Raw genomic sequence first — 274,357 nt, 5'->3', positions numbered from 1 at the left:
GAGGCTCATGGCCTGAGAGCTGGCATCCTGAGGCGGGCGCTCTGTCCGGGAAGCAGACGGCCACATGGGCCACACGCACCTCAGGGAGCCAGGGCAGAGCCGCACCCGTCACGGCCAGCAAAAGGCACACCCTCAAAGGACGGGAGCAGGAAGAAAAAGCCGTCAACACCCACGCGGCGCGGCACGCCAGGGACGAAAGACAGAATCCCTGACCCAGGGAAACCACGGATGGAATGAGCAACAGGAAAGCCGCGTTAGGGAGGCAAGATCCAGCTGAGGAAGCCCCTAGAAGGAAAGAATAGAGAGAGAAAAAAAGAAAAAGCTAAGAGACACAGATAACGGAAGAGAAAACATATCCAATAAATAAGAAAGAGAGGGAGAGAAAGAGAGGGAGAATGACGATAAATCTCCCAGAAGCAGAGAAGAGAGAGCGCTCATGTCACAGCAGTGCATCGACGGCCAGACGGGAGAGAGACGGAAAACCTGCTGGACACATTCAAGGGACTAGAACGTCAAAAGCAGACAGAGAATCCTCAAACTCAGATGATCTCAGAATTCTCAAAGACAACTCTGGGTTCAAGGAGACAATGGAAAAAATATGCTTCAGTGCGGAAAGAAAAGAAGTTTGTACCTGGAATGTCGCCTCTAACTAAATTGCCATAAAATTTAAGTATATAATAAAGATATTCTCAGGCATATAAGGGTTTTTGTTTTGTTTTGTTTTGTTTGAGACAGAGTCTCACTCTGTCACCCAGGCTGGAGTGCAGTGGTGCAATCTTGGCTCACTGCAACCTCCACCTCCTGGAGTCAAGTTTTTCTCCTGCCTCAGCCTCCTGGGTAGCTGGGATGACAGGCGTGTGCTACCGCGCCAGGCTAATTTTTGTATTTTTATTTTTAGTAGAAACAGGGTTTCACCATGTTGGCCAGGATAGCCTCAAACTCCTGACCTCAAGTGATCCGTCTGCCTCCCACAGTGCTGGGATTACAGGCGTGAGCCACCGCGCCCAGCTGCATATAAGGTCTTAAGACACATCCGAGAAGTTAACTTTGAAACCCCTCTTGGAGGCAGGATCCAAGTAAGAAGAAACCGAAACAAGAAGATCCTTACAAGAGAAATAAGAAGCAATCAGATAGTTTATTTTGTCCAAAAAAGAAAAAGCAATGACCAAAAAAAAAAAAGCGCAGAATCTACAATGTATGTTCAATCTACATAACAATCTAGAACTAAAATTCTAGATAATACCAATGTCATGGAGAGAGGGAGGCGGAGACTGACGGATGTGGCAACATGTGGAGACATTTCTCCTGTCAGAAACAAGATGTAGATGAAGACGAGGTTTAGAAATCAAGCTGGGTGGAAGGGCGCCGTGGCTCACACCTGTAATCCCAGCGCTTTGGGAGGCCGAGGCAGGCAGATCACTTGAGGTCAGGAGTTTGAGACCAGCCTGACCAACATGGTGAAACCCCGTCTCTACGAAAAAATACAAAAATTAGCCCAGCCTGGTGGCAGGTGCCTGTAATCCCAGCTACTCGAGAGGCTGAGGTGGGAGAATCACTTGAACCCAGGAGGTGGAGGTTACAGTGAACCAAGATCATGCCATTGCACTCCAGCCTGGGCGACAGAGTGAGACCCTGTCTCTAAACAAATAAATAAATAAATAAATGTAAAGATTCAACAATATGTTGTCTACAGAAGATACATATTTTTTTCTTTTCTTTCTTTCGTTTTTTTTTTTTTGGAGATGGAGTCCCACTCTGTCGCCCAGGCTGGAGTGCAGTGGCGCAATCTCAGCTCGCTGCAAGCTCCGCCTCCCGGGCTCACGCCATTCTCCTGCCTCAGCCTCCCGAGTAGCTGGAACTACAGGCGCCCGCCACCACGCCCGGCTAATTTTTTTGTATTTTTAGTAGAGACGAGGTTTCACTGTGTTAGCCAGGATGGTCTCGATCTCCTGACCTCGTGATCCGCCCGCCTCGGCCTCCCAAAGTGCCGGGATTACAGGCGCCCGCCACCACGCCCGGCTAATTTTTTGTATTTTTAGTAGAGACGGGGTTTCACTGTGTTAGCCAGGATGGTCTCTATCTCCTGACCTCGTGATCCGCCCTCCTTGGCCTCCCAAAGTGCTGGGATTACAGGCATGAGCCACCGCACCCGGCTTCTTTTCTTTTCTTTCTTTCTTTCTCCTTTTTTTTTTTTTGAGACAAGGTCCCACTCTGTCACCCAGGCTGATGTGCAGTGGCTCGATCACAGCTCTGTGCAGCCTCCACCTCTCAGGCTTACGCAATTCTCCTCCCTTAGCCTCTTGAGTAGCTGAGACTACAGGTGTGCACCACCACACCCAGTTAATTATTTTGAATTATTTGTAGAGACGGGTCTCACTGTGTTGCCCAGGCTGATCTCAAACTCCTGGCCTCAAGTGATCCTCCCACCTCAGCCTCCCAAAGTGCAATGATTACAAGCATGAGCCACCACACCTGTAAACACACTTTAAACAAAAGGACACCAATAGGTTGGAAATAAAAGGATAGAAAACTTATGAGGCAGATGAGAACCAGAAGAAAACAAAAGTTATCAATCTTATGTTCTGACAAAATGGAACAACAGAATAAGATATAACCAGTATGAACACAGGTGAAACTAAAAATAAAGACAAAACATGCAAACCAGGAATGATATAGCCACAGAGAAAACCAGATACATCACCCATTTAAGCCCAAGCTTTTAATGTGCTCCTTCAGATCTAAGTCATGAAATTAGTTAACATGGACCTCTACGCTTGTGAAACAGAAAACAGACACTAGCATCAGTGTACATGAAACCTTGTTTAAATGCTCATTTACTGTCATCAGGAACTAAGCAAGAAAATGAGAACGAGGCCGGGCGCGGTGGCTCTCGCCTGTCATCTCAGCACTTTGGGAGGCCGGGGTGAGTGGATCACTTGAGCCCAGGAGCTCCAGACCAGCCTGGGCAACATGGCGAAACCCAGTCTCTACAAAAAATACAAAAATTAACTGGGCGTGGTGACGCGTGCCTGTAATCCCAGCTACTCGGGAGGCTGAGGCAGGAGGATATCTTGAGCCCAGGGTTTGAAGTTGCAGTGAGCCGAGATTGCACCACTGCACTCCAGCCTGGGTGACAGAGCAAGGCCCTGTCTCAAAAAAAAAAAAAAAGAAGAAAAAGAGAATAAAAATTCTTAATTCCTCCACACCCAAAGATAACCATACTTGACCACACAGACAGGCAGGAAGCTGCCTCTGGGGGCTCACACACGGTGTGGTAACGGAAGCCCGCACGCAGGGCAGCGCAGAGGGTCGGGGGGAGCAGTCACTCAGCAGAGTGGATCACTTGTATTTTTGCTGCTTCGTCTTGCTGCCTGCTCTCTGGCCGCCTCTTCAGGTGGCCACAGTGTCGTGACATCATTTGTTTCCCTCCAGAGGCTCTGAGGGAGAACGGGCTCCAGGCCTCTCCCAGCTCCTGGGGCTGTCGGCGGCCCTGGCGTTCCCGGCTTGTGGCTGCGCCGCTCCAGTCTCTGCCTCCATCGTCACGTGGCCTTCTCCCAGGCCTGTGGTTTCTCTCTTCACATCAGGACACCAGCCGCGTGGGATTCAGGGCCATCCAGTAACCTCAACTGGATGACATCTGCCAAGACCCTGTCTCCAAATAAGGCCCTGTTCAGAGGTTCCAGGCGGACACGGATTTCAGGGGACACCATTCAATCCACGGCAACATCCCTCTCTCAGACAGCTGGAAACAACATCCTCAGTCTCGGAGCAACTGCACAGCCATCAACATACCCCACTAAGCTAAGCCCAGCTAAACACCCCAGCTCAGTGTCCCTCAGCTGGGCCCCAGAAAAGCTCCGGGCACCTGATGCCAGAGGAGACGGCAGTCTGGACCAACTGCTGTCAAAACAGCTTGAGCAAATTGTACACAACCCCAGCCGGGTGAGGACATTGCCAGGCCCCCTCCAGGGCCTTAAGAGGGCTGAGGTCTGCCGTCAGGTGCTTCAGGGTGAAGGCCCCAGCCAGTTCCAGCCAGACAGGCTGCCTCGCGGAGCCGGTGGTGTGCGCAGCATCAAATGCCCCGAAGGTGGGGTTGTTAGTTCTGTGTTGCAGGAGGGAGGGCGCCAGCACGGATCCCATGTCAGAGATCCCATCTGCCGCAGCTTCTCCAAGGGTCGACCGGGAACTCAGGGGCAGGCCTGAGACCACCCCCGAGCCCCATGGCAGGCATTTCCAGCCCCCAGCCTTCCACATGTCCCGTTTGCCCTAGAGCCAGTGCTGGGCCTCCCCAGGCACGAGGATGCCCAGTTGAGTGGCAATGGGAGCTCCGGGCCTGAGTCACATCCTCAAAACCAAATGCCAGGTTAGGAGCAAAGCTGGAGCCAGGAGTAGGTTCTTGTTCCTCAGAATAAGTGACTTTTACACTCAGTCCACTTTCTTTTTCTTTTTCTTTTTTTTTTTTTTTTTTTTTTTTGAGACAGGGTCTCTTTCTGTTGCCTGGGCTGGAGCGCAGTGGCGCGATCACAGCTCACTGCAGCCTCCACCTCCTGGGCTCAAGTGATCCTCCTGCCTCAGCCAATGCTGTTGGGCAAATGGCCTCAGAGGACAGGACAGGGAATCACTGTGGCCTGGGCAGCTGGAGTGGGGCCCGGGAGCTGGTGTTGGACATGGGGAAGAGAGGAAGGGAGGAGGGAGAGGGAAGGAGATAAGGGGGCAAGGAGTGGAGGGGCGGGGAGCAGGGGGAGGGGAGGGGATGGATGGGGCTGGGCCACCCCCAGGCTCGCAGAGTCAGCAGGGAGAACATGAGTCGGCTCCCACCAGGGTGGGTCGGCCAGAACCCAGCAGCCTGGAGTCGGGGAGCCTGGGGCTCTTGGTGCTCAGAGGCCAGAGGGCCTCAGAGGGCAGCTGGAAGAAGGGCGGGAGCCGCGTAGAGGGGCCCTAGCCTCCTCGTGACAGGGCCAGGTCGCATCTGCTCCTCTCTCCTCCCTTCCTCCCCTCCCCTCCACTCCCCTCCCCTTCTCTCGCCCGACAAGCCCCTCTCCCCCAGGGCTCCTTCTCCTTCCCACCCCCAGCCCCAGGGGCCCCCTCAGCCCCTCCACTTGCTGGAGTGGTGAAGGACAGTGGGGTGGGCTGACTGATGGGCGGCCGCCGGGCCGGGAGCTGCTGTCCCGCTGAGACTCTCAAGCTGCCCTGCATCCAGTGGGCAGCCTCCGGGACCCTCGAGCCTCCTGGTCTCCAGGCTGTGGCAGGTGGCTGGCCTGCTTGGAGACACCCCTGGGCCTGGGGCTCCTCAGGTGCCCCCCGAGCACATCCGCCTCTCCCTCAGGTTCAAGCCATCAGCTTCACCCCATTGTTTAATGCATTTAATCTTCATGGGCTCACAGGGAGCCAGGGAGACCCGGCCTCTCCTTGAATAAAACCAAGCCTGAGCCAGGAGGAGGTGGCCCAGGTCAGGACAGCGAGGTCTGAAGGGCACTCGCCTGCCCCAGGTAACAATGATGGGGAAGGAGAGGTCCCCTCCGGAGAGACCTCAACCTCCCCCGCCCCGCAGAAGTGGGGAGTCACCACCAGGGCCTGTGGCCACAGCTGGATGAGCTCTTCAGAAGCTGTGCAGGGTGGAGGAGGGGCTCAGTGCGGTGCAAAGACCCACAGGACGCGGTGCCCCCCGACAGAGGGACACAGGCACCAGAGGCCAGGGCCACCGCAAATGGCCAGGGCCGTTCCCACGCTCAGCCTGCCTACCCCAGGTGCTCCACACTGTGAGACCACACAGTGGGTACCCCTCCCCTAGCTTCTGGGGCAACAGCCTGCACCGTCCTGTGCACGAACTCTTGGTGCTTCCTGAGTTGAAGATCAAAGTCCGCCCTAGACCACGGAGGAAGATGCCAGAAACCAGGGGAGGGTGAGGACGCTGTGGGTGCTGGCCACACAGCTGCCCCTTTCATTCCTTACCCACAGACTGGGGGCTGCTGTGGGATTTGGGAAATGGCTCCCAGAGGCCGGAGCAGAAGGCCTGGCTCCAAGGCTGGAGTGCCTGGCCATCTGTGGCCACGGAGGGAAAGCCGTGGTGTAGAGGTGCGGAGCCGGCCAGACCCACGCCCCCAGCTGCTCAGCAAGGTCAAGCTGAGACTCGGGCCGGGGCTGACCGCTGGGGGCTGAGCTCTCTGATTCTCACAGTGGTCGCGGAGGCGGCATCCTGCCTCTGTCTCTCTTCTGCCACAGAATTCACCCCCGGAGCAGGGCTCCAAACCACCGCCCACCCCTGGCCTGGGGCCTCCAGCAGGCGCCCTAGCTACCTGGGACACCTCCATCCATGACAGGACTGGCTGTCCTAATAGGACCCCTGCCTGGGTTTCTACCCCAGCAGCCCCTGACGGCCTCTGTCATGAAGGATGGAACTTCCCAGCCCTGCTAAAGGCTCAGCACCCAAAAGACCGCCTTCAGCTTTGGACCCAGCCGCTCCCAGCCCCACATTGCAGGCCGGGAGAGGGTCACCCAGACGGAGGACGCCCCGCCTGCCTCAGGCCTCCTGGGTCCGTACGCTGGTGGGTGACTTGGAAGAGGGCTTCTCTGGGGAGGGGCCCCAAGCCCCATGGAAGTGGTTTTGCTCAGGTCGGGGGCTGCATCCCCTCACCCTCCCGAGTCTCCCTCCCAGGAGCAGCAGCTGGGAGCCAGGTCCTGGGGCGGCACCAGGAGATGGTCACTGCCGGTCCTGCCTGGCTGAGACCCCAGGCTCTGGGACCAGGCTGCCCCGCTCCCTGCGTCCGCCCTCACCCCGAGCTTCAGAAACCTCAGTACAAGGGGGTGATCTGCAAAGGGACCTGGGCTTTTCCAACTCCCTCTCCTTGTGGCGGGCCCTAATTTCACGTTTTCTGGTCTTCAAAGTCCCAGCCTGGGAAGCCAAAGAGACCCACTTCTCATTAAGGCCTTGGGCCTGGCCACTCGGCCGCTGGCCTCCCCGAGCACACCTCACACTTGGAGAAAGGGCCGAGCAGCCTGTGTGGGCGGGTAAACCGCGTTCCCACCAGCGCAGACACCACTTCCTACCTGCAGCGGAGGCCCTGTGCCAGCTGCTGCTTAGCTTCCCAGCGAGCCAGCCCCACCCAACCCCTCCTTGAAGACAAGAGGGGTCCAGGAAGAGCAGTGGGGGGGGCCAGAAACTGGGGTCCCTGTGGGGGAGACAGAGGACTGCAAAGGGAGTACAGGGCGTGTGGGGTAGCCCCCTTCTCACCCAGATGTGAGAAGTTCCAGGCCCTCCCTGGCACTCCCAGGAGAGACCGCCTTGACCCTCAGAGTCCTCTACCGTTCCTCCCACACCCTCAGCGGGGCAGGACCGAGACCTCAGATCCCCCAGGCGCCTGCCTTTCCCACACCTGGGGGTGGTGGCTGGGGACCGGGCTAGTCTGCACAGGCCCCCTGCTGCTCTCCCAGCTCCGTGGGCCCCAACCTCCCTGCTGAGGGCTGTCACTTGCCGGGCTAGGGGACCATGGGCCAGAGAGCAGGGGTCCACCCCGGAAGCCCCTGCACTCCTGCCATCTCCGGGACCAGCTCTGGGGCCCCAGCAAGGATGTGCACCCCCTGGTCCTGGTCACCAAACTCCGTGCGGGGGGCCTTGAGACGGCACAGTGGGGGCCCTTAAGACGGACGAAGTGGCCAGTCACATTGTCCCCATAGCTGCCAGGAAGGACATTGTGTGCACCCCAGGGCTGGCTCTCAAGCACGCCGGGACCCCTGCCTGGGCCCTCTCTCCACACCAACCCAGGGCTCCAAGGCCCCTGCCCCTTTCCCACCATCATGAGCCACCCCTGCCCCTGCCCTCAACACCCTGATGAGAAAGCCCGCGTCACCTTCTCCCTCCTCCCAGGGAGAGCCCTGAGCTCAGCCTGTGCTGCCGTGCCCTCCGGCCCTGCTCCCTGGTGTCTGGGCTGAACCCGATTGCCCACCCAGCCATCCAGGGCACTGTGGCCCGGGGTCCCCAGGGATGCACTTCAGTAGTCCCCCTCTGCCCAGCTCACCCCTCCTGGCCCTTTCCCCACCTCGGCCCATCAGCCTGGCACCTCCTCAGTGCCACCCGGACCTCCTTTCTGGGTACATCTGGGTTTGTGGGGCCTGAGGCTTCTCCACGTCCGGGGGCAAGAGAGAGGCCCAGGGGGCAGCTTTCTTCACACACGCCCTGCACACCTCCCCCGAGGCCCATCTGGAACCCCTCCTCTCTGCTGAAATCTTCTGGGCCAGCCCCGGCCTGCCCTGACCCGGGATGGGCCTGCCTCTGAGGCCTCTACTGCCCGCAGGCGGCTCCAGCATGTGGCCTCCCAGCTCGGTGGGCCATGGCATCCCACAGGAGAAACGCCAGCTGCGCCGGGCTGGCCCCAGCCGAGAAGGACTGCCTGCCCTCTGGTGGCGGGACGGGGCGTGGGTGGGAGACCGCCTGCCAGCGCTTCCTGGCCTGGAAGGGAGTTGGGCTAACAGGTGGGGAAACTGAGGCCCAGAGGTAGCAGAGACTTTTGACAAGAGATGGAGTCCCCCTCCCCGCCAGGGCACCTCAAGGTGAATTCCCAGTGGGCTGGGCGGTCATGGACCAATGGGAAGGTCCCCCCAGGGCTGTCGCCCTCTCACAGAGAAATGTACATCCCACACGTTCTGCATGCTTTGGGGAGAGTCCAGGGTTAGGAAGCCCAGAGTATGGGATTTGTGTTTTTTTTTGAGATGGAGTCTCGCTCTGTCGCCAGGCTGGACTGCAATGGCATGATCTCAGCTCACTGAAACCTCTGACTCCCTGGTTCAAGCGAGTCTCCTGCCTCAGCCTTCCGAGTAGCTGGGATTACAGGCACGCGCCACCACACCCAGCTACATTTTGTATTTTTAGTAGAGACAGGGTTTCACCACGTCGGTCAGGATGGTCTTGATCTGACCTCGTGGTCCGCCTGCCTCGGCCTCCCAAAGTGGGATTACAGGTGTGAGCCACCGCACCCGGCCCAGAGTAGGGGACTTTAAGAGCAAGCCTGAGAGCTGGGGTTTGTTGGGAGCAGCAGGGCTCACACCCCAAAGTCAGCGGTGTGTGGAACTTCAGGGGACAGTGGGCAAGCAGCCCATCTTCTCAGCACACAGAGAGGTCCCGAAGCCAGTAAGGAAGAGAAGAATGCACGGTCCGGTCTCAGACAAGATAACAGCTTAGATACATGTGAAAATGCCCAACTGCACTCACTGTTACAGAAATGCAAAGTGCAATTTGCACCCATGAAATTGTAAGCTTCAAAAATCCGTACTCCAGTATTGACGACAGCTTGGGAACACAGACGGTCTCCTGCACCAGGTTTTGTTCACAGAATAGAAGAGGAATGCACACAACACGAGAAGAGAATAGCAATCTGGCCAGCGCAGGACTCAGCCTGTAACCCCAGCACTGTGGGAGGCCGAGGTTCAAGACCAGCCTGGCCAACATGGCGAAACCCCGTCTCTACTAAAAATACAAAAATTCACTGGGCGTGGTGGCAAGTGCCTGTAATCCCAGCTACTCAGGAGGCTGAGGCAAGGAGAATTGCTTGAACCCAGGAGGCAGAGGTTGCAGCGAGCTGAGATCGCACCACTGCACTCCAGCCTGTGTGGCAGAGTGAGACTCCGCCTCAAAAAAAAAAAAAAAAAAGGAAAGGAAAATAGCAACCCACCAGAAAAGTGGGAGGTGCCTGAGGAGATGCAGAGGCCGGGACTCAGGCGTGCCCCTCACCGTGTCGGGGACCTCGCAGCCTCAGAGCCTGGCCACCCATTGGTCCCGCGAAGGAGAAAGACCTGACCTTGGTCCCATAGTCCAGCCCCTTCCACCTCTTGAATTTTTACCATGGACCTCGGGCCTCTTCTGGGTTTGTTGGTTGGTTGGTTTTGTTTTACTGAGTTACTCCTGGAAGGCTGGCAGGAAGTTAGGCATTCACTTGGTTCTTTCCACAGCAATTGTGGGGACTTTATGTGCCCGGCCCAGGCTCAGTGTTGGAGACGGGGCCCAAATCCCTGCCCCGCTGCCCTCCCGCCAGCCTGCCCTGTGACCTCCAGCTCCCACATGGCTTCCCAGAGGCTCCTCAGCCAGCCCCACAGTCGCAGAAGGCCACGGCCCCTTAAATCCCCCATTTTATAGAAACCTGTAGGTGCCCCCTAGAGCTTCTGCTGCTCTGAACCCACCCTGGTGCATGGCGTGTCCCTGCATCACGTGTGCCCACCTGCCTCCTCAGATGCAATTCTGACATCTTCAGATGCAATTCTGACATCTTCATGACCCCACATTCAACTCCCTGCAGGGCCCGAGGCCACCGTCCAGTGAGGGGCGTGCCCTGGGTCCCGTCCTCTGGGACTTTACCAACATTCGGTCACTGTGGACGCCTGGGGCTCCAGGGCTTTTGCCAACAGAGTGGAGAGCTCCTCCTTCTGAACACGGTCTCCAGTCCCATCTCCCAGACCTCTGGCTTGTCACCCCAGGCCCTTCAGGAGTGAAAATCACGACCCTGCCCACTGGGCCCATCTGCAAGGCTTGAGCCAGCGTTCTGCAGGTGGACAGTGGCTGTCCCATTTCCCGGAGCTCCCTGGGCCCCCTGCCGCCCCTCCGGAGCCCTGCTCTGGCTGTTGGCAGCCTCCCCTTCTCCTCTGCTGCCTTGGAAGGTGTGGGAGCCTCTGCGGGGTCCCGCCTCTCCCTCATGCCACACTCTCCCCTCTGTGCCCTTGCTCAGCCCCAAGTCCCCTGGCCACATCGCAGGTGGCAGGCGCTCACATTGCCTCTGCCAGCCCCAGAGCCCAGCCCCGGGCACCTCTACCACCTACGGGGTCCTCAACTGTAGCTCTGCCCCTGGAGGACTGTGGAAGGCTGCTCTGGCTAGAGTGACCCGCCAGGTCCAGGGATGCCCTGTGGGGACAGGGAGGAGCTTGGAGCTGGGCGAGGGGGCGCCGTCCTCAGGAAGGTTGCCCAGCCGCTCGCTGCAGCTCTGAGGTTTGGCAAAGCTTCCACTCTGCCCAGCTGGTGTTTGTGTGATCATTTCCTTGCAATGACGTGGGTTCCACTGCTCACAGTCCCCGGGGCATGTCATCCCTTCCAGCCCACAACTTCCGGGTAGATGGTGCCGGGGGTTTACTGAAGGAGACAATCGGGGTGTTGGATGGAAACCTGCCCCTCAGGGCAAGCATCTGGGGTGGGGACACAGCACACGCAGCCTCCAGCAAACACGAGGGGCCGGAAGGGGCTCAGGCCCAAGTGCGCCCTCACCAGACCCGCTCCCCACACGCACGCACACAAGCTTCCTGCACACACACGCTCCCGCACCACGCGCCCGCCTCAGCCCTGCGTGACTGTCCCCCAGCCTCGCCCCTCCCGGCCGGCCGTTCCTGTTCCAGCGCCTCCTCCTCCTCCCCAGGCTCGCTGGCTCTTGCTCAGCCCTTCTGGCCTCCGTCCAGGAGGAACCTGGGGCCAGGCGCTTCCCGCACCCAGCACAGCAGCTCTCACCTCACTGTACCGGGAACCGGAGATGAGTCTCTGTTTTCTATTTCGTCAGCTTATGAGTAATTTATAAATGTAAAAACAAGGACAATAAGAAAAACCTTTATTAACATGTTTAATATGAACGTAAGCAAAGAAAACTTCCTTGTACCTGTGGCCAGTAAGTTTGCAAGCGCAGACGTCTTAAGCAAAGAAGAAAGCCCTTCTGCTCACGTGAGTTGTGGTCCAGGGGCTGGTCACAAAATAGCGCGTGATGACATCCTTCCTGCCACCGACTGCAGGAGAAATCCACCATCCGCTCGCTCACCGATCACCCACAGGACATTGTGTTTCCCCCACCGCTGGCGTCACCGGCCGCGGGCTCCTGGCTCCGTCTGACTCATCTTCTCCCACCAGGTTTCTTTTTGCCACTGTGGGCAGCAGTTGGAAGATCCTGAGCTCTCGGCTGTGTTCTCATTCCACCTCGAAGAGGATGCAGGACCCAGGGCAGCTTGCGGCAAAGCTGCAGGGTGGCACAGTGTTGGGCCATCCTTCCGGATGCCCAATCTTAGGATTGCAGTCATTGTGGCATAGCTGGGAGCCATGGATGCGTGATAATTCCATGGATAATTCCAGGTTGATGGACTAGCAGACATCTCATGATAGGAAAGATAAGACCACTGGGATACATAAGTCATACGTTTTACAGGTTTATGAGATGTTTATCTGCCTGACAAGATGGGCTGATTTGTGCATCTTAGGTCAGGATAGGATGTGTTTTACTCTGTTACAAAAGCAAAAGTAACTTTGTGTTCTCTTTGCACTTTGGAAGACCCATAAGAATATTAAACTCATGAGCTGCCAATCCTTACAACATAACTGCTCCAAAGAGCCATTCTAAAACTAGCTTCATGGGGCGCTGGGGGAAGGGGGGAAGGGAAGGAAGGATGGGAGGAGGAAGAGGAGGCTGAGGGGGGTGGAGAGGAGGGAGGGAGGGGCAGCCAGCAGCTGGCAGGTGGTTGGGAGCTCAGGTTCCCGGGCTTCCAGGCATCATGCAAGCTAATGTTTACATCCCCAGGCAGAAATCAGAATATAGGCTCTTTTCATATGTAACATTTCATTTGGCCTATTTGACAGAACGTTAAATAAAATGTCCACTAAACCTCATCACTACTGAGTTGCTAATACTCTCCTTGCAACATGACTGAAACCAGCAGTGCAGGGAGCTGCCCAGAACCAGGAGACCGGAAAGCCATCCTTAGCAACGTCATCTGCAACGCAATTTAACTGGTGCCTTTTAGACCAACTGCACTGTTGGTATTTTACCCAAGGTTTTGGGGCACAGAGGTATTGGAAGATTCCTTTTCTGGATCATAAGCCACTTCAAACACCCTCCTGTAATAGTTCATTTCCAATGAAATGCCATTAGGGCAGCGTTAGTCACTGCAGTCAAGGTACGGAACTCGCCTAAGTGTCCGTCAACGAATGAATGGATAACGAAGAATGCCAGGTCTGTCCCGCAGATCCTGGCCGACGGGTGAAATGAGTACTCAGACACAGGTATGCAGTGTAAGACCAGCTAGGGGGCTGCCTGGCTCTAGTGGCCAGAGAGCAGCCTGGAGAAGCTGGAGCTGCTTGCTTTTTTTTTTTTTTTTTTGAGATGGAGTCTCGCTCTGTCGCCCAGGCTGGAGTGCAGTGGCACAATCTCGGCTCACTGCAAGCTCTGCCTTCCGGGTTCACGCCATTCTCCTGGCTCAGCCTCCCGAGTAGCTGGGACTACAGGTGCCCGCCACCACGCCCAGCTAATTCTTTTGTATTTTAGGTAGAGATGGGCTTTCACCGTGTTAGCCAGGATGGTCTCGAACTCCTGACCTCATGATCCGCCCGCCTCGGCCTCCCAAAGTGCTGGGATTACAGGCGTGAGCCACCGCGCCCGGCCACTGTCTGCTTTTATTCAGTGCAGGCACAATGCCGAAAACCTGGAGCCCACACAACCTGTAGGTAATTAACATTTATCGTTCCCCTTTCAGGGAACGTTGGACGGATGATCAAAGGTCAGTTCCTGGTCAACATAAGTAAACAAGCCTGTTTAAGATAAATTCCCCTACACTCCTTTGTACCAACTCCTTGCCCTCTGCCTCAGAGTTGTAGGACAGCTGCGTTCAGCTATTCTCCCCGGGAGCTCTGCAGAACCCTCCGCCCTTTCAGAAGGTTTGCGTCCTTTCCCTATAGTTTTTCACACCACTCTGACCTATCCCCCACAGAAAAAAACACATTTACACCTTAGAATACCATTGAACCTTTAAAAAGAAGGAAATCTTGTCATTGCTGACAACATGGATGAACCTGAAGGACATCACTAAGTGAGCCAGGCACAGAAAGACAAATCTGCATGATCCCACTGATATACATGTGGAGTGCAAAAAAGTGGAATTAGTAGGAGAGTAGAATGGTGGTTACCAGGCTGGGTAAGGGGGCTCACGTCTGTAATCCCAGCAGTTCGGGAGGCTGAGGCGAGCGGATCACCTGCGGTCAGGAGTTCGAGACCAGCCTGGCCAACGTAGTGAAACCCCATCTCTACTAAAAGTACAAAAATTGGCCGGGCGTGCTGGTGCACACCTGTAATCCCAGCTACTCAGGAAGCTGAGGCAGGAGAATCACTGGAACCCGGGAGGTGGAGGTTGCAGCAAGCCAAGATCATGCCATTGCACTCCAGCCTGGGTGACAAGAGTGAGACTCCGTCTCAAAAAAAATAAATAAAATAAAATGGCTACAACACATACACATACACACACACACACACACACACACACACACACACGCTGGCATTACCAAGTGCTGTGAGGATGTGGAGGAAATGGAAGACTCAGACTCCACTAGTAATATGGAAGCAGCCAGTGGGAAAATCTGGCAACTTCTCATAAAACCAAACATACTCCTTTCCTTTGACCCATTCCTCAGTATCTGCCCAGAGAAATAAAAACATGTCCACACAGACTTCAAAAAGAAAGTCAACAGCAACTTTATTCATGATCGCCAATAGCCAGACACAGCTCCAAGTGTCCATGAATACAGCAGATAAACACACCGGTGTGTTTACACTGGACTGCTTGGCAATCAAAAGAACAAACTCCTGAGACATGAAACAACACAGAAGAATCTCCAGAAACATGACGCTAAGGGAAAGACGCCTTACACAAGGACATGTACCCAATGATCCATTAGTATGAACTCTTAGAACGGGCGGAAGCATAGTGGAGAAATCAGCACAGGTGGCATGGTAGCAGTGGACATAGAATGGAAAGGGGCATAAGAGAATTTTCTGGGGTGAGGGACGTGTTCTATTTGTCTTGATGGCATCTTCGGTTACACTACTGTATTTGTTAAAACTCAGCAAAAGGAGGCTGGGCATGGTGGCTCACGCCTGTAATCCCAGTCCTTTCAGGAGGGTGAGGCAGGAGGATCGCTTGAGGCCAAGAATTTGAGGTTACAGTGAGCCATGATCACGCACTGCACTCCAGCCTGGGCCATAGAGCAAGACTGCCTTTAAAACAAAGAACCTCAGCCAATGTATAATTAAGTTTGTGCACTTCATTACAAACTTAACATCAAAAAACTACAAAAATCATATGCTAGTGGTATGCACGCTGTTTTGGCGGTGATGGATACTGACATTTGCAATTTAATACTGTAACTAACATCGTTTTACTACAACAGCGTAATAATATAACGAGCACCTGCAAGCCCCCCTCCAACAGCAAACCAGGTATTTCCAGTGACTTAGATCTACTCGTGTGCTTACCCTGTCCCAGTCCCCAGAATGTGCAGCACGTTCTTGCCTTACGAGGATTCCCCCCATGCGTATATACCTAAGTCATATGTTTTATTTATTTATTTTGAGACGGAGTCTCGCTCTGTCTCTCAGGGTGGAGTGCAGTGGTACAATCGCGGTTCACTGCAACCTCCGCCTCCCAGGTTCAAGCGATTTTCCTGCCTCAGCCTCCCGAGTAGCTGGGATTACAGGCGCCCATCACCACGCCCGGCCTAAGTCATCCGTTTTACAGCTTCATGTTGATCTGCCTGACGAGATGGGCTGATGCACGGACAGGTGAGGCCGTGAGCGCGCAGTCGCTTTCACCGCAGAATCCAGGCGGTGCTCATCGCAAAATCATTCCGACCTTGCCAGATGTTTGACGTTCTTCATTAAACAAAAACCCCTGAGCAGAACGCCAGGGGCCTGCGCGAAGGCGGGGTCAGGGGAGCTGTTTGGGTCTTTTTTATTTTTCATCCTGGTGACCAGCAATCTGGTCCGCGGTGCCCAAGTTCTCCGCAGCCGGCCTCAGGCCTGATCCAGGCGGTGCCCCGGGCGGGGCCCACAGCCCTGAACCCGCCCCTCCCTCCCCGCAGCCCCGAAGCCCGCGCCCTCCCCTCCCCTTCCCTCCCCTCCTTCCCCCACCCTCCCCTCCTTCCCCCACCCTCCCCTCCTTTCCCCACCCTCCCCTCCCTCCCCCTGTCCCCTCTCCTTCCCGCCCTCCTCTCCGCACCCTCTCTCCTCCCCGCCCTCCCCTCCCCTGCCCGCGCCCTCTCTCCTCCCCGCCCTCCCCTCCCCTTGCCCTCCTCTTCCCTCCTCTCCCCTCCTTCCCTCCTCGCAGCCCCAAAACCCGCGACCCCTCTCCGACCCCTCCCGGCGCCCTCCCCTCCCCGCACCACCGCACCTTCCCATCTCCCACCCTTCCCAACGCCCGCCTCGGCAGGGATGCGGCCCTAAGACTTGCAGGAAGCGCGGGTTCGACCCCGGCGCCCTAGCAACCCCTGCCCTCGCCGCTCTAGAGAGCGGGTCTCCTGGCCGGGCCCTCCTGGGTCTCCGTAGCCGCGATCGCCAGACGCGGCGAGCCGAAGGGCCCAGCCCCGCCCTCTCCGGGCACATGACTCGGGCCTGGCCATTCACAGTGCAGCATCGTCCAGCCTTAGTGATTGGGCCGTCGGAGAGCACGTGACGACAGCTAGGCCAATTAGAGACCACCCGTTTCTATTTATGGTGGAGCCGGCGCTCGGCGTGCGGTTGGAAGTGGTGTACGTGAGGCACCTGCCCGCCCTTTTCCTGCGCCTCCGCAACGTCGGCTGCGAATGAGTCTCCTAAAGGACGCCCGGGAGGATCGGAAACAGCCCAGTCCCGGCGCGGGCAGTGTCCTGCGCTCCTCCCCGGGGTCTGGCCGGGGTGGGCCCGAGGCCCCCGGGCCCCCGGTTACCGCCGCGGGCGCGTCTGCGTCCTGACCCGGAGGGACCCGCGGGCCGGGCCGTACCAGGTGGCGCTGGGGTTAGGGTTGCCGCCACGGAAGCCCAGCTCTGTGGACGCCTGCAGGGCGCCCTCACCGCCCGGGACGAGGGACCCAGCCCAGCCGCAGGGGAAGGACTGGGGCTCGCGGGGACGGAGGGCGGTAAGGATTGCTGGATACAACACGAACGCCCAATTAACGTTTTTGTTTAACGTGTTTTTTGTAGAGATGGGGTCTCGCTATGTTGCCCAGGCTGGTCTTGAACTCCTGGCCTCAAGCGATCCTCCCGCCTCGGCCTCCAGAGTAGCTGGGACTAGAGGCCTGAGACAGCACGCCCGGCTCAGTTAAGATTTTAAAACAGATTTGTTGAAATATAATGCACTTACTGTGAAATTCACTTATTGAAAGCTTACGGCTTTGCCGTATATTCGGAGATGGGCGGCCATGCTCACTATCTCATGTGACACCGTTTCTGTTGCCCCAGAAAGAAACCCCTTGCCCATGAGCGTTCACTCCCCACCCTGCCCACGGCCCAGCAAATCTGCTTCAGCCCCTATAGATTTACCTCTACCGCGTTGGGCATGTACTAAAAATTGTTTATCTGAAGTACAGATTTATCGGCATCCCATATTTTTATTTGCTAATTCTGGCCATCCTAAAGGTGGCATTGCTGGCTCTGACCAAGGAAGCCTCAAGCAGGCAGGCACGAGAGTCCATCCCTAGCCCTGCCTGGCCCCTCAGAGCCCATCCCTGGCCCTGCCTGGCTCCTCAGAGCTGTCCCTGGCAGGCTCCGGGCTCAGGTGCGCTGCCAGGAGGGGGGCAGTGAGGGCTGTTTTAGGTATAACAATCCTGGATATTTGCTGAGTATCTTGTCCGAATGGTTCCTCTTTCTGTATTTTCTAGCTTCCTCTGTATATTTAAAAATAGTCTTATTGGTGTGTTTCTTCACGACATTTCAATTTGTTGTTATCATTTCCCACAATTTCAGTGATGCAAGATGGTCCTTTCTGAGCAGAGCTCCCCTTGCTCAGTGCTCCTTTGTTTCACGTAGAAGATCTTCTTGAGGGGACTGTGTGGCCAGTGCAGCCCAGGCCTCCCCACCCTGCATGGTTCAACAGAAGAGCAGCTGACGCAGGGGGCCCTCAACATGCTCACCCAAAAGTCAGCGAGATTCTGCACCGGCCCACTAGCCTTCCAATTGTAAACTAAAAATAAAATCTTGGCCAGGCACGGTGGCTCATGCCTGTAATCCCCGCACTTTGGGAGGCAGAGGCAGGTGGATCACCCTGAGGTCAGGGGTTCGAGACCAGCCTGGCCAACATGGCAAAACCCCGTCTCTACTAAAAATACATAAAAATTAGCCAGGCGTGGTGGCACACACCTGTAATTCCAGCTACTCGGGAGGCTGAGGCAGGAGAATCGCTTGAACCTGGGAGGCAGAGGTTGCAGTGAGCTGAGATCGTGCCACTGCACTCCAGCCTGGGTGACAGTGAGACTCCATCTCAAAAAAAAAAAAGAAAAAAAAATCCTAAGCCCCCCAACTACTGAAAAGACCCCTCTTGGCCAAGGGGTCCCAGAGACACCTTAAAAACTGAGTTTCCAGCCAGGCGTGGTGGCTCACACCTGTAATCCCAGCACTTTGGGAGGCCAAGGCGGGTGGATCACCTGAGGTCAGGAGTTCGAGACTAGCCTGGCCAACATGGCAAAACTCCGTCTCTACTAAAAATACAAAAAAATTAGCCAGGTGTGGTGGTGGATGCCTGTAATTTCAGCGACTCAGGAGGCTGAGGCAGGAAAATTGCTTGAATCTGTTTCAGTGAGCCAAGATCGCACCACTGCACTCCAGCCTGGGCAACAGAGTGAGACTCCATCTCAAAAAAATAGCCAAAAAACTGAGTTTCCAGCCGTGACGGGATGGTAGGTCAGAGGCACCTCATTCTACCCCCTCCCTTGTGTGGTTTAGACAGAATTGACTGGTGTTCATGTTAAAATAGAGATCATAAGACTAAGAACAGGCTCTGTGGCAATAAAATACCAAATTATAAACAGGACCTCAGGCCAGGCCTGGCGAAAGTAAGTCGTGCATCCCTGCACGTGAAGAATTAACTCTGTTCTAAAGGCCGCAGGTTTCTCTTTTTCTGTAGCAGCTAAACAAGCACTAGCCTCAAGATAAGCAGCATTGAAACAACCACAGCTCCTCCCCCTGCCGACCCTGACCCCACACCCCTGCTCCGCCAGCCCACCCTGACCCCACACCCCTGCTCCGCCAGCCGACCCTGGCCCCACACCCCTGCTCTGCCCGCCGACCCTGGCTCCATACCCCTGCTCCACCAGCTGACCCTGGCCCCACACCCCTGCTCCACCAGCCGTAACTAGAGCTTTCCTTGGACAAGAGACTCATTTCAGTAACTTTTCCCTGATAAGAGACCTTGACCATAGACGGGTTCTGGCTGGTTTACAGAGATTGCAGCCTCATGTGCCTGAGGTATACCACCTAATTGTAATACGTTTACATGTTGCCTTCACCCCAAGGTGAACATGGGTCATATGTAACATGCATGTTTATCCAGCACACGTGTCCGAATAAACATGCATGTATATTCGCAACGCCTCCTGTAACTTGTTGAGTATGTATGCCTGACCAACCCATTCGGCTTACATTCCTGTCTCACCGCACCCTCCCTCCAAGTACCTGTCTCTGGCCTTAGGCTGGAGGCCACACTTCCCAGCCTGTCAGAATGGCCACCTTACAGGCTATAAGACTTTATAAGAAGTAAAGTCTCCTTTCTGAATGTATAGATCTTGTGATTTTTAACTTAACACAATCCACAGCCAGTTTCCTTCTTTTTTATTTTTATTTATTTTTTTTGAGATGGAGTCTTGCTCTGTCCCCAAGGCTGGAGTGTAGTGGCGCGATCTCTGCTCACCACAACCTTTGCCTCCCGGGTTCAAGCGATTCTCCTGCCTCAGCTTCCTGAGCAGCTGGGATTACAGCCAGTTAATTTTTGTATTTTTAGTAGAGATGGGGTTTCGCCACGTTGGCCAGGCTGGTCTCGAACTCCTGACCTCAGGTGATCCATCTGCCTTGGCCTCCCAGAGTGCTGGGATTACGGGTGTGAGCCACCGCACCTGGCCCTTCTTTCTTTCTTTGGCTGGGCCTCCCGAAGAGGGTCCCAGGTGTAGAATATGGTCAGAACAGGCAAGGCCCCTCTGATTTCATCTGTTTCTTTGTTACTCAGCCATCCTTGCTGTCATTCCTCTGACTCGTAGCCAGCCCTTCCACTGCGTTTTGTGTACATGTGTTTTTTCCATCTCGAGATGGTAGATTTAAATGGCCATTGTTGTTACCACTATTAGCAAGCTAGGAACGACAGGGGAGAGCCTTAACCTGCTATGGGAGCAATCGGGAACCTACAGCAACTTTTTCCTTTTTATTTTTAGATAAATGTTTTATTTTAGAATAGATCTGGGTTTCCAGATAAGATGTGAAGATAGATAGGAGGGCACTCTTGTTAACATCTGACATTAGTTTGGTGTTTGTTAGGTAATTAATGAGCCAATACTGACACATTGTAATTGACTAAGGTGTGCACTTGATTCCTATTGCCTCAGTATCACCTGCTGTCCTTTTCCTGTCCCAGGAGCCCATCCTGGACACTCAGTCCTCGGGTCTCAGGCTCCTCTCGGCGTCTCTCATGTTTGATGACCTTGGCAGTTTTGAGGAGCGCTGGCCAGGTGTGTCGGAGGGTGTCCCTCTGTGGGGATTGGTCTGATATCTTTCTCCTGGTTACACAGGGGATATGGGTTTTGGGAGGAAGACCGCAAGGTTGAAGTCCCGTCCTCATCACAGCCTATCAAGGGTGTATGCTCTCCCCCTGCCGGGTCACAGGTGGGGCTGGCCTGGGTCACCTGGCCCATGCGGAGCCTGTCAGGTTTCTCCACCACGAAGTCCCCCTTTCCACATGGTGCCCTTGGTGGGGAAGTCAGTATTTGCAGCACCCAAGGAAGGCGTGGGGGTTAGGCTCCCCTCCTTAGGGGCAGAGTGTCTACATGAACTACTTGGAATTCCTTTGTGATTCATCTCTCCTCCCCACTTATTTATTTACTCAGTCATTTCCTTATATCGGTACGGACTTGTGGAGATTTATGCTGTAAGTTATGAGCCAACACGGTGCTGGTTTTGTTTTTTGATCACTTCTTCACCTTCTAACTATATTACCAGGGCTTCCACAGCTAAATGCCACAGCCTGGGCAGCTTAAACAACAGGTGTTTCTCTTCTCACAGTTATGGAGTCTGGACGTCTGAGATCAGGCTGCCGGCAGGGTGGGTTCCTCCTGAGGCCTCTCTGTGGCTTACAGACAGCACCCCTGCGTCCACCTGTGACCTCTCCCTGCATTCTCATATAGCCTGTCTGCATGCTCACGTGGCCTCTCCCTGCGTCCTCACATGACCTTTCCCTGTGTCCTCATGTGGCCTCTCCCTGCATGCTCACGTGGCCTCTCCCTGCATGCTCACGTGGCCTCCCCCTGCATCTTCATGTGGCCTCTCCCCTGCATGCTCACGTGGCCTCTCCCTGCATCCTCACATGACCTTTCCCTGTGTCCTCATGTGGCCTCTCCCTGCATGCTCACGTGGCCTCTCCCTGCATCTTCATGTGGCCTCTCCTCTGTGTGCTCATGTGGCCTCCCCTGCATACTCACGTGGCCTCTCCCTGCATGCTCACTCCTGGTGTTTCTTCCTGTTCTCATAAGGACAACAGTCTTGGCTGGGTGTGGTGGCTCATGCTCGTAATCCCAGCACTTTGGGAGGCCAAAGTGGGAGGATCACTTGAGTCTAGGAGTTCAAGACCAGCCTGGGCAATACAGTGAGACCCTGCCTCTACTGAATAAAAAAAAAAGACACCAATCTAATCAGATCAGGGCCCCTGACCCTCATGACCTCATTGAACCTTAATCATTTCCTCAAAGGCTCCATCTCCAAATGCAGTCACATCGGGGGCTAGGGCTTCCACCTGTGATTTGGGGGCAAAGAAATTCAGTCCATAACACTAGCACTGCAAGGCACTCAGGATCATCTTGTGTATTTGCTGTTCCAGTCCTCAAATCAGCCACTTAGCCAAGGACCTGTGGTTCTTTTCACTGGAGAAGGGTCTTAGAGACCAAGATCTGAAGGCTAAGTATGCTCATTGCTTCTCAGCTGACAGAACAAAGAGATAGATGTGTGTATACGAAGCTGTGTGTATACACATCTGTTTGTACACATATCCAGAAGTAGCTACATTAAGCATGAAATTATACCAATGTCTCTAATTCTGTTACCACATGGATCATTCTAGCCTTTCCATTTGTTTATCTGGAAGCTCCCATTCCCATAGTGAGAAACCTGACCCCTACCACCTGCCACCACATACTCAGTTTTTCACTTCCAGAGTAGATGTATAGTGGTTTCAGAATTATTAGCTGGTATCCTCATGGGAAATGCCTTTATCACCTAGAGGAAGTGTTGACATCCTCTGTCTTTAGTCCTACAGACTCCACGCGTGTCCAAAGTTACTTAGGTCAGCACCCTTCCGTGAGGCTCTCTGTGACCTGGGTGAGGCAGGTACTGCCCAGGCATCAGGCCTAACTCCTCCCCTGGCTCTGGAGGAAAGGACACCATCCTGCTGGGAGCGGCTGTCCAAGTCACAAATGAGGGCAGTGGCAAGGACACATCATTCCTCCTGCATGGAGCGCTGGCTTCTCAGCCATTGCAGACAGTGCACCCATGCAACTGTAATGCAGTTAGAGTCTCTTGTCACAGTCTGAATTCCATGCTTGGATCCTCCATCTCCCAAGTGATTAAATTTGCACACCTTAAGGCCAACTCTCTCTCCTGTACAGTCTATGGATTTTGACACGTGTAGTTTTGTGTATTCCGCATTATAGTAGAATACTACCACATTATAGTAGAATACTACACTATCATGTAGAATCGTTTCACTGCCCTAAAATCCTGTGTTCCACCTGTTCACCCCTCCCTCTCTCCTCTTTTTTTTTTTTGAGACAAGGTCCCACTCTGTCACAGAGGCTGGAGTGCAGTGGTGTGATCTCGGCTCACGGCAACCTCTGCCTCCTGGGTCCAAGCAATTCTCTTCCCTCAGCCTCCCGAGTGGCTAGGATTACAGGTGCCCAGCACCACGCCCGGCTAAATTTTTATTTTTTTATTTTTTATTTTTTTAGTAGAGACAGGGTTTCATCATGTTGGCCAGGCTGGTCTCAAACTCCTGACCTCAGGTGATCTGTCCGCCTCGGCCTCCCAAAGTGCTGGGATCACAGACGTGAGCCACCGTGCTCGGCCTCCGACTGGCTTCTTTCACCCTCATTCACAATTCACGCATGCCTTGGTGTGGCGTGCTGGCACCTTCTATCTTATGTCATTGAATGGATGTACTGATACCAAAGAAAGGATATCTCGGTTGCTTCCAGTTTGGACAGTTGTGGACAATAATGAATAAAGATGCTATAAACATTCACATGAAGATTTTTGTACAGGCATAAGTTTTCAACCCAGCTGAGTAAATGCCAAAGAGCACGATTGCTGGATCGTGTGTCTCTGAGGCCGTGTGAACCAGGAGCACGTCATTGGGCATTTTGTCCTGGTCATAGACTCAGCCACTGAAGTTTCTCCATCATATATGTGGTGGTTGTGGACATGGGTGTCTAACCTGTACCATTGAAAAGTATGTCTATTGTGCTAAGAGCTTTTTAATCATAAACAAAGTAGGTGAAATCAATTATATTCCATCTAATGCTTTTCTATGCCTGAGTTAGAGTTCTTCTGTAGCATATTGGCAGAACAAATTGCACTGATATCGTCTGATATTAAACTAGAGAAACTCAGACCATGAGGTCCAGTTAGCCAATATTTTATTTCAAATTTTTTCTTTTTTCTTTTCTTTTTTTTTTTAGAGAGAGGAGCTCACTCTGTCACCCAGGCTGGAGTACAGTGGCACGATCACGGCTCAGTGCAGCCTCAAACTCCTGGGCTCAAGTGATGTTCCCGAAATCAGCAACTCAAGTAGCTGGGACTGCAGGTGCACGCCACCACGTTGGCTAATTTTTTTATTTTTTCATGGCGACAAAGTCTCACTATGTTTTGCCCGGGCTTAATTTTTAGTTTTTTTTTATTTTAAGTAGAGACAGGGTCTCACCATGTGTCCCAGGCTAGTCTTGAACTCCTGGGCTCAAGTGGTCCCTGCCCTTTCAGCCTGCCAAAGTGCTGGGATTACAGGCATGCGCCACTTCACCTGGCCCCTAATATTTTATTTCGTATTTTCTGCACCTAAAATCCGGAGTGAAACGGGCCTCTCATGTTCTGCTTTTGTCTGTTCTTGTTGGTTTGGAGTTGCTATCGTCCTAGCCTTATAAAGTGGGCTGGACACATCCCACTCTTTTGACTTTCTGGAAAGTTTTGTCCAAGACAGGAATCAACTGGCCCCGGGAAGCTGAGTGGAACTCACTCAAACAGCAGCCTAGGCCCCGTGCTGGAGGAGGGGAGGGCCCCAACATTAATCTATTCAGTTTTTTCCCTTTGTTTTGTTTTGTTTTTCTCATTTTATAGTTCTCTAGGAATTTAGCAACTTCATGTGGGTTTTCAATGTTATTGGTTTGTAAGTGTTTCCAATTCTATTATTTAAAACTCTGCAGTCCCTTCCTTTCTTGTGTTTTGTTTGTGCTGTCTTGCGTTTTCCTTTCTTCATTCCTGCAGGGTGCTTTCACAGGGTCATTCCTCCCATGCCCCAGCTTTTGGGGTTTTTTTTGTTTTTTGAGACAGAGTCTCACTCTGTTGCCCAGGCTGGAGTGCAGTGGCACAATCTCGGCTCACTGCAACCTCTGCCTCCTGGGTTCAAGCGATTCTCCTGCCTCATCCTCCCGAGTAGCTGGGACTACAAGCCCAGCTAATTTTTGTATTTATTTATTTATTTATTTTTGAGATGGAGTTTCGCTCTTTTTGCCTAGGCTGGAGTGCAATGGCACAATCTTGGCTCACCACAATCTCCACCCCCACCCCTGTTCAAGTGATTCTCCTGCCTCAGCCTCCCGAGTAGCTGGGATTACAGGCCTGCATCACCATGCCCGGCTAATTTTGTATTTTTAGTACAGACGGGGTTTCTCCATGTTGGCCAGGCTGGTCTCGAACTCCTGACCTCACGTGATCCACCTGCCTCGGCCTCACAATAGTGCTGGGATTACAGGCGTGAGCCACCGCGCCCGGTCCAGTTTTTGGGTTTTTAATCCTCATTGTTCCCTCTCCCTCCCCCACTGCTTTCTGCCTTTTTTTTTTTTTTTTTTTTTTTTTGAGACAGAGTCTTGCTCTGTCGCCCAGGCTGGAGTGCAGTGGCATGATCTCGGCTCACTGCAACCTCCGCCTCCCAGGTTCACGCCATTCTCCTGCCTCAGCCTCCTGAGTAGCTGGGACTACAGGCACCTGCCACCACGCCCAGCTAATTTTTTGTATTTTTAGTAGAGATGGAGTTTCACCATGTTAGCCAGGATGGTCTCGATCTCCTGACCTTGTGATCCGCCCGCCTCAGCCTCTCAAAGTGCTGGGATTACAGGCGTGAGCCACCAGGCCCGGCCTGCTTTCTGCCTTTTTAATTTTTTCCTCTTTGTTCCTTTGGGTCTGCTCTGACTTGAGTTGCCTGCCTTGAGTGGATGCTTCAGTGCTGCGTTAGAGCAGACAGAGCTGGTCTGGAGTCAGCTGCCTTCAATGCCTCCCTGTTCCTCGACGTCATCACAACTCTAACAGTTGTGCAGCTGTCCCTCCTTGAGCATCCCGCATCCTGCATCCCGCACTGTGCTGGGCTCTCACAGCAGCTCCTCTACCCGCCCCCAACTTCCAAGCATGTGCTCAGAGCTCTGTTTCAGAGGTCCCAAATCTTGCCTTAATTTGACCCAGAATGCCCTCAGCCTGCTCCAGCCCCAGGGACATACCTCCCAGTGGCCTCCCCAGGGAACATGCTTGGGACTGGCCAGGGCTACCCCGTGTTACCTGGTCACTCAGCTTGACCTCTAGAGCTCTGCCAGCTAAGTTGGGTGGGATGTTCTGCCTGGACGAGGCGGCAGAGAAAGGAGGTGGCCTGGGTGGACACCCTGGGGAGGAGGTGCTAGGGAAGTTCCCATGGCTGCCGATTCACTGGGTGGCCCCTGCAGAGGCCGTGCTCACTTGGGGCAGGTGGGAGGCCTCAGCGGCTGATGACTCATGCCCAGTCACCCCGCAAAGCTGTGAGATGCAGAGAAGAGGGATGTTGAGGGCATCTGGGCACAGACGCTCCCCAGCCGGCTGGGATGATGCCTGGGGCGCTGAAGAGCATGCAGGCTGGGCCTCTCTGCTGGCTCTGTGCCAGCCACGAGAGAGAAACGAGACCTCTGGGAGCTGGGGACAGGCATGACCCTTCCAGTTTTGCCCTGACCAGCCAGCAGCCAGGACTCATTGGTGGGAGGGGAATGGGGGGCAGCAGCCCCGGCCCTGATGGGGACCCCTCCAACTTCCTGCAGGCTGGGCCAGGGCCGCATCCACTGCACTCCTGTGGGCATCACCCCACCACCTGCCCACACCTCCAGTGGCAGAGGCTGCCGAGGAATAGCTCTCTGCGACCTGGGTGAGGCAGGTACCGCCCGGGCACCAGGCCTCACTCCTCCCCTGGCTCTGGAGGAAAGGACACCATCCTGCTGGGAGCGGCTGTCCCAAGTCACAAATGAGGGCAGTGGCAAGGACGCGTCATTCCTCCTGCATGGAGCGCTGCCTTCTCGGCCATTGCAGACAGTGTACTGATGGTGCCCTGTGTGCCCAGCCCTGCACAGGGAGGGTGGAACAGGGAACAGGGACTTCAGTCACTGCCGGTCACCCTGGAGAAGCTGACTAGGGGATACACGATTTGCCCAGGGCTGCCAAGCTAAGGACGGGCCCCAGGGCTGAGGGAGGGTGCTCCTGAGCCAGGGATGCAGGGCTGGGCCTGGGAACCCTGGAAAACCTCTGGACACAAAAACTGGGGCAGCACCCAGCCCAGGTGGCCCATCACCTCGTGGGCTAGGTGGGAGAAGGTGTGAGGGTCCAGGTACGGGGCAGGTTCCACCCCCAACAGGTTCACAGCTCAGGACTCAAAATGTCTGATGGGAACCAACTCCATCAGGGGTATGCAGCCCCCTGCCGTGCCATGACCACAGACGTGGGCCACCCTTAGCCCTACCCAGGGCCAGCGCAACCAAACCTTCCTCCCACCTGGCTTCTTCAAGGCTCACACCCTCACCTGACCAGGTAAACCAGCTGTGGCAGGAGCCACGTGCATGGAAAGCTCTCCCTCATAGCCAGCTGTTACCCTGGATGCTGCCAGGGCACAAATCAGGGCTGGGTCTGGGGCAGGGGGTAGGAGGTCTCCGCCTCAGCCCTACTGACTCATGGCCAGGCCATTCTCTCTGGCGGCAGCCACATCTCCCTGGGGAACGAAATTACCTCTGGTCCAGACCACTGGTCTCCAGCAGCCCTGAGCACTCCGAGTATCACTGAGCACTTGAAATGTGGCTTAGGAGCCTGAGGAACTGCTTTTTACTTTTATTTAATTAATTTAAATAACCACACGTGGTTGGCGGCTGCCGCATTGCACAGGGCACCTCTAGGGCAACCTCATTACAGTCCCAGCCTTCGTGGTGGCCTCGTCTGTGCCTGGGTTAAGTCGTGGGAGGTGGGACATGAACTCACTTCCGTTCCTTCCTGGCGTGGGCTGGGCATTGCTCGCCTCTGCCCAATTAGTCACCAGGGCTGGCTAGGAGCCCTGGGAACCTGAAGGGCTGATTTCCTCAGCTCTACCTGTGCACCTGTCTAACCCGAGCCCTGGGTGATCCCAGCACTTCCTGGAGTTACCCTTGGCCAGCAGGTGGGTGAGAGGTTTGCCCAACACACACACGCACACACATGCATGCATGCACACATGTGAACACGTGCACATGGACACCCGTGCGCACATGCACACAGACACACATGCACGCACACGTGCACACAGCACACACATGCACACACGGGCACATATGCACACATACGGACACACAGGCACGTGCTCACACACACAGGCACACATGCACACATATGGACATAGGCACACGGACACATGCACACACAGGCACACATGCACACATATGGACACATGCACACATGCTCACAACGGACACACATGCACACACAGACACATACACAGACATGGACACACATGAACACACACATACACGGGCACACATGCACACGTGCACACACATGTACACTTGTATGCACACATGCATACATGCTCACACGCAGGAACACATATTGCCTCTAGCTCCTGGAATACCACCCCCAGGTCCCACCTGGGAACCTCCACGCTGGCATCCTTCATCGGGCTGAGGTCCCCTCCCCCTGGAAGCTGCTGGAAGCTGCAAACCGCAGCCCCCCTTGTGCAGCTGTCAGTGGCCTTCACCTGTGCAGGGCTGGCTCATCCACCTTCATCACCCCCAGGCTCAGGGGCGGGGTGACATTGATGCCTTCAGGAAGCTGCAAGTGGTTCCTGCGGGGAGGGCAGGAGGTGAGGACCTCTAACCCAGCAAGGAAGTTGGCTCTGGACTCAGGGCTGCCTGGTGGGTTTTGGTGGTTGAATTTGGCTCTGGACTCAGGGCTACCTGGTGGGTTTTGGTGGTTGTTTTTGTTTCTGGGTTTTGTTTTGGTTTATTATCTTTTTTTGAGACAGAGTCTTGCTCTGCACTCTGTCGCCCAGGCTGGAGTGCAGTGGCGTGAACTCAGCTCAATGCAACCTCCGCCTCCCAGGTTCAAGGAATTTTCCTGCCTCTGCCTCCCAAGTAGCTGGGATTACAGGCATGAGTCACTGTGCCCAGCCTCTTGTTTTGTTGTTTTTGAGACAGGGTCTTGCTCTGGCCCAGGCTGGAGTGCAGTGATGCAATCTCAGCTCACTGAAGCCTCAAACTCCAGGGCTCAAGCAATCCTCCCACTTCAGCCTCCAGAGTAGCTGGAATCACACGCACGCACCACCACGCTGGGCTAAGTTTTGTATTCTTTGTAGAGATGGGGTTTCGCCATATTGCCCAGGCTGGTCTCAAACTCCTGTAGTCAGGCCATCCTTCTGCCTCAGCCTCCTGAGTAGCTTGAACTACAGGCGTGAGCCACCACACCTGGCTAATTTTTAATTTTTTTGTAGAGACAAGGTCTCACTAGTTGCCTAGGTTGGGTTTTTTTTTAATTTAATTAATTTTTTTGAGACGGAGTCTCACTCTGTCGCCCAGGCTGGAGTGCAGTGGCACAATCTTGGCTCACTGCAACCTCTGCCTCCCGGGTTCCAGCGATTCTCCTGCCTTGGCCTCCCGATAGCTGGGACTACAGGTGCGCACCACCACGCCGGGCTAATTTACATATTTTTTAGTAGAGACGGGGGTTTCACCTTTTTGCTCAGGCTGGTCTCGAACTCCTGACCTTGTGATCCACCTGCCTCGGCCTCCCAAAGTGCTGGGATTACAGGCGTGAGCCACTGCACCTGGCCTTTTTTTTTTTTTTAAATGTAGGCAAAATTCACATAACAAAATTCATCATTTTAACTATTTAAAAGTGTACAATTCAGTTAATTTTAGTATATTCGCAATATTATGTAACCCTCACCTCTGCCTAGTTCTGAAACATTTTCACCGTCTCGAAAGGGAAGGAAACCCCCTCCCGATTAGCAGTCACTCCCCACATCCCACCCAGCCCCTGAGGACCGCCGATCCAAGGTCTCTGTTGATGAATCTGCCTATTTTGCACATCCCGTGTAAATGGACTCACACAGTATATGGTCTTTTGAGACTTGCTTCTGCTGCTGCTGAGCATCATGTGCTTGCTTTTTTTTTTTTTTTTCAGACGGAGTCTCGTTCTGTCGTCCAGGCTGGAGTGCAGTGGCGCAATCTCAGCTCACTGCAAGCTCCGCCTCCTGGGTTCATGCCATTCTCCTGCCTCAGCCTCCCGAGTAGCTGGGACTACAGGTGCCCGCTGCCACGCCCGGCTAATTTCTTTTTGTATTTTTAGTAGAGACGGGGTTTCACCGTGTTAACCAGGATGGTCTCGATCTCCTGACCTTGTGATCTGCCCTCCTCGGCCTCCCAAAGTGCTGCAATTACAGGCGTGAGCTACCACACCCGGCCTCATTCTTATGACTGAATAATATTTAATTATATGGATATAGCACAATTTGTTCATCTGTTCATCAATTATAGGCATCCTGATGATGATAAATAGTGCAACTGTGAACATTTGTGTACAAGTTTCCGTGTGGATAGATGTTTTCAATTCTCCTGGGGCAGAGCCTGGGCGTGGAATTGCTGGGTATGTGGTAAGTCTATGTTTAAGCTTTTGAGGAACTGTCAGACTGTTTCAAAAGTGACTGCGCCATTTTACAGTCCCATCAGCAAAGCACACAGATTCCGGCTCAGGGCTGCCTTTAGGCAAGATGGTGCCTGGGCAGGATTTGAACTATAAAACACCTCTCTGGCTGCGGTGGGGACAGTGGCCTTGAAGGGAGCGAGAGTAGTCTTCACGTTGCGGGAGGTCAGCCGGGAAGTACATGGCTCAGATACCAAGTGGGGGCCGGGTGCGAGTCCCAGGAGGTCAGCCAGAGAGCACGTGGGTCAGACATGAAGTGGGGGGCTGGGCACACCAGGGCCCCATGGGAAAGGCAGGTGTTCATGCTCCCCCAGTGTCCTCCTGGCTCCCTGGGAAGTCCCTGTGTGTTTTCATTCCTTAACTGTGCTTATCAGGTGGTCTTTGTTCCAAAGTCATTCGCAAACAAGACACCAACAGTTTCCCACCACATGGCTCTACTCCTCACACTCTCCACCCGACAAGATGAAATCTGTAGAAGACATTGATCTCCCTTTCTCCCCTCTTCCCACTTTTTTTTTTTTTTTAAGTTTTGCCATCTGTGTAGTTCCTTGTAAAATTTTTTTTTTTTTTTGAAGACAAGGTCTTGCTAAGTTGCCTAGGCTGGTCTCAAACTCCTGGGCTCAAGTGATCCTCCTGCCTTTGCCTCCCAAAGTGCTGGGATTACTGGTGTGAGCCACCGTATCCAGCCTTCTTCACTTCTGATGGGAAGATTTCCACTCCTCACTGCTCCCTGCCTCCAGGTTGTAGTGCTAGCCTACGGATGAATTCCTTGCAGCAGCATTTCCTGTCGAAAATCTGTTTAACACTTACTTTCCCCAGTTCCAGAGAGGTGATCATTATTTATTCTCCACCATATGTTAGCATGCATGCAAGTATACACACACACACATGCTGTGTGCATGCACACACGAACACATGCACGTACACACATGCACATATGCAAACATATACGTACATGATGTGCATGCCCGTGTAGTGTCTGTGCATAAATGCACAAACACATGCAGACACATGCACACATCCATTTCTAACATGTCCATACACGCACAATACACACGTCTGCATGCCAGTGTGCGCAGGTGCCGACTTACACAGAGTGCTGCTTGACATGGTACCCCTCCCCTTCCCCGCCCTGTCTGAGATCTGGGTTCTGTTTCATTCGTTGTTCACGAGGAGGCCTTCCTGGCCCCTTCCTGGCTGGGCTCAGGGTGTTAGACTCGGAATCCTCCCACACTCATAGACGCCTTTCTTTGCCCTGCCAGGCAGATGGTGTCTGTGCCAGGCATGAGTCCTGGGAGCCGTCTCAGCTGTCTGAAGATGTTTTTCTGCAGCTTCCGGTTACATGTAAGCCGCTATCTCAGTCTGTTCATGCTGCTGTAACAAAACACCATGGACTAGGTACTTATAAAGAACAGAAATTTATTTCTCACAGTTCTGGGGGCTGGAAAGTCCAAGATGAAGGTGCTGGCATGTTCAGCGTCTGGTCAGGGCCTGGTGTCTCCTCCCGAGATGACAGCTTGTTACAGCATCCTCCAGAGGGGAGGAACATGGTGTCCTCACACAGCAGAGAGACAAAAGGGGAAAAGGGACCAAACTCCCTCGATCAAGCCCTTTCACAAGGCACTGAGCCATTCACGAGGGCGGGGCCTCACGATCCAAGCCCCTCTCCAAAGTGCCCCCTCCACTGACGCACTAGGCAGGTCAGTCTCTAACACACGCTTTTGGGAGGTCACGGGCAGGGGACAGCAGAGTCCCAAGCCAGTCTGATTCTTTCCTTTTGTTGTTGTTGTTGTTTGTTTGTTTTTGAGACGCAGTCTCGTTCTTGTTGCCTGGGCTGGAGTGCAGTGGCAGGATCTCTGCTCACTGCAACCTCTGCCTCATGGACTCCAGCAATTCTCTTGCCTGGCCTCCTGGGTAGCTGGGACTACAGGTGCACGTCACTATGCCTGGCTAATGTTTGCATTTTTAGTAGAGACAGGGTTTCACATGCTGGCCAGGCTGGTCTCAAACTCCTGACCTCAGGTGATCCACCCACCTTGGCCTCTCAAAGTGTTGGGATTCCAGGCGTAAACCACCGCGCCCAGCCTGATTCTTTCCCTTTGTTAGCAGATTCTTTCTAAATGGGTATCCGTAAACTTTCCTCTTTCCCTGTTTCTATAGTTTGGGTGTTGGTCCCCTTCAAACCTCAGGTTGAAATTTGAGCCCCAGTGTTGGAGGTGTCTGGGTCATGGGGGCAGATTCCTCACGAACAGTTTGGTGCTGTCCTCTTGGTAATGAGTGAGTTTTCACTCTTACTAGTTCCAGCAAGAGGGGCTTTTAAAAACACCTGCACGGCCGGCGCGGTGCCTCATGCCTATAATCTCAGCACTTTGGGAGGCCAAGGCGGGCGGATCACGAGGTCAGAAGTTCAAGATCAGCCTGACCAACATGGTGAAACCCCGTCTCTACAAAAATACAAAAATTAGCCGGGCATAGTGGCGCATGCCTCTAATCCCAGCTACTCAGGAGGCTGAGGCAGGAGAATCGCTTGAACCCGGGAGGCGGAGGTTGCAGTGAGCCGGCATTGCGCCACTGTGCTCCAGCCTGGGCAACAGAGCGAGACTCCATCTTAAAAAAAAAAAAAAAAAAGGCCTGTACTTCCCAACTCCTCCAGCTCCCTCTCGCACACGGTCTCCACACACTCCGGCTCCCTCTCGCACACCGTCTCCACGCACTCCAGCTGCCCTTCACCTTCTGCCATGAGTGGAGGCAGCGGCAGCAAGGCCCTCACCAGAGGCAGACGCCCGATCTTGAACTTTTGAGACCTCAGCATCGTGAGCTGTGTTAGGCTGTGGTTGCCTTGCTATAAAGAAATACTTAGGACTGGGCAATTTTAAAAGAAAAGAGGGCCAGGCATGGTAGCTCATGCCTGTGATCCCAGCACTCTGGAAGGCCAAGGTGGATAGATCACTTGAGGTCAGGAGTTTGAGACCAGTCTGGGCAACAGTAAGACCCCATGTCTACAAAAAATATGAAAAATTAGCCAGGTATGGTGGCGTGTGCCTGTAGTCCCAGCTACTCAGGAGGGTGAGGTGGGAGGATCACCTGAGCCCAGGAGGCAGAGGTTGCAGTGAGCCGAGATCACGCCACTGCACTCCAGCCTAGGCAACAGAGCGAGACCCTGTGTCAAAACAAATAAATAAATAAATAATGAAAAGAGGTTTACTTGGCTCCTGGTTCTGCAGGCTTTACAGGAGGCATGGTGCTGGCCTCTGCTCAGCTTCTGGGGAGGCCTCCGGAAGCTTCCGATCATGGTGAAAGGCAATGGGGGAGCGGGCACGTCACATGGCCAGAGCAGGAGCGAGCGAGCGAGTGAGCGAGAGAGAGAGGTGCCCCACACTTTTTAAATAACCAGATCTCAGGAGAACTCACTATCTCAAGGACAGCACCAAGGGGAGGGTGCTAAACATTCCTGAGAAATCCACCCCCATGACCCAGCCACCTCCAGCCTTGGGGTTTACAATTCAACATGAGGTTTACTGTGGACAAATATACAAATTACCTCATGATTCTTCATAAATTTCCCAGCCTCAGGTATTTCTTGATAGCAACAGTAAAGGAGCTAAGACACTGTGGCGTTCAGTTATATCAGGACAGACCCGGTTGTGGGCTGGCCCTCATACGTCCTGCCGGGAGCTCTGGGGGCTTTCCAGTCTGCAGGTCGGGACGTCCTTCTACTCTGAGAGATGTCCTAGTATCATCAAACCGCCCCGCAGACCATGCCTGGAGACTCTGCCTCACACATCTGTTCCCAGCGGTCACCAGCCCCTCATCCCTCCCTCGTCACCGCATCTGTGCGTCTCCTCTGTGACGGAGGCTGTTCCTTGGCAATGACTATCCTCAGCTTCAGCCCCCTGCCGACAGTTTTCTAGCTCAGAACCTGGCCATGTCTGCACCTTCCCTGTCTTCTCGGAAGGGGTGCTGTCATTCCCTGGGCTACACACCTGCTTTGTCCTCCTCTCTCTGACCCCAGGGCTCCAGGGCACCACTGTCCTCTTCCTTTGTCAGTTTGTTGTGGCTGGGGCTGGTGGTGGGGGAGCCACAGCAATCAGCCTGCCTCACCTTGCCCAGCCCGCATGTTCCCAGGGCTCCTGCCATCCCCACTACACCACAGCCCAGTCCGTGTGCACGGGTTATAGAGTCAAGACACAAACACACAAAAGCCAGGCAGACGGGCACAGTACCTGCTGCAGCTGCATGAAGCTCGGGGCACTATGGGTGAGAAGAGCTAGAAATGTTGGGGCCATCAGAGCCCAGGAGGACCAGCCGAGGGAGGAGCAGCTGACAGGTGGGCAGGTGCCCCTAGTCAGGGACAGCAGGACTCCCCAGGAAGAAGGATCACAGCCACCCGTGGGAGAGCTGGACTCTGTTCATCAACAGAAAAGCCGTGAGCGATTCCGCCAACAAGGTCAGTTTTACTAGTCTGGCAGCCCCGCACCCCCGGCTTCTGTAACTCAGAAACTGGGCAGTTCTGAGTGCCCGTCCCTCATTAGTGACTGATGGTGGTCTGGCCGGCGGCATCTCCTGTCTCCAGGCCCTGCTATGTAATTTCGGGAATGGATGCCCGTCTCCCCGACCTGACCTCCAGCTGTTTGGAGCTGAGGGGTGGAGAGGAAAGACTTGGGGGTGGAGAAAGGCGAGCACCACTGTGGGGCCTGTGGGGGCTGCTTTCCTCTTCTGCAGTGACCTGGACGGGCTGAGGCTGCTGTCTCACTCACGCTGCGGTGCCCACACCACAGCCCTGGTATGCTGATGCGTCAAAACACACCTTCACCTGTTTCACATTCTTGAGTTTCAGCGAGGATGCGACAGGTCTCGAGACACATGGACGTAGGACCATGGGGACGGGTTCTTCAAGGTCCCCATGCACCTGCAGCCTGGGGGCGGGCTTGTCTGAAGGGCTTTCTTCCCAGTTATGGGAATCAAAGGCCCCGATCTTTGAAGCTGGCCATCAGCCTGAACGTCCACTCCTTGTTTCCTTTGCAAGGAGGAACATTCAGATCCAACACAGATAAGAATGTTGACTCCGTCTCCAGGCCGCAGGGACTGGAGGGAGGCAGGTGGTCTGGCCTCGTTTTGTGAAAGGTGGTGGCTTTGCCCTCAATCTTCAGGCTGGACATCAGGACCTCCCAGGGCGCGGGCCTGCTCTGTCTCTGGCCTTAGGTGTCAGGAGGTAAGGCCGCAGACGCTGACGTACTGGGATGCCCCAAGCCCGGGAACTGGCAGCCCAGTGAGGGGGTCTCACCTGTGTCCCCTGAGCCTGGCCTGTCACTCTGTCCACGCCTCAGCTACCTGTCCCCTCCTGCAAAGGGCACCGCCTGTCGCGAGGAACTCACCTGGCTTCCTCGACATCTCGGGGGACACACGAAAAGCCCCCGCGAGAGCAGCAGGAGCCTGCACGTGGAAGGGGCTGGCGGCCCGAGGTCCCGGGGTAACAGGAGGGCAGAGGGGCTGGGCACGGCGCAGGGTCGGGAGGAGGCCTGGAGCGCTCGCCCCGCCCGGCCCCGCCCCTGGAGCGCCGCGGCCCCGCCCCGCCGGGTTGCTAGGGGAAGTGACGTCACAGCGCGATGGCGGCGGCTCCTTTAGGCAGCTGAAAGGGGATTTAGGCCCGGAAGATCCGAGTCCATCCGCGGCGGGGAGAGGGCAAGCGGGACCGGTAGGGGCCGGAGCAGCGGCGGCGGCGCTCGGACTGTCCCATCCGCCCCGTATTGAGGCGCTGGGAGCGGCGGGGCGACGGGAAAGCGATGGTGAAAGCGGGGCCGTGAGGGGGGCGGAGCCGGGAGCCGGACCCGCAGTAGCGGCAGCAGCGGCGCCGCCTCCCGGAGTTCAGACCCAGGAAGCGGCCGGGAGGGCAGGAGCGAATCGGGCCGCCGCCGCCATGGAGCTGAGAGTCGGGAACAGGTACCGGCTGGGCCGGAAGATCGGCAGCGGCTCCTTCGGAGACATCTATCTCGGTGAGGCCCCGCCGCCCCCGCCCGCCGTTCGAAGACCCGGGCCCTGCGGCTGCCAAGACCAAGCGCGATCGCGGAAGGAAGTGGTGGCCCCCGCGGGGTCTCCGTGCAAGTCCCGGCACCGCCGGGTCGTGGCCAGAACCCAACGGCCACTAGGCTAGCGCGGCCAGGGGTGGGGAGGGCAGTGGGGAGCGGACGTGGGGGAGGGGCAGGACCAGGTCGGGGGAGCAGGGTCTGGAGAGGGGAGGGTTGGGGAAGGAGGGGATAGGGGAGCTGACCCGGGGTGGGGCATGGTCTCTGGGGAGCCGACCTGGGTAGGGGCAGGGTCGTGGGGAGCGGACTCGGGAAGGGCTGGGTGGGGCGTGGGGAGGCGGGCCTGGGGGAGGGGCAGGGCGGGGGTGGGGGCAGCGGGCCGTGGGAGGGGATGGGGCAGGGCTGGGGCCGCGAAGCGGGCGTCGGCTTCCTCCACGCCTAAGGTCACCGCAGTGAACAAAGGCCACGCTCTTTCTTCCGCAGCCCGGTCCGGGGCTGTCTGGCTTCCCCCTCAGAGGCTGCCCCTGCGTCTTGCATTCGTGGGGGAAAATGTCAGAAAGACCCAAACGCCGTGTGGAGGGGGGGAGTGGCCCGGCTAGGAGTGGGGCTTGCCCTCCCGCTGGGGGTTCTCTCTGAACGGTTCCCCTTGGCCTTGGAGCGGTGATTGAGTGCAAATGAGCAAGGGTTAAGTTTAGGTGAATGTAGAGAAAGTCACACAGGGTTAAGATGCTGGCAAAATGAGAGGCAGATGAAGTAGTTGTACTCATGAGGTGTCCTTTAGACTGTAACAGTCTCAAGGTAGATTTCAAAAACAATGGGATTAGGTTTTGGGTTGTGTCATATTTACAATGGAAAAATATGCACGTGAACACGTGATGAAAGGTTGGCTTAAATCTTCAAGTTTGTAATTTATTTTTTTTTTTTCTGAGACGGAGTTTCGCTCTTGTTGCCCAGGTTGGAGTGCCATGGCGCGATCTCGGCTCACCGCAACCTCTGCCTCCCAGGTTCAAGCGATTCTCCTGCCTCAGCCTCCCGAAAAGCTGGGATTACAGGCGTGCGCCACCACGCCTGGCTAATTTTGTATTTTTAGTAGAGACGGGGTTTCTTCATGTTGGTCAGGCTGGTCTCGAACTCCGGACCTCAAGTGATCCGCCCACTTCGGCCTCCCGAAGTGCTGGGAAGCCACCGCGCCTGGCCCAAGTTTGTAATTTTAAAGTAACTTAATTTTCCGTACTCGTTAGTGGGATTGTGCAATGTACGAGTTATTCCAAGACCCCCTGAATTTGAGGATATGTAGCCTGAGGCGGTGTGCCTGCAGAGGGGCTGCTGCAGACCTTTGAGGGGAGCTGTTTTCTGTTCCAGCAGCCCTAGCTTTGGTGTGTGTTTTAACTGGGGCACCTGTCAGCCAGGGTCAGGAATCCCCTGGGATGTCAGTAATGCCTCTGGTCATACCTTTTAGATGAAGCCACATGTGGACAGTCTCCAGTTCTCACACCCTTCCCACTTGTCACCAGAGAGAGGACTCAGGACCCGGTGGGCTGACAGCGTTAGGATGAATCCACACAGCTGGGTGGCTCATACTTTCGGTGCCTGGTTAACCTGCCAGGTAACCCTGTCACATGCCATATTGTTGCTTTTGAACCTGTACATATGCCTTAGTGGACTGCTGAGTAAGCAGGCTTTAGACATTTGGGTTTGACTATTAAACATTTATACCAGGTGGTCAGCTGGATGTGTTCTTGGCAGTGTTTGGGAAGTCAGAGTGCTTGGTCAATGGAAGTCGTTTGGCTTATTTATAGAACAATAGATTTTGGCGAAAGTTTTAACCCCAGGATCTGAGTTACACTGCAAAGCCAGTCCATTAACCACCTTTAGGCAGGCATCAAAAAGGAGTATTTTGGGCCGAGTGTGGTGGCTCACGCCTGTAATCCCAGCACTTTGGGAAGCTGAGGCGGGCGGATCGCTTGAGGTCAGGAGACCAGCCTGGCCAAAGTGGTGAAACCCCATCTCTACTAAAAATACAAAAATTGGCCAGGCGTGGTGGTGGCTGCCTGTAATTCCAGCTACTTGGGAGGCTGAGGCATGAGAATTGCTTGAACCTGGGAGGCGGAGGTTGCAGTGAGCCAAGATCACACCACTGCACTCCAGCCTGGGCGATGGAGTGAGACTCTGTCTCAAAAAATAAATAAATAAGAAGTACTTTGAAACTATCTGTTCTCTCATCTGAGACCTTGTCAAACAACTTTGTGCTTTCCAAAGATAGATTCAGACAAATTTTGGTGTGGTTGTCACCAAGTAATTCCAGAGGTGGAGGGTGGAAGGCTGTCTCCTCACTCAGCGTTCCACCCTCCAGGCCTCACCTCGCGCTGGGCATACAGTCATGCTGGATACGGGGTTGCGGGCGGCTGTGGCTCTGACACCCTGGGGTTGGAGCCCCCAGACAGCCATCCCAGACAGCCACCCATCAGGGTACACGTCCAGTTACTTGAGTGGGGTTAGGCACAGCTGATTTTTTTTTTTTCCCATCAGCATTGGCTCCTAGCCTACACTGTGGTCCTTTCAGATGACCCCACGGAGGAAAGGCTAGGTGGTCACGTTAGCCGGAGTAAGGCAGTTTGGAAGAAGCGTGGGTCCAAGCAGAATGGCAGTTAGAGTCAAAGATGGCTGATCTGAAGACTATGAGATGGATCGGTCATCCCCACCATAGTTTTGTTTGGGCAGCCAGTTACACATAAATCGAGGAACTAGGTCTTCATCTTGACCCCTGCGTGCCGTGTATATTCTAGTATGAGTATCGTTAAGACCATTCCTACTGTTGTCACTTTGGTATCCTCCAGGTGGGGTTCACCTTGCTTTGAGCTTGGCTTTTGGGTTTTTGTTTTTCTACCGGGGACTTTCTGTGCTTTCAGATGTTTGAGACCAGGAAGGGGGGAAGGCTGTGCTTCAGTGGAGTGCCTGTGGGCTAGAAGCGTGGTGTGGGCCTGCCTGCCCCGACCCTGCTGTGACAGTTGAGGGCGGGTGCTCACTGCAGGGCCCCACCAGGTTGTCGTGTTCCAAAATTGCCCCTTCAAAGGGGGCAGTATTTTGGGGCTATTTCTTGAATGCCCAGGCTTTGGAAAGTGGGACCCCAAAAAGAACAATCTGTCTTCAGTCTGAGATTGCCAGATTCGCAAGGCCCTTCAGGAGGGCAGGTTGGGAAGGTGACACAGCCCACACACACCTGTGGAGCGCACACCTTGGCAGCCTGTTGTGTGACCTGGCCCCAGCCCTGTGCCGCCCTCCGCATCCGTGTCCATGTGGTGTGGCCATAAACCAGAAGTTCTTTCACTTATGCTGGCAGAGTACCACTGGAAATAAACTTGATAACATTTGAAAACAGCCAGTGTCCTTAATGTGGACCATGAGTTCCCAGCCCCAGAACCACAGGGGTGTCTGGCGGAAGAGGACTGTTCAGCTGGGCCAGGCTAGAGGGAGAGGCCTGCTGTGTTCACCCCACAGGCGGCCCATGCAGAGAGGCAGTGAGAGCCCAGCTGGTCCTGCCTCTGTTCTCGCCTGTAGTGTGTTCTGGAGGTTAGTGGCAGGACTGGATTACCTGGCTGGTGGGCTGGACAGATGCATCTGTTGGCATCTGTACTTGATCCCATCGCACCATCAGCTTGTCAGGGCCTCCATTTGTCCACCTGTTACCTGGATGGACTGACTTCATAATGTGCACAAGCATCTTTTGGGAGCTAATTGCTTCATCTCTGAAGCACACGTTTTTCCCCTCACTGACTGATTTCTCAAGAGGCAGCCTGCAGGGTGCCTGGTATGCAGTAGGGCCCCAAGATGCTGACCAGCCTTGAGAGGAGAGCGACCACCTGTTCTTCCTGTAGCTTCTGGGGTCTCCTCACTGCAGTGTTAGGGCTGTAGCCTCTGTTGACCTTGGACTCTGCTTAACTCAAGCATCTGTAATGAGAAGTCGTGGTACTGCTGACCGCTGCCCTGTGAGTTGACCTTTGTCCTGCTGCCCAAGGCGTCTCCCTGTTTTTTTTGTTGACAAGACAATCCTTAATGGGAGTTGCCAGCATCCAGGCTGGTAATTCAGAATTACCCTCCTGTGCCAGGACAGGGCCACACTCTGGTTAGGTTCACTTAATTCACCATCTGCTTTATTTATTTATTTATTTTTTTTAAGACAAAGTATCATTCTGTTGCCCAGGCTGGGGTGCAGTGGCGCGATCTCAGCTCACTGCAACCCCTGCCTCCTGGGTTCAAGCAGTTCTTCCGCGTCAACCTCCTGAGTAGCTGGGGTTAGAGGCGCACACCAGCATGCCTGGCTAATTTTTTTTGTATTTATAGTAGAGACGGGGTTTCACCATGTGGGCCAGGCTGGTCTCGAATGCCTGACCTCAAGTGATCCATCAGCCTCAGCCTCCCAAAGTGCTGGGATTACAGGCGTGAACCACCACACCCGGCCACCATCTGCTTTTGGCTGCTGAACTTGAGGGACGTAATTTTGTTTTTGTAGGACTAACATTAACTGATACCCAAACACGGACTGAGGAAAGCCCTGTCTCACAGCAGACCAGGATTGTTGAGCTGCAGGGAAGAGTTGAGTTTGTTTTGTTGACAGAATGTCTTTTGTATAAACAGACAACCCAGACAACCTGGTGATCTGCGTGTCACCAGGTTTTGGTTTGTTTTGAATCTGACACCCAGGGCTCAGGGTCTTTCAAATTCTCATTCCCCTTTTAGTAGTGCTTCTCAGATTTAACCTGTGGTGAAGAACCAGGCTTGTAATTTTCAACCTGTTGTATGCCAAAACTTGTGTATAAGGTCAAAATGCTGCAGTGATGCCAGATTGCCGCCACAGTTACTCAGCGCCTCCGTGCTGCCTTGTGGACTGATGGCAGCTTGAGGATCTGACTTTCAGCAGCATGGCTGGTAGAGTAGGGGTGCCCCCGGTGGGCGAGGTGGGACAGGGCTGCAGGCCAGGGGGTCTGAGCAGTGCTCAGCGACCTTGAGGCAGGTGGTGCCCTTGGAATGCACAGACCTTGGTGTTCTGCTGCTTGATGCTTCTGCCCAGCAGGTGACGAGGTCCCTGCTGCAGGCCCCAGAGAGTTGCCATCCTCACATCTGTGTACAGGACCTGCATCCAGCTGCTCCCCTATAGAGACTCGGGGCGACCTTGGTGTCGGTTCCACAGGAGGGCTGGCTCTGTGTGCTTGCACAGCGAGAGGTCCCGGCCCCATGATAGGGTGTGATTCGTGTTGTGTGCCAGAGCGGCTGGTGATGACTTTTGCCCCACGACAGTCAGTGCTGCAGGTGTGACTGGCAGACATTAGCTTTATCAGCTACAGAGAAGTGGAGTGAGAGATGCTAGTCAGCAGACTGTGTGGCCCCAAGCCATCGGCCCCAGGCGATGGGGTCACTGGGCTGCCAGCTGGCGAGGGTGGCGGTGCTGTCCGAGGCTGCACTGCGCCTGCTTGGGGGTGCAGGGAGCTGCTGACATAACTAGTGGGATGAGTCACCCTCCCTCCCGGCTGGCGAGTTGAGTTCAGAGTCCAGGTCCTTAGAGGAACTCAGAGTCGTTTTTCATTTGCACAGTACATTTTTCGATGAAGTCATTTCTCCTGTAATTGGATAGACTGTCCCAACTGTAGGCAGGAAGAACAAAATTTGTTACCTCGAGTACTCTGAAGAGTCTCTGTTGATAGTAAGTGACGTTCTTAAATCTAGAATGGTCACTGGCAGTGACCCGGTGGTGGCGATTCCTGTGGAACGCAGCAGTGACAAGGGGTTTGGGGCCCAGGCTGGAAGTGGCACATCTCATGCCACCATCTGGGCAGACGAGGGGCTTCCTGGGTGTTCAGTGGACGTGTGTGGATATCAGCAGACTGCTCTAGTGCTCACTTGACCTTACTCTGTTTTTCATCAGGGAACCTTATCTTAAAGAGCTGTAAAAGAAACTGTTAACCCATTCATCTCCACAACTCTCATGAAACAGACGTCAGACCTCACCACTGATCTCCATTGACAAGAGAAACCGAGTCACTAAGAACTAGCCAAGTTGCTTTGCCCAGCACCACAGTCTCTCAGGGAAGGAAGTCTCCCAGGGCTTTGTCTGGGCTGCTGAAGCTAGTGTGAATTCTTTTCCACATAGCCACGCTGTTTGGAAGGATTCCAGTGTCTTTTTTTTTTTTTTTTTTTTTTTTTTGAGACGGTGTCTCGCTCTGTCACCCAGGCTGGAGTGCAGTGGCGCGATCTCGGCTCACTGCAAGCTCCGCCTCCCAGGTTCACGCCATTCTCCTGCCTCAGGCTCCCAAGTAGCTGGGACCACAGGCACCCACCACCATGCCCAGCTAATTTTTTGTATTTTTAGTAGAGATGGGGTTTCACCGTGTTAGCCAGGATGGTCTCAATCTCCTGACCTTGTGATCCGCCCGCCTTGGCCTCCCAAAGTGCTGGGATTACAGGCGTGAGCCACCGCGCCCGGCCGATTCCAGTGTCTTATACTCTGAAGGGACTCGTGAGGGAAGAGGAGAGAGCTGGGTATGTACTGTGTGCAGCTTCTTTTTCTCTCCTGTTCGGTTAAAGCTCCTTGGATGCCTCATGCAGTGGATTTGGGGAAGGCTTTGGGCCAGATTCAAACTCAGGAGCATTTGTGGGTGAACCTGAGAGGGATGGTGGTTGTCACATTTGTCATTTATTGGAGTAAAGCAGAGATGGAACATTTCTAGGTAAAAAGTGTAATTTTGCCTCCAAACTCATAGTCCGATCGTCATGGTATTAGATGTGTCATTGGTTTTAGCCATAGACTGATGAAAGATGTGTGACCGGTGCGTGTTGGTAGGTGGTACATTTAGGGCGTTGAAAACAGGCGATTTTTCTGGCTTTGTGTCCCCAGGAAGGGAGAAGGGCCTCCCTCCGCCTGGTGGAGGGTGTTTGCCTGCAATAGGTTGGCTAGAGATGACTCCCGCTGCCTGCGATGCCAGGCCTGGGTGGACTGGAACTGTGGCTATTGGGTAAAAACCTAGCCCTTCCTCGGGGAAACTCAAACCACCCCCTCGGAGGCCTATCAGGCAGCATGGAGAAAAGGGAATGGCACCGTGGAGCTCTACCACAGGCTGTCTGGGGCGGGCAAGTGCAGGGGCCCTGGGCAGGGCTGATGGGAGGATGCAGACCAGAAGGGCCACTGTGGAGAGGGAGCTGCAGCACCTGGAGACTGGTGGGCGGGTGATGGAAGCCGCATAAACCTTCTGTGCAGTTCAAATTCGTCCTGTTGTGAAAATGGGAATATGGATAACTTCCCCCAGAGATGTGTCAGCCGATTAGCCCGCCTTACTATGCTAGGAAGGAGAACACATCCCTCACTTGGTCCTTCATGGAAAACACATAGTGCTTGTTGTTTCTCCAGCATGTTGGGTTATTTGGTGGATACCAGGTAATTCCTGTTGTGGTTTTCTTTCTTTGCCAAGGTACGGACATTGCTGCAGGAGAAGAGGTTGCCATCAAGCTTGAATGTGTCAAAACCAAACACCCTCAGCTCCACATTGAGAGCAAAATCTACAAGATGATGCAGGGAGGAGGTAGGTCCTTTACCAGTCACAGAGGAACACCAGGGTTCTGTTTGACAAGGGAGAACAGCAACTCAGCATCGCTGGTTAAAATAAACCCAAAACTGGTTCTGGGCAAAAGGGAGGGAAGTGTTCTCCACACCCTGACAAAGCAGTCACAGCTTCCTTCAGAGAGTCTTGGGTCCAGAGACCCTCCCTCAACACAAAGAAACATCTTATGGGCCGGGCATGGTGGCTCATGCCTGGAATCCCAGCACTTTGGGAGGCCAAGATGGGTGGATCATTTGAGGTCAGTAGTTTGAGACTAGCCTGGCCAACGTAGTGAAACCCCGTCTCTACTAAAAATACAAAAATTAGCCAAGTGTGGTGGCGTGCACCTGTAATCCCAGCTGTTTGGGAGCCTGAGGCAGGAGAATCGCCTGAGTCTGGGAGGCAGAGGTTGCGGTGAGCCGAGATCACGCCACTGCACTCCAGCCTGGGCAACAGAGTGAGACCCTGTCCCCCCCCCAAAAAAAAAAAATCTTATGCCATCTTGTCCTTTTGTTTAAATTTTGCTTCATATTGGGTCATGGTGTCTGAAATCAAGAGTTTGTGTGAATAGGCCAGACGCAGTGGCTTACACCTGTAATCCCAGCACTTTGGGAGGCCGAGGCGGGCGGATCACGAGGTCAGGAGCTCGAGACCATCCTGGCTAACACAGTGAAACCCCGTCTCTACTAAAAATACAAAAAAAGTTAGCCGTTCGTGGTGGCGGGCGCCTGTAGTCCCAGCTACTTGGGAGGCTGAGGCAGGAGAATGGCGTGAACCCGGGAGGCGGAGCTTGCAGTGAGCCCAGATAGCGCCACTGCAGTCCAGCCTGGATGAAAGAGTGAGACTCCGTCTCAAAAAAAAAAAAAAAAAGATTTCGTGTGAATTTCAATGCATGCTCCGCGTGGTGTTGTGTGCCCCTCAGTGGTCACTGGAGCTGTTGCCAGTGGCACGTGTGTTGCGCAGTGGGGCCTTCCTGATGTGTGATCCCTGAGTGAGGCCTCTGCTCCTTCGCATGCTTTGCTTATAGCTTGGGGGAAGTCCCTTCACACTCTGGGCTCGTTTTCTCCTGAGCAAAACAAGGGTTTTGAACTTGGCGACCATCACGACCTCTTCCAGCTCAGTTACTATCCCAGTTCTGCGAGCCCTCAGCCCAGGGCCTTAGGTACCTGGTGTTCCACGGTGGGCCAGGTATGGAGCAGAGTGCTCCCGTCCTCACCTCAGAGTCCAGCTCTTGCAAGTTCCCTGGACTTTCAAACAGTTCGGCTGATGGAGCAGGAGGGTATTCTCTGCGGGGATTTCAGAGCCATGAAGCGTGTGTCTCAACAGCAGAGCTTCGGTCTGGCAGGAGCCCTCTTTGGGAACAGAGCTTTTTGTCTGAAGAGTGGCTGTGCCACGTCTGTGGAGCCCTCCCAGTGAGAAGCCTCCGCGGCACATTTGTAGGTGGATGGTTGGGTGAGTCCCCTTGGGCAACTGGCCAAAGGAAAACCTGTTCAGGGCCTCTGTTAGCCCTTTTGTCACGGGAAAGGGAGGACTGTTGATTTGATTCTTTGACATCTTTTCTCAGCACAAGCACGTAATCTGTGCTACTACAAGAAACCGACATTTCTAGGTTTATGTGACACAAAATATCTTTGGCAGCACCTGTGGTCCTGGGGAACCCGTTACAGAGAGGGGCACCCAGTGTGTCCCGTCACGGGCCTCACGTGACCAGAGGAGGCCACAGGAATTAAAAATCCCATCACCAACCCAGGGAAAGCTCAGCAGAGACTCCGCCCTGGGAGCCTGTCTGGCGGCCCTTGGTGGTGGACTGGCCTCTCAAGGGCCTGGAGCCTGCATTGCCTTGAAGGTGTGACGAGCCAATAGAGCAGGGTGGTGCGGGGTGTGGCCTTGGCCTGCGGGAGCCTGGTGCTGGGGTCGAGTAAAACCTGCAAGCTTAAAAACACCTTAAGTTTTTACGAGAGATGTCTCCAGGAGAACTTGCAAGCCAGGGGTGCACAAGGGCAAAGGGAAGAAAGCCAGTCCTTAGAAGCCCGGGATGGTCACTGGGGAAGCCAACCCTGAACCAAAAAGTAGCTACGTGGTTCCCGACAGGACTTCTCCACTCGGCACTAGTGCCGTTTGTAGTGGTGCGTTCTCTGCATGGTAGATGTTGGCAGCACCCCTGCCCCTAGTTGTGATACTCAAAACTTTCTTCAGACAGTGCTGAAGGCCCCTGGCAGGCAAAGTTGCTTCCCCTGTGGCCGCTGGCTTAAGAGAGTAAAGAAGCCTGCACCTTCCTGTTCCTGCCCATGCACCTTCTCTAGGATCTTGGAAACCAAATAGGATTTCAGAAATGGATTTTCTCCCATTTGGGCTTCGAGCGCATTGCCATGTCCCTGACAATTCCAAAATGTAGGTCAGGTCTTCTGTGTTAAATGCACAGACACCTGGTGGATACTGTCAAGGTTTTTGTTTTTATTTTTGTTTTTTGTTTTTTGTTTTTGTTTGGAGACAGAGTCTCACTCCGTTGCCCAGGATGGAGTGCAATGGCGCAATCTTGGCCCACTGCAACCTCCGCCTCCTGGGTTCAGGCCATTCTCCTGCCTCAGCCTCTGGAGTAGCTGGGATTACAGGCATGAGCCACCCTGCCTGGCTAATTTTTGTATTTTTAGTAGAGATAGGGCTTCACCACGTTGGCCAGGCTGGTTTTGAACTCCTGATCTCAGGCGATCTGCCCACGTTGGCCTCCCAAAGTGCTGGGATTATAGGCGTGAGCCACCGCACCCGTCGGATACTGTAAAGATCTAAAGATCTGCATTTTAGAAAACAAATGATGTCCGAGAAGGCAAAAGGCCTAATTCTGGTGGTGGTTCTTGAATTCACTTTGAGACTAAACCGGGGAGTTGACAAATAATGGGAAGAAATTGTTTCATCCAGAAGCCACCAGATCTCGCCGCTGCCATTCTTGTGCAGTGTCTGCTATGGGTGGTACAGATTGTCCCCTTGTGCAGTGTTTGCTGTGGGTGGTCCAGATTGTCCTGCTATCTCTGAAAAAAAGGGCAGCAAGCACCACTCATTGCGGTTTTCCTTCCTTTCACGTGAGAGTCAAGTGGTGGTGCCAGGTTCTGATCTTTACGTTTGCTTGATGGATGCTGCCTTCCAGGAGAAAGCTCCACGGCGAGTGCATTCTGTTCTCTGCAGCTTGGGAAGAATGAGCCTTAAAAACACACTGGTCACTGCCCATAGCAGCCCTGGGCAGTGGGTACTGAGCTCTTCAGCCTTATGTTGCAAATGAGGAAACTGGGTTTAGAAGGCTGTGTAACTTCACAGAGGACAGACTTGAACTTGGGCATTCTAGCCCCCCAGGCTACTGCTGAAGCAGCTGTCTGCTCCCAGAGAAGGAAGTGGCGGCCACCCTACGTGGCCTTCAGCTGTCAGGAATGTGCCCCAGATGCTCCTACCTGTCCCAAATCTGGTTGGGACAATAGATTCAATACCTGAAATAGTAGAAAGAAACTAAAAGTAGCTATGTTGGTGGAAGATTTGGATAGACACCTAGTTTTTATGAAAACCGACTGGACTGGTGGGCAAAACCTGGGGACAGTTGTAACTGCTCTTTCCAATCCTAACATCCCCCAAAAGCAGCTTTAGCTCACTCCCTCCTTGGGGAACCCCTCAGCAAAGGACATTTACTTAGTTCACAGCTGCTTTTCGTCAAGGCTGAGATGGTAGGCATGGTTTGAGGGAGGGAAGAGGGGAGTACGTGTGTAGAACCCGGGCCAGTGGGTGAAGGTTCTGTGGCTGAGGGTGGGCGACTGTCTTCCATCATCTTTTTCTTGTGAAATATTGTACAACACCAAAGAATGTATGTAACATGTACGGTATCGAGGACATTAAAATCAACAACCAGGACCCTGCCCTGCCCACCTGAGAGGGAACACTCCCTGTGGAGCCCGTTCGCCCGCCCAGCCCCATGTCTGTGCCAGGACCTCGCTCACCTGTTTGTAAGTTTTTGTTGCTTTGTCATCCTACAAGAAACTTTTTTCAAAATCCAAATAATGAAATTATCTAGAAACATTTTAGTTATATAAATCATTTTAGGGTTCAACTGCTGAAAACTTCATGAAAATTTCTATTTGCATTAATGCTCAGTCCCCACATTTATATTGAAACTTTTCACAGATGAGAGTGGAGCATGTCTTCATGTATCTGGCCTTGTCCACCCGATTTTTATCCCCACGCATATGTTTAGCTACCTTCGGGCACCATGAGGGAAAAGTGTTGAGACGACAAATAGCAGCATGAGTGGCCGCTTCCCACCGTGACAGCACCTGGGCAGGGCAGCAGGGTGGCCCTGGATGACTGGCACACTTGGGCGCAGGCAGCCTTGGTTCTCTTTTCAAACCCATTGGCTTCACTTGTTCCTGCAAAATCACCAGTAGCAGTAAGTCCATAGAGCACAAGTGCATTGAGAGGCAAGAGCATGTTGCTTTTACTGTATTTTATCCATTCTCTAATGCCATGGATGACGGGGTACATTGTTACTTAGAGCTAACAAAAGGGGTGATTCTGCTGAGACATTTGGGGGGTAGGGAGGAAAAAGAAACAGGCCAGGTGCAGTGGCTTACATCTGTAGTCTCAGCTACTCTGGAGGCTGAGGCAGGAGGATGGCTTGAGTTCAGGAGGTTAAGGCTGCAGTGAGCTGTGATGGTGCCACTGCCCTCCAGCCTGGGTGACAGCAGGACCCCTGTTAAAGAAAGATAGTGTCAGTAAATACATCATCAGTCGGTACACCATCAGTCACATCACTGAGTAGACCATCAGTCTCATCACTCAGTACACCATCAGTCACATCAGTCGGTACACCATCAGTCAGTACACCATCAGTCACATCAGTCAGTACACCATCAGTCACATCAGTCAGTACACCATCAGTCAGTACACCATCAGTACACCATCAGTCACATCACTCAGTACACCATCAGTCACATCACTCAGTACACCATCAGTCAGTACACCATCAGTCACATCAGTCAGTACACCATCAGTCACATCACTCAGTACACCATCAGTCAGTACACCATCAGTCACATCACTCAGTACACCATCAGTCACGTCACTCGGTATACCATCAGTCACATCAGTCAGTACACCATCAGTCAGTACACCGTCAGTCAGTACACCATCAGTCACATCAGTCGGTATACCATCAGTCACATCAGTCGGTACACCATCAGTCAGTACACCATCAGTCACATCAGTCAGTACACCATCAGTCACATCAGTCAGTACACCATCAGTCAGTACACCATCAGTACACCATCAGTCACATCACTCAGTACACCATCAGTCACATCACTCAGTACACCATCAGTCAGTACACCATCAGTCACATCAGTCAGTACACCATCAGTCACATCACTCAGTACACCATCAGTCAGTACACCATCAGTCACATCACTCAGTACACCATCAGTCACGTCACTCGGTATACCATCAGTCACATCAGTCAGTACACCATCAGTCAGTACACCGTCAGTCAGTACACCATCAGTCACATCAGTCGGTATACCATCAGTCACATCAGTCGGTACACCATCAGTCAGTACACCATCAGTCACATCAGTCAGTACACCATCAGTCACATCAGTCAGTACACCATCAGTCAGTACACCATCAGTACACCATCAGTCACATCACTCAGTACACCATCAGTCACATCACTCAGTACACCATCAGTCAGTACACCATCAGTCACATCAGTCAGTACACCATCAGTCACATCACTCAGTACACCATCAGTCACATCACTCAGTACACCATCAGTCAGTACACCATCAGTCACATCACTCAGTACACCATCAGTCACATCAGTCAGTACACCATCAGTCAGTACACCGTCAGTCAGTACACCATCAGTCACATCAGTCAGTACACCATCAGTCACATCACTCAGTACACCATCAGTCACATCACTCAGTATACCATCACTCAGTACACCATCAGTCACATCACTCGGTATACCATCAGTCACATCAGTCAGTACACCATCAGTCACATCACTCGGTATACCATCAGTCACATCAGTCAGTACACCATCAGTCAGTACACCATCAGTCAGTACACCATCAGTCACATCACTCAGTACACCATCAGTCACATCACTCAGTACACCATCACTCAGTACACCATCAGTCACATCAGTCAGTACACCATCAGTCACATCAGTCAGTACACCATCAGTACACCATCAGTCACATCACTCAGTACACCATCAGTCACATCACTCAGTACACCATCAGTCAGTACACCATCAGTCACATCACTCAGTACACCATCAGTCACATCACTCAGTACACCATCAGTCACATCACTCAGTACACCATCAGTCAGTACACCACCAGTCACATCAGTCAGTACACCATCAGTCATATCAGTCAGTACACCATCAGTCACATCACTCAGTACACCATCAGTTCAGATGGATCATGAGTCCATGCCACATAGTCTTTTGAATACATGAAAGTTTTAGTGTTACGCGATGCGGTCTGTATTCTGTACCTTTCTTTGACCCAGAGTAATCCTGAGATTCTTCCCCATCAATTGCAGCTCTAGGTAATTGATTTTCATTGTTTGATCATCTACATAGCTGTATACAGTAGCTTCGTCTAACTCATACTGCGTTGAGCCCTGGGGAGCTTCTAGCATTTGCTGTTAGGGACAGTGCTTTTGTGCATATCTTGTCCATGTGTCTGGGGCACACATGCCAGCACCTGCGTGTGAAGGTGCAGTGGCTGTTGCTTGGTACGTGCAAATGTCCAGTTCTGCAGGATAACGCAGACGTCTGCATATTGATACGTATCGATTTTTCCAAGGTGGTTATGTAGGTTTCCATTCCCCCCTGCAGTGCAGCCAAGTTTTGTGTAACCCACATCATCCTCAGCCTCACAACACTGTTTTCAGCAGGGCAGAGGGTGAAAAAGGCAGAAACAAAACTGCTGTTACTGGCATGTGATGTGATGTAATTTCCTACATAGGGATCTCAGAACAGATTAGAGAGTTTAGCAAATTTAAGATCAAAATATAAAATCAATTCATTTTGTTAAACCAACAATTTAATTGGTTACAAAATGTAATTTAAAACACTGCTTACGGTAGCAAAAAGGTATCTGGGGAAAATTTTAAGACAGATAAGATCTGCATGCAGAAAATATATAAACTTTATTGAAGGACATTTAAGGAAGATTTGCTTAATTCTCCTCTATGTTCAGAGAAAGGAAGATGCCAGGTGTCAGGTCTCCCAACGTTGCTCTTAACATTCAATGACGTTCCCATCGACATCCAGCCACTTCTCTTTCCTGACAAGGTGACTAGAATTCACTGAGAAGAGTGCAAGTCCAGGATTAATTAAAACACTTGTGAAGAAGAGGGCCATTTGCCCTGCAAACACCAGCACTTACTATAAAGCTGTCGTGATGATACTTTGTGTGGTTCTGGCCACGAGAAGGGCTTAGAAGGAGGACAGCCTAGAACACTGAGCACACCGGGCCTCAGGGGTTTCTAAGTATTTATCATTCTCTGTTAAGAGGAGTCCTGAGTGCTTGGAGAAGCAGCTGATTCCAGGGCTGGGGCAGAAAGAAAGAAGGTGAATCTGGAACACGTGGCAGAAAGAAAAGAATGGCAGGCATTTGTTATGAAGGTACGAGAAAAAGCTTGAAAGGTGATCTGTTGCCTAAATTTGGGACAGTGAAAACTCCAAAATGAGTATTAAGAAGAAGGAACTGTGACTCATTGGAGTGGAGAAAGGGAATTTGGGAATCCGTAATGCTGCATCTAGAGAGAGAAAAGAATTCACAAATCCGTAATAAGGTTGAGTATCTGAAACACCCAAAATCGGAAACTTTATGAGTGCTAACATGATGCTCAAAGGAGATGCTAATGGGGGCAGTTTGGATTTTCAGATTAGGGATGCTCGACTGTGACGCAGAATGCAACTATTCCCAAATCTGAAAGTAGATATGTATTTGCATATATAAAATATATATATATAAAAATACATGTTCAGGTTTATATATATTTGTTTTTTATATAAATATATACATATATATATAAAAGACCGAAACATAAATACACATATATATGTATATGCCTCATGCCTTTAACTTTTTTTTTTTTTTTGAGACGGTCTCATTCTGTCACCCAGGCTGGAGTGCAGTGGTGCAATCACGGCTCACTGCAGTCTTGACTTTCTGGGCCTAAGCCATCCTCCCACCTTAGCCTCCTGAGTAGCTGGGACTGTAGACACACAGCACCATGCCTAGCTAATTTTTAAAATTTTTTTGTAGAGACGGGGGTCTCACTATGTTTCTTTCTGGTCTCAAACTTCGACTTAAGTGATCCTCCCACTTCCACCTCCAACGTGCTAGAATTATAGGCCTGAGCCTGGCCAGTTAAAAAACTTCCGACGGTGGAATACAGTCGAAATCTGTAGTAACGTTTCATGGCTTTCCCTGCTGATGTGAACATCCGGGTCTGTTCAGTTAACCTCTTACTCCAGGTTTGTTTTCCACTTTGGATGCCGGACATTGAGAATGTCACGCATGCTGTGCTCTTCCACGTTCTGCAGGCTCCTCCTCAGCTCTCTTCTGGGATGAGGTTGGGTTCCATGGATCTGTTCAGTCTGGCGTTTCTGCTTATGCTCCCAGCAGTGCAGGGGGCAGCCCAGGGCGCCCTCTCACGGCTCCTTCCCGCCCTCAGGCACAGCTGTCACTGGCTGGCACGGCTGTCAGTCATTGGCCGGGCCCAGTGTTGTGGAAACCACCCTGTGATGTGTGAGGCTGTGTGTTTTGTTTTTTCCCTTAGTTACTTAAGGTGTGAGGGCGAATCAGGCCCCTATTACTGTTTTTGTTAGAAGTAAAAGTAACTTTAACACTTTAAAAAATAAACAATAGCATCTCTTTGACGCTGAGGGCAGAAACTATTTTTTTAATGTAAGATACTGAAAGCACTCATAAAGCAAAAGATTGAGGCATTCATATTCATGAAAAGTCTTTTCATCAAGAAACTCCAGAAGAAAATAAAAAACATGCCATTAACTGAGAGATACTTGCCTCACAAAAAACCTGCAGTGGTTTAGTATCTAGAAGTTATAAAGAACTACTATGAATAGGAAAAAGATACCATGATAGAAAAACTTAGCCAAAAAAAAAAATACATGCCTTCAGAGGAGAGGAGATACATGTGGCCAGTAAAATGAGCTGGGCATGGTGGCGCCCACCTGTAGTCCTACCTACTCAGGAGGCTGAGGCAGGAGAATTGCTTGAACCCAGGAGGTGGAGGTTGCCGTGAGCCAAGATGGTGCCACTGCACTCCAGCCTGGGTGACAGCGAGACCTCGCCTCAAAACAATAAAATAATGAAACAATTTTTTAAATGAATTGAATTTCCCTAGTGGTACCAAAACTTGCTTTAAGACTAAACTAAAAATCTGTCTTGCCATGGAAGGACATAAAAGGTTTATCCAGGCTGTTCACAAGCCGTATGTGTGTAGAGCCATGTGTATAGTTACGGATCCAGTGCTGTGAAAACATACCGAAAAAACATGTTCTTGTGGATATGAGAAAAAAAAATAGGACCAAAGGACGTATTTTGGGGGTGGCATTTTGAGAAACCCACCTGTTGCTGCAGCATTTGAATTTGACTGTGCCATGAGGCTGCGGTGCACATTCCTGTGCGTGTTTTTACCAGCATGTGTTTTCCAGGTCTCTGAGAATCTTCTTGTGGTCGTTGACTTTTCATACGTAACGTCTTGGGTGAAGTGTCCAGGTCTTTCACCCATTTTTTCTAAAATGGATTTTTTTATTTTTTTGACGGGGTCTTGCTCTGTGGCCCAGGCTGGAGCACAGTGGTGCCATCACGGCTCACTGCAGCCTCCATTTCCTGGGCTCAAGTGATCCTTTTGCCTCAGCCTCCCAAGTAGCTGGGACCACAGAAGCGTGCCACCACACCCACCTAATTTCCAGAATTTTTTGTAGAGACAAGGGTCTCCCTTTGTTATCCAGGCTGGTCTCAAACTTCTGAGCTCAAGCAGTCCTCCCGTTTCAGCCTCCCAAAGTGCTAGGATTACAGGCATGAGCCACTGCACCTGGCCCGTGTGCCTTTATAGTGTTGATTATGCCTTCAGCACTGATACTATGCAGCCATCTTTAAATTCTTCCTGTTGGATTTATTGTGTCTTTATTTTCACTTCCCTGATTTGTATGTTTCAATCCTGGGTTACTGTGTAAATCCCCAAAAAGTTTTCATTGCTTTTGCTTTTCTCTTATCCAGTCAAATACTTCTACCAACATCAGAGTAATTGAACATATTTTCTTCTCTCACCTAACCCACGGTAGCTGCTTTCTCTCCTCCCATCTCTGGTGTGACGTTTCTGGCGGACTCTGCTGGTCCTTTATGCCTGAGCTCTTTCTTTCCCATATCGTGGCTGCTTCCTGTGTTTCCTGCCCCCCTGCCCTAGAAGATGGGAGTCAGGGAGGTGGGGCTTCGATCCCCTCCTTGTCCCCCTTACAGCTCCTGTCTGCTTGGCCCTCATCCAACGTCTGCCTCAGGCCATTTGCTAATAGATGGGGCCTAATCTCGAGGATGGGTCCCTGAGGAGCGGCGTTGCCGGGGTCTTCTACCTCCACCACCCCTCCCCCGTTCAGGGTTGTCACCATGACCCCTTGGTGTGCATAGTGCAGACTTAGTATGGAGCTGAGGCAGGGCCTGGACTGAAACACTGTGTCTGATTTCCTTGCCTAGTGGGCATCCCCACCATCAGATGGTGCGGGGCAGAGGGGGACTACAACGTCATGGTGATGGAGCTGCTGGGGCCAAGCCTGGAGGACCTCTTCAACTTCTGCTCCAGGAAATTCAGCCTCAAAACCGTCCTGCTGCTTGCTGACCAAATGGTAAGGACTGTTTCCTGACAGTTGGCACACACTTGCTGTCTGATAGAATCAGCCACTCGCTTGTGCTGTTCTTGCCATTATTATGGCCGTTAATTCACAGAGGAAATGGAAATGTGCTGAGCCTCAGCCTTGAGGCTCCGGTGGCTCAGCTCACTGGCTTCTCGAGGCTCCGGTGGCTCCGCTCACTGGCTTCTCGAGGCTCCGGCGGCTCAGCTCACTGGCTTGTCGAGGCTCCGGCGGCTCAGCTGACTGGCTTGTCGAGGCTCCGGCGGCTCAGCTGACTGGCTTGTCGAGGCTCCGGCGGCTCAGCTCACTGGCTTCTGGAGGCTCCGGCGGCTCAGCTCACTGGCTTCTCGAGGCCCCGGCGGCTCAGCGCACTGGCTTCTCGAGGCCCCGGCGGCTCAGCTGACTGGCTTCTCGAGGCCCCGGCGGCTCAGCTCACTGGCTTCTCGAGGCTCCGGCGGCTCAGCGCACTGGCTTCTCGAGGCTCCGGCGGCTCAGCTCACTGGCTTCTCGAGGCTCCGGCGGCCCAGCTCACTGGCTTCTCGAGGCTCCGGCGGCCCAGCTCACTGGCTTCTCGAGGCTCCGGCGGCCCAGCTCACTGGCTTCACGAGGCTCCGGCGGCCCAGCTCACTGGCTTCTCGAGGCTCCGGCGGCCCAGCTCACTGGCTTCTCGAGGCTCCGGCGGCCCAGCTCACTGGCTTCTCGAGGCTCCGGCGGCCCAGCTCACTGGCTTCACGAGGCTCCGGCGGCCCAGCTCACTGGCTTCTCGAGGCTCCGGCGGCTCAGCTCACTGGCTTCTGGAGGCTCCGGCGGCTCAGCTCACTGGCTTCTCGAGGCTCCGGCGGCTCAGCTCACTGGCTTCTGGAGGCTCCGGCGGCTCAGCTCACTGGCTTCTCGAGGCTCCGGCGGCTCAGCTCACTGGCTTCTGGAGGCTCCGGCGGCTCAGGTGACTGGCTTCTGGAGGCTCCGGCGGCTCAGCTCACTGGCTTCTCGAGGCTCCGGCGGCTCAGCTGACTGGCTTCTTGAGGCTCCGGCGGCTCAGCTCACTGGCTTCTGGAGGCTCCGGCGGCTCAGCTCACTGGCTTCTGGAGGCTCCGGCGGCTCAGCTCACTGGCTTCACGAGGCTCCGGCGGCTCAGCTCACTGGCTTCTCGAGGCTCCGGCGGCTCAGCTCACTGGCTTCATGAGGCTCCGGCGGCTCAGCTCACTGGCTTCTCGAGGCTCCGGCGGCTCAGCTCACTGGCTTCTCGAGGCTCCGGCGGCTCAGCTCACTGGCTTCTCGAGGCTCCGGCGGCTCAGCTCACTGGCTTCTCGAGGCTTCTGGAGGCTCCGGTGGCTCAGCTCACTGGCTTCTGGAGGCTCTGGTGGCTGAGCTCACTGGCTTGGAGGCCACCTTCTCGGTACCAGCATAGCACGTTTCCATTCAGTGGGTTCCTCAGTCTCTCAGGAACACACGTGATTCCTAAGCACCTCCGTGCAGTTTCTCTGCTAATCCTGGTGTGTAGTCTGTGCAGAGAACAGTGCTGGGAGAGACCGATGTCTAGTGGCGGGTTGTCCCCTCTCTGTCGCCTCACCTCTCTGTTTTGTGGGAGCTGAAGGCAAAGCGCCTAGGCCTGTGGAGGGTGGAGTGTGGAGGGTTGCTGCAGGCACCTGGGGGAACAATTTGGTCAGTTCGGCGTCCCCCTCGCTAATTGTTAAACTACCCTGCTGTGGCTGAGGGGCAGAAACAATGCAGCCACTGGTGTAGTGTCCCACAGTTGAGCGGTCCCTCCCTGAGACTGCCCTGGGGTGCCATCTCGCGCCCTTGCTCTGCTCACAGATCAGTCGCATCGAATACATTCATTCAAAGAACTTCATCCACCGGGATGTGAAGCCAGACAACTTCCTCATGGGCCTGGGGAAGAAGGGCAACCTGGTGTACATCATCGACTTCGGGCTGGCCAAGAAGTACCGGGACGCACGCACCCACCAGCACATCCCCTATCGTGAGAACAAGAACCTCACGGGGACGGCGCGGTACGCCTCCATCAACACGCACCTTGGAATTGGTGAGCCCCTGGGCGTGGGGTCACTGACCTGGGGTGCCTTTGGGCACGTCCATGCCTCAGCCCAGGGAGAGGCCAGCCTCTCGGGGAGCTGGGGCTGCAAGCGTGTCATCAGACCTTTGTGGCAGACAGGCTGGCTCGTGACTGCCAGGTGTATGGGGGCAGGCGGATGCTGGGACATTTCTGAGTCACCTGTGATGTGTTTGGGAATTTCCTTAGTATGCATGAGGGGCAGCTCTGGGTGAGAGTGATCTGGGCATGTGTGTCTGAGGTTCGTCTCCACTGGAAGTGCCAGCTGGAGTGATCCAGGCATGTGTGTCCTGAGGCTAGTCTCCACTGGAAGGGCCAGCCGGGTCTTTTGCTTTGACGTGAGCACGCAAGTGCCGTTCTTCACGCCTTTCCCTTTTCTTTTCAGAACAATCCCGAAGAGATGACTTGGAGTCTCTGGGCTACGTGCTAATGTACTTCAACCTGGGCTCTCTCCCCTGGCAGGGGCTGAAGGCTGCCACCAAGAGACAGAAATATGAAAGGATTAGCGAGAAGAAAATGTCCACCCCCATCGAAGTGTTGTGTAAAGGCTACCCTTGTAAGTCTCTGGAGGCCTCTTCTCAGTGGAGCCGCTCACAGGGGTTGCATATGCGTCGGGTGTGCCGAGACGGCTCAGTCTGGGTTTTGTCAGAAGAGTTGCTCGCTTTCCAAAGGGGTGGTGGCAGGAAAGCGGGGCGTTTTTGTGTATGGAGGTAACAGCCTGCCCTCCTGTTCATCTTGACTTACTTGCCAAGTGCCCATCAGCGTGGGGAGTACTTGGAGGCCCTGGAGAGATAGCAGGCAAGGCAGGCCCGAGCCTCAGGGCCCCAAGTGGCTGGAAAGGGATGGACGAGCAGTGGTGGGGCCTCTCTCTGCAGTGGCTGCCCTCTCTGGCCCCCTCCAGGAGCTCAGGAGATTTCCTTTGCATTTGTAGGATTGCCCCAGGATACACACCTCAAATGAAACTAAATTGTGCTTTATGACTTCTTTTTTTTTTTTTAAGACACAGTCTCACTCTGTCGCCAAGGCTAGAGTGCAGTGGCGTGATCTCGGCTCACTGCAAGCTCCGCCTCCCGGGTTCATACCATTCTCCTGCGTCAGCCTCCCCAGTAGCTGGGACTACAGGCGCCCACCACCACGCTCTAGAATTTTTTTTTTTTTCAGTAGAGATGGGGTTTCACTGTGTTAGCCAGGATGGTCTTGATCTCCTGACCTCGTGATCCGCCCTCCTCAGCCTCCTAGAGTGCTGGGATGACAGGCGTGAGCTGCCGCGCCCGGCCGTGACTTGAATACTTTTCTATGCTTTCTCAAGGCTTCGAGTCTTAGAAATCTGACAGGTGTTTTGCATCTGTCCTTCTCCCCTTGAGTGTGCAGCAGCAGGAGGTAGACAGCGACGTTGGCAGAGACACCTTGAGTCGCAGTTGGGTTTCATGAGTTAGCTTTGAGTTTCTTGTTTTGTAGCCGAATTTGCCACATACCTGAATTTCTGCCGTTCCTTGCGTTTTGACGACAAGCCTGACTACTCGTACCTGCGGCAGCTTTTCCGGAATCTGTTCCATCGCCAGGGCTTCTCCTATGACTACGTGTTCGACTGGAACATGCTCAAATTTGTAAGTCGCACTGCCAGCACGTTCGCTGAGTGTGGTGTGCGGGGGATGGCTTGTCAGTGAGAGGCCGGCGGCCGTCTTGTTGAGGGGCTGTACCATATAGGGAGTGTCTCTGGTTGTGAAGGGCAAGTGTGTAGTGGGCAGGACCTGGACTGAGTGGGTGTCTGCCTGCCAGAAAGGGGTGCCAAGAAGTAAGACGCCATTAGGGAACGCAGAGGGGTCCATGGAATTCCTGGGTGTGGACAGCAGGAGGCCCCCTCCCTCCCTGTCACCAAGCGGAGCTAGGGCCCAGAGCATGCCCTGGGGGCAGAGGGTGGGGGCTGGGGGTGCGCATTCCCATTCACTGTGCCACATGGTCGTGGTGCCCACGAGATGAGCGGGGTTGGGGCCTGGTGAGGTGCTACCCGTCTAGCCTGACTGACCCTGTCATGAGCTGGTTTTCCCTGTGGCTTTCTTGATGCGGTGTGAGCGTGCCGTGGAGCCTCTAAAACAGGCAGCCCAGCCCTGGGTCCATGTCTGAGCTGAATTACTTTTCAGACACCGCTGTCAGAATTGAAGCTCCTGTGGAACTGTTGTGTTCCTTCATTAAAAACTTACTGTTTTATTATGAGTTTTAAATAGAATTGGGAGCTTTTCCAGGCGGCGGTCTGATGGAGGAGCAGAACTGCCTCTTGGGAGGGTACAAAAACGGCGGCCTTGTCCAGTAGTCGTGCAGGGGCCAGGGAGGGGCGGGGTCTCCAGATGCTGGGAGGGGTGCACTCTGTTCATCTTGACTTACTTGCCAAGTGCCCATCAGCGTGGGGAGTACTTGGAGGCCCCGGAGAGATGGCAGGCGAGGCAGGCCCGAGCCTCAGGGCCCCAGGTGCCGGGAGGGGTGCACTCGGCAGGGCAGATCAGTCCCTCTGCCGGGGCTGTGCTGCCTCGGGAGGAATCAGAGCGACCCTCCTGCGGCATTAGAGTCACCCGGCCCTCAGAGCAGGCTAGGCCAGCGTTTTCCATAAATGGCAGCATGAGGAGTCTGGGCGGTGCTGGCCGCACGGTGCTGCAGCCGCAGGTGTGTCGGTCTGTGTGTTGCCTGGTGAACGTGGCTGTGTCCAATGAGCTGTACTTGCAGGAAGAAGTGGCACCTGGGTTTGGCCCCGGGGCTGTAGTTTGCAGGCCCCTGCCGCACAGCATTGGCAGTTAGAATCTGCTCTTTCATAGGTTGCTGTCTCGGCTTAAAATCTGACCTCCCCACCCCCGTGCATCTGGATAGTGCAGCACAGACCCGGCTGCCGGCTGCCGGCCGCGCCACCACACCTGCACAGGCTGTTGGAGGCCGCAGGGTCCGGACCCTGAGTGTACTCCTCGTCCGACCAAACGCTCTCATCCCCACCCCGCTTTCCTCCCCAGCTGTCACCATTTGGGGCCTGTCTTTGGCCTCCGATGGTTCCTGTCCCTCTCCTCTTCCTGCACGTGTCAGTGAGCATGTTCACAGAGGAGCAGGGGGTAGCTGCTGCCCATTTGGAAGTTTAAGGAAGTTCTGAGCCCACAGGGAGATGCCATGGCGAGTGGGGTTTTTTCGATTGTTGGGGGAGCTGAGAGGCCTGGCTCTGACCCCTTGTGGGGATGATGCTGGCATCCCGTGGGGAGAAACGTGCAGCGTGTGGGGGGCTTTGCAGGCAGTCTCGTCCCAGTGCCCTTTGGTAGGTATTTTCTCACGTGGCCGGGGCAGCCTAGGACCTAGGGTTGCTTTCTGCCAAAGTTGGTTCCATTCCGGCCTCACCTCCTGCCTCCTCAGGGTGCCAGCCGGGCCGCCGATGACGCCGAGCGGGAGCGCAGGGACCGAGAGGAGCGGCTGAGACACTCGCGGAACCCGGCTACCCGCGGCCTCCCTTCCACAGCCTCCGGCCGCCTGCGGGGGACGCAGGAAGTGGCTCCCCCCACACCCCTCACCCCTACCTCACACACGGGTGAGTGCCCCCCTCCCAGCGCTCTGGGGCTGGCTCTGGGGTAACTTCTTGTGTCTTGGGGTTGGTGGGGACAACAGGGTACTTGGTGGTGGACGCTGTAAGTGCCCTGTGTCAGGCGATGCTCGCTCCTGAGGGTGGATGAGCCAGGCTGCCCAGGCGCCTTTAGAAATGCGGGCACCTGCTGGTGTGCGTGATTCCTCCTGCATCTCACGTTCCTCCCCTGTGAGCCCCTTGACCTCGCTCCCATGTCCCTTTGTGTCCCTCCGGCCGGATCTGAGTGTTGGTGGCCATCGGCCACAGCCAGGTCCTGACTGTCCAGGCAGCCCAGGGTCCTCTCCGGCCACAGCCTCTCATAGAAAGCCCCGAGTGAGAGGCAGCAGACGGGGGCGGCCCACTCCGTTTCTCTCCCTGTCCTCAGCTAACACCTCCCCCCGGCCCGTCTCCGGCATGGAGAGAGAGCGGAAAGTGAGTATGCGGCTGCACCGCGGGGCCCCCGTCAACATCTCCTCGTCCGACCTCACTGGCCGACAAGATACCTCTCGCATGTCCACCTCACAGGTAGGTGCAGAGCTCCCGGGCGGGCGCTGGGCCTCGGGCTACCCCGTCCGAGTCAGGAGCGGGCTGTGGTTTCTCCAGGGCTTCTTCTTTCCTTTCTTCCCCCCATTTTTGAGAGTTTTTAGTCTCGCCAGGGTGTGGTGTCTTGGTTGCAGATGAGGCTTCTCGGGAGGGCCTGGGAGACATGCTGGGCCATCATGGGGCTTGTCTCCTGGTTGCAGGTGGCCAGTCTCAGGTCTCAGGTCCCTGAGGCCAGCAAACCGTGGGGGCTTTCTCCTGCTGTTTGAGTGCCCCGCTGCCCGCAGCCGTCCCCAGGCAGCTGACACCACTCGCCTGCTTGCGCCCCATTGTGGGTGCCCCCGGCCCAAGGGAACCTTCCTCATTCTTCCTCATTCTTGCCACTGGCCAGGGATGGAGGCCCGTAGGGACCTCCACGGGCTTCTTGTGAGACCCTCCCTGGTGGCATGCCCTGCAACGAGGCTTCCCTTCTTTTGACGGCCTTGCCTGTCTTCCCTTGGACGAGAAGTACCCTGTTGGCAGCCCAGGCCTAGCCACGGCCGCCGCCTCTTCAGCATCCTGCAGCGGCCTCTCCTCTCCTCGCTCTGGCTTTTGTTGTCTTTTGCGTTTGCTAACGTGCTCTTTGAACTAGAACAGCTTTCTCCATATGGATCCATTATATTTCTTCAAATAGTTTTCTGGGTTGTTCGCCAACAGGGGCAGGGTTAGTGGGGCAGGGCTGTGTTTCACCAGCAGGCATCCTGGGGGGTGCCCAGATCCCCCACGGGTCTTCCGGATGAGCAGGAACTCAGTTCAGAAATGCCCTGGAGCCTGGCTGTGGGCTTGTGGGGAGGTGTTTGTTGGGATCACAGGATGGAGCCAGGCCTGCTGCCGTGAGCGGGGCTGGGTGTAGCTGGCTAGCCAGGAACATGCCGGAGTGGGGAGCACTCTTGACCACTTGCCGTCTTTTAATGATTGGGGTTACTGCACGTTTCTAATTCACTAATAATTTCACTAGAAACAGACCTTTTTGTATAACTTCCTCCCAAAGAGACCAAAGATGCAGGGATTTTGGCTTCGTGGTTATTTTGACTTTGTGGTTATATGAATTGGGCTCGAGGGGTCTGGGCTGCGTCACGAGAGTGGGTCCCTTACGTGCACACAACCCTGCTGTTACCTCCAGACACAGCACAGAAAGGGTTTAACTGGCTTCTTTCCACGAGCCTGGCACTTGTGCATCAGTTCCTGTGAGCAGGTCCCGGGAGGGTCTGCCCGTGCCCTCGTGTCTTGATGCGCGGCTGGCTCTGTAGCCCCTGAACCATGGTACAGGAGCCGAGAGTGCTCCCCATGCTGGGTGCTGACCGGACTTGGACAGCCTCGCCCCAGCGCTTGGCTGACAAAGACTAGGGAAGGGGCCTGAGTGCTTTTTGTTTGTTTTAAAGAAAGTAAAGTGTCCAGTGGTTTGGGATCTTTGTGGGCAGTGAAGGTGTCCTGAGCGTGCTGAGCAGTCACAGCCCTGAGTCCAGCTGCCTCTTCTCGGTACACGGCCTTGGCGGCACCTGGGTGTGGCTGTTGTAGCCACCAGCCCCCAAGGTGGCCGTGAGCAGTGTCTCCTTCCATGGTGAGCTGTGGCAGGAACCCACAGCTGGCTCTTAGGCCCTCGTTTTCCATATGAGGAAATACAACGTGGGCTCTAACAGCAGGGAGGAGTCTCCAGAGAGCGCTGGTTTGGGGGTGTGTTCTCTCCAAAAGAAGCCTCCTGGCCTCTGGTCCTGGACACCCTGGGGGGCCTTCCCGAGAGGCATGTTGAGGGCTCCCCACCTCCAGGGCGGGCCCCCTCCTTTGTCACCATCTCACAGGAAGGCTTTGGCCGTGTGTCCTTCCTGCCAGACTCTGCCAGCACCAGCACACGTGGTGGCTGTGAGCAGCAGCCCCCGTTTTGAATCCCAAGGGGGAATACAGGAGGCTCAATTGCTCTGAGCGCCTCACCTGTTTGCTCGGGTGAGCTGGAGAGACAGTCACCGTGGGCAGTGACTCATCCCCGGCCAGTCTTCCTCCTCGGGCCGTCGCTCTTCCCTGTTCTTTCTGCTCCTCTCAGGAGACCTTGCGCCCTGTGGAGATGGGAGGAGGCAGCAGGAAGGTCTCCCAGGGCTTGCTGGCCGTGGCTGGGTGTGGATGGGTGGAAGACCACGTGGCAGCCTGCCTGTAGGTCACAGAGGCCCCCATAGTTGTAGGACCCCGCCCCAGCCTGGACTCCGCCTGGGTCTGTTCCCTCTTCGCCCCCTCTCTTTTCGGGCTGTTGGTGTTCGGCCAGGGCTCTTTGGCTACAGTAGCCTGGGCCCTAAAGGCCATCTAGTTGCTGAGTCTGTTTGGGGTTTTTACTTTGTGAGAAGAAGGCCTCGTCATTCCAACAGTCGATGACTCGCTTTGATCAACCCCTGCCCAGGACTAGGCCTGAGCCCTGTCGTCGTACCGGCGAGGATGTGCGTCTCCCCTGCCTGCAGGCTGTGCCCTGAGACCCAGTTGTGGGGCTGCCCAGCACCTGCCATCCTGCTGGGATCAGGTTTTCTTAGTGCTTGAGAAGACTCAGGAGGGCCTGTCCCATGCCATTGTTGGCCTTAAGAGCAAGTGATTCCAGAAGAGGAGTGGGCACCACTCTCATCCAGAGGCCCGTCCTGAGAGGCAAGTGAGGCTGTGCTCTGTGCCTGGGCTCCCCCAGGTGGCACCTGTCGGTCTGTGGACCTGGTTGAGGCAAGGACGCCCATCTGGACATGGAGCCGACACAGGTAGTCAGGGGGCCAGCGGGACGCTTACCAACAGCTGTCTTTTCCCCACCTCAGAATAGCATTCCTTTCGAACACCACGGCAAGTAGCTGCTCGTCTCCCATCGGAAGGCAGCACTGGGTGAGTGTGCGCGTGGCGGGCGCCAGGCAGCAGCGCCAGGTGGGTGGGAGCCACCATGCCCCACCCATGGGAGCTTGCAGGTGGGCTGGGCTTGCATGCCAGGTGCTGGAGGTAGAGTGAGGCTTCTTCTGCTCTGTTCTTCTTGTGGGGTGCAGAGCGGCGGCAGTCCGCTGCCCAGTCTTGGAGGGAGGCTGTCCACAGAGAGCTTTGGAACAGAGTGACCCCAGGAGACCATCCTGTTGGCCTGTGGCCTCCCCGTGACTGCGTTCCGTGTGCCATTGCTCTCCTCCTGTCCTGGGTGCCCACCCGTGAGGCAGGAGTGGCAAGGCGGGTGCCCCGAGCACTTGAGTTGCCTTGTCTGCGGTCGGCCGTGCCTGGAGGGGCGTCTGTGTCCTGCTCAGCTGGGTGGCTCCACGCTTGGTGTTGGGGGCTCCTAAGCTCTTGCTGCGCCACACTCTGGGCAGTCTCTGCCATGCCGGCTTTTCTAGTCGCCTCTCTCTTCCTGTCTCATTTATCTCTGTCCTTGTTTTGTGTTTCTTTTCACACTTGGTCTCTGCCCAGCCGTCTTGTCCACGCAGCTTCGTCTGTATTAACTCCTCCAGCTGCAGCCCACTCACTCCCCGCCGTCGGTGCATGGCCGGCGTCCACGCTGTGCTCCCTCCTCGGCAGCCACGCGCGCTCGGCGGCTCCTTCCAGCAGGGGCTTGCGCTTCTGTCGGGTCTGTGCCGCTGGGAGACCCGCTGCAGTTTTCACACTGTGCACACTCTGGAAATGTGTTGACAGGAACTGCTTTTCACGTCTTCCCTGAGAGGGGTACCCATTTTCAAACACCAGGTTCCTTTCCAGGAAGGGAGACAGGAGCACCCGTCTCCGCTCCACTCGGATCCTCCGACCCTGCTGAGCCCGGCTCCGCGGGCACCTTGCTTGCATGCCTCTTCCTTCTTCCCGTCTTCCTGTCACTTGTTCTGCTGAGCACGTGTCCCGGCCACAGAGGCCCCTGTGCGTGGCGGGGGACGCAGGCGTCTAGACTGGGGCTAGGCGGTGGCGGTGCGTCCCCTCCCTGCCCAGCACCGTCACTGTGGTATCTGCCTGGCCGGCTCCCCCAGCCCCATGCTGACCTTCTCCTGTGCTTTGGCTCCGACAGATTCCTGGTCGGGTGGCTTCCAGTGGTCTTCAGTCTGTCGTGCACCGATGAGAACTCTCCTTATTGCTGTGAAGGGCAGACAATGCATGGCTGATCTACTCTGTTACCAATGGCTTTACTAGTGACGCGTCCCCCGGTCTAGGATCGAAATGTTAACACCGGGAGCTCTCCAGGCCACTCACCCAGCGACGCTCATGGGGGAAACATACTAAACGGACAGACTCCAAGAGCTGCCACCGCTGGGGCTGCACTGCGGCCCCCCACGTGAACTCGGTTGTAACGGGGCTGGGAAGAAAAGCAGAGAGAGAATTGCAGAGAATCAGACTCCCTTTCCAGGGCCTCAGCTCCCTCCAGTGGTGGCCGCCCTGTACTCCCTGACGATTTCCACTGTAACTACCAATCTTCTACTTGGTTAAGACAGTTTTGTATCATTTTGCTAAAAATTATTGGCTTAAATCTGTGTAAAGAAAATCTGTCTTTTTATTGTTTCTTGTCTGTTTTTGCAGTCTTACAAAAAAAATGTTGACTAAGGAATTCTGAGACATGCTGGCTTGGAGTTTGTGTATGAGGTGGAGTCGGGCAGGGAGAAGGTGCAGGTGGATCTCAAGGGTGTGTGCTGTGTTTGTTTTGCAGTGTTTTATTGTCCACTTTGGAGAGGAGATTTCTCATCAAAAGTCCGTGGTGTGTGTGCGTGCCCGTGTGTGGTGGGACCTCTTCAACCTGATTTTGGCGTCTCACCCTCCCTCCTCCTGTAATTGACATGCCTGCTGTCAGGAACTCTTGAGGTCCTCGGAGAGCAGTTAGGGACCGCAGGCTGCCGCGGGGCAGGGGTGCGGTGGGTGTTACCAGGCAAAGCACTGCGCGCTTCTTCCCCAGGAGGTGGGCAGGCAGCTGAGAGCTTGGAAGCAGAGGCTTTGAGACCCTAGCAGGACAATTGGGAGTCCCAGGATTCAAGGTGGAAGATGCGTTTCTGGTCCCTTGGGAGAGGACTGTGACCCGAGTGGTGGTTACTGTAGTGTTTGTTGCCTTGCTGCCTTTGCACTCGGTCCATTTTCTCAGCACTCAATGCTCCTGTGCGGATTGGCACTCGGTCTGTGTGAATGCCTGTGCTTAAAACCAGGAGCGGGGCTGTCCTTGCCACGTGCCAAGACTAGCTCAGAAAAGCCGGCAGGCCAGAAGGACCCACCCTGAGGTGCCAAGGAGCAGGTGACTCTCCCAACTGGACCCAGAACCTTCACGGCCAGAAAGTAGAGTCTGCGCTGTGACCTTCTGTTGGGTGCGTGTCTGTTGGTCAGAAGTGAAGCAGCGTGCGTGGGGCCGAGTCCCACCAGAAGGCAGGTGGCCTCCGTGAGCTGGTGCTGCCCCAGGCTCCATGCTGCAGTGCCCTGAGGTTCCCAGGATGCCTTCTCGCCTCTCACTCCGCAGCACTTGGGCGGTAGCCAGTGGCCATGTGGTCCCAACCGCGATGCGCAGGGCAGTCTGTGTTCGTGGGCACTTCGGCTGGACCCCATCACGATGGACGATGTTCCCTTTGGACTCTAGGGCTCCGAAGGTGTGCACCTTGGTTCTCCCTTCTCCAACCCAGAGTTCCCCAGATGACATAACTGGCTGGCATCCCAGAACACAGTTGTTCACCCCCCCCCCCAGCTGGCTGGCCGTCTGCCTGAGCCCATGGATGCTTTCTCAATCCTAGGCTGGTTACTGTGTAAGCGTTATGGAGTACGGGGCCTTGAGCGGGTGGGAGCTGTGTGTTGAAGTACAGAGGGAGGTCGGGGTGGGTCAGAGCCGAGTTAAGAGATTTTCTTTGTTGCTGGACCCCTTCTTGAAGGTAGACGTCCCCCACCCGGAGAGACGTCGCGCTGTGGCCTGAAGTGGCGCAAGCTTGCTTTGTAAATATCTGTGGTCCCGATGTAGTGCCCAGAACGTTTGTGCGAGGCAGCTCTGCGCCCGGGTTCCAGCCCGAGCCTCGCCAGGTCGCGTCTTCGGAGTGCTTGTGACAGTCCTTGCCCAGTATCTAGTCCCCGTCGCCCTGTGCAGGAGACGTAGGTAGGACGTCGTGTCAGCTGTGCACTGGCGGCCAGTCTCCGAGCTGTGCGTTTGTATCGCCACTGTATTTGTGTACTTTAACAATTGTGTAAATAATAAATTCATAATGACTTCTATCTTTCTTCCCTCCCCTTTCCATGTGGTCTTTATTTCATCAGCTTGAGAGTTTTCACTGTGTTGAGGTGAACTGTGTGAAAATACTTCTTTGAGATGGCTGTTTGTTCTTTCTCAGCCTGTGGGTGTCTGGGAGCTGGCAGAGCAGGAGGAGAGCTGCCCCATGGGCCTGCTGCCGGGCAGGTAGGGGTGGCGACTGCTCCTCGCCGTGCTGCCCCCTTGGGCTCTTGTGCACACAGAAGTCCACGCACGTTCTGTGTGACGGTTCTGGAGAGTCCCTGCCTTCTCGGGCGGCACCGGCAGCCGCACTCCAGCCGCCTGGGGTGAGCGCATGTCCCTTCCCCCTGCCATAGGGCCGTGGTGCTCAGGGATCCCCCTGTCGCTTGAGCTGTTGAAGCCCAGGAGCTGCCCGATGGCCCTGCACAGGCACAAGGAGATAGGGTTCCTCTCCGCCCCCCACCCGCCCAGAGCACACAGCAGCGGCCCCTATCCAAGGCCTGCGGGGGCTGTCAGGCTGCCAGAGCAGGGAGGTCTGCACCAACTCCTGACCTGTGCTCATGTGTGGGTGAGCTCAGCCAGGCTAGGCCGCCTCCCCTCCCAGCTCCCCTCCCACCCCCACCTCCAACCAATACTCTCCACTCCAGGCCACTCCCTTGGCCCCTTGGCCAGGGTCACGCTGCCTAAGAGGAGGATATTTTTGTTTGTAGTGAAAAAGCACAGGGACTTCGGGTCACTTGCCTGGAGGTTGCTCTAAGAACGGTGTAGCTTTCTGAGCCCCACGTGGGTATGTGCTGAGGGGGTTCTGGGGCTGTCCCGCCAACTCTGCCTGTGATGCACTCCTTCCCCAACCGTGGGGATGCCCGTGGCCTGGAGCTCTGCCAGCCCCTCCTCCCAGGCCCTTCCTCTCAGCCATTCTGGCTGTGCCCTGGGCATCTGAGCTGGCTTCCGGGCCTTCCCTGTCTCCAGCCCACCTCACGTGGTTCCCTCTTGCTGCCCCAGACTGAGACACCGTGTGAGGCCTCACTGTGGCCGTGGCTGAGGCTCAGCCCCTGCCCCGCTCACCGGCCCCAACCGGAAAATGGCAAGACCCAAGTTCCAGTTCCTGCCTGAGCTTCCCAGGCCTGCAGCCGCCCTTCTGGGGTTCCCTGCCCTGAGAGGGAGCAGGGGCTGCATGTCCTCAAGGCCTGTTGCATCTCATCTGCGGGGGCATGAGCGGACAGAGTTAGAGGGCTTGTTCTCTGAACCTGAGTCTGGCTGGGTCTGTGTCCTCGGGCATAGTTTAGACGCTGAAAAGAGCAGGCCCTCCAGGTACTGGGCAGCGCCTCCCGGGAGCTTCACCATAGACCCCCTCGGAAGGCTGAGGGACGGCAGCGTCCGGGGCCACCAAGCCCTTTCTGGGTCCCCTGTGCCTCCCCCGCCACCTCCCCCAGCACAGACCTTGCACACATCTGTTCCAGGGCTGTTCTCTGGGAAGGCCCAGGCCGGGCGGACACCTCCCTTCTCCCTCTGATCTGGGATCATGTGAAGAAGTCTGTGCGCCCTCTGCCCCCCACCCCCACCCCAAGTAGCAGTGGGTTCTGGACGGACGTGTCTCTGGTCAGGGGATCTTCACAACACGGTAGACCTGAACCACTTTTGGCACTAGAATCTGTCGCCGGGGTTGGGGGATAGCTCTGTGCAGCCCACGCACCAGACCTCTGCCCCCAGCTTCCTCCCAGTGGGCTCCGGGCTTCCCTTCCCCTTCACTCCTGCCTGTCGGGTCAGAGCAGACCCGCTGCCCCATGGCTTCCCTCCTTTAAAGGCACCAGCTGAGGGAGGGGTTGGTAGAACTCAGCGCCCACTCACGCCCACCCTGCGGCACAGGGACCCCAGCCCCCACACGTCCTGTGCCCCCAACCAAGCGTGGCCGCCTTCCCACATCTGGACCACTCCTGAATCACTGAGCACGGTCCCTCAGGCATGTCTGTCCGGGAGCAGCACTGCCTGGCTACTTTGTGTTGAGCCTCTGCTGTGTGCTGTGGGTGTGGGGACCAGAGTGGGGCAGACGAGGGGTGACAGTTGAGCTAGAGAGACTGCTTCCTGCCTAGGGGAGGGTGAGGGCCCGAGATACCTGGAAACAGGGTTCCAGGAGCGAGCACCCCTCACCCGGCCCATGACCTCCCTGCCAGTACCTCTGTAAGCCCAGGTCACTCCTGAGGTCAGCAGAACCAGGGACAGCCAGGTCCAGAGGCGGCAACCCCTGGGTGTGAGCAGTCCCCTGGTGGCCCTGATGTGGGGATGCCAGCGGGGGAAGGCCATGTGTCCTCTGAGGCCCGGGCTGCCTGCTCCCCACCTCCTCGCCTGCTCCCCGCCTCCTCGTCCTTCTCCCTTCAGCTGCTGGGTGGGACAGGTGGACTCTGCCGAGACACATGGGCCTAGCTGTGCAGAGTCTGACCTTGATCCCTGCAGCTGCTGGCACTGCCCGCCAGCCTGAGCCCTGCTAGAGGCCTCCACAGCCCTGAGGCTGCAGGCAGGAGCCTGGGCTGCAAGAGCTCAAGCCCAGCTGGGGCAAGGCCAGGGGCAGATGGGGACAGCTGGACCTGAGATGTGCACTTTTCGCTTGCTTTTCATTGCAGAGGAGCAGGGACATGGCGTCTCTCCGGCTGCACGCGGCCCGCCAGGGCACCCGCTGCCGTCCCCAGCGCCCACGACGCACCTACTGAGGGCCCCGGCGGCCTCTGACCGGGCTCCCAGCCACGCAGGCCACTGCTGGCCACGAGGGCAGGTGGGTGTTAGGTGTCCAGGACAAGCCCAAGCGCTGGGCCGGGCTGGATGGAGGACAGGGCACAAAGACCAGCCCTGGGCACTGACCACACCACGCACACTGCCAGCCAGCCAGAGGGGCGAAAAAGGGAAGGCAGGAGGGTCCTGTTTCTTAAACACAGCAGTGAATAAAGTGGCTTGTTCCACCTCAGCTCCCATCTAACCACCACGTAGGGGCTCCCTGGCACATTTCAGAGGCCACCCTGGCACAGTGGCCTCCAGGCACCTGCCCCGCAGCCCCCTCCACGCAGTGCCTGCCCCTGCTACGAATGCTCTGCCGCTGCAGGGAAAGCTGGCGAGGACAGAGCCACGGTAGGAACAGCCAGGCCATCAGCAGACGTGCGAGTCAGGACACAGGCCACACAGCAAAACCACATACTCCTAGGAAACCGTTGGTCCTGACACTCCACCCACACGCAGGTTTATTTCCATCTTCCAGGGGTGGAAAGAGCTGTCCCCAAGACACTCAAGAGGGGTGGGCACAGGCCCCATGTGAGCCCAGGGTAGGACGGGCTGGAGAGGGCCCCACGCAGCACCTGCCCTGCCAGCCTGTCTGCGGCCCACCCACCCTCCCATTAAAGTCACGTCTCGCAGCATGGGTTTCCAGGTCCTTGAGCATAGCAGTGGCCGCAGGCCACTTGGGAGCAGCAGGCGGGGCCCCTGGTGAGGATGCCTTGTAACCTTGCGGCTTGGCTTCACCGCAGATCCACTCTGGAATGACACGGTTCCCACCCCGCCACCTTCCCCCTCAAAACACTGATCGGGCGACGATCCGCTGGGCCGGCAGCTGGAGCCCAGCCGTGGCCCTGCCTGAGCCAGTCCAGTTTGTAAAATAAATAGCAAGCGTTGCCGGCTTCTGTACCTCCTCCCTGTGCCTGCCGGCCCCGCCCAGCCACTCAGACACTTGTTTCCGGGGTGTGAACCACCTCCCCGTTTTTCTCAGGCTCAGCCTTCAGGAAATGCTCCACCTCCCGCAAGTCCACCCCCGAGTCTGCAGGAGGCCTGTGGAGCTTCTCCTCCGCGGCCGCCACCTTGGGCTGTGGCTCTTTGGGCTTCTTCGTAATGCAGAAGTTGCCTAGCAGCAAAATCAGCGAGGAGGTGAGCACCTCGGCCCCCGCCAGGATGAACACGTACATGTAGACGTGGGTCGCATCCAGGAGTTTGCCTGCGGGAAGACCCCATCAGTCCCAGCCACTCATGCGGGCTGCCCCCAGGGCCCACGGCTCCACCCAAGCCTGTGTCTCCTCCGTGTCTCAGCACGCAAGGGTCACCCTGTCTGCCTCTGAGCTTGTGGGGCTGGGAGGTGTTCTCTCCCCTCCATGTGTTTCAGCTGGGGGCATCCTCCCTCCTCAGCCTCCCCTCCCTCCTCCCCAGGGGAACCAAGACTTAAGAGGCTAAAAATAGCAATGGCTTTGCGGAGTTTGGGCTTCGGTTGGTGGCAGGAGTCACGCTGGTCCCCACGGAGTCCCCCTGAGGCTTCCAGTCGGCAGCCCCAGAGGCCCTACTGTGTTCAGCACCAGCCCTGTGCCCTGGCCACCACGGACTCCAAGACAGGAGCCCTCCCCAAGCCCAGGACCCCCTCGCCAGGCAGGCAGAGCCTGGGCAAGGCTGCTCCAGTCAGAACTTAATTTCCCTCACGTGTTAGCTCAGTCATCCTTCAAAAAGGAGAGGCCCCAAAATGCAAAAACCGGCTGTTGGGTTGCCTGGAGCTGCCGCGTGGTGCCCAGGCAGAGCCTGGAGGAGCTGCCCACCCCCTGGGTCCAGCCCCTAGCCACCCTGCCTGTCTGGGGCACACTGTGCCGGACGGAGCACCCCACTCCTAATGGAGACCCGCTAGCCCCAGCAGAATCAGGGTTGGTCCAGCACAGTGCACCCCCCTCCAGCTCTGAGTCCCACACCGCGGGTGGCTGCCGAGGGGTGCGCGTCCCCCCCCCTCGCAAAGCGGGCGCCTGACGGGAAGGGCAGGTGTGGGGAACTGCCTGGGGGCGCAGCGCTCACCTCCCGACGGGGGCCCGATGAGCACGGCCACCGCCTCCATCAGCAGCACCAGGCCAATGGCACTGGAGAACTTGTGGGTGCCCACGATGGCCATGAGCACCTCGAACTGCAGGGCCCCCACCATGCCGTAGGAGATGCCGAAGAAGATGCAGAAGACCACGAGGCCGCCGTAGTCGCCCGCCGTAGAGCCCGCCAGGTCCGCGAGGCCGTTGAAGAACATGGAGAAGCTGAAGAGGTAGACGGAGTAGGGCCGCACCTTCCCAAGCCCCGCCACGAAGCCCGCGGCCGGCCGCGCGAAGATGTCAATGAAGCCCAGGATGGTGAGCAGGAAGGCGGCCTTGGTGTCGGGCACGCCCAGGTCCTTGGCGTAGCTCACCACGAACACGGGCGGGACGAAGAGCCCCAGCACCATGACCGAGGCGGCCACGGCGTAAAGCACGAAGCCGCGGTCCCGGAAGACGCTCAGGTCTAGCAGGCGCCGGGAGGATCGCGGCGGCCCCGAGCCTGGCTGGGCCATGGCCACCAGGGGCCTCATGAGTGCAGCACACACGCAGCAGTTGAGCAGCAGGCCGCCCAGGATGAGGAAGCCGCCCCGCCAGCCGTAGCGGTCCTGCAGCAGCTGCCCCAGCGGGCTCAGGGCACACAGGAAGACAGGGCTGCCTGCTGCCGCCAGCCCGTTGGCCATGGGGCGCCGCTTGCTGAAGTAGCGGTTCAGCATGATGAGCGAGGGCTGGAAGTTGAGTGCCAAACCCAACCCTGGAGGAAAGGGAATGTGGTGAGAGCCCCCCAAGGCTGCCCCCAAAGCCCGAGACCCTCATCTCTGCCCCCAGGTTCCCACAGGCTCAGGCTCCCAGGGTGCAGAGCCCCTGCTACCCACCCACTCGAGAGGGGGACAATGAGGTGGGGCTGGGACACCCCGCAGCCACCCGCCCTGCTGTCCTCCAGAGGCCTGGACCCAGGAGCAGAAGTGCACGGCCCCTGCCCCTCCTGGCATGTGCGGCCCACCGGCCGGCCCCACTCACCCGTGATGACCCCAGTGGTGAGGTAGACCTGGATGATGCTCCGGCAAAAGGACGCAGCCACCATGCCCAGCGACGCAAAGAGACCCCCCACAAGCATGACGGGCCGGCAGCCAAAGCGGTTCACGCACACACTGCAGAGCGGACCTGGAGAGGGCAGCAGCTGAGAGGGGCCGGGCCTGCAGCCAGCTCTGCCCCCGCCAGCCGACTGAGCTCACAGCCTGGAGCCGGCCTCCCCTTCCCACGCCACCCCTCCCCCCGCGGGGCACCCCGTGGGCAGGCTCCCCGAGCGCAGGCCATAATGACACGTGAGCGCCGCCTGTTGGGCCCCGTGGGTCCCTGCAGCTCAGGAACAGCCACCTTTTCAGGAACGGCTCTCGGGAGCCTGTCCTCTGAGACGGTCTATAAATACAGCCGACCCGTTTGGACAGGGGCCAGGATGGACTTCGTGCCCTGCCTGGGTTGGCCCCGTGGAGAGCATGTTGCTGCCCAGCAGGATCCTGGCCCCAAGGGCTTCCCTCCAGGGTTCCCTGGGGAGCAGGCGGAAGGCCCTGTTGCTGAGCCCAGCTACATGCGCCCAGCAGGATCCGCCAGCAGAGCCCCGGACAGGGGGCCCGGTGTGAGGCCACCCTCACCTGTCCCGTAGAGCATGGCCAGCAGGATGGAGGAGATCCAGGCTGTGTCGCTGTAGCCGATCCCAAACTCCTGTATGAGCTCCTTGAAGAAGACACTGACGGCCTTGGGGAAGGCGTAGGAGAAGCCAGTGATGACGAAACAGCCGAAGAGCACGGCCCAGCCCCAGCCGCCGTCAGGGGCCTTGACGCCTGTGGGGCCCTCGTCCACCACGGCCCCTCCCATGGCCAGGAGGGTTGGTTCCGCCTCACCTGAGAGAGAAAGCAGGCTGACTCAGGCTGCCCGGGTGACCATCCCAGCTGTAGCCCGGCAGGGGAGGGACACGAGCTGGGTGGCCCGGCAGCTCAGCTGAGGGGCAGCTGCCCGGCACCCACACTTGTGGCCCCCTGACCTGGTGTCTGGTGGAGGCAGGAGGGTTTGGAGGGAAGCTAGCAGCTGTGGGTCCCACTCCCTCCGCACTGCCTCCTGCACCCTCACAGCTGGCTCTAAAGGGCAGTGGCTTTTTTGGGTTCGGCCAGGACTCAGATTACCTCCTGGGACAAGCAGCCCCCGGCTGGAACATCGACCTGGCCGTCATTTCTGCCCTGGCTCGCTCTGGCTGACCCGTGCTGGGCAGGGACCACGCACACCATGATTCTGGCAGCAGACGGCACCTCCGGTCCCCAGCACTGAGCTCGCCCCAGGACCTCTGGGGGTGGCATCCTCCAGGTCTCTCCCGGTCTAAATCTAGGTGGAGCGTGCCTTGCTCTGGCTCTCCTGCCCCCAAGGGCCCACTTTGGCTTCAGTGGAGCCCACCAGGAGCTTGCCCAAGAGGAGGCGGGCAGTCTCTGGCGGTGAGGGGCTGGGCCCCAGGCTGGAGGGGGCAGTTGGAAGCACAGGGGCTGCAGTATTAAGAGTGGGTGGGGTGGGGAAGTGGGGGCAGATCTGGCCCCTTGTCCCTGGATGCCTCCTTGCCTCCCACCGGCCCTCTTGCTCAGCGACTCCTCCAGTGAGAAGAGACTCACCCCACCTGTGCCTGGAGTGACCCATAGGCTGCAGCCTGAAATCAGGAGGGGCTAGGGAGGCTCCCATCCAGCCCACGAGAGCAAACCATGCCAGCCCCAATGATGTCTGAAGCTGGTGTCCCTTTTGTAAACTCCAGGAGCTCAGCTCGTTTGAGTCAAGTTGGAACCCGAGGTCAGACTTCCATCTTCATGCCCCACCCCACCCAGAAGTCACCTTGTCCTCTCCTCACCAGGGAGCTGCAACCTGAGACTTTGGGTAGTCTAGTCCAACCAGCTCAGCCTCTCCCTGCTGGGACCGCGCTGTGAACAAGCGCCCTGGGAGGCAGCAGCAGGCCTGCTGTGCAAGCTCCACGCCCACCCACGACGCAATCTGTGGGGCTCCACCCCCGCCCCCTTTCCTTGGGTTCCTCCTGCAAGCGTGTCCGCAGACCCCTGACCTGGTGGGTCCCCCGTGACAGCTCGTCTTTGCCTCTAAGGCAGACATGTAACTAAAGGCATGCACAAGGGCCAGGACCTTTGCTAGGAGAGTCTGAGCAGTTCCGTGCGTGGCTCCTCACTCCTCCTCCCGGGCCCTCCCCGCATCCAGCCTGCCTGCCTGTCCCCACCACAGGTGCTGTGCCCCCTGGAGTCCCTGCCTCAGAGGTCCGAGGATGGTTTTTAAGGGCTTCCTAAGTGTTCCACGAAGTCACTGTTACTGGGAAATGCTGCTTGACGAGGGGACCCAGGAGCCAGCTGTGGCTGTCTGGATGATGACAAGGCAGACACGGCCCACTGGAGCAGAACAGACCCCCCCCACAGAGCCAGAGGTCCACCCCCCAACCTGCACTGGCTCTCTGGGACCCGGGCCTCGGAACCATTTCTGGGAAACCCGGGAGCAGCTTTTGCCTCTGCACCTGGACACCGGATGCCCCCACCACAGTGCCTGGGACAGGACAGAGGAGTGTCGCACGCCTCAGGACACACCACCTTAGGACACACTGCCTGGGGTCACTGAGCAGCAGGGTAGGTCCCGCTCATACTGGTATTGTTTAAAAGGTCCCTAAGATGACAGTATACAGCAGGGTAACTACAAGATATTAAAAATATATGCACTGAGGCTGGGCGCGGTGGCTCACACCTGTAATCCCAGCACTTTGGGGGGCCAAGGCGGGCGGATCATGAGGTCAGGAGATCGAGACCACGGTGAAACCCCGTCTCTACTAAAAATAAAAAAATTAGCTGGGCGCAGTGGCAGGCGCCTGTAGTCCCAGCTACTCGGGAGGCTGAGGCAGGAGGATGGCATGAACCCAGGAGGCAGAGCTTGCAGTGAGCCGAGATCGCACGACTGCACTCCAACCTGGGCGACAGAGCGAGACTCCGTCTCAAAAAAAAAAAAATATATATATATATATATATATGCACTTGAGGAATGAAACTGGGAACAGGACGCAGACTGCGGGTCACAGGGGAGACTGGAGGGGTTGACGGCCTCAGGGCCCCAGCTTGTTTGGGGTTGCAGGTTTGCACTTTTAAAAATAAACAGGCCATGCAAGGCCAAGGAAGGAAATGTGTATACAACAAACAGGAATAGACACATTTTGCATACCCCAGGTTCCCCCTGCAAAACACAAAGAGGTACCAAGGCCTCTGAGTCTTGGCACACCAGCTGGCTGCACCAGCGGGGGTGGGAGACGCAGGCAGACCCAGTGTTTGAAGCCCGCCAGGGTCCTCGGGAGACAGACGAGGGCGTGTGGGGAGGCAGGGGACAGTGGCCACCCTCAGGAGATGCGGCGCCCCTGAATTAGGGTCAAGGAGGGCTGGCAGAGGGTTGGGGCAGTGCCAGGACTCACTGACCAGGAGGGCACAGCATGTTCTGAGACCTGAGGTGCTTGTGGCTTCCACGTGATGCTCATGTGGGGAGGGCCATCTTCTGTGTCAAGATGAGGCATTTGGACAAGCCCCCAGACCACAGCCTGGCACCATCGTCTGTCCTCACCCAGCCTCTGGTGCCAGCCATGCTGAAATGGCTCCAGGAGTTCCCACTCCAGCCTGGTGTCCAGGGGCTGACTTGGAGCCAGCTGTCTGCCCACATGGCTTGGGGCAAGGGATTCCACAGGAGATGGAGTACGGGGAAGGGGCACAAAATAATGGCCCACACTCCCCATCTTCCCGGATAACCCCGGCACCGTGATGGGCCAAGGTACAGACTGCCTGGTGTTCCAGGGACAACCCTGGGGCTGTCCTGCCTGGAGCACACGCCACAGCCACCAAGCATTGGCCTCTCCGTGGGCACACGCCACAGGCTGGCCTTCCCCTGACATTTACCAACCCCCCCCCCCGCCGCCCCCCAGGAAGCATGCCAACCCACCCAGAAATAACCTGGCCTCTGGGATGAGAAAGCTGATCTCCCAGGTGGGGGCTGCCCGGAGAGCAGGTCCCCCAAAGGCTCTACGACCCCAGGCTGCTGGAAGCTGAGCGGGAGGCCTGGGGCAGGGGTGGGTGGGAAAGTCCCTTGCAGGAGACCCTGCGTCCCACAGCCATGCGCCCTCCCAAGCCAGGGGCTCCTGCAGGCAGTTCCCTCAAGGGTGCAGGGCGCAGGGCTCTGCAAGGACCCCTGGCTTTAGACCAGGATTCGACCACGAAGTCCTCAGGACCTGGGTGCCTGCCAGTTCGGACCCCTGCACTGCCCCGTCACAGGCCTGGAACGCCATGCCAGGTGGCTCGAAATGCCGTCCTGCAGAGTCAACCTGGACTCATGCACAGAGGGTCCTGAACCTGACCCCTGCTGCCCAAGCCCGCTCCTCCGGGACCTCTCCAGAAACCTCGCCCACCACCTTGGGGGGGCACTGGGCACCCTGACATGCTTCCCCTCAGGCGTCTGGACCTGCAGACCCCTCACCCGCCTAGGTCCTCAGGTTTGTGCGCAGCGCCACCGCCTCGCTGAGGCCTCTGCTGGACTGTCAGCCCGTTCCCTGGGTCCGTGCGGTGGCCTGAGCCCGGGACCCGTGGCCTGTTACCTAACTGACTCCAGCCCTTGAAGGATGGGCTTTGGCCCTGCCTTTGTGGCCCAGTCAGGAGGCGGCGCAGGAAAAGGGTAATTCGTTTCCTTCCTGGATCCCAGGAGCTGCCTGAGGACCAAGGAAGCGGCCTCTGTGGCCAGCGCCTGGCTGCCAAGGGGTGCCGAGGGCGGGACGGCGCTGCACCGGGGGAGGGGCCTCCCTCAGTTCCCTTCTTCCCCCGCAGTCCCTGTTGTGCAAACAAGGAAGGAGCAGTGAGCAACTCCCGGCAGGCCCGCCCCAGGCGCCTGCAAAGGGCCGAGCTTGCAGGGGGTGGACGCTGCGCAAGGGGCTGCCCCAGGCCTGGGCCCTGCACCCCACCTCTGACCCCCGCAGACCCCCCCGCGCAGCCCGTGCCCTGCCGCTCTGTGTCCGCTTACATCATGACGGCAGGGGCCGGCGGGGCAGACACACAGGCCTCATTTGCGGATTGACCACTTCCACCCAGGGCCAGGGCCAGGAGCCCCCACTGGTGCCCCAAGAGGGGCTGGGCGCAAGTCCCCTTTGGGAAAGGAAGGCTGCATGTGCCGCCGCAGGCTTCAGCCCTGAGCTGGCACTGCGGGATCTCAGAGCTTTGAAGACCCCTTCTCCGCAAGGCTGTCACCGCCCTGGGGCCGGGAGGTGGTGGGGGCCGGAGCTGGTCCAGAGCCGCCGTCCCCCACCTCCGAGGCCTCCTGGACCCCGCAAGGCCGCCCCTCCACCCTAAAGCCAGTGCCTGAAGGCCAAGGCTGGAAGGGGAGTCGGGTCAGGAGGCGCCCCCTACCCCACCGCCGCCCAGCGGGCGTCGTGGGGACCCGGGGGGGAAGGTAAAGACCGGGAGGAGGCAGGAAGGCGGGAGGTGCGGGGCGAAGGGGGGAACCCAAAACTCCACCCTCGCCAGGAGAGGTCCCTCCTCGGCGCAATCCCCGCCCGGGTCGGAGGGACGGCTGGAGGGCGCCTGCGGGTTCCGGCTTCCCGGCTCTGCGGACGGGGGTCGGCGCGGGTGGTCGAGGCTGGGCGGGGCCCACCCGGGGGAGGGGGAGGGAAGGATGCTCCGCCCGGCCCCGCCCCGCCAGCCGCGGGACGTGGGGGACGTGACCGCGCCATGGGAGGCGCCCCCGTATTGCCCGCAGTAGGCGCCCTACTGGACGCTACCGTAATTGCCGGCGCGCGGGTCCACCGGGGTCAGCGGAGCCCGGGAGCCGCGCTAGGCGTCGGAGCCTCGAAGCCACAGGGCGGGGCCTACTCCACTTGCTGCAGAGGTGGGACCAGTGGGCGCGGCTCGGGACTCGGGGGCGTCGACTCGTGAACTGCGGGTCACGGGGCAGGAGCCCAGCGGTTCGGGTCCGTTGCGTGCGGCTGCCCGGCGTGGCCCATTTCACAGATGGGCCTGACTCGGGCAGGTGACGCTAGGAGGACACCCTGAGCTCTGTCTGCTCCCGCCCCGCCCCTGCCCCAGGGCCCGGGCACCTCCAATGGCTCTGCGCCACTGCCCGGAAGGCCCCCACTGGGGCCCAGAGTGTGGCCCACATTTGGCACCTCACTGGAGGGAGCGGCACAGGCCCTTCTGTCCCACGTGGCCAGGTCACCCCAGGACCCACCGCTGAGCCAGCCGAGCCTGGCATAAGGGTCACTGCAGGCCAGTAGGGGGGACCCGTCCGGCCTGACGGCTGGGCTGGGATCCATAGAGCCCTCTAGTATCTGCCCCTCCAAAGTAAAGTGCCCCGCTCCAGTCAGTGGGGTCTGGCCTGATCGTGCAGGCCACATGGCTTTCTGGGTGGCCTGGATGGCCGGCCCTGCCCAAGGTCACATGGGGTCGTTACCAAGCCTGCCTTGAGACCAGGCCTCCAGGTGCCCACCCCAGACTCTGTCCACACCATGGGGCCCTGGGGGACAGACGCTGCACGTGCCACAGCAGAGCCCCCATGCACTCAAAGCCTCTCTGGGGGCAGACACCCCCCCCATGGCCTCCTAGCACCTCCTCAGTTCCTGCCCGCCATGAGGGAGTCGAGCCCAGCAGCCTCCACACCACGCTGGCGGAATAGACCCTCCTTCAGCAGGGTCAGGCCAGCACCCACCTGACTTCCAGGCCTGTGCAGTGAAGCTGGGACCTTGGACTCCCCGGCCCCAACAGACACAAGACCTCCCACCCTTGTGCTCAGCATGGACAACCCCTGGGCCTTGGGGTGGGCCAACTGCCATTTCCCGCCCAGCAGGCCTGACTCTGGCCATCACCAGGAGAGGGACCCTTTCAGCCCAGGCCTTCTGGCCACGAAGCTCCGTGCCTCTGGGACAGAGAGGAGGACAGCTGCCCCTCGGCTCCCCCCATCGTCCCTCACCGACTCCAGCCACCCCTGGAGGCCCCGGCCAGAGCTAAGGGGCTTCCCTTCCACTCTGCGGCTCCTGTCTCTTGACTGGCCCAACACCCAGGGAGGCTCCTGACCAACCCACTGTTCGTATAGGGAAACTGAGGCGTGGGTTAGGAAGTGGGAGGCTACCAAAGGCTGCACCTGGTTTTCCCACGAGCTGGGGGCCAGGGGTGGAGGTAGGGCGAACCCAGGGAGCCCAGCCTGGCTCTGGAGAGGGTCCCCCACTTCCCTGCACGGTCTCGGGCTGTTAGTCATTGCCCAGGGCGGGGTGTGGGTCGGGGAGTGTTCAGGGTGTTGCGAACAGGGGAAAGCGCCACGGCCCGAGCGCAAGTGCTCCCCACTCCCTCGGGGAGGCCACCCATACAGGGAGGGCTGCAGCAACCCCACCAAATATAGCCCGCGCCCCCCGCCGCCGCGGACCGAGCTATTTATACCCGGACCGGGCTTGGCCGCCGGCGCAGCCATCTCCTGGCCCGAGCCCAGCCCCTGAGGGCAGCCCGACGGGTGGGCGCCGGGCCGGACCGGGGGAGACGAGACTGGGCAGCCAGGTATGCGAGGGCGCAGAGGGGCGCGGCTGGCTCTCGGGAGCCCTCGGTGGGGCCCGCTCGGAGTCGAGAAGGCTAGTCCATGCCCCGGGCGCCCCCGGACCTGATGGACAAAGTGGGCGGGGTGGGGGTGAGAGCGCGGACCCCGAGGCCGCCCCCTTGCCCGGCACGGGGAAGCTCCTGGGCCCCGGCCCGCGCGCGAGCATCGCGGCCGCGCCTACCTGCCGCCGCTGGGCCGCCTCGGGCCGCCTCAGCCCGCCTCTCGCCGCCTCTCGCCGCCTCTGCCGGTCCGCGCCGCGCCGGGGGCGACTTTAAGTGCTCGGGTCGCTGGCGCGGCACGTCCCCCGCGCACGTCACCGCCTGGCGCCGCCCCTGCGCGCCCCGCCCGGACCCCGCGCCGCCTCCGGACGGGCTCCCGGGCCGCAGCTCCCCGACGGCGCGTCCCGCAACCCCGCCGGGCCCAGGGACCCCCCAACTGGAACCGGCTCCGTCGGCGCCCCCGGCCCGGAGCTGGCCAGCCCCCTCTGCTCCTCGGGACTGGGTCTTCCCGGCCTCGCCTCCCCCGGAGTCCAGGCTCGCTTCGCCCCTCCGCCCCGCCGTCCCTCCGTTTCCCCGCCTCGGAGCGCAGCGCGGCAGGTCCCAATGTCCTCCAGGGCAGCGACCCCTCGCCCCCCAACGCCGGGGCCCCTTTGGTGGGGAGGTGCGCGCGGGTCCCGTGGGGTTCCGGCCGCCTGGCTCAGCTCCGGGGCCCACATCCTCCCTCTCTGAGGCCACGTCCGACCTGTCCCCCTTCAGACCTCCGCTTCCTCTCCGGTCCCGGTGCGGACGGCGGCTCTTCCTGGCTAGGGGAGCGGCCCGCGGCCTGCGCTGCCTGGATGTGGGCCACGGCCTCGCCCTCCCTGAACTTCCGTTTCCCCAGGTGGCTCCGCGCCCTGCGGGACCCTACAAAGCCACCGACTCCAGCCCTGCGCCCCTGCCCCGCCCCTCTCGCGGCCCAGAACCCGACGCGGAGGCCGGGGCGGCTCCCACCTTTGGGGAGGCGAGGGCTGCCCACCCGCTGGACCTCGTGAGGTGCTTCTCCCAGCCTGTTTTCTCTCATTTGCAACATGGAAATAACGGGCCGCTTTGGGTGCTGAGGTTTGAGGTGGCTCCAGGGAGTAAGGCCTTTGTTGGCCTGGACCAAGGAGTCTAGTTGTCAGGGCCACCCCGCCAGGGCCACAGGAATGCTTTAACTGTCCCCTCCCGGACCCGGGGGCTTCGGAGGCCGAGGCACTGGTAAGCCCGTGCCTTCACACACAAAGGAAGCAGGGGGTATCAATGGAAGACCCCTCCAGAGGGCAAGGGGAGGCCACCCCTGACAGTGAGGCCGTGTGGGCCTTGGCTCTCCATCTGCAGCCCAACCTTGCGGGACATCAGGTCCAGTAAGGCCGCCTGTTCTTTCTATGTAATGTTACAAGCCCACCCTCCCGCTGGCATTCACAGAGGCTGGGTCTGGCCCTCACCCCTACCTGGGGCCCAACCACCCCCATCCCCAAACATCAAGATGAGGGCACGCGCCTGTGAGCAGAACACAGGCCTGTGGCAAGTGGTGAGGGGGCCTCCAACTTCACAGATGAAGACTCTACTTAGTTGGCCCGTGCTCCCGCCCAGGGCAGGTGGTGCTCCCATCTTCCTGCACCAGGCGATTCGTCAGTTTCTGAGGAGGGAGAGCAGCAGAGGGGTGCGGGGCACCGTGGACAGCTGCGGGAATGGGTCTCCTATGGGGTATTGCCTGCCGGGGAGGCGAGGGTACCGCGCTCCCCATCCCAGATTGTTGAGTCACCAGGCCTGCCAGCTGGGCTTGGGGCCCCCACTGAAGCCACCGAGACACCTTCCACATCTGCCTACAGCTTGGCCCTGATCCCTGAACCCTGAACCCCCACCATAGAGCAGCAACAGGGGGAGGGAGACAGAGCCAGAGAGCCTGGGACTTCACTGCCCCCTCCTGCCTCCTGAAGGACAAAGGGGCACCCCTGCCAGGGCCAGGTTTTCTCCCAGCTGGGAAGACGCTCAGTCATCCCTCCAGGGGTCCCAGGGAGCACCTGTGGTTTGGTTCTGACCCCCAGGCCTGGCCCCCTCTTAGGCATGGCTTCCCCTGGGTGTGGGCCCCAGGACTGTCCACCCAGAGCTGGGGTGGAGCCTCCCTGCCCTCAGAGGGGAGGGGAGCAGGCAGGCCAGTCAGCACTGGCTCCCAGCAGAGAGGTCAAGTCTGTGGGCTTTGACTGGGGGGACTGGAAGACCACAGAATGGTCACAGTGATGTGATGGCTGCTGGGGACTGGGGCTGGGGGCCTGCCAGGTTGTTACCCAGAGGAAAGAGGCAGCGCAGCTATCAAGCAGGCCACTTGGGACAGCTCACCCCGAGCCTGGACAGAACAGGGCGCTGTAGGGTGGGGCCAGAGCCGCCGAGACCCTGGGCCCCTCTCCGAGGATTCTGGCACTCTGGTAGCATGAGGTACCCCTGACCTCCAAGTGCTCAGCTTTTAGAAAGGCCCAGCAGTTGGTGGTGGGGGGCATTCCAGGCCTGGCACCAGGGCCCAGGTGGCCAGGCTCCATCTGACACAGGGCTCCAGGGGCACCTGGGCACTGAATACCACTTTGGTTTCGGGTAAGATGCCTTCTGGGGGTCATGCTCCTCCCTCAACAACCCTGGATGTGTCAGAGACAGCGATGGTGCAGGGGAGAGGCACTTCTGGCCATGGTGCGATCCCCTGGCCCGCTGGGGGTCTGGAGCTGCGGGAAGAGGTGGGAAAGGCCACGTGTGTCCGCATCTCTGCACCCCACTCTGGGTGGTGTTGGGAGCACCCACCCCACACCTGGCTCCAACGCTTGCTCCCCCACAGTGGCCCTGGGTCAGACCCCAGGCCCAGGCCGCCCTTTTCTGCAGGAAAGGAGGTGGGGGTGTGGACAGGTGGCACCATCCCTGGCCAGTGAGCGGCTTCACAGGACGCCCCCCTGTGACCCCACAGCCCCCAGTCCTGACTTCTCCCCCAGACCCAGGTGCCCCCACCTGCCCCTAGCTGCCCCAACTTCCTTTTGTTCCCAGTTCCAGCTACAGGGCCCTCCAGGCCCTGGAATGTCCTCCTAGGGTCCTGGCCCCCAGGTCCTTCCCACCCTGCTCCCTGGCAGGCTTAAGCTCCCTGGGGTACGCAGTCCCACCTTTTCCAAGAGCAACCTTTGTGGGAGGGGGCGGGCATGAAGGGGAGGCTGGGATCTGCTTCCTCCCCCGTGGGCTGCCCCGAGAGTCCCTACCTCTGTGTCCTGAAATGACTTAGGAAATGCGGAGAGGCTTTTCTCCGAGGGGCACCACAGCTGCTGCCCCAGGGAGGGTGGCAGAACAGGCCCCCGGACCTATCGGGGCCAGATCTCAGGTCCCAGGGAACCTTCCAGGGTCGGGGGAGCCACACAGCCCACATCCTGCGTCCTTGGGAACCCCGCACACCATTTTCCAGATCCCAGCAGGGCCACCCCGTCCTGACCCAGTCTTGGCCGTACCACCCAGCACCAGTTGCCGCCCCATGGACAGGACTGGGGCCAGGACCGGCCGGGTCAGGGGAAGAAAGCCGAGTCACGGGGAAGGACATTCCGGCCGAGCCACGGCCCCACCTCCCTGGGGTCCTGGGCTGCCCAGCTCCTGACCCTGCCTGCCTTACAGCTCCCTGCCCAGAGGATCTGGTGACACAACTGTCACAGCCTGTCATTCCACACTTGTGGCCACACCGTCCCCAGACTCCAGACCCACGCGGGGCATGTGGCGGGACGTGCCCAGGCCAGATGGGGGATGCAGCCAGGACGGTGCCAGGGGAGGCTGGTGCCCTCCACCACACAGAGCCTAGACCCAGGCCCAGGACCATGGCCCAAATCTGCGCCCTCCCTTCACTCGCCCCAGAGAACCTGTCCAGGCTCACAGAAAAAATACATATTATTATTATTTTTTTTTTTGACAGAGTCTCACTCTGTCACCGGGCTGGAGTGTAGTGGCGCATTCTTGGGTCACCACAACCTCTGCCTCCCAGGTTCAAGCGATTCTCCTGCCTCAGCCTCCTGAGTAGCTGGGATTACTGGCACCTGCCACTACGCCCAGCTAATGTTTTGTATTTTTAGTAGAAACAGGGTTTCACCATTTTGTTCAGGCTGGTCTTGAACTCCTGACCTTGTGATTCACCTGCCTGGCCTCCCAAAGTCAGAAAAATACATATTAACCTGGCTGCTGGGCCTTCCCAGGGAGTGGCAGCCCAGGTGGGGGCAGAGGTGAAAAGGGCAGGAGAAGCCGCACCATGGCCCAGTGGGGCCTGACCCACCACACTGCTGCCCATGGTGGGTGTTGGTCATGGGGTTTGGGTGTGATGCATGGTGTAGGGTTATGAGAGGGCCGGTTATGTGGGGTTGGGGGTGTACAGGGGCGTGAGGGTGTGTCTGTGCACAGGTGTTGGGGTGTGTCTGTGCATGGATGTTGGGATGTGTCTGCACGGGTGTAGGGGTGCGTCTGCACAGGTGTCTCTGTGCATGGGTGTAGGGGTGTATCTGCACGGGTGTAGGGGTGCGTCTGCACAGGTGACTGCACAGGTGTAGGGGTGCGTCTGCACAGGTGTCTCTGTGCACGGGTGTAGGGGTGCGTCTGCACAGATGTCTCTGTGCACGGGTGTAGGGGTGCGTCTGCACAGGTGTCTCTGCTCATGGGTGTAGGGGTGTGTCTGCACGGGTGTAGGGGTGTGTCTGCACAGGTGACTGCACGGGTGTAGGGGTGTGTCTGCATAGGTGTCTCTGCACGGGTGTAGGGGTGTCTCTGTGCATGGGTGTAGGGGTGTATCTGCATGGGTGTAGGGGTGCATCTGCACAGGTGACTGCACGGGTGTAGGGGTGCGTCTGCACAGGTGACTGCACGGGTGTAGGGGTGTGTCTGCACGGGTGTAGGGGTGCGTCTGCACGGGTGTAGGGGTGCGTCTGCACGGGTGTAGGGGTGTGTCTGCACGGGTGTAGCGGTGCATCTGCACGGGTGTAGGGGTGTGTCTGCATGGGTGTAGGGGTGTCTGTGCACAGGTGTTGGGGTGTAGGTGTGCATGGTCTGATGAGAGCAGCTGTCGTGTGCTGGCCAGGTCTTCTTGATGTCCTCAGTGACCTCTCGCTCTGTCACTGGGAGACGGAACTGAGACAGGGTCAATGCTGCTGGAACATTCAGAACTAATGCTCATTGGATCCTGGGTGGTCATTCCAAGAATGTGGTCAAGTGGGGAAAGAAAGAAGTGTGGGGACCTCTCCGGACCTCAGTCTCTTGCTCTGTAAAGTGGGTGCAGCAAACTGAATTTCTACCAAAAAATACGAACAATTAGCCACGCGTGGTGGCGTGCACCCGTAATCCCAACTACTCGGGAAGCTGAGGCAGGAGGGCAGGAGAATCACTTGAACCCAGCAGGTGGAGGCTGCAGTGAGCCTAGATCATACCACTGCACTCCAGCCTGGGTGACAGACCAAGACTCTGTCTCAAAAAGAAAAAATAAATAAGTAAATAAATAAATAGGCCAGGCGCAGTGGCTCACGCCTATAATCCCAGCACTTTGAGAGGCCAATGTGGGCAGATCACCTGAGGTCAGGAGTTCGAGACCAGCCTGGCCAATAGGGTGACCAGCCTGGCCAATCTCTACCAAAAATACAAAAATTAGCCAGGCGTCATGGCACATGCCTGTAATCCCAACTACTTGGGAGACTGAGGCAGGAAAATCACTTGAACCTGGGAGGCGGAGGTTGCAGTGAGCCGAGATCGCGACACTATACTCCAGCCTGGGTAACAAAGAGCGAAACTCCGTCTCAAAAAAAATAATAATAATAATTAATTAAGGTAGAGCTCTCGTAGCACACGGTTACGGTAGAGGGCAGCTCAGCAGCACTGGACGTGCTCACGTTGTTGTCCACCACCAGCTGTCTAGTTTCAAAACTCTTTCATCACCCCTTTAAAACACCCTGCACTCATTAAGTAATTGCTCCCCATCCTCCTTCCCACAGCACCCCCCCTTCCCTGGTATCCACCCATCTGCTGTCTGTGTCTGTGGACTGGCCTGTCCTGGACGTTTCATGTGAATGGAGCCCTGCAGGGTGTGGCCTTTGTGACCGGCGTGTTTACTGAGCATCATGTCTTCCTTCGATGTTCATCCATGGGAGAGGGTCTATCAGTGCTTCATTCCTTTTTTTTTTTTTTTTTGAGACGGAGTCTCGCTCTTGTCCCCCAGGCTGGAGTGCGGTAGCTTGATCTCGGCTCATTGCAACCTCCGCCTCCCTGGGTCGAGTGATTCTCCTGCCTCAGCCTCCCGAGTAGCTGGATTACAGGCGTGCACCATCACGCCCAGCTAATTTTTGTATTTTTAGTAGCGACGGGGTTTCACCATGTTGGTCACACTGGTCTCGAACTCCTGACCTCAGGTGAGGCGCCTGCCTCGACCTCCCAAAGTGCTGGGATGACAGGCATGAGCCACCGCACCCGGCCTCTTCATTCCTTTTTACGGCTGAATGATGTTTCCTCATGTGGATGGACCACGTTTCGTTTCTTCACTCATCTGTTGACGGACATTTGGGTCATCTCCACCTTTTGGCTGTTGTGAACAGTGGTGCCACAGACATTCCTGGGCCAGTATTTGTGTGAACAGATGTCTTCATTTCTCTTTGGTGTGAATGTAGGAGCGGAGTTGCTGGGTCCCAGGGCAACGCTTGTCTCCATGAACGCAGGAGCGGAGTTGGGGCTCCCAGGGCGACGCTCCTCTCCACGAACGTGGGAGCGGAGTTGGGGGTCCCAGGGCGAGGCTCCTGTCCACGAACGTGGGAGCGGAGTTGGGGGTCCCAGGGCGAGGCTCCTGTCCACGAACGTGGGAGCGGAGTTGGGGGTCCCAGGGCGAGGCTCCTGTCCACGAACGTGGGAGCGGAGTTGGGGGTCCCAGGGCGAGGCTCCTCTCCATGAAGAGCCACCACACTGCTTTCCATGGAGGCTTTGGCCATCTCCATTCTCAGCAGGGTGTTCAAGGGTCCCAGTTTCTCCACATCCGCACCAGCACCTGTTATTTTCTGTGGAGGTTTTCTGGGAGGTGTTTGTTTTTCAGAGACCAGGGTCTTCTTATGTTGCCCAGGCAGGAACTCCTGGGCTCAAGTGATCCTCCTGCCTCCGCCTCCTGCCTGGCTGAGACTCCAGGCCTGTGCTGCCGCACCAGCCCTGTTTGTTTTTCATTAAAGCCGTGCTCGTGGGTGTGAAGTAGTATCTCATGATGGATTGGATTTGCGTTTCTCTAATGACTAATGATGTTGAGTATCTTTTCATGTGCCTGTTGGCCATTCTGTATCTTCTTTGGTATTGGGTTGTCTTTTTTGTTGTTGTTGTTTAGTTTTATTCTCTTTTGTGTTTGGAACAGGGTCTTACTCTGTTGCCCAGGCTGGAGTGCAGTGGTGCGTTCTCAGCTCACTGCAGCCTTCACCTCCCGGGTTCACACGAGTCTTCCCCGCCTCAGCCTCCCAAGTAGCTGGGACGACAGGCGAGCACCACCACCACACCCAGCTAATGGTTTTGTATGTTTTTGTACAGACAGGGTTTCACCATGTTGCCCAGGCTGGTCTTTGAACTCCTGAGCTGAAGTGATTCGCCTGCCTCAGCCTCCCAAAATGCTGGGATTACAGGTGTGAGCTGCCGTGCCCGGCCCTTTGTTGAGTTTTACATGTTCTGGGTATTAAACTCTTAACAGATATATGGTCTGTATTTTCCCCCATTCTGTGGGCTGCCTTCACTCTCCTTTGATGCACAAAATTGTATCTTTGTTTCTTATGTTGCTTGTGTTTTTGGTATCATATCAAAAATCTGGGCCAGGCGCAGTGGCTCACACCTGTAATCCCAGCACTTTGGGAGGTTGAGGTGGGCAGATCACTTGAGGCCAGGGGTTTGAGACCAGCCTGGCCAGTAGAAACCTGTCTCTACTAAAAATACAAAAATTAGCCTGGTGTGGTGGTGCACACCTGTAATCCCAGCTACTCGGGAAGCTGAGGCATGAGAATTGCTTGAACCCAGGAGGCAAAGGGTGCCGTGAGCTGGGATTGCGCCACTGCGTGCCAGCCTGGGTGGGCGACAGAGTGAGACTCTGTCTAAAACTAAATAAATAAATAAAATTAATTAATTAATTATGCTTTCTTCTGAGAGTTTTGTGATATTAGCTCTTATGTTTTGTTTGTTGATCTATTTTGCATTGATACTTATAAACGGTGTGAGATAGGGATCCAGCATTATTCTTTGCATGTGGATATCCAGTTGTCCCAGCACTTTTGTGGAAGAGATCTTTACTTTCTTTTTTTATTTACTTAAAAAAATTTTTTTTTAGATAGAGACAGGATCTCACTGTATTGGCCAGGCTGGTCTTGAACTCCTGAGCTCAGGTGATTCTCCCACCTCCACCTCCCAAAGTGCTGGGATTGCAGGCATAAGCCACCATACCTGGCCGGAATCTATTACTTTCCTAAGGACAAAAATCAGTGTGATCAGCCTGCTTCCATGTTTAAGCTGGAGTGGGTGTGCCAGGCAGGGGCTGCCTGTGAGGCCAGAGGTTGCCCTGGGTCTTCCCTTCCCACTCCTGGGGTGGAGTGGAGCCCTACCCCAGCCCCTTGGCCCCAACATTCAAGACTCAGCAGGCCAGGAGGTCATCAGCTGGAGGCCTCAGTGGTAGGCATGGAGCAGGAGGCAGCTCTCCTGGGCACTGGGGGAGGAACAGCCTTCCTTGGCAAGAAGGTTTTGGGGTGGCCGTGGAGCCCAGCCTAGGGCGTCCAGGCCACGCTGGGCCAACAGAGACAACTCTGTCCCAGGATCAGGGTGGCAGGTGGCTGGATGGGTGTGGACACTGCCCTCTCCTCTTGGCTCAGCCCTTTGGAGGCTGGGCAAAGTGTGGCCCTGAGAGCCCCCACAACCTGCTGTGAAAGGGCCCCCCCGGCCCTGAGCGTCCAGCATCCTGGAGTGCGGTTTTTTGCCTTTCTCTGCTCCACCTGCCCTGTGTCCCACCCCTGCCTCCTCTTGAGCTGGGGGCTGGGGGATCAGGGTTTCCTCTGCCCTCCTTGGAGCCCACGTCGGCCCTGGGTCTGCCATGGAGGCAGGACTGGAGTGTGGAAGGAGAGGAGTCAAGACTGGAACTCAAGGCTGGGTAGGAACAGGGCAGCCCATGCTCGCCTGTAGCCCCCCTTCTCAGCGCAGCCCCCCCGCCTTTCAGTGCAGCCCCCCAGCCCCCTCTTTGCACCCTTTGGCCTGGCTGCTCCTCCCCAAGTCCGAGACTGAGAGGCGGGGCCAAGCAGTGGGGGAGCAGTCCAGGCAGGGGCCCCAGAACCCCCTGCTCAGGGGCGGCCACCAGCACCCGGGAGGCTGGTGGGGAAGGGCCCCATCGGTCCCCCTGCCAGCTGGGGCCTCCAGAGACACAGCAGGCCCAGGGAGCAAGGCCTCTGGCCTGCGAGACCCTACGGGCAGCCACTGGCTCCTGGGGAGCCCCCACGGCCTGCAAGTGCCTGGGGGTGACCGGACCTTCCCTGCTGTCTAAGGGAGGGTGACTGGGACAGTGTCACCCTCACCGCACAGACTAGCTCCTCCCCCGCCCCTTGGAGATGGGTGGGCACCTTCCCAGGTGGCACCAGCAAAGTGTGCTGCTGCCCCACACCCCCTCCCTAGGCCTCCAGGCCAACCCCCAAGTGCCTCAGACCTGCAGGCCCAGCAGGGCTCCATCGCTGCCCCGGCCTCCAGGCCCTGCCTGGTCCCGGGTGTCCTCCTCTTCTGCAGCTTGGGGGCTTCCCTGCGTCTCCTGAGCCCAATGTATGGGCCCCATCCCTGCTCCTCTCCTCCCTGCCCACACCTGCCTGGGGTGGCCCCATCCACTCTCACGGTCCTTAGGAGCTTCCTCTCACGGTAACCCCGAAATGTCCTAGAGCCCAGACTCTCCGAGACCCTCAGTCCTGCTGGGCTCACACGGGGCTGCCTCAGCCTTTCTCTCCCTTATCCTCAACCCCCATGTCCAGTGGCAAGTCCTGTGGTCCCCAAGCCCTAGCGGTGCCCCCGGCGGCTCAGTGAGCCATTGGCATCCTGGTGTCCTGCCCACCCCAGCGCCTGGATGGAACAGATGCAGGTGAGTGACGGGCTTCAGGAACAGCCAGTGCCACCAGCCTGGCCCCAGGCCCTCATCCCTGCTGCCCATTCTCCACGCACAGCCGGAGGGTACCTTCTGCCCTTCTGCCGTGGTCAGCACCAGCCTGGTTTATGCTCTAGCCCTGGCCGGGCCTCTGTCCTCTCTTCCTTGGCCTAGAACATCATTCAGGTATCACCTGCTTTGGTGGTCCTGGTGCGGCCTCCCTGACCAAGCTCCACCTGCACACACCCTCGGCACCTTACACATGGCTCCTTCAGGGCTCTGTGCACCCCTGCGCTGTTGACAGCTGCCTTCTTCCTGCATTTCTCCTCCTCCAGTGACCTCCTGGGCTCCCCTTGGCCGTCCACCCCCCAGTGACCGAGGCTGGGCTCCCCTTGGCCCTCCACCCCCCGGTGACCGTGGCTGGGCTCGCCTTGGCCCTCCACCCCCCTGTGACCGAGGCTGGGCTCGCCTTGGCCGTCCACTCACCAGGGTTACCCAGAGCTTGTCATTGCTGGGACTGCAGCTACCCTACGTCTCAACCTGGAGCATCCCAGGTCGAGGAGCAGAGGTTGCCACCTGCCAGCCCCTGCTGTGGCCTCGTGTCCAGCCCCAACCTGGCACATGGACGCACAGGGAGGTTCTAAACTGCCCTTGGCCTTCACCAGGCCAGAGCCAAGGACATGAGGACAGCAGCCAGGCTGTGGCTGGAGGCCTATGGGGCCGGGGGCCTGGGGAGTGGGGCCGGGCTGTGTGGCAGGATCTGTGCCTCTCGCCTGAGGGGGAGGGCAAGGCCTTGCCCAACCTTCCTGTCCGGCCAGGACCGCAGGCCCCGCAGCCAGTGACTCAGCACTGAGAACTCAGTGGAACTTCCTGGGGGGGTTGGGGAGGGGCATGGGGCTTCTGACAGCGCCCGTCCCTTGCCCCTTGCCGCAACACTGGCTCAGGAACCGCCGTTTCCACACTGTCGGCGGCCGGGGTCCAGCCCCGTCCCTTCCAGAGGCCACGTGAGCCCCTTAGCTTCCCCAGCCTCAGTTTCCTCACTTTTACCCCAAGACAGGAAGACTTTGTGGTCTCTACGTGACGTGGTTACAGTGTGGAAATGCCGTGTGTCCCCCAGGGTCCCCCTGGCTCCCTCAAAGCACCTCCTGCTCACAGGCTGCCGTCCCTGCAGTGGACAGGGCAGCCGAGGAAGGTGGATGCCGGGGCACCTTGGCTCCTTTCCTTCTGGACGAAGCCGGCCTTGGGAGGACAGCCTGGCTTGGAGCCCCCTTGCGTGCCCACCCACTGGGCGGCACGGCCTGTTCCACACCAGCCTCGAGGGAGCATCCCCTGCTCCTGCCCGTGTCCACACCAGGATCCCTGGCAGCACTGGCCCTGCCTCCAGGTCTTGACCTCCAGGAAGTGGCTGTGGTCACGGCCGCTGTGGGGCATGTCTGATGCTGCTGTCCGGCTCCTGGTCCCATCTGGACAGTGCCAGTCTTGCTGGTCTGTTCCTGGAGGGTCTTCCTGTCCAGAGGAGCCTCCCTGCCTCCAGCCCTCAGCCAGGAGTCAGTGCCCACCCCCCTCCTCCTGGAGCAGCCAGACACTGAGGCCCACCCACACCCACCAGGCCCTTTCATTTCTTGGCTCCTCTCTGGCCTCAGGACCTGGGAGCCAGGCAAATGGTGCCCATGGTCACCCTTTCAGCTGAGCCACACGCCCGGGTGCCCCAGGGACAGAGCAGGGCGTGCCACAGGCACTGGCCAGATCCAGATCGGAGCAGGGCCCGCCCACACCCACCGGGCCCTTTCATTTCTTGGTTCCTCTCCTGCCACAGGGCCTGGGAGCCAGACAGATGGAGAAGTTGCCTCTGCAAGTCTGACATGGGTATTCCCCAAACCTGAGAGGAAGTGGCTTGCTCTGGCCCATGCAGGCTGGTGCCCAGGCGGGGGCCCCCGCACCTCTTGTCCTGGATCCCTGTGCTTTTAGGGCCCTGCAAGAGGCCTGGAGGCCTCAAGCAAGCAGCCTTTGGGGGCTCCCATGGTGAGGTCTGCCACCAAGGTCAGTCTGTGTTCTGGGAAGCAAGAGCCTCAGCCCACACCTGCGCCCTCAGCCATGGCCTTCTGACCTTCCTCTTACCCTCCCTTGTTTACCCCACTCAGTGACATGCGGCTGCCTGACACCCAGATGTGTGTTGACATCTGCTCTGGGCTGGGTGGGGCATAGGTGCCAGGAACGCAGCTGGGAGCAGGACAGCCAGTTCCCCACCCACCTTGCTCTGCCACAGAGGCATGGGAGGGTCAGGTCCTGGCTGTGTCACTCACCGGGGCACCAGGAAGGGCCCTCGGCTTCCACTGTCGTGGCATGATGAGGGTGGTTGCAGGATGGCCTGGGGGAGCCAGCACTGGGGGCTGTCAGCCCCACACAGGTCCAGGGCTGAATGGTGGTCCCCAGAGAAATAGGATCCAGTCGTAGCCGCTGGTCCATTAGAATGCGGCTTGGGAATAGGGTCATCGCCGACGTAATTGGCTGGGTGGTCCCCCTCCAACGTGATGGCGTCCTAAGAAGGGCAGCACACGGAGACAGAGACACAGGAGAAGCCACGTGATGGTGGATGTAGGGGCGGGAGGGGGCGATGTGGCTGCAGCCAAGGGCGCCGAGGCTGGAAGGGTTAGGTGCCTGTGGTCCCAGCTACCTGAGGCCAAGGTGGGAAGGATTCTCCCACAGGGCTTCAGGAGGGGCCATGGCCCGGCCGACATCCTCAGCTCTCCTGAACTGGGAAAGAAGAAAGGACCAGTTTGGGGTTCTTTGTTTTGGCGGCCCAGGCCCTGGCACACACCCTGTCTGCCTTCCACCTGTGAGTCCTGCTGGGTGCTGGAGGCCAGGAGTGAAGTGAATGTGGTCTCCCTCAGCCAACTCCCGGCCACCCGCACTGAGGGTGCCCAGGTGGAGCCCAGCTGGGGAGCTGGGCAGGGAAGGAGGGGGAGGGGTGCTGCAGTGCAGGGGGGGGTCAGGGAAGGAGGGGGAGGGGTGCTGCAGTGCAGGGGGGTCAGGGAAGGAGGGGGAGGGGTGCTGCAGTGTGGGGGGCAGGGAAGGAGGAGGAGGGGTGCTGCAGTGTGGGGGGCAGGGAAGGAGGAGGAGGGGTGCTGCAGTGTGGGGGGGCAGGGAAGGAGGGGAGGGGTGCTGCAGTGTGGGGGGGCAGGGAAGGAGGGGGAGGGGTGCTGCAGTGTGGGGGTAGGGAAGGAGGGGGAGGGGTGCTGCAGTGTGGGGGGGCAGGGAAGGAGGGGGAGGGGTGCTGCAGTGTGGGGGGTAGGGAAGGAGGGGGAGGGGTGCTGCAGTGCCTGGGGGCAGGGAAGGAGGGGGAGGGGTGCTGCAGTGCTGGGGGGCAGGGAAGGAGGGGGAGGGGTGCTGCAGTGCTGGGGGGCAGGGAAGGAGGGGGAGGGGTGCTGCAGTGTGGGGGGGCAGGGAAGGAGGGGGAGGGGTGCTGCAGTGTGGGGGGCAGGGAAGGAGGAGGAGGGGTGCTGCAGTGTGGGGGGGCAGGGAAGGAGGGGGAGGGGTGCTGCAGTGCCTGTGGGCAGGGAAGGAGGGGGAGGGGTGCTGCAGTGTGGGGGGTAGGGAAGGAGGGGGAGAGGTGCTGCAGTGTGGGGGGTAGGGAAGGAGGGGGAGGGGTGCCGCAGTGTGGGGGGGTAGGGAAGGAGGGGGAGGGGTGCTGCAGTGTGGGGGGCAGGGAAGGAGGGGGAGGGGTGCTGCAATGCGGGGGGTAGGGAAGGAGGGGGAGGGGTGCTGCAGTGTGGGGGGGCAGGGAAGGAGGGGGAGGGGTGCTGCAGTGCTGGGGAGTAGGGAAGGAGGGGGAGGGGTGCTGCAGTGTGGGGGGGCAGGGAAGGAGGGGGAGGGGTGCTGCAGTGCCTGCGGGCAGGGAAGGAGGGGGAGGGGTGCTGCAGTGTGTGGGGGCAGGGAAGGAGGGGGAGGGGTGCTGCAGTGCCTGGGGGCAGGGAAGGAGGGGGAGGGGTGCTGCAGTGCTGGGGGGCAGGGAAGGAGGGGGAGAGGTGCTGCAGTGTGGGGGGGCAGGGAAGGAGGGGGAGGGGTGCTGCAGTGTGGGGGGCAGAGGAGGGGGAGGGGTGCTGCAGTGTGGGGGGCAGGGAAGGAGGGGGAGGGGTGCCGCAGTGTGGGGGGGCAGGGAAGGAGGTGGAGGGGTGCCGCAGTGTGGGGGGGCAGGGAAGGAGGTGGAGGGGTGCTGCAGTGTGGGGGGGCAGGGAAGGAGGGGGAGGGGTGCTGCAGTGCTGGGGGGATTCAGTAGGTGTAGCCTCGGGCCTGAGCTGACGGCGGGCGCTCTGGGACCGTGGAGCTCAACCCAACTGAACGGCCCTCGAATCAGAACACAGGCTCTGAGGGCCAGACCGGCCTGCCCCACAGCTTCAGGAACCAGGCAGTGCCCGTGGCACACCCTGCTCTGTCCCTGGGGCACCCGGGCACGTGGCTCAGCTGAAGGGGTGACCATGGGTGCCATGCTGCTGACTTGGGCCAGCACACGATTCCAGGTCCAGATACCCATGACATGACAAATGACCTGCTAGGGCCGCATAACTCAACACCACAGCCTGGGCGGCTTAAACGACATTTATTTTCTCACTTCCGGAGTCTGGATGTCAGGGATCAGGCTGCCGGCAGGGTGGGTTCCTCCTGAGGCCTCTCCGTGGCTTGCAGACGGCACCCTCTCCCTGCGTCCTCATGTGGCCTCTCCTCTGTGTGCTCACTCCTGGTGTCTCTTCCTCTTCTTTTAAGGACAACAGTTCAGGGTCGCACCCTTAGGACTCACGTAACTTTAATTACCTTCTTAGAGGCCCTATCCATAACACATGGGTTTAGAGGGTTTTTTTTGGAGACAGGGTCTTGCTCTGTCACCCAGGCTGGAGTGCAGTGGTGCGATCATAGTTCGCTGCAGCCTCGAACTGCTGTGTTCAAGTGATCTTCCCACCTTGGCCTCAGGTAGCTGGGACCACAGGCACGTGCCATCACACCCGGTTAATTTAAAAAAAATTTTTTTGGCCAGGCATGATGACTCACACCTGTAATCACAGCACTTTGGGAGGCCGAGGCAGGCAGATCACTTGAGGTCAGGAGTTCGAGACCAGCCTGGCCAACATGGCAAAACCCCATCTCTACTAAAAATACAAAATTAGCTGGGCATGGTGGCAAGTGCCTGTAATCCCAGTTACTCAGGAAGCTGAGGCAGGAGAATTCGCTTGAACCTGGGAGGCGGAGGCTGCAGTGAGCTGAGATCACGCCGCTGAACTACAGCCTGGGCAACAGAGCGAGACCCTGTCTCCCGAGCTCAAAGGATCCTCCCTTTGGCCTCCCAAGGTGCTGGGTTCACAGGTATGAGCACTGTGCCCGGCCCACACATGGGTTCCCATAGATCCCACTTTACAGGCAGGGACACTGAGGCATGCAGAGCCAGGATACAGACTAAGCAAGTCCTGGCTCCTCTTCTGGGTGTCCCAGCCCGTCTCGGACACCCACGCTTACCCAGGCCTGGTGGCTGCATCATGGACATGGGGGCAAGGCAGCTCTCTGGGTGGGCAGAGGCAGGAGCTGAGGCAAGGATGTGGGCATCCTTTTGGGTACATCTAGTCCTAGAGCTGATCCAGGGGCCAGTCAAATGTGCAGCCAAAATCGGGTCAACCCCAGCACTGTCCTGTGGGTGGGGGTAGCAGGGAGCCAACAGTCCAGGCCCTACATCCTGTTCTAATAGAGTGACAAGTCTGATGAGGCTGGGGGTGCACAAGCACTGAGAAGGCAGCAGGACAGGGAGCCAAACACACAGGGTGGTGGGGGAAACCAGGGAGCTGGACACACAGTGGTGGGGGGGTCCTGGGAGTTGGACACATGGGCCAGGTTGGGGGTCCAGGGAGCTAGACACAGGGGGTGGGGAGGGGAGTCCAGGGGACTAGACACAGAGTGGGGGGTGGGTCCAGGGGGCTAGACACACAGTGTGGGGGGTGGGTCCAGGGAGCCGGACATACACATGGGGTGGGGAGGGGGCATCCAGGGAACCAGGTCTAGGCAGAGGCAACTGGCGCAAAGGACCTGAGGCAGAAGAGGGTTTGGTGTGTGAGGCGGGACTGAAGACTGTGGGCGAGGGAGACAGCTCTACCAGGACGCATGGTTCGGGGAGGACAGGCTGCAGGGTGCCTGGGCTGCAGGCACGGCACGGAGAGGAGTGATCCAGTGTTAACAATGTGGGTGGAGGATGACACCAGACCCCTGGCTTATTGCCCCACCAGGGGAATTCCCAGACACCAAACACCCCCTCCACTCCCACGCAGAATTGCGGGCTGAGGGTTCGGGTGAACCAGGCTGCTCTGTCCCGGGACGGGCTCTGTTCATCCATCCGCAGATGGATAAGGACACGTGCCTTTTTTTGAGGATGTGAATGGTTGGGAATGGCTGTGCCTGAGGATGTTGTTCCCACAGGATGGTGGGGGCGACTTCGGGCCTCGGTCGGTCCCGACCCCCCTCCTTCCCCCAGTTCCCTAATCAGGGTCTGAGCGACCGCGCGCACGGCCCCGGGGCCCCGCCGGTCTCCGAGCCCGTGGGCAGCGCCGGGAACTCGTGCCCCGGTGGCCGCAGCCGACCCTTAGGCAGGACTTCGTGGCGCCCCCGGCCCGAACAGACCCCCACGGGCAGCCTCGGCCGCCCCGTGCTCCCTTCATCTCAGGGCAAAAGCTCAAGTCAACCCTTCGGGACCGCGAGCCGGGCGGCCTCAGGAAGCGGGCGCCTGGGGACCCTCGGCCGGGCCGGGGGCGGAGAAGGTGGGGGCGCCTGGCGCGGCGGAACCCGCCGTCCCCATAGCCCGGAGCCCCGTCCGGAGTCGCCCCGCTGACCGGTGAGGAGGCCGGGCTCCCTCCTTCGATCTGCAGCGGCGGTCGGGTCGGCCGGGGCGCCCCTCGGGCCCGGGCGCAGCGCGGAACCCGGCGGGGCGGGAGGGGCCGGAACCTAGCGCCAGGGACCCCGTTTCCTGTCGGCGGGACCCGAGCGCTGCACCGAGCGCAGCCGGACGCGGCCGACTGACCCGGTCGCTGTGGCAACGCGGCGGGACCGGGCAGCGCTGCTGGCGGGCGTTAGGGTGAGGTGCCGGCGGGCGGCGTGGGAGGCGTGGGAGGCGCGGGAGGGGTGGGGGGCGCCGCTCCGACCACTCTTCCTGTAGAAAACCCCAGCAGTTGCCGTCCTGTCGGACGCAGCGCTTTGGTGGGGACCTGGAGCGCGAGGTCGACCCTCAGAGCTCGGCCAGGCACGGACCGGGGATCCCCTCGCGGAAGCTGCGGCGGGGCGGGGCGGGGCGGGGGTTGCGGCCGCGTGGAGCGGGAGCGTTCCCTCGGTCGCCCCTGGGTGACCTGGGGCGGTGGGCGCTGCCGACCAGGGCCCCGCAGCCCCGGGAGAATTCCCCGGGTTCCGCCGCCGGCAAGGACGGCTCTGCGCCCAGGCAGCCTTACAGTGTCTGAGTTAAAAAAAAAAAAAAAAGAGAGAAAAAAAAAAAAGGCTGGAGGCGGAGTGGTTCGCGCCTGTAATCCCAGCACTTTGGGAGGCAGAGGCGGGCAGATTGCTTGAGGCCAGGAGTTCGAGACCAGCCTGGCCAACATGGTGAAACCCCCTCTCTACTAAAAATACAAAAATTATTGGGCGTGGTGGTGCGCGCCTGTAATCCCAGCTACTCGGGAGGCTGAAGCAGGAGAATCGCTTGAACCCGATGTTGTAACTGAGGGAGTTATAGAGAGAACGCCACACTCTGAGACTAACTCAGGAGTCCTGTATCGCCAGCGACTGAGAGACTGCTAGAGCTGCAAATTCCCTCGGCCCCGAAGAAGGGGCTAGATTTTTTTTGATACCTTGGTCTAAATAGAGGAGGGGAGGCTAGCTGAAGCGATTTTTTTACAGAAACAGTTACAGGAAAATAAACAGTTCCAGGTACAGGGGCTTAAATTATCACAAAGTGATAAACGCAGGGGCTTTGGGTACCATCAACCGAGCGCGTTCCCAGGAGCTGCTGGTACAGCTTGCTCCAGTTTCTTATCAGTATCTTATCAGTAAGCGCATTCCTGGATGTGCTTGGAGTCAGCTTGCCCCAGTTATGTCCTTAAGGGACGGGGACAAGGGGCTGCAAGCGAAGAAACCAAAATGGTGTCTGTCCGGCCCTCTCAGCTAAGAGAGAGTCCATCAGGTTAAAACAAGGTAGGGTATCACACCGAGAGGCGCAGGTTGCGGAGAGCCAAGATCGCGCCATTGCACTCCAGTCTGGGAGACAAGAGCGAAACTCGGTCTCAAAAAAAAAAAAAAATCATCTGTAACTTAGAAAAAGGATACAAAAGGAGCACAGATTTCCCGTGTGCCTTTTGCCCAGAGCCCCTAGAATGCTGACCTCTTAGAGAACCACAGTTCATTCAGCAACATGTAGACGCTGGCGTTCATGTTGGTATCATCCCATGATCTGGTCTCCAGTATTTATTCTTGCTTAGCAGCTACCTCATGGATGACTTTACCGTGGTCCAGGATCCAATGATGAGTCCACTATTTTATAAAATGCCCCCCAGTTCGGGGGCATTTCTCTGATGTTTTCTCGTAATTGATTTCATATTACTGATTTTTGGCAAGAAAACCTCAACAGGGAAATTGTGCCCTTCCCAGCGTCTTACGAGACACAGGATGCCCCTGGCTGTTGGTGCTAGTCACGTCCTGGGGGCTGAGGTGGTGTCTGCCAAGTGTGTCCATAAAGTTAGGGTCCTTCCCTTTGTAAATAATAAATATTTTGTGGGGAAATATTTTGCCACTATGTAAAAGATGTTGTTTCTTTCTTTCTCTTTTCTTTTTCTTTCTTTTCTTTTTTTTTTTAAGACAGAGTCTCTCTTTGCCGCCCAGGCTGGAGTTCAGTGGCGCAATCTCGGCCCACTGCAACCTCTGCCTCCTGGGTTGAAGGGATTCTCCTGCCTCAGCCTCTCAAGTAGCTGGGATTACAGCCGCCCACCACCACCCCCAGCTAATCTGTGTATTTTTAGTAGAGACGAGGTTTCGTCATGTTGGCCAGGCTGGTCTCAAACTTCTGACCTCAGGTGATCCACCACCTTGGCCTCCCAAAGTGCTAGGATTACAGGTGTGAGCCACCGTGCCCGGCCTTTTTTTTTTTTTAATTAATTTTATTTTTTTAAGACTGAGTCTCTCTCTCTCTCGCCCAAGCTGGAGTGCAGTGGCTTGATCTCGGCTCACTGCAACCTCTGCCTCCCGGGTTCAAGTGATTGTCCTGCCTCAGCCTCCTGAGCAGCTGGGATTACCAGCGCCTGCCACCATGCCCGGCTTTTTTTTTTTTTGTATTTTTAGTAGAGATGGGGTTTCACCATGTTGGTCAGGCTGGTCTCGAACTGCTGACCCCAACTGATCCGCCCGCCTTGGCCTCTGAAAGTGCTGGGATTACAGGCCTGAGCCACAACGCCCAGCAAGATCTTGTTTCTAACCATACTTCTGTCACTAATTTTAGCACCCATGAGTGTTTCCCCAAAATAACTGTTAATGTGCTATTTGTTAAATGATTTTTCTGTTTCCATTACTCCTACATTTATTAGTTGGGATTTTCCTATAAGAAAGAACCATCTCTTCTCATCATTTTTTTATTCAGTTATTGATTTTCATTAGTGTGTGTACATATATGTACATATATATATATATATATATATATTTTTTTTTTTTTTTTGAGATGGAGTCTCACTCTGTTGCCCAGGCTGGCGTGCAGTGGCGCGATCTCGGTGTTGGTACAAGTCTCACTCTGTCGCCCAGGCTGCAGTGCAGGGGCGCGGTCTCGGTGTTAGTACGAGTCTCACTCTGTCGCCCAGGCTGGAGTGCAGGGGCGCGGTCTCGGTGTTAGTGCATCTTTTTATTCCATGGATTCTAACCCATCGCTATCACGTACTTTGTTGCTCACATTATCCAGATTGAGGTGTTAGGAGCCCCTTCAAGTTGGCCTCTCTGTCCTTATAGCACGTCCCAACCTTCTGGGAGCATTTTCTTTCTTTCTGGCACCGCAGAATTCAGGCTCATCTTATGCTTGCCTTGACATATCCCAGAATCAGTCATTTCTCCAAGGAGCCCTGGTTCCTTCTAGTTGAGAAGGTAGTGTTTAGGAACCAAGATCCCAGTACCAGATAGACATATTGCTACCGGGATGCCATTTCTTCTTGGCTTTCTTAATGGATAGAGTAGGAAACATGTGTTTCTATACACTATACACATGCAAATCTATTTCAGTATATCTGTGTCTCTGTATATATTAAAAACTGTGGCTGGGTACAGTGGCTCACACCTGTAGTCCTACCACTTTGGGAAGCTGAGGGGGGAAAATCGCTTGAGGTGAGGAGTTGGAAACCAGCCTGGCCAACAAAGTGAGACACCCATCTCTATAAAAAATTATAAAATAAATTAGCCAGCCATGGTGGCCGTGTGTCTGTAGTCCCAGCTACTCTGGAGGCTGAGGTAGGAGGACCATCTGAGCTCAGGAGTTTGAGGCTGCAGTGAGCTATAATCATGCCACTGCACTGCAGCTCGGGCGACAGAGTGAGATCCCATCTCAACAAACAACAAACACCAAAAAAACCTGTGAGTTTATTACAAGTTACCCACTTGTAATCAAGTTAGGTTCACCTGTTTCTACTTCATTTTGAGTCCTTACTGATTTTAAGTTTTTTTGTTTTTTGTTGTGCTTTGTTTTTGGCACGTGAAACATGTATACGTGGTTCTAAAAGTCCGCAAAGTCTAAACTCAACTACAAGACTTCGACTTCAACTTCTATTTCTCACTTACTCACTTTTTTTTGGCAAATGCACGTTCAAAGAAAACAGCCCTTCATGTTCCTTCGTGGTGGTGGTGCCTCTCTTCTCCAGCAAGTGCCAGTGACAGAATTCAGACCTACTGCCCATCTCTCTTATTTCAGTTTTAGAAATGGCTGTGGCTACTCTTCGGCAGTCAGTGGAGGAAGTGAAAAAAAACATGGGGTCACAGGTACATAATTTTTGTCCCCTGGACCTATTTAAAGAGTAGATGAGAGGCTGGGTGCAGTGGTTCACACCTATAAGTACGTGGGAAGATCGCTTGAGCTGTAGCTTTTAGATGGGTATTCGAGGCTGCAGTGAGCTGTGATTGTGCCACTGCACTCCATCCTGGGTGACAGACTGAGACTCTGTTTCAAAACAAAAGAGTAGATTACTGAATTTGGCCTCCCAGAGGGCTGAGCAGCACTCTCTGGAATCCAAGAGGGGCCACAAGAGCTAAATTCAGTACATTTAAAGGTGAGAGGATCATTTGAGGCCAGGAGTTCAAGACCAGGCTGGACAATATAGTGGAACCCCATCTCTACAAGAAATTTTTAAAAAAAATTAACTGGGCATGGTGGTGCCTGCCTGTAGTCCCAGCTACTCAGGATGCTGAGATTGAGTCCTCTGTCCTGAGTACAAAGTGAATGAGCCACCCCAGACCTGCCTTCCAGTCCCAGGAAGTGTCTTATAAGTTAAGGGTATTAGGCCAGGCACGGTGGCTCACGCCTGTAATCCCAGCACTTCGGGAGGCCGAGGCGGGTGAATCACAAGGTCAGGAGTTCAAGACCAGCCTGGCCAAGATGGTGAAACCCCATCTCTACTAAAAGTACAAAAATTAGCCGGGCATGGTGGCGGGCGCCTGTAATCCCAGCTACTTGGGAGGCTGAGGCAGGAAAATAGCTTGAACCCAGGAGGTAGAGGTTGCAGTGAGCCAAGATCGCACCACTGCATTCCAGCCTGGGCAAGAAAACAAGACTGTCTAAAATAATAATAATAAGTTAAGGGTATTAAATATATTTACACATGGAGGTCATAAAAATATATATATTTGGGCCGGGCGCAGTGGCTCACACCTGCGCCCGGCCCTTTGGGAGGCCGAGGCAGGTGGATCACCTGAGTTTGGGAGTTCCAGACCAGCCTGACCAACATGGAGAAACCCCATCTCTGTGTATTTTTAGTAGATTTTATTTTATGTGTATTTTATTCACAGGTATTTCTGGAAAACTCAAACTGTTTTTCCTCTACTCTGATACCACAAGAATCATCAGCACAGAGGAAGACTTCTGTGATCAAATGTGGTGGGAGAGGGAGGTTTTCACCAGCACATGAGCAGTCAGTTCTGCCGCAGACTCGGCGGGTGTCCTTCGGTTCAGTTCCAACACCGCCTGTCTGGAGAGAGGTCAGACCACAGGGTGAGGGCTCAGTCCCCAAGACATAAACACCCAACAGGTCCACCCCGCCTGCTGCCCAGGCAGAGCCGATTCACCAAGACGGGAATTAGGATAGAGAAAGAGTGAGGCACACAGAGCCGGCTGTGCGGGAGAACGGAGTTTTATTATGACTCAAATCAGTCTCCCCAAGCATTCGGGGATCAGAGTTTTTAAGGATAACTTAGTGTGTAGGGGGCCAGTGAGTTGGAGATGAAAGCATAGGGAGTCGAAGGTGTCCTTTTGCGCCGAGTCAGTTCCTGGGTGGGGGCCACAAGATCGGATGAGCCAGTTTATCAATCCGGGGGTGCCAGCTGCTCCATGGAGTGCAGGGTCTGCAAAATATCTCAAGCACTGATTGATCTTAGGTTTTACAATAGTGATGTTACCCCAGGAACAATTTGGGGAAGGTCAGAATCTTGTAGCCTGTAGCTGCATGACTCCTAAACCATAATTTCTTTTTTTTTTTTTTAATTTTTATTTTTGAGACAGGGTCTCACTCTGTCACCTAGGCTGGAGTGCAGTGGTGCAATCACAGCTCACTGCAGCCTCAACCTCGTAAGCTCAAGCGATCCTCCCACCTCAGCCTGCCTGGTAGCTGAGACTACAAGCGACGCCCCAGTTAATTTTTGTATTTTTGATAGAGGCAGCGTTTTGCCGTGTGGCCCTGGCTGGTCTCGAACTCCTGGGCTCAAGTGATCCAGCCTCAGCCTCCCAAAGTGCTGGGACAACCGGGGCCAGTCACTGCACCTGGCCCTAAACCATAATTTCTAATCTTTTGGCTAATTTGTTAGTCCTACAAAGGCAGTCTAGTCCCCAGGCAAAAAGGGGGTTTGTTTCGGGAAAGGGCTGTTACTGTCTTTGTTTCAAACTATAAACTAAGTTCCTCCTAAACTTAGTTCGGCCTACACCCAGGAATGAACAAGGAGAGCTTGGAGGTTAGAAGCAAGATGGAATTGATTAGGTCAGATCTCTTTCACTGTCTGAGTTATAATTTTGCAATGGTGGTTCAAAGACTGCCCACTTCTGACACCAGTCGCGAGTCCTGGCCTCCGGAACTTCTGACTGACCACTGGCTTCAAGTTGGGGTTCCCACAGCCCCCTCTTTGGGTTCGATTGATTTGCTGGGGTGACTCACAGAACCCAGGGAAACACATACGTGTAGCAGTTTATTATAAAGGGTATTACAGAGGATACAGATGAGGAGATGCGTAAGGGGAGATATGGGGGAAGAGGCTTCCTGGAGGACCCCCCCACACCCCACCCACCACTCCCCAGGAACCTCTCCACACCCTGTCCTCTTGGGTTTTTAGGGAGGCTTCCTGAAGTCAGCATTCCTTCCCCCAGGGTAGAGGGTGGAAGCTCTGGGGAGGATCTTATGACCTACAATGGAAAGTCAGGTGAGAGTGGAGACCTGGAAGGATTCTGTTTCCTGAGGCCTGACACGCCCAACATTGCAACAAAAGACTGCGACGTGTGAGAGTTATGAGCCAGGAACTGTGCAAGAAAACCATGATGTGTCATTGTACCACAACAGGTAAACCTGCAACATCACCGTTAGCTCAGCTCAGTATTTTTAAAATGAGAAAATCAAAGTGATGGGATGCCCACCCATGCTGTTCCAGCTCCTGCTGGGAGCCGGCTGGTTCAGGGAGCCCCACTGGTTCTCCTGAAAGAGGGTGAACACACAGCGAGGCCTCCCCTCCCCGGCGGCTTCTCCTGCCGCTCCCCAGCCCGGAAGCTTCGTGTGGTCCTTCTTGAAACCAGGTGCTTGCTGGGGACGCCTGCTGGCCGACAGGCAGATTGCGTCCAGATGCTGAGTCCGTGCTTTTGAAAGCCAATTAATCTCAGCCTTGGGGCTTTGGGGATCATCCGGAGATGGGATTTGTACAGAAACAGAGCAGGCCGTTCTATGATGAGGTCAGAAGGAAAGGCGAGCCGAGCCCAGCTGACTTACAGGCCCTTGGTGTATGGGGCTTCTCATGGGTCCTGAGTGTGATGGATAAAGCGCTGGAGACGCTGGGCTCTCACCGGGTGCTGCACCGAGTCACTTGCTGTATGGATTTTTCAGGCTGCTCTTCTGTGCAGAGCACAGAGGCCTGGGAGCACCCATCTCACATAGAGGGGGTGGTACGTGCCATCTGCCTGTCCTGGCTGCCTGAAGCTTTTGAAAACAGGGTGACCCGCTGAGTCCTGAGACCTGGTGGGAAGGAACCTCACCCAGTGGGGAGATGGGGGCATGGGGGCCTGGAGTAGCACGTGCACAGGAACTGGCAGATAAAGGCTGCTCTGGGCCTGCAGGGAGCAGCTGGAGCCACGCAGGCAGGGCCGCGTCCTCGGTCTGTCTTCATACGCTGTGCCAAGGAGATCGGGCTTTATTTTGAAAATGGTCAGGAGTCGCGGGCACATTTGAGGCCAGATAAGATTGCTGATCAGATTCTCAGAACAGCAACCCCCATGGGTGGCTGCGACCGATGAGTTAAAGAGGCAAGCCCAGTGGCAGGGCAGCTGATACAGGACGGGGGCCACAGCAGTCCCTCAGAGAAGAGGCCCGTAGACCTCGCAGACCTCAGGCTCTGCAGAGAACCGTTGTCATGACTCACGGGCACTGTGTGAAGGGTTCTGAGTCATCAGAGATCACAGTGGTGTTCCATCATTTAATGTGTATTTGCTGATAGTCCAATTCTTTCCCTGTGTGTGCACAGGTGTGTGCACAGGTGTGTGCATGTCCTCTGTGTACAAAATGTTTCAGTCGCCAAGACTGTGCCAGACAGTGAGACTCACTACACCCGACACTGGGGTGATGGCGTTGTGCCAACGTGAGATGGAAGTTAGGAAAGCTTCCCTGCAGTGATGTTCAGGTTGAGGCCCCACTGGCAGGAGGAGCCTGCCCTGCGGTTAGGAGGAACCTTGCAGACAGAGGGGCACCTGCCACACATCCCAGGCTCTGAGGGCACGTGGCAGCGACAGGCAGGAGCCTGGGGTCCAGATGTCCTCAGTGGAATGGGAAGCCTGGTTAAGCCTTTTTTTTTTTTCTTGAGATGGAGTCTCTCTTTGTTGCCCAGGCTGGAGTGCAGTGGCGTGGTCTCGGCTCACTGCAAGCTCCGCCTCCCGGGTTCACGCCATTCTCCTGCCTCAGCCTCCTGAGTAGCTGGGACTACAGGCGCCCACCACCACGCCCAGCTAATTTTTTGTATGTTTAGTAGAGACGGGGTTTCACCGTGTTAGCCAGGATGGTCTCAATCTCCTGACCTTATGATCCGCCCGCCTCGGCCTCCCAAAGTCCTGGGATTACAGGCATGAGCCACCACGCCCGGCCCTGGTAAAGCATTTTTGAAAAGATTCCTTTGGCAGCCAAAAAAGTGGGAGTGCACAGCAGAGGCCAGTTGAGGTCTCTTGTGGTAAGACACTGTGGTGGCCGAGGTGTGGGCACAAGGTGGGAGACAGCAAGAGGTCAAGGATCATTACACGGGGTGGACGGTGGGGCCGCTATAGGAGCTGAGGGAGACGAGGAACAGGAGTGTGGGAGAGTGCTGAGATGGTCGGTAGGGACCCTGTTAGCTCTGGCAATGGGTGGGCACGCAGCAGCTTGGAGGAGCCAGGCTGAGGTGGTCCAGGTGGCGTGATGGTCCTAGGGTGCTGGGCGCGGGGGTTGCATCGCAGGAAGCATGTGGGATGGAGGAGACCGTCTTTGCTCCAGAGCCTCGTCAGAGAAGCGCCGTCTCAGGACCCCCAGGGAGCCCTCGTGCCCCCAGCGGGTGTGCCCTGCTGACCAGCCCTTTCTGGAGGGGCCCACGGGTCTTGCAGCCCCTTACCCACCTCCTCCTTGTGCTTCATCACAGCCGGTGCTCAGCCTGGCTGTGCCCTTGTACCTGCTCCCTCTGGGAGTTGGGACTTTGTACAACCATTGCTGTGCCCCGAGATGCAGAGGTGCCCGGAGATACAGAGGTACCCTAAGACAGGCTGGGGCTTTTTCCTGCTCTGGCAGCAGCACCCCGGCCATGTCCCACCAGGCCGGAAGTTTGTGCTTGTCCCCCACCTGGGTGTGGCCCTTTTAGGCCATGCAGTGCCCCTGTGTGGATACCAGAGAAGAGTTGTGGGGGATTTCTGTGTCCAGATCGAGCTCATACTTGGACCTCTGAAGGGTTGGGGGCAGCCAGGACCAGCCAGAAGAACCTTTATCTTTTACTAGACCACTCACTGCAGCCTGGAACTCCTGAGTTTGACCCACCCACCTCAGCCTCGGAAAATGTTGGGATCACAGGCGAGAGCTACTGTGCCCAGCTTGTTGGTTTTTGTGATTTTTGTTTTTAAATTTTATTTTTTGTAGCACTTTATTTTTATAGTTTTACCAAAATATCAGTCCATGATGAACAAATAAAAGAACAAAAGAATGTACTCTCGGATGGTATATTAGACCATTCTCACATTGCTAGAAAGAAATACCTGACGCTGGGTAATTTATAAAGAAAGATTAATTGGCTCACGGTTCTCCTGGCTGTACAGGAAGCACAGTGTTGGCACCCGCTTCTGGGGAGGCCTCAGGAAACTTTTACTCATGGCGGAAGGTGAAGGAGGAGCAGGCACGAAGCAAGAGGGGAGTGTGAGTGGCGGAGAGATGCCACGTCTCACTAGAACTCATTGTCACCACACACTTTGAAATGACCAAATCTCCCCAGAACTCACTGTCACGAAGACGGCACCAAGCCACGAGGGGTCCACCCACATGATCCAAACACCTGCCACCAGGCCCCAGCTCCCCCGTTGGGGATTACAATTCCACAAAGGTTTGGGCAGGGATAAATATCCAAACCATATCAGGTGGTGAATCTTCCAGGAGCAGGGCGTTGGGTGGGAAGGGGCACTGGTTCTGAGGGACTGACCTGCTGTCAGTCCTCACGTAGCCACTTAGCAGCCTTAGTTTTCTCAGCTGTGAAATGGACAGAGTGCTGCGTTGAAGCTATTTTATAGAACCTAGCTCTTATAGCTGGACAAACCATGTTTCCCATCTTCCCTTCCTCTACTTCCCCTGGATTTCTTTTTTTAAATTTCTTTTTTAAATTTTTTGGAGAAAAGAGTCTTAGTGTCGCCCAGGCTGGAGTGCAATGGTGCGATCTCTGCTCACTGCAACCTCCACTTCCTGGGTTCAAGTGATCCTCCTGCCTCAGCCTCCCGAGTAGCTGAGATCACAGGCATGCGCCACCATGCATGGCTAATTTTTATATTTTTAGTAGAGACGGGGTTTCACCATGTTGGCCAGGCTGGTCTCAAACTCCTGACCTCAGGTGACCCACCCACTTCGGCCTCCCAAAGGGCTGGGATTACAGGAGTGAGCCACCATGCCTGGCCTTTTTTGTTTGTTTATTTTGTTTTGAGAGAGAGTCTTGCTCTGTCACCCAGGCTGGTGTGCAACCTCTACCTCCTGGGTTCAAGCGATTCTCCTGCCTCAGCCTCCTGAGTAGCTGGGACTACAGGCACGTGCCACCACAGCAGGCTAATTTTTTGTATTTTTAGTAGAGACGGGGTTTCACCATGTTAGCCAGGCTGGTCTCGATCTCCTGACCTCAAGTGATCCATCCACCTGGGCCTCCCAAAGTGCTGGGATTACAGGCGTGAGCCACTGCACCCGGCCTAATTTTTGTATTTTTAGTAGAGACAGGTTTTTGCCATGTTGGCCAGGCTGGTCTTGAACTCCTGACCTCAGGTGATCCGCCTGCCTCGGCCTCCCAAAGGGCTGGGATTATAGGTGTGAGCCACCGTGCCCGGCCGTGGTAACTGTTGATAGGGAATGTGAGGTAGGTACTGTGGTAGGAAAATTAGGGCCCCTCACGGTGCACCCTGAACCTGATTTCTCTTTACTGCAGTGGCCACCATGCTGCCACTGGGCTCAGAGCCGGCCCTGAATGAGCTGCTGCTTCGCAAGGAGGAGGAGTGGAGGGCGCTGCAGGCACACCGCACCCAGCTGCAGGAGGCGGCTCTGCAGGACACACGGAGCCAGCTGGAGGAGGCGCAGGGGAAACTGCGGTGCCTGCAGGAGGACTTTGTCTACAACCTTCAGGTGCTGGAGGAGCGGGACCTCGAGCTGGAGCGCTATGATGCCACCTTCGCCCAGGCCAGGGAGTGGGAGGAGGCCAGGCGGGCAGAGGTGAGCGAGCTCAAGATAGAGGCGGCTAAGCTGAGGCAGGCGCTAGCCAGAGAGGCCAGGAAGGTGGAGGAGCTGCAGCAGCAGCAGCAGCTGGCATGCCAGGAGCATCGCCTGGAGCTGGAGCGCGTCCACAGGTGAGCCACCGACTGACGCACCCTCCTGTGCAGTGCCTGACAGAGACCCCCACATGCCTCCTGCTCCGCTGTGCTGCCCGAGCACTGCCCACTCTCACTGCCCCTCCTCCCGCTGCTGATTCCAGGCCACGGGAGCTGGTCTGTCTGAGTGGCCGAGTGCCTCGTGGCCTCTGAACATGTGTTTGTTGAGTTAATGTGGATGGATCCAGGAATGCCCTGACTGTCTTTTTCTGGGTTCTGATATAACTCTGAAATTAATGGAGATTGGTTTTAATATTTGGAATTTATTTCATTAATTATAAATCTATATTAATACATATTTGAATTTATAATGATTTTAATGGAAGTCTGTAGTAATTTCAAAACTAAATGAGCTGACTTAAGGCAAGTCGACATAAAAACCTAAAGCCTTTGTTGTGGGGCCTGTGGTGGGGCCCCTGGAACTCACCCACATGCCTGGTATCCCCTCAGCTCCACTCACCCAGCCATGCTGTGGAGAGTTTGAGGAGACAGGAAGGAAGGAAGGAGGACAGGCTTCTCTGACAAGCTCTTCCATCCCCCACTTCAGAAGTACCGCAGGTTCATCATAGCACATTAACAGAGGCCCTTCCTGTGTGATGCGTGTGTACAGACGTTAGGAGAGCCAGCTGCATGCTCTGTTTACACTTAACGGGATCCTGGGTACTTTTTTTATGTTGTATGTATTCTTCTAACATAAGCAGCATTTTTTTTCTTTTCTTTTTTTTTGAGACAGTTTCGCTGTGTTGTCCAGGCTGGATCGCAGTGGCGTGATCTCGGCTCGCTGCAACCTCCATCTCCCGGGTTCAAGTGATTCTCCTGCCTCAGCCTCCCACGTAGCTGGGACTATAGGTGCCCACCACCACGCCCGGCTAATTTTTTTTTCTTTTGTATTTTTAGTAGAGACGGGGTTTTGCCATGTTGCCCAGGCTGGTCTTGAACTCCTGACCTCAGGTGATCCACTGGCCTTGGCCTCCTGAAGTGCTGGGATTATAGACGTGAGCCACCGCGCCTGGCCATAAGCAGCTTTTTAAAGCACTTTTTAAAGCCGCAGGAGTAAACTATTCTTATCATAGAAAGTCATTTCTCAGAGAAGATACTGTGGTGGAATGGCGAAGTGAAAGCCGCCACGGGCAATCTGTTGTGTCATCTCCAGGCCCCAAATAGAGCCACCTGCGCACACTGCTCCGAAATGTGCGTCCAGCACTTCCTGATCCATTTGTGGTGTCTGTCCTTCGTGTCAGTGCGCTGGGTTCTGCCACGCCCTTTTAACTGACCAGCTACCCTCTGTTGTGTGTGTTGGGCCGGTTTGCTCAGAAGGGTCTCAGATGGGTGTGAACGGGCCAACAGGACCACACCAGGTCCTCCGGTCCAGCAGGGAGACCTTCTGCGGCAGGTCAGGTGCAAGGAGAGGAGACCCACATTGGTGGGTGTGGTGCCCCTCTGGCTCAGAAGCCCCAACCGGTATTGTGCAGCCAGTATCTCCTGTAACAGCCCGCAGGGATCGCGTCTGCAGTCCCTGCAGCAGATGTACCCTGAGCGCCACCGTCTTCTGGGAAGCCCACAGTGTTGATGGTCCCTCTCTCTATCGCATCTCGCGGCGTGGATAAAAAGTGCCAGTCAGCAGTCATTTGACCCATGCAGTGCTGCTTGCTAATGTGGTAGACACCCGTGTGCCACCTGCCCAGGGTCCAGGGAAAGAGAGAGTTGAGCTGGAGGTCAGCTTCTCCCTGAGTGGAGGGAGGGTGTCTGGAAGCTCCCGTCCCCAGCATGAAGGCTGGTGCTCAGCCTGCACCTCGTCTGGGTGCCGAGTCCGTGCAGATGCGTGCAGTGCTTGCACCGCTGAGGCCCACTTGCCCGCCATGCGGGTGCTGACTTTCTCATAGCCGCTTTCCAGAGTGTTTAGAGCATCCTTTTAAAAGTGCTTTACGTTATGTTGTGTGGTGTCTCTTCAAGTCTTTTGCTCATTCTTCTCTCCAAACCTGGGATGTTTTCAGCCATGTTCAGGTACTTTTTCAGTCTCACACTCTTTTTTTTTTTTTTTTTTTTTTGAGACAGAGTCTTGCTCTGTCGCCCAGGCTGGAGTGCAGTGGCGCGATCTCGGATCACTGCAACCTCTGCCTCCGGGGTTCAAGGGGTTCTCCTGCCTCAGCCTCCCGAGGAGCTGTCATTACAGGTGTGTGCCACCATGCCCGGCTAATTTTTGTATTTTTAGTGGAGATGGGGTTTCACCATGTTGGCCAGGCTGGTCTTGAACTCCTGACCCCAGGTGATCCACCTGCCCTGGCCTCCCAAAGCGCTGGAATTACAGGCGTGAGCCACCACACCCAGCCTGCTATAGCTTTTTCTTTGCTGAGATTTGTTTTTCCATTTGCTTTACTAGATTACTTGAAGCGCTTTTATAATGACTGCTGTAGCTTCCTTGTTGAAGAATTCCAGCATCTGTGTCATCTTGGTGTTGGCATCTACCTATTGTCTTTTCTCCTTCAAGCTCAGATCTTTCTTTTTTTTCCTTTTTCTTTTTTTTTTTTTTTGAGACGGAGTCTCGCTCTGTTGCCCAGGCTGGAGTGCAGTGGCGCCATCTCGGCTCACTGCAAGCTCTGCCTCCCGGGTTCACGCCATTCTCCTGCCTCAGCCTCCCGAGTAGCTGGGACTACAGGTGCCCGCCACCACGCCCGGCTAATTTTTTTTTGTATTTTTTTGTAGAGACGGGGTTTCACCGTGTTAGCCAGGATGCTCTCGATCTCCTGACCTTGTGATCCGCCCACCTCGGCCTCCCAAAGTGCTGGGTTTACAGGCGTGAGCCACTGGGCCTGGTCAGATCTTTCCGGTTTTTGGTTGTCAGATTTTTTTTTTTATTGTATCCTGGACATTTTGGGTTTCATGTTGTGAGACTCTGGGCCCTATTTAATTTCCTCTTTTATAGATGGGTGTAGCATGCTGGTCCAGGTGGGGCTGGAAGTTCTGCTACCCCGTGGGTCCTGCTGAAGCCACCCCTTCATAAAAGCAAAGCACCAACTTTCACATGTCAAGTGCACCTTGAAAATGTATTACCTTTGCTGAATATTTGGTATGGCTTTTCTTAATGCTGTTTTATTACCATAGTGACAAGAATGGTGAGATTGACCACCACCGGGAACAGTATGAAAATCTAAAATGGACACTGGAGAGAAAACTTGAGGAGCTCGACGGTGAGCTTGCTCTGCAGAGACAGGTAGAGCCTCTGGGTCAGCCCCTTCCTGGGTGCTTTCCCTGCCTGCCCACTGTGAAACTGAAATCATATAGGGCTGAGGAAAAGACAACCATTTGGTTCATTGCCTGCATTCTCCTTGGGAGTAAAATGGGGTCTTTGGGGCAGATGCCACTCTGGGATGGTCTGCAGGGAAACAGGATGGGATGTCTACATGCAGCCACCTCCACAGTGTTTCCTTGTTTCCTTTCCTCATGGATTAGTCAGGGTTCTCCAGGGAAACAGGCAATAGGAGACGTGTAGATATATAGGAAATAAATTGTAGGAATCCACTCGTGCAGTTACGGAGGCCATGAGGTCCCACAGTTTGTCATCTGCAAGCTGGAAAACCTGGGAAGCTGGTGGTGTAATTCAGCCCAGGGGCAAAGGCCTGAGCACCACGGAGCCACTGATGTGAGTCCTGGTCCAGCTCTGAAGGCCCAAGATGCAGGAGCCCAATGTCCAAGGGCAGGAGAAGGCGAGTGTCTCAGCTCAAGCAGAGAGAGCGAGTTCACCCTTCCTTGCATTTCGTTCTATTCAGGCCCTCAGTGGGTTGAATGACGCCCATCCACAGGAGGAGGGCTAGTCTCTTCTGGAAACACCCTTGCAGACACTCCCAGAAATAATTTTTTACCAGCTATCCGGGCAGCCCGTAGCCCAGTCATTTGACACATGGAATTAACCAGCACACCTCAGAAATGATGAAACTTTTAAATTTATTTTTAGACAGGTATAATTTTAAAAACATGAATTATTTACTATAGAAAAGAATTTGGAATTCAATTATGGTAAGTTTAAAAACAGATGCTTCAACTGAAAAGTGGCAGTCACCGAATTTCTCCTCAGTGTTCTGGAAACTCAGCCTACACCTCCAAGAGACTCAGCTGTGCTGGGGTTTTGTTGAAAGACATCCTATAGATTTATATCTAGAGACCACAGTCAGAGATGCTGCCACTGTGTGCATATGTGACAAGGGGCTGCATCTCTGCAGGTTTACGTGTGATGAGGGGCTGTGCCTGTGCAGGTGCAGGTGTCATGAGGGGCTGCGTCTCTGCAGGTGCAGGTGTCATGAGGGGCTGCGTCTCTGCAGGAGTCACAAGGGGCTGCGTCTCTGCAGGTGCAGGAGTCACGAGGGGCTGTGCCTGTGCAGGTGCAGGTATCATGAGGGGCTGCGTCTCTGCAGGTGCAGGAGTCACGAGGGGCTGCGTCTCTGCAGGTGCAGGAGTCATGAGGGACTGTGTCTCTGCAGGAGTCACGAAGGGCTGCGTCTCTGCAGGTGCAGGAGTCATGAGGGGCTGCGTCTCTGCAGGTGTCCTGAGGGGCTTCTTCTGTGAAGGTGCAGGTGTGATGAGGGGCTGCGTCTCTGCAGGTGCAGGTGTAATAAATGGCTCTGTCTATGCAGGTAGGTGTAAGTGTTACTAGAAGCTGTGTCTATGGGGGTGTCATAAGGGGCTGCGTCTCTGCAGGTTTACGTGTGATGAGGGGCTGTGCCTGTGCAGGTGCAGGTGTCATGAGGGGCTGCGTCTCTGCAGGTGCAGGTGTCACGAGGGGCTGCGTCTCTGCAGGAGTCATGAGGGGCTGCGTCTGCAGGAGTCACGAGGGGCTGCGTCTGCAGGAGTCACGAGGGGCTGCGTCTGCAGGAGTCACGAGGGGCTGCGTCTCTGCAGGTGCAGGAGTCATGAGGGGCTGCGTCTCTGCAGGTGTCCTGAGGGGCTTCTTCTGTGAAGGTGCAGGTGTGATGAGGGGCTGCGTCTCTGCAGGTGCAGGTGTAATAAATGGCTCTGTCTATGCAGGTAGGTGTAAGTGTTACTAGAAGCTGTGTCTATGGGGGTGTCATAAGGGGCTGCGTCTGTGCAGGTGCAGCAGTGATGAAGGGCTTTGTGCAGGTGTGACAGGGTCCCCTCTCTGGTCCTGTCGGATGTTGGGAGCTTGGTCATAGTAGGATAGGCCAGTGTGTCACTAATTTGCCACAGTCAGGTCAGCAGAGAAGGAGGCCACGCTCACGTCATGATGGGCCCTCGTGTGGACTGTCCAGTTGTCCCCGGAAGTGCTGAGCTCACTCCCGTTGTTCACAGGCCCCTGAGGCTGCTTCTGAAACAGCCTGCAGGGGACTTTCTCTTGGAATTCTCAGAGACCAAAGAGCTTTGTCAATTGTGGGTGAGTTTGAGAACAGCCGGAGTTCTTTAGGCTTGAAGCCAGCGTCTAAAATCCGTGGTCAGTAAGAGACCAGTGGTGACTTTTCTAAGTAGTGAGGCTTCCTCAGGTGGCTCCAAAGTCACTTCCAAAGAAGGAGTTTGAGGAGGATCCAGCTGTGGGTGGTCCTGCCCAGCAGGTGGGGGGCTCTTGGCAGCATTTGGGGACAGTGGCGATTTGAGGCTGGTTGTAGTTGGCAGGGCGCAGCCATGCTTGTCAGAGTTTCTGGCTGGGCCGTGACTATGGCTGACTTCCCAGGCTGTCCACGCCGAATTTCTCAGACTCAGCAGGGCTCGTTCAGGGAGAGCCATCTCAGACGTTGGGAACATGGATTTTTTATCATGTTCAGATAGTATCCTTGTCTCTGGAAAGAAGGAAACGTGACGTTTTAACGTGGCAGCTTTGGTTACTAGGGGAAATTTGGGCGGCACACATCCGGTGTGGTTCTGGGCAGTCCGATCCTGTGTGGGCTCTGGGATGCTGGCACTGGCTGTCGGGAAGCTCTGTTCTACTGCCGGCATCTCAGCCTTTTAGTTACTAAGCTAGGGTCTTACGTGCTTGTCAGTTTCATGGTTTCCTTTGCTCTGATTTCTTGTCTTGTTTTGGAAGATCTTGGTGTTTGTTATTGTCAGAGGTAGAATTGACTCAATGGAGATAAGGATTTTTCTTTTTCTTTTCTTTTTTTTTTTCTGTAGCGACTGGGCCTCACTGTGTTGCCCAGGCTGGTCTTGAATTCCTGGGCTCAAGCGATCCTCCCGCCTCGGCCTCCCAGAGTGCTGTTATCAGTGTCCCTGACCCCAGCTTCTCTCCTGGACAGTGTGTGTGGTCCTTCTCTGTTAAACACTGTGTCCTGCTCACCTCTGGATCCCACCTCCCAGGACGTGGGTGGGGGTCTTTGCTGGGTTCCCACTGTTCTTTCATCATGAAACCTGTTTGTTCCAGGAACTGCTGCTGGAGTTTGAATCGAAAATGCGGAAGAGGGAGCACGAATTCCGTCTGCAGGCTGACAACATGAGCAGCACAGCCTTGTCCCGGGAGCTTAAGGTAACTGGGGGCACCCTTGGGTCGTGAAGGTTTTTTGGTTTTTCCTTGGTCAGGTGTGGTGGCTCACACCTGTCATCTCAGCACTTTGGGAGGCCAAGGCAAGAGGATCCCTTGGGCCCAGGAGTTCAAGCCCAGCGAGCAGGTGGGCCATGTGGATGCCCTGTGCCCCATGGCAGGGTGGGCACTCCCATCAAAGGTGGGCACCGGGTGCCAGTTCACCTCCGCCTGCATCTGCTGTGTGATTTGGTCACAGCCCTGGACACCTGCCCGTGGTGGGCATCACGGTGCACAGATCAGTAGGAAAAGCAAGAGCTGAGTCTCGACGCCTGCCCATGCCGGGCGCAGCCCAGTCCTCATGTCAGCAGGCTTGGGTGCAGCAGCCATCGTCACCACCTGTGGCTTACAGGCTGGGAAACAGGCCCAGGAAGGTACCGAAGAGCTCAGTGTGCAGCTGAGACGCGAGTGGCTTGCTCAGCACTGAGCCCCTTCGTAGACCCCTGGCTTTGTGTTTAATTTCCTTATTTAAATAACTTTCAAATTATGTGCTAAGAAATGAAGTGCAGTTAAATTGGTCTGTTGGGCTTGGACATGTATGGGGCACCCTAATAGACTGATTTTGGTGGGGTACTGAGTGCTGCCAGGGGGTCAAGGAAGGCCGGGCACGGTGGCTCACACCTGTAATCCCAGCACATTGGGAGGCTGAGGCGGGTGGATCACCTGAGGTCAGGAGTTTGAGACCAGCCTGGCCAACATGGGGAACCCTGTCTCTACTAAAAATACAAAAATTAGCTGGGTGTGGTGGTGGGTGCCTGTAATCCCAGCTACTCGTGAGGCTAAGGCAGGAGAATTGCTTGAACCCAGGAGGGGGAGGTTGCAGTGAGCCGAGATCACGCCATTGCACTCCAGCCTGGGCAACAGAGCAAGACTCTGTCTCCAAAAAGAAAAAAAAAAAAAGTCATTGAGTCTCGTTTGAGTTGTGTTAGGACATTCTCACTGTTTTACTGCTTCTTGAATTTTCATTTTTCTTCTCCCTCCCAATCCTGATAAAACAGCAGTATGTACCCCTAATGCCTCAGTGTCTTCTAATTATCACCTCATTTTGAACTCATTTTTATCATTCAAAGGTTAAACTACTGCACAAAGAGCTGGAGGCTCTGAAGGAAGCCGGGGCAAAGGCTGCAGAGAGCCTGCAGAGGGCAGAGGCCACCAACGCCGAGCTGGAGAGGAAGCTCCAGAGCCGAGCCGGGGAGCTCCAGGACCTGGAGGCCATGAGCCGCGCCCGGTGCGCGAGTCCTTCATCTCCCGAGGCGTGCTCTGTGGCAGCCTCGCAGGCCGGGACTGGAGTCTGGGGGATTCTACCTTTTCTGCTCATTCCAGGCTGGTCTTTGCTTTCATCTCACTTGCTCCTTCCATGAATATTTGTTTCTTTTCAGGGTAAAGGATTTAGAGGATAAACTTCACTCTGTGCAGCTAACCAGGAAGAAGGAAGAGGAAACATTTAAGAGGAAGTGAGTGTTTCGGCTCCCAACATCATGCAGCATGTCAGTGGCCCCAGGAGAGGAGGGAAGTGGAACCATTGTGCTGATGGCCCAGGGAGCAGAGGGTCCCACTCCGGGGATCGGACCTGGGAGCCCGCTGCTTTGGATTTCTTTCTCTTTCTTTTTCTTCCTTTCTTTCTTTCTTGCTTGCTTGCTTGCTTGCTTGCTTTTTTTTTTTTTTTTTTGACAGGGTCTTGCTCTGTGCCCAGGCTGGATTGCCGTGGTGTGATCTTGGCTCACTGCATCCTCCCCTCCCGGGTTCAAACAATTCTCGTGTCTCAGCCTCCCAAATAGCTGGTACTATAGGCGTGCACAACCATGCCTGGCTAATTTTTGTATTTTTAGTAGAGACAGGGTCTCACCATGTTGGCCAGGCTGGTCTTGAACTCTTAGCCTCAAATGACCCGCCCACCTCCTTGGCCTCCCAAAGTGCTGCGATTATAGGCATGAGCCGCCACACCCAGCCTTGCTTTGGATTTCTGTTTATGCTCTGGGCTTTCTCAGTGATGTTTAGATTTCTTAGTGCTGTAAAACGTAGAACTTGGACTAGGTGCAGTAGGAAGATCATGTGAGCCTGGGAGATTGAGGCTGCAGTGAGCCATGATTGTGCCACTGTACTCCAGCCTGGGCCATAGAATGAGACCCTGTCTCAAAAACAAAACAAAACAAAACACAAAATTTTTAACACCTGGCTGGGCGTGGTGGCTCAGGCCTGTAATCCCAGAATGTTGGGAGGCCGAGGTGGGTGGATCACTTGAGGTCAGGAATTCGAGACCACCCTGACCAACAGTGAAACCCCATCTCTACTAAAAATACAAAAAGACACTGTGTAATACAACGGCGATGGACAGTGACTCAGGCGATTTTTCTTGCATTTTTTATTGACATGATATTTGTGCAGTTGTATAAATCCAGAAGAACTTCAAGGACACTGTCTGTGCTGTTTCTAATCAGATCTGCAGTGGGAAGCTGCTTTCCAGCCTGCTGTGCAGACCCTACTGGTGGCAGTGAGAGAGGGTTGTGCCCTCAGCTGGCTCGCATTGTGAGGGCACCCATCAGGGTTCGCTACCTAGATGAGGAAACCGAGGCAGAGTCGAGCCCAAACCGACACAGTGCAGATGGCAGTGGTGCAGGACTGCTTGCTTAGCTGCACCGTGTGGCCATGATGAAGCTGGACAAACACTGTTTCTCTTCGTGTGTTTTTAAGTCTACACCTGGCATTTTTCAAAATCATAAACTGAAATACAGTTGATGCTTAAACAGTGAGGGGGTTAGGGGCATCTAGCCCCATGAGGTCAAAAATTCACATATAACTTTTCACTCCCCAAAAACTTAACTACTAAGAACCTACTGTTGACCAGAAGCCTTACTGATAACACAGTTCATTAACACACGTTGGGCATGTTGTGTGTATCCTATGCTGATTCTTAAAGTGATGCTAGCTAGAGGAAAGAAAATGTCATTAAGATAATCACACAGCACTTTGGGAGGCTGAGTCAGGGGGATCACTTGAGGTCAGGAGTTTGAGACCAGCCTGACCAACATGGTGAAACCCCGTCTCTACGAAAAATACAAAATTAGCCGGGCGTGGTGGTGCACGCCTGTAATCCCAGCTACTTGGCAGGCTGAGGCAGGGGAATCACTTGAACTTGGGAGGTGGATGTTTCACTGAGCCGAGACCGCGCCACTGCACTCCAGCCTGGGCGACAGAGTGAGACTCTGTTTCAAAAAAAAAAAAAAGTCATAAAAAAGTAGAATTAGGTTGGGCATGGTGGCCTACACCTATAATCCTAGTACTTTGGGAGGCCGAGGCAGGTGGATTGCTTCAGCTCTGGAGTTCAAGACCAGCCTAGGCAACATAGCAAAACCCCTTCTCTACAAAAAATACAAAAAATTAGCCAGGTGTGACAGCTCACGCCTGTAGTCCCAGCTACTTGGAGTGTTGAGGCAGGAGGATCACTTGAATCTGGGATGTGGAGCCTGTAGTGAGCCGAGGTGGTGCCACAGCACTCTACCCTGGGTGACAAAGTGAGACCCTATCTTAAAAAAAAAATCTTAGAAAATATGTTTACTGTTTGTTAAGTGGAAGCAGATCATCTTATAGCTCTTCATCCTCATCATCTTCACATTGAGGAGGTTGAGGAGGAGGCAGAGGATGGGCTGTCTCTGGAGTGGCAGAGGTGGAGGAGGTGGAAGGGAGGGCAGGAGAGGCAGGTACCCTTGGTGTAACTTGACAGAAACACATTGTAATTCCATTTGACTTTTTTACTTTTTCCTTCCTCTAAAAATGTTTCTATACGGTGCCAATCCCGCTTTAACACTTGAGTCTCAGTGCCCACGTCATAGGCAGTTCCACGTGGTAAAAAGTCAAGGCAGGCGTGAGTGATGGGAGCCCTTCTGCAGGAGTGTCTGTCTGATGCCAGTTTCTTTTCTGGCACTGCTTCTTCTACATCTGTTTCCTCATCATCTGGCGCCGGTTCGGAAGCACTCATCCCCATTGAGTTGTCTCCCGTTCATTCCTCTGCTGTGGGGTCAGCTCTGGGGTTTCTCCAAGATCCATGCTGTGAAATCCTTCACCCCGCACCCTGACCTTTTTTTTTTATTTTTTATTTTTTATTTTTATTTTTTGCCGTATTACAACTCATGATTTACTTGATTGGCACCATTGGACATCCTGTGAAGTCAGGCATGACATCTAGACACAGCTTTCTTCATCAGGAATTTATTATTTGGGCTGGATGGCTTCCGTGGCTTTTTCTATAGCAACAATGGCTTCAGTGGTGGAAGCCTGCCAGGCTTTCAGGATGTTCTTCTTTCTGGGGGGTTTTCGGCCACAGCATTGACATCCTTTCCAAAGAGCGCCATGTGTAGTGAGCCTTAAGGTCCATATGGCCTCTCATAAAGGTTGAATTAGAGGCATTATGTCTGGGAGCAAGCAGACAACGTCAACACCTTGCTGTTGAACTCATGGGTTCTGGGTGGCAAGAGGCATTGTCCATTATCAAAAGAACTTTTTTTTTTTTTTTTTTTTTTGAGACAGAGTCTCGCTCTGTTGCCCAGGCAGATGGTGCAGTGGTGCAATCTCAGCTCGCTGCAACCTCTGCCTCTTGAGTTCAAGTGATTCTCATGCCTCAGCCTCCCAAGTAGCTGGGAGTACAGGCATGCACCACTACACCTGGCTAATTTTTGTATTTTTAGCAGAGATGGAGTTCGCCATGCTGGCCAGGCTGGTCTCAAACTCTTGTCCTCAAGTGGTCCACGCACCTCGGCCTCCCAAAGTGCTGCGATTACAGGGGTGAGCCACCACACCCAGACTGGATTAATGTGTTTTAGAATGGCCAGCAGCTGCAGACCTGTCTTGCAAATGCATGACTTTCCTCTGCTCACTTCCAGCATCACTGGTGGACCTTTGCATAGGTCCCATGGTGTTATTGAAGGTTTACAGTATTACACTAAACACAATGAGAAATAGGTAAGAACCTTGAGAAGTCACTCTATGCTGGGATATGAAGAACCTTGAGAAGTCACTCTATACTGCGATATGCAATTTACTGGAGAGACAAACTGCTCACACGGAGATGACTAGTGTCTCATCATTTTTTTTTTTTAAATTTGAGACAGAGTTTCACTCTTATCACCCAGGCTGGAGTGCAGTGGCGCAATCTCGGCTCACTGCAACCTCCGCCTCCTGGGTTCAAGTGATTCTCCTGCCTCGGCCTCCCCAGTAGCTGGGATTACAGGCGCATGCCACCACGCCCGGCTAATTTTTGTATTTTTAGTAGAGACAGTTTCTCCATGTTGGTCAGGCTGGTGGTGCGATCTCGGGTCACTGCAACCTCTGCCTCCCGGGTTCGAGCGATTCTCCTGCCTCAGCCTCCCGAGTAGCTGGGATCACAGGGATGCGCCACCACGCCCGGCTAATTTTTGTATTTTTTTTAGTGGAGACTGAGTTTCACCATGTTGGCCAGGCTGGTCTCGAACTCCTGACCTCAAGCGATCCACCCTCCTTGGCCTCCTAAAGTGCTGGGATTACAGGGATGAGCCACTGCGCCCAGCCAGGAATAATTTTAAATCATCCATCAGCTCATAATTGAATGAGCTTCTCCAACTTGGTGGAAGCAGAGAGCTGGGGTTGGCCTTGCCAAGGGGTCTGAAACCCAGTCAGCAGAGCTGTTCACTCTCTCAGTCCCAGTAGGGTTAGATCAAAGACTTCACCGAGATGGCTTACATAACATTACATATACCTGATAGCACTCTACTTAGTAGAACCTAATATGCTCAGAGGGTAGGAAATCAACACGTAAATCTTCTTTTTAAAATTTTTATTTATTTAATACTGTTGCTAATGTGGTTTGTTTTTGAGACAGGGTCTCACTGTGTCACTCAGGCTGGAGTGCAGTGGCACCATCACGGCTCACTGCAGCCTCGACCTCCCACGCTCCAGTGGTCCTCCCACCTCAGCCTCCCGAGTAAATGGGACTATGGGCACCCGCCACCGTAAAGGCTAATTTTTGTATTTTTTTGTAGAGGGTGTTTTGCCATATTGCCCAGGCTGGTGGTCTTCAACTCCTGGGCTCAAGCTATCCACCTGCCTTGGCCTCCTAAAGTGCTTCGGTTACAGGCATGATCCACTGTGCCTGGCTGCTAACATAATATTTTTAAAGTAAAATCTTTTTGCCAGGCAAAGTGGTGTGGCCTATAAGCCCAATTACTTGGGAAGCTGAGGTGAGAGGATTGCTTGAGTTCAAGGCCAGGCTGGGCAACACAGCAAGACTTTGCCTCTAATTGGAAAATCAATAGGTGGGGTGCGGTGTGGCTCCGTAGACCTGGCTGGCTGCCAGGATACAAGGCAGTGTGCATCTACCTTTTTTTGCTTTCGCAGGTTGATCGGATCAAACCGTGCTCTATGCACCTCCTTTCGCAGGTTGATCAGATCAAACTGTGCTCTATGCACCTCCTTTTGGTGTCCTTCTCCAGGGGGCTGTGGGCTCTGGAGGGCAGGCCAGGGGCTGGCATCGAAAAGTGGCTTGGTCCATGTTCACCTGCGAGGAATGAGGAACAGGTGGCCAGGTGGCTGCTGCGAAGCCTTGAGGCAGACATACAGCAGCACCTGTGCACGAGACAGGGCAATGAACGCCTCCAAAGAGGATCTGGGGCCTGGGTGTTGGGGGCTGGGTGAGCGCCATGGGACACTCACTGTGTTTCAGGCATGAGGAGCTCGACCGTCTGGCCAGGGAGAAGGATGCGGTGCTGGTGGCGGTGAAGGGAGCCCACGTGGAGCAGCTGCAGGAGCTGCAGACCAGGGTTCTGGAGCTGCAGGCCCACTGCGAGACCCTCGAGGCGCAGCTCCGCAGGGCAGAGTGGAGACAGGCTGACACCGCCAAGGAGAAGGACGCTGCCATTGACCAGTGAGTGTGTGCTTGGCTCCACCCAGAGGGTGAGGGCAGGGACGGCCGTGGCTGTGCTGACCTGGGCCCACTGGTGCCAGACCACAGGAAAGGGGGCCAGGCAGCAGACGGAGTGGCTTCTGTAGCTCTCAGTCACTTTTCTTAACCACTCTTTTTTTTTTTTGCCTTTTCTTTATTTTTGAAATTGTGTAGTTTCTATGTGTGTGTGCATTCATCTATTTATAGTAAGATATGCGTAACATAAAATTAGCCATTTTAGCCATTTCTTAGTGTACAGATCAGTGGCAGTGGCATTAGGCACATTCACGTTGTTGTAAAACCATCACCACTGTCATCTCCAGAACTTTCCATCTTCCCATTACACACCAACGCCTCCCCCACCCCCGCCAGCTCCCCAGCCAACCCCTGCCAGCTCCCCCCAGCCCCGCCAACTCCCTGCCCCACTCCTGCCAGCTCCCCCCGCAACCCCCGCCAGCTCCCCCCACGCCGAGCCCCGCCGGCTCCCCCCGACCCCCGCCAGCACCCCCCGCAACCCCTGCCAGCTTCCCCCACGCCGAGCCCTGCCAGTGACCCCCGACCCCTGTCAGCACTCCCGACCCCCGCCAGCTCCCCACCGAGCCCCACCAGTGCCCCCCGACCCCCGCCAGTGCCCCCCCCGACCCCTGCCAGCTCCCCCCGAGCCCCACCAGCCCCGGCCACCTCCATTCTACTTGCTGATTCTATGGATGTGACTGGGCTGGGGACCTCCTGTAAGTTGGAATCATGCAGTATTTGTCCATTTGGGACTCGCTTATTTCACTTGGCATAATGTCCTCAAAGTTTGTCCACATTTTAACATGTGTCAGAATTTTTTCCTTTTCTCTGAATTTTTAAATTGTGGTAAAATACACATAACATAAAATTTACTATTGTAACCATTTTCCTCCTTTATTTCTTCTTTTTCTTTTCTTTCATCTTGACTTTTTTTTTTTTTTTTTTGAGATGGAGTCTGGCTCTGTTACCGAGGCTGGAGTGCAGTGGTGCAATCTTGGCTCACCGCAACCTCCACTTCCCGGGTTCAAGCGATTCTCCTGCCTCAGCCTCCCAAGTAGCTGGCATTATGGGCATATACCACTATGCCCGGCTAATTTTTTGTATTTTAGTAGAGACGGGGTTTCACCACATTGGCCAAGATGGTCTCCATCTCCTGACTTTGTGATCCCCCTGCCTCGGCCTCCCAAAGTGCTGGGATTACAGGTGTGAGCCACTGCCCCCGGCCTCTTTTTCTTTTTTTGAGACAGGGTCTTACTCTGTTGTCTAGGCTGGAGTGCAGTGGTGCGATCACGGCTTGCTGTAGCCTTGACCTCATGGGCTCAAGTGATCCTCCCGCCTCAGCCTCCGCAGTAGCTGGAACCACAGGTGTGCACCACCATGCTCAGCTAATTTTTGTATTTTTTGTAGAAACGAGGTTTCTCCATGTTGCCTAAACTGGTTTCCAACTCCTGGACCCAAGTGATCCTCCCACACTGACCTCCCAAAGTGCTGGGATTATAGGCATGAGCCACCACCGATAGAGAATTCTCTGACAAATTGTATTTCTGTTTAAGGGGGAAATGGCTCTTAGAACTACACAGTACCAGGAAGTTAAGGGCTTATTCAGGATAGTTTCTCTAGATTCAGCATGCTGTTTTGTTGTTTGATCAGTCAGATTCAAGCAGAGTGGTTGAAGACGCCATGCATGGGAGGCACCTAAAGCCTCTGCGGTCGGTGTGCGGGGCGACCTCTGCGGTCGGTGTGCGGGGCGACCTCTGTGGTCGGTATACGGGGTGAGAGGGGCCGCAGGTGCTTCCATTTTCCATGTAGTGCGGCCGAGGTGACTGGGCCTCACCAGTCCTGTGCGCCTAACCTTGGCCCCCCGTTGCAGTCTTAAGCTAAATGTTGTTCTTGAATGTCTTTTCGTTTTCTGTCTGTAAATACTCTTTGCTCATTGAGAATTATTACTACACATATGCAGTATTATTTTGGCAGTAAGAAACAGACTTCTACATTCTAAAGCTTGTATCTTTCCTCTTTTACTTCTGGGGAGTTCAGCTATCATTCGGATCCCATGATCCCAAGTATGAGCTGGCATTAAATGATGACCTCGGCTAGGCACAGTGGCTCACACCTCTAATCCCAGCACTTTGGGAGGCTGAGGCAGGAGGATCACTTGAGCCTGGGCAACGAAACAAGACCCTATGTCTACCCAAAGAAAAGTTAGACAGGTACGGTGGCACTCACCTATAGTCCTAGCTACTCAGGAGGCAGAGCAAGACTCTGTCTCTAAAAAAATAATTTTTTAATTAAAAAAATAGAAATAAGTGACAGCGGTATTTATTTCAGTTCCTTTTTTTCTTTCTTAAAATGAAGTAGAGATGGGGTCTCCCCATGTTGCCCAGGATGGTCTCAAACTCCTGGACTTAAGTGATCCTCCCATCTCAGCCTCCCAAAGTGCTGGGATTATAGGCATGAGCCACCGTGCCTGGCCAGCTTTGTAGTTCTTAATAGGTTTTTCAGCAGTTTTGTGCTGGTTTGGAGTTTGGAACTACAGAGAAAACCTGTAGGATTAACAGGAAAGCATTTTTTTCTTCCTTTTTTTTTTTTTGTGACAAGGTCTCACTCTGTCACCCAGGCTGGAGTGCAGTGGCATGATCTCGGTTCACCGCAGCCTACACCTCCTGGGCTCAGGTGATCCACCCCCCTCAGCCTCCCAGGTAGCTGGGACTACAAGTGCGTGCCACAACACCCGGCTAATTTTTGTATTTTGAGTAGAGACAGGGTTTAGTCATGTTGCCCAGGCTGGTTTCGAGCTCTGGGACCTCAAGCAGTCTGCCTGCCTCGGCCTCCCAAAGTGCTGGCATTACAGGCATGAGCCACCATGCCCAGCCTTCTTTTTTATTTTAACCATCCCATTACGCAGAAGAAAGAGAAGACTGGAGAGCAGCAGTGCGATCATGGCTCACTGGAGCCTCGACCTCCTGGGCTCAGGTGATCCTCCCACCTTGGCTTCTCACAAAAAGCGTTTACGCTCTTGTGGTGAGCAGTGCACTCCCACCCGTGGCCGTGGTGTCCTCTGTCCCTGCAGTGAGGGCTCAGCAGCCGTGCCCATTGATCTACACCTGAGACTGTGCATCAGGGGAGACTGTCCAGGAGGCCCCAGGCAGAGTCACATCACCATCCTGATGCTGGGAGTGGGGCCGGCCCTCATAATTAGATGGCTCATGCTCCAGGGATAAAGCTGCTTCCCAGAGCACAGAGGCCGTGGGTGAGTCTGTTTCTTCAGTACCCACGCAAAGCGTGGAAGGAGTCCAAACACACATTCTGTGTCAGCCCACATTGCCAGAGATGGCTGGAAACGTTGATGCCTTTGATGGTGTCTCTTTTCAGCTGTCCTAAAATATGTGTCCAAAACTGTTGGCAGGGTGGCTTGTTTTCCATTCTATATAATACCAGGCTTGAGTGCACCACTCATGCTAGGTTTAACCCCTCGTGACAAGGGGTGGCCTCTGTGGGGGCAGCCAGCTCACCCTCTGCTTCTCACTGTCAGTTGGAAGTTCATCAGCACAGGAGCATCTGAAGGTCTGTCGTGTGTGATGCTACAGTTGCTCTTGTGGGCCGTCTTCCCATCTCTTAGGGAAACAGGGCTACGCCCATGCAAGTGGGCAGGTATCATCTTGCCTAGGTTAGTACTGTGGCTACCTGAGTTAACAGCTCTAGATATTGTCCCGAACATTTTCTTGGAAATTTATTCAATTTTGGGTAATTCTCCCAGAGGCGTCCTGCTATTAAGGTTATTTAGTGGGTTCTGTAGAACCTTATTTTACCATGCAACTTGAAAATGCGCTGAATGTCTCTGCACGTGGGGTGCTGTGCTAGGCATGGCGAGGACATGAGGGTGACTTGGTCAGAGGTGTTGCTACCTCATGACTGTGGCCTCTGTGGGCATGGGAGGCATGTCATGCCTCACCTTCCGCCCACCAAGAACCTGGCACATGGCCTGGTGTGCTGCAGGAGCTTAGCTGGAATCTGGGTTGGTGGGATGCATGCATGCATGGAGGTAGTTGGGTGGACGGATGCTTAATTCTTCCTGTGCAGAACCATCTTCATCATCTAGGCCAGGAAGTTTCAGCTCGAGAGCTGTGTGTGTGTGTGTGTGTGTGTGTGCGCGCGCGCGCGCGTGTGCGTGTGTATTTGCTGGGGGGTGCTGTGTAAGAGACAACTTTAGTGAGTGAGAACCACATCTACATAGTTTCCCTTCTATGTTTAGACTTCGTGAAGATGCATCAACTGTAAAATCTGCCTGGGATGCTCAAATTGCTCAACTATCTAAGGAGATGGTCTCCAGAGACCTTCAGATTCAGACTCTGCAGGAAGAAGAGGTGAAGCTCAAGGCACAGGTGGCCCGATCCCAGCAGGATATTGAAAGGTAACTGTCCCCAGGCAGATGTTTCCATTGAGGGTCTCCTATGGGCAGATGCTGTTGTAGGTACTAAGGATTCAAAACTGAACAGATCGAGTCCCTGGCCTCACATTTTCTTGGGGGAGAAAGACAGTGAACAAGACAGACAGAATGTCTGGCCACGCAGGGGTGGTGTGGGAAGACATGCAGAAGGGGCCGCCTGCTGGAGGGAGCATGGCCAGAGGATGGTGTTTCTCAGTCTGTAATAAGAGCCATAAAGGTGCTCCTGCTTGATCCTGCACTAAGAATCTCCTCTTGCCAAGCGTGGTGGCTCACACCTATAATCCCAGCACTTAGGGAGGCAGAAGCAGGACGATTGCTGGAACCCAGGAGTTGGAGACCAGCCTGGTTAACATAGTGAGACCCCATCTCTGCAAAAAGGAAAACAAAAACAAAGAATCTCCTCGTCTGTCTTGTCTGATTGTTCATGTCCTCATGTGTTTCTTATCCGTTGGGGTGAACACTTCCTTGAACAAAGATAGCATTCTATTTCCCATACACATTCAAGTCAACTTTATTACAGAATACATATGCTAAACTCATCCATTTTAACTCTACACTTGATGAATTTTGATGAATGTGTATGCTGTATGATATCATTTGGCTCTATGTCCCCCCCCAAATCTAATCTCAAATTGTAATCCCCATGTGTCAAGGGAGGACCCTGATGGGAGGTGATTGGCTCATGGGGGCGGTTTCCCCGATGCTGTGCTTATGATAGTGAGTGAGTTCTGATGGTTTAAAAGTGTTTGGTGGTCCGGGTGTGATGGCTCACACCTGTCATCCCAGCACTTTGGGAGGCCAAGGCTGGCAGATCACTTGAGGTCAGGAGTTCGAGACCAGCCTGGCCAACATGGTAAAACCCCGTCTCTACTAAAAATACAAAAATTAGCCGGGCATGGTGGCTCACGCCTGTAGTCCCAGATACTCCAGAGGCTGAGGTGGGAGAATCACTTGAACCCAGGAGGCGGAGGTTGTGGTGAGCCCAGATCGTGCCACTGCATTCCAGCCTGGGCAGCAGAGTGAGATTCTGTCTCAAAAAAATGAATAAACAAATAAAAAATAAAATATAAATAAATGTTTGGTGGGTCAGGCGCGGTGGCTCACATCTATAATCCCAGCACTTTGGGAGGCCAAGGCTGGCAGATCACCTGAGGTCAGGAGTTTGAGACCAGCCTGGACAACATGGTAAAACCCCATCTCTACTAAAAATACAAAAATTATCCCGGTGTGGTGTCACACACCTGTAATCCCAGCTACTCGGGGGGCTGAGGCAGGAGAATCACTTGAACCCAGGAGGCGGAGGCTGCAGTGAGCCGAGATGGTGCTACTGCACTTCAGCCTGGGCAACAGAGCGAGACTGGGTCTCAAAAAAAAAAAAAAAAGGAAAAGTACCAATGCTGAAAGAAACATGTTGTAATAACGTTCTTAGCTCTTCCCTCCAGCATTCTTTTTTTGTTGTTGTTAAATACTTCCATTGACTGAAATAAAACATCATGTATCTTCAAGAAAGCACACTTAGATTTACCTATTACTTGTGTATGTAGAAAACCCTCATAATATGAACTAACGCAATAGAAAAAAAACATGCTGTGATAACGTTCTCAACTTTTTTTCTTTTTTTTTTTGAGATGGAGTCTCACTCTGTCACCCAGGCTGGAGTGCAGTGGCGCAATCTCAGCTCACTACAACCTCCACCTCCTGGGTACAAGCAGTTCTCCTGTGTCAGCCTCTAGAGTAGCTGGGATTACAGGCATGCGCCACCACGCCCAGCTAATTTTTGTATTTTTAGTAGAGACAGGGTTTCACCATGATGGCCAGGCTGGTCTTGAACTCCTGACTTCAGGTGATCCACCTGCCTTGGCCTCCCAAAGTGCTGGGATGACAGGCGTGAGCCACCCCGCCTGGCTTATGTTCTCAACTCTTGATTCCAATGTTCCTTCTTCGTTAAACTCTTCCATTCACTGAAAGAAAACAGCACATATTACAATATTTAGACTTTTTTATACATTTAATTTCTCTCCTCATTATGTGCACGGTTGCCTTTAAATCTCTGAACTTATTTGTAATAGCTGCTTAAATGTATTTATCTGCTAATTCCATCATATCTTTATTTCTGAGTCTGTTTCTATGGGCTGATTTTTCTACTGGAGAGAGCTACATTTTTTTCTACTTCCTTGCCCATCTGGTAAGTTTTCACTGGATGTCAGACATGGTGAATATGATGTTGGCGAGCGTCTGGTTTTGGCTGTGCTGTTTTTTGTTTGGCTGCAGTTAAGTATTTACATGGCAGCTTGACCCATTTGAGACTTGTTTAAAATCAGTGTGAGGGCAGGTGGGGCAGGTCTAGAGAAGCCTTTTCACCAGGGCTGACTCAGCACCATGACTCCCAGACCCCACTGCGTGCCCTGGAGCGAGAGCTCCAAGGATGCTCCGCCGGCCGCCCTGACGAGCTCTGGGAATCAGCGCACGTGGAGCCCCCTGCTGGCTGCTTCGTTCCCACGAGTTGCTCTTGGCCCAGCCCGTGTTGGCTTCTCCTGTGTATTTGCATGTGGCTGTCAGCCACAGCTTCTGGGGGATCCCTGCACAGATCCCAGGATCCCCTCCTCTCTGCCCCTCTGCCTCATAAAGCCCATTTCAGCCACTTCAGCTTCTCCAAACTCCAACCTTCATCTCCTCGTCACAGCAAGACCACCGTGCTCTGCGTGGTTTGCCGTCCCTGCGGGGATCCGGAATGGCCTGTGGAGAGAAGCCGGGCGGCGAGTGGGCCCATCTCGAGAGGACCTTCTCTGAGGGGCCTCAGCCCCGCACCGCTCGTGTGTTCATCGTTCACTCTGTGAAAGCCGTGCCCCATTTTCTGCCCAGTGTCCCAGTTGTTTAAAGTGGGAAGATAGGCATGGTGACAGCTGCTGTGTCGTGTTAAAGATTTATTTATTTTTGCAGTTACAGGGATTTAAAAATGTATCTGTGGGGCTGGGCCCAGTGGCTCACGCCTGTAATCCCAGCACTTTGGGAGGCCAAGGCGGGCGGATCACGAGGTCAGGAGATCGAGACCATCCTGGCTAACACGGTGAAACCCCGTCTCTACTAAAAATACAAAAAATTAGCTAGGCGCGGTGGTATGCACCTGTAGTCCAAGCTACTCAAGAGGCTGAGGCAGGAGGACCACTTGAGCCCAGGAGGTGGAGGCTGTACTAAGCCAACATCACGCCACTGCACTCCAGCCTGGGTGACAGAGCAAGACTCTGTATCCAAAAAAAACCTAAAAATAATTAAACAAAACAAGAACACATTGTGTATAAATTACCACAAACTTAGCAGCTTAGCTGCTTTAAACACCCATTTATTATCTCAGGTTCTGGGGCCAGGGCCTGGGCAGGGCTCAGCCATTCCCGGCTCAGGGTCTCTCCAGGCTGGAATCAATGATGGCCAGGCCTGCCTCTCCTTGGAGGCCCAGGGTCCCTTCCAGACTCACCCAGCTGTTGGCAGAATTCAGTCCCTCCAGCTGTGGGGCCAAGGCCTCCATTCCCTCACTGTCTGACAGCCAGGGTCACTCTGCACCCTAACGGCGTCCTCAGTCCTGGCCACGCAGCCCCTCCAGGGACCCTCTCACAACACGGTGGCTCAATTGCTATCATTCGAACTCCCTGAAGTTTACCGGTGCAATGAGGCCAGCAGGAGAGTCTCCCTCCAGTCTCACGCAGAGCCATGCCACCATCTCTGTGTCGCTGCCTGGGACAGGAGGGACCTCTCCCCCGTCACAGGATCACCCACAGCCTGGAATTCTGCCCTCAGTGTGTGGCCCCATGGCCTTCTGTCCCAGAGTTGCTGGTGTAAAGCCTAGTCCCAGTCCAATTCTTGTTCTTTTTTCCTTGTAGACTCTTCTTTCGTCCTTCATACTATAACGTTTCCCCTTACCGTGTGCGTGTGGGGTCTCTAGAGCTCTCTGAAGGCTGGCGTTTGCTCTGTCCTGGTGGACCTGCCCCTTTACATCCTGGGTGGTTTCCTCCTTCCATTCTCATCTATGCGCTGGTTTTCTGGAGGAAGCCCCCGGGTTCCTGCGTTCCCACCCCTCTGTCCCTTTGCACTTGCTCGGGGGGCTCTCCCATCCCCGCCCGCCCCGTGGCTGGGTCCACCCTGCTCTGCACTTGCTCCGGGGGCTCTCCCAGCCCTGCCCACCCCGTGGCTGGGTCCACCCTGGTCTGCTTGTTTGCTTTCATAGCTCCGTTCCTTTGTGCATAACCGCGTTTATGATCTTTTAAGGTTGTTGCTTTCCTCCCTCTCCCTGCATGCTGGTTCTTCTGGTTTTGTGGGCATCACCCTCATCCATGGTGTTGGGTTTTCTCCGGCATCTGGGCATCCTTGGCGCCTGCTCGTCTTTGTATTGGGCGTCCCTGTGTGCCCATCCACAGGAGCTCGGGAGCATGTCAGCCCAGCGCAGGCCATGCGAGAGCAGGAGGGACAGCGGCAGCCCTGCCTTTCCCATCGTGCCTCTGCTTTTCCTGTGGAAGGGACCTCAGGAAGCATTAATGCTGGGCGGTTGGACGTGTCCTTAGGTACAAGCAACAGCTGTCCCTGGCAGTGGAAAGGGAGCGGAGCCTGGAGCGTGATCAGGTGCAGCTGGGCCTGGACTGGCAGCGCCGCTGTGATGACATTGAAAGGGACCAGATCCAAAAGTCAGAGGCCCTGATTCAGGGTCTGACCACGGCAAAAAGTCAGGTGTGTGCGGCCACCAGGGCCTGGGGCCTTCTTGGCGTCTCTGCAGAGGTGGGGTTGGGCAGGACGGGTCTGGTTCTTACCAAATGGTTCTTTAAATTTGAAAACACTAAACCTCACTGAGTAATTAGAGTAATAAATTAGAGTAATAAAAATGCACCCCGCCTGTCCATCCGCCTTGACTTTCTTGCATAAGCTGTTTCTGTAGCTGACCAGCTGCGTGGTTTGAGTAGCGCTGCATGATCCCCGCTGGCCTGCAAGGGCAGCCTGGGGTGTGCATGGGCAGGAAGGGTTTGGCAGCCTGGCCACAGTGGGGAGCCTGGTGCTCTGAGCATCTCCCACCTATGTGTGCCATTGGAGCCTCAGCAGGCATGGGAGCTGCCCGGTCATCCACACAGGGACTGAGTCCCAGCGTTTTTCCCAGGTTGCTGCCAAGCTGCAGGAGACAGAGCAGGTGCTACAGGAGCAGGAGGTGGTGCTGAAGGCCGTGACCCTGGAACGAGACCAGGCCGTGCAGGCCCTGAGGATGCATGGGCTCCCCGGACCAGGGGCACAGGTGAGAGTACCCAGTCGGCTCTTTGAAACTTTGCTCAACAGCAGTGATGGGAAAATAGGACCGGATCCCCAAATCCTACCAAGACTGGAGCTAAGTCTTTCAGTTCTGTTCTTTTTAAATGACCTGTTGCACAAACAAGGGTGAGTCAGAAGCTTTAGAGAGTTAAGGTGAACTCAGGCTTCTTTGTATCTTTCATATTCGAAAGTTTTAAAAGTCCCAAATCCACATATAACTAGATATCAGACGTTCATGTGAGTTTGTTCTTATGATATTGCCTCAGGACTGTCACAGCAGGTCATTTTATGCTAGGAATCTGTCATCACCGCTCCTGATTTTGTTGAGCAGTGACATTAGTGGCCGATAGTTAAGTACTCATCCAATGCCGGGGTTTGCCCTTAGGCCTTGAAATCCCTCCACTCATTTCATCTTGGAGGTTGGCACCATGTCCGCTGAGACATGGGGACACTGAGGAGCTTCTCTGAGCTGTCACAGCTCATCAGAGCAGAGCTGGGTCCACAGGCAGAGGGGAGCGGGTGCAGGGCTGTAGGAGGCTGGGGGAGAGCACAGAGGGCCCAGCACGGGAGGACTGCCCTAGGCCTGCAGATGGCTTTTTTCTTTGGGCTGTTGTACACACAGTAGAACGCGCAGGCCTGGAGTGCACAGGTCAGTGCAGCCGACATGTAAGTGTGCCCAAGCACCCCCACCCCAACAAGACCACCCAAGAGTCCCTGCCCCTGCTGGTCCCACCTCCCCGCACTAAGCGGCCAGCCACTGGTGCGCATTCTCTCCCATTCAATTTGCTTCTCTGTCTTGAGGCTTGGCTTAAGGCAGCCGAGTGTACTTAGGACTCAGATCCTAACTGGTATGAAGAATGTTCCTAGCTCGTCCTTCATTCATGTAGTTTTTACTTATTTATTTTGAGACAGGGTCTCGCTTTGTTGCCCAGGCTGAAGTGCAATGGTGCAATCTCAGCTCACTGCAATCTCCTCCTACCCCCAGGCTCAAGCAATCCTCCCGTCTCAGCTGCTCCAGTAGCTGGGACCACAGGTGCGCATCACCACACCTGGCTAATTTTTGGAGTTGTTTTTTTAGACAGAGTTTTGCTCGTGTCACCCAGGCTGGAGTGCAGTGGTGTGATCTCTGCTCACCGCACCCTCCGCCTCCCAGGTTCAAGTGATTCTCCTGCCTCAGCCTCCTGAGTAGCTGGGATTACAGGCATGCGCCACCATGCCTGGCTAATTTTTTGTATTTTTAGTAGAGACGGGGTTTCTGCATGTTAGGCTGATCTCGAACTCCTAACCCAGGTAATTCGCCTGCCTAAGCCTCCCAAAGTGCTCAGATTACAGGCATGAGCCACCACGCCCGGCTAATTTTGTATTTTTAGTAGAGATGGGGTTTCTCCATGTTGGTCAGGCTGGTCTTGAACTCCCGACCTCAGGTGATCTGCCCACCTCGGCCTCCCAAAGTGCTGGGATTACAGGTGTGAGCCACCATGCCCGGCCTGGTTGCTAATCTTAACTTTAGCCAAGGCAAATGCCAATTCAGTTACTTACCTAGGGATAGGTCTCAGGCCAAAGACTGCTCTCTACCATCCTAGAAGCAGGAAAAAGGTCTCAGGCCAAAGACTGCTCTCTACCATCCTAGAAGCAGGAAAAAAAAAACCCACTCATCTTCCCTGTTGGAAGTGAGTGCAAACTCCATAAAGGAGTTACCTGTCTTCCATCATCATGAAGCAGGAGAAACTTGCCTTCCTTGTTGGAAGCAAGTAAAACTCCAAAAAAAGGGAGTTGTACTGTTGGGGTGATCAGACCCAACACCAGGTCATGGGGGCTACGAAGTCCAGCAGAGTCAAAGGAATGAGACAAGAGTACATAGGGTGGGTCCAGGGGGCCCACGCTAGTGTATGGAGGCTGCGAAGGCCCCGAGCTCTGGGAGCCCACACTGTTTATTGGTAATCAAGTAAAGCAGCAGGTAGTGAGGATGTGTGGCTGTGGGGGTAGACAGGTGAGGGCGTGAGAACGTAGGGGTAGAAAGGTAGCGGTGCATCAAGCGTAGCTGTGACGGTTTCGCACATGCTCTGCTACTTGAGGTAAGGGAGAACAGGTTCTTCTAATTCAAGATAAAATCAAGTTATGATCTCGGGAGAGCAAGGAGCAAGGGGCCAGCAAGTCTGCACACAATTCCAGAGGCTAGAAGGGGTTTTATGCCCTGAGCCCTGGGTTCTCTCCGAGCCACGAGGGGTTTTATGCCCTGAGCCCTGGGTTCTGTCCAAGCCACGAGGGGTTTTATGCCCTGAGCCCTGGGTTCTGTCCAAGCCACGAGGGGTTTTATGCCCTGAGCCCTGGGTTCTGTCCAAGCCACGAGGGGTTTTATGCCCTGAGCCCTGGGTTTTCTCCAAGCCACGAGGGGTTTTATGCCCTGGGCATAGACTGTAGTGCAGCAGGGCAGCCTTCCACCCATTGGCACAGAGCTTGGTGTTCCAAAGGTCATGAGGGGTTTTAGACCCTGGACCCAGGACATGTTCCAAGACTCTTTTACATTATGTCAGACAAGCAAGCCCCGCCTCAGCTCTTCTGCCAACATTGTACAGCAAAATAAACTTTAGATCTTGAACAAATTTGGGGAGATCAGGGATTCTCTGGAGGGGATGCTCCCAGACCTCGGCAAATTGTCCTGTTGGTTTGAGCCATAAAGTTAGCTCATTCCAGTACCAAGTACCGATAGGAGTTTTGTCAAAGGTCAGAGGCATCTCCACTCAGAATCTCCCTGTGGTTACCAAAATGTGAACCCAGAAAATCTCAGACAGGTCTCAGTTAATTTAGAAGGTTTATTTTGCCAAGGTTGAGGATGCGCACCCGTGACACAGCCTCAGGAGGTCCTGACGACGTGTTCCGAGGTGGTCAGAGCACAGCTCGGTTTTACACATTGTAGGGAGACAGGAGACATCAATCAACATATGTAAGATGAACAGTGGTTCCGTCTGCAGAGGCGGGACAACTCCAAGTGGGGAGGAGGCTTCCGGGTCATAGGTAGGTAAGAGACAGATGGTTGCATTCTTTTGAGTTTCTGATGAGCCTCTCCAAAGGAGGCAGTGAGATACGCATTCATCTCAGTGAGCAAAGGGTGACTTTGAATAGAATGGGAGGCAGGTTTGCCCTGAGCAGTTCCCAGCTTGACTTTTCCCTTTAGCTTAGTGATATTTTCCTTTCACACTGCCGAGCCCTCTGAGCCTCGCTTGCTGCTGTGGTGGGCCTGCTCAGCCAGTGAGGCCATGCAGCCAGCACCCTCAGCGCGTCCTGGGACATAGCCTGGTAAGCCTCTGGGCACTCGGTATCCTGATCTGTAACTGGCCAGGTGGAGCACGGCCTTCAAGGGTCTGCCCCTCATGCGACTGTTTCTCCAGGAGAATTCTTTCTTCATTTTGGTTGTACCATAAATATTTTCCCACGTCATTACAATTCTTCACAAACAGAATCTAAATGGCTGCATATTTTATCAAGTGGCCACACCATAACGCACCTAGCGATTTTCTTACCAATGGTCCTTCATGTTGTTCGCCATTGTGATCACGGCACTGCGGTGGGCAGTTTCCTGTTGTTGTACCCAGGCGAGTTAGAGAAAACGCCACACTCTGAAACGAATTGAGTCCTTTATTTAAGCCGGCGGCCAAAGAGACGGCTAACGCTCAAAATTCTCTCGGCCCTGAGGAAGGGGCTTGATTAACTTGTATACCTTGGTTTAGGAAGGGGAGGGGAACTCAAATGCAATAATTCTACAGAAGTAAAAACATGCAAGAATCAAAAGAAGCAAATGGTTACAGAGCGATAAACAATTTAAAAGACAAATGGTTACAAAAAGCAACGGTACCAGGTGCAGGGCTCTAAATCCTTCATTATAGTTAGACATAGATGCTATGCCGGACACGAACTCAAGGCTTTATGTTGTTATCTCTTTGAGAAGAATCCTGGGAACTTCAGACGTTGTTGGTGCCAGTACCTTATTAGTTAATTGGGCTCCTTTGAAACGCTGAGGATCTGCTTACACAGGTCAACTCCTTGCGGAAGGGGGTTGGGTAAGGAGCCCTTAGTGTCTTGTAAATTAAGGGGTCAATTGGAGTTTGTCCGGCTTTCCCAGCTAGAGAGAGTCTTATTTACATGAGAAACAAGGCTAGGTGATTAAAGAGACAAACAGGGCAAAATTTAAAGTAGCGAGTTAGAGTAAAAACAAGGTTAGGCATCGCACTGTCTCCGTTTCTAAACTGCCAGTTGAGGTGCAGGTTCTGTTCGCATCCTCTCCACCCCTGAGCGCAGCGCGTGAAGCTCTCCTCCTGGGAGCCCAGGCCAGCTGGCCTTGCCGGGGAGCACGGAGGAGCCAGCGGGCAGTCAGAGCGTCCTGGGAAGGGCCCAGATCTTGCTTCAGGTTTGTGTTCACGGAGTGCAGAGTAGGGAGCAGGCTCTGCGTCCCTCAGGGTGGCTCCACAGGAGAGGAAGCTGTGCCTTTTGCACACATCTTGGCTGGACTCAAGGTTGAGTTGGGCCAGACCCTGGGACTTTGTTTCCCTCTCCGGTATCTGGGGTCTATGCTGGCGTCTGGAAGCAGGTGTTTCCTCTAATGTGTCTGGTGTTCTGGTTGTTCACAGCCGCAGGGAAAGACTCATGGCAGTGAGTCCCTCCTGGTCAGAGGCAGAAGCGCCCCTCACCTTTGGTTAGAGAAGGACACTCCCTCTCCCTAGGAACTGGGTGGGCGGGGCCTGTCTCTCCTCCTGCGCCGGAGCCACCTCGCCTCGTTGTCCTCCCGCCTTGGTGGCTCCTTGCGGGGTCTGTCATCCCTATGCCTGCCCTTTGACCCTAGGGTAACACGTCTCTTTTCTCGGGTTGCTTTTAGAGTTTCCATTTTGTTGCTGATTTTTCAGCAGTTTGATTATGTGCTGTTTGGTATGATTTTCTTTCTGTTTATCCTGCTTAGGGTTCACTGAGCTTCATCATCTGTGATGTCGGCTTTCAGCTCATTTGCTTCGTCATCTGTGATGTGTGGCTTTCAGCGCATTTGTAACATGTCTGGCCTTGTTGTAGATGTGTCTCCTGCCTTCGCGTTCATCTGGGCTCCTGGTTCCTTGTGCACCTTGTTCATGGTCTCCAGAGCTCTGCTCATTTTTTCTTCTTTGGCCCCTTTCCTTCTGAGCTTCAGTTTGGGTATTTTCTGTTGCCAGGTGTTTATATTCACTGCCTTTTCTTCTGCGCGCTCTGAACCTGCTCTTCATCCTATTTAGTGGATGTTTGATTGTACTAAAGAATACATAACGCAAAACTGGCTGCTTTAACTTTTTTTTGGTGCACACAGTTCAGCAGCATGAAGCGCATTCACACGGAGGTGCAGCCATCACACCACCCTCTCCAGAACATTCTCATCTTCCCAAACTGAAGCTCTGTCCCCAAGAAACACTGGCTCCCCCTCCCCGCCCACAGCCCCAGCACCCCCATTCCACTTTCTGCCTCTGTGGATTGGACACTCTAGGGATCTCAACAGTATGAAAGGCTCCAGGAATTTGAGTGTCATATTTGCACTTCTGTCAGGTCAGAAAGGAGGGGCATCACAGCCCTGGGGATGGGGAGGGACCACAGCCCAAGCTGAAGTGGGGGACCCGCCCGAGAGGGGCGCAGGGAGAGCGGAGGCACAGCCTGTCAGGACAAGCTGGGGAACCATTCATCTTTTTGTAGTCATTTTTCCTTGTATTTGACAGATGCTTCTCAGGCAGCATGAAGAAGAAATAAGTAAAGACTTTCCATCCAGTGAGATCCAGCGGCTCCGAGAGCAGAACACGAGCCTGCGAAACGCGATTGCCCAGATGAGGAAAGAAATGGAGGCTCTAAGCCATCAGATTCCTCCTCCCGTCCAGACAGCGGCAGAGAGCACAGATGCAAACCAGCCTGACCCAGAGGCTGGGGGAGATGCCGCCACTCCTGGTGAGTAAGTGGGAGAAAGGGACAGAGCGGGAGGGGAAGGGGGAGAGGGAGGGAGGAGGACAGACGGGAGCATGGGTCTTGACTGGCTTCAAGGAGGCTTCATTTCAGAGTCCTATAAGTTAACATCCCCTGTAATAAACTCAAAGTATGAAAACTGCTTTTTCTCCAAGAGAAGGGATCTTAAGTTTTATACCAAAAAGCTTTTATATTTGTAAAGTGGAAGGAAAAAATGAGGGTACCTGCTTGACACACTTAAAAACCTGTTTTAGACCTGGACCAGGGCTGGCTTGCTGCCGCGCTGTCCCAGAATGGGTTGGTAGCAGGGGCTGGTGGACCTCAGTCCTTTCCTCCAGAGGAGCGTCTGTGGCAGAGCTGATGAGGGCCTCCCGACCCCCAGGGACCCCAATAGTGGCTGTGGGTGGGCAGATGCCGGGATGGAGGCAGAGCTTCCATTCTCAAGATGGGACTTGGCCCCTCTGCACAGAGGCACGTGGGCTGGCGGCAGGTGGAGCATTTGCTCCTGATCGCTGAGCCCTTCCTGGAGAGCATGGAGACTGTGCTGGTCTCTGGCTGGCACACTCTGGCCAGTGAGGGGAGGGAAGGTCTTTCAGTCTGACACACACAGAGAGTGTGGAAACTACGGTGAAGCTGTAGTGTGAGGAGGACAGGGACAGTGAAGCTGGCGGGCATGAGCTGGCATCGGCTCCCTGAGCTGGTGCTCACAGGAGGGAGGTGCGAAAGGTTGCTGTGTATGCGTTATATTCACTGGAGTTTTTTTTGGCAGATTATGTTCTGGCCCTTGAAGCAGAAATACGAACTCTAAAGCATAAGTTTAAAACTCTGGAAAAGCATCTAGAAGATGTGTTGGATCCTTTAAAGATGTCCTCACCTCATGCTGAGTCTCAGCCCAGCGTCCGCACCTCGACAGAGACGACTGGTGAGTCCGCGTCTCACTGAGGTACTTGCTGTCCCCTTATAAACTGAAATCTGACCCCTGCAGAAAGTCCACTCATAGCAAATATACAGCTCGAGGCTACTGCAGACGTTGGGGCGGCGTCATCCAGCCCAGCAGCCCCTTGTGCTCCCTCCAGAGCCCATGTGCCCTGACTCCTCACTGCAGCGTTCCCTGTTTTGGTGTGAATAGAATTCCGTGTGCTCCCTCCGGAGCCCACGTGCCCTGGCTCCTCACTGCAGTCAGCGTTCCCTGTTTTGGTGTGAATGGAATTCCTTGCGCTCCCTCCGGAGCCCACGTGCCCTGGCTCCTCACTGCAGTCAGCGTTCCCTGTTTTGGTGTGAATGGAATTCCTTGCGCTCCCTCCGGAGCCCACGTGCCCTGGCTCCTCACTGCAGTCAGCCCTCCCTGTTTTGGTGTGAATGGAATTCCTTGTGCTCCCTCCGGAGCCCACGTGCCCTGGCTCCTCACTGCAGTCAGCCCTCCCTGTTTTGGTGTGAATGGAATTCCTTGTGCTCCCTCCGGAGCCCACGTGCCCTGGCTCCTCACTGCAGTCAGCCCTCCCTGTTTTGGTGTGAATGGAATTCTGTGGCACCTGTGCTTCTGTCTGGCGTCTTCAGACCTACACTGTGTTTCACTTGATAATGCCAGATTCTTCTCCAAAGCATCCATCCACAGCGTGCGAGGTAGCTGTGGTGCTGCATGCACGCCAACACTTATGTGGTCAGCGGCTCCTTCTGTTCCCTCTAGTGGACACATAGCACATCCTATTTTGGTTTAATTTGCAAATTCATGAGATTCGTGGGATTGAACATCTCTTCCTGTGTGCATTGGTGTATGATTGGCTAGGGCTGCTGTAACTCAACACCACAGCCTGGGTGGCTTAAACAACGGGTTTTTATTTTCTCACTTCTGGAGTCTGGATGTCAGAGATCAGGTTGCCGGCAGGGTGGGTTCCTCCTGAGGCCTCTCTGTGGCTTGCAGACGGCACCCTCTCCCCTGTGTGCTCATGTGGACTCTTCCCCCTGCGTGCTCACGTGACACCTCCCCCCCTGCGTGCTCACTCCTGGTGTCTCTTCCTCTTTTTTTTTTTTTTTTTTTTGGGGACAGAGTCTTGCTCTGTTGCCCAGGGTGGAGTGCAGTGGCATGATTTCGGCTCACTGCAGCCTCCGCCTCCCAAGTTCAAGTGATTCTCCTGCCTCAGCCTCCTGAGTAGCTGGGATTACAGGTTCACGCCACCACGCCCGGCTAATTTTTGTATTTTTAGTAGAGATGAGGTTTCACCATGTTGGTCAGGCTGGTCCCGAACTCCTGACCTCATGATCTGCCTACCTGAGCCTCCCAAAGTGCTGGGATGACAGGCGTGAGACACCGCGCCCGACTCTTCCTCTTCTTGTAAGGACAACAGTCCAGGGCCCCAGCCTTAGGACCTCATGTAACCTTAACTGCCTCCTCAAAGGCCCTGTCTCCAAATACAATCATGTTCGGGGTTAGAGCTTCAACCCGTAAATTTTGGGGGACAGAGTTCAGTCCATAGAATTGGCCTTTTGATAGCCTCTCTTTTGAAGCTCCAGGCCATGTCTTTTGCCCATTGTTTATTGGATTATCTGCCCTTTGTCATAGATTTTTTTAGGGTATTTTATGCTGAATATGAGCCTAGCGTTGGTTATATGTGTTGCAAATATCTTCTCCCAGTCTATGGCTTGCCTTTTATTCCTTCACTGGTGTCTTTGATGAATAGAAGGTCTTAATTTCAAGACAAACTCATAGGCTAATCTATTCCATTGTGGTTAGTCCAACATCAAAAGGTTCATTCTAGCATTCTAGCTTTCTTTTTCATTATTCTAACTTCCTTTTCCAACATTGAGAAACCTGGCTCGCCCATTATCACTAACACAGTTATTTTGATCGAGTCCTCTTGGTGTAACCAATCCCCCATTGCTGCTGTGGCCCCTTCCCCTATTTGGAGGCCCCTCTCCTGCCTGGATGCCTCCCCAGCATCACCGAGCTTGACAGCCCAGCCTGGCTGCCTTCCACACAGATGCCCTCACCCTGCTGGAGCCACAGCCCCCCTTAGTGTAGGGGAGGCAGGCCCCACCTGCAGGCCTAAGGCAGGAAAAGAAAGGGAGGGGCCAGACAGGACACTCCACTGGCACAGATTGTCTCAAATAGGGGAGGTTTTTGCCGGGCGCAGTGGCTCACGCCTGTAATCCCAGCACTTTGGGAGGCCGAGGTGGGTGGATCACCTGAGGTCGGGAGTTTAAGACCAGCCTGGCCAACATGGTGAAACCCCGTCTCTACTAAAAATACAAAAAAATTAGCTGGGCGTGGTGGCAGGCACCTGTAATCCCAGCCACTTGGGAGGCTGAGGCAGGAGAATCACTTGAACCCAGGAGGCGGAGGTTGCAGTGAGCCGAGATTGCACCACTACACTCCAGCCTAGGTAACAGAGCGAGACTCCATCTCAAAAAAAATAAAGTAAAATAAAATAAGGGAGGTTTTATTTTTCTTTTCCAATGCTGATATTGTTTACTTCTTCTTGCATTATCGCCCCTAGCTAAACTCTCCGGTATGATGTTGATAATAGCTGTCTTTCTCCCTAATCCCAGAGGAAGAACTTTCAGCATTTCACTTTTTTAGGTTTAGTTTTTGCTGAAGGTTTTTTGTGGTGGGGGTAGTGGAGGGAGGTTAAGGAAGTTTCTTTCTATTCCTGTTTTAATATAGATCTTTATTTTTTAAATCACGATTCTTTGTTTTTGTTTCATATATTTTGTATCTTTGTTGTTAGATGTGTATACATTTAGGGTTTTTTTTTAGGATAATTGACCCTTATATTGTTACGTAATCTTCCTCTTTGTCCTGGCAACATTCTTTGTTCTGAGGTCTACCTTGTCTGATATTAATTAATCCACTCGGGCTTTCTTTTGATTAGCATTCGCGTGGTATAACTTTTTCATCCCTTTTTCTTTTTACCTACCTCTCTCTTTTATATTTGAAATGAATTTCTTTTTTTTTGAGACGGAGTCTCTGTTGCCCAGGCTGGAGTGCAGTGGCACAATCTCGGCTCACTGCAACCTCTGCCTCCTGGGTTCGAGCAATTCTCATGCCTCAGCCTCCAAAGTAGCTGGGGTTACAGGCATGTGCCACCATGCCCAGCTGGTGGCGTTTGTATTGTTAGTAGAGACAGGGTTTCACCATGTTGGCCAGGCTGGTCTCGAACTTCTGGCCTCAGGTGATCCACTTGCGCTGGCCTCCCAAAGTGCTGGAATTACAGGCGTGAGCCACTGCGCCCGGCCTAAAGACAAAAACTGTTGAAAGCACACAGAGAGAGCGATGCACAGCCCACAGGGGACAGTGACTGGAGCGGTGGTGGGTTCTCAGCAGCAGCTGTCATCAGATTTCTCCTCAGAAGGAAGTGGCATAATATTTTTCAAGTACTGAAAGCAAAAAACTGTCAACCCATAATTATACATTCAGTAAAAATATTCTTCAGGAATGAGAGTGAATAAAGACATTCTCAGATGAAGGAAAAGTTTGTCACCAGCAGACTGGATCTAAAAGAACTGATAAAGGAGGTACTTTAGACACAACAGAAGGAAGGAAACTAGGAACGTCAGGAGTGAAGGAAAACTAATGGCAAGGATGAATATGATAGACATTCTTTCACACTTAACTCTTAAAATTACGTTGACAGGCCGGGCGCCGTGGCTCATGCCTGTCATCCCAGCACTTTGGGAGGCCAAGGCAGGTGGATCACCTGAGGTCAGTAGTTGAAGGCCAGCCTGGCCAACATGGCGAAACCCCGTATCTACTAAAAATACAAAAATTAGCTGGGCACAGTGGCGCACACCTGTAATCCCAGCACTTTGGGAGGCCGAGGTGGGTGGATCACTTGAGGTCAGGAGTTCGAGACTAGCCTGACCAACATGGTGAAACCCCTACTAAAAATGCAAAAATTGGCCGGGTGTGGTTGCGGGTGCCTGCAATCCCAGCACTTTGGGAAGCTGAGGCGGGTGGATCACTTGAGGCCAGGAGTTCAAGACCAGCCTGGCCAAAGTGGAGAAACCCCATTTCTACTAAAAATACAAAAATTAGCTGGGCATGGTGGTGGACACCTGTGATCCCAGCTATTTGGGCGGCTGAGGCAGGAGAATCGCTTGAACCCGGGAGGTAGAGGTTGCAGTGAGCCGAAATCGCGCCACTGCACTCCAGCCTGGGCAACAAGAGCAAAAATCCATCTCAAAAAAAAAAAAAGAATTTTTGTCTTTAGTTTTCAGAAATTTCATTATGTTGTATCTGGGCATAGATTTCTTTGGTTTATTCTTTTTGATATTGATCTGAAGGTTTATGTCTTTCACCAAATTTCAGAAGTTTTCATTCATTATTTTTCAAGTAATTTTTTCGGCTCCACACTCTTTCCTTCTGGGGCTCTGAGGACACAAACGTTTGGTCTTTTGTTATTGTCCTGCTGGTCCCTGAGGCTGTGTTTTGTTTCTTTTCAATTTGTTTTCTCTCTTGTTCAAATTGGATAGTTTCTTTTCCTCTGTTCTTCAAGTTTATCAGTGCTTTCTTTTGTCATTTCCATTTTGCTGTGGAGCCCATTCAGTGAGATTTTTGTTTCTGTTTCTAAAATTTCCATTTTGGGTTTCTTTTTCCTTTTTGTTGTTGTTGTTGTGGTTGTTGTTTTTGAGACAGGGCCTTGCTCTGTTGTCCAGTCTGGAGTGTGGTAGTATGGTCATAGCTCACTGCAGCCTTGACCCCCTGGGCTCAAGGGACCCTCCCACCTTAGCTTGCCAAGTAACTGGGACTACAGGCTACAGGTGTGCACCACCACACCCAGCTAATTTCTTTTTATATTTGTAGAGATGGAGTATCACTATGTTGCCCAGACTGGTCTTGAACTCCTGGCCTCAATTGATCCTCCTGCCTCAGCCTCCCAAAGTGTTTGGATTACAGGCATGAGCCATCACAGTTGGCCTTAGTTTTCTTTATATCTTACTTTACTGGAACTTTCATTTTGCCATATGTTTTTAGAGTGTATTAAATTGCTTGCTGGAGTTTTTTGTTTGTGTATTTGTTTGTTTTTTTTAGAGACAGGGTCTCGCTCTGTCACCCATGCTGGAGTGCAATGGCATTATCATGGCTCACTGCAGCCTGGGCCTCCTGGGCTCAAGTGACCCTCCTGCCTCAGACTGCTGAAGAGCTGGGGTTATAGGTACATACCACCTCCATGCCTAGCTAATTTTTTTTTTTTTTTTTTTGTAGAGATGGGGTTTCACTATGTTGCCCAGGCTGATCTTAAACTATTGGCTTCAAGCAATTCTCTCACCTCTACCCTCCCCAGTAACTTGCTGGAGTATTGTTATGACTGCTGCTTTAAAATCTTCATCCCATAATTCCAATGTCTGTGTCATCTTGGTGTTGTCTATTTCATTCACATTGAGATTTTCTTGGTTGTTAATATGACGAGTAATTTTTTTTTTAATCAGAGATGGAGTCTCACTATATTGCCAAGGCTGTTCTCAAAACTCCTTGGCTCAAGTGATCCTCCTGCCTTGGCCTCCCAAAGTACTGGAATTACAAGCAGCCTCCTGTAATTTTTTACTGTATCATGGACATTTTGAGTGTCACATTATGAAATTCCAGTTCTTATTAAATCTATGTTAATTCTGTCTTTTATTTTGTCAGGTAGTCAGCCTTTCTGGGTTCACACTGCGCATCCTGGCCCACTCTGGTGGGCTGAGGTTTGAATGTCCATTACTTTCCAGAGCCTTGATGATGCTATTTTCCTCTGCCCATACATGAGCTACCAAGTGGCCAGTTAAATCCTGGGCAGTGTCCCCCGCCAGGCCCGGTTGTCAGAGGTTTTGCTGTGCTGGTTCTGAGGATTCTGGCTGGTTTTACACAGCAGCTCCTCAGGGGTCTTCACGCAGACCTCCTTCCTCCTGTGACCCTCCCCACATGCTCTCCCAGAAGCTGAGCTGGCCTTTGTCCACAGCAGGCTGCAGGACAGTGGGCTGGCAGGAGGGCAGGTGTGGTCCCAAGGGCTCCACCTGCACGTCCCCGTCTTCTTGCTCCGTTGGTCCCAGGAGCAGCTTCTCTTTGGCCTTTTTTTTTTTGGTCTGAGCTCTGGGTTGTGGCTGCCTAGCACCAGGCCAGTGTGTGCAGGAAGGAGACGAGGGACTCCCTGCCAGCCACCCCTGGGATCCGAGGCCCTTAGACACTCAGCCTTCGTTTCTTACTGTTCAGAATTTTCCCCTAGTGGGGCTTTTTGTGTTCTGGCTGGGCCTTTAGCTGAGATTAGCGGGCAAAATGCGGGTAGACTGTAGGGGCTCCATCAGGTTAAACCACCCTTGCAGTTCTAGGATGAATTCAACATGTAGTGATAAATTCTTCTTTTTATAATTTGACAGATTTGGTTTGCTGATATTTCTTTTGTTTTTTGTTTAAATGAGACACAGTCTCGCTCTTTGACCAGGCTATTCTTGAACTCTTGGGCTCAAGCCATCTTCTTGCCTTGGCCTCCTGTGTAGCTGGGATTACAGGTGTGAGCCACCACGCCCAGCTTGGTTTGCCAGTGTTTTATTGAGAATTATCACATTTATGTTCATGAGTAAGACTGGCCCATAATTTTCAATTCTCATAATGTTCATGGGAGGTTTTGGAATCAGAGCTACGCTGGCCTCATAAATATGTTGGAAAGTATTCTCTATTTTTCCGTTTTCTAAAAAAGTTTGTATCAGACTTATATTAATTTTTCTTAAATAATTGGTAGAATTCAACTTTGAAACCAGCTGGGCCTGGAGTTTTCCTTGTGGGAAGGTTTAAAATTGTGAATTCAGTTTTTTTCATAGTTGTAGGACATTTGGATTTTCTTTTTTGTACATTTTTGATGTTTTATTTTACTAAGAAATTGTCCATTTCATCTAAATTTTCAAATTTTTGACATAAAGTTGCTTATAGTATCCTATGAGTTTTTAAATGTCTGTGGGATCTGAAGTGATGACTCCTTTTTGCCATTAATTATATTGGTCATTGGCTTCTATTTTTTCCTTGCTTAGTATTATTGGGTGTTTATTTTAGCCTTCTCAAAGAATCAACTGTTGATTTTGTTGATTCTCTATTATACATTTATTTTCTGTTTCCTCAATATCTAATACTAATATTATCTTTTCTTCCTCCTACTTTATTTGGCGTTTTTTTTGTTTGTTTGTTTGTTTTGAGACAGAGTCTCACTCTGTCACCCAGGCTGGAGTGTAGTGGCACAATCTTGGCTCACTGCCACCTCCGCCTCCCGAGTTCAATTGATTCTCGTGCCTCAGCCTCCCGAGTAGTTGGGACCACAGGGGCGCACCACCTCGCCTGGCTAATTTTTGTATTTTTTTTTTTAGCAGAGACAGGGTTTTGCCACATTGGCCAGGTTGGTCTCCCACTCCTGACCTCAGGCGATCTGCCCGCCTCAGCCTCCCAAAGTGCTGAGATTACAGGCGTGAGCCACCGCGCCTGGCCCTATTTGGCTTTAATTTGGTCATTCTTTTTAAATTTATTTTTCTGTGTGTGTGTGTGACAGGGTCTCGCTCTGTTGTCCAGGCTGGAGTGCAGTGGCTCAATCATAGCTCACTGTAACCTTGAATTCCTGGGATTGAGGGATCCTCCTGCCTCAGCCTCCCAACGTGATGAGATGACAGGCATGGGCCACTGCGCCTGGCCCTCTAATTTCTTGAGATGAATGTTTAGCTCATTGGTTTTTGGCCTTTCTTCTTTTCTAAAATATTTATCTAAAGCTGTAATTATTCTTGGAAGGACAGCTTTAGATTCATTCCTGAAGTTTCTAAGGTAGTATTGTTGTTATCTTTCCATTCAAAATAGTTAATGTCCATTGTGATTTTTTTCTTTGACCCTGTGTTATGTGGCATCTTTTTTCTTAATTTCCAAGCAAGTGGCTGTTTACTTGGACAGACTGGAGCAATTGGTCTCTATCAGACATTACGTGGTAAGGTCAGACTTTTTCCTACAAGGATTCTTGCTTTCTTTACATGAGGATTATGCTTTCTGTACAGCATCTCTAATCTTCACGTGGACCAGATCTGCTGACTCCAATGAAGAACAGCTTCGCATTGGGGTCAGCCGCTGGTGCCATGGCCTCACGGGAAAGGGAGAGCTGATAGAGATGTGTGTCTCCCCAGAAAGGTCTTCCTTCGTTCTCAGGTATGAGCTGACAGAAGCCACTCTTCTCTGCAGGAGGGTCTGTCCAAGCTGGTCAAGCAGGAGGATCTGTCCAAGCTGGCCCAGTATCCTCTGGACTGGCACTCAGGAAGCTCGGGGACAGAGTGCAGCTCCTAAACCTGCTGGTGACACGACTCAGACAGAAGGTGAGGCAGTCAAGTTTGTGGGGTCATCCTCCTAGAGAGCCGCTGCTGGGGGAGAGCGCGTGGGCTCTGAGCGGCTGCCCGGTGTGACCCCAGGTGACCTCGGGCATCCACTGACCTCTCTCTGCCTGTTTTTTTCTGAGGAAGGGGCTGTGGGGAGGTCCTAGGAACCGGTTCATCTCAGGTGTGCTCGTGGAAGACGTGCCATGAGAACCTGGGAAGCATGGTCTAGGCAGTGGAGGCAGCACTGGCGGCCAGAACACCAGGCCCTGGCTGTGCCCGCTCAGAGGGGTCCTGGTCAGTGGGGCGTGTGTGCGGGCTGCCCGATGCCACCTGCCCGCTCAGAGGGGTCCTGGTCAGTGGGGCGTGTGTGCGGGCTGCCTGATGCCACCTGCCCGCTCAGAGGGGTCCTGGTCAGTGGGGCGTGTGTGTGGGCTGCCCGATGCCACCTGCCCACTCAGAGGGGTCCTGGTCAGTGGGGCGTGTGTGCTCCATGTCAGTGTTGAGCCACACTTCATCTGAGACACTAGGGCCCTGGCAAGCGCTGTTCTTTTCAACCTCCTGGGCCCTTGCCTTTTGGGGGTCGGGTCCTACTCCTGCTGGGACCAGTATCTGCATCCAGCCGCGAGCCCACCCTGTTTCCCATGGGGCTGGGGTCACTACCTCAGTTTGACTGCTACATATTCCTAACATCGTTTTGGCTTTTACTTTAAAAAATTGTGTGGCCAGGCATGGGGGCTCACACCTGTAATCCCAGCACTTTGGGAGGCCGAGGTGGGCGGATCACCCCACTCCTGAGGTCAGGAGTTCGAGACCAGCCTGGCCAACATGGTGAAACCCCGTCTCTATAAAATACAAAAAATTAGCCGGGAGTGGTGGCAGGTACCCGTAGTCCCAGCTACTTGGGAGGCTGAGGTGGGAGAATCGCTTGAACCCAGGAGGCGGAGGTTGCAGTGAGCCGAGATTGTGCCATTGTACTCTAGCTTGGGCAACAGGAGCGAAACTCCATCTCAAAAAAAAATTTTTTTAATTGTGGTAAAATTCATTAATATATAACAAAGTTTACCATTTTGGCCATTTTAAAGTGTACCTTTCAGTGGCATTAAGTACATTCACAATGTTGTATAAACATTCTCACTATTACCAGAGCTTTTCTCCCCACCCCAGATAGAAGCTCGGTACAATAACCACACAGCAGTATCACCCCTTCCCTGCTTCCCAGCTTCTAGTAACTATTCCACCCCCGTCACAATCAATTTGTCTACTGTAGGGACCTCATATTAACACAATCCTACGGTAGTTGTCCTTTTGTGCCCGGCTTCTTTCATTGAGTAGAATGTTTTCAGGGTTCAGCTCTGCATATGTCAGAACATCATTCCTTCCCATGGCTGAGATATTCCATTGTATGGAGGAATCACATTTTGTTTATCGTTCATGCACTCAACATTTGGGTTGTTTCCGCTGTGTGGATTGTGCATAATGCTGCTGTGAACGTTCCTGTGCACGTTCCTGTGTGGACTTTTGCAGAGTTCAGTTCTCCTGGATGTACACCTGGGAGTGGAATTGCTCTGTCAGACGGTCACCCTGTGTTGAACCCTTGAGGAGCCACCGCGCTGTTTTCCCCAGACATTAACTCTGTGTTTAACCCTCTGAGGAGCCACCGCACTGTTTTCTCCAGCAGCCACACGATTTTACCTCCACCAGCACTGTGTGAGGGTTCCGGTTCCCCCATCCCCACCAACACTAGCTGTTTTCTGGCTGTGATGCTAGTCATCCTGGTGGGAGTAAAGTGGGGCCTCACTGTGGTTTTGATTTGCATTTTCCTGATGACTCCTGGTGTCGAGCATCGTCTCATGTGCGTCTTGGTCAGCCATTTGAGCCATTTGTCTTCTTTGGGAAACGTCCGTGTGGATCCCTTGCCCAGTTTTAATTAGGTTGTCTTTTTATTTGAGTTGTAAGAATTCTTTTTATATTCCAGATACAAGTCCCTTATTAGATATATGATTTGCTACATTTTTCTCCCATTCTGTGGTTTGTCTTTTCACTTTCTCTTTTTTTTTTTTTTTTTTTTTTTGAGACATTGTCTTGCTGTGTTGCCCAGGCTGGAGTGCAATGGCGTGATCTCGGCTGACTGCAACCTCCACCTCCCGGGTTCAAGCAATTCTCCTGCCTCAGCCTCCCAAGTAGCTGGGATTACAGGCATAAGCCACCACGCCTGCTAATTTTTGTATTTTTGGTAGAGATGGGGTTTTACCATGTTGGCCAGGCTGGTCTTGAACTCCTCACCTCAGGTGATCTTCCCACCTCTGCCTCCCAAAGTGCTAGGATTACAGGTATGAGCCACTGCACCTGGCCTCTGTGCCTCCCAAAGTGCTGGGATTACAGGTATGAGCCACTGCACCTGGCCTGTCTGCCTCCCAAAGTGCTGGCATTACAGGTATGAGCCACTGCACCTGGCCTGTGTGCCTCCCAAAGTGCTGGGATTACAGGTATGAGCCACTGCACGTGGCCTGTGTGCCTCCCAAAGTGCTGGGATTACAGGTATGAGCCACTGCACCTGGCCTGTCTGCCTCCCAAAGTGCTGGGATTACAGGTATGAGCCACTGCACCTGGCCTGTGTGCCTCCCAAAGTGCTGGGATTACAGGTATGAGCCACTGCACCTGGCCTGTCTCCCTCCCAAAGTGCTGGGATTACAGGTATGAGCCACTGCACCTGGCCTGTGTGCCTCCCAAAGTGCTGGGATTACAGGTATGAGCCACTGCACGTGGCCTGTGTGCCTCCCAAAGTGCTGGGATTACAGGTATGAGCCACTGCACCTGGCCTGTCTGCCTCCCAAAGTGCTGGGATTACAGGTATGAGCCACTGCACCTGGCCTGTCTGCCTCCCAAAGTGCTGGGATTACAGGTATGAGCCACTGCACCTGGCCTGTCTGCCTCCCAAAGTGCTGGCATTACAGGTATGAGCCACTGCACCTGGCCTGTGTGCCTCCCAAAGTGCTGGGATTACAGGTATGAGCCACTGCACCTGGCCTGTCTGCCTCCCAAAGTGCTGGGATTACAGGTATGAGCCACTGCACCTGGCCTGTCTTTTCACTTTCCTGATGGTGTCCTTTGAAGGACACCGAATGTTTCCAGTTTTGATCCAGTCCCGTTGATCATGTCACCTGTTGCTTGTGCTTCTGAGTCATGCTGTCCTCATCCTGTTGCTTTTATTCCTTGTGAGGCGACATAACAAGGGAACTTCCACATGTCGTCTCGCATTGTAAATACATAAACCACACCTTCCCTGCAGCCTCTGCTTCTTCTCTAACACAGAACATCTCTCTAGAAACAAAGTATTCCAGATTTCCCATCTGCCCAGGGAGTGCACAGTGCTCCAGAAATTGGATGCTTTTTTTTTTTTAATCTTCCTAAGATGTTTGATGGATTGATTGAAAATGGCAAATATGGCCAGGCGAGGTGGCTCACGCCTGTAATCCCAGCACCTTGGGAGTCCGAGATGGGCAGATCACCAGGTCAGGAGATTGAGACCATCTTGGCCAACATGGTGAACTCTGTGTCTACTAAAATACGAAAATGAGCCGGGTGTGGTGGTGCATGCCTGTAATCCCAGCTACTCAGGAGGCTGAGGCAAGGCAATTGCTTGAACCCGGGAGGCGGAGGTTGCAGTGAGCTGAGATCACGCCACTGCACTCCAGCCTGGGCGACAGAGCAAGACTCCGTCTCAAAAAAAAAAAAAAGAAAATGACAAATATAAATTGTATATCTCTATAGTATGCGACATGATGTTTTTTGTTTTTTGTTTTTTTTTTTTTTTTCTTTTTTATTGATCATTCTTGGGTGTTTCTCGCAGAGGGGGATTTGGCAGGGTCACAGGACAATAGTGGAGGGAAGGTCAGCAGATAAACAAGTGAACAAAGTTCTCTGGTTTTCCTAGGCAGAGGACCCTGCGGCCTTCCGCAGTGTTTGTGTCCCTGGGTACTTGAGATTAGGGAGTGGTGATGACTCTTAACGAACATGCTGCCTTCAAGCATCTGTTTAACAAAGCACATCTTGTACCGCCCTTAATGCATTCAACCCTGAGTGGATACAGCACATGTTTCAGAGAGCACAGGGTTGGGGGTAAGGTCACAGATCAACAGGATCCCAAGGCAGAAGAATTTTTCTTAGTACAGAACAAAATGAAAAGTCTCCCAGCGACATGATGTTTTGAAACATGTCCACACTGGAATGGCTAAATGAGGCTAATTAACATGTGGATTACCCTCATACCTCTCATTTTCTGCTGATGCCTAATGCCTCGCCTTGATTGGAAGTGTGTCCTTGTTGTTGCAATGGAGAGGAACTTGGCCACTTTTCCATTTCTGTCGAGGCGGTTGAAGATCCATGTACATGTGAGGGGCTCCAGTCGAGGGGGTTGAAGATCCATGTGCCCGTGAAGTGGCTCCAGATCCCCGATGCTTTGCAGTTGCTGTTTCCCCCATTTCCCACACAAATGCTACAGACAAGAAATAAACATTTAAATACAGCTTTTAGGCTGGGCACAGTGGTACACACCTGTAATCTCAACACTTTGGGAGTCTGAGGCAGGAAGATCACTTGAGCCCAGGAGTTTGAGACCAGCCTGGGCAACATAGGGAGACCTTGTCCCTACAAAAACTAAACAAGGCTGGGCACGGTGGCGCATGCCTGTAATCCCCACACTTTGGAATGGTGAGGTGGGAGGATTATTTGAGCTCAGCAGTTTGAAACCAGCCTGGGCAACATAGCAAGACCCCATCTGTAATAAAAACTGAAATAATTAGCCAAGCATGGTGGTGCGTCTGTAGTCCCGGCTACTCAGGAGGCTGAGGATTACTTGAGCCCAGTGGGAGGGTTGCTTGAGCCCAGATGGTTGAGGCTGCGGTGAGCCACGATCGCGCCACTCTGCCCCAGCTTGGGCGACAGAGCAAGACCCTGTCTCTAAAAATAGAAATAGGCTGGATGCGGTGGCTCACACGTGTAATCCCAACACTTTGGGAGGCTGAGGCAGAAGGATCGCTTGAGCCCAGGAGTTTGAGACCAGCCTAGGCAACAAACTAAGATGCCGTCTGAATAAAATAAGTAAATAAATAAAAATTAATACAAGCTTTTTTTTTTTTTTTTTGAGATGGAGTCTCGCTCTGTCGCCCAGGCTGGAGTGCACTGGCGCAATCTCGGCTCACTGCAAGCTCCACCTCCCGGGTTCATGCCATTCTCCTGCCTCAGCCTCCCAAGTAGCTGGGACTACAGGTGCCCACCACCATGCCCGGCTAATTTTTTTTATTTTTTAGTAGAGATGGGGTTTCACCATGTTGGCCAGGATGGTCTCGATCTCCTGACCTCGTGATCCACCCGCCTCAGCCTCCCAAGGTGCTGGGGTTACAGGCGTGAGCCACCGCACCCAGCCGATCCACCTGCCTTTCAATAGCCTCAGCCCTCCAACTTCCTGGCCTGTTTACCTCTGGCCTCCCCATTTCTGCCCCCTTTGATTAGCAGAAGAGAAAAATCAACACCTCCTACCGGTTACTTGCAATTCTGGAGGCCTTTGTTTCTCCCTGGGAGGAGGCTCAGGAAGGGGTTTCCAGGCTCTCTGCCTCAGTCCATGCACGGATTCTCCCCACCAGCCTAGGAGTCCAGAGCAGGGCACAGGGGAGCTGCCAGGGCCAGCTGGGTGGGGCAGGAGGAGCAGTGGCCGTGGTTGGGGGCAGAGGGCGGAGGGCAGTTGCGTCCAGCTGGGGAGGAGGCCCTGACCCCGGGCTCCCCATTCTTTCCCGGCACTCACAGTGCTTCCTGTCAGCGCCCAGGGGCCTGCTCCAGCCCAGCCACTGCCTCATTCCTCACACTGCCTTTGAAATGGCCCCTAGGTGCTGCGGGAACCCCTGGAGCCGGCCGCTCTCCAGCGTGAGCTTCCCCGTGAGGTGGACCAGGTACACCTGGAGGTTTTGGAGCTGCGGAAGCAGGTGGCTGAGCTGGGGAAGCATCTCAGGATAGCCCAGCACGGGGGAGCGGAGCCTTCAGGCAGGAAGCAGCCCCCCGCCTCGGACGCCGTGGCCCTTGGGAGAGAGGTGGGTGCCCGCTAGCTCCTCCTGCCACCCGCCGAGGTTCCTGCCACAGAAACCGTCCTTGCCTGTGCTCTGCCAGCGTTGCTGTCTGTATGCCCTGGGAGCTCAGGTGGGACGAGGGCTGCCTGGAAGTGGGCCCTGCTCCACGCCCTCTCCCCATTCCTGCGCCTTCTTCCTCCACGCCCTCTCCCCATTCCTGCGCCTTCTTCCTCCACGCCCTCTCCCCATTCCTGCGCCTTCTTCCTCCACGCCCTCTCCCCATTCCTGCGCCTTCTTCCTCCACGCCCTCTCCCCATTCCTGCGCCTTCTTCCTCCACGCCCTCTCCCCATTCCTGCGCCTTCTTCCTCCACGCCCTCTCCCCATTCCTGCGCCTTCTTCCTCCACGCCCTCTCCCCATTCCTGCGCCTTCTTCCTCCACGCCCTCTCCCCATTCCTGCGCCTTCTTCCTCCACGCCCTCTCCCCATTCCTGCGCCTTCTTCCTCCACACGCTCTCCCCATTCCTGCGCCTTCTTCCTCCACACCCTCTCCCCATTCCTGCGCCTTCTTCCTCCACACGCCCTCTCCCCATTCCTGCGCCTTCTTCCTCCACGCCCTCTCCCCATTCCTGCGCCTTCTTCCTCCACGCCCTCTCCCCATTCCTGCGCCTTCTTCCTCCACACGCCCTCTCCCCATTCCTGCGCCTTCTTCCTCCACACCCTCTCCCCATTCCTGCGCCTTCTTCCTCCACGCCCTCTCCCCATTCCTGCGCCTTCTTCCTCCACGCCCTCTCCCCATTCCTGCGCCTTCTTCCTCCACGCCCTCTCCCCATTCCTGCGCCTTCTTCCTCCACGCCCTCTCCCCATTCCTGCGCCTTCTTCCTCCACGCCCTCTCCCCATTCCTGCGCCTTCTTCCTCCACGCCCTCTCCCCATTCCTGCGCCTTCTTCCTCCACACGCCCTCTCCCCATTCCTGCGCCTTCTTCCTCCACACGCCCTCTCCCCATTCCTGCGCCTTCTTCCTCCACACGCCCTCTCCCCATTCCTGCGCCTTCTTCCTCCACACGCTCTCCCCATTCCTGCGCCTTCTTCCTCCACACGCTCTCCCCATTCCTGCGCCTTCTTCCTCCACACCCTCTCCCCATTCCTGCGCCTTCTTCCTCCACACCCTCTCCCCATTCCTGCGCCTTCTTCCTCCACACCCTCTCCCCATTCCTGCGCCTTCTTCCTCCACACGCTCTCCCCATTCCTGCGCCTTCTTCCTCCACGCCCTCTCCCCATTCCTGCGCCTTCTTCCTCCACACGCCCTCTCCCCATTCCTGCGCCTTCTTCCTCCACGCCCTCTCCCCATTCCTGCGCCTTCTTCCTCCACGCCCTGTCCCCATTCCTGCGCCTTCTTCCTCCACGCCCTCTCCCCATTCCTGCGCCTTCTTCCTCCACACGCCCTCTCCCCATTCCTGCGCCTTCTTCCTCCACACGCTCTCCCCATTCCTACGCCTTCTTCCTCCACGCCCTCTCCCCATTCCTGCGCCTTCTTCCTCCACACGCCCTGTCCCCATTCCTGCGCCTTCTTCCTCCACGCCCTCTCCCCATTCCTGCGCCTTCTTCCTCCACACGCCCTCTCCCCATTCCTGCGCCTTCTTCCTCCACACGCTCTCCCCATTCCTGCGCCTTCTTCCTCCACGCCCTCTCCCCATTCCTGCGCCTTCTTCCTCCACACCCTCTCCCCATTCCTGCGCCTTCTTCCTCCACACGCCCTGTCCCCATTCCTGCGCCTTCTTCCTCCACGCCCTGTCCCCATTCCTGCGCCTTCTTCCTCCACGCCCTCTCCCCATTCCTGCGCCTTCTTCCTCCACACGCCCTCTCCCCATTCCTGCGCCTTCTTCCTCCACACCCTCTCCCCATTCCTGCGCCTTCTTCCTCCACACGCCCTGTCCCCATTCCTGCGCCTTCTTCCTCCACGCCCTCTCCCCATTCCTGCGCCTTCTTCCTCCACACGCCCTCTCCCCATTCCTGCGCCTTCTTCCTCCACACCCTCTCCCCATTCCTGCGCCTTCTTCCTCCACACGCCCTGTCCCCATTCCTGCGCCTTCTTCCTCCACGCCCTGTCCCCATTCCTGCGCCTTCTTCCTCCACGCCCTCTCCCCATTCCTGCGCCTTCTTCCTCCACACGCCCTCTCCCCATTCCTGCGCCTTCTTCCTCCACGCCCTCTCCCCATTCCTCCGCCTTCTTCCTCCACGCCCTCTCCCCATTCCTGCGCCTTCTTCCTCCACGCCCTCTCCCCATTCCTGCGCTTTCTTCCTCCACACGCCCTCTCCCCATTCCTGCGCCTTCTTCCTCCACACGCCCTCCCCATTCCTGCGCCTTCTTCCTCCACACGCCCTGTCCCCATTCCTGCGCCTTCTTCCTCCACGCCCTCTCCCCATTCCTGCGCCTTCTTCCTCCACGCCCTCTCCCCATTCCTGCGCCTTCTTCCTCCACGCCCTGTCCCCATTCCTGCGCCTTCTTCCTCCACGCCCTGTCCCCATTCCTGCGCCTTCTTCCTCCACGCCCTCTCCCCATTCCTGCGCCTTCTTCCTCCACACGCCCTCTCCCCATTCCTGCGCCTTCTTCCTCCACACGCTCTCCCCATTCCTGCGCCTTCTTCCTCCACGCCCTCTCCCCATTCCTCCGCCTTCTTCCTCCACGCCCTCTCCCCATTCCTGCGCCTTCTTCCTCCACACGCTCTCCCCATTCCTGCGCCTTCTTCCTCCACGCCCTCTCCCCATTCCTGCGCCTTCTTCCTCCACACGCTCTCCCCATTCCTGCGCCTTCTTCCTCCACGCCCTCTCCCCATTCCTGCGCATTCTTCCTCCACGCCCTCTCCCCATTCCTGCGCCTTCTTCCTCCACGCCCTCTCCCCATTCCTGCGTCTTCTTCCTCCACACGCTCTCCCCATTCCTGCGCCTTCTTCCTCCACACGCCCTCCCCATTCCTGCGCCTTCTTCCTCCACGCCCTCCCCCCATTCCTGCGCCTTCTTCCTCCACACGCCCTCCCCATTCCTGCGCCTTCTTCCTCCACACGCCCTCCCCATTCCTGCGCCTTCTTCCTCCACACGCCGCCTCTTCTCCTGGTCCTTCACCTGGACGCCCTGTTGGTGGGGGGCGGGACGGGCCCATCCCAGTCCTCCCTTCAGCTAACAGCATCTCGTGTTGGAAACGCACACACTGAAGGTGGCTCATGTTTGCCTTAATGCAGGGCCTTGACGGCCTGCTGAGGGGGCGTCTACGTGCACAGCCCTGCCTGCCCCATGCCTAGCGTTGGGCCCTCCCTGCTGCGTTCGGAGCCACACAGCTGCTCCAGGCCACGGCACTCCTATCCTGGTTTTGGTCAGGCCCTTGGCCCCGAGGGAGTGACCCCCAACTCCATGGCTGGGTTTGAGCCACAGCTCTGAGCTGTGTAGACGACCCCAGGTCCTGATTCTGCAGCTTGGCAGAGCTGACCAGTAGGGCCCCCTTCTTCCTACCTAAGGCCAGAGGGAAAGGCTGTGAAGGACAGGCTGCCCGGCCTCCCTGACTTCGTACCCTAGACTGTTGGTAACTGGGATAACTGTAGTGACCTATGACCTGTGGTAACCTATAGTTACCAATAGTGACCTATGAATCCACAGAAGGTTTTGGGGACAGTAGATGATGTCTGGAAGGCACAAAGTGGAAGACAGCGTGGATCCCCAGGGCACCGTGCTTGGGGAGCAGATCCCCAGGGACTCGGGCTGGAATAGAGTGGACTGAGGAAGATGCGGCCGTGGTTGTCTCAGGCTCCAGGACAGTGAGGAGCAGGCCAGAGCTGCCTTGGCATGGGATGGGCAAGACCATAAGGATGCCTCAGGGGTACAACAGGGCAGGTATGGGAAGGCCGAGGGAGCCTGAGGCCCCAGCAGGTGCTCAGCCAGTGCGCACAGGAAGGGCTGAGCTGGTCGGTAAGATATTGAGCTGCACCTGCCCCTGTACCTGTTGGTAAGGAGGTGGTGTCCTCAGGGGTCCCCAGCACCCTAGCCCTCCTGGGCTGCCAGTCCAGCCACTCCAGGGTGGCTCCTGCCCGGTGGGGGCTGTGGCCCTTGGGCCAGCTGGCAGCACAGCCAGGGATAAGCATGTCTGTACCCCCACACGTCTCCCACCCACCTGAGCGCCATGTGTTCCCGGACACGGGCGGGCGCCTCCTTGGGCAGCAAGGGGCCCCAGGAGCTCTCACTGTTGGCCCTTGCGTAGTTCACTGTCTTCCCACTTGTTTAGAATGAAGGAGCAAGAATTTATACAAATAAGCAGAATTTTTTCTTTCTTTTTTTTTTTTGAGACAGAGTCTCACATTGTCGCCCAATCTGGAGTGCACTGGCACTATCTTGGCTCACTGCAACCTCCTCCTCCCGGGTTCAAGCAATTCTCCCGCCTCAGCCCCCCGAGTAGCTGGGATTACAGGTGCACCACGCCCGGCCAATTTTTGTGTTTTCAGTAGAGACAGGGTTTCACCATGTTGGCCAGGCTGGTCTCAAACTCCTGGTTTCAAGTGATCTGCCTGCCTCAGCCCCCCAAAGTGGTGGGATTACAGGCGTGGGCCACTGTGCCTGGCCCAAATAAGCAGAATTTTAAATTGAGAGATGAAGCCACCTGCAGCCCAATCCCAGTTATCAGAGCTAAGGCACAGGCGGGGCAGACACTCCAGGCTCTGTGTCTACATGCATGGAGGCGACAGTCGGGCTCCAGGCTCCTCCTGGGTCTGAGCATCCTGTGGCCGGGCTCTCCACCCAGGCGAGGCCCACCTGGGCTCTGTCCTCTGCCAAGCAGCATGGCTGAGCTCCTGGAGATGAGGGCGGGCCCAGGTCCTTGCTGCTTGCTGCTGGGAAAGGAGCCCAGACGGAGAAGGGGCCATGTTGGGGCTGGACCCTCAGGTAGAGGATCACTGTGTCCATTATGTTGGGTATAGAGAGAAGTGGGTAGAGCTGCGTGTGCATCTGATCCCAGCTCTGTCCTGAGAGGGCCCACAGCCCGGACTCAGCCGCAGCAGATGCCAGTTCCACAGTTCCAGGCGCTGGTTCCATGGTTCCTGCTCTGCTCACAGGAGCCGGGGCTCTAACATGGAGGCAGGTTCGGAAGGCACAGGAAGCAGCTGAAAGGGGTCCCCACGGACCAGAACTAGGCCAATAGGCAGTGACGTTGAAGACCACAATCCATTGACTCAACCAGGAAATCATGGGTCCAGGCTGATAGCAATGGACAGATCGGTCAGGGGAACGGGGCACTCTTCCACGCGAGAGTGCCAGCCAAGGAACGCGACAGGAACGGCGCGCCGGGCGACCACGGATGGGTGCTGAACCAGAGGGATTCCCATCAGACAGATGCGAAGCAGCATCTCCCCACACGTGACTTCTTATTTCCAAGGGAAATGCTGGCTTTCCAGTGGAGCAGCCTGTTGGACCCCAGCTGACCCGAGTGATCAGAGCTCCCATCGCCAGTGCTGGGATGCGCCCGTGTCACGTGCCTCTGGGCGGGTCGCACTGAGACGGCACAGACTCGCGCTCGGGGTCCCTGCCAAAAATGCAGAACCTGAGCTTATGCATGAGGAGACCTCAGGCAAGCCCAAACAGAGGGACATCTGCAGATGAGCGGGTCTAGATGCTCGGCGAGTGCCCAAACATGGAAGCTGGGGAGCCACTCCAGTTAGGAGACCTGGGAGACCCCATGTAGAAATGCCAGGTGGGACCCTGGACCCTGCACAGGAGAGACGGGCATCAGGTCATCATCCGTAGAAACGCCACGTGGGACCGTGGACCCTGCACAGGAGAGACGGGCATCAGGTCATCATCCGTAGAAACGCCACGTGGGACCATGGACACTGCACAGGAGAGACAGTGTAGAAACACCACGTGGGACCCTGGACCCTGCACAGGAGAGACAGCGTCAGGGCATCATCCGTAGAAACACCATGTGGGACCATGGACCCTGCACAGGAGACACAGTGTAGAAATGCCACGTGGGACCCTGGACCCTGCACAGGAGAGACGGGCATCAGGTCATCATCCATAGAAACGCCACGTAGGACCCTGGACCCTGCACAGGAGAGACAGTGTAGAAATGCAACGTGGGACCCTGGACCCTGCACAGGAGAGACGGGCATCAGGTCATCATCCGTAGAAACGCCACGTAGGACCCTGGACCCTGCACAGGAGAGACAGCGTCAGGGCATCATCCGTAGAAACACCATGTGGGACCGTGGACCCTGCACAGGAGAGACAGTGTAGAAATGCCACGTGGGACCCTGGGCTCTGCACAGGAGAGACAGTGTAGAAACGCCAGTTGGGACCCTGGACCCTGCACAGGAGAGACAGTGTAGAAACGCCACGTGGGACCCTGGGCTCTGCACAGGAGAGACAGTGTAGAAACGCCACGTGGGACCCTGGACCCTGCACAGGAGAGACGGTGTCAGGGCGTTATCTGGACGGTTGGTGACATTTGCACACGGGCCACGGACCAGGTTACGTATTGTGTACACCCACCCAAGTACTGAGGTGTGACACGGCACTGCGTCTCCAGCCTACCTCCTGTAGTGCAGGAAGCCAGTGCAGGGTGGGTAAGGAAGTGCACAGGGGTCCAGGGACTGTCCCACAGCACTCCTGACGAAAGCTGGTCCCCTTCCACGGCCCTAGCCAAGGAGCCAGGTCTGCAAAGCTGGGACCAGGTGTGTGTGGAGGCACGTGTTCCCACTTCTCCCATGGCAGAGGGAGAGCCTGTGGACGACAGTGGGGCACTCTGCTCCCAGGCAGGTCCCACTGGGCTGAGCCGCACAGCCTGGCTTTGGGCTTCCCTGACTGCACCACCCACATCAGCTGCCTCTAGTCCTTAAAACACAAAACTTCCCCCAGTCACTGGCCACCAGGGCTGAGTCGGGGGATGTGTTACGTCCCTGGGTCCACTGGGGGGCAGTGTTGGCCATGGCGTTGGTGCTGGCTCTGCCGAGAGGTGTTGGAGTGGCTGTGTGGGGTGGTGAGCACCGGCCCAGCCTGATGGAACCCACTGTACCAGGCCCAGGCCTCAGCCTCTGAGAAGGACTTCCCTGTGTCACTCACTCACACATGTCCTCAGGACGTGAAGACATTTCAGCAGACCAAAGTTTCCTTCGAATTTCCTTCGAATCGTCCAGATACTTGGAGACATCTCCTCCTCACCTGGGGGGTGCTGGGGCAGTCCCAGGCATGGGGGCAGATGGGTGGACAGCTGCTGCTGCCCTGCTGGGGGTGGGCAGCCCTTGGAGCACACAGTGGTGAAGACATTCCTGAATATGTCTCAGGCTGTAGAAATCTTATTTTGTGGAAAGATTTTAGAGAATCATCAAAATAAACTTTTACCAAATAACATTTTACCAGAAACTGAATCCAAGAGAAGTAGAATCGTTCACTCCCTGCCCCCCAGGTCACTGTGTGCAGAATCACGTGACTAGGACATGGGCCCTGTGATCCGTGCCCTCCTTCCTTTGCCTGTGGGGTCAACAGCAAGAAGGCCCCTCAGTGCCCCTCAAGCCTGGCACCAGCTGCAGGGCCCGGTGTAACTTTGCGAGGAGAGGGGACTGCTTTTGAAGACGGAATTTTCTCTTAAATCTCTAAGTGTTTTGAGGTTTGCAAAATCTGTTTTCAGGATTGTTCTTTCCTCAGTTAAAATAACAAAATCACCCAGTGTGTTCCTGTAGCGGACCCAGGGTTTTAGAACCGGACTTGCGAGTCTCACCTGCCTGGCCCCTCTCCCCCAGCCCCAGGCCATCTGCAATCTGTTTTACCAGCACAGGCCTCCCTTCCTCTCCCTCTGCCTTGGCCTCTCCCACACCCAAGAGCTCATTCCTGTCTATTCTTCCAGGGTGGTGAGTGAGCCTCTGCACCACACTTGCCAAGGGTGCTCACAGAGCAGGCACCAGGCCCGCTTACTGGAGGAAGTGAGTCTGGACTCGGGCTCAGGCCTGTGGCGAGCCTTCATGGGGGCTGCCCTGCACCTGTCCTCAGCTGGGGCCAGCGGCACCATAGAACTTTCTCTGTCCAAGAGGAAAGCAGACATCTCTCCCCTTCGATGTGTCATCCCCCGCGGCCCCTGAGCGTCCCACATGAACCTGCGGCACATGCCCGGAGGCACTGCATACAGTGGCGGCACCCCAGGCCATCCAAAGAACAGCAGCACCTGGAAGGCAGCAGCACCTGCCAGCCCTGGAAAGGCACACCAGGAAGCTGGCGGGGACAGGGTGTGCTGGCCTGTTCCAGGGACTCGGAGCTCATGTGGCCAGGGCCAGGTGCAGCCTGGCTCCTTACAGGGGCCAGGAGTGGCATGGGAGAAGTAGGTCGTCGGCTCCCGTCTTGCCAGGGCCTGGACACTACTGGTTTTTCCTGTGCCCCCATTTTTGGTCCAGGCATCCCTTTGTGTTGGGATTGCACTCTGTAGCACTGGAATGATGTGGGCTGCAAGTCCAGGTTGGGCTGAGTGAGGACAACACAGTGCTTCCCAGGGGCTCAGATCTAGGGTTGACCCAGGTTTGGGGTGCTAAGGGGGAGCCCAGCCAGCTCCTGCCCCTGTGTCGGCCTCCTCCCTCTCCACTGCCTTTGTGCTCCCCCTGCACCTGCTTCAGGAGGGAAGCCACAGCCGGCCTGCAGGGTGGTTGTGGGGTGTCCAGCCGGCAGGTAGAGAAAGGAGGGACCCCAAGGAGTGGAGGAGGGCCAAGCCACGCTGGCGGGAGCTGTCCTCCTGGGTCCTGGGCACTGCTAGAGGCCACAGCCTTCTCTCTGCTCTCCCTGGGCCGCCCTCCTGGGTCCTGGGCACTGCTGGAGGCCACAGCCTTCTCTCTGCTCTCCCTGGGGAGCTGCTGTGCTGGTTGGGTGTCCTCAGATTCTCATTGTGTTCACTTGAAAGACACAAAGGCATGGATGACCAGAAGGCAGGGATGGCGGGGAGGAGGCGGAGGGCTGTGAGGGCCTGGGAGATCTGGGGGCCACCCTGGCCTGGGAGATCTGTGGGCCTTTATTCTATTTGTGGAAGAGAAGGAACCCACTGAAGCACTGGGAGCAGCGACTCTTTTTGTCTTTCTTTTGGAAGGACGTCACCCAGTGGCGGCCAGCAGTGCCCACCCTGGAAGAGCAGGTGAAGAGGCTCCTTGGGCGGGCACCCCTGGCGTCCTCCCATGAGGGCAGCCTCACAGGGGTGTCTGCCTGTGAGTTTTGTTACAGGGCCTCGCCAAGAGAGGGCCTATGGAGGCCGAGGACAAGGGGGAGCTTTTCCTGCACCTCCGGTCAGTGGCACGTGCCCCCCAGACCTTATCTATGCACCAACTCCAGAGAAAGCTGAAGGAGGCAGCCAGAAAAATCATCAGCCTCCGCCTGGAGAAAGAGCAGCTCATCGAGATGGGGAACAGGCTCCGTGCAGAGCTGGGCCGACCCGAAAGTGAGTCCGGGAAGTGGAGGCCATGGCCTGAGTGTGGGTCAGGTTCTGGGTGTGCACCTGGTTCTGGGTGTGCGCCAGGTTCTGGATGTGGGTCAGATTCCGGGGGTGCGCCAGGTTCTGGGTGTGTGCCAGGTTATGGGTGTGGGTCAGGTTCTGGGTGTGTGCCAGGTTCTGGGTGTGCATCTGGTTCTGGGTGCGGGTCAGGTTCTGGATGTGGGTCAGATTCCGGGGGTGCGCCAGGTTCTGGATGTGTGCCAGGTTATGGGTGCGGGTCAGGTTCTGGGTGTGTGCCTGGTTCTGGGTGTGTGCCTGGTTCTGGGTGTGCACCAGGTTCTGGGTGTGTGCCTGGTTCTGGGTGTGTGCCTGGTTCTGGGTGTGCACCAGGTTCTGGGTGTGTGCCTGGTTCTGGGTGTGTGCCTGGTTCTGGGTGTGCACCAGGTTCTGGGTGTGTGCCTGGTTCTGGGTGTGTGCCTGGTTCTGGGTGTGCACCAGGTTCTGGGTGTGTGCCTGGTTCTGGGTGCGGGTCAGGTTCTGGGTGTGGATCAGATTCTGGGTGTGCGCCTGGTTCTGGGTATGGGTCAGGTTCTGGGTGTGCGCCAGGTTCTGGGTGTGCACCTGGTTCTAGGTGCGGGTCAGGTTCTGGGTGTGCGCCTGGTTCTGGGTGTGCGCCTGGTTCTGGGTGTGCGCCAGGTTCTAGGTGTGCACCTGGTTCTGGGTGTGCACCTGGTTCTGGGTGCAGGTCAGGTTCTGGGTGTGCACCAGGTTCTGGGTGCAGGTCAGATTCTGGGTGTGCGCCTGGTTCTGGGTGTGTGCCTGGTTCTGGGTGTGCACCTGGTTCTGGGTGCAGGTCAGGTTCTGGGTGTGCACCAGGTTCTGGGTGCAGGTCAGGTTCTGGCTGTGCACCTGGTTCTGCGTGTGCGCCTGGTTCTGGATGTGGGTCAGATTCCGGGGGTGCGCCAGGTTCTGGGTGTGTGCCAGGTTATGGGTGTGGGTCAGGTTCTGGGTGTGTGCCCGGTTCTGGGTGTGTGCCAGGTTCTGGGTGTGCGCCTGGTTCTGGGTGCGGGTCAGGTTCTGGGTGTGGATCAGATTCTGGGTGTGCGCCTGGTTCTGGGTATGGGTCAGGTTCTGGGTGTGCGCCAGGTTCTGGGTGTGCACCTGGTTCTAGGTGCGGGTCAGGTTCTGGGTGTGCACCTGGTTCTGGGTGTGCGCCTGGTTCTGGGTGTGCGCCAGGTTCTGGATGTGGGTGAGATTCCGGGGGTGCGCCAGGTTCTGGGTGTGTGCCTGGTTCTGGGTGCAGGTCAGGTTCTGAGTGTGAGCCTGGTTCTGGGTGCGGGTCAGGTTCTGGGTGTGTGCCAGGTTCGGGGTGTGCACCAGGTTCTGGGTGTGCGCCTGGTTCTAGGTGCGGGTCATGTTCTGGGTGTGCACCTGGTTCTGGGTGCAGGTCAGATTCTGGGTGTGCGCCTGGTTCTGGGTGTGCGCCTGGTTCTAGGTGCCGGTCAGGTTCTGGGTATGCGCCTGGTTCTAGGTGCAGGTCAGGTTCTGGGTGTGCGCCTGGTTGTGGGTGTGCGCCTGGTTCTAGGTGCGGGTCAGGTTCTGGGTGTGCGCCTGGTTCTGGGTGTGGGTTAGGTTCTGGGTGTGTGCCAGATTCTGGGTGTGCGCCTGGTTCTAGGTGCGGGTCAGGTTCTGGGTGCGCACCTGGTTCTGGGTGCAGGTCAGATTCTGGGTGTGCGCCTGGTTCTGGGTGTGCGCCTGGTTCTAGGTGCAGGTCAGGTTCTGGGTATGCGCCTGGTTCTAGGTGCGGGTCAGGTTCTGGGTGTGTGCCTGGTTCTGGGTGTGCGCCTGGTTCTGGGTATGCACCAGGTTCAGGGTGTGCGCCTGGTTCTGGGTGCGGGTTAGGTTCTGGGTGTGTGCCAGGTTCTGGGTGTGCGCCTGGTTCTAGGTGCGGGTCAGGTTCTGGGTGTGCACCTGGTTCTGGGTGCAGGTCAGATTCTGGGTGTGCGCCTGGTTCTGGGTGTGTGCCACGTTCTAGGTGTGTACCTGGTTCTGGGTGTATGCCTGGTTATGGATGCGGGTCAGGTTCTGGGTGTGTTCCAGGTTCTGGGTATGCGCCTGGTTCTGGGTGTGGGTCAGGTTCTGTGTGTGCACCAGGTTCTGGGTGTGCACCTCGTTCTGGGTGTGCACCTGGTTCTGGGTGCAGGTCAGGTTCTGGGTATGCGCCTGGTTCTGGGTGTGCACCAGGTTCTGGGTGTGCACCTGGTTCTGGGTGCAGGTCAGATTGTGGGTGTGCGCCAGGTTCTGGGTGTGTGCCAGGTTCTAGGTGTGCACCTGGTTCTGGGTGTGTGCCTGGTTCTGGATGCGGGTCAGGTTCTGGGTGTGCACCTGGTTCTGGATGTGCGCCAGGTTCTGGGTGCGTGTCTGGTTCTGGGTGTTCGCCTGGTTCTGGGTGTGCGCCTGGTTCTGGGTGCAGGTCAGATTCTGGGTGTGCGCCTGGTTCTGGGTGCAGGTCAGATTCTGGGTGTGCGCCTGGTTCTGGGTGTGCGCCTGGTCCTAGGTGCGGGTCAGGTTCTGGGTGTGCACCTGGTTCTGGGTGCAGGTGAGATTCTGGGTGTGCGCCTGGTTCTGGGTGTGCGCCTTATTCTAGGTGCGGGTCAGGTTCTGGGTGTGCACCTGGTTCTGGGTGTGCACCTGGTTCTGGGTATGGGTCAGGTTCTGGGTGTGGCCTGGTTCTAGGTGTGCGCCAGGTTCTGGGTGTGCGCCTGGTTCTGGGTGCAGGTCAGGTTCTGGGTGTGCGCCTGGTTCTGGGTGCGGGTCAGATTCTTGGTGCGGGTCAGGTTCTGGGTGCAGGCCAGGTTCTCGGTGTGCGCCTGGTTCTGGGTCCGGGTCAGGTTCTGGGTGTGCACCAGGTTCTGGGTGCGGGTCAGGTTCTGGGCGTGCACCAGGTTCTGAGTGCGCGCCAGGTTCTGAGTGCGTGCCTGGTTCTGGGTGCGGGTCAGGTTCTGGGCGTGCACCAGGTTCTGGGTGCGGGTCAGATTCTGGGTATGTGCCTGGTTCTGGGTGTGCGCCAGGTTCTAGGTGTGCGCCTGGTTCTGGGTGCGGGTCAGGTTCTGGGCGTGCACCAGGTTCTGGGTGCGGGTCAGATTCTGGGTATGTGCCTGGTTCTGGGTGTGCGCCAGGTTCTAGGTGTGCACCTGGTTCTGGGTGTGCACCTGGTTCTGGGTACGGGTCAGGTTATGGGTGTGCACCTGGTTCTGGGTGTTTGCCTGGTTCTGGGTGTGGGTCAGGTTCTGGGTGTGCACCAGGTTCTAGGTGTGCACCAGGTTCTGGGTGCGGGTCAGGTTCTGGGCGTGCACCAGGTTCTGGGTGCGTGCCTGGTTCTGGCTGCGGGTCAGATTCTGGGTGTGTGCCTGGTTCTGGGTGGGCGCCAGGTTCTAGGTGTGCACCTGGTTCTGGGTGTGCACCTGGTTCTGGGTGCGGGTCAGGTTATGGGTGTGCACCTGGTTCTGGGTGTGCGCCTGGTTCTGGATGCGGGTCAGGTTCTGGGTGTGCCCCTGGTTCTGGGTGTGCGCCTGGTTCTGGATGCGGGTCAGGTTCTGGGTGTGCCCCAGGTTCTGGGTACGGGCCTTGTTCTGGGTGTGCGTCAGGTTCTGGGTGTGCACCTGGTTCCGGGTATGCACCAGGTTCAGGGTGTGCGCCTGGTTCTGGGTGCGAGTTAGGTTCTGGGTGTGCACCTGGTTCTGGGTGTGCGCCTGGTTCTAGGTGCGGGTCAGGTTCTGGGTGTGCACCTGGTTCTGGGTGCGGGTCAGATTCTGGGTGTGCGCCTGGTTCTGGGTGTGCGCCTGCTTCTAGGTGCGGGTCAGGTTCTGGGTGTGCACCAGGTTCTGGGTGTGCGCCTGGTTCTGGGTATGCACCGGGTTCAGGGTGTGCGCCTGGTTCTGGGTGCGGGTTAGGTTCTGGGTGTGTGCCAGGTTCTGGGTGTGCGCCTGGTTCTAGGTGCGGGTCAGGTTCTGGGTGTGCACCTGGTTCTGGGTGCAGGTCAGATTCTGGGTGTGCGCCTGGTTGTGGATGTGCACCAGGTTCTAGGTGTGTACCTGGTTCTGGGTGTGTGCCTGGTTATGGATGCGGGTCAGGTTCTGGGTGTGTGCCAGGTTCTGGGTGTGCGCCTGGTTCTGGGTGTGGGTCAGGTTCTGTGTGTGCACCAGGTTCTGGGTGTGCACCTGGTTCTGTGTGTGCACCTGGTTCTGGGTGCAGGTCAGGTTCTGGGTATGCGCCTGGTTCTGGGTGTGCGCCAGGTTCTGGGTGTGCACCTGGTTCTGGGTGCAGGTCAGATTCTGAGTGTGCGCCTGGTTCTGGGTGTGCGCCAGGTTCTAGGTGTGCACCTGGTTCTGGGTGTGTGCCTGGTTCTGGATGCGGGTCAGGTTCTGGGTGTGTGCCAGATTCTGGGTGCAGGTCAGATTCTGGGTGCGGGTCAGGTTCTGGGTGCGGGTCAGGTTCTGGGTGCGGGCCAGGTTCTGGGTGTGCACCTGGTTCTGGGTGCAGGTCAGGTTCTGGGTGTGCACCAGGTTCTAGGTGTGCACCAGGTTCTGGGTGCGAGTCAGGTTCTGGGTGTGCACCAGGTTCTGGGTGCGTGCCTGGTTCTGGCTGCGGGTCAGATTCTGGGTGTGTGCCTGGTTCTGAGTGTGCGCCTGGTTCTGGGTGCGGGTCAGGTTCTGGGTGTGCCCCTGGTTCTGGGTGTGCGCCTGGTTCTGGATGCGGGTCAGGTTCTGGGTGTGCCCCAGGTTCTGGGTACGGGCCTTGTTCTGGGTGTGCGTCAGGTTCTGGGTGTGCACCTGGTTCCGGGTATGCACCAGGTTCAGGGTGTGCGCCTGGTTCTGGGTGCGAGTTAGGTTCTGGGTGTGCACCTGGTTCTGGGTGTGCGCCTGGTTCTAGGTGCGGGTCAGGTTCTGGGTGTGCACCTGGTTCTGGGTGCGGGTCAGATTCTGGGTGTGCGCCTGGTTCTGGGTGTGCGCCTGCTTCTAGGTGCGGGTCAGGTTCTGGGTGTGCACCAGGTTCTGGGTGTGCGCCTGGTTCTGGGTATGCACCGGGTTCAGGGTGTGCGCCTGGTTCTGGGTGCGGGTTAGGTTCTGGGTGTGTGCCAGGTTCTGGGTGTGCGCCTGGTTCTAGGTGCGGGTCAGGTTCTGGGTGTGCACCTGGTTCTGGGTGCAGGTCAGATTCTGGGTGTGCGCCTGGTTGTGGATGTGCACCAGGTTCTAGGTGTGTACCTGGTTCTGGGTGTGTGCCTGGTTATGGATGCGGGTCAGGTTCTGGGTGTGTGCCAGGTTCTGGGTGTGCGCCTGGTTCTGGGTGTGGGTCAGGTTCTGTGTGTGCACCAGGTTCTGGGTGTGCACCTGGTTCTGTGTGTGCACCTGGTTCTGGGTGCAGGTCAGGTTCTGGGTATGCGCCTGGTTCTGGGTGTGCGCCAGGTTCTGGGTGTGCACCTGGTTCTGGGTGCAGGTCAGATTCTGAGTGTGCGCCTGGTTCTGGGTGTGCGCCAGGTTCTAGGTGTGCACCTGGTTCTGGGTGTGTGCCTGGTTCTGGATGCGGGTCAGGTTCTGGGTGTGTGCCAGATTCTGGGTGCAGGTCAGATTCTGGGTGCGGGTCAGGTTCTGGGTGCGGGTCAGGTTCTGGGTGCGGGCCAGGTTCTGGGTGTGCACCTGGTTCTGGGTGCAGGTCAGGTTCTGGGTGTGCACCAGGTTCTAGGTGTGCACCAGGTTCTGGGTGCGAGTCAGGTTCTGGGTGTGCACCAGGTTCTGGGTGCGTGCCTGGTTCTGGCTGCGGGTCAGATTCTGGGTGTGTGCCTGGTTCTGAGTGTGCGCCTGGTTCTGGGTGCGGGTCAGGTTCTGGGTGTGCGCCTGGTTCTGGGTGTGTGCCAGGTTCTGGGTGTGCACCTGGTTCTGGGTGCTGGTCAGGTTCTGGGTGTGCACCTGGTTCTGGGTGCAGGTCAGATTCTGGGTGTGCGCCTGGTTCTGGGTGTGCACCAGGTTCTAGGTGTGCACCTGGTTCTGGGTGTGCACCTGGTTCTGGGTATGGGTCAGGTTCTGGGTGTGGCCTGGTTCTAGGTGTGCGCCAGGTTCTGGGTGTGTGCCTGGTTCTGGGTGCGGGTCAGGTTCTGGGTGTGCACCTGGCCCACCCAGATGGCTGTGGGGGGAGGTGCCGGGGCGTCCCCTGTGCTCTGGTGACACTGGTTCCTGCCAACACCCCATTTAGACTGTGGAGCCAACTCCAGCAGGTGACATGGTGGGCCCCTTCTGAGATAAGGAGCTTCACCTGCCTGCTACAGGGTTCAGGCCGAGACCAGGACGGGGAGTGAGAACAGCCCCACTCAGGGGCCTGCAGGGGGAAGCAGGAGGCAGGTGCTGTGGGACCCTGCCTGCAGGCCCCTCTGCCCACAGAGTGGGCAGTGCCTGGAGCTCACCCTCCCTCTGCGCCTTCCAGAAATCAGCTGCACATGGCATTTCCTTGATCCTGTAGAAAGCTGGGATTCCTTAAAATGTTGTTTCTAGTAAACTTCTTTATGATAGCTAACTTTTTTTTTTTGAGACAGAATCTCTGTTGCCAAGGCTGGAGTGCAGTGGTGCGATCTCGGCTCACTGCAGCCTCCGCCTCCCGGGTTCCAGCGATTCTGTTGCCTCAGCCTCCCAAGTAACTGGTATTACAGGTGCCCGCCACCATGCCCAGCTAATTTTTGTATTTTTAGTAGAAACGGGGTTTCACCATGTTGGCCAGGCTGGTCTCATACTCATGACCTCAAGTGATCTGCCCACCTCAGCCTCCCAAAGTGCTGGGATTACAGGTGTGAGCCACCGCCTGATCACCTGAGGTCAAGAGTTTGAGACCAGGCTGGCCAACATGATGAAACCCCGTCTCTACTAAAAATACAAAAAAAAAAAAATTAGCCAAGTGTTGGGGCACGTGCCTGTAATCCCAGCTACTCGGGCGGCTAAGGCAGGAGAATCTCGAACCCGAGAGGTGGAGTTTGCTGTGAGCCAAGATCAAGCCACTGCACTCCAGCCTGGGCGACGGAGCGAGACTCTGTCTCAAAAGAAAAAAAGAAAAGAAATAAAATTGATTTGGAGGGCCAATCTAAATAGGTAAAAGGATTTCCTGTTTTAAATTTGTGCTTCTTTAATTTTGTGTGTATGTAGGGGGCTTACTGTGGGGCCACTTGTATTTTATCGTCATGTCATTTTCCTGCTGAGTCTTTAATGCATCGGGAAATGATCTAGTGAAAAAGAACAAATTAGGGATCTCGCTTTGTTGTTTCCCAATAGTTGGCAGCTGACTCAATACTCTTTATTAGGCATATATGCATAAATAGTAAAGTATCTATTTACATTTAATTTATTAGTTAAATGACACGTACGTATTTAAAATCTTATAACAATATATTGAGTTGGAAGTAATAACTTTTGCTCACATTTTGTGAAACAGTTGATTGAAGCTCTTCCCAGGCCTGCTCCTTGACCTCGGTTCCCTGTTACCACAGTGGGGTCTTCCAGGAGCCTGGAGAGCAGTTGATCGGACACAAGGCTTTATACTCAGACTCAGGTACAAGGCAGCCCCATCTTTTCTAGGAAAGAGAAAAGGGAAATGGACTTTTATTCAGGGATCTCTGCCCTTTGCTTTGTCAGTTCCTTCAGCAAGAGTCTGTGGGGAGTACACGCTATGTATCTGTAGATGACTTTCTAGAATGATGGTTTAGCTGGAAATAGAATTTTCTGTATGTTGACATTTTTCTACTACTTTTTTTTTTAAAAGAGATGGGGTCTCGCTCTGACACCCAGGCTGGCATGGTGGTGCCATCGTAGCTCACTATAGTCTCTATTTCTTGGGCTGAAGCAATCTTCCTGCCTTAGCCTCCCAAGTAGCTGGGACTACAGATGCATGCCATCATGCCCGGCTCAACTTCTTTTCAAGATAATATTCTTATGTCTTCAGAAAGGTCAGCCATCAGTCTGATCTCAGTGCCTTTGGGGAAGCTGTTTTTGTTTTTGTTTTGTTTTGTTTTTGAGATGGAATCTTGCTGTCTGTTGCCCAGGCTGGAGTGCAGTGACATGATCATGGCCCAGTGCAAACTCCACCTCCCGGGTTCAGCCTAGCTAATTTTTTTTTTTTTTTTTTTTTTTTTTTTTTTTGTATTTTTAGTAGAGACAGGTTTCACCATGTTGGCCAGGCTGGTCTCGAACTCCTGAGCTCAAGCAATCCACCCGCCTTGGCCTCCCGAAGTTCTGGAATTACAGGCGTGGGCCACTGCGCCCGGCCTGGGGAAGCTGTTTTTAGACTTTTCTCCCAATCTGTTAGGTGCTCCTGTTTTACCATTGTTGTGTCTAAGTGTGGATTTGTTTCCCTGAATCCTGCTCAGGAATTAGTATGTTTTTTAAATTTTAGGACCAAATTTTAGGTTGGTTGGCTGGTTGTTTTTCTATTCTTTAAAATTCTCAGCCATTGTTTTTCAAACACTGCTTTCTTCCATTTCTGTCTAATCTCTTCTGGAGATCTTACGGGGCATGTCAGACGTGCTCCCTGACATGTGTGTGTGTGTGGGGGGTGTGTGCACGTGTGGGGTGTGTGTGCATGTGCGTGTGTGTGTAAGAGCACCCCTCCCCCTTTCCAGGGGTTTCCTCAAAGGTCGCTGTCTGGAACCACTGGATGGTTTCAGTATCTTGACCAGAAGTAATTCCCATTCCATCTTTTCTCTTTTTGTTCTTGTGTTTATTTTATTGTTCTTTTCCTGATTTCTTAGATTGAATGTTTCACATTTATTTTTATTCTTTCTTGCTTAGTAATTGCATTTCTTAAGGTGAGAGTTTTCATGAGTATCACTTTGGCCAAGCCCCAGGGGTTTTGAGGGATAGTACTATCAGTGTAATTATTGTCTCTATAGCCTGCCATTGTGGGCTTTTTTTTTTTTTTTGACGGAGTTTCACTCTTGTTGCCATTGTAGAGTGCAATGGCGCGATCTACAACCTCCGCCTCATGGGGTCAAGCAATTCTCCTGCCTCAGCCTTGAGTAGCTGAGACTACAGGCATGTGCCACCACGCCCGGCTAGTTTTGTATTTTTAGTAGAGACGGGGTTTCTCCATGTTGGTCAGGTTGATCTCGAACTCCTGACCTCAGGTGATCCGCCCACCTCGGCCTCCCAAAGTGCTGGGATTACAGGCGTGAGCCATGTACCCAGCCAGTGTGGGCTGTTTTTCTATTTCACCAGCTACTTGTTAAGGGGGAATTTCAGAATTCCTTTGGTTATTTATTAAACCAAATGTGCAGAATACTACTTTTTATTTTATTCTATTTAACAACCATATTAAATATACGTATTGATATTCTTTATAAATTTATTTATGCTCCTCAATTTGAACTGCCAAAAGCCACAAAGTGTTAAAATCCTCCATTGCTCCTGTGATTTTGTCCATTTCTCCTTCTCACCATCATGTTTTATAAACTTCAGTGCTAGGCCGGGCATGGTGGCTCATGCCTATAATCCCAGCACTTTGGGAGGCTGAGGCAGGCAGATCACGAGGTCAGGAGTTCAAGACCAACCTGGCCAACACAGTGAAACCCCCATCTCTACTAAAAATACAAAAATTAGCCGGGCATGGTGTTGCACGCCTATAGTCCCAGCTACTCAGGAGGCTGAGGCAGAAGAATCGCTTGATCCTGGGAGGCAGAGGTTGCAGTGAGCTGAGATCACGCCACTGCACTCCATCCTGGGCGACAAAGCAAGACTCCGTCTCAAGAAAAAAAAAAAAAAAAAAAAAAAACACAACTTCAGTGCTGTGTTACTTAGAGCAGAAATGTTCAGGACAGCTATAGCTCATCCTGGTTCATAATGCAGTGTCCTTTCTGAGCAGAAATGTTCAGGACAGCTATAGCTCATCCCAGTTCATAATGCAGTGTCTTTACTGAGGTTTAACTGTGTCCAGCAATACTTATTTAACTATGCGTTAAAAGATAATTTTCAGAAAGAAGTAAAATGTGGCTCCCAAATATGAAAAATGAGCATTTGTTTAGGATTGTATTCTGTTCATTAAACAATGAGGAAACTGGACAGATGCTGTAACCAGTTCCAAGGAAAGGTCAAAAAAGCACAAATCTGCATGGAGTAAAAGAATCGAGTTTCAGATGGAGGCAGAACTGGTTCTGGTAGAGGGGAGAGGCGGGCAGGGCAGAATCCGCATGCCTATCAGTGGTAAAATCGCAAAGCAGCTCAAATCGCAAAGACAATGAGGGGCTGGACGCAGATAACCCAGCGGAAGTGCAGTAGACAAAGCAGTTTCTACGGAAGCTCGTTTTTTTTCCCTACAGTTTCTCTGCTTTTGATGGAAAGTAATCTCAAAGAAAGGTGTTTTTTCCCCGGGCATCAGACAGGTAATGTGCGGATGTCGGATGTTGTAACAAGGCTTGAGGGAGGCACAGCTCACACGTCTGCATGAAAACCCAATCATCAGGTGGATGAACCACAAAAGGATCAGAAAGGTTGTTCCTGATCTCACAAAATGGAGCTGGTTTGTAGATGGCTTGGTTATTTCCATAGGTGCAGCGAGAGTGCCAATTCACCATCTCTGCATTCTTAAGTTTGCTTTCTTAGAAGTTTCCATAAAGAATTTCAGATTGACTTTTAAAAGCCTCTTTAAAAAATAATTTTAGGGCAGGCGCGGTGGCTCACACCTGTAATCCCAACACTTTGGGAGGCCTAGGCGGGTGGACCACGAGGTCCATCTCTTGCCAACATGGCAAAACCCTGTCTCTACTAAAAATACAAAAATTAGCCAGCCATGGTGGCAGGTGCCTGTAGTCCCAGCTACTCAGGAGGCTGAGGCAGAAGAATCGCTTGAACCAGGGCGGCAGAGGTTGCAGTGAGCCAAGATCATGCCATTGCACTCCAGCCTGGCAACAAGAGCAAGACTCTGTCTCACAAAGAAAAAAAAAATTAGCCGGGCGTGGTGGCATGTGCCTGTCATCCCAGCTACTCAAGAGGCTGAGGCAGGAGAATAGCTTGAACCTGGGAGGCGGAGGTTGCAGTGAGTGGAGATCACACGACTGCACTCCAGCCTGGGTGACAGATCGAGACTCCATCTCAAAAAAAAAAAAATAAATAAATAATAATAAATAATTTAAAATAAAATAAATAAAAGCCTCTTGCTTGCTGTCCTGAGGCTAGAAAACCAAACCAAGAACCCGCCAGATTTCACCTGCCCTATAAATTTGAGCAAATTCCTTTCTTAAGGTTTCCAAACTAGCCCAGGTTCCTGGGCCTGCCAGGCAATGCCCTCCAGATGCACCTGCCATCCTACAAGCCAGGCGCTGTGCCGGGTTCTCCTTGGAGGGCTTCGTGGATGTGAGCTCTGTAACATCACTGTGGTTCCTTACAAGTGGCTGGTGGTGACTGACTAAATGGGCGTCTTCTCAGATTTGGCCTTCCATGCAGGGCCTTGGTTACACAAGAAGTATTTCCAATTCCAGTCCTGGTAAAAAACAAAGATTCTCATTGAAACTATGCAAATAACTATATTACTTTGAAAGTAAGAGTACTCAACAAGTTTCTGAATTCTGGAGGACTCAGGCTGGGAGAGTAAGATATCACTGGCCGGGCACGGTGGCTCACACCTGTAATCCCGGCACTTTGGGAGGCTGAGGCCGATGGATCACCTGAGGTCAGGAGTTTGAGACCAGCCTGACCAGCATGGTGAAACTCCATCTCTACTAAAAATACAAAAATTGGCCGGGCGTGGTGGCTCATGCCTGTAATCCCAGCACTTTGGGAGGCCGAGGCAGGCAGATCATGAGGTCAGGACATTGAGACCACCATGGCTAACATGGTGAAACCCCGTCTCTACTAAAAATACAAAAAAATTAGCTGGGCGTGGTGGCGGGCATCTGTAGTCCCAGCTACTCGGGAGGCTGATGGAGGAGAATGGCGTGAACTGGGGAGGCGGAGCTTGCAGTGAGCCGAGATCCCGCCACTGCACTCCAGCCTGGGCGACAGAGCGTGACTCTGTCTCAAAACAAACAAACAAAAAAAAACAAGGTATCACTTACAAATGTTCTGTTTTGATTCACAAAAGCAGAGACTACAAAATTTGTGTGGACTGTACGCTTCAGAGGAAAGAGGAAGAGTTCTCTATATATCCAGAAAGTAGAACATTAAAAAGACATCAGCCGTATCCTTATCAAAAGCTGTCATCCTCCACCATCGTGTGAGGTCCGTTCTTGTTCCACTCCATCTTGGTTCTTGGTCTCAACCATCCTCTGCTTCTCGACTAGAGACTCAGTCCTGGGATGGGCTCAGTGTCATCTAAATGCCGCCATTAGAAGCCTGTGCCCATGGTGCCTGCCCAGTCCTTTTCCCAGGCTCTGAGACAGTCCCTGTTCAAGATGAAGCACTCTGAGCTTTCTGAGCTTTCTGGGGAGCATCAGAGTAACACAAAAATCGTGGATGGGGCTGGGCGTGGTGGCTCACGCCTGTAATCCCAGCACTTTGGGAGAATGAGGGAGGTGGATCACCTGGGGTCAGGAATTCCAGATCAGCCTGGTCAACATGGCAAAGCACCATCTCTACTAAAAATACAAAAATTAGCTGGGTGTGGTGGTGGGCACCTGTAATCCCAGCTACTCGGGAGGCTGAGGCACGAGAATTGCTTGAACCCAGGAGGCGGAGGTTGCAGTGAGCCGAGATCCCACCACTGCACTCCAGCCTGGGTCAGGAGTCTTCTTTGAGACTTCGTCTCAAAAAATAAAAATAAAAAAACTGTGGATGACAAAAGACTGCACATGGCCATGGTGAATTTACCACTGCCACTTTTCAAAGTGAAAGGTCTGTTCATAGCAAGAATAATGCAACTGAGAAGGAACATTTGCTTGTCCTGTAGACATCTGGAAACAGAGTCCAAAAAAGAGTTCTAGACAAAGTTAATCCAAGACGTTGACGCTGTTTTCAAAGATTCCAGAAACAGAATATCTGATTTCTAAAACTGGATGAGCATGATTTTTACAGAGGAAATTATTTACAGATAAGTATGAAGCTGACTATTCCATGACTATACCAAGAATATCCAGTGGAGAGGCAAAAAGTGTGGGGCAGGCGGTGGCCGTCTGCCTAGTAACACAGCCCCAGAGTGAGTGACGGTCGCCCTGCTACAAACTCTGGGCATCAGAGATGCACAGCTCACGTTAAAGTAAGGTGACACCTAAGTTAACGTAACGGCAGTGACGGGGTTTATGCCTGCTAGCTCTGGACTGCTGCCGGCTGACAGCATCTGGCAAATGGCTTCGGGACTCTAATGAAGAGAAGCGCCGTGGGCACCCGGGACGTCTCCGTGCAGCACAGCACACAGTTCCTCAGTGCCTCAGACGAACGAGTTACCTAACACACACAGCCCGGGGCAGGCCACGCATCTCTTCCGACCCGGGGCAGGCCACGCGTCTCTTCCGACCCGGGGCAGGCCACGCGTCTCTTCCGACTCGGCAGTCTTCCCATGGCACTCATCAATCCTAACACATCAAAGAAACCTAATCATTTCCTTAACATCTTTTTTCTTTTTACTTTTTTTTTTGGATAGAGACCTCTGTCATGCAGGCTGGAGGGCAGTGGTGTGATCACAGCTCACTGCAGCCTTGACCTCCTTGGCTCAAGAGAGCCTCCCGTCTCGGCCAGGTGCGGTGGCTCATGCCTGTAATCCCAGCACTTTGGGAGGCTGAGGCAGGTAGATCACGAGGTCAGGAGATCGAGACCATCCTGGCTAACAGGGTGAAACCCTGTCTCTACTAAAAATACAAAAAATTAGCCGGGCGTGGTGGTGGGCGCCTGTAGTCCCAGCTACTCGGGAGGCTGAGGCAGGAGAGTGGCGTGAACCCGGGAGGCGGAGCTTGCAGTGAGCCGAGATTGTACCACTGCACTGTAGCCTGGGTGACAGAGCGAGACTCCATCTCAAAAAAAAAAAAAAAGAGATCCTCCTGCCTCAGCCTCCCAAGTAGCTGGGACCACAAGCGCGTGCCACCACACCCCACCTTGTACCTAATTATTTCAAATACCTCTCTTTTTATAAGAAAAAAATTTTGTGATTTTCCAGGGAACTTCTAGGACATCTCATAGATCATTTTAAATATAAAAGGTCTCCTGGGGCTGGGCACAGTGGCTCACACCTGTAATCCCAGCACTTTGGGAGGCCGAGGCGTGTGGATCACGAGGTCAAGAGATCAAGACCATCCTGGCCAACATGGTGAAACCACGTGTCTACTAAAAATACAAAAATTAGCCAGGCGTGGTGGCAGGTGCCTGTAATCCCAGCTACCCAGGAGGCTGAGGAAGGAGAATCGCTTGAACCAGGAAGTCAGAGATTGCAGTGAGCCGAGATTGCGCCACTGCACTCCAGCCTGGCGACACAGCGAGACTCTATCTCAAAAAAAAAAAAGAAAAGTCTCCTGAAAGCTTTATTTTATTTGACATTTAGAATTCAATTTTGAGAAGGAAAAAAAAAATAAGATGTCAGGAGATTTGAACATTAAGACTCATGGGTACCTGAGAAATAATATTTAGCTACCCACGTGAAAGTGACCAAATGCTTAAACATAGGAGAGAACAGTTATAGAGAAACTTAGCTCTTTCATAAGCATGGGAAGCTTTGTTTTCTGAAACCATCAAGACATAATAAGTCAACAAAAAGCACGGAAAATTACCCTGGTAAGACAGCACCTTTGCTGTCTGAACAGATTACATAGAAAGTAAAGAATAACCCTTCATAGTTTAGGGGAAGTCAATAAATAGTAAACGAAGGAAGGCCGGGTGCAGTGGCTCACGCCGGTAATCCCAGCACTTCGGGAGCCCGAGGTGGGCGGATCATAGGAGGCTTGCAGGAGTTCAAGACCAGCCTGGCCAACACGGTGAAACCCCTTGTCTACTAAAAATACAAAAATTAGCCGGGCATGGTGGCAGGTGCCTGTAATCCAAGCTACTGAAATGGCTGAGGTGGGAGAATTGCTTGAACCTGGGAAGCGGAGGTTGCAGTGAGCCAAGATCACACCACTGCACTCCAGCCTGGATGACAGAGCAAGACTCTGTCTCAAAAAAAAAAAAAAAAAAAAAAAAAGTACACCAAGGAAACAAGCCCTTCAAAATTGGGCTAACTTTGCGAAGATTTTAACACATTTCATAGCTTTTTTAAAAACTAGCTTTCTTTCAACCAAGTAAGGATTGAGAAAACAAGACCTAGCTTTCAGCTGGGTGCAGTGGCTCATGCCTCTAATCCCAGCCCTTTGGGAGGCCAAGGGAGGAGGATCACTTGAGGCTAGGAGTTTGAGACTAACCTGGGCAGAATAGTGACACCCTGTCTCTACTAAAAAACAAAAAACTTAGCTGGCTGTGGTCCCAGCTACTTGGGAGGCTGAGGTGGGAGGATCGCTTGAGCCCAGGAGGTGGAGGCTGCAGTGAGCCGTGATTGCACCACTGCGCTCCAGCCTGGGTGACAGAGCAAGACCCTGTCTCAAAAAAACTAGCTTTCTTTTTTTTTTTTTTTTAACTTTGGTACTATACATATAAAATGTACTGTTGAAAGCTCATGAAGTATACAAAGTATACAGTTCAGTGCATTAAGCACATCAAGAATGTTGTGCGAGCATCATCATTTGTTCCAGAATTCCTTTCACTTCAGAGGAAACCCCACACTCATTCGCAGTTGCTTCCTGTCCCCCGCCCAGCACCCACTTTCTGCCTCCATGCCTTTGCCTGTTCTGGACATTTCACTTCAGCAGGATCCTACAGGATGTGTCCCTTTGTGCCTGGCTTCTTTCCCTCTGTGTCCTGTTTCAGGGTCCCTCGTGCTGGGGCGTCTGCACTTCATTCCTTTCCATGGGAAGAGCTCTTTGCTGGTGGACAGGCCACTGTAGGCATTTGTCCATCAGTTTGATGGACATTTGGATGGTTTCCGCCTTTGGGCTATTGTGAATAATATTGCTGTGAACATTCAGTTCTCTTGGATGCCTCCCTAGAAGTGGCCTTGCTGGGTCATGTGGGAATTCTGTGTCTAACCTGGTAAGGAGCCACCAAACCGCCTCCCATGCCCACCAGCTGTGCACGAAGGTTCTGATTTCTCCACATCTGCACCAGCACTTGCTATTTTCTGTTGGGTTTTTTTTAATTAAGAATACTTTTATTGCATATCTTTAAAAACTTTATTTTTTTACATTAAAAAAAATTTCTTTTAAAAATAGAGGTGGGATCTCATTGTGTTGCCCACGCCAGTATCCAACGCCTGGCATCAAGGATCCCCCCACCCGGCCTCCCAGTGTGCTGGGGTTACAGGTGTGAGCCACCGCACCCGGCTGTTTTCTATCCTGTTGATCCCAGCCAGCCTAGTGGGTGTGAGGCGGGATCCCATAGTGGGCTTGATTTTACATTCTCCTGGTGACCAATGGTGTTGAGTGTCTTCAGGAGGTTTTTGCCCACACGTGCATCTTCTGACTTCATGGCTTTTAAATTCAGGTGTTTATAAACCAAGGGAAACACGTTCATTTCCAAGTGTCATCTTTGGGTTCTTTTATTGCCTGGAAGAAACTGATGCTTTACTTGAGGGCCCATCTCGGGATGTCCACAGGGCAGAGCTAATCCTGCGATGCTCCTCAGCTGTTGATCATAAGCAATATGTTCATCATGGCTAACTTCAAGTTAATTGATAAAAACGCTTTAAAATTCTTCTGTTTTGACCAGGCACATGGCTCACGCCTGTAATCCCAGCGCTTTGGGAGGCCGAGGCGGGCGGATCACCTGAGGTCGGGAATTCGAGACCAGCCTGACCAACATGGAGAAACCCCGTCTCTACTAAAAATACAAAATTAGCTGGGCGTGGTGGCTCACGCCTGTAATCCCAGCACTTTGGGAGGCCGAGGCGGGTGGATCACCTGAGGTCGGGAATTCGAGACCAGCCTGACCAACATGGAGAAACCCCGTCTCTACTAAAAATACAAAATTAGCCAGGCGTGGTGGCTCACGCCTGTAATCCCAGCACTTTGGGAGGCCAAGGCGGGTGGATCGCTTGAACCCAGGAGGTGGAGGTTGTGGGGGTGTCGAGATCGCGCCACTGCACTCCAGCCTGGGGGACAAGAGCGAAACTCCGTCTCAAAAAAAAAAAAATGTCTGTTTCAATTTCCAATATGTGAAATGTCAACAATTATAAACACCTTCCAAAAACCTTGTTGGAATCCTCAGTGAGTTTAACGAAACTGATTTGTAATCCTGGGAAATGTTATTTCAGTAATTATGTCTTCTGATGTGTCTGCTTAGAGAAGGAGCAGATCTTTACATAACATAACATGAATGGAATTGATGAAAGGATCTCGTTTGATATGGGGTCATTTCTAAGTAAGCTAGCATGCCGAAGCTTTGAGTAGAACCATCATTTTTAAGTTGTTATACTTAAGCTTTTGCTTCTTTTTGTTTGTTTGTTTGCTTGCTTTTTGAGATGGAGTCACCCAGGATGGAGTGCAGTGGCACGATCTCGGCTCGCTGCAACCTCTGCCTCCCGGGTTCAAGCAATTCTTCTGCCTCAGCCTCCCGAGTAGCTGGGATTACAGGTGCCCACCACCACGCCCAGCTAATTTTTGTATTTTTAGTAGAGACGGGGTTTCACCATGTTGGCCAGGCTGATCTCGAACTCCTGGCCTCAAGTGAGCAACCTGCCTCAGCCTCCCAAAGTGCTGGGATTACAGACGTGAGCCTCCGCACCTGGCAAGTTTTTGCTTCTTCTTTGTGCCTGCCACAGAAAGGGCGTCTGGGTGCTTCTGTTAGCGAATGTGCTTGCTGCCCCCGCTGTGAGGACGGCAAGGGCTGTGTGTGGCAGGGGCGTGGCATTGTGTGTGCAAGAGCTCTACCGAAATGCTGTGTGTCACAGTTCACTGTTGTCCCGCCCTCCCCAAGTTCTCGATGTAATGGAAGTTACTTTGGTTTTGAAAAGGAACATGCTGTTCTTTCTGAGTGTTTGCACTCAGCACAAGAGGAATCCAGAAGTGATGCACAGAGAACAAACTCTGTCCCCATCCCATTCCCAGGGTGGCTGTTGCACCACGCCCTCCCTCCTGCCCCTGAGGCCCGGAAGCCAGGCGAGGAGCCCAGGAGGCCTTTGGATCGCAGCCCACCTTTGGGACAGGTGCAGCCCCATTTTACAGCTCAGGTAATACCCCTTCATCTAAGACATGCATTTTTAAAAATATTTCCCTAATTGTGTCGTTTTCATTACAGAAACTTCAGATTACAATAAACACAACATAAAAAGCCTCCAATTTTCAGGATCCAGATATAGTTATTAGTAACATTTCAATGTGTTTTCTGCTGGGTTTTTGTTTTGTTTTGGTTTGGTTTTGGTTTTCATTTGTTTGTTTGTTTGTTTTTTGAGACAGAGTCTTGCTCTGTTGCCCAGGCTTGAGTGCAGTGGTGCAATCTTGGCTCACTACAACCTCCCCCTCCCGGGTTCAAGCAATTCTCCTGGGTCAGCCTTCTGAGTTGCTGGGATTACAGGCATGCACCAACACGCCTGACTAATTTTTGTACTTTTAGTAGAGATGGGGTTTTACCATATTGGCCAGCCTGGTTTCAAACTCCTGACCTCAGGTGATCCACCCGCCTCTGCCTCCCAAAGTGCTGGGATTACAGGCATGAACCACCGTGCCCAGCCCCCATTTTTTTTTTATTTTTTCATTACAAATTGTATCATGTATATGTTTTACTATAGCTTTGCATATCTGGGTACTATTTTTTTAATCTGGTATGATAAGTGAAAAAAAACCCAAAAACTTCTATCTTTTTTTTTTTTTTTTTTTTTTTTGAGACAGGGCCTGGCTCTGTCACCCAGAACCCAAAAACTTCTCTTTTTTTTTTTCCTTTGAGACAGGGCCTGGCTCTGTCCCCCAGGCTGGAGTGCAGTGGTGCAATCACAGCTCACTGCAGCCTCGACTTCCTAGGCTCAAGTGATCCTCCCACCTCAGCCTTCCAAGTAGCTGGGACCACAGGTGTGCACCACCATGCCTAATGGCTAATTTTTGTATAAATGGAGTTTTGCCATGTTGCCCAGGCTGGTCTTGAACTCCTGGGCTCAAGCGATCTGCCCACCATGGCCTCTCAAAGTACTGGGATTATGGGCATGAGTCAGTGCACCCAGCCACAACTTGTATCTTTAAAAAGATAGCAAGATGGCCAGGTGCGGTGGCTCACGCCTATAATCCCAGCACTTTGGGAGGCCGAGGCGGGTGGATCATGAGGTCAAAAGTTTGAGACCGGCCTGACCAACATGGTGAAACCCCGTCTCTACTAAAAATACAAAAATTAGTCGGGCATGGTGGCACTCGCCTGTAATGCCAGCTACTGGGGAGGCTGAGGCAGGAGAATTGCTTGAACCCAGGAGGCAGAGGCTGCAGTGAGCCGAGATGGCACCACTACACTCCAGCCTGGGCGACAGAGCAAGACTCCGTCTCAAAAAAAAAAAAAAAAAAGCAAGGCTGTCTCTACAGAAAGATAAATATAAAAATAAATTACCCATGTGTGGTGGTGCACACCTTGTAACCCCAGACTCAGGAGGTTGAGGTGAGAGAACTGCTTGAGCCCAGGAGTTCAAGACCCGCCAGAGCAACACAGCGAGACCCTGTCTCTACCAAAAAACAAAGAAAGAAGGAAATTTCTTATATCCTTAGTGACATTAAATGCTTCAATCTATTTATTGGCCATTTATAGTTCTTCTTCTGTGGGTGATTTATGTGTGTTCCTTGCTAATTTTCCGTAACCTCAGAGCCAGTCCCGAATTCCCACTGCATCTGGCTCTTGTGTTTTCATCCTTTAACCCAGAACACTCCCTCCGCCTTTCCGTGTCTTTTTGAAAAGTCAGGCAGTGTTTTGTAGACTGTGGATCTGTCTCATGTTGCAGCCTTGAGAAGTTCAGCTTCTGCATTGATTTTGGGGTTTTCTGCACAGTTCCAATGAGTTGTCTGTTCCTGAAATGGTACTATACCGCTTTAAATACTGTGGCTTTGTGACCTATTTTAATATCTGTTAGAGCAAGCTTGACCTTATTTCTGTTCCTTTACAAAATTTTCTTGGCTATCCTTTCTTATTTATTCTTTTTTTTTTTTTTTTTTTTTTGAGACACAGTCTCGCTCTGTCACCCAAGGCTGGAGTGCAGTGGCGTAATTTGGGCTCACCGCAACCTCCGCCTCCCGGGTTCACGCCATTCTCCTGCCTCAGCCTCCCAAGTAGCTAGGATTACAGGCGCCCGCCAGCATGCCTGGCCTTAATTTTTGTATTTTTTGTAGAGATAGGGTTTTGCCATGTTGCCCAGGCTGGCCTTGAATTCCTGAACTCAAGTGATCCTCCTGCCTCAGCCTCCCAAAGTGCTGGGATTACAGGCATAAGAAATAACTCTTAAAACTGAGAAAAGAAAACTCTATGGAGCCAAGACTGCTTTGTGTTTCCTTTTTTATTTCTTTTTAAAATTTATTTATTTATATTTGAGACAGGGTCTTGCTCTGTCGCCCAGGCTGGAGTGCAGTGGCACAGTCTCGGCTTATTGCAACGTCTGTCTCCTAGGCTCAAGTGATCTTTCCACCTCAGCCTCCCAAGTAGCTGGGACTACAGGCACGCACCACCATGCCTGGCTAATTTTTGTTTGTTTGTTTGTTTTTTAATAGAGACAGGGTTTCACCGTGTCACTCAGGCTGGTCTCAAACTCCTGACCTCAAGTAATCCACCTGTCTCAGCCTCCCAAAGTGCTGGGATTACAGGCATGAGCTAACACACCTGGCCTAAATTTATTTTTCTTTTAAAAAAAATGTGGCCAATATTTGGGCCCAGTGGCTCATGCCTGTAATCCCAGCACTTTGGGAGGCCGAGACGGGTGGATCACCTGAGGTCAGGAGTTCGAGACCAGCCTGGGCAACATGGCAAAACCTCATCTCTACCAACAATATAAAAAATTAGCCAGGCGTGGTGGCAGGCGCCTGTAATCCCAGCTACTCGGGAGGCTGAGCCAGGAGAATCACTTGAACCCGGGAGGCAGAGGTTGCAGTGAGTTGAGATAGTGCCATTGCGCTCCAGCCTGGGTGACAGAGTGAGATTCCGTCCCCCACCCCCCGCCCCAAAAAAAGGGGCTGGGCGTGGTGGCTCACACCAGTGATCCCAGCCACTTTGGGAGGCTGAGGCGGGCAGATCACCTGAGGTCAGGAGTTCGAGACCAGCCTGGCCAACATGACAAAACCCCATCTCTACTAAAAATACAAAAATTAGCCAGTTGTGGTGGTAGGCACCTATAATCCCAGCTACTCGGGAGGCTGAGGCAGGAGAATCGCTTGAACCCAGGAGGCGGAGGTTGCAGTGAGCTGAGATCACGCCACTGCACTCCAGCCTGGGCGACAGAGCGAGACTCTGTCTCAAAAAAAAATGTTTTGAGACAGGGTCTCTGCTCCCCAGGCTGGAGTGCCATGATGACATCACAGCTCACTGCAGCCTGGACCTCCCAGGCTCACATTATCTTCCCACCTCAGCCTCCGTAGTAGCTGGGACCACAGGTGTGCGCCATCACACCTGTCTAATTCTTAAATTTTTTTTGTACAGATAGGGGGTCTCAATATGTTACCCAGGCTGATCTTAAACTCCTGGAGTCAAGGGATTCTTTCACCTCGGCCTCCCGAAGTGCTAGGATTACAGGTGTGAGCTACCGTGCCCAGCCTAATTTTTTATTTATTTATTTTTTGAGACAGAGTTTTGCTCTGTTGCCCAGGCTGGAGTGCAGTGGTGTGATCCAGGCTCACTGGAACCTAGAACTCTGGGCTCCAGTGATCCTCCTGCCTCAGCCTCCCAAGGGGTTCCTCTTTATTTTTAATAGTAAATGGTGCCATATGAGAAGAAATAAGATACAAATACAGAAAAGAACTCCTACAGATCAATAAGAAAAAGACAAATCACCCTGTGACAAACAGGCAAAGGGTCTGATCAGAAGGCACCGGGGACGAAGCCCGGGGGGCAGCAAGTATCAGGCTGTGCCCGTGATCACTGGCATCAGGGACCTTACATCAGACCTCATGCATGTGCATTCCTCGGGTGAACAGGCAAACGTTGGTAAACGTGGGCCGAGTACACTCTGCATCCACCGTTGTGGGCACACTCATGGTGTGCCTGGGAAGGGGCAGGGCTGGGCTCGTTCCACAGCCTCCTTGCAGGCCATCTATTGTCCATGGCTCTGTACAGGTCCCACTGCTTTGAATTTCCCTTTCTGTTTTCCTCCACGTTTCCTTTCCATGTTCTTAGGGTTTGCTCCCTAGTGCCCTCTTTTGGCTTCCTTTCCACAGTCTTCCCTCCAGAAGGGGGGAGATATCAGGCATGGGGCGGGCAGAGGCACCAGTGATAGGTTCAAGAAGTAGGATCAGGTCAGGCGTGGTGGCTCACACCTGTGATCCCAGCACTTTGGGAGGCCAAGGCGGGCGGATCACCTGAGGTCAGGTGTTCAAGACCAGCCTGGCTAATATGGTGAAACCCTGTCTATACTAAAAAAAATATAAAAACTAGCTGGGCATGGTGGTGGGTGCCTGTCATCCCAGCTACTTGGGAGGCTGAGACAGGAGAATCACTTGAACCCAGGAGGCGGAGGTTGCAGTGAGCCGAGATCACGCCACTGTACTCCAGCCTGGGAGACAGAGCGAGACTCCGTCTCAAAAAAAAAAAAAAAAAAGCAGGATCGGCCAGGTGGTGTCACTGGGGGCCACTCGTGTCCATCTTGGGCCAGGGGGCTCTCACCCCAGGCAGGCCATGCATAGGCTGCCCTGGCCTTGCAGAGGAGGCTCCTGGGAATGAATGACTGGGGAAGCCTGCTCCATTCCTCCTGTCTGGGAAACAGGTCCCTTCAGTCCGGGCTGTCACCAAATGATGTGAGTCTTTAATACCAGAAATGTGGGAAGGCATTTCTTCCCAATCTTGTGGGAAAACTCACTGACATGCACCATCAGTACATGTGAATACCAGAGTCCTCTCATTTAAATCCCCATGGCAGGACGCCAAGAGTGCCAAGGATGAGGCTCCTTCCAGACACTTGGGAAAGCACCAGCCCCGCTCAGCACAGGTGGGCAGCAGACTTGACGCCCTGCAAGGCCCGAAGGTGAGAGTGGCGGCGCCCGAGCAAGTGCAGCTGTGTGGGGTGTGGCCAGCAGGGAAGCCGGGGCCTGGGTGCTCTGGGCCTCTCGGAGGGGCCTTCGCTCTGCATGCCTGCCTTTGTGCCGTCATCAGGGACTGCTCACAATGGCAGGGTGAGCTGCAGAGCGTTTGCCGGGTGGTTCCACAAGGGTGGTAAGGGTGTTGGGAGGGCCCCGGGACCCCTAAAGCACATGGGGCCCACGCTGGCCTTTCCTTTCTGTGCCCCTCAGGGTATCTGCCCTGCATTTCAGCTCATTCCCCATCGAAACGAAACAGCCTCTGCCCTGGACATGTTTTGTCATTTAAGTGTTGAGACGAGCACTGAGATTCAGGCCCTGCCCACACTCAGCGTTCCCAGCGCTGAGACTCGCTCCCCGGATGCATCCCTGTCTGCAGCTGCCTCTCCTGGGTGATCCTGGGAGCATCTGCCTGGGCCTTTAAGCCAGGCCCACTGTCGCCTTCCTGCTCCGAGGGGAGTGGTTGGGGGGAGTCCTGTGGCTTCCTCTGGGTTGGAGAGGGTGGCTTTCAAGACGATGATGTCTTTTCTAGACACAACACAGCATCCACACGGTGACCTGTAAATCACCGCGGCAGAAAGAAGACAGGTCCCCAAAGCCACCCCAGGCTCCCGAGCACCCTGAGGAGCATGGTCGCCAATCCCACAGCTCCTCCTCCTTTGCCAGTGGCACCCTGCAGGACACATGGAGGTTGCTAGACCTGGGATCCAGCCCTTCTGGTGTCACCTCCCAGGGTAACTCAGCTCCAGGTAGGAGACTGCCCTCCCCAGGAGCTGCCCACAGCTGGCAGCTGGCGAGGGCCACCCTCTCCGAGGGGCATGTGGAGAGTCAGCACCCTGCGTGCCTCCTGCACCCTGAAATCCCTGCACTTTGGTTGAGTAATGCATGGAGTCTCCTTACCTCTCATTTGGCACCTGAGTGTTTCCCGGGTTATGGTGCAAAGCCCTGAAGGGCAGAAACCATGCCATTTCCTAGCGCAGTACTGTACACCCGGGCGCACGCTGACTTAGAATAGAGCACTGTACACCCGGGCGCAGGCTGACTTAGAATGGAGCACTGTACACCCGGGCGCAGGCTGACTTAGAATGGAGCCCAGGTGAAACGCGTGGGCATTGGTGCACTTTAGACGGCCCTGCTCCTGGGGAAGAGCCAGGTCGACCCCAGCGATGCTCCCGGGGAAGAGCCAGGCCGACCCCAGTGATGCTCAGCCTCACGGGCCAGACAAGTGTCAGCCGCATCCTCATCCTCGTCCTGCTTTGCTGCGCGGACATTGCCCCCCTGAGGCTCTTCTCTGCACCTAAGTCATAGGCCTGGTAAACTCAGCAGGTCACAGTGCCAGCTCCTGCTACTGGTCTCAGGAAGTTTTCAGAAAAGTCTGTTTGAAGGGTGCACCTTGTGGGGACTGCATGGGTCTGTGATGTAGCGAGAAGGGTGGAGGGAAACAGATGCTGCTTCGAGGCAGCTGGAGTTGCGGGACGTGTGATGTGGTTGGGGCGGGAGCGTGCGTCCTTCCTGTGTGCCTGCATGGAGGGCGTCCCCTTCTTACCTTACAGCTTCTGTCTTCCGTCATGAGGGTGTGCCTCATTCATTTAATCATTCTCTCCTTCATGCGCATTTTAGGCTATTTCCAGTCCTTTACCGTCACAGATACTGTTAGAATAGTAACCTTACAGGCTGCAGTGTGTGTGAAAACACACGTGTACGTGCCCCAGGGGCTTGCTTAGTCAAGGCTGCCCGCATGCCACGTGTGGTGGACAGCATCGCCTCAGCCTCCGCCGCCCACCCAGAGGCTGCTCCCAGCAGCAGTGTCTGAGAGTCCTGTAGCCACACGGAACTTTTGCCGGTGGCAGCGGGATTGGCATCAGCGCCTCTGCTGGGAGGTCGTGCATCTTCGTGTGTGTTTAGGAGCCACTTCCTTTCCCTGTTCTTCAGTTATCTGCCCATTTGTATATTAGATTGTGGTCTTTCTTATTGATTTGTAGCAGCTCATTATATGTGATAGAAATTAGGCCTTTTTGGTGACAACAATTTAAATGTTTTCTCCCAGTTCTTCATGTTTTTAAATGTTTATTATGGTGTTTTTTATGTTCATATTTTTTATTTTTATGTAATTTAATGTCCTTGTTTTTTATCTTGTCTGTTTTTTTTTTTTTCCTTTGAGATGGAGTTTTGCTCTTGTTGCTCGGGCTGGAGTGCAATGGTGCGATCTCAGCTCACTGCAAGCTCCACCTCCCGGGTTCAAATGATTCTCCTGCCTCAGCCTCCCCAGTAGCTGGAGCTACAGGCACCCGCCACCACTCGAGGCTAATTTTGTATTTTTAGTAGAGACAGGGTTTCACAATGCTGGCCTGGCTGGTCTCGAACTCCTGACCTCAGTTGATCCACCCACCTCGGCCTCCCAGAGTGCTGGGATTACAGGGGTGAGCCACCGTGCCTGGCCAGAACCACTTCTTATTAACCCCCAAAGTGGCAATGGCTCCCAGTTTTCCATCGCTCACGCTTCCCACGTATTCGGACTCCCACCTTTGTCATGGTGCTAAATGTTCCATGTGCGTTTGGAGCTATATCCGGACGGTTCGTTCGGCCACTCTCAGTCTGTTCACAGGCAGTTCCATTGGGTCAGAATCAGTGTCACTTCCTGGTCCTTTTACATGTCTGGCTGATGTAGGATCTCCTCTTTATCCTTCTCTCTCAGGGTTTTCTTGGTTATTTGCATGTATTTGTTTTTTCTTTTTTCTTTCTTTTTAAATTTAGTAGAGAGAGGACTGGAGGCAGTGGCTCGTGCCTATAATCTCAGCACTTTGGGAGGCTAAGGCAGGTGGATCAGTTGAGGTCAGGAGTTCAAGACCAGCCTGGCCAACATGGTGAAACCCCGTCTCTACGAAAAATACAAAAATTCACTGGGCCTGGTGGCGCATGCCTGTAATCCCAGCTACTTGGGAGGCTGAGGCATGAGAATCACTTGAACCTGGGAGGTGGAGGTTGCAGGGAGCTGAGATTGCACCACTGCACTCCAGTCTGGGTGACGGAATGAGACTCTGCCTCAAAAAAAAAAAAAATTTAGTAGAGATGGTGTCTCCCTATGTTGCCCAAGCTGATCTCAAATTCCTGGGCTCAAACGATCCTCCCGCTTCAGCCTCCCAAAGTGCTGAGACTGCAGGCGTGAGTCACCATGCCCGGCCTTTTTTGTATATAATTTTTAGACTTGGCTTGTCTGAGTCTGGTTCCCCCAGCCCCTCCCCACAAACACTATTGTAAGTGTTCTTAGGGTTGACGCAGCTTCACTTCTGCCTTAGGAAGGAATGGGGTTGTGTGGCTTCCGTTCCCCGTGTGCTCCAGTGCTGGCATCACGAATGTGGCGCGTTTCTCTCTGTCTTCCACGCAGCCGCGTCCCACTCCGTCTTCCTGACCCTCCCACCTGCACTCCGTGGCTCTCCTCTGTGCTCAGGATTCTTAGGGGCACCGCCTCCTTGCGTTTTTAATTCACCACAAAACATTTTGTCCAAATTTTCATCAACTCAATGGAAAGTTCTTCTGGAGACGTTCGTGTTCATTCGTTTGCTTGTTTCCTTTCTCCTTTTCTCTTGGAGCACTTTCGTTTCTTGGCTCCCCCCTCATTTTTTTTTTCTTTTTCTCTTTTTAGAGACAGTGTCCCATTCTGTCACCGAGGCTAGAGTGCAGTGTGGCAATCTCAGCTCACTGCAGCCTTGACCTCTTGGGCTCAAGTGATTCTCCCACCTCAGCCTCCCAAGTAGCTGGGACCACAGGGACATGCCACCACTCTCAGCTAAGATTGTTTTAGTTTTTTGTAGGGACAAGGTGTCGCTCTGTTGCCCAGGCTCGTCTTGAACTCCTAGGCTCAAGTGATCCTCCCACCTTACGCTCTCAAAGTGCTGGGATTACGGGCATGAGCCACCGTGCCTGGCCTCATCTTTAGAACAGGTAAATTTTTACTTGACTAGCTATTTGAAAAAGTTTGTATGGAAAATGAAGCCAGAACCATCTTGCAGCCCAGCAGAGTCATGTCGTTGATTTTAGCTTTAAATACAAGTCTCCACCTATCAGGCTTTTAACAGCTGATACAGCTTCTCTCTTCCCTTTCCCCACAGATACTGCACTTTGCAGATAGGGCCTGTTCTGTTCCTGGTTCACTCTCCCTCCTCTCTTCCAGGAACGGAACAAGGTCAGGGAAGCACTTGCTGCCAGCCCATGTTCCTACTCCTGAAACAAGGAATTAGGTCCTACCCTCAGGGCGTGCCCTTGCCTTTGAGAAATGCCCTCTGCTCTTTCTGGGGTCTGTAACGAGGCATCTGCATGTCTTTGGCACAGCCCTTGACGAGTTCCTGCAGCCTTTGGTAGCCCCCACCACCACCACCAATTCTAGCTCTTAGTTTTAATGAAAATGAAGTTTGCATTTTTGCTTTTCATTATCTTTTTTTTTTTTTTTTTTTTTTTTTTGCTTTTGGATGATTTACAAGGATAGTGGAGAGTGCTAGCTTCGTGACGCCTTCTTCAAGTCTGAAATCTGTCTTGTTTTCTGATCAATGCAGCCAAAGAAATGCATATTCCTCCAAGCGTTGCTTTGCTTTAACCATGTCTCATAAATCTCAACATCCTCATGTTTCCCTTGTCTTTCCCTTGTAGGACTTATAACTCAACTCATTTTGCTTTAACTTAAATGGAATTTTTCCTTAAGTTTCTAGATTTGTGGAATTTTATTTTTTTGTCTGTTACTGATTTCTAATATTTTTACATTCTGGTCAGAGAATTAAATTACTGTGATTTTAACTCTTCTGAGAGGGAAATATTAGTTCTTAAACTACAATTATCAATCTATCTGTTTTTGTCAATTGTTGCTTTATGTGTTTTGAGGTCCACTGTTAGGCGCATACATGTTCAGGTTTTTTGCCTTCTTGATCTTTTCCTCCCTTTACCAGTATGTAACATCCCTCATAACCCCTCATGTTGTATTTCACCAAAAAACCTATTTTGTTTGACATGAAAATTGCTATAGGCCGGGCAGTGGCTCACTCCTGTAATTGCAGCATTTGGGGAGGCTAAAGTGGGAGGATCGCTTGAACTCAGAGGTTCCACACCAGCCTGGACAATGTAGTGAGACATCATCTCAAAAAAAAAAAAAAAAAAAAGGGCCGGGCACACTGGTTCATGCCTGTAATCCCAGCACTTTGGGAGACAGAGGCAGGAGGATCACTTGAGCCCAGGAGTTCTAGGCTGCAGTGAGCTGTGATTACACACTGCACTCCAGCCTGGGTGAGAGAGCAAGACCCTGTCTCTACAAAAAAAAAAAAAAAAAAAGTTATTAGGAGGGAAGGAGTGGTTAAACTGTGCAGTGGAACGCTACAGGTAGGTCCAGTTAGGTCAGGACAGAGAAGCAGCCCCTGCTTTTTTGTAAGGTGAAGGTCACTGGTGGTCTTAAGTGTGGTCTCGGGGGGTAGTAGAATTTTCATTCAATCCTTCCCGGCTTGGGGAGAGGATGGGAGATGGGATGGACAACATATCCAAGAAACTTTGCTCTGAAAATCAGCAGTGAAAAGAGGCCATATTTATGAAGATGTGGAGTCAAGAGGGGAGGCTCACAAGCTGTCATGTAAAGCCTGCCGGTAGGCAGTGGGAAATGGGATGACTCAGGAGAGAAGTCCTGGAGGAGGCAGGGGAAGGGGCTCGGTGCCCGTGTGCAGGGCTGGCCTTTAATAGGACAGAGGCAGAGGTGGGCGCCGAAGCCAGAAGGTTGATTGAAGCCAGTGCTGTGCACTTGCCCAGCCTGCAAGCTGACAAGCAAGCCTGGCGGGAGACAGAAGGCTTCTGGGTCAGAGACCAAGGGCTCTGTCCACATAGCAGGCAGCTGGGCAGGCAGTGGCTGCAGGTGCAGTGGGTATGCATCTCAGCTGAGGAACCCAGGCCTGGGGACCGAGTCCTAGAGCGACCACGAGCACCTGCCCTCCGAGTCCTAGCACGCCACAAGCACCTGCCCTGCCTGGGGACCGAGTCCTAGAGCAACCACGAGCACCTGCCCTCCGAGTCCTAGAGCGCCACAAGCACCTGCCCTGGGCCTGAGGGAGATGCTTGCTCCAACTTCTGAGCTGCTTGCTGGACAGACGCCCTTGCAAAGGGTCTGCAGCAGTGGCCAGGGCAGCCTCCACCGTGCGGGAGTGCACAGGCCCCAGGGAGGCTGTCCGTGGTCCCAGCAGCTGGCCTGGTGGTGGGAAATGGTTCTGGCAGATTCCTTTCATTTCCTCTTACATGCTCGGCATCCAGGCTGAGAGCCCGAGGCCGGCCACAGGCTCTGAAGGAGGAAGGAGCGGTGTAGGAGGCTTGAGAAAGCGGATTGTAAAATGGTGGGCTGGCGCCTCAGAAAGCAGATCCGGCAGAGAGTGAAGAGGGCCACCAAGCTCTCTGTGAGACCAGGGAGCTGGTGACCACAGGAGTCACCTGGGGCCGAGGCCGTGCTGCAGGAAGGAGCGTTCCTGACACAGCGGCACACGTCCACCGAGGCTGAGAGTGTGGGTGGCCTGGGAGGGAAGGCGGGCTGGTGTGGATCAGTTAAGATGCTTTTAGCTACAAGTCACAGGACAGGATATGAAAGTGACGTGAACCAGAGCTTCCCGGCCTTTATCTCCTCGTGGTAACTGTGGAAAATGACACGCTTCGCTAAAATAAGGAGGGAACTGAGGGGTCCGTACCCCGAGTGCCCAAAATGGTCTCAGCAGGCGGCATGCACGGCCCCATGGCAGGACGCGCTGACTGAGGCCCAGGAGCTCATCGGAGCCCTCAGTCCCAGGTCAACAGGCCTCAGGTGGCCCCTCTGGGATTCTCTTTTCTCCTAATGGCTCCGCAATGGCTGCAGACACTCCCACCATCCCCTGAGAAGGCCAAAAGGTGAAGGGCCTCTCTCTCCTGATTCTTTTTCTTTTAATCAGGGAGGGAGAAGCTGCCCAGAGCCCTCAGCAGACCTGCTGTCCATCTCCTGGCTGTGGGGGTCATGTTGCCTCCCTATGACCCGGCTCCAGGAGCCTGTCTTAACAGAGTCTTAGACCCTGAGCCCTGTGAGTGAGGTCATGTCCTCGAGAGCCTGCTGCCTGCAGCTCAGTAGCACTGGGGCCTCTTGGCAGGAAAGCTGGGGAAGCACTGGGGGCCTCAGCAGGTGGAGGAGGTGGCCAGATGCAGGCCCTGCCATGCCCCTGCCTCCCTAGGCTGAGACAGGGTGGCTGGTATTTATTTTTTCTTTATTATTTATTTTAGAAACACGGTCTCACTATGTTGCACAGACTGGGCTAGAACTCCTGGCCTCAAGCAATCCTCCTGTCCCAGCCTCCTGAATAGCTGGGATTACAGGCAGGAGCCACCATGCCTGGCAATGGCTGGTATTTCTTAGCATCGGTGTTGCAATTAAAAAGCAAGCAAGAGGCCGGGCGTGGTGGCTTATGCCTGTAATCCCAGCACTTTGGGAGGCCGAGGTGGGTGGATCACTAGGTCAGGAGATCGAGACCATCCTGGCTAACACGGTGAAACCCTGTCTCTACTAAAAATACAAAAAATTAGCCGGGCGTGGTGGCGGACGCCTGTAGTCCCAGCTACTCGGAAGGCTGAGGCAGGAGAATGCTGTGAACCCGAGAGGCGGAGCTTGCAGTGAGCTGGCATTGCACCACTGCACTCCAGCCTGGGCGACAGAGTGAGACGCCATCTCAAAAAAAAAGCAAGCAAGAAAGATACATTTCAGCATAAGTCCATAGGGCTTTTGATTCACCCTGTGAAGGATTTAGGAAAAGACTAAAGTGGTTCATGCAGTTGGGTTGTTTAATGATCTGCGAAGTATCTTGATGCTTTCCTTGTGTTTTGAATATTTGAGCATGCTTAACTGAATTATCTGTGTGATATTTTTACTTCATGTAAGAATACTTTCCTTAAAACCTTGGAAACTGCATTGGTGAAGTAAGGGGTGCCACTTAAGGGCACCGGGTTTCTGGTTAAGATGCGACACTGCGCCTCCAGTGCACCGACACTAGGACAGAGCGCAGCTCGGCAGTCGCTCGCCAGACAAGCAGTCTGAAAGCTCCGTTCTAGAAACGGACAGGAAGTTTCCTCCTCTTTTTTAAACATGTTCCATGCATTGTGGGTAACAGAGTATGCGCACTACACAGTCACGATTGCAGTTTAAAGTAATAATGTTGCCAGGCACAGTGACTCAGCCTGGAAACCCAGCACGTTGGGAGGCTGAGGTGGGCGGATCACTTGAGCCCAGGAGTTCAAGACCAGCCTGGGCAACATCTCTGCAAAAAAATAATAATAATAATAATGAAATGATACTGAAATAGTTAACAATTTAGTGGCATCTAAATTAATGACATGAACGACTATTGTAGGATATGGTGTTTAGTCACAACGTCACACAGCTGTGTTGAACAGCCATACTTCTCTTGGACCTGGGATAGGCCCCGAGCCACCCTCCTGCTCATGTCCTCAGCCCTGCTTTGCCAACCTATCCAGACCCAGCAGTCACCCCGTCCCAGGGCACGGCCAACCTCTGAGGCTGGAACGGCTGGCTGGAGTCGGGGCTCCCCCATACACCCTGGATGCGGCTCTTTGGAGGACCCACCTCCAAGCCTAGCCCCCTCTCTCACCTGCATTTTTATGACAGCCTCAGATAGATAGGCCTCCCACACAGACTGGTGGGGCCCAGCACGTCCAACCTCATCTCCCTCCCTTCTTCCCCCAGCTACCTGCACTCCAGCTCCAGCCTGTCTGCACCTGTGGGTGCCCCCCAACCCCTGTGCCCCTGTGGGTACCCCACCTGCAGACCTTGCAGCACCTGCAGGCACCCTCTTTGTTTGCCCAGCACCTGCCTCCTCCAAAGGCTGCCCAAGAGACCTGTCCCCCATCCAGCTTCCTTCCTTCCTGCACCAGCCCCAGGCCATGCCATTTTTCTTCCTAAACTTGATTCCATCGGTCTGCTTCAGAATGTCTCGGAGGGCAGGGGCATGGTCTGCAGGTGGGGTACCCGTAGGTGCACAGGGGTGGGGGGGCACCCACAGGTGCAGGGGCATGATCCTTGATTCCTGTCTGCTCCACGTACAGGGAGATAACTGGGAGGGATGGGAGCATGGGAGGCCCCGAGTCTACAAAACCCGGGAGTCTCAGAAGATGTTAGTCTCAGATAATGCTAGAGAAACTACCAAGCATTATCCCAAAAAATGTTTGAGGCTTAAAAAAATGACACTTCCTGGATGGAAGCATTAAATATACAAAGGCAGCAGTTTTCTTCAAAGTAAAGTAATCTGTAGTGTCATTCTAATCAAAATACGACATAATTTCTCACCACCCCCATCCCCACCCCTGCCCCCACTCCCACCCCCGCCCCCACCTCCCGCCCGCTCAGTGGAGCCTGGTAGATAAGAATGTAGTTGTTCTCCAGGAGCCAAGGAAAGAAAGAACCATTCAACAATTGGCAGGGTGGGAACACAGCTCACTCTGATCTCCGCTTCCTCTCACGGGGACCACACACTACCAGGCATTCCAGGCCGAGGGAGGGACTCCAAGGCAAACCACGAAAATACGCAGAAGTAGAATGGAGTATTTACAAATGGCCGGAAGAGGGTTAACCTTAGATACGGGTGAAGAAATCACAGATTTCTAAGGTAGTGTTTTTACCTGAAAAATCATCAAACTGGAAAGATATTCTTCAGCAGCACAACAAAAGTCAGCGTACATAAAAAGCGCGGCAGACTGAGTGGCACCCAGTGCGGACGGAAGCTCTCCCCAAGGCAGTTCCAGAGAAGCACCCAGGCAGATGTCTGACCTCACCCCAAAGAAGTACCTGCTTCTGAAGCCGACCCCCTGCAGCAGGCCTGCCTCCACCTCCCTAGAATGCACCTTATGGGTGTGTATCAAGTGCCCAAATGTCCTTTCAGGAGCCGGTACAGGGACCAGCCACCCAACAGTCTGTCCCACGTGTGTGGGCAGCTAAGCCTCGCAAGTTCCGGAGCACCTCGCACCTCGCTGGGGCAAAGGATGCTCCAAAGCCCATCTCCGGATGCGTGGGGCATCCTGCACTGATGAATAACACATCGGGTTTCAGTCCTGCGCTAATGGATAACACTCACATCGGGTTTCAGTGGACTGTGTTCCTTCTCCCTCTTCTCTTACTCCCTCCCAGTCCCTACCCACCAGGCCACAACTGCCCAGTCCCCCTGCACCCCTCCAGACTCCCCAGCCACCCTCAGAACAGAAGTGGTTTTTAAAATATATGTGTATATCCTCTTTTCTTGTCAATTGCATATCGTGGGGGCAGCTTGCTTTTTTATTTATGTCTGCAGTATTTTTTATGTCAGTACACACAGAGCCGACAGATCTTTCTGGTAGTTTTGTGAGCCGCCGCATCGGCTCACCTCCCTTTGTGTTGGTGTCTGATGTTTGTGGACACTTGGACGGCCTGTCGTTTTTAGCTCTTAAGCGAGTGAACCTCCCGTGCGTGTGCCCTGCGTGCTCACAGAGGCTGCTGTTAGATCAGAAGGGAAATAGCTGGTCAAAGGTAGGGTCAGTTTGAGTTCTGAGCGCTGTTACCCAATTGCCCCCAGGACGTTGGCCCCCTGCTCCTGGTTGCAGGCGTGAGGCACCTTTCCTCACTCAGTATTGGTGGATTTAGCAAATGGTTTGTTTGTTTGTTTGGCCAATCTGATAAGTCAAAACTGATACTTCATTATTGGTTTTAATTTGCCTTTTTTTTTCTAGTCCATTTTATTTTATGTATGTATTTTGAGATGGAGTCTCACTCCGTCGCCCAGGCTGGAGTGTAGTGCCGCAGCCATGGCTCACTAAAGCCTCAACCTCCCAGGCTTCTCAACCTCCCGGGCTCAAGCATTCCTCCTTCCTCAGCATTCCGAGTAGCTGGGACCACAGGCACGTACCACCACACCTGGCTAATTTTTTACATTTTGTAGACAGGATCTTGCCATGTTGCCCAGGCTGGTCTTGAACTCCTGGGCTCAAACAGTCCTCCCACCTTGGCCTCCCAAAGTGCTGGATTACAGGCATGAGCACCTGGCCTAATTTGCCTGGTTGTTGTTTGAGTCAGGATCTCCCTCTGTCGCCCAGTACAGTGGTGCAATCTCAGCTCACTGCAAACTCCACCTCCTGGGCTCAAGTGATCCTCCCACCTCAGCCCCTGGAGTAGTTGGGGTTATGGCTTTTTTGTAGAGATGGGTTTTCCCCATGTTAGCCCAGGCTGGTCTCGAACTCCTGGGCTCAAGTGATCTACCTCGGCCTCCCAAAGTGCTGGGATTACAGGCGTGAGCCATCGCACCTGGCCCAATTCGCCATTTTTAAATGATGAAGTTGGTCATTTTTCCTATCAATTGGCCATCTTATATGTGGTTTATGTGTTGTTGACATTTTTGTCCTTTTCAAAGGGGACTAGGAAAGCTGGCAACAGAAAAAATGGGCGTTTGTTGTGACTTCTGAAAGTCAGGTACTCAAAGGGAGACAGGAGCTTTCCAGAGAGGGCCCTGCTGCGGGGGTACCTAGACTGGAGACCAGAGGGAGGGCTGCAAGCCTGGTTTACAGATACATGTAATGGGAATGGTTCTGTGTGTTTTCCTCGAGTATTTGTTGAGTGCCTACTAAGTGCCAGACACCATACCTGGTGTCTCACCTGTGCTCAGGTCTTTAGGCTAAGGCTGTACAGCTACTACCATCCCATTGTCAAATGCAGAAATGAGGCCCAACGCTACATGGCCACAGAGCCCATAGCTGAGGGTCCCAAGGCCCAGCCCTTGCTCTGCACCCTGGAGTTCCGGAAGGGACTTGTCTGATTAGAGCAGGGGGAGGGCCTGGGTTTGAACTCCTGGGTTCAAGCAATCCTCCCATGTCAGCCTCCCTAAGCGCTGGGATTACAGGCGTAAGCCACCATGCCTGGCCCATAAAATGTATCCTAAGGTCGCATAATTCTGCTAACTGGCTGCTAACTCGGTTAATTTTTTTAAACTGTTTGTAGAATTAGAGCATTTCTGGGCAGTTTTGTGTGTTGAAGACACCTTGTAGCCAGGCTTTTCTCCTCTAAAGATCCAAAGGGAAAGAAGGACAAAAGCCACCCCCTCTTGCCCCCTCTTGCCCCCCTTGCCCCCTCTTGCCCCCTCTTCCCGGACAGCCCGAATGCTGGTGGAGCCTCTGCCGGAGATCACACAGGGCTCCAGTGACTGCGCCCTGCTCGGCCCCAGTGGTTGCCGCAGGCTGGGGCTCTTTGCTCAGATGAAGGCCAAGTCCAAAGTCACACAGCCCCAGCTGGTGGAATCAGGATCTGAATCCAAGCCCTGGATCCAGTCCAGGCCAGAGCCTCCTCTGCAGAGAAGGTACTAGGTGCCCATGCACAGGGTGACTGCCAGCCTCGTGGAGTGGGGGCAGTGGTGTCCCTGCGGGCGGGCTTGGTCTTCCGAGGCCATGTCAGTGCCACCCCAGGGCCGCCCTCCATGGCAGTGTGGGGCCAACAAGCCTGTCTTCCCATTTTTCTGAGAGAGGCTGGAAATCCTGTTCTTTTTATATATAAAGTGTTTCCTTTTCAAAATATTGGCAACTAAGTAAATCCAAACAAGGTATGGGCCAAATCATGGCACACTCCTGCCCCACAGGTGGCCCTCCAGCTAAGAGTCATGTTTACAATTTTAGAGGTTTGGTGGGCTCCAGTGGGACCACGCCTGGGGATGGAGTGGCTGTGGGTGAGCGTGTCTCCACTCCCACACCTCGCCGCTGAGAAGACAGAGCACGGGATTGTGACAGCCGAGCTCCAGCTGCCCTCTACCTAGTCACTGTGGCCCTGCAGGGGCTGCCAGCCTCTGCATTCAGGAGCCAGTGGGCGCCGAGGACACACTCCCTCCCTCCCCTGCCTGGGGTCCTGTGCTTTTGAGCTGAGACTGTTCTGGGCCTTTCCTGAAAGGATGGTAGAACGCCAGAGTGGCATTTCAGTGTGATTGGCCTCTGCAGGACCAGCTGGGCTCCCAAGACATAAAAACATGCCCTGAGCATTTGGCCTCAGCACCAGCTCATCCTCATGCCCCTGCCCCTCCCCCCTCACCCAGCCAGAAGTCCCCATGCTGCCTCTGGCCCCCACCTCCGCAGGCACTTTTGTGCTTCTTATGACACCCAGGGCTTTCGTTCAGGAGAGCAGGTTGGGATGGCCCCGCCATGGATGGGTGAGGAGCCGGCTGTGACATGTTAAGAAACGGGGACAGTGAAGAACAGTCTGTACCTCCTCTGTAAACGCGCAGGGAATGTTACAGTCCACTCTTCCATCTGTGGCGTCACTCTGTGTACTGACGAGGGAACCCCCTCAGGGCCCAGGTAACCTGCACTAGAAGGTGCACGTCAGGCTCCTGATGGCCAAGGTGAGATGGACAGCCCAACACAGCTGCAAGACCAAGCTGCAGGGCAGGCAAGGGGGCCTTGGGGCTCTTATTTATTTACTTTATTCTCGCTCTGTTGCCCAGGCCAGAGTGCAGTGGTACAATCTTGGTTCACTGTGGCCTCAACTTTCCAGGCTCAAGTGATCCTCCTGCCTTTGTCTCCTGAGTAGCTGAGACTACAGGTGCACATCACCATAGCTGGCTAATCTTTTTACATGTTATTTTATTTTTTTGTAGAAATGGGGTCTCACTATGTCACCCAGGCTGGTCTCGAACTCCTGGGCTCAAGCAGTCCTGCCGCCTTGGCCTCCCAAAGTGCTGAGATGACAGGTGTGGGCCCCACGCCCAGCCTGGCGTGGAGTGGAGCCCTTCACCCAAACATGAACCAGGAGGCGAGCTTGGTAAGGAGCACGTGGGCTCCAGGAATGCGAGGGGGAATGAATGGAGGCAGCTCCTCAGTGTGCAAAAACATGCAGCGCGGGCCTCACTGGCCACCGTCACAGCAGCCTTGCAGTGGGATCAGGACAGTCCTGCTGTCCGGGAAGGAGAGGACCCTGCTCTCTTGTTTCTCACTACCTGCTCCTGTCGTTCTAGCCCCATTGCTGCTCTCAGGATAAGCTGTGACTGAGAGAGCGGGTCACACTGGTGACATTTTATGAGGCTGGACGCACAGCCCCACAGCACCTTGTCACTGAAGCTACAGGAATCCAAGAACCAGTGCTCTGGCCAAGAAGGGAGCAGTGGGGTGCCCTGAATGGCACGGACAACCCCAGCCCCCCGCCTTCACTGATTGTCATGACCTGTGGCTTCTGAAAGGACAGGGCAGTCTCGGAACTTTCTGAGAAACAGATGGTCAAGTAGATGTCTGTTAGCTCTTTTCTTGAAATTGTAGTGACGAAACCATGACTGCCACTTAGGAAAGTAACTTGTGTTGAAATAACTTTTAGAACAAAGTAAATACATTAAGAAATAACCAAATCGGCTTACTTTCTGATAATATTTATTCTATGGCCACACAACGGCTGGCACTCACTTCTGCTTCTGGCCAGGCCGTAGTTACAAGGACCAGACTTTAATGTTCCTGCATGAACAACTAGAAAACTGGACAAAGTATATGAAACAACTGTTTGCAGACATTGGACAACTGGTGAAACAAGACCGAGATCCCCAACAAGACCGAGACCCTGGACAAGTCCGAGATCCCGGACAAGACCGCCACCATTGTGGGAAGGGAGACAGGCAAGGTGAACCCTGGGGCCCTGGCCCTCTGCCTGAAGGCCGTTTCTGGGCTGCCGGTGCAGGGAGGGAAGCAGGGCCTGAGCAAAGCTGAGCACCCTTACGGAGCTGAGACTGCACTAGGGTCTGGGGACACAGAAAGAGCCAGCATTTCAGGGCAGAATCCCGCAAGGAGGAAACTGCAGAAAAGAGCTCCAGAAATCTGCACAGAGTTCTCTTGAGTCTGTACTGAGGACCAGCCTGTACATGTATAGAAGAAAACTCCACAAAGCCAGGCAAAGAGGAGAAAGGAGCATGTAAGGTGAACAACTTCCAGACCTCGCACACGGTCATGACATACTGAAGCTCCAGCCGGGGTGATGGGTCCCCAGTGATCACTGTGGACATTCAGTGGAGACTCAGGAGGAGCCACACTGTGGGAACAGGGCTGATGCTGTCTGCAGTGAAGGCTCGTCTAGAACCTACCTGAGAAACTGCAGCTACAGAAATCCAAGGCCGGGCATGGCAGCTCACACCTGTAGTCCCAGAACTTTGGGAAGCCGAGGTGGGCAGATCACCTGAGGCCAGGAGTTCACAACCAGCCTGGTCAACTTGGTAAAACCCCGTCTCTACTAAAAATACAAAAATTAGTCAGGCGTGGTGGTGCATGCCTGTAATCCCAACTACTCAGGAGGCTGAGGCACGAGAATCACTTGAACCTGGGAAGCAGAGGTTGCAGTGAGCCGAGATCGCGCCACTGCACTCTAGCCTGAGTGACAGAGCAGACTCTTGTCTCAAAAAACAAAACAAAACAAAACAAAACAAAAGAAAAAACACCACATAACCCAACTTTCACCCAAAACAAGGCCCAACACTCTTTAAAAGACAAGAAGGCGAGCACCATGGCTCACGCCTGTAATCCCAGCACTTTGGCAGGCCAAGGTAGATGGATCACTTGAGGTCAGGAGTTCACGACCAGCCTGGCCAACTTGGTAAAACCCCGTCTCTACTGAAAATACAAAAAATTAGCTGGGCATGGTGGCAGGTGCCTGTAATTTCAACTACTTGGGAGGCTGAGGCACGAGAATCACTTGAACCTTGGAGCTAGAGGTTGCAGTGAGCTGAGATTGCACCACTGCACTCCAGCCTGGGTGAAAGAGCAGACTCTGTCTCAAAAAACAAAAACAAAAAACAAGAAAACATATAACCTAACTTTCTTTCAAAACAAGGCCCAACATGCTTTAAAAGATAAGAAGACTGGATGTGGTGGCACACGTCTGTGGTCCCAGCTGCTTGGGAGGCTGGGGCAGGAGTATCATGTGAGCCCGGGAGGTCGAAGCTGCAGTGAGCCGAGATCACGCCACTGGGCTCCAACCTGAGCGACAGAGCAAGACAGCCTCTCAAAAAAAAAAAAAAAGGCCCTGGGCACTTTGAGAGGCCAAGGTGGGTGGATCACGAGGTCAGGAGATCGAGACCATCCTGGCTAACACAGTGAAACCCCGTCTCTACTAAAAGAAATACAAAAAAAATTAGCCAGGCGTGGTGGCGGGCACCTGTAGTCCCAGCTACTCGGGAGGCTGAGGCAGGAGAATGGCGTGAACCCGGGAGGCGGAGCTTGCAGTGAGCCGAGATCGCTCCACTGCACTCCAGCCTGGGCAACAGAGCAAGACTCCGTCCCAAAACAAAACAAAAACAAAAAACAAACAAACAAAGTCTGTCTTTGATTCTGTTTTTGTGCTGAGAAGATGATGAGGCTGTCTTCTGTCTATTTCTACTCCTGCACATATGCTCTTTTTTCTTTTCTTTTTTTTTTTTCTTTGGCTCACCGCAACCTCCACCTCCAGGGTTCAAGCGATTCTCCTGCCTCAGCCTCCCGAGTAGCTGGGATTACAGGCATGTGCCACCATGCCCAGATAATTTTTGTATTATTAATAGAAACAGGGTTTCTCCATGTTGGTCAGGCTGGTCTCCAACTCCTGACCTCAGGTGATCCGCCCGCCTGGGATTACAGGCGCGAGCCACCGTGCCCGGCATAAATAATTCATTTTATGATTTTCTCTATAACCAAAAATTATTCAGTAGTAGGTTTTACAATTTTGAAGCAGAAGCAGGATGAGAGGTTTTGATGTTGGTTTCAAATTTTATTGTGTTACGTTTGAAATGAATTGAGACTTGCTCTGTGGCCTGGTATGATGAGATTCTAGGCATGGTCTGTTTGCCGAAAGAGAAAGTGAATCATCTGCCTGCAAGGTTAGCCCTCCTGTGCCTCATGACTCAAGCCAACCAGTCTCCGTTGATGGATGAGTTTTTGCCAGGAGGACATGGGTTTGTTTGTTTTTGAGGAACATGGGTGAGTTAACAGCTTCATCTACTCTCAGTTACCTCTTTCCTGCAGCTCTGTCCATCAGTACTTGACATGTTTTGAAGTTGTACCTTTTTATTTATTTTTTTTCTTTTTTCTGCATCTGAAGTCTTACCTTTTAAAATACAGAGTTCTGGCCAGGTATGGCAGCTCACGCCTGTAATCTCAGCATTTTGGAGGCCGAGGAGGGTGGATCACTTGAGGTCAGGAGTTCAAGACCAGCCTAGCCAACATGGTGAAATCCCATCTCTACAAAAAATACAAAAACTATCTGGCCGTGGTGGCAGGCACCTGTAATCCCTGCTACTCGGGAGGCTGAGGCAGTAGAATTGCTTGAACCCAGGAGGTGGACATTGCAGTGAGCTGAGATCACACCATTGCACTCCAGCCTGGGTGACAGAGTGAGACTCTGTCTCAAAAAAAAAAAAAAAAACAGACTTCTTTGCCTCTTACGACGTTTTCTGCCTAATTCTATTTTATTTTTTAATTTTTACTTTTTCTGTCTTTTTAACTGGATCTTTTATTGTTGGATCTTTTGTTTTTTTCATTTTTTATTTTTTTGAGACAGAGTCTCATTCTGTCGCCCAGGCTGGAGTGCGGTGGCGCGATCTCGGCTCACTGCAAGCTCCGCCTCCCAGGTTCACACCATTCTCCTGCCTCAGCCTCCCGAGTAAGTGGGATTACAGGTGCCCGTCACCACGCCCGGCTAATTTTTTGTATTTTTAGTAGAGACGGGGTTTCACCTTGTTAGCCAGGATGGTCTCCATCTCCTGACCTCGTGGTCCACCTGCCTCAGCCTCCCAAAGTGCTGGGATCACAGGTGTGAGCTACCGCGCCTGGCCGGATCTTTATTTTTAAAAAGTTCAATCTAAGAATTCTTTTTCATTAGTCAGTTTACTCATCTATAAATATCCATTGAACTATTGTCTACTGGAACTTAATCTCCATATTATTTATTTTCCATTTGTTTCATTTTCCTACATTCTTGTTTTACACTGGAGAAATCAAGTTTTCCTCTGCTGTTTTACAAGTTACACATTCTAATTTTGTCGTGTGGTAACATCTGCCAGCTCACACCGGGCTCACAGAACCTTATGCCTCGCAGCCGCCTCGTAGGCCCCTCGCAGGCATGCGCTCCACACGCCCCCCTCTGCGCCACCCCAGCCCTGGAGTCTGAGCTCTCCTGCGGGGCGCTGGGGCCACTTGGTTTCCTGTCCATGTCTTGCTCTCTTATGGCTTCTTCTGAGCTCTTTCTCCTCCTTCCTTCAGTGACTCCCCCAACACTTTCTGTGTGGGCCTCGGATAGAACGAGGCTGCATATCCCGCCTGTTTAGGAAGCCCTGTGCTTGTATCCCTGTAGGTATTTGGAGGTTTATGTTTAACATGTTTTGATATGAAGATGTAGAAGGATTTTGTGTAGGTTTGGCCTTATCCATATTCTGTCTTCATCGGCCTCCTCGAAGAACTTCATTCTGTCCTAAAGGAAGCAGTCGCAGCTTAAAGAGTGTGAGCACGCGCCCACTCCCCACAGACACACCCGGCCTGCCCCGCCCCACGCTGCCCCTGCCCTGGAGAAAGCGAGGCTCCTTCCTTTCCTGGAGACGCCAGCCACAGTTCTTCAGTGAAACGCTTCACTCTCTGGTCATAGAGGTAGGAAACTATAGCTGTCCCAACTAAATGTCAGGACGAATTAGCCCAACTGGTCACGCTCACAGTCACTGCCTCCACCAGAACTGATGCGGACCCCTGGGAACTGAGGTGTTTGCTCTGTGACTTGGGAAGGACAGCGGAAGGTATTTCCGTTTAGCTCTTGTGGCCAGATTTTTTTGTGAATGAAAATCTGCTGTGCGTCTTGGACACTGTCACATGCACTACCCTGTGTATTTCCCTTTAAAACTCAGAGCCAGCGACAACATGACACCAATGCAACACAAGCAAGAGAGATCCTGCCCTGAAACTCACTGTTGTTTTAGGCTTTCGGTGGACCCTGCTATAAATATGCAGATTTTATGCCCAGTCTGTGACCAGGGCCGAACCTCTTTCCTGAGGGGCTGGGGGACTCCTCCGAGGAGCAAGAACAGCCCGGCTGTCCACAGAGGAGCCCGTTTTCAGGGGTGGGATCACAGGTCAGGTGCTCTCTCAGCACAACTCCAGGACCCGGGCAAGCCATGACACTCATCACACTAGGAGGCAGAGCGCCAGAGCGGCCGCAGGTCACTCGTCTCTGCCACTTGCTCTCCGAGTGCTCCAGAGTCAAGGACTGCGGCCTGGCCAAGGGGACAGTGGCCTGTGGCTTCTGACTCTGAGCTTGGAGAAGGCTTGCTGCTCCAACCTCACGTGGACAGAGGCAAGGAGGCACGTGGGATGGGGCATGGGGATAGAGACCAGCCTGCCCCAGGAGCAGGTGGGTCCACCAGAAATGCTCATGCATTTGCTGACCAGGACTTCCATCCTGAGGTGTGTGCAGAGTGATCCAAAGCCCCCTCGTCCGTGCCGTGACTCTGGGCCCTGGAGCCCACCCCCTTTCTTTAGAAAAGCCTATTCTGTAGGCATCTGTCCTGAGAGCACCCGATGGCACTGTAGGATGCTGAGAGCAGCTGAGGCAGGAGGGCCGGCGGCTGTTCCCTCCCAGAGTCCCATCTCAGGTGGACGCCGGTCCACAACTTCCAGCCCAGGGGCTAATGTGTCTTCTCCAGTCCACGTGGCAGGTGTTGCCAGGGGAGCGGGCAGTCAGTGCAGCTGTTGGACAGCAGGGGGTGTTTCTTCAACCCAGGCTGCCCTCCTTCTCCTGTCACAACAGGGCCCCATTCATTCTGGAACCTGCAGACCAACTCCATCCGCCCATCCTCACAGTGTGCCGAGCGCCAGGCCCAGAAGCACGCACCTACCTGGGGGCCTCTTCCTCCTTTCTGGCGGGGGTCCGCTTTGGCCCCTGATGCTAACCTCGCCCTGTGTGCCGTGCAGCTGGAGTCAAACGGAGGCGCAGAGACGCCATGGAGGGTGACAAGCCACACAGCAGGGTTCGAGGCAGCCACTCCCCACTCCCCACTCCCGCGGCATCTGTGCCCCACCCGGGTGCCAAGCCACTGTGCCATGCATCCCCCCACCCCCAACCTGCTGCAGGTGTGTGGGCCTTTGCCTCTTTTCCCAGGGGAACCAAAAACCCTGGGATCCAGAGGGTCATTGCCCAGATCTCTGGAGAGCAACTCCAGGGGCCTGGTCTCCAGGGGAGAAGAGGGAGTGGGGAGAGGCCTCTGGCCAGGCATGTGGCCCTCAGTGTCCTGAGCAGGTCAGGCAGCTGATATGTGTGTGGCTGGCGTAGCTCCTGCAGAGCCAGGCTCCCTGGAGGAGCATGTGGCCTCCTTCCCAGCTGTCCGCCCTCCTGCCAAGACATGCAGGGAGCAGCCCTGAGACACGGGTCTCAGGCAAAGTGAGTGGCAGGCAGTGCTGTTCCCCGGGGACATGGCGGTGACCTGCTGGTCTATGGCCCTGAGATGCTAGGGTGCCCACCTGGAGCTGTAAGCTGGCCTGGCAGACCTGGGAGGGCCCCATGGGCCCCTTTTGAAAGTTCCCTTTTCATGAATTTTACCCAGAATCTCCCCTGCACACTGGCCCCTGCTGCTTTTTGCTGTCCCCAGACAGTGCCAACAGAGACCACGAGTCGTCTAAACACCAGCCCAGGCACTCAGCACTCAGTGCAGAGTCCTGGCCCGAGGGGCATGAGGCCAGCATTCCTCACTTTAGGACCAGGAAACAGTTCCCATGCCTCCGAAACAGCGGAGACAGCTGCCACTTCCTGTCGCCCCAGCTCAGCCGCTGCCTGTCACTTTCCTTCCGGGGCCTCAGGGCGTTCTCCTGCGTTTACTCTTCTGAAAGGCAGGAGAAGGGTGGGGTGTGGAGATACCCAGAGGCTGTCCAGCTCTCAGGCCACTGCCTGGCCCTGGCTCTCACTGTCTCAGCCTCCTAGTGGCCTCCTCAGCACCCACCAGCCTGCAGCCACCTGTGCTTGGGGTTCTTGGCACCTCCCCTTCCTGTGGGCTGAGCTCAGATGGGCTCTGGTCGGGAGCCGGCCCAGGAGGAAGGCCATGCGTCTCTGGGTCTCTTCTCGCCCAAGTGAGGCCTGTGTGCCTGCCTTCCGTGATGCAGCCTCCGGTAGGGACAGACCCACGTCTCTCAAAGCCTTATGCCCACGATGTGTTTCCCTTGAATTCCCTTCCTTGGGGCTCCAGCTTGCACCCCACTACTAGGTGACTCCTCTCAAGGGCTGGGATGGGGCCCACATTGGGCAACACTGACAGGCTGTAGCAGACAGGCCTGGGCAGGCTCAGCAGCAGCAGGGGACCTGCCAGTGCCATTGGGGGAGTAGCCACAGGCGCCCAGAGGAGGTGCTGGCATGAAACAAGGGGTCAGCCTGTGGTCGGCCCCCAGGCCCCCGAGGGCCCACCTCTCCTCCAAAGGCCAGCAGGTGGGGCCTGAAGGATCTGGGGTTTCCTGCTGGCCCTGCCTCACCAGGCTGAGTGATGGGTGGCAGGACTGCCCAGAGCCCTGGAGCCTGCAATGTCCAGTACCCTCCCCTCTTGTGCATCTGCCCAGTGGGGGCTCCAGGCTCCATGTGCCAGTGAGGTGGGGAAGGCAGCTGGACATAGCAAGCCCGGAGTGTCCCCCTGTGGAGGGACCGTGGGAACCACATCACGTGGGCCTCCCTCCCCTGTACCCCATTGCTCTCCTGTTGTCACACAGTCCCACAAAGGCAGCCCCGGGGCCACGGTGACCCCCCAGGGCTGAGCTCCAGGAGCTCAGGGGTGGGGGTGTCCATTAGGAGACTTTAGCAGGTGAGGGTTGACGCAGGCTGGGGAGACACGGGTGGGCGTGGCCTGTGAGCCTCCCAGGCGTGGGGACCCTGGAAAGGTGCACGCAGCTTCTGGAGATTCGGGGTGGGGGGAGTCAAGTCACATTCACTGTCACTGTCTGCACTAAAGGCCTGGGTGCCGTGCTGACAGTGGTGGGAAAAGCCTTGTTCCCAAGAGACTTGGAAATAATTAGATGCATTTGAGAAGGGTTGATCTTGGGTGCGTGAGGACCCCTGTGGCAGCCAGAGGGGGTTCAGCAGAACAAGGGCCCTTGACACAGCAGGGGTGAACCACAGAGAGCAGCGGAGGCCACAGGGAGACGGAAGGGCCTCTGTGCCACAGAATGGACTTGAGGCCTGAGCTGCCATCAGGGCCAGGCCCTCCCCAGCCCCAAGGCAGGCTCTGAAGAACCAGGGAAGGCGTGGGCTCACCGTCCGGCCCTTCCCAAAGCCCTAGGAAGCTACGTAGGTGTGCCCAGGGGCACCCAGAGAGCCCGGAGCAGCCTGGAGAATGAGCCACCAGAGGCCAACTTGGTCAAGAGCTGAGCTGAGGCTCAGGTGCAGGAGAAGAAACCCACAGGGTGGCCAGAAAGCTGGGGACCAGCTCCGTCCTCTTTGTGCTCAGAGTTCTCGTGCCCCCAGGCTGAGACGGGAGTGAGGGCCACACCTACCCTGCAATAGGACAGGCTATGTCCTCCCTGAGATTCCACCAGCTTCAAACCTCCAAGGCCGGGCTTGGTGGCCCACACCTGTAATCCCAGCACTTTGGGAGGCCGAGGTGGGTGGATCACGAGGTCAGGAGATCGAGACCATCCTAGTTAACATGGTGAAACCCCGTCTCTATTAAAAATACAAAAAACTTAGCGGGGCGTGGTGGTGGGCGCCTGTAGTCCCATCTACTCAGGAGGCTGAGGCAGGAGAATGGCGTGAACCCGGGAGGCGGAGCTTGCAGTGAGCTGAGATCACGCCACTGCACTCCAGCCTGGGCGACAGAGTGAGACTCCGTCTCAAAAATAAAAATAAAAATTTAAAAAACCCTCCAAGTATGGTGCAGCCGCCTGAGGGGACGGAGCCCAGCCTGGGTGGCCCTGCCTCAGCACACACCAGGCCCTGGGAGGGGTTAAGCCTGGGAGGGGCAAGCAGGCCCCAGTCCCCCTCCCCTGGTTAATCACTGCAAGGCCTTGGATGTTTCAGGAACTTTCCAGAAGCTCAGTTCGGGGCCAGAGCACAAGCAGCCCGTGGGGGAGGGGTGCAGGACCCAAGAGGCGCGTTCCTCACGCTGTGCCCGGCAAACTGTGTGTCCACATGGTTTCCCTGCGGCCCAGTCAGCCCAACGCAGAAAGAGAAATCCCAGCCAGGCTTGGCAAAACAGGTCAGGCGAGAAGGAGGGGCAGAGAGTGGTGGAGGCCAAGAGCGTTTTTACACACCAGTTACTGGGTTGACCTCAGATTAGCATCAGGTAGAAGAATCTGGGGTCACAGGGAGTCACGCCTGGGGCAGCCGCCTTGACACATCCAGCTCTGTGCCTCTGACCTAGGACTGGCTGGGCTGGGGCTGTCCGCTGCCCTGGGGTCCTGGGCTCATGGCCAGTTCCCTGCCACCATCACTGAGGAGGGCTCCGCAGGAAAAGGACCAGTGAAGAAACCAGAGCCTGTAAAGTGGATATTCTGAGCTAGGGGCCGGCCTGCCCTGGGGAGGGGGCCAGCTCACCCTCCCTGCCCCGGGGACTGTGACCCACTCACACCTCCCTGCTTTGCCCCGGGATACAGCCAGGGTCCTCCCAGCAGGGCCAGCTCAGGCCTCCCAGGCAAAGGGGCAGGCCCTTCACCCCCCTCCCTCAGCTCACTTTTTCTGAAAATCCCCACAGGCTTTGTCTCAGGAGGATCAAGCCGGGCAAAGGCCCCAGAATCCCTGAGCATTACAGAGGGACAACCAAGGCCTCTGGGTTTGAGGAGACGCCTCAGGGTCACAGTGGAGCACTAGGGCCTGGTCAGAGGACCAGCTTCCCGGCAGGAAGCCCTTTCCACGGGATACCCCACCCTCTGCCAGCCAGTGTGGGGGGTGGGGGGAGGGAGTGGGGATGGGGGCGTTGGCCGGGACCAGGAGGTCAGGCGGGCTTATTGTTGAGAGATAAAGGGTGGTAGCCTTTGTGTGACCAGGAGGAATTCCTCTGGGGGTTGGAAACAAAGGGAGCAGGCAGCGTCCAGCACCCCCCAGGACCCCAGCAGGGGGCCAGGGACTGTGTGACTGTGTGACCCCAACGGGGCTGCAGGAAAAGGAAGACTGGTTCCGGGTGTCTTGAGACCCCAAGAGTGGATCGGAGTGGAAGAAGCTGAGATGGGAAGAGGGGCCCAGGGCCAGGGCTGGGAGTGTGTGGCTGCCCCCATGGGCACTGCGCAGCCCAGCTGAGAGTGCGTCATTGCCAGTGTCCCCAAAGCACAGACGCTTCCCAGTCACCCAGGCTGCACGCAGACCACACAGGCTGGGCTCCAGCAGGAGGCGTTGGCCGCCCGCTGACCTGCCTGGGTCAGCCTGTCCAGACTGCCCACTGGGCCGCATTCAGCCACGTGCTGGAGTCCTCTAGACCTCACCCCGGCCACAGTGTGGCCACGCAGTGCACGCTGAGCTCACATCTTACTGTGGGGTTTTTTGTTTTTTTTTTTTTGAGATAGAGTTTGCCCTTGTCCGCCCAGGCTGGAGTGCAGTGGCGCAATCTTGGCTCACTGCAACCTCTGCCTCCCGGGTTCAAGCGACTCCGCTGCCTCAGCCTCCTAAGTAGCTGGGATTACAGGTGCCCGCCACCGTGCCCGGCTAATTTTTTGTATTTTTAGTAGAGACGGGGTTTCACCATTGTTGGCCAGGCTAGTCTTGAACTCCTGACATGAGGTGATCCACCCACCTCGGCCTCCCAAAGTGCTGGGATTACAGGCGTGAGCCACCAAGCCCAGCCCTTGCATGGATTTTTAATAACATTTTGCTGTTGTTTTACCAAAAAAAACCCCACATTCTTAATTGAAAAAATGAAAAGTAGAGAAAAACTGGCCAGATAAAGAAGATCACCTACAACACCCCTCTGCGAAGATGGTTTTAGCCGATGCTTAGGAAGGGCTACCTGGCATTTAGGCCCCAGCCTCTGTGTGTAGCGCACTCCTGGGCCCTTGGCCTGTGCCTGGCCACGTGGTGCCCACCAGCACGGCCTTTCCTTTGGCCTCAAAAGCCTGGCACTGCTGGCCCATCGGGGAGGCGGGGGCAGACAATGTGTCTCAGATGGTAGGGACACCCGGGGCAGCCTGGGAGGAGGAGCTTTGAGTCAACCATTTACCCCAGCACCCCTGCCCCCTCCTGGGACCCATTACCACACAGCACCCCTGCCCCCTCCTGGGACCCATTACGAAATGGTCACAACAGGACCATTTTCAGAGCCACATGTCCAGGTGCCCAGTGGAGGGGCAGGCCCAGTCCCTGCCAAGCAGGACCCACTGAGCAAGGCGAGGCCACAGCTCTCTGGACACTCCAGGAGGATCCTTTGGCCTTCATGGACTCCTGGAGGAAAGCCAGGCCAAGGGTCACAGGGCCCCCGCTGGCCGGGGACACAGAAGTGCTGCACATGTGCAGTGCCTGTGAGCACAGCCTCCTGCTCCCCCTGCGATCCTGATGCATGCTGTTTTTTTCTCTTTACCTGACAGAGCTCCCAGCTCCTCCAGCAGCCGACAGGAGCCCCGTCAAGATGCAGGCAGGCATTGCCACCCCAGGGATGAAGACAGCAGCCCAGGCAAAGGCCAAGACCACAGGAGCCTCCCGGTCTCATCCTGCAAAAGCTAAAGGCTGCCAGAGGCCCCCCAAGATCCGTAACTACAACATTATGGACTGACTTCCTCCCCCCACCCCGCCCCACTCGGGGTGCTCGGGGCCTACGCATGGTGCCTGTGCTTTCACCTGCGTGTTGGGGGGGGGGGGGTGTGGGCACAGCGTGCAGGGTGGAGGCAGGGAGCTGCAGGGCAGGCTCCCAAATGCTGCTGAGGCGACCCTGCTGACTGAAGGCCTCCCTGAGCACAGGGCCCATTAAAACCAGGTTCCTCCCTGGGGCGTCTGCTTGGCCGTAGCGTTGTTTATCTGTCCTACTTGGGAAATGCAGTATCAAGTGCCTGTGCCAGAGCGTGGCCTGCCCGTGTCACCACCCACAGCCATCTGCACACCAGTGGTGTTGGGGACAGTGTGGCTTTCCTCACAGCCTGGTAGCAGGTAGGGGGCAGATCAGAAAGCCCACCCACAAAGCAGGCGTCTCCCGAGAGTACCATGGGAGGGGCCCTCCCAGAAGGAGTGAGAGCCTTGGATCCCAGTGAACCTGGCCAAGGTGACCCCTGGAAGCCAGGTGGGCACCTGGGCCTCATGCAGGTTGGGGTGTGCATGTCAGGTGCTGACAGGGTGGGGGCCAACCGGGGACAGCGGTCACTGCTGGGCCTTCCACGCCCACCCCCACGAAGGATAACAGCAAAATGTCCCTGCCACCTGAGTGCCCGGGGCCAGGTACCTGCAAGGATGAGAAACGCACACGTAAACTGACGCCCGTCCGCCCGGAACACACTGCACTACCCTGCCAAAAAGCACTTCCAAGAGTCCTCATGTGTCCTCCACACTAACACAATGCTCTGCGACCGGCAGGAGGGTAACTGGGGGTGGTTCATCACACGGACGCAGTGCTCCGCGACCGGCAGGACGGTGACTGGGGGGGGGTTCATCACACAGACGCAGTGCTCCGCGACCGGCAGGACGGTGACTGGGGGTGGTTCATCACACGGACGCAGTGCTCCGCGACCGGCAGGACGGTGACTGGGTGGGAGTTTATCACACGGACGCAGTGCTCCGCGACCGGCAGGACGGTGACTGGGGGGGGGTTCATCACACGGACGCAGTGCTCCGCGACCGGCAGGACGGTGACTGGGGGGGGGTTCATCACACGGACGCAGTGCTCCGCGACCGGCAGGACGGTGACTGGGGGGGGTTCATCACACGGACGCAGTGCTCTGCGACCGGCAGGACGGTGACTGGGGGGGGAGTTGATCACACAGACGCAGTGCTCTGCGACCGGCAGGACGGTGACTGGGGGGGGGGTTCATCACACGGACGCAGTGCTCTGCGACCGGCAGGACGGTGACTGGGGGGGGGGTTCATCACACGGACGCAGTGCTCTGCGACCGGCAGGACGGTGACTGGGGGGGGTTCATATCCCACCCCCACTCCTCGGGAGCCCAGTCTTTGTCCCCCGCACCCCCCAGGCCTGGTCACACTCTGCCCACAGCAGAGTGCAGGGGTGGAGGCAGCCGGTACCCAGCTGGGTGAATTGACGGGCCTTGCCATATACCCTCGGGCCACCTTTCTGAACTGGGCAGACAGCTTCTCTGGGAAGACGATGGGAGAACGCTGCTCCCAGCCCTAACCTGCAGTGCCACCTTGGCAAATCGTGGGACCTTTGCAGCTTTGGTTTGCACCCCCAGTGTAAAATATAGACAGTGCCATCGGCTGGCCTAGCTCACAGGTGTGCGGGCCGGATAAACGTGACAAGCAGAGACCACACCACACAGACAAAGGCTGTGGCCCCAGGGCAGGGGCGTTTGAGGTTAGCCTCCCTCACTTGCTCCATGGGAATCCAGACGGAGTTGGGGATGGGCTGGAGGCTCTCAGGGCTCTGTGGTCTCCCACACATGTCCCCTGGAATCGAGTCACGGCCCTGTGAGGTTTTTTTGTTTGTTTCTTTTTTTGAGACAGAGTCTCGCTCTGTCGCCCAGGCTGGAATGCAGTGGTGCAATCTCGGCTCACTGCAACCTCTGCCTCCTGGGTTCAAGCTATTCTCCAGCCTCAGCCTCCCGAGTAGCTGGGACTAGAGGCACGCGCCACCACACCCGGCTAATATTTGTATTTTTAGTAGAGACGGAGTTTCCCTGTTTCCCAGGCTTGTCTACAACTCTTGACCTCGTGATTTGCCCGCCTTGGCCTCCCAAAGTGCTGGGATTACAGGCGTGAGCCACCAAGCCCGGCCGCTGCCGCTCACTTTCTGTGGGAGCCCTCAGGGTGCTGGACGAGTCTCCAACCTCCTTGGGAGCCAGCCAGGGCTCCCCTGTAGCTGGCCCAGCCCTCGACAGGCTGCAGAGAGCAGGGCCCCGCTGGCCGCTGACCACCAGCACTGGCAGCCAGGGCCACCTGGGAGGTTTGGAGCATGGAGAGCCGGAGCTGCGAGCCCGCACGCCTGAGGCTGACACTGGGCCTCACTCACCCTGAATCAGAAGAACCCCCGCAGTGGGAACAGCAGTGCGGGGCCAGCCCCGGCCCTGTCTTCCCTTGTCCGTCCTTGACCCTCGGTCCCACCGTGCGTGAACCACAGCCCCAGAAGGGAAAAGACGCGGAGTGGCCGCCTGACCCTCAGGCCTGCTCTCAGGAGAGGAAGGAAGCGGGACACTTGCAGAGGGACCGGGGGCCCCAGTCTCCGGTTCCCCTTCAGCGGCCCGGGCTTGCTGAGCCCTCAAAGTAGGACACGCAGCCAGAGACACCTGTGGCCTCACAAGGCCCGCTTGCCCCCCATGGGGTGCCTGGCCCCGCAGGCGCGAAGCGGTCAGAAAAGGGAGGCCGCGCTTCAGGGCTCAGGCCGCCCAAGGGGCAACGATTCGAGGAATCACTCGGGAGGGAGGGAGCGCGCGAAGGCCGGGCTGAGCCCCCGCCCGTGGGTGCGCGCCTGGAAAACTCGCAGCCTCTGCCCTGGGAAGTGGGGCAGCGGCTCCCTTTGTTCGCACCACACCAGGTGGGTGTCCCGGCCGACTCCGCTCGCCACGTGGCCGCGCCCCTCCCCTCCGCCGAGCTCCAGCGGCCTGGAGTGCGCTCGCCCGTTCGGCCCTGCGCCTCGTCCCGGTCCCCGGGAAGCTGCTAAGGAGGGGCCGTCGGGTGGGTGGACGTCCGTCTGGGGTCTGGGTTCCCCGCCTGACCCGCGAGGAAAACCGGGGAGGCGCTGCGATGACCGGCAGTAACCCCGGCCGGGGCGCCCGCGGCCGGGGTCAACGCCCGCACTTGCGCCGCGGCCCGCGAGGCATCCGGGACCGCCCCGCCGCCCGCCCATCACCCTATCGCCTAGCAACGCCCACCCGCGCGCCGCCATTGGGCCGGTGCGAACACCCCTGGCGCCCGATTGGTTGCTGCTGCCGCCGCGCCGCGCCCTCAGCCAGCTCCGCGCGGGCAGCGACGGCGGCGTGGAGTCGGCGGCCGAAGTGCGGGCACGCGGGTCCGTCCGTCCTTCCGCGCGCCTGTGGGTCCGAGCGCCCCGCCGCAGCCGGCTGGACCCCCGGTGTGGCCACGGTGTAGTCCCCAGTGTGGCCCAAGCATTCCCATCCCGCACACGTGGCCCCGGCGGACACGGGGGTCGGGGATGGCTCGGGAGGCGCGCCGCGGGCTCGGTCGCAGCCGCGTGCGCGTCGGGGCCCGCGGGGCGGGAGGCGGAAGTCGGGGGGCGGTGGTTTCCCGCCCGCCCCGCCCCCGGCGCTCCTCATTCCCAGCCCCACCCCCCCCAGGCGCGTTCCCGCGCAGGGTCCCGGCTCGGGCGGCGGCGCGCACGAGCATCACCCCACCGGCGGCGGCGCGCCGGGTCCCGGGGCGCAGCCCCGACGCTCATTGGCCTGGGCGGCGCAGCCAAGCTGTCAGCCCATGTGGCGTGGCCGCCCGGGGATGGCCGCGGTTTAAATAGCGTCGGCGCCGGCCTAGAGGGAGCCAGAGAGACGGCAGCGGCCCCGGCCTCCCTCTCCGCCGCGCTTCAGCCTCCCGCTCCGCCGCGCTCCAGCCTCGCTCTCCGCCGCCCGCACCGCCGCCCGCGCCCTCACCAGGTACGAGCAGCCGGCGCTGGGGCCGGGGCGCGGGTCGTGGTCGGGGCTGGGCCCGGGGTCCCCGGGGTGGCCCGGCTCCTCATCCTCCGCTCTCGGGGCGCGCGTGGCCCGGCCCCGTATCCAGGGGTCGCCTGGGCGGCCTGTCCGGGTCTCGGTGTTCGTGCCCCTTCGGAGGCGCCCGGGGCCCCGCGGAGTAGGTGGGCGGATGGCGGGGGAAGGACGCCGGGGAAAGCCACCAACAGCCGCCTTCGCTTCCCGTGGGGGAGGCCGCGGACCCTGAAGGGCCTGGAGGAGACCCCGGCTCGGCCTCCCCGTGCCCACAAAGGCGCCGCCGCATCCTCCTCCCGGAGCCGCCCCGGAGCCGAGGCCCAGCCCGAAGGGGACGCCGCGAGGGAGGAACGGGGGGGCGCAGGGGCCGCGCCGGGACCGGCCTCCCCATCACGTGGCGCAGCCCGGCCGAAGCGCAGGGGTCCCGAGCAGCCCCCGCCCGGGGCGAAGGGAGGCCGGGCGCGCCGCGGTGTTCCCACCCCCTGCCTGGCCGTCGACCCCGCGTGAATAGCAAGCGGCGAGGACCCAGCGTGCGGGCCTGGAGCTGGCCCGGGGCAGCCAAGCCTCTGTGAATCGCAGTGGGTGGGAAGGCGGCCGCCTCCCTGCCGGGACGGCCCAAGGGAGGCCGCACTGCCGAGGGGCGGCGCGCGCATCAGGCCCTGGGGCCTCGTGCAAGTGGCCAGACCGGCGCTGGCCTCCGCCCCCTCCCCCCAGGGCTGCACCAGCCCTCATGCTGGAGGAGGAGCCGGCGGCCTGGGCACCCGTTCGGGGTCTTAGGGACCTGGGCTCCAGGGAGGGCCTCCTGTGGTGTGTGGGTTGGTATGGGGAGGCAAGCGTCTGTGGGTTCACCCGCGCAGGTGAAGGGTGCCAGGCAACACCTGCGTGTCCTGGCCAGGAGTGGTTCTCCAGGTTGGACCCTGCTGGAGGGGTTGGACTGGCCGGGTCGGTCCACAGTGGGGCAGGGGCCACCTTTCCCCCAGAGCATAGGCTATCCCCATTTCGTCCCTCCCCAGCCCTGGTGGCTCTTGGGCTGGCCTGGACAGCGGGCCCCCACCCCAACACGGGTGAGCATGGGTGCTGAGTACCCCCCTCTAGGGCTCCCAGCCACCTCCATGCCCCAGCTTTGGGACCCTGCCTCTCCGTTTCCTTGATGGCCCTTAGCAGGCTGGCCACCTGAGGCCTTGTCCCCATCTCAGGTGACCCTGCCTGCTCCTCACTGTGAGCCCCCTGGTGCCCTAGGGATGGCCTGGGACAAGCTCCAGGAGCCTTGGAAGGCTTGAGACTCAGGCGAGTGGAAGCCGACACAGGCGCAGAAACCAGTAACTGCTGGGGAGGCCAGGGCTGCAGGGCTCCAGTGGGGTACCCCAGCCAATACCCTGAACTGAATGGGTCAGGGCCCAGAGGCGGGCCTGTTCCCAGAGCACGCAGCCCCTCCCAGCGAGAGCGGGGTCAGGGCCCAGGAACTGGCCACATGAGGAAGGGAGCCGCAGGAGCCAGGGCCCGCACGGACCCTCAGGGTGGTGCTTGGCCCCACGGGTGTCCACCTGTTCTGGGTGCCGAGGCTGTTGACGGGGGTGTCGTGGCTGGGATGTGTGGGGCACTCACACCGCCCGCCCTGCAGAGCAGCCATGGAGGAGGTGGTGATTGCCGGCATGTCCGGGAAGCTGCCAGAGTCGGAGAACTTGCAGGAGTTCTGGGACAACCTCATTGGCGGTGTGGACATGGTCACGGACGATGACCGTCGCTGGAAGGCGGGTATGTGGCTGCGGGGCTCCCCGTGCCTGGGGTGTGAAGCTCCATCTCCACCTTTGTCCTCACACCAGCCTCCCTGCTGTGCTGTGTCCTCACCACCCAGGCACTGGCCTGAGGCCGGTCCCAGCTGCAGAGCCACTGGTCACCCATGGGCGAGGCCTAGCTGCAGCCTCCTTCCCGGACATTGCACCAGAGTGGCCTAGAAAATGCGCCCAGCCCGCCAGGAGGTTCCCCCAACGGCTGCAAGGCCAACAGGAGGCTCCCCCAATGGCTGCAAGGCCGAGGGCTGGCCCAGGCAGGGACCATCTGCTTGTTACGGAGGAGCCAAGCTCAGAGGATAGGTGACGGGCTGGGGTCTTTCACCCATGCAGGGGGTGCGGGGGGCCAGAGCCCTTCCGGCCAGGCTGCCCCTGCCTGTGTCTGTCCTGAGCTGGCAGGTGGCATACCAGATGTGCTCCGGGAGGCTGGAGCAACTGCCCCACACCCAGTAGGCTCTTCCACAGAGCAGCTCTACCTGACGGGCAAGCTGTGAGTCAGCATGGTAGAGCCGAGGCACCAGCCCGGCAGATGGTCCCCCAGCCTCACTCCCGCCGAGCTCTCTGCTCTGCGGTCCATCTCAGGATTGGGGCTTGGGTGTTGTGCAGCAGATCTGGTCGTACCAGCCCCCGCTTTGGGGCCATGGTCTTCCCCTCCTGGGGAGCCTGCTCCATTGTTTGGGCCTCCCAGGCATAGCAGAGAGTCCTCAGTTCCACCATGGCCCCTCCAGGGGACTGCAGCACCCCACAGGGCCCCCACCTCTGGGCAGCTTCCGTCAGAGATTTAAACACCCGCCTGTCCCACAGGGCTCTACGGCCTGCCCCGGCGGTCCGGCAAGCTGAAGGACCTGTCTAGGTTTGATGCCTCCTTCTTCGGAGTCCACCCCAAGCAGGCACACACGATGGACCCTCAGCTGCGGCTGCTGCTGGAAGTCACCTATGAAGCCATCGTGGACGGAGGTGGGTCGGGCATTCGCGACTGCTGCGCCGAGGGCTCCTGCTGCTCACGTGGAATAGGCAGTGTTTTCTCTTCTTGGTTCTGGTAGAACCAGGTGCTGGCACCACCTACCCTCCCCGGCTGTGCCCCTGGCCTGGGCAACGGGCTCAGGGAGGTGTGGGCCACGGGGTAGGCCGCAGTTTCACAACTGCACCCCAGAGGTGTCGCGGGTGTGCCCTGACCTGAGCGTACCAGTCTCCTCGCTTCTGATGTCTGGCTGGTGCTGGGGCCGGGGCCGGGGCTGGAGTGACGAGAGGCAAAGCAGGAGGTTCTTGAGGGGCCCTCCAGGCCCCCACCCCCACCAGCCAAGCAGCGGACAGCGCCGGCCCTGCTGTCTCTCCCCTCCCACCCTCCCCACTACCCTTGCCCACGTCCCCCCACCCCAGGCATTTCAACCCCATCCCGCCAGCCTGGCCCTCGCTCTGACTGGCATTTGACCTCGGACAAGCGCCACGCCGTTTTTTGACTTTTATTTTTATTTATTTATTTATTTATTTTTAAGACGGAGTCTCACTCTGTCACCAGGTTGGAGTGCAGTGGCGCGATCTCAGCTCACTGCAAGCTCTGCCTCCCGGGTTCACGCCATTCTCTTGCCTCAGTCTCCTGAGTAGCTGGGACTACAGGCGCCCACCACCACGCCCGGCTAATTTTTGTATTTTTAGTAGAGATGGGGTTTCACCATGTTTGCCAGGATGGTCTCGATCTCTTGACCTCGTGATCCACCCATTTCAGCTTCCCAAAGTGCTGGGATTACAGGCGTGAGCCACCACGCCCAGCCATGCCACTTCTTAAGATCCAGGTGCTCCCTCCCCAGGCGGAGAAGGACCTCCTGAGGGGGAGGCTGAGCCCTGGGCTGCCCTTGGGTGTGAGCAGTTCACACACCCACCCACCCTAGGGCAGAGCCAGCCCACCAGGGGCGAGGAGGGGCCCTGCTGGCCGAGAGGTGGAAGCCCTTCTCCTGCGCCCTTCCTGCTGCCAGACCCCACCCCAAGACTAAGGTTATGCTCCCCGGGGGTGGCCGGTGTCCCTCTCTCCTTCCCGAGCCTGGACACTTGGCCTTTGTCTCCTCGGTTCCTTATCACGGCCTGTCCTGGTGCAGGCTGCCCTTGGCGCTGGAGAGGCCACTGGCCGACGGGCTCATCAGAGCTGCCGGTGACACCAGGGGCCAAAGGCGTCGCCTGGGGACAATGCTGCCCTCTGTCCTTCCTGGAGCCACTCTGGCCGTGCCTGGTGCCCTCCCCTGGGCCCGCCTGCCCCCTCCGCCTCGTTCCCTCTGTGACCTGGTTCTTGTTCCAGGCCTCACCTGGGCTGGCTGCTGGCCACAGGCTCTGCTCTGGCCCCTCTGCAGGACACCTCACTCTCCTTAGGCCCCTTCCAGGGTCCCACTGGGATGGACCCCCCCTCATCCCAAGCCAGTGAGGCCAAGATGGGACCTTCGCCCCAGAGCCGGGTGGGTGGGTGGGCTGGCTGCGCTGTGGGGCCCGGCCGTGGCACCTTGACCACTGTTTGTGGCAGGCATCAACCCAGATTCACTCCGAGGGACACACACTGGCGTCTGGGTGGGCGTGAGCGGCTCTGAGACCTCGGAGGCCCTGAGCCGAGACCCCGAGACACTCGTGGGCTACAGCATGGTGGGCTGCCAGCGAGCGATGATGGCCAACCGGCTCTCCTTCTTCTTCGACTTTAGAGGTGGGTCCTGCCTAGCCTCCTGCGAAGGTGGGTGGCCTTCAGGTCCCCACATGCTGAGCAGAAACCACGTGGTGTGGGCTCACTCCGTGCAGTGTGTGTCCAGCCTGGTGGCAGGAGGTGTGCTCAGGGGTCTCGTGTGCTCACAGCCCCACCTGAGCCGCAGCGCCCTTCCTTGCAGGGCCCAGCATCGCACTGGACACGGCCTGCTCCTCCAGCCTGATGGCCCTGCAGAACGCCTACCAGGCCATCCACAGCGGGCAGTGCCCTGCCGCCATCGTAGGGGGCATCAACGTCCTGCTGAAGCCCAACACCTCCGTGCAGTTCTTGAGGCTGGGGATGCTCAGCCCCGAGGGCACCTGCAAGGCCTTCGACACAGCGGGTGAGTGTGTGGCTGCGCGGCTGGGGCAGGCGAGACAGTGGCACAGGACGGCCCCCCGCACAGTCCCCACGCTGAGCAGGATCCTGCCAGCTCCGGGGATCCCCCACCCAAGCACCCACCCCACACCCCAGAGCTCCTCCCGGTGGGGTGGGGGCCAGCGTGGGGCTGAGCCCTGGGCCTGAGGTGCTGCTCTACCCAGGGAATGGGTACTGCCGCTCGGAGGGTGTGGTGGCCGTCCTGCTGACCAAGAAGTCCCTGGCCCGGCGGGTGTACGCCACCATCCTGAACGCCGGCACCAATACAGATGGCTTCAAGGAGCAAGGTGGGCTCTGCCGGGGTTCCGGGGTGCTGGGGGGCAGGTGGGAGCCGGGGCTGGGGCTGCAGCACTGAGCCGAGCCCTCCGCAGGCGTGACCTTCCCCTCAGGGGGTATCCAGGAGCAGCTCATCTGCTCGTTGTACCAGTCGGCCGGAGTGGCCCCTGAGTCATTTGAATACATCGAAGCCCATGGCACAGGCACCAAGGTGATGCCCCCCCCCCCCCCCCGCCCCACTCACCACCCCATGACCCTAACCTACGCCCATGCCTGGAGAGGTGACCTGGCCAGAGCCCCTCACCCCCCATGTTTCCCACAGGTGGGCGACCCCCAGGAGCTGAATGGCATCACCCGAGCCCTGTGCGCCACCCGCCAGGAGCCGCTGCTCATCGGCTCCACCAAGTCCAACATGGGGCACCCAGAGCCAGCCTCGGGGCTGGCAGCCCTGGCCAAGGTAGGTGGGGCTGGGCTTGGGGGTCCCTCAGGCTCCTGCTCCCTGGGACTGGGTTGCGTCATGGCTGGGCACTGCTGCTTTCTCTTTGCCAAGTGGAGGCGGGGGCTTCCCCACCAGGAGCCTCTGTCCCCCGGGCTATGCTGCGGGTCTGAGCAGAGGCACTGAGGCTGACAGCAGGGAGAGCTCGTAGCCAGGCTCGCTGGGCCTTCCCTGGAGGCCTGATGCCCTGCAGAGCGCCTGCCGGACACGGAGCCGAGCTGGAGGAGCCGCTTGGGTGGGAAGAGCGAGGCAGGAGCAGGCCTGGGGGGGGTCCAGGGCACCATCAGGGTCTCCCGTGTCGCCCACCCGTCCCTACAGCTTCCTGACCCACTAGCAGAGGCCTGGGGACCTTCAGAGAGACCAGGCACAGGAGCCCCAACACCCATGATCACTCACGCTCTCTGCCCCCCAACTTCTGCAGCCTCTGAGATGCAACATCTGGGCCAAGGGGGCCTTAGTGTTCAGGCCACAGCCAGGCTTTGGTGGGTCCACATCAGGCTGGGAGGCAGCAAGGCCGGAAGGGGAGGTCTTGGACCAAGCTGAGGGCAGGGCCACGGCGGCCCTGTGCCATGGCAGAATTAGGTTGGGGACAGGAAGTGCATCGGAGAGGGCCCTGGAACCCTGGCCCCACATGAGAGTCTCGGGGAGGTGCCTGCCCCCAGCTCAGGCAGCGGTAGAGGGAGTGGGGCGGCTGCCCATCCACCACGTACCCCCGCAGGTGCTGCTGTCCCTGGAGCACGGGCTCTGGGCCCCCAACCTGCACTTCCATAGCCCCAACCCTGAGATCCCAGCGCTGTTGGATGGGCGGCTGCAGGTGGTGGACCAGCCCCTGCCCGTCCGTGGCGGCAACGTGGGCATCAACTCCTTTGGCTTCGGGGGCTCCAACGTGCACGTCATCCTGAGGCCCAACACGCAGCCGCCCCCCGCACCCGCCCCACACGCCACCCTGCCCCGTCTGCTGCGGGCCAGCGGACGCACCCCCGAGGCCGTGCAGAAGCTGCTGGAGCAGGGCCTCCGGCACAGCCAGGACCTGGCTTTCCTGAGCATGCTGAACGACATCGCGGCTGTCCCCGCCACCGCCATGCCCTTCCGTGGCTACGCCGTGCTGGGTGGTGAGCACGGTGGCCCAGAGGTGCAGCAGGTGCCCGCTGGCGAGCGCCCGCTCTGGTTCATCTGCTCTGGTGAGCCCACACTCTGCCCCCAAGGTGGTCCCTTCCCTGGGGGAAGGCAGGCGAACTGGAGCTGGTGGTCCCCTGAGGTGCTCTCTGGGACAGGGATGGGCACACAGTGGCGTGGGATGGCGCTGAGCCTCATGACGTGCTGTCTGGGACGGGGATGGGCACACAGTGGCACGGGATGGGGCTGAGCCTCGTGACATGCTCTCTGGGACAGGGATGGGCACACAGTGGCGCGGGATGGGGCTGAGCCTCATGCGCCTGGACCGCTTCCGAGATTCCATCCTACGCTCCGATGAGGCTGTGAAGCCTTTCGGCCTGAAGGTGTCACAGCTGCTGCTGAGCACAGACGAGAGCACCTTTGATGACATCGTCCATTCGTTTGTGAGCCTGACTGCCATCCAGGTAGGGCCCAGCCTGCCAGCGTGTGAGCAACGCCAGCCCCAGGGCTCTGGCTTTCCCTGGAGCCCAGGAGCTGCAGTGTCGAGTCTGGGGCCCCTGACAGCCCCTTTGCTAGGCAGAGCCTTGTGCTGGGGGCAGGACGGGAGGGGAGGAGGGGTCTCAGTGGGGCTGTGTGGGGGCCATAGGGGCTTCTTTCCTATCAGGAGACCTGGGAGGGTCGATGGGGCGCGGGGGTGGAGATGGCCTAGTGGGGCCGGGGGCCGCCCCCAACAGCTGCACCTGCTGGAGGTTGCAACCTGAGTGTCCTGTTCCCACCCCAGATAGGCCTCATAGACCTGCTGAGCTGCATGGGGCTGAGGCCAGATGGCATCGTCGGCCACTCCCTGGGGGAGGTGGCCTGTGGCTACGCCGACGGCTGCCTGTCCCAGGAGGAGGCTGTCCTCGCTGCCTACTGGAGGGGACAGTGCATCAAAGAAGCCCATCTCCCACCGGGCGCCATGGCAGCCGTGGGTAGGTGTCCCCGAGGTCTCCCGGAGGGGCCCCCAGCACCTCCAAGAAAGGAGGCTGCCTTCTCGCTGTGGGGTCCTCACCTGCAGCCCTGGCCTGGCCCCCGTAGGATAGAGTGGCCCCCGCTGGCCCGGGGACACCCAGCTCGGACACAGCCGTGCACGAGTCCCCTGCAGCTGCCCCACTGGCCCCACACCTGGCAGCCTTGGGCCTAGGCACGTGTCCATGGGCATCAGGCCTGCGTGGAGCCCCCGTGTGATGAGCACACAGCCCCAGCATAGCAAGAACCCAGGGACTCTGGTGAAGCCAACACACGGGTCATCAGGGTTCCCTCAGACTGGTGCCCTCTGTTGGCACCCATCTCTGAGCCCCATGGGCCACATGTGGGCAGGACCTGGAAAGAACCTTGGCTGCAGAGGACTGAGGGGGCCACCATCTGGGGACTGGGCTCCCAGGAGCTGCCCCTGGAGTGGCAGCTCTGTAATGATACCTCCACCCACGGGTCAAACACAGCAGGGGGCGAACCTTTCTCATGAAGGCTCCAAGGCTGCCATTACCACACCTGTCATTACTGCCCCCAGCTGCAGGCAGTGTCTGGGTGGGTGGGTGGCTGGGAGCGGCTCGGTGTCCACGTTAAGCCTCTGAGGCTGGCTCTGCCATAGGCTTGTCCTGGGAGGAGTGTAAACAGCGTTGCCCCCCGGGCGTGGTGCCCGCCTGCCACAACTCCAAGGACACAGTCACCATCTCGGGACCTCAGGTGGGTGCTGCGGCCTGGGCGGGCTCCTCTGTCCCCTGCGCCTGCCATTGCAAGTCTGTCAGGGACACGCGGCCACGGTCTACGCCCCACCAGGCTCTGACGGGCCTGGGGCATGGGGCAGGTTTATCTTCAGGTCCCTTGCCCATTCCCTCTCGGTTCCCTTGGGGTGAGGTGGGTGCGCCCTACCTCTCCGAGCCTGAGGTGGGTGCCCAGCCAGGATGCTTATCCAGGCTCCCACGATGTCCAGGCCCCAGTGTTTGAGTTCGTGGAGCAGCTGAGGAAGGAGGGTGTGTTCGCCAAGGAGGTGCGGACCGGCGGTATGGCCTTCCACTCCTACTTCATGGAGGCCATCGCACCCCCACTGCTGCAGGAGCTCAAGAAGGTGGGCTAATACGGCCTGGGGGGTGCGGGGCGGGCCAGGGGACCCACAACCCAGCACCGACCTGGCCCCTCGTGCAGGTGATCCGGGAGCCGAAGCCACGTTCAGCCCGCTGGCTCAGCACCTCTATCCCCGAGGACCAGTGGCACAGCGGCCTGGCACGCACGTCCTCCGCCGAGTACAATGTCAACAACCTGGTGAGCCCCGTGCTGTTCCAGGAGGCCCTGTGGCACGTGCCTGAGCACGCGGTGGTGCTGGAGATCGCGCCCCACGCCCTGCTGCAGGTAGGCCCAGCCTGGGGGCAGCAGGCGCCGGGAGCCTGGGATGGGCGCCTCAGCTGAGCACCAAGAGAGCCCACCTGCCCTGCCGCCCCCAGGCTGTCCTGAAGCGTGGCCTGAAGCCGAGCTGCACCATCATCCCCCTGATGAAGAAGGATCACAGGGACAACCTGGAGTTCTTCCTGGCCGGCATCGGCAGGCTGCACCTCTCAGGGTGGGTCCCTTCCCAGCCCGGGTCTCGTCTCCCGGAGTCGGGGACGGCGTGGGGTGGGTGAGCAGGGCTGCGGGCCCCTCACTGACCCAGGCCGGTGGCAGCAGCCCTGGATGGTCCACCGCAGGGAGTGGGTGGGCTGAACCCAGAGCCCCTGGACCCCGGTGACGGGTGTGCTGCCCATGCCTCCCCTCTCCATAGCATCGACGCCAACCCCAATGCCTTGTTCCCGCCTGTGGAGTTCCCAGCTCCCCGAGGAACTCCCCTCATCTCCCCCCTCATCAAGTGGGACCACAGCCTGGCCTGGGACGTGCCGGCCGCCGAGGACTTCCCCAACGGTTCTGGTTCCCCCTCGGCCGCCGTCTACAACATCGGTGAGCAGGGGCCCGGCGGGTGGGCAGGCTCTTCCCTCCCCACAGACGCCCGCTCTGTGCTGAGGCCTGTGCCCTCCCGCAGACACCAGCTCCGAGTCTCCTGACCACTACCTGGTGGACCACACCCTCGACGGTCGCGTCCTCTTCCCCGCCACTGGCTACCTGAGCATAGTGTGGAAGACGCTGGCCCGCGCCCTGGGCCTGGGCGTCGAGCAGCTGCCCGTGGTGTTTGAGGATGTGGTGCTGCACCAGGCCACCATCCTGCCCAAGACTGGTGAGGGGCACCCCAGGACCAAGGCGGGGGTAGCTGGGGGGTGGGTGCTGCCCTCTGATCTCCAACTCTCCTGCTCTGCAGGGACAGTGTCCCTGGAGGTACGGCTTCTGGAGGCCTCCCGCGCCTTCGAGGTGTCAGAGAACGGCAACCTGGTAGTGAGTGGTAAGCAGGGCCGGTGGCACGGGAGCTGCGGAGGCTGTGCCCGCTGGCCATGCCGCCCGTCCTCAGGCCCTTCCGCACCTCCCTTTCCACAGGGAAGGTGTACCAGTGGGATGACCCTGACCCCAGGCTCTTCGACCATCCGGAAAGCCCCACCCCCAACCCCGCGGAGCCCCTCTTCCTGGCCCAGGCTGAAGTTTACAAGGAGCTGCGTCTGCGCGGCTACGACTACGGCCCTCATTTCCAGGGCATCCTGGAGGCCAGCCTGGAAGGTGGGTACTGACTACACTGCTGCCCAAGCCACCGGGGAGGGCGGTCATCATTGTGGGGACCACAGAGGGCACCCACAGCTAGGCATGCAGCTTGGGAGGGAGCAGAGGGGCCCGGTGGGCTCTGGGAGGTGGCCCCAGGGACCTGGGAGTTCCACAGCACCAACCAGGCCCTGTGTGCAGGTGACTCGGGGAGGCTGCTGTGGAAGGATAACTGGGTGAGCTTCGTGGACACCATGCTGCAGATGTCCATCCTGGGCTCAGCCAAGCACGGCCTGTACCTGCCCACCCGTGTCACCGCCATCCACATCGACCCTGCCACCCACAGGCAGAAGCTGTACACACTGCAGGACAAGGCCCAAGGTAGCCCCGCCCCAGCCCCAGCCCAGTGCCCCCACCCAAGTATGCCGCACTCACCCAGCCTGTCCCCACAGTGGCTGACGTGGTGGTGAGCAGGTGGCTGAGGGTCACAGTGGCCGGAGGCGTCCACATCTCCGGGCTCCACACTGAGTCGGCCCCGCGGCGGCAGCAGGAGCAGCAGGTGCCCATCCTGGAGAAGTTTTGCTTCACTCCCCACATGGAGGAGGGGTGCCTGTCTGAGCGCGCTGCCCTGCAGGAGGAGCTGCAACTGTGCAAGGGTGAGGTCCCAGCCCTGCCGGCTTCGGACACCTCTGGCGACGGGGAGCGATCGCCTCCCCTTCACGTTGACCCCAGACTTGCTTCTCCACGGGGCCCCCTTTGGAGTCAGCAACCCTAGCCCAACCCTCCGGCCGGAGCTCACGATGGCGGCCTCCCTCCCTCCCCCAGCCCCCAGCCTTCCTCGTCCCTGGTCACTGTTCCTCAGTCTTGAAAGGGTACTTGGGGGCAAAGATGACAGATTCAGCCTAAGGTCACACCTTGGCTAGGCACAGAGTAGCCCCTGCAGCTGAATGCGGCCCCTCACTGCGTCCACAGTGGGCAGGAGTCAGCCTCCCAGTGGTGGGCAGCCCCTTCCTCAACCCTCAGCTATTTCTCATCCTGTGGGCAGAGCGGGGTGGTGGCCCCAGAAGGACAGAGTGGGTCTGAGAGCCCATGCCAGGCAGATGCCCTGGGGCTTTGGGAACACCAGGCCTGCCTCCCTCCCTCCCCAGGGCTGGCACAGGCACTGCAGACCAAGGTGACCCAGCAGGGGCTGAAGATGGTGGTGCCCGGACTGGATGGGGCCCAGATCCCCCGGGACCCCTCACAGCAGGAACTGCCCCGGCTGTTGTCGGCTGCCTGCAGGCTTCAGCTCAACGGGAACCTGCAGCTGGAGCTGGCGCAGGTGCTGGCCCAGGAGAGGCCCAAGCTGCCAGAGGACCCTCTGCTCAGCGGCCTCCTGGACTCCCCGGCACTCAAGGCCTGCCTGGACACTGCCGTGGAGAACATGCCCAGCCTGAAGATGAAGGTGGTGGAGGTGGGTGCCTCCTGGGCAGCCAGGCCTCTGCCCCGGACATGGTAGGACCCACCCTGACATCAGTTGCAGGAGACAGCACAGACACGGGGCGAGCCCTGGGCGGTGGGTGGGGCCGGCCAGTTCCCTGTGTGGTTCTGTGCATGTGTCCTGTGCGGTCCACACAGCCACCGTGGAGGGCCCGCCCGTGGGCTCCAAGAGGTGCACCCGAGGCAGGACCCCAGGGACAAGACCAGTGGCATCTATGCGTGCCCACGGCTGGCACCGTCATCAGGTTGACGGGGAAGCCTTTCTGCCAGACTGAGGCCTCATGGACATTTTGCCCAGCCCCAGGTCAGGGGCACCTGCCTGGTGTGGGGCTGATTCCAGAATTCACCCCCTACAGGTGCTGGCTGGCCACGGTCACCTGTATTCCCGCATCCCAGGCCTGCTCAGCCCCCATCCCCTGCTGCAGCTGAGCTACACGGCCACCGACCGCCACCCCCAGGCCCTGGAGGCTGCCCAGGCCGAGCTGCAGCAGCACGACGTTGCCCAGGGCCAGTGGGATCCCGCAGACCCTGCCCCCAGTGCCCTGGGCAGCGCCGACCTCCTGGTGTGCAACTGTGCTGTGGCTGCCCTCGGAGACCCGGCCTCAGCTCTCAGCAACATGGTGGCTGCCCTGAGAGAAGGGGGCTTTCTGCTCCTGCACACACTGCTCCGGGGGCACCCCCTCGGGGACATCGTGGCCTTCCTCACCTCCGCTGAGCCGCAGTACGGCCAGGGCATCCTGAGCCAGGTGCGGCCACCGGGCAGGGGGACAGGGTGGGGGCCGGGTGAGGGCCAGGCCGGCAGGGTGCTGACCACCGCCCCCACAGGACGCGTGGGAGAGCCTCTTCTCCAGGGTGTCGCTGCGCCTGGTGGGCCTGAAGAAGTCCTTCTACGGCTCCACGCTCTTCCTGTGCCGCCGGCCCGCCCCGCAGGACAGCCCCATCTTCCTGCCGGTGGACGATACCAGCTTCCGCTGGGTGGAGTCTCTGAAGGTCAGGCCCCGCCCCACCTCCGGGCCCCACCCCACCTCCCAACTTGCCAAGTGTGGCCTGACCCTCCCCGACCCGCTGTAGGGCATCCTGGCTGACGAAGACTCCTCCCGGCCTGTGTGGCTGAAGGCCATCAACTGTGCCACCTCGGGTGTGGTGGGCTTGGTGAACTGTCTCCGCCGAGAGCCTGGCGGGAACCGCCTCCGGTAGGAGCACGGCCCCTCACCACTTCCCCTTCCCCACCAGCCTCCCCATCCCCAGCCTGAGCTCCCCGCCTCTGCCCCCAGGTGTGTGCTGCTCTCCAACCTCAGCAGCACCTCCCACGTCCCGGAGGTGGACCCGGGCTCCGCAGAACTGCAGAAGGTGTTGCAGGGAGACCTGGTGATGAACGTCTACCGCGACGGGGCCTGGGGGGCTTTCCGCCACTTCCTGCTGGAGGAGGGTGAGCCCCCGACACTGCCCTGCCCCTCCCGGGAGACTGCACCCGAAGGCCCCCAGCAGCCCCACCTCCCTGTTTCCCTAGACAAGCCTGAGGAGCCGACGGCACACGCCTTTGTGACCACCCTCACCCGGGGGGACCTGTCCTCCATCCGCTGGGTCTGCTCCTCGCTGCGCCATGCCCAGCCCACCTGCCCTGGCGCCCAGCTCTGCACGGTCTACTACGCCTCCCTCAACTTCCGCGACATCATGCTGGCCACTGGCAAGCTGTCCCCTGATGCCATCCCAGGTATGGGTGGCATGGGGCCGTGGGAGTGGACTGGGCCGGGGAGCGGAGACCCCAGCAGCTAGGACCTGCCTGGGAGCCCCTCAGGAGGGAAGGGCAGGCGGTGAGGGGCTCAGTGCCGTCTTCCCCCAGGGAAGTGGACCTCCCAGGACAGCCTGCTAGGTATGGAGTTCTCGGGCCGAGACGCCAGCGGCAAGCGTGTGATGGGACTGGTGCCTGCCAAGGGCCTGGCCACCTCTGTCCTGCTGTCACCAGACTTCCTCTGGGATGTGCCTTCCAACTGGTGAGTGTGTCGAGGGTGTGAGCCTGGGCCCCACGTGGATGGCGGCCAGGCCTGTGCTGACCCACCTGCTGCATCCCCAGGACGCTGGAGGAGGCGGCCTCGGTGCCTGTCGTCTACAGCACGGCCTACTACGCGCTGGTGGTGCGTGGGCGGGTGCGCCCCGGGGAGACGCTGCTCATCCACTCGGGCTCGGGCGGCGTGGGCCAGGCCGCCATCGCCATCGCCCTCAGTCTGGGCTGCCGCGTCTTCACCACCGTGGGTAAGGCCCCGCCCCCGGTGCCTCCCGCTGCCCTCCTGGCCCCGCCGCCCCGGCTCACCAGCCGCGCGTTCTCTCTTCACCAGGGTCGGCTGAGAAGCGGGCGTACCTCCAGGCCAGGTTCCCCCAGCTCGACAGCACCAGCTTCGCCAACTCCCGGGACACATCCTTCGAGCAGCATGTGCTGTGGCACACGGGCGGGAAGGGTGAGTGGCCCCCACAGCCCCCACCTGCCTCCTGCCTAGCCTCCGGCCCAGGGAGAAGCAGGGTCTGGCCCTCTGGACTGTGGTGGCTGGGCTTGCAGTGGGTGTGACTGTCTGGCCCCTCTGGCCCCCTAGGCGTTGACCTGGTCTTGAACTCCTTGGCGGAAGAGAAGCTGCAGGCCAGCGTGAGGTGCTTGGCTACGCACGGTCGCTTCCTGGAAATTGGCAAATTCGACCTTTCTCAGAACCACCCACTCGGTGAGGCCGGCAGCGCCTGGGCGGGGGTGGGCATGGATGGGTGTGGGTGGACCTGTGGAAGGCCCTGGGTGAGCACGGCCCCTGCCCGCAGGCATGGCTATCTTCCTAAAGAACGTGACATTCCACGGGGTCCTGCTGGATGCGTTCTTCAACGAGAGCAGTGCTGACTGGCGGGAGGTGTGGGCGCTTGTGCAGGCCGGCATCCGGGATGGGGTGGTACGGCCCCTCAAGTGCACGGTGTTCCACGGGGCCCAGGTGGAGGAGGCCTTCCGCTACATGGCCCAAGGGAAGCACATCGGCAAAGTCGTCGTGCAGGTGAGGGGAGGAGTCCCGGTGCCTCGGGCACCCCAGGCTCTGGTCCCCAGGCAGTGCCTGAGCCGGTGGGTGCTGCTTGGACGCAGGTGCTTGCGGAGGAGCCGGAGGCAGTGCTGAAGGGGGCCAAACCCAAGCTGATGTCGGCCATCTCCAAGACCTTCTGCCCGGCCCACAAGAGCTACATCATCGCTGGTGGTCTGGGTGGCTTCGGCCTGGAGTTGGCGCAGTGGCTGATACAGCGTGGGGTGCAGAAGCTCGTGTTGACTTCTCGCTCCGGGATCCGGACAGGTGAGTCGGCAGGGGTGGTTGTGGACCAGCCTGGGCCAGGCACAGCCCCGGGCCCCTGAGCCCTTCTCTGCAGCCCACCATTGTGGGCTGTCACGGTGCCTGGGGTCTGTCCCCCTCCATCTTGTGGGGGGCTTGCTGGATGGGGCTCTGCGGCTGCTCCCCACTTCCCCAGCCCGGCGTGTGGGGAAGAGACCGTACCCTGGCCCAGTCCAGCCCACAGTCCTGTGTCCCGCAGGCTACCAGGCCAAGCAGGTCCGCCGGTGGAGGCGCCAGGGCGTACAGGTGCAGGTGTCCACCAGCAACATCAGCTCACTGGAGGGGGCCCGGGGCCTCATTGCCGAGGCGGCGCAGCTTGGGCCCGTGGGCGGCGTCTTCAACCTGGCCGTGGTGAGGGAAGGCCCCAAATGGGGCCCTCAAAAGCCCCAAGACCAAGGGGGGGACCCTGGGTGGACGGGTGAGGCCCTGGAGCTGCAGGGAGTGCTGAGGATGCCTCCCCCAGGTCTTGAGAGATGCCCTGCTGGAGAACCAGACCCCAGAGTTCTTCCAGGACGTCTGCAAGCCCAAGTACAGCGGCACCCTGAACCTGGACAGGTGGGCACCGCACAGCCCTGCTCCCACCTCTGCCGGGCTCTGGGCTCAGGGCCGTGGGAGCCAAGGTGGTTTGTTGACAGCCCTCTCTGGCGTTTCCTGGGGATGGGACGTTGGGGGCTCCTGGGGATGCTGGCCAATGGGGAGTGACACGCGTGCCCACAGGGTGACCCGAGAGGCATGCCCTGAGCTGGACTACTTTGTGGTCTTCTCCTCTGTGAGCTGCGGGCGTGGCAACGCGGGACAGAGCAACTACGGCTTTGCCAATTCCGCCATGGAGCGTATCTGTGAGAAACGCCGGCACGAAGGCCTCCCAGGTGGGCCCCACCCTCTCCCCTCGACCCTGCCCACCCCACCCTCTCCCAGTGGCCACTCCCCACCCCCACCCTCTCCCCTCGGCCCTGCCCACCCCACCCTCTCCCAGTGGCCACTCCCCACCCCGACCTCCCTGCAGCTCTGCCCACCTGCCCCCTCGCCCACAGGCCTGGCCGTGCAGTGGGGCGCCATCGGCGACGTGGGCATTTTGGTGGAGACGATGAGCACCAACGACACGGTCGTCACTGGCACGCTGCCCCAGCGCATGGCGTCCTGCCTGGAGGTGCTGGACCTCTTCCTGAACCAGCCCCACATGGTCCTGAGCAGCTTTGTGCTGGCTGAGAAGGCTGCGGCCTACAGGGACAGGGACAGCCAGCGGGACCTGGTGGAGGCCGTGGCACACATCCTGGGTGAGCACTCCCAGTAGGAGCCGCGCCAGGTGGTTCCCCTGCTGGCATCAGGGTCTTGGGACATAGCAGTCGTGCCCCTGTGCGCCTCAGTTTCCCCATCTGCAGAGCCAGGGTGCGGGCGCAGGTGTCACTGTGGTGATGGTGCTTTGGGAGATGCACAGCCCACGCACCCCTGGGTGTCAGCCCTGCCGCACGCAGGCCGTCCCCATGACCCCTCTGGAGTTGCCGACCCGGCGCATCCCTTCCAGGCATCCGCGACTTGGCTGCTGTCAACCTGGACAGCTCACTGGCGGACCTGGGCCTAGACTCGCTCATGAGCGTGGAGGTGCGCCAGACGCTGGAGCGTGAGCTCAACCTGGTGCTGTCCGTGCGCGAGGTGCGGCAGCTCACGCTCCGGAAACTGCAGGAGCTGTCCTCAAAGGCGGGTGAGGCCAACGGTGCGTGTGGGCGGCCAGGCGGGAGTGGGGTCCCCGGGCCTCCCCAGCCTTTCCTCCTTGCTGTCTGGACTGTGTCCCGGCAGGCATCCCGCCCTTCGTCACGGGTGCCATTCTGAGCGTTCCCACCCCGACTCCCACCTGACGTAGCACCGTGGGGACCTGCGTGCGTGTCTGTGTGTCCTTGCGTGGGTGCGAGGGCTCTGCACCCAGACCAGCCTGGCATCTGCCCCTGTCTTCACAGAGCTGGCATGCCCCACGCCCAAGGAGGATGGTCTGGCCCAGCAGCAGACTCAGCTGAACCTGCGCTCCCTGCTGGTGAACCCGGAGGGCCCCACCCTGATGCGGCTCAACTCCGTGCAGAGCTCGGAGCGGCCCCTGTTCCTAGTGCACCCAATCGAGGGCTCCACCACCGTGTTCCACAGCCTGGCCTCCCGGCTCAGCATCCCCACCTATGGCCTGCAGTGCACCCGAGGTACTCCCGGGCCCTCCTCTGGAAGCGGTGGTCAGTGCTGGCCATCACGGGGCCCGTGGCTGCCGCCTGCACATGCTGAGTGCCCGGCACTGCCATTGCAGCTGCGCCCCTTGACAGCATCCACAGCCTGGCTGCCTACTACATCGACTGCATCAGGCAGGTGCAGCCCGAGGGCCCCTACCGTGTGGCCGGCTACTCCTACGGGGCCTGCGTGGCCTTTGAAATGTGCTCCCAGCTGCAGGCCCAGCAGAGCCCAGCCCCCACCCACAACAGCCTCTTCCTGTTCGACGGCTCGCCCACCTACGTACTGGCCTACACCCAGGTGAGAGCCAGGCTGGTCCTAGAGGCCTACGGCAAATGTCTGGGCTCCCCACCTGTGCCCTGGCTTTGGGGGACCGTCGCTTAGGAGGCCCCGCCCCTTCCATCTGCTCAGCAGTCCCTCCTTCCTCTCAGAGCTACCGGGCAAAGCTGACCCCAGGCTGTGAGGCCGAGGCCGAGACGGAGGCCGTATGCTTCTTCGTGCAGCAGTTCACGGACATGGAGCACAACAGGGTGGGTCCTGGACACCCCTGAGGCCGCAGGACCCAGAGCACTGGGCAGGAACAGAAGGGGGAAGGGAAGGATGGGATGGGGCGCGAACAGCGTTAAAGGCCCCCCAACTTCACCCCTTTAATAGCCGATCCCGGCCGGATGCGGTTGCTCACGCCTGTAATCCCGGCACTTTGGGAGGCTAAGGCGGGCAGATTACCTGAGGTCGGGAGTTCAAGACCAGCCTGACCAACGTGGAGAAACCCCTTCTCTACTAAAAATACAAAAATTAGCCAGGCGTGGTGGCACTCACCTGTAGTCCTACCTACTCGGGAGGAGAATCGCTTGAACCCAGTAGGCGGAGGTTGCGGTGAGCTGAGATCGCCCCACTCCATCTAGCCTGGGTAACAAGAACGAAACTCGTCTCAAAAAAAAAAAAAAAAAGCCCACCCGCAGTGTAGCACAGGGCAGGCCGGTGCTGTGGGTGCTGCCGGCACCTGCTCAGAGCCCGACCCCGCAGGTGCTGGAGGCGCTGCTGCCGCTGAAGGGCCTAGAGGAGCGTGTGGCAGCCGCCGTGGACCTGATCATCAAGAGCCACCAGGGCCTGGACCGCCAGGAGCTGAGCTTTGCGGCCCGGTCCTTCTACTACAAGCTGCGTGCCGCTGAGCAGTACACACCCAAGGCCAAGTACCATGGCAACGTGATGCTACTGCGCGCCAAGACGGGTGGCGCCTACGGCGAGGACCTGGGCGCGGACTACAACCTCTCCCAGGTGCACAAGGGGCCTGACGGGAACGGGGACAGGGACAGGAGTGGGGTGGGACGGCAGCTGATCGCATCCCCTGCAGGTATGCGACGGGAAAGTATCCGTCCACGTCATCGAGGGTGACCACCGCACACTGCTGGAGGGCAGCGGCCTGGAGTCCATCGTCAGCATCATCCACAGCTCCCTGGCTGAGCCACGCGTGAGCGTGCGGGAGGGCTAGGCCCGTGCCCCCGCCTGCCACCGGAGGTCACTCCACCATCCCCACCCCACCCCACCCCACCCCACCCCACCCCCGCCATGCAACGGGATTGAAGGGTCCTGCCGGTGGGACCCTGTCCGGCCCAGTGCCACTGCCCCCCGAGGCTGCTAGACGTAGGTGTTAGGCATGTCCACCCACCCGCCGCCTCCCACGGCACCTCGGGGACACCAGAGCTGCCGACTTGGAGACTCCTGGTCTGTGAAGAGCCGGTGGTGCCCATGCCCGCAGGAACTGGGCTGGGCCTTGTGCGCCCGTGGGGTCTGCGCTTGGTCTTTCTGTGCTTGGATTTGCATATTTATTGCATTGCTGGTAGAGACCCCCAGGCCTGTCCACCCTGCTAAGACTCCTCAGGCAGCGTGTGGGTCCTGCACTCTGCCCCCATTTCCCCGATGTCCCCTGCGGGCGCGGGCAGCCACCCAAGCCTGCTGGCTGCGGCCCCCTCTCGGCCAGGCATTGGCTCAGCCTGCTGAGTGGGGGGTCGTGGACCAGTCCCCGAGGAGCTGGGCCCCTGCACAGGCACACAGGGCCCGGCCACACCCATGATGCAGGGCTGCCTCCAACCCTGCGGACCGCGCCGGGCACCAACTCCATGTTTGGTGTTTGTCTGTGTTTGTTTTTCAAGAAATGATTCAAATTGCTGCTTGGATTTTGAAATTTACTGTAACTGTCAGTGTACACGTCTGGACCCCGTTTCATTTTTACACCAATTTGGTAAAAATGCTGCTCTCAGCCTCCCACAATTAAACCGCATGTGATCTCTACCACCGTCCTTTCTTCCCCCCTCCCTGACCTGGCAGCTGCAAGCTCTCCAGCTCCACCCCACCCAGTCACGGGGCCGTGAAGGGGATGCCCTCTGTCCTCTGGTCCCCAGTTCCCACACACCCCTAGGCCATGTCCCAGAGCCGGGGCTGGGCCAGGGAGTGAGGAAGGAGCCCGTGTGGCAGCCCCGGGCTTCCCGGGAAAGCGTTGGGACTGGGGGGGGGGGGTACCGAGGCTCTGGCCAAGAAACACCACCAGTGAGAAACGTGTAGGAGGTACAGACACTGGGAAGTTGGCTTCAGCTGAGGAGGAGAGGCCCCTCGTGGAGAATAGTATTTGCTTGAAGTCAGTGGATTGTAGGCATTCGCCCTGCCAAAGATGCCGTCACAGCCTCACCAAGATGGTGTCAATAGCGCCACTGGCTGGCCAGGTTGACCCAGAAGACTTGGATTTAGGCAAAGGAGTGGAGGCTGGGAGGGAGCAAGGGACAGGGAGCCCTGGGCACCTGGACCCCCGGCATCGAGGGGTGGGGTGGACACAGCCTCCAGGACCCATAAGGGCAGCACCCCACGGGTGGCTGTGTGGGGGGCCGCTGGGTGGACATGAGCTTGGGGTAGAGGCATGGGCAGGAGCGAGAGCCAGGATTGGATTTCGGGAATGGGCAAAGCAGGCCAGCCCGGGGTTCCGGAAGGCACGGCACGCCCACAGAAGAGGCCCTTTCAGTGTGAGTGCCAAGGCACAGAGGTGGGTGGGGGCTGGGAGAGCCCCTGCTGGAGAGGCAGGGGAGGGGTGGGCTCAGGGGCCATCTCCCAGGGCAGGGTAGTGGGCCAGGACTACAGTGAACACCACGGGCCTGCTGGGGGGGTGGGCCTGGTGCAGCGGCTGCAGGTGGGCAGTGTCCAGGCGTGAGTGTGGACAGCAGGCGGGCATCGGAGCGAGGCTCAGCCACACCCCTCCTGTGGTCCCCCAACACTAGGCAGCTGCTCCCTTCAGCCGTGGTCCCCTCTGGCCTCTCTCCACCCCTCCTCCGGCCACTCCCACCCCAGCCGTGCACACAGGCTCAGGGCCACCAGGGAGGACAGAGGCTCACAGGCCTATCTGGGGGTGGCCTGGGGCTGATCTGACCTCAGAACCCAACTGCTTTAGCTCCACAGCCTCAGGCCCTGCAGGGCAAGGCGGGTAGTGCCCAGCACATGGGCTCTTGTCACCCCTCCTGCTTCTCCCGGCTCTCCGGTACCTGAATGTGGTGTCCAGGGGTCTCTGAAGTTCCTGGCTCAGCTGCTGCCAGGGGAGGCGGCGCTCTGATGGGCCTGAGGTGCATCCAAGTTGCAAATGAGCTTCAGGGAGACCTAAGAGAAACCACGTATCTTTGTTATGAAGATACAGTTACCTTAAGTCACACAATTATCTTCACTTCAGTTATTTTTTCTTTCGAATTAAAATGAAAATTAATGTAACGAATTGGAGTTCTGATCCAGAGAGTAGCGAGGCCTGGATTCACCCTCCCACCAGAAACAGCTGAAAATCCAGGCAAAGGACAGGAGGTGCTGGCTGTGGGGATACCAGGCCTCCGCCAAAGAAGGACGGTGACCCCTGGGTGGGAACAAGGTGCCAGGAGCCCTAGGGTAACCTCAGCCTTCTGCCTGGCAGCTTCCAGGCCGGGCACAGTGAGAGATGGAGTCCAGCAGACTCCCTGAGTTGAGGAAGTGGAGCTGAGAGTCCGGGGGGAAAATGAGGCTGAGGATTGCAGGACAGAGCACCCGGGAGGAGCTGGCAGACAGTGGCGGGGTGCAGGGACTGTCCCGGGACCGCCAGGCAGGAGGCTCCGGGGCTCTCCTGTGAGCACCAGGCCGAGCACCTTCAATGCGTGCGAGCAGGAAACCAGCAGGAGGATTAGACGGAACAGTGCCAGATACTGCACAGGTCTGGAAACCAGTGCCTGTTCCTACCAACCAGACTAGAAAACCTCAGAATTCGTAAGACATTGAATACTCAGATGGGTGTGTCTCAAGGCCCAAGATCTATTAGCTGGTTACTAGTTAGTGCTGGTCCACCTAAAACAAAACAAAAATCTTACAAACAAGACCCCAAAGCATCAATTTTTTTTTTTTTTTTTTTTTTGAGACGGAATCTTGCTCTGTCTCCCAGGCTGGAGTTCAGTGGCGCAATCTCAGCTCACTGTAACCTCCACCTCCCAGGTTCATGCCATTCTCCTGCCTCAGCCTCCCGAGTAGCTACGATTATAGGCACGCGTCACCACACCCGGCTAATTTTCGCATTTTTAGTAGAGATGGGGTTTCACCATGTTGGCCAGGCTGGTCTCAAACTCCTGACCTCAGGTGATCTGCCCACCTTGGTCTCCCAAAGTGCTGGGATTAAAGGTGTGAGCCACTGTGCCTGGCCTCAAATTGTTTCCAAGTAAACTTACTCCATCCCAGAACAAAGCCCAAAAATATTTAGGTAAAATTCACAATCCCTGGGGCAACTAGTGAAAAATTAGCAGCCAAAGAAGCAGGAAAACAAGACCGACAGGGAGAGAAAATCAATCAAAACCGACCCTGGCCGGACACTGATGTTGGAATCAGCAGCCAAAGACATTAAAGTACTTATTATAGGCCGGGCGCGGTGGCTCACGCCTGTAATCCCAGCACTTCGGCAGGCCGAGGCTGGCGGATCACGAGGTCAGGAGATCGAGACCATCCTGGCTAACGCGGTGAAACCCGATCTCTACTAAAAATACAAAAAATTAGCCGGGCGTGGTGGCGGGCGCCTGTAGTCCCAGCTGCTCGGGAGGCTGAGGCAGGAGAATGGCGTGAACCCGGGAGGTGGAGCTTGCAGTGAGCCGAGATCGCGCCACTGCACTCCAGCCTGGGCGACAGAGCGAGACTCCGTCTCAAAAAAAAAAAAGACCAGGTGTCTGAAACCAGCCTGGGCAAAACGGCAAGACCTCATCTCTACAAAAAGTAAAGAAATGGGCCGGGGGTGGTGGTTCATGCCTGTAATCCCAGCACTTTGGGAGGCCGAGGTGGGTGGATCACCTGAGGTCAGGAGTTCAAGACCAGCCTGGTGAACATGGTGAAACCCCGTCTCTACAAAATACAAAAATTAGTCGGGCATGGTGGCTGGTACCTATAATCCCAGCTACTCAAGAGGCTGAGGTGGGAGAATTGCTTGAACCTGTAAGGCGGAGGTTGCAGTGAGCCGAGATCACACCATTGCACTCCAGCCTGGGCGACAAAGGGAGACTCCATCTCAAAAAAAAAAAAAAAAAAAAAATTAAGAAATAAAATATAAAAATAACAAACAAAAAATAAGGAGAGGCCAGCACGGTGGCTCACGCCTGTTATCCCAGCACTTTGGGAGCCTGAGGTGGGTGGATCATGAGGTCAGGAGTTCCAGACCAGCCTGACCAACATGGTGAAATCCCATCTCTACTAAAAATACAAAAATTAGCCAGGCGTGGTGGTGGGCACCTGTAATCCCAGTCACTCAGGAGGCTGAGGCAGGAGAATCACTTGAACCCAAGAGGTGGAGCTTCCAGTGAGCCGAGATTGCGCCACTGCACTCCAGCCTGGGCAACAGAGCAAGACTCCATCTCAAAAAGAAAACAAACAAACAAAAAAAGATAAGGAGAAATAAGAGTATGTATGTGTGTGTGTCCTTATTTTTGCAGAAAGAAACACAGGAAGGATAAGTCCAGTGTGAGTGGAAAGGAGTCGAAGAAATAGTAGTAAAAGGGACCTTTCTCTGATATGCCTTTCAATACAGTTTTGATGTTTTGGAAAGTCAAAACTAACCCTAACCCTCAGCTTATATATGTGAAAAAGAATTAAATCTACAAACAGGGGGACAAAACTAAAGTTGAGGATAAACAGAAACAAATGAACCAAACTGCACATTAAACTGATGTGGTAACCACACGGAAGAGAAAACCTGAACCACCTTCCGTGGGCATGTTCTAAAGATAGAAAGAATTCCAAAAACATCTAGTTTTTTTTTGTTTTTTTTTTTCGAGACAGAGTCTCGCTGTCACCTAGGCTGGAGTGCACTGGTGCCATTTTGGCTCACTGCAAACCTTGACTCCCGGGTTCAAGCAATTCTTGTGCCTCAGCCTCCTGAGTAGCTGGGATTACAGGTGCCTGCCACCATGCCCAGCTAATTTTTGTATTTTTAGTAGAGATGGGGTTTCACCATGTTAGGCTGGTCTCGAACTCCTGACCTCAGGTGATCCGCCCACCTCGGCCTCCCAAAGTGCTGGGATTACAGGCATGAGCCACTGCCCCCAGCCAAATCTTGATCTTTTTTAGAAGATGTATTGTAAATGGGACAGAAGAGAAATACAGAATGGGAGAAAGAGAAGATAGCGGAGGTGATGGACTGTAACTGAAGGCATCAGTCATCAGTACCCCCATGCCTTTAAAACGATATACGCATGCACATGTGTGCATATCTGTATTAACGTCATTTTAAATTTGGTCTGCTAAAAAAGCCTGAAAATAACAATAGCCCCAAAGTAATGAGGACACCTGTTACTAAAATCGTGGTCTCTAAACACCATTACCACTGACAAAACCAGGGCTCCCTACAAAACATGCTTGATTCCAGGGTTGGGGGAGGGAAAGTACAGAAAACGAGGAAGCGCTCAGAAAACAAAAACAACAAAAACAGTGATGTGAACACAAGAGCCAGACTGCATGCAGGGGCTTGCACTGGCCAAATCTAGGACGATTCGAGCATCAAAATGAATCATAGCAGTAATGAGTTAAACATACATCAAATTGGCCGGGTGCAATGGCTCACGCCTGGGAGGTCGAGGCAGGTGGATCACTTGAGCTCAAGAGTTCAAGACAAGCCTGAGCAACATGGTGAAACCCCATCTCTACAAAAAACACAAAAATTAGCCAGGTGTGGTGGTGCGTGCCCGTAGTCCCAGCTACTTGGGATGCTGAGGTGGGAGGATCACTTCAGCCCAGGAGGTAGACGTTGCAGTGAGTTAAGATCATGCCACTGCACTCCAGCCTGGGCAACAGAGCCAGACCCTGTCTCAAAAAAAAAAAAAAAAAATCAAAACATCACATCCGGCTGGGCATGGTGGCTCACGCCTGTAATCCCAGCACTTTGGGAGGCCAAGGCAGGAGGACTGCTTGAGCCCAGGAGTTCCAGACCAGCCTGGGCAACATGATGAAATCCCTTCTCTACAAAAAAAAATTTAAATTAGCTGGGTGGCCTTTGTAACTCTTGTAGCTGTAAAATATACGTCAACAAGGAACAAGGAAATGTATGTCACCGAGGGCTCAAGGAAACTATACTCATAAATTTATTACATTTCTGCAGCTGGAAGTATGATAGAAAGAGGGAAGTGTCCGGTATGAATTGTATAATATTAATTCTAAAGAGATTTGGAAAACTTAGGATATATGTTGAGTAGCCCTAGAACAACTACAAAGCAATACAATGAAGAATCACTAAGAAGCCAATAGAGGATGTAAAATAGAACACTAAAACAATACTATTTGGCCGGGCGTGGTGGCTCACGCCAGTAATCCCAGCACTTTGGGAGGCCGAGGCGGGTGGATCACGAGGTCAGGAGATTGAGACCATCCTAAAGAACACGGTGAAACCCTGTCTCTACTAAAAATACAAAAAAAAATTTAGCCAGGCGTGGTGGCAGGCACCTGTAGTCCCAGCTACTCGGGAGGCTGAGGCAGGAGAATGGCGTGAACCTGGGAGGAGGAGCTTGCAGTGAGCTGAGATCGCGCCACTGCACTCCAATCTGGGAGACAGAGTGAGACTCCATCTCAATAAAAAAAAAAATCCAAGAAAACAGTAAGAATTAAAAAGCAGGTGTAACTATATTGTTAATGGAAAAAGTAGACTTCATGATAAAGAGAGGGTCTTGGAAGCTTGGCCAGTTCCGAGGGTCAACCCAGCCTGGCTGTGGCCCCCCAGCCCATCACCTCCATCGCCTGGAGGGGGTGAGAAGGCAAAATCCAAAGGCAGGTGTCCCATCATGGGGAAGGAAGGCACCCCAAGCCAGGGGCCTGGTGACGTTTTCCATCTTTGTAATTCTATTATTCCGAGAGCGTTATATAAATTGAATCATATATACCTCTTGAGATTGGCCTTTCTGTTTCACTCAGCATAACTTTGAGAACCATCCATGTTTTTTTATGTATCCATAGTTTGTGCAAATAGGGACATTTCTGCCCTTTCTTTCTTTTCTTTTCTTTTCTTTTTTTTTTTTTTTTTGAGACGGAGTCTCACTCTGTCGCCCCGGCTGGAGTGCAGTGGTGCGACGTCGGCTCACTGCAACCTCCTCCTCCTGCCATTGCACTCCAGCTTGGGCAGTAAGAGCGTAAGAGCAAAACTCCATCTCAGGAAAAAAAAAAAAAAAGCATAAATTATTGATTTGAGATCTTTTTTCTTTTCTAACATGGGTGTTGATAGTTAAAACTTTCCTTTGTTTTTTCAGATGGAGTCTCGCTCTGTCGCCCAGTCTGGAAAGCAGTGGCATGATCTCAGCTCACTGCAGCCTCCATCTCCTGGGTTCAAGTGATTCTCCTGCCTCGGCCTCCCTAGTAGCTGGGATTACAGGCACCTGCCACCACACCCGGCTAATTTTTGTATTTTTAGTAGAGATGGGGTTTCACCATGTTGGCCAGGCTGGTCTCAAATTCCTGACCTCAGGTGATTCACCTGCCTCAGCCTCCCAAAGTGCTGGGATTACAGACATGAGCCACTGCACCCAGCCAAAATTTTCCTTCAGGAACTGCTTTATTGCATCCCACATATTTTGAAATGTGTTTTCATTTGCATTAACTTCAAAATATTTTTAAATTTTCCTTTTGGTTCCTTCTTTGACCCATGGGTTACTCAGAAGTGTGTTATTAATTTTCAAGTATTTGTGCATACCTCAAATTTCTATTTTTGTTTGTTTCTTATTTATTTATTTAGACATGGTCTCATTCTGTTGCCCAGGCTGGAGTGCAGTGGTGCAATCTCAGCTCACTGCAACCCCTGCCTCCTGGGCTCAAAACATCCTCCCATCTCAGCCTCCCAAGTAGCTGTGATTCAAGCACATGCCAACACACTCAACTAATTTTTGACTTTTTTTTGTAGAGCTGAGGTCTCACTATATTGCCCAAGCTGATCTCAAACTCCTGGACTCAAGCAATCCTCCCACCTCAGTCTCCCAAACTGCTGGGATTATAGGCGTGAGCCAGTGTGTGTGGCCTGATTTCTAATTTAATTCCACTGTGGCTAGAGAATAGCTTTCCAATTATTTTAATTTTAATTTTTTTTTGAGATGAAGTCTCACTCTGTTGCCCAGGCTGGAGGGAAAATGTTTTATTGTGTCTTCTTTAATGGCCTAGTATATGGTGTAGCCATGGGTGAAGTTTTCCATAAATGTCTGTCAAGTCAGATTGATTGATAGTGTTTCTCAAATCTCCTACATCTTTGCCAGTTTCTTGTCTAGTTGTCCTATTTCATTATTGAGAGTAAGGTATTGAAATGTTCAACTACTATTGTTAAATTGTCTATTTCTCCCTTCTTTTCTTTCACTCTTTTCATTATTAATTTGGGGGCTCTATTGTTTGGCGCTTATGTGTTTCTAATTGTTACATCTTACTAATGAATGGACATGTTTATCATCATAAAATATCGGTATGGGCTGGGTGCAGTGGCTTACACCCGTAATCCCAGCACTTTGGGAGGTAAAGGTAGGAGGATGGCTTGAGCCCAGGAGTTTGAGACCACTCTGGGTGACAAAGTGAGACCCTCATTTCTACAAAAAACAAAAAAATTAGCTGGACATGGTGATGTGTATCTATGGTCCCAGCTACTTGACAGGCTGAGGCAGGAGGACTGCTTGAATGCAGGAAGTTGATGCTACAGTGAAGCCATGTTCACATCACTGCACTCTAGCCTAGGTGACAGAGCGAGACCCTGCCTCAAAAAAAAAAAAAAAGAAAGAAAGAAAGAAAGAAAAAGAGTCTGTATGTGTCTCTAGTGATATATTTTATCTTCATATCTATTTTGTCTGACATTAGTATAACCATTCCAGTTCTCTTTTTTTTTTGAGACGGAGTCTCGCTCTGTCGCCCAGGCTGGAGTGCAGTGGCACGATCTTGGCTTACTTCACTACAAGCTCCGCCTCCCAGGTTCACGCCATTCTCCTGCCTCAGCCTCCCCGAGTAGCCGGGACTACAGGCGCCCACCACCACGCCCGGCTAATTTTTTGTATTTTTAGTAGAGACGGGGTTTCACCGTGTTAGCCAGGATGGTCTCGATCTCCTGACCTCGTGATCCGCCCGCCTCAGCCTCCCAAAGTGCTGTGATTACAGGCATGAGCCCCTGTGCCCGGCCTCCAGTTCTCTTTTGGGTGCCGTGTATATGGTATATCTTTTCTCATATTTTCACTTTCAACCGGTTTGTGTCTTTGAGTCTAAAGTGTGTAGATTGTGGCCAGGTGAGGTAGCTCACACCTGTAATCCCAGCACTTTGGGAGGCCAAGGCGGGCAGAAAACCTGAGGTCAGGAGTTCGACACCAGCCTGGCCAACATGGTGAAACCCCATCTCTACTAAAAATACAAAAATTAGCCAGACATAGTGGTGGGTGCCTGTAATCCCAGCTACTTGGGAGGCTGAGGCAGGAGGATCTCTTGAACCCAGGAGTTGGAGGTTGTAGTGAGCCAAGACTGTGCCATTGCACTCCAGCCTGGGCAACAAGAGGGAAACTCCATCTCAAAAAGATGAATAAAATAAAAAAATAAGGTATATTGAATGTAAAGAGCATATAGTTGGATCTTGTTTATTTCTTAACCCACTCCGAAAATCTTGGCCTTTTACTTGGAGTGTTCAATTCATTACCGTTTAATGGTATTATTGATACAGTTAGATTTACATATGCCACTAGTTTTTTTTCTTTGTTTAGTTTTTTTTTTTGTTTTGTTTTGTTTGAGGCAGAGTCTTGCTCTGTCACCCTGACTGGAGTGTAGTGGTGCGATCTCAGCTCACTGCAACCTCCGCCTCCTGGGTTCAAGCGATTCTCCTGCCTCAGCCTCCCCAGTAGCTGGGATTATAGAGGCCTGGCACCACGCCCAGCTAATTTCTCTCTTTCTTTTTTTTTTTTTTTGAAACAGAGTCTCACTCTGTCACCCAGGCTGGAGTGAGATGGTGCAATCTTGGCTCACTGAAACCTCTGCCTCCTGCGTTCAAGCAATTCTCCTGCCTCAGCCTCCCAAGTAGCTGGGGTTACAGGCTCACGCCACCACATCCGGCTAATTTTTGTACTTTTAGTAGAGATGGGGTTTCTACTAAATTAGCCCTATGCCTGGCTAATTTCTGTATTTTTACAAAAATTATGTATTTCGTATGTATTTTTTTATTCCTCTGTTCTTCTGCTATTGCCTTTGTTGTGTTAAATGGATATTTTCCACTGTACCATTTTAATTTCTTTTATATATACTATAATGTATTTTCTTTTTTTTTTTTTTTGAGACAGAGTCTCGCTCTGTCATCCAGGCTGGAGTGCAGTGGCGCAGTCTCCGTTCACTACAAGCTCAGCCTCCCAGGTTCCCGCCATTCCCCTGCCTCCGCCTCTCAAGTAGCTGGGACTACAGGCGCCCGCCACCACGCCTGGCTAATTTTTTTGTATTTTTAGTAGAGACGGCGTTTCATCATGTTAGCCAAGACGGTCTTGATCTCCTGACCTCACGATCCGCCCGTCTCGGCCTCCCAAAGTGCTGGGATTACAGGCGTGGGCCACCGTGCCTGGCCTATATAATGTATTTATTTTCTTATGATTACTATGGGGATTTCAACAAGCATCCTAATTTATCACAATCTTCTTCAGATTAATACTTAATTCCAGTAAAACACAGAAACTTTGCTCCAATATAATTCCCTTCCCTCTTCCTTTTTGCTGTATTTTTCATATAATTATATGTCTCTATATATTATAACCTCTTTATAGTTACAAGTTATACACCATAAGTTATATTTTTATTATTTATTTATTTATGTTGAGACAGAGTCTCGCTCTGTTGCCCAGGCTGGAGTGCAGTGGTGCCATCTTGGCTCACTGCAAGCTCCGCCTCCTGGGTTCATGCCATTCTCCTGCCTCAGCCTCCCGAGTAGCTGGGACTATAGGCGCCCGCCACCACGCCCGGCTAATTTTTTTCGTATTTTTAGTGGAGATGGGGTTTCACCATGTTAGCCAGGATGGTCCCGATCTCCTGACCTCATGATCCGCCCGTCTCGGCCTCCCAAAGTGCTGAGATTACAGGCATGAGCCGCCGCACCCGGCTAAAAGGCAAAAGATTTATATGATCTGGGCTGGGCGTGGTGGCTCATGCCTGTAATCCCAGCATTTTAGGAGGCCGAGATGGGCAGATCATGAGGTCAGGAGATCGAAACCATCCTGGCTAATGGTGAAACCCCATCTCTACTAAAAATACAAAAAATTAGCCGGGTGTGGTGGCGGGCACCTGTAGTCCCAGCTACTCGGGAGGCTGAGGCAGGAGAATCGCTTGAACCTGGGAGGTGGAGCTTGCAGTGAGCAGAGATCGTGCCACCGCACTCCAGCCTGGAGTAAAAATCTTTTACCTTTTACAATTACTGGTTCGATATTGTGCTTAAATATTCTGAACCAGTAGGGCCTCCAGCCTCTGCTGATGGCGGTGTGTGTGGGTTGTGGCTGCATTTGGAATTCAGGTAGTTTTTACAATTTGGACTTGGCTTTTACTTTTTGCTTGTACAAAGCCTCACGTTCAGCCAGGGCGGTGGACAGCTGGGGCCCTTGCCTGTCTTTCCTTAGTGTGCACCCAATCTTGCAGACCACCAGGGACATCTGGCCACCTCTGAAGACCACCAAGGCTGTTCTATCTGTGAATGCAGAAAATCTGAGACAGGTCTCAGTTAATTTAGAAGGTTTATTTTGCCAAGGTTGAGGACATGCCCGTGGCACAGCCTCAGGAGGTCCTGACAACATGTGCCCGAGGTGGTTGGGGCACAGCTTGGTTTTATACATTTTAGGGAGACATGAGACATCAATCAATATATGTAAGATGAACATAGCGGCTAGCTGAGGTGGCTCACGCCTGTAATCCCAGCACTTTGGGAGGCCAGCGGATCACCTGATGTCAGGAGTTCGAGACCAGCCTGGCCAACATGGTGAAACCCCATCTCTACTAAAAATACTAAAATTAGCTGGGTGTGTTGGTGGGTGCCTGTAATCCCAGTTATTTGGGAAGCTGAGGGAGGAGAATCGCTTGAACCTGGGAGATGGAGGTTGCAGTGAGCCGAGATCACGCCACCACACTCCAACCTGGGTCAGAAAGCGACTCCGTCTCAAAAAAAAAAAAAAAAATTGGTTCAGTCTGGAAAGGCGGGACAATTTAAAGCAAAAGCCATCGGGGAGGGAGCTTCCTGGTCACAGATAGGTGATACACAAACGGTTACATTGTTTTGAGTTTCTGATTAGCCTTTTTTTTTTTCTTTTCCTTTTTGATCAGTCTTGCTCTGTCGCCAGGCTGGAGTACAATGGCTTGATCTTGGCTCACTGCAACCTCCGCCTCCCAGGTTCAAGCGATTCTCCTGCCTCAGCCTCCCCAGTAGCTGGGACTACAGGGGCACACCACCACACCTGGCTAATTTTGTATTTTTAGTAGAGACAGGGTTTCACCATGTTGGCCAGGCTGGTCTCGAACTCCTGGTCTCAATGTACACCACCGCGCCCAGCCTTCTGATGAGCCTTTTCAAAGGAGTCAATCAGATATCCATCTATCTCAGCGAGCAGAGGGTGACTCTGAATAGAGCGGGAGGCAGGTTTGCCCTGAGCAGCTTCCAGCCTGAGTTTTCCTTAGTGATTCCGGGGGCCCAAGAGATTTCACATGTTTTAGGTACTGAATGTCCTGGTTCAACTTCTGGCTTCGCTCTCAGATATGGAAAGCTCTGACAAAGCTTCTTTTTACATCTGTTGGGTCTCAAATGCCTTCAGTTTAAAATAACCTTCACATCCACTCTGGGGTTCCGAGTGGGTCCCCACAGCTCGAAATAACCCAAGGAGGGTCCACGGGGGGTAGGAAAGTCGATCGAAGGCTGCCGGCTGCGGAAACCCAGGGCGGGCAAGGAAGGTCCCTGGAGGGTGATTTTCCGCAACGCAGCGGCGGAAAGTGAGTGGCTTTCAGAGGCGGCAGGTGAGTGGGTTCGAGGCAGGGCTCTGGGGTCGCTTTAGGATAGAACGGGATGAAGCCCCAAATTCGAACTTGGGGGCTGGGCAGCGCAGGGCCTCAGCGCCCACGGTCTACCCGCGGCCCGGGCCTATGTGCGCTTCAGCGAGGCCCAATTTCCACATGCCTCGTTTCCAGCGAGCTGTCGGTGAGTCCCGGCGAGCCTCGACCCCTCTCTAGCCACGGCCTGACGGGTACGGTGGTGACCTCAGCCTCTGACCTCCGACCCCGCGCCGCGACCTCTCGTCGCCGGTCCCCTCGGAGCCGGGCGCGGTTTCCGGGGAACGCGTTTCCCGCCGCACCGTGGGCCGCCCGGACCGCGCAGGACCGGGCACCTTCCGGTGGCGGCGCGGAGCCCTGGGCCCGGCTGCGGCCCGGCGGCGGCCCCGGCGCGGTGCGGGCGTTCGCGGCGCCCCGGGAGCTGCAGGGGCCCCGGGCGGCGGCGAGGCCGGAGCGGGGCGGGCCCGGGACACCGGCACCCGGCGCCCTCGGAGCCAAAGGCGCGCGGCGGACACGGCGGGGCCCTCGCGCGGTGAGGACGCGGAGGCGTGTGGGCTCCTGTCACTTCACACAGCAAACGCTGCCCGCCGCGTGGCTCCGGAGGAGTCTCGCGGGGGGCGCCCCTGTGGCGTTTCGGGCCAGCCGGGCCGCCTGGCCGGGTGCGGAGAAGGAAGCTCTGCCCTTCCCCTGGCCCGGCGCGGAGCCGATTCTCCCGGGAAGGGGCCGGGGGTCCTCGCAGGGCCCGGCCGCGGCGTGGCCCTGCTGGGGTCCTAACTTCACCGCAGGGCGGCCTGCTCAGGGCCAGGCCCGCGGGGACGCTGGCGTCAAGGTTTCTTCCCCCTTCACGCCAGTCCCCTACCAGGCCGACATCGAGTCCCGCTCCCCAGGGAGGGTCAAGTCCCAGGGGTCCAGCGGCTCCCCCGAGGTCCGCTAGGAGGTGGCGGCACTGGAGTGGCCTTTCTCCAGCCTGCACCGACCCCCGCCTTTAGTGCCCCCGCGTGTGACCCAGCGGTGGTACTGGAGCGGCCTTAGAAGAGTGACCGCTGCCTCTGAGTTGAGTCTTAAGCCCCTCGTTGGGCCTGGCTGAACCCCGGGTCTGCGCCTTTCCCCCAGCCCGGAGACGATGCCAAAGCTGCAGGGCTTCGAGTTCTGGAGCCGCACCCTGCGAGGGGCCCGCCACGTCGTGGCCCCCATGGTGGACCAGAGCGAGCTGGCGTGGAGGCTGCTGAGCCGGCGCCACGGGGCACAGCTCTGCTACACGCCCATGCTGCATGCCCAGGTCTTTGTCCGCGACGCCAACTACCGGAAGGAGAACCTGTACTGCGAGGTGTGCCCCGAGGACCGGCCCCTCATCGTGCAGGTGCGCAGGAGGGGCTGTGGCTGCGGCCGCGGTTGGGTTCCCTGGCCCTGGAATGCCTGGGGAAAAACCCTTCTCTCTGTGGCGGGACATCACTTTCAGCCTTTCCAGAGACAGCTCAATTCCAGGAGGAGAGGGAGAAGGTGGCACCAGGCATGTAGAGTCCACGTAGCCACAGCAGTGATTCCTGTGGTGGAGCCAGGGCTGCCAGGTGCACCTGCCAGAATCCAACCCCATTCTCTAGGAGTGGCTCAGGCAGCCTGGGTGCTGTGAGGTTTGCAGCCCTGCCGGGGCCTCTGGATTGCTGACTCTCACACTCACACTCCCTCTTCAGAACCAGTAGAGATGGCTCTGCTCTTCAGAAGCCAGTGATTGTGGCTTCTGCCACAGTTCAGAAGAAAATCTGTAAATCCGGGTGGCTTGGGGACTCCTCCCGGCTTTGTCATATTGTAAGCCTCCGCAGGACAGAGCACCCTCCTGCAGTGAACCTGGGCCCACATCCTCATGGGGTCACACTGGACCTCTCGTAGGGCTGGGCAGCAAGGGACTAGGGCCTGGCTGGGCCCATGGCTGACTCCTGCATCTTCTCCAGTTCTGTGCCAATGACCCGGAGGTGTTTGTTCAGGCGGCTCTCCTGGCTCAGGATTACTGTGACGCCATTGACCTGAACTTGGGCTGCCCACAGATGATAGCCAAGAGAGGTGAGCTCCATGTGGAGCATGGGGGCACCTGGGGCAGGGGCCAGAGCCAGCTCAGTGCAGCCCCAGGTGTGGTGAGCTTGGAGGACGGCAGGCCCTGCCTCTGTCGTGACAGTGGCTCAGGCTGGAGCCAGCTGTCCTCTGTGCTCTGCCTCTGGAGGGTGGCTGTCCTCAGGCCTTGGGGGCTAGGGGCCAAGCCCTACTGGCTCTCTCTTCCCTCAGGGAGCTCCCTCTGCATAAACATGATTGCTGATACAGGGTCCCCATTACCCCCTTGCACTGCTGTGTGTGGGGCTGAGCCTGCTACCTCACCGGGCCCCTGAGGAGGTGTTACTTGGTTCCAGACCGTGCAGGGTGGGGGTTCCATTCAGCACCTTCTGAGCTTAGGCAGCCGGGCAAATAGAGCCCCTGAGTCTGATGCCGACAAACCACTGCTCTGACTGTCCCACTGCCCCAACTGGAGACACTGCTGGTTCTGGGGACCTGTGTCCCGCCTGGCAGGGCAGCTCCTGGCCTGCGTGGATGCAGGAGAGGGTGCAGAGGGGGTGCAAGGCTTCGGCCCCACCAGCCTTAACATAGGTGCCAACCAGGCCATGCTTGCTCCTTGCAGGTCACTATGGCGCCTTCCTGCAGGACGAGTGGGACCTGCTCCAAAGAATGAGTGAGTTGGCTGGGTGGACGGTGAAGGACCCCCAGAGACCCTCAAGAGGGACACATGGGCACTGTCCACTTGGTTGGGGCTCAGGAGAGGACAGGCATTGGCAGGAGTTCTCAGCATCACCCTGGGGCTTCCTGCCCACAGCAGCCTCTCTGCTGGAAGGAGGTGGCTGTGAAGTTGCCTGTCCTGCTCCACCCACCCCTTAAAACGAGACAGTAGGTGCCAGGGCAGAGTCCTTGCTCGGGCCCAGCCCCAGATGTCCTGGGAGACAGAGCCGGCCTTGGCCCTGCTTGTTTGAACTTTGGAGGGCCGGGGGTATGGCGGAGGGAGCCTGCCCAGCAACCTGAGGGAGACACCCAGATGGTGGCCCGGGCTGCCTCCCAGCCTCCCGGCAAAGCTGCCTGGGCTCCGCTGTCTGCAGGGCCCTGGGCTCTGGGGCTTGGCTGCTAAAGTGGGAACACCATGGCCCCCTCAGAAGCTGCCTCTCTTCTCCCCAGTTTTGCTGGCCCACGAGAAACTCTCTGTTCCTGTCACGTGCAAAATCCGTGTCTTCCCGGAGATTGACAAGACCGTGAGGTACGCCCAGATGCTGGAGAAGGCCGGCTGCCAGGTGAGCCCTGGGCTTGCGGGGGTGTCATGGGCCTCAGCTGGGCCTTTGCGCAGAGGACAAAGCTGAGGCTCTTCCTGTGTCCAGACACCGTGCACCGTCAGCCTCATGGGGGCAGTGGCCCTCCTGACTGGCCTGTCCCCACTGGCTCTGAGTGCCACCACCCCAAGCCCAAGCCTCTACAACAGAAACTGCTTTCCTGGCTCCAGGGTTTTGTCCCTGTGGAGAGAGTAATGTCGGCATCTCTGACATGTTCCTAGTGTCACAGACGCCGGCAGGGCCTCCTTTGGGGATACTCAGCATCCAGTCTCCCTAGAGGGTCAGGAAGGGGCCACCAGGCTGTCAGCAGAGCTGCTCCCCTGCCCGTGTTCCCTGCACACTGAGCCTGGCCTGGCGCAGGCCTGGATGGGCTGCTGTCTCCAGGGGTGCCCCTCAAGACACTCACCTTCTGAAGGTGGACAGCAACCTTGGTGACCCGGGGATGAGCTTGCACAGGGGCTGCCGGGCCCAGGACTCACTTTCCCCCCCAGTGCCCCACTAGCCTGGAGTCAGCCTGGAGCCAGTCCCTCCCACACCTTTGGCCTTGGGCAGTGGGGACGCTGCCACTTCCCAGCCTGGCTCTTGCATGGGCCTGGGCAGCACATGCAGCCTGAGGTTCCCACAGAGTGCAGAGGCCTTGGGGTAGGCCCCAGATGGCCATTCCTCAGCCCTGCTTCAGGAGCTGAGATGGTGAGGGAAAGGTCCCTGGAGTCGGGCATGGGGCACAGGGCTGGGAGGGGCAGAGGGGGCTCGAAGGGGTAGAGTGGGTTTGGAGGGGGTGTGGAGGGGCAGAGGGGGCTCTGAGGGGCGGAAGGGGCTTGGAGGGGTCAAGCGACCACTGCTCTGTCCTAGTTGCTGACGGTGCACGGACGCACCAAAGAGCAGAAGGGGCCCCTGTCAGGTGCAGCGTCCTGGGAGCATATCAAGGCTGTGCGGTGAGTGGGTGTGGACGGTGGGTGACACAGCCCTCAGTCCTTGGGGCTTTGCTGGGCGTCCCAGCTCCACACCTCAGGGTGCTCGGCACGCCTGACGCCCGTGACTACCGAGGGGGCTGTGGCTGGGGGCAGCATCACCTGGGTGCTGTTCCGGGCGGGTGGAAACATGCATTTCTCTGCCAACAGGAAGGCTGTGGCCATCCCTGTGTTTGCTAATGGGAACATCCAGTGCCTGCAGGATGTGGAGCGCTGCCTCCGGGACACGGGTGTGCAGGGCGTCATGAGCGCAGGTGGGCAGGGCCCAGGACAGCAGCCAGGGCCCCATGCACACGGCCTGATACCACCGCCCAGGTCGGTGCCTCCCGCTGCCTACTGCCCCCCCCATGCTGCTGTTCACAGACGGTGTTCATCAGTCCCAGTCTGCTCTGATGGGCCTGAGCTGGCCTTGTCCCTTGTGAGGTGGCACAGAAGGGTGTCCTGAGTGTCCCAGGCTTTCCTGTGCCGTCCACCTGGAGCAACCCACGAGGTGTCCTTCCCCGCTCCTCCTCCCACAGAGGGCAACCTACACAACCCCGCCCTGTTCGAGGGCCGGAGCCCTGCCGTGTGGGAGCTGGCCGAGGAGTATCTGGACATCGTGCGGGAGCACCCCTGCCCGCTGTCCTACGTCCGGGCCCACCTCTTCAAGCTGTGGCACCACACGTGAGTTGCCCCCTAAGGCAGAAGCCATGTTGGAGGGCCGCCCAGGCAGATTCCCTCAGAGCCCACCTGGGGCATTTTGCAGATTTTGTCAAAACAACTTGCTGCTAAGTCAGGTCTTGAGGGGCTGGGGTGACTTAGGAGTGGAGTTGGGCAGGAAGAGACACAGGTCCCTGTGTGCCCAGTGCTCAGCCTGGGGCCTGACGGTGGAGCCGGGAGCCCAGCCTGCGTGACAGGGCCTCTGTCTCAGGCTGCAGGTGCACCAGGAGCTGCGAGAGGAGCTGGCCAAGGTGAAGACCCTGGAGGGCATCGCTGCTGTGAGCCAGGAGCTGAAGCTGCGGTGTCAGGCAGGTGCTGGGGCTGGTGGGAGCCCGGCCTTGCAGGGGGTGAGGGGCTGGGGCCATGACCAGGGCTTTGGGCTTTTGCAGGAGGAGATATCCAGGCAGGAGGGAGCGAAGCCCACCGGCGATTTGCCCTTCCACTGGATCTGCCAGCCCTACATCCGGCCGGGGTGAGAGCCCAGCCAGCCCTGGGTAGGGATGTGCACCAAGGTGTGGGCTCCACCCTGTGCCCACAGTGCTGCGCCTGCCCTGCTTGTCCTCAGCCATTATGGTCAGTCAGCCCCTGCCCAAGGGAAAGGAGGAGGGAGGCCTCGGCTCCGAGCAGCACACACCTTCCACGTGACCCTCGGTGTCCTTGGTGGAGGGTGCTGGTGACTCAGCTGTGTCCTCCCTCAGCGGACGCTTGGATTTTAAATCTTTTCTTCCATAACATACTTCTCTGAGCTCCTCTGATCTTGGTGGATTTGCCCATGGGTCAAGAGGTTGACACCAGCTTCTGCTGGGTTCTCAGAGGTGAGGCCATCTGTGGCCACAGCCCTCCCTGGAGCTGGTGGTTCAGAGCTTGGGGCTGCCCGAGCTGCGGACTCCATCTCAGAGGCCCCAGACTCCCTAGTGGCCACTCCTGAATGGGCTGCCCGAGGGAAAGGAGGGCACTCCAGCAACGGCACTCCTCACAGCACTCCTCACAGCAACGGCACTCGCCACGGCCGCCTGGCCCCTCCTTGACCTGGGGCCTCACCCAGACTCAGACCCGTGTGGCTGTGGCTGCTGGGCCCCTCTCACGGTGTCCTTGGGCTCTGCCCGCTGCCCTCCCCTCAGGCCCAGGGAGGGGAGCAAGGAGAAGGCGGGTGCGCGCAGCAAGCGGGCCCTGGAGGAAGAGGAGTGTGGCACGGAGGTCCTGTCCAAGAACAAGCAAAAGAAGCAGCTGAGGAACCCCCACAAGACCTTCGACCCCTCTCTGAAGCGTAAGTGCTGCTTCCGCTGATGGGCCCCAGAGAGCCTCTTCGTCACCCCCATCCTCCCTGTTGCCAGTAACAGGAACCCAGACTTGTGGTCAACAAGGCTCAAGGCCTAGAGCTGGAAGCAGACACCTGGAGGGCTTGGCGGAGTAGTCAGCCAGACTTGGGGTCTGAGCACGGGGACCCTGTTCAGGCCGCAGCCCGTGCATGTGGGACATGGGCTCAGTGAATCAGATGAGGCTATGGGACAAGCTCTTCAGCCAGGTGAAGCTCGTCTACAGCTCAGGGCCTCGGGTCCCTGCGGCTGTCCCTGCCCAGCCTCACACAGGACACCTGAGCAGCTGCTGAGAGGGAGGCTGGGGTCCCCGGGAGTGTGTGCATGGGTCTTGTTGCTGGGCCAAAGGCACGGGATGAGGCTGCTCACCCCTCTCCTCTTAGCCACCAGTGGCAAGGCCTCAGCCCAGTGCTGTCTCCTCTGAGACCCCCGGTGGCCGCCGTATCCTGGGCCAGCCCACCTGGGCCCTCAACAGGTGGCAGCCTCCCAGGAGATCTCTGACAACTTTACAAGCTGCAGGGGAGACCAGCGATAACCCTGAAACCTTCCCATGTAACCCCCAGGGCGCTGGCCAGTCCAAGAGCAGCTGCGACATCAGGCTGGTGCCAGCAGTCCCTGCCTGCCACACTGCCCCCCACCAGGCCACTGAATGAGGCAGCTGGGAGAGGCAGGAAGTGGGGCTTCGGGCTGAATTCTTGATTTGACCCTTCTTGGCCCTTTTGCTTGGGAGACCTGGAACTGAAGGGCATGGAACCCCCCTTGGACCCTGTGGGCAGGAAAACTGCTCCCCTTGTCCGTGCCTGCGGGTGGGACAGATAAGGCTGCTCGTCCTGCGGGGGCCCCCAGCCCACCTGCTTCCTATCCATTTCCTGCAGGATGGTGCCCCCTGCATCCCCTTACCCATCGCTCACGGAAGGAAAAGCAGACGTGGCCAGCCTGCATCCTCTGCCCTCCCTGAGCCTCCTGGCCTGGCTGGCCACAGCTGGCATGGACGCCATCAGCAGGCTCCGTGCAGGCGGACGGGGCAGCCCCACAGCCAGGGCACCCCGGCCCTCACTCACCAGCACCCTTTTGTTCTTTTCCTAGCAAAATATGCAAAGTGTGACCAGTGTGGAAACCCAAAGGTGAGTGGATTCCGGCTGCATGCCACCAAGGCTTCAGCTTTGGGGGTGGGCAGGGTGGTCTCCGCACTGCTTGGGGTGGCAGGTCTGGTGCCCGCCCAGCTGGGTTTGCAACGTGGCTCAAGGTGGCATGGATGCCTCAGGACGGCCCCTTGCTTCCAGCCAAGCCCCTGCCCAGGCCTGGAGGGGGAGTGAGTCTGGGTGGGTTGGGGTGAGGGAGAGGCATCTGGCTTGGGAGCAGTTCCCAGGGCTGCATCCAGGCCGTGGGCATCTGGCAAAGGCTTCCCCAGTGGGGCTGCTCCCCTGCTGGCCAGACTGGCCCCGGGAGTGGTGCTGGCCACAGGCTCCCGAGATTCCCTGTGCCCAGGGCAACAGATGTGTGTTCAGCCTGTGCCGCGGCTGCTGCAAGAAGCGAGCCTCCAAAGAGACTGCAGACTGCCCAGGTGAGGGCGCCTACCACCCGCCCCGCAGCAGGCAAACAGACCCCTCCGCCTCCTGACCCCCGACTCCTCTCACTCGCTCTGCCAGGTCACGGATTGCTTTTTAAAACCAAATTGGAGAAGTCTCTGGCCTGGAAAGAGGCCCAGCCTGAGCTGCAGGAGCCTCAGCCAGCAGCACCTGGAACACCAGGTGGCTTCTCCGAAGTCATGGGCAGTGCCCTGGCCTGAAGGCCCAGAACCCCCACCCCCAGGACTGCTGCTGGAGCCTGGACACGTCCTACTTAAGAAAATACCTTTTACTCAGGGAATCTCCTGCTACTTAATGTGGAAAGACACGCCCATGTCCCCCTTCGGCCCACTCTGGGGGCCTGGAAATGCTGCAGTGGGGAGCAGGCCCCAGGCTGGACCTGCCCTGTCCTCAGCACGCGTGTGCAAAAGTGAACAATAAATCATTTCAAAGATGCGAGAGCCCACAGCCTGTGACCACTGCCCTCTCAGACCCAGGGAGGCATGAGCCGGGGCAGGTGCGGTTGGGGCCAGTGGGGGCTTCTGAACAATAGGATACATCTAAATGAAGGCAGCATCTGGGCAGACAAAAGTGGGGGCTTAGGTCCCCTCCCCACCTCCCCTAGGCGCCTCCATAGGCAAGTGGCCAGAGCCTCCGGGAGCTTCGTGATGCCTCACAGCCTTGGAAGCACCGCCTGCGAGGCCACAGTGGCTGCTGCTGGGGGCTGTTGAATCTGAGGGCCAGGCTGCTCATTTCTCTCACCAGGCCCTGCCTCCAAGCCTAGTCCCAGGGAGACAGCCCTCAGGAACCCAAGGCCACCCAGGGGTGACCAGAGCCTGCACAGCAGGAAAGAACAGCCAAGAGCAACGCTGAATCTGCTCTTTAATGGACACCGCCCACTTGTCTGCAACTGACTGAGGCGGGAACAGGAGGGGTCTGGGAAATGGTGCTGCTGGGCCTGGGTGCCGCACAGTCTGCTCCCTGGGGACAGAAACCCACAGGGTCGAGCCCTGCAGGCCTCTCCTTCCAGGAAGGGCCACAACTAGCAGCCGCCTGCCTCCTCAGCCCCAGCGAGGGCACACAGGCTGGGTGGCACCCAGTGGCCAGGCCCCTTAGCTGGGCCGCAGGCAGCACTAAGCCGCCTGGAGGTCAGGAGGTCCGTGGAGGTGGGGAGGGGGTGCAGATGTCCTGGAGGCCAAGGTTCATCCCTCACATGTTGGTGCTCATCCGGGACTGGCTGTTGGCTGGAGTCAGCTCCCCCTGGCTCCCTTCTCTGGGCGGGGACTGCAGGGGAGACAAGGAGCAGCTCACAGCCACCAGGCCCCACACGCCGTGCACCTGCCCCACCTCGCGCCAGCGCCCCCCCCTCGCGCCAGCCCACCTTGACATGGATCTGGTTGCGGAGCACAGCTGCCCGCAGCATCATGGCCTTGGCACGGCGCTGGAACTCCTTGCCCATCAACAGAGACTTCTCAAAGGTGGTGCTGCGCTGATCCACGTCCCGGGCGTACAGGATCTGTGCGGGCACAGGCTCAGCGGGGCCCAGGCTCACCCCCAGCTGCCCCCACCGCCCCACAGCCCACAGCCACCTTGCTGTGTGAGTCCACACGGGCACTGATCAGCCCCTCCAGGATTAGCTGCGTCAGCTCATCCTCCAGGGCGGCCACCGTGGTATTGAAGGCTGCCGCCATCCTATGCATGTCAGCTGACACGTAGGGGCTGAAATACTGCAGGGCAGAGGAAAGTCAGCTCCACAGCCCCCTGCATGCCCGCCTGCCGTGCGCCAGCCTGACCCCCACGCTTACCTGGATGAGGGCACGGTTGCGAATCTGGGTGTACAGGGTCCTGACATGGGGGGCCAGATACATGTCCAGGAGCAGGTTGTCCTGGGGAAGGGGCTGGTCAGGACCAGGACAGGAGGCCAGGCAGGGCCCCACCTCACCCCTACCCCAGGCGGGGCCCCACCTTCATCTCATCCAGCATCTTGAGACATGAGGCGTACTTGGACTCGTAGAATTTGAAGATGATGTCTCGGACCTGTGGCTCCAGCTCCAAGAACAACTTGAAGGAGCTGGTGAGGCAGACCCCTCAGAGCTCTGTCCTCTGCCTGCCCCTCCCTCCAAGTGGCCAGTGGGACACCAGTCCCCAGACAAACACCTGAGAAAACGCTGGGGCCAGGGGGCCAGGACACGCAAGGCCAAAGCAGCAGCCACGGAGAGGGACGGGGACTGCCTTCAGGGCTGCAGGACCGGGGCACCTACCTGCTGGAGATGACATTGCGCTGCAGCTCCTGCCGGTCAAAGGTAGCCAAGGCGCACAGGCCACCGTAGATGGCCACGTTGCTGGGGGACAGCAGCTGAGGAGCAGAGACCTGGCGTCACAGGCAGTGAAGGGCCAGGCCACCCCTGCCTGCCCATCACCCGCTCGGAGAATGCCTAAGACCCCATTTGTGAGAGACCTCACCCTCCTACAGAAGCAGCCTGACCCATGAGCCCATGCTCTGCCTCCCAAGTCCCCAGAGGGCTCCTCACCTCAGGGAAGTCACAGTGATCAAAGGAAGCCAGCAGGAGGCACTTGGCAGCCTGCTTGTACTTCCTGGCGGCCAGCTCTGCCAAGCCTAGTGGAAGGAGCCGGGGGCGGGGAGGGGGGAGAGGGGGTAAGACCCCAGAGCCTGGGGAAGCCGCTAACGCCTGGAAACCAGGGAGAACGCGACCACCAGCCGGCTCGCTGGCCTCTCCTGCCCCGGGAGCTGTTCCTCAGCGCTGGGGACAGATATTCTAGTCACGGGTGGAAACAACCCCACCAATGCCGAGCAGGCTCCCTGAAGCCAGGCATGCAGGGAAGCCCTAGGTGCCAGCAGGGCTGCAAAGGACACCCCGGTTCAGAGCAGCTCGGGCTGGCAGACCTGCCTCAGGCCCACAGTGACAGCAGCCAGACCCTGACCACACGTCACCCACTGGCTTCCCCGGGGCAGACTTTAGGCACCACCTACACCTGCACATGTGCCCACAACATCCTGCGCCCTGCCAGGGAAGTTTTCCCTGGCTGAGGCAGGGACCAGCCTACTACCCTGGGCTGGGAGGACTTAGCAACACGGGAACGTGGGGTCAGCTGGGCGTGACCCAGGCCCTCACCTGCAGCACACTTGAGCTTGGTGAGGATGGCCTGGGTCTGGCTGTCACGCTCTCCTCGCTGCTGTAGGAGGAAGCCACATGCGTGAGGCCCATGCCCCACATTTCCTAGAGCTCGATGCCCAGCCCCCAGACTGAGAGGGAATGAAGGCAGATTCAGATCTGGGGGAGAATGAGGTGGGGGAGGACAGGAGGGGCCGGCAGTGGTCAGGAATCCCGGGGCAAGGTCTCTGAGGAGGTGGCCCGTACCTCGGCAATCTCTGGGGTGGACTCAGCCTTGCTGACGTAGCTGAGCACATGAGACCAATTCTGCAAGTAGACGCTGACCTGGTGGGTGGGGGGGCAGAGCCAAGTGAGCCTGGGCGCCCCAATGGCCCAGCCATGCTGCCCACCCCCGCCCGCCGAGGCAGGCCGACCTTGATGACGTTGAGGCACATGTTGATGACGTGTTTGGCGCTGGTGCAGTAGTCCCGGGCCCGGGAGTAGCACTTGAGGGCGTTGCTGAGGTCCCCACAGTCCAGATAGTGGTCGCCCAGGTCGTCGTGGCCGCGCCGGATGCTCTCCTTGATGGAGTTGCCCTTGTAGTTCTTCAGGTCTGTGTCCAGCTTCTCCAGCTTCAGCAGCGCCTTCTTCCGCGTGGCCTCCACCCAGGCCGTGTCCAGGGCTGGGGGCTCCACGCCGCTCTCGGGGATGGCGTCGGGTGCGTTCTGCAGCTCCCTGAGAGAGGACCTGGCCATCAGGATGGCGACGGTCACGGGGGCCGGGGAGGAGGGGAGGAAGCCGCCAATCTCAGGCTGCCCTCAAAGGCCCAACCGGCACACAGGTGGGCACCTCCCGCTGGCCTCAAACCCCACCTCTAGGGACCAGTCTGCACCAGGGCCACAGAGAGAACTGCTGCCCCAGGAGCCTACAGCCGGGTGGGGAAACCAGCAGGGAGGTGGCCCCTGAGCCACAGTCTCCACAGCTCCCCTGGAATCAAAGCCGTGCGTGCACACGCACAGGAAAAGCCACACACACACAGGGCACTTCCACTGCTGGCCAAAAGAGAGTGAGAGCTCTACCCGCCCGACTTCCCAGCACAGGGTGGGAGATGCAGGGCACAGGAAGGGGGCCCAGTCCCAGACACCTGCTCCCTTGGTGGCCTCTGCTTCCTCTCACCAAGCCCCTGGCCTCACCTGGTGGCCTCTGAGAGCTTGCGGTGGATCTCCTCGTACATGTCCACGTTAAAGGTTCTCTGCACGAAGGAGAGGGCCATCTTCAGGGCCTCCACCCGCAGCGTGGGGCAGTGATCAGCAATGAACTGCAGCCGTTCGATGCGCATCAGGCCGCTGTAGCTGGCCGCGTACTGTTCCAGATCCTGGGAGCAGGCACAGACAAGAGTCAGGCAGGATGTGAGGCAGGACCCTGGCCCCAGGCCCTGAGGGTCAGGAGTTGGTGCCCGACTGTCCTAGCCAGAATGTCGCCCTGGGCCCATAACCGGAACCGGGCATGGGGGTACGAGACTGACTGCTGTCCCAGGCGCTGCAAAGACCGCTGGGGTGGGCCTGGGGCAGGAGCCTCAGGAGTGGGACCCTGCACCGGGGGGCTTTCGGGGATAGACACCCACTAGTGACTGTTGGTCGCTAGGCTGAGCGGGGAGGAGACCTGCCCTGGCTTCTCCATGAGCAGCGTCTGAAGCTGAGCTACAAGCCTCATGTGAGTGCGCAATCAGAAACGCTGACGGTTTCGGGGTCAGAAAAAGACGACAGAGATCACTGAGGAGGATCATTCTACCTGCTGTGCAGGCTGCAGCGGGGAGTCTGCCCTGGACCCCTCAGCAGGACTGAGACACCCAAGGTCCCCCCACTGGGCTCCGTACCAGGCTGGGGTTCTCCACCACGTAGTTGACGTCAGGTGCATTCTGCGGGTCTTCCTGGGGGTCCACGTCGATCTGCATGGGCTCCACGGCCCCCTGCAACATGGGCCAGGCACCTGGCACCTTGTCCTGGGGACTGCCCCAGGAGGGCGAGAGACCCGCACTGTTCTGAGGTCAGCTCTGCCCGAGATCTTCCAGGCCAGTCGGACCACACTCCCGCCGCTGCTGTCCCCCAGGTGTGCCCTCCCAGTCACCCTTGCCCCCACCCAGGCTCCTGTGCCACCACATCAGGGAGGAGTCTCCTCACAAGACTCTAAGGCTCAGAAGCAGAAACCCCTCGCCTGATTCTAGCCACTCATCTCTGAAAGCCAGAAAGCAGACAGGGGACAACCAACTACACAGGGGCCTCTGAGGGCCCCTACACGTTCCCAGCCATCATCCTGATGTAGTTTCCTCCAAGCCACGGAGAAGAACGGGACGCCACCTCAACCCCAGGAGGCAGGAGGACCAGCCCCCGGAATCTGTCCTGAGCAGCGGAGCAGCAATACTGGGCTGAGAGTCACGCCACGGAGTTGGGAGAAGGGGAAAAGAGTCATCTCAGGGAGCCTCATGGCCCCCAGCTGGGAGACACAGAGAAGCCAGGACCTCGGCTTAAAACAAAGCAGGCTGGAAAAGCCGCCGTGCCGGGCACTCGCCGGACCCGTGGGCCTCCCGCGCTCCTTCGGGAAAAGCACCAAGAGCTCGGCTCCCTCCGCAGGCCCCGGGCCCACCGGGGCTCCCTCCCCTCCTGCGCTTGGCACTGAGTCCCTGTCCTCGGCCAGCAGAGCAGCAGGGGCCCAGCCACAGCAGGGGCGGCCGGGGCCCTGCTCCCCCCTCCCTCGCTCGGGGGTCCCTGTCCTGGAAGGTACCTCGTAGAGCAGCGTACAGGCCGACAGGCTGGCGCTCAGGCTGAAGTCCCCGGCCGTGCCGGGCAGGACGAGGTCTGACCTACTGCTGTGAGGGGTGCAGTACAGATCTGTCACTGACGAGGAGGCCGAGCTGGGGGCCGAGCTATCCCTCATTCTGTCCTGACTTTCTGCACCCCCCGACCCTGACACAGAGCTGGCTGGCTGCTGAAGGGAGAAAGAGCGTTAGCGTCGGGGCGGCCGGGAACCTCTCCCGTGAGCTGCTGGGAGGGGAGGCGGGGCGGGCGCGGCCCGGCGGCCCCCGATCGCAGCGCGCAGCCACGGCGGAGACGCGCCCTCGGCCCTGCAGCCCCCGACGCGCGCTGCCCGCGGAGGCCCGGCACGGAGCGTGCCCGGCCGACTCCTGGCGCAGGCCCCGCGCCCCTGCTCGACCTCAGCCCGGCCCCAGTGGCGGGGGGCGCGGGGGCGCGGAGGCCCGGGGCGGCCTCGGCTCGTTACCTGCAAGTTAAACACCTGAACCGGCAGCGGCATCTTGCACCCACCCCGCCGCGGCGTGCCGTCCACTTCCGGGGCAGCGGAGCCGTCGCTTCCGGGGCAGCGGAGCCGTCGCTTCCGGGGCGCGGGGCGGGGCGGGGCCGCTGCGTTCTTAAAGGGGCCGCCGCCCACCCACGGCTCCGGCCAGGTTCTCCGCTCCCAGCGCCGGGGGTCCCGGCGGCCGCATGAGCCGCGCGCGTGGGGCGCTGTGCCGGGCCTGCCTCGCGCTGGCCGCGGCCCTGGCCGCGCTGCTGTTACTGCCACTGCCGCTGCCGCTGCCCCGCGCGCCCGCCCCGGCCCGGACCCCCGCCCCGGCCCCGCGCGCGCCCCCGTCCCGGCCCGCTGCCCCCAGCCTGCGGCCTGACGACGTCTTCATCGCCGTCAAGACCACCCGGAAGAACCACGGGCCGCGCCTGCGGCTGCTGCTGCGCACCTGGATCTCCCGGGCCCGCCAGCAGGTGCGCCGGACCCCGACCCCGACGGCGAGCCCCACGCCCACCCGCCCCGCCTCCCAGGGTCTAGGCCCGGCCCAGGCCCCCGGAGGCTCCGCGCGGGGCGGGTCGGTCTCCGGCCTGGGCAGCGCCCCAGAAGCCTCATAGATTGTTTCTCCCCCAGACGTTTATCTTCACCGACGGGGACGACCCTGAGCTCGAGCTCCAGGGCGGTGAGTGTCCCCCGCTCCCCGGCGCCCGCGGGACCTGCCCCCCGAGCCCTTCTCGCTCTGAAGCCACGGCCCCTTCGCTGCTGTGGGTGCCTTTCTCTGCCCAGGCTCCCGAGGCCCGGGGAGGCCCCGACGCTGCCCAGGTCACGCGGCCTGCGGAGGGCCCACCCTGCCAGCCAAGCTCTGCTCCCCACCAGCCTCTCACACTAGCCGCTTCCCGGGGCGTGGGGCTAGTGCCACGTCCCCTGAAGAAGCACCAGCAGGGAATCCGCCCTCCAGGCCAGGTCAGGGCGAGCTGCCTCCGTCCTGTTTCCACTCAAGAGATCCCAACTGATAGCCGCCTGCTTCAGCCTCAGCGGCACCAGCAGGGTCAGCGCGTGAGAGCTAGGGCTGTGGTTGGACCCAGGCAAGGTGTCCAGGCATGTCAGCCAGCCACGTTGTGCCCTGGCCCTTGGGGGCAGGTGGGGCACAGGCCTTACCCCAACCCCAGTGCCAGCCTCTACGTGCGTGCTTCCCCTGTCTCTGATTCGCAGGCGGCCGTGTCATCAACACCAACTGCTCCGCGGTGCGCACCCGTCAGGCCCTCTGCTGCAAGATGTCCGTGGAGTATGACAAGTTCATTGAGTCTGGGCGCAAGTACGCGGCGCTGACCCGACCCGCAGAGAGCCCAGAGCCAAGCTGGGTGGGGGCCTCCTGTCCAGCCATGCCAGGCCCTCGTGCCCAGGACTCCCCTCGCCCACAGGTGGTTTTGCCACGTGGATGATGACAATTATGTGAACGCCAGGAGCCTCCTGCACCTGCTCTCCAGCTTCTCACCCAGCCAGGACGTCTACCTGGGGCGGCCCAGCCTGGACCACCCCATCGAGGCCACCGAGAGGGTCCAGGGTGGCAGAACTGTGAGTGTCGGAGCAGACGCCGTCGGAGCAGACGCCTTCCTTGACACCAGCCCGGGAGGCGCAGCAGAGGGCGTGGAAAGCTGGCTTGAGAAGGGCATAGGGTTGGGGGCCCAAGCTGATCCACCCAGGTGGTTTGCATGTGGTGGTTCAGGAGCAGGCCAGGGGGCCCTCACCGTACTGGGCAGAGAGGGGGTGTCTGGGCCAGGTGGGGAGGATCTGGAGGCCATGGGTCAATGGCCTGCAGAGGCTCCCGGCTTTTTTTGCTTCAAGAAGCTTCTGTTACCTGGGTGGGATCTCCTAAGGGGCAGCTTAAGAAAGATGCCTGGGGAGTCCCATGAAGAGTCAGGGGTGAGAAGCCCTGTCCCGGGCAGCTCTGACCAGCACCCCATCCTCAGGTGACCACGGTCAAGTTCTGGTTTGCTACTGGTGGGGCCGGGTTCTGCCTCAGCAGAGGCCTTGCCCTCAAGATGAGCCCATGGGCCAGGTGAGTGGGGGTCCGGCTGCCCGGGCTGGGAGGCGGAGGCTGAGACCTGAAAGGTGCTGACCGGCCTCCCCCCAGCCTGGGCAGCTTCATGAGCACAGCTGAGCAGGTGCGGCTGCCGGATGACTGCACAGTGGGCTACATCGTGGAGGGGCTCCTGGGCGCCCGCCTGCTGCACAGCACCCTCTTCCACTCTCACCTGGAGAACCTGCAGAGGCTGCCGCCCGACACCCTGCTCCAGCAGGTACAGGCGCCACTCTGGGTGCCTCTGCCACCTGGGCTTTGCCCCGCCCTGACTCCCCCAGGGGCCCCACTGCCCCGGCCCGATGCCTGGCTGAGCAGGCAGGTGGGATTTGCATGTGGCTGGGGGCAGACCCTGGACAGGCCCCTTGGCCTATTGGACACAGGGTCTTCAGGTACAGATGGGGTATGGTGTCTGGGGCAGAGGAACGAGGGGAGAAGCACAGTTCTCGGGCCAGGGAGGCCCCGTGCCAGCTGGGCAGTGGGTGTGGTGTGTATGGTGACGGTGAGTCGGAACAGGTCCCATCACGTGGAGCAGGGAGGGAATGAGGGTCAGCTTTGCTCTGGAGGTTTCAGATCCCTACCTTCTGTCCCCCAGGCTCTGCCTGAGGTGTCCCCCTACTCAGCTCATGCCATGTTTCAATGCTGTTTCCAAGCCTGGCCTCCCCCAGGGCCTGGGGAGAAGGGGGTGGGCAAGGGGGCTCTAGCAGGGCTCCTGGCCAGGGGGAGGCGTGGCCCGAGACCAGACCAGGCCACACACTCTGCCCACACCGTTCCCTCCCAGGTTACCTTGAGCTATGGGGGTCCTGAGAACCCACATAACGTGGTGAACGTGGCTGGAGGCTTCAGCCTGCATCAGGACCCCACACGGTGAGTGGGTAGTGGCATGGGCAGGCCCTCGGCCCCGCAGGGGCTCTGGCATCAGCACGCCCACCCACAGCCCTGACCCCCACTTCTCCCTCTACCCACGGCCCTGACCCCCACTGCTCCCGCCGCCCACGGCCCTGACCCCCGCTTCTCCCACCGCCCACGGCCCTGACCCCCACTGCTCCCGCCGCCCACGGCCCTGACACCCCCTTCTCCCTCCACCCACGGCCCTGACCCCCACTTCTCCCTCTACCCACGGCCCTGACCCCCACTTCTCCCTCTACCCACGGCCCTGACCCCCGCTTCTCCCACCACCCACGGCCCTGACCCCCGCTTCTCCCTCCACCCACGGCCCTGACCCCCACTTCTCCCTCCACCCACGGCCCTGACCCCCGCTTCTCCCACCACCCACGGCCCTGACCCCCGCTTCCCCCGCCACCCACGACCCTGAGCCCCACTGCTCCCTCTACCCACGGCCCTGACCCCCGCTTCTCCCACCACCCACGGCCCTGACCCCTACTTCTTCCTTCGCCAGGTTTAAGTCTATCCACTGCCTTCTCTACCCAGACACGGACTGGTGTCCCAGGCAGAAACAGGGTGCCCCAACGTCTCGGTGACACCAACCACCCCTGACCCAGGGCTGCCTGGCTCTGTCCCAGGTGCGGGGAACCAGAGCCCCCTGTGGGTTCAGTGGGCTCCCTCAGGTGCCACGGCCACACCAGTGAGATGCAGGCACCTGGCAGACCCTCTGGCTAGCCTGCAGCCCCCCTCTCCCAGCCCCTGGTGGGCTGCGGTGATGGGTGTTTTGGGAGAACGAAGACAGCCAGGCTGATGGCCAGGGCCATGGTGCCCCTCCCCCCGACCCAGCCGCAAGGTTGATCCCACGGGAACAGGCTTCCACCCCAGCACTTGAGCACCTGGGAGGGAGCTGCCTTCCGGGCTCCATTACCTGTTGCTGAAGGCGGGTGCTAGGCTGGCTAGGTGCCAAGGAGCAGGCTCCAGGCCAAGGTCCTGGCCCAGCCATGGCCATTGCAAGGGCTCAGCCTGGCAGGCTTTGTGGGGGACGCCGCCCTCTCTGCCGCAGGCTGGGTGCACGGCCGGGCACCACAGTGGGACTCAAGCCCGGGAAGGTCATGCTCTCGGCCAGAGCTTTGCTCCCAGTCCAGGCGCCTCATTCGGAGGCCTCTTGACTGGGACCACAGAGATGTTTTCTCCACTCTGACTTGTGGCTCAGGACTACTTTCTGGGTCGTGCTCCTGCCCCACTGTGCCTGGCCCCATAAACAACAGGAGCCTGTTGTTCCGCTGACCTGCCCATCCCAGCAGACCCACCTCCCCGCCTGGTGCCTTCCACGGAGGGAAATGGGACAGGGGCCGTCATCTCCCCTCTGCCTCCTGCTTTGCTGTTGCCGAGCACGAGTAAAGCCTCTGTTCTTACTTCACGTGGCTCCTGTCTTAGTCACCCACCAGCCCAGCTGTCCTCACGTCCCTGCCACGTCCCCCTTCTACCCCAGGAAGGCTCTGTCCCAGGCAGGGCTGTATCCTTGCCGTCCTGCCCACCCAGCCTTGAACCCACCAGACTCTTCTTTGGAAGCCAAAATCTCCAGGAGAGGTGGCGTGCGACGGTCCTGCCGGGAGGGACGGACACTGGACGCTGCCCTGAGAGGCCGCCTTCCTGAGCATCGTGCTTGCCTCCTCCCGTGTGTTGTGTGGAGACAGGTGCACGTGGGTGTGTAAGAGGGTGTGCATGGGCGTGTACACGAAGCTCAGTGGACACGTTGAGAGCGGGTGTGTACGTGCATGTAGGGGAGTATCCACCCGTGTGTGCGTCTGTAGGCATCAGTGGGTGTGTGCGTGGCAGTGTCTGCATGCGTGGCTGTGTGCACTTGTGCGTGGGTGTGTGGAGGGCAAAGAGGAGGCACCCGCATAACCCGTGTGGAGTTTGCTGGTTTCTGTCTCATTTGTGCTCAGCCTGGAGTAGAAGGCACCCCAAGGAGACTTGAGGTTAATCATGACTGGGTCCTCAGTCCTCAGCCCACAGCCCAGGCCCCTGGCTTTGTCCACTGCAGGCTCTGGGCGGGAGAGGAATTCTGAGGCTCAGAACAAGTGTAGGGTGAATTTCAGCAAGTCTGAAACCTGCATTTCAACAGAAACGAAAGAAAAGCGAATTCTTGAAAATTGCTGCAGAACTGTAGACGCCCCAAGAGAAGGCGTCCCCTGCATCCCCTGCGTCCGCGGTGGGTCTGCCCGCGTGGCCTCGGGGCCTCACGCTGGCTCTCCCGGATGCACGGTCTGGGTGTTGCACCTTCCTCTGACCTCATGTGGACCTCCCTCCCTCCCAAGCCTGCACCACACGGGCCTGGCGTCCTGGGAGTGGGGAACGTGGACTAGAGTGCATTCACGCCACCAGAAAGGGTGTCTAGGGACAAAGTGTCCCCAGTGGGTTGTTTCCAGGGCATGAGGCTCTAGCAAATCTTGGTGCACACACGCTTTCCAGAAGAGTCCCGCTTGCAGCTCCTCTGAGAAAATAATGTTGTATCCATTTTACCTCAACTCCCTCAACACTAGTCTTAAAACCTAAAGCCTGTTAACTGTTGTCTAACGGAAAGGAGATGGTCATTCATGTTTAAGCCACACTCTAAGGTTGCATAGTGCCCGGTCCGGGAGGTCACCCTGTCTCATTTATCCTCCCCATTTTTTTTTTGGCCTAAGTTCAGGTCCACGAGGTCCTGAGGCTTTTCTCCTAAGTGACCAGTTACACTGCTCCCTTTTGTATTGTTGGGTTATGTTTATAAACGTTTCAAACCAGCAGTTTTCCACTTTGATTCAAATAACCATTCCCGGGCAGGACCAGTCCCAGGCTCGCTGTTCTGGGAAGAGCCTCTGGCCGTCCTAGGCCCAGGTCCCTGCTGGACCCAGTTGGCTCCAGCTGCAGAGAGTCAGCGTGGACGGGGGTGAGGAGGGAACCAGGGGCGGCCACCCCTCTGGAGGAAACAGGGCTTGGAGGAGCAGGGGGGCTCCAGGGGGCCGGCCTGGCGAGAAGAAACCAGCCAAGGTCCCATAGGCAGGTGCTGTTAGGCCCGCAAGGCAGCGACGTGGTCACAGGCACAGGTCACGTGGGGTGTGTCACGGCACCTGATGAGACAGCGTCCACACTCAGTGGACACCTCCCTTCAGCCCTAGGAGTTTCGAACAACACAGGAAACCACCAGCTCCAACGCGTCCAGAGAGCACCTCCCGACAGCAACAGAACACATGCTCCCCTCGAGCGCACGAGAACTTTGTCCAGGAGAGGCCAGATGTTAGACCACAAATCAAGTCTCAGTGTGTTTTAAAAGATAGATACTAAACCCTGTCACAGTGGCACGAGCCTATAGTCCCAGCACTTTGGGAGGCCGAGGCGGGAGGATCAGTTGAGCCCAGGAATTCAAGACCAGCCTGGGCAACATAGGGAGTCCCCCATCTCTTAAACAGAATAAAATGTATTATACAAAGTTTCATCTCTGAGCCCACAGCAGAAGGAAATCTGGAAAAGTCACAAATTTGTGGAAATGTAACAACGCACTCTTAGCCAGTGGGTCAAGGAAGAAATCACAAAATACCTGGAGACAAATAAAAACAACTTAAAATTTAGGAGATACCATTTTGCTGAGGGAGATATTTACAGTCGCAAACGTTACATTAAAAAAGAGGCTACTCTGGGCCACGCTGCCTGTGGCATAGCCCTGCTCTGTGTGGAGCCACTTAAAAATAACACTAAAATAGGCCGGGCACAGTGGCTCACGCCTGTAATCCCAGCACTTTGGGAGGCCGAGGCGGGCAGATCATGAGGTCAGGAGATCGAGAGCAGCCTGGCTAACATGGTGAAACCCCGTCTCTACTAAAAATACAAATTAGCCAGGCGTGGTGGCGGGCGCCTGTAGTCCCAGCTACTCAGGAGGCTGAGGCAGGAGAATGGCGTGAACCCGGGAGGCGGAGCTTGCAGTGAGCCGAGATCACGCCACTGCACTCCAGCCTGGGCGACAGAGCGAGACTCCGTCTCAAAAAAATCAAATAAAATAAATAATAAAAATTTAAAAATAATAATACTAAAATGAGTATAAATGCTTGAGGGGGTGGACACCCCATAGTCCGTCATGTGTGTGTGTCACACTGCATGCCTGTATCAAAACATCTCAGGTACCCCATAAATATATATGCCTCCCATGTACCCACAAAAATTTAAAAAAATAATAAAATAATAATTAAAAGAAAAAAGAGGCTAGGCATGGTGGTTCATGCTTATAATCCCAGCACTTTGCAAGGCGGAGATAGGAGGATCACCTGAACCCAACCTGGGCAATTTAGCAAGACCCTATCTTTACAAAAAAAAATTGATAATTAGGCACGGTGGTGCACACGTGTAATCCTAGCTACTCGGGAGGCTGAGGCAGGAGGATGGCTTGAGCCCAGGAAGTTGAGGCTACAGCGAGCTGTGATGGTGCCACTGCCCTCCAGCCTTGTCAGTCATCAAAAAATTCCTGACAAGGAAAAGTCCTCGGCCTGATGGTTTCACTGGTACATTCTACCAAACATTTAAAAAAGAACTGGCCGGGTTTGGCCGGGTGTGGTGGCTCACGCCTGTAATCCCAGCACTTTGGGAGGCCGTGGCAGGCGGATCACAAGGTCAGGAGATCGAGACCATCCTGGCTAACACGGTGAAACCCCATCTCTACTAAAAATACAAAAAATTAGCCGGGCATGGTGGCGGGCGCCTGTAGTCCCAGCTACTCAGGAGGCTGAGGCAGGAGAATGGCGTGAACCTGGGAGGCGGAGCTTGCAGTGAGCCAAGATCACGCCACTGCACTCCAGCCTGGGCGACAGAGCGCAACTCCGTCAAAAAAAAAAAAAAAAAAACTGGCCGGGTGCAGTGGCTCATGCCTGTAATCCCAGCACTTTGGGAGGCCGAGGCGGGCGTATCATCTTAGGTCAAGAGTTTGAGACCAGCCTGGCCAGGCATGGTGAAACCCTGTCTCTACTAAAAATACAAAAATTAGCAGGGCATCTGTAATCCCAGCTACTCAGGAGGCTGAGGCACGAGAATCGCTTGAACCCGGGAGGTGGAGGTTGCAGCGAAGCAAGATTGCACTTTCACAGCAGGTGAAGGAAACGACGGGTGACAACAGAATGGCCAGGAAGGCCGTGGCTTGGAGTTCATTTTCCTACCCAGCACGTCCTCGCTGTGCAGACGGCAAAACATGCGGCCTCCCAAAGCCTGGGGTCTGAGCAATGAAGGACCTGCCTAGCCCATGCTGGGGGAGCCACAGGCTTGGGCGCCCAGGCACAGGGCACATGGAGGTGGCGGGGAGGGCTCCTGGCTCTACTCCTGGGGCACCAAAGGCTCTGGGGGCAGGCTGAGTGTCTACACATGGCTTTCCATGGCCCTCAGAGGAGACCCTGCAGGAAACTTTCTCTGTAGCATCCGTGAGCTCAAATGCTTCTCCACAGTGGGGGGTGCTTATGGCAGGAAGGGCCTAGCACTGAGCCCACAGACACCCCCAGAGTCGATCATACCTCCCGGCCTTGGGCTCCCGGGGAAGCCTGAGCCCCATATCCTCCTCCCTGTAGGGACTACAGAGGCTCAGAAGGCCGGATGCGAACAGGAGGGCCCCACCCCCATCCGGTCGTCTTAGGAACAGTGGCCCCCGCTGGTGCCTTGCCACATGGGACCATCCTGAGAGCTGGAAGGACCGGCCAGCTGTCCCGTGGAAGATGGGAGCTGGGGTTTCTTAGGTCTTTTTGACCCTCTCATTGTCCAGAAGAAACAATATGGCCTTAGGGAGCCCTTGGCTTTCCTCCTGGAGCGGGAGCCTTTCCCCAGCCCCCACCTATGGTTGCTTTCCAGAGCTCCAGGCTCAGGCCCAGCTCCCAGCACCAGGTGCGAACCTGGCTCAGCCAGGAAGGCCAGCAGCCACCCAAGACCTGTAACCACGTCGGCCGCCTTCACCTGCCCTCCCCCAAGCTCAGCCTCATGGCCCAGCTTCAGGGAGCACCAGGGTCTGACCCCTCCTGAGGGTGGCTCTCCTGCAGGAGGACTTGAGCCCAGGGACAGGGTCCTGGCCAACCCTAACTCGTAGCAGGCATCCTCACAGAGAGCAACATCGAATCCGAAGCTGCTGATTTCCAGGGTCCTCTTTGCCACCATGGACCAGAGCGTGTGTGTCCGTGTGCGACTGTGTGTCTACACACATATTCACTTGTGCATGCCTGTGGGGGGTGTGGATACATATGTGTATACACGCATGTCTGTGGGCCTGTCAGCTGCAGTGCGTGCACCCCCATGCTCAGGCCTGCATGCTCACATGTGCTTCATGTGTGTACTTGTGTGGCTGCCTGGTCCATGCATTGCCATGTGTGCTCACGTGTGCATGCCTGTGTGTGCCTGTGTGTGTGTGTGTCCTGTGTGGCTGCTGTACCATGGCATGCATGTGTCCCCGAGTGCACACACATGTTCCCATGTGCACGCTCATGTGTGTCTACACCTGTGTGTGCCTGTGTCCCCGTGTGCATGCTCATGTGTGTCTACACCATGTGTGCCTGTGTCCCCATGTGCATGCTGATGTGTGTCTACACCCGTGTGTGTCTGTGTGTGTCCCCATGTGCATGCTCATGTGTCTACACCCATGTGTGCCTGTGTCCCCGTGTGAATGCTCGTGTGTGTCTATGCCCATGTGTGCCTGTGTGTGTCCCTGTGTGTATGCCCAAGTGCATGTGCTCACATTGGCATGTGCCTCTGCATGTGTGCACACAGACATGATGCCTTGAACAGGTGGCCTCTCCCTCCCAGGGTCCCCCGTGCTCTCTCTCAGTCATGCCTTCCTCCCACCTCTCCAGGAAGCCCCCTGTGCTCCCTCCGGCCCTGCCTGTGTGGTTCACATGCTACTGGCCTCCATTTAATGGTTTCACTGCACCTGTGTCTCTGAGGGCTCAGTCTTTTTTTTTTTTTTTTTTTTTGAGATGGCATCTCGCTCTATCACCCAGGCTGGAGGGCAGTGGCGTGATCTTGGCTCACTGCAAGCTCCGCCTCCCAGGGTCATGCCATTCTCCTGCCTCAGCCTCCCAAGTAGCTGGGACTACAGGCACCCACCAACAGGCCCAGCTAATTTTTTGTATTTTTAGTAGAGACGGGGTTTCACTGTGTTAGTCAGGATGGTCTCGATCTCCTGACCTCGTGATCCACCCACCTCGGCCTCCCAAAGTGCTGTGATTACAGGCATGAGCCACCGCGCCCGGCCTTATTAAACTTTTTATTTTTTTTTTGAGACGGAGTTTCACTCCAGTCACCCAGGCTGGAGTGCAATGGTGTGATCTTGGCTCACTGCAACCTCCACCTCCCAGGTTCAAATCATTCTCCTGACTCAGCTGCCTGAGTAGCTGGGATTACAGGCACGTGTCACCACATCCAGCTGATTTTTGTATTTTTAGTAGAGACGGAGTTTCACCACGCTGACCAGGCTGGTCTCAAACTCCTCACCTCAGGTGATCCACTGGCCTTGGCCTCCTGAAGTGCCTTTGTTCTCTTTTTTGCCCTTTGAAGCATGTGATCTCTGTGACCTACTCCCTGTTCTTGCACCCCTTCCCCTTTCAAAATCCTTAATAAAAACCTGCTGGTTTTGCGGCTCAGGTGGGCATCAGGGTCCCACCGATATGTGATGTCGCCCTGGGAGGCCCAGCGGTAAAAGGCCTCTCTTTGTACTCTTTCTCTTTATTTCTCAGCCAGCCAACACTTATGGAAAATAGAACCTACATTGAAATATTGGGGGCTGGTTCCCCCGATATCTGGCATGCCAACGTGGTTTTTGTTTTTCCTAAGTGCATGTGGGAACCCGATTCCCTTTGGTAGTTGTGTAGAAACGTTCATTGGTCCGGTTCACAGAAACGCTTGTTCGACTCAAAAAAAAAAAAAAAAAAACTGACTCATATGGTTTAGTAATAGACTGGGCACCAAAGGGCTATTTAAAAAACAATTGCTCCTCTGGCGGGAGGGAATGCCTGGAGGCTACTTGTTTTATTTCTTATTGGAAGAACGAGGATCATCATTTTACTTTGTATAGGAGGTTCAGCTCTTTCTTTCCCTTAAAATGGGAAAATAAGGACATTATCCCCCGAGGGCTCGTGTGATACTCCCCATTCTGAGCTCAGAACACCCAGAACTTTGGAAATTGGCTCTTGCCACGTCCAGACTGCGAGTATGGGAAGGGGAAACTTTTCTGTCTGTTGTCCCTGCCACCGCCCCTCGCGTCCGTGATTCTGAACCCCATGATAAATCCCCTTTGAACCCTTTTCCTCTTTTTGATGCCAGTCCTCTTTTATGGGACTCCAAGTGGCATTACGATAATTTTTCTCAACCCAGGTATGCCACTCTACCTCTTCAGCATCTCCGGGCACCTCAAATTGCTTTTTTTTTTTTTGAGACGGAGTCTCGCTCTGTCGCCCAGGCTGGAGTGCAGTGGTGCGATCTCGGCTCACTGCAAGCTCCGTCTCCCGGGTTCACGCCATTCTCCTGCCTCAGCCTCCCAAGTAGCTGGGACTACAGGCGCCCGCCACCACGCCGGGCTAATTTTTTGTACCTTTAGTAGAGATGGGGTTTCACCGTGTTAGCCAGGATGGTCTTGATCTCTTGACCTTGTGATCCGCCCGCCTCGGCCTCCCAAAGTGCTGGGATTACAGGTGTGAGCCACCGCGCCTGGCCCTTCAAATTGCTTTTTTACAGCGGATAATATCAGGCGTGGCCACCACTGCTCCTCTCCCTCAGTATCAGTGTAGATTCAGACATTCTGCTTTGTTCACCTCCAACGTGACTATTCCTATACAGAGTTGTGTTAAGCTTCCTTATATGCTGTTAGTGGGGAATATCAAAATTTGGACGAACAATCAAACTATCCAATGTATTAATTGTCATTTCTATACTTGTGTTAACTCCCGTTTTGACTCTAGGAAAAGTGTAATGTTGGTTCAAGCTCGAGAA

General features: G+C 56.1%; 7 protein-coding genes, 2 long non-coding RNA genes and 1 pseudogene across 83 annotated transcripts; 6 read left to right on the top strand and 4 right to left on the bottom strand.

Moving 5' to 3' along the window:
* Positions 1-16,754: 16,754 nt before the first annotated feature.
* Positions 16,755-17,958, top strand: LOC107969008 (uncharacterized). Its single transcript, XR_001710614.4, has 2 exons — positions 16,755-16,890; positions 17,717-17,958. It is a non-coding gene; the product is annotated as an uncharacterized LOC107969008 (long non-coding RNA).
* Positions 17,959-33,698: 15,740 nt separating this feature from the next.
* Positions 33,699-35,062, bottom strand: LOC107969007 (uncharacterized). Its single transcript, XR_010153414.1, has 3 exons — positions 34,971-35,062; positions 34,381-34,562; positions 33,699-33,870 (listed from the first exon to the last, which is right to left on the bottom strand). It is a non-coding gene; the product is annotated as an uncharacterized LOC107969007 (long non-coding RNA).
* CSNK1D (casein kinase 1 delta) lies at positions 34,365-70,745 on the top strand. 16 transcript variants are annotated; one of them, XR_010153409.1, is made up of 11 exons: positions 34,365-36,150; positions 43,641-43,751; positions 54,548-54,696; positions 56,518-56,746; positions 57,159-57,329; positions 58,232-58,380; positions 60,158-60,329; positions 60,748-60,887; positions 63,328-63,563; positions 63,722-63,785; positions 64,930-67,091. XR_010153409.1 is itself a non-coding variant. In XM_063800060.1 (11 exons), coding segments are annotated over exons 4-11 (1,062 nt in total). In that variant the 5' UTR covers positions 35,747-36,150; positions 43,641-43,751; positions 47,611-47,752; positions 47,931-48,191; the 3' UTR covers positions 64,981-67,091. The 16 variants fall into 16 exon arrangements, 9 of the variants coding, with proteins under 9 accessions (XP_003315827.2, XP_009431824.2, XP_001167815.2 ...); XR_010153411.1 differs by having other exon boundaries at positions 59,581-60,329; positions 64,930-65,400; XM_063800060.1 differs by lacking the exons at positions 63,328-63,563; positions 63,722-63,785 and adding exons at positions 47,611-47,752; positions 47,931-48,192 and having other exon boundaries at positions 35,747-36,150.
* SLC16A3 (solute carrier family 16 member 3) lies at positions 70,288-81,453 on the bottom strand. Of its 9 annotated transcripts, none has more exons than XM_001167581.6 (5): positions 81,271-81,453; positions 73,544-73,792; positions 72,912-73,055; positions 71,890-72,645; positions 70,288-71,056 (listed from the first exon to the last, which is right to left on the bottom strand). In XM_001167581.6, the coding sequence occupies exons 2-5, from the start codon at positions 73,764-73,766 to the stop codon at positions 70,788-70,790; spliced, it is 1,392 nt and encodes a 463-aa protein (XP_001167581.2). In that variant the 5' UTR covers positions 73,767-73,792; positions 81,271-81,453; the 3' UTR covers positions 70,288-70,787. The 9 variants fall into 9 exon arrangements, with proteins under 9 accessions (XP_001167581.2, XP_063656132.1, XP_016786466.1 ...); XM_063800062.1 differs by having other exon boundaries at positions 81,255-81,388; XM_016930977.4 differs by lacking the exon at positions 81,271-81,453 and adding an exon at positions 80,695-80,784.
* Positions 81,454-97,640: 16,187 nt separating this feature from the next.
* Positions 97,641-212,277, top strand: CCDC57 (coiled-coil domain containing 57). 15 transcript variants are annotated; one of them, XR_010153404.1, is made up of 23 exons: positions 97,656-97,740; positions 102,678-102,866; positions 104,242-104,431; positions 108,759-109,173; positions 112,297-112,405; positions 115,556-115,657; positions 116,782-116,939; positions 117,091-117,165; positions 122,403-122,603; positions 126,889-127,047; positions 131,637-131,799; positions 132,221-132,352; positions 138,093-138,315; positions 139,100-139,252; positions 147,509-147,639; positions 153,522-153,722; positions 162,931-163,144; positions 181,221-181,342; positions 186,200-186,304; positions 186,889-187,105; positions 204,806-204,992; positions 206,143-206,362; positions 211,878-212,277. XR_010153404.1 is itself a non-coding variant. In XM_063800050.1 (23 exons), the coding sequence occupies exons 3-22, from the start codon at positions 104,380-104,382 to the stop codon at positions 206,344-206,346; spliced, it is 3,255 nt and encodes a 1,084-aa protein (XP_063656120.1). In that variant the 5' UTR covers positions 97,656-97,740; positions 102,678-102,866; positions 104,242-104,379; the 3' UTR covers positions 206,347-206,362; positions 211,878-212,277. The 15 variants fall into 15 exon arrangements, 9 of the variants coding, with proteins under 9 accessions (XP_063656125.1, XP_063656126.1, XP_063656120.1 ...); XM_063800050.1 differs by having other exon boundaries at positions 204,874-204,992; XR_010153403.1 differs by lacking the exon at positions 206,143-206,362.
* Positions 173,540-173,650, bottom strand: LOC112206187 (small nucleolar RNA U13; annotated as a pseudogene).
* Positions 212,278-215,767: 3,490 nt separating the features above from the next.
* FASN (fatty acid synthase) lies at positions 215,768-235,856 on the top strand. 4 transcript variants are annotated; one of them, XM_024350763.3, is made up of 43 exons: positions 215,768-216,053; positions 217,723-217,856; positions 218,696-218,848; positions 220,401-220,574; positions 220,753-220,953; positions 221,153-221,275; positions 221,360-221,475; positions 221,587-221,721; positions 222,479-222,941; positions 223,153-223,340; positions 223,658-223,847; positions 224,507-224,601; positions 224,849-224,983; positions 225,061-225,264; positions 225,357-225,472; positions 225,671-225,843; positions 225,926-226,117; positions 226,199-226,279; positions 226,372-226,548; positions 226,729-226,908; positions 226,980-227,183; positions 227,676-227,980; positions 228,363-228,752; positions 228,832-228,996; positions 229,078-229,199; positions 229,281-229,435; positions 229,517-229,720; positions 229,850-230,000; positions 230,081-230,259; positions 230,343-230,462; positions 230,595-230,717; positions 230,809-231,032; positions 231,119-231,320; positions 231,556-231,707; positions 231,820-231,911; positions 232,074-232,225; positions 232,391-232,633; positions 232,882-233,058; positions 233,312-233,542; positions 233,644-233,864; positions 233,996-234,094; positions 234,591-234,842; positions 234,919-235,856. In XM_024350763.3, the coding sequence occupies exons 2-43, from the start codon at positions 217,730-217,732 to the stop codon at positions 235,054-235,056; spliced, it is 7,524 nt and encodes a 2,507-aa protein (XP_024206531.1). In that variant the 5' UTR covers positions 215,768-216,053; positions 217,723-217,729; the 3' UTR covers positions 235,057-235,856. The 4 variants fall into 4 exon arrangements, with proteins under 4 accessions (XP_024206531.1, XP_016786455.1, XP_016786456.1 ...); XM_016930966.4 differs by having other exon boundaries at positions 215,847-216,053; positions 232,882-233,070; XM_016930967.4 differs by having other exon boundaries at positions 215,932-216,053; positions 217,728-217,856; positions 232,882-233,070.
* A 12,263-nt stretch (positions 235,857-248,119) lies between these two features.
* DUS1L (dihydrouridine synthase 1 like) lies at positions 248,120-256,456 on the top strand. Of its 14 annotated transcripts, none has more exons than XM_054670259.2 (14): positions 248,120-248,235; positions 249,201-249,447; positions 250,037-250,145; positions 250,753-250,803; positions 251,298-251,410; positions 252,299-252,381; positions 252,568-252,671; positions 252,936-253,080; positions 253,328-253,424; positions 253,506-253,588; positions 254,238-254,383; positions 255,519-255,556; positions 255,929-255,996; positions 256,082-256,456. In XM_054670259.2, exons 2-14 carry the CDS (start codon positions 249,211-249,213, stop codon positions 256,098-256,100), a joined length of 1,293 nt encoding a protein of 430 aa, XP_054526234.1. In that variant the 5' UTR covers positions 248,120-248,235; positions 249,201-249,210; the 3' UTR covers positions 256,101-256,456. The 14 variants fall into 14 exon arrangements, 11 of the variants coding, with proteins under 11 accessions (XP_054526234.1, XP_054526232.1, XP_063656114.1 ...); XM_054670257.2 differs by having other exon boundaries at positions 255,921-255,996; XM_063800044.1 differs by having other exon boundaries at positions 255,832-255,996.
* A 409-nt stretch (positions 256,457-256,865) lies between these two features.
* GPS1 (G protein pathway suppressor 1) lies at positions 256,866-263,365 on the bottom strand. Of its 20 annotated transcripts, none has more exons than XM_063798135.1 (14): positions 263,292-263,365; positions 261,895-262,095; positions 260,990-261,082; positions 260,307-260,488; positions 259,548-259,848; positions 259,381-259,458; positions 259,135-259,195; positions 258,532-258,617; positions 258,262-258,356; positions 257,966-258,071; positions 257,806-257,886; positions 257,590-257,727; positions 257,382-257,516; positions 256,866-257,284 (listed from the first exon to the last, which is right to left on the bottom strand). In XM_063798135.1, exons 2-14 carry the CDS (start codon positions 262,045-262,047, stop codon positions 257,210-257,212), a joined length of 1,584 nt encoding a protein of 527 aa, XP_063654205.1. In that variant the 5' UTR covers positions 262,048-262,095; positions 263,292-263,365; the 3' UTR covers positions 256,866-257,209.
* RFNG (RFNG O-fucosylpeptide 3-beta-N-acetylglucosaminyltransferase) lies at positions 262,532-266,792 on the top strand. Of its 3 annotated transcripts, XM_016930963.4 has the most exons (10): positions 262,532-262,883; positions 263,041-263,089; positions 263,194-263,370; positions 263,620-263,722; positions 263,829-263,982; positions 264,378-264,466; positions 264,542-264,707; positions 265,269-265,354; positions 265,887-266,010; positions 266,586-266,792. In XM_016930963.4, exons 1-9 carry the CDS (start codon positions 262,611-262,613, stop codon positions 265,966-265,968), a joined length of 1,179 nt encoding a protein of 392 aa, XP_016786452.2. In that variant the 5' UTR covers positions 262,532-262,610; the 3' UTR covers positions 265,969-266,010; positions 266,586-266,792. The 3 variants fall into 3 exon arrangements, with proteins under 3 accessions (XP_016786452.2, XP_016786451.2, XP_016786453.1); XM_016930962.4 differs by having other exon boundaries at positions 265,887-266,792; XM_016930964.4 differs by lacking the exon at positions 263,194-263,370 and having other exon boundaries at positions 262,535-262,883; positions 265,887-266,792.
* Positions 266,793-274,357: the final 7,565 nt, after the last annotated feature.

This window comes from Pan troglodytes, chromosome 19 (assembly GCF_028858775.2).
Source record: "Pan troglodytes isolate AG18354 chromosome 19, NHGRI_mPanTro3-v2.0_pri, whole genome shotgun sequence".
In the NCBI taxonomy this organism is placed as follows: domain Eukaryota; kingdom Metazoa; phylum Chordata; class Mammalia; order Primates; family Hominidae; genus Pan; species Pan troglodytes.
Note: the sequence above shows the minus strand (reverse complement) of the source record. Positions and strands in the feature narration are given on the sequence as shown.

Coding starts and splice junctions, on each gene's coding strand:
- GPS1 (XM_016930683.3), bottom strand. CDS start 262,422: ATGCCGCTGCCGGTTCAGGTGTTTAACTTGCAG. Junction 262,099..262,389: donor TTCAGGTGTTTAACTTGCAG/GTAACGAGCCGA, acceptor TTCTCCCTTCAG/CAGCCAGCCAGCTCTGTGTC. Junction 258,618..259,134: donor CAAGCTCAAGTGTGCTGCAG/GTGAGGGCCTGG, acceptor TCCTTCCACTAG/GCTTGGCAGAGCTGGCCGCC.
- SLC16A3 (XM_009433554.4), bottom strand. CDS start 74,612: ATGGGAGCCTCCCTAGCCCCTCCTGATTTCAGGCTGCAGCCTATGGGT. Junction 73,793..74,545: donor TCACTCCAGGCACAGGTGGG/GTGAGTCTCTTC, acceptor TTTCTCTCTCAG/GTGAGGCGGAACCAACCCTC. Junction 73,056..73,543: donor GGCCATGCTCTACGGGACAG/GTGAGGGTGGCC, acceptor TGCCCTCTCCAG/GTCCGCTCTGCAGTGTGTGC.
- CSNK1D (XM_009433547.4), top strand. CDS start 35,214: ATGTTGACTCCGTCTCCAGGCCGCAGGGACTGGAGGGAGGCAGGTGGT. Junction 36,151..43,640: donor CTTCGGAGACATCTATCTCG/GTGAGGCCCCGC, acceptor TTCTTTGCCAAG/GTACGGACATTGCTGCAGGA. Junction 56,747..57,158: donor CAACACGCACCTTGGAATTG/GTGAGCCCCTGG, acceptor TTTTCTTTTCAG/AACAATCCCGAAGAGATGAC.
- CCDC57 (XM_063800050.1), top strand. CDS start 104,380: ATGAGCCAGGAACTGTGCAAGAAAACCATGATGTGTCATTGTACCACA. Junction 132,353..138,092: donor TCCCCGGACCAGGGGCACAG/GTGAGAGTACCC, acceptor TGTATTTGACAG/ATGCTTCTCAGGCAGCATGA. Junction 138,316..139,099: donor GGGAGATGCCGCCACTCCTG/GTGAGTAAGTGG, acceptor TTTTTTTGGCAG/ATTATGTTCTGGCCCTTGAA.
- RFNG (XM_016930963.4), top strand. CDS start 262,611: ATGAGCCGCGCGCGTGGGGCGCTGTGCCGGGCCTGCCTCGCGCTGGCC. Junction 263,090..263,193: donor TGAGCTCGAGCTCCAGGGCG/GTGAGTGTCCCC, acceptor TTCTCTGCCCAG/GCTCCCGAGGCCCGGGGAGG. Junction 263,371..263,619: donor GAATCCGCCCTCCAGGCCAG/GTCAGGGCGAGC, acceptor TCTGATTCGCAG/GCGGCCGTGTCATCAACACC.
- FASN (XM_016930966.4), top strand. CDS start 217,730: ATGGAGGAGGTGGTGATTGCCGGCATGTCCGGGAAGCTGCCAGAGTCG. Junction 226,280..226,371: donor CGGCAACCTGGTAGTGAGTG/GTAAGCAGGGCC, acceptor CCCTTTCCACAG/GGAAGGTGTACCAGTGGGAT. Junction 231,912..232,073: donor GGCACCCTGAACCTGGACAG/GTGGGCACCGCA, acceptor GCGTGCCCACAG/GGTGACCCGAGAGGCATGCC.
- DUS1L (XM_054670252.1), top strand. CDS start 249,211: ATGCCAAAGCTGCAGGGCTTCGAGTTCTGGAGCCGCACCCTGCGAGGG. Junction 253,081..253,334: donor TTCAAGCTGTGGCACCACAC/GTGAGTTGCCCC, acceptor CTCAGGCTGCAG/GTGCACCAGGAGCTGCGAGA. Junction 253,589..254,237: donor CAGCCCTACATCCGGCCGGG/GTGAGAGCCCAG, acceptor CCCTCCCCTCAG/GCCCAGGGAGGGGAGCAAGG.